General features: G+C 52.5%; 23 protein-coding genes across 54 annotated transcripts; 13 read left to right on the plus strand and 10 right to left on the minus strand.

Annotated features, from left to right (window-relative positions):
• Nucleotides 1–4,047: 4,047 nt before the first annotated feature.
• NDUFS5 (NADH:ubiquinone oxidoreductase subunit S5) lies at nt 4,048–5,732 on the minus strand. The gene is made up of 2 exons (XM_068917617.1): nt 5,283–5,732; nt 4,048–4,380 (listed from the first exon to the last, which is right to left on the minus strand). Exons 1-2 carry the CDS (start codon nt 5,496–5,498, stop codon nt 4,276–4,278), a joined length of 321 nt encoding a protein of 106 aa, XP_068773718.1. The 5' UTR covers nt 5,499–5,732; the 3' UTR covers nt 4,048–4,275.
• Nucleotides 5,733–6,536: 804 nt separating this feature from the next.
• On the minus strand, nt 6,537–15,171 carry AZIN2 (antizyme inhibitor 2). The gene is made up of 12 exons (XM_009678544.2): nt 15,037–15,171; nt 12,457–13,690; nt 11,813–11,927; nt 10,447–10,615; nt 10,170–10,343; nt 9,188–9,360; nt 8,945–9,076; nt 8,411–8,576; nt 8,106–8,268; nt 7,921–8,033; nt 7,181–7,395; nt 6,537–6,811 (listed from the first exon to the last, which is right to left on the minus strand). Exons 4-12 carry the CDS (start codon nt 10,543–10,545, stop codon nt 6,670–6,672), a joined length of 1,377 nt encoding a protein of 458 aa, XP_009676839.2. The 5' UTR covers nt 10,546–10,615; nt 11,813–11,927; nt 12,457–13,690; nt 15,037–15,171; the 3' UTR covers nt 6,537–6,669.
• On the plus strand, nt 14,261–21,908 carry AK2 (adenylate kinase 2). 2 transcript variants are annotated; one of them, XM_068917234.1, is made up of 7 exons: nt 14,261–14,418; nt 15,060–15,185; nt 17,158–17,268; nt 17,375–17,469; nt 18,131–18,203; nt 18,791–18,986; nt 21,093–21,908. In XM_068917234.1, the coding sequence occupies exons 1-7, from the start codon at nt 14,308–14,310 to the stop codon at nt 21,098–21,100; spliced, it is 720 nt and encodes a 239-aa protein (XP_068773335.1). In that variant the 5' UTR covers nt 14,261–14,307; the 3' UTR covers nt 21,101–21,908. The 2 variants fall into 2 exon arrangements, with proteins under 2 accessions (XP_068773335.1, XP_068773334.1); XM_068917233.1 differs by having other exon boundaries at nt 14,264–14,418; nt 18,791–21,160.
• Nucleotides 21,909–38,344: 16,436 nt separating this feature from the next.
• Nucleotides 38,345–50,576, plus strand: RNF19B (ring finger protein 19B). 2 transcript variants are annotated; one of them, XM_009678547.2, is made up of 9 exons: nt 38,345–39,097; nt 43,777–43,982; nt 45,676–45,817; nt 46,267–46,429; nt 47,122–47,236; nt 47,730–47,870; nt 48,194–48,401; nt 49,185–49,316; nt 49,811–50,576. In XM_009678547.2, the coding sequence occupies exons 1-9, from the start codon at nt 38,523–38,525 to the stop codon at nt 50,277–50,279; spliced, it is 2,151 nt and encodes a 716-aa protein (XP_009676842.2). In that variant the 5' UTR covers nt 38,345–38,522; the 3' UTR covers nt 50,280–50,576. The 2 variants fall into 2 exon arrangements, with proteins under 2 accessions (XP_009676842.2, XP_068773332.1); XM_068917231.1 differs by having other exon boundaries at nt 38,371–39,097; nt 45,673–45,817.
• Nucleotides 50,577–52,485: 1,909 nt separating this feature from the next.
• TMEM54 (transmembrane protein 54) lies at nt 52,486–54,329 on the plus strand. Its single transcript, XM_068917834.1, has 4 exons — nt 52,486–52,971; nt 53,317–53,425; nt 53,458–53,649; nt 54,244–54,329. The coding sequence occupies exons 1-4, from the start codon at nt 52,486–52,488 to the stop codon at nt 54,327–54,329; spliced, it is 873 nt and encodes a 290-aa protein (XP_068773935.1).
• A 1-nt stretch (nt 54,330) lies between these two features.
• HPCA (hippocalcin) lies at nt 54,331–101,087 on the minus strand. 5 transcript variants are annotated; one of them, XM_068917093.1, is made up of 8 exons: nt 101,049–101,087; nt 99,608–99,744; nt 96,667–97,986; nt 96,334–96,428; nt 95,470–95,574; nt 55,247–55,712; nt 54,864–54,969; nt 54,331–54,562 (listed from the first exon to the last, which is right to left on the minus strand). In XM_068917093.1, exons 3-8 carry the CDS (start codon nt 97,843–97,845, stop codon nt 54,465–54,467), a joined length of 2,049 nt encoding a protein of 682 aa, XP_068773194.1. In that variant the 5' UTR covers nt 97,846–97,986; nt 99,608–99,744; nt 101,049–101,087; the 3' UTR covers nt 54,331–54,464. The 5 variants fall into 5 exon arrangements, with proteins under 5 accessions (XP_068773194.1, XP_068773193.1, XP_068773195.1 ...); XM_068917092.1 differs by having other exon boundaries at nt 101,034–101,061; XM_068917094.1 differs by lacking the exon at nt 101,049–101,087 and adding an exon at nt 100,637–100,925 and having other exon boundaries at nt 96,667–96,884.
• On the plus strand, nt 65,412–84,592 carry FNDC5 (fibronectin type III domain containing 5). The gene is made up of 6 exons (XM_068917095.1): nt 65,412–65,516; nt 76,907–77,022; nt 77,322–77,520; nt 79,055–79,147; nt 82,197–82,330; nt 82,818–84,592. Exons 1-6 carry the CDS (start codon nt 65,438–65,440, stop codon nt 82,857–82,859), a joined length of 663 nt encoding a protein of 220 aa, XP_068773196.1. The 5' UTR covers nt 65,412–65,437; the 3' UTR covers nt 82,860–84,592.
• Nucleotides 101,088–101,130: 43 nt separating the features above from the next.
• YARS1 (tyrosyl-tRNA synthetase 1) lies at nt 101,131–107,590 on the plus strand. Of its 4 annotated transcripts, none has more exons than XM_068917098.1 (14): nt 101,131–101,256; nt 101,427–101,491; nt 101,823–101,969; nt 102,104–102,279; nt 102,557–102,686; nt 103,025–103,105; nt 103,424–103,516; nt 103,814–103,949; nt 104,218–104,303; nt 105,106–105,241; nt 105,692–105,786; nt 105,934–106,127; nt 106,288–106,429; nt 106,742–107,590. In XM_068917098.1, exons 1-14 carry the CDS (start codon nt 101,241–101,243, stop codon nt 106,850–106,852), a joined length of 1,608 nt encoding a protein of 535 aa, XP_068773199.1. In that variant the 5' UTR covers nt 101,131–101,240; the 3' UTR covers nt 106,853–107,590. The 4 variants fall into 4 exon arrangements, with proteins under 4 accessions (XP_068773199.1, XP_068773202.1, XP_068773200.1 ...); XM_068917101.1 differs by having other exon boundaries at nt 101,173–101,216; nt 101,362–101,491; XM_068917099.1 differs by having other exon boundaries at nt 101,200–101,260.
• A 282-nt stretch (nt 107,591–107,872) lies between these two features.
• Nucleotides 107,873–128,513, minus strand: NHSL3 (NHS like 3). Of its 2 annotated transcripts, none has more exons than XM_068917097.1 (7): nt 128,270–128,513; nt 114,646–114,801; nt 114,326–114,381; nt 112,919–113,036; nt 112,385–112,501; nt 109,189–112,248; nt 107,873–108,876 (listed from the first exon to the last, which is right to left on the minus strand). In XM_068917097.1, the coding sequence occupies exons 1-7, from the start codon at nt 128,511–128,513 to the stop codon at nt 108,854–108,856; spliced, it is 3,774 nt and encodes a 1,257-aa protein (XP_068773198.1). In that variant the 3' UTR covers nt 107,873–108,853. The 2 variants fall into 2 exon arrangements, with proteins under 2 accessions (XP_068773198.1, XP_068773197.1); XM_068917096.1 differs by lacking the exon at nt 128,270–128,513 and adding an exon at nt 116,166–116,896.
• Nucleotides 128,514–134,353: 5,840 nt separating this feature from the next.
• SYNC (syncoilin, intermediate filament protein) lies at nt 134,354–141,782 on the plus strand. 3 transcript variants are annotated; one of them, XM_068917102.1, is made up of 4 exons: nt 134,354–134,480; nt 136,282–137,641; nt 139,804–139,928; nt 141,186–141,782. In XM_068917102.1, the coding sequence occupies exons 2-4, from the start codon at nt 136,289–136,291 to the stop codon at nt 141,247–141,249; spliced, it is 1,542 nt and encodes a 513-aa protein (XP_068773203.1). In that variant the 5' UTR covers nt 134,354–134,480; nt 136,282–136,288; the 3' UTR covers nt 141,250–141,782. The 3 variants fall into 3 exon arrangements, with proteins under 3 accessions (XP_068773203.1, XP_068773204.1, XP_068773205.1); XM_068917103.1 differs by lacking the exon at nt 134,354–134,480 and adding an exon at nt 134,879–135,163; XM_068917104.1 differs by lacking the exon at nt 134,354–134,480 and adding an exon at nt 135,777–136,106.
• Nucleotides 141,783–142,537: 755 nt separating this feature from the next.
• On the minus strand, nt 142,538–151,793 carry RBBP4 (RB binding protein 4, chromatin remodeling factor). 3 transcript variants are annotated; one of them, XM_068917105.1, is made up of 12 exons: nt 151,620–151,793; nt 150,389–150,536; nt 149,520–149,665; nt 147,963–148,136; nt 146,927–147,042; nt 146,634–146,794; nt 146,381–146,507; nt 146,182–146,259; nt 144,954–145,030; nt 144,774–144,831; nt 144,571–144,681; nt 142,538–143,679 (listed from the first exon to the last, which is right to left on the minus strand). In XM_068917105.1, the coding sequence occupies exons 1-12, from the start codon at nt 151,633–151,635 to the stop codon at nt 143,614–143,616; spliced, it is 1,278 nt and encodes a 425-aa protein (XP_068773206.1). In that variant the 5' UTR covers nt 151,636–151,793; the 3' UTR covers nt 142,538–143,613. The 3 variants fall into 3 exon arrangements, with proteins under 3 accessions (XP_068773206.1, XP_068773207.1, XP_009679335.1); XM_068917106.1 differs by lacking the exon at nt 151,620–151,793 and adding an exon at nt 150,949–151,442 and having other exon boundaries at nt 150,389–150,533; XM_009681040.2 differs by lacking the exon at nt 151,620–151,793 and adding an exon at nt 150,949–151,432.
• Nucleotides 151,794–151,900: 107 nt separating this feature from the next.
• ZBTB8OS (zinc finger and BTB domain containing 8 opposite strand) lies at nt 151,901–159,350 on the plus strand. Of its 3 annotated transcripts, none has more exons than XM_068917107.1 (9): nt 151,901–151,960; nt 152,316–152,436; nt 153,602–153,786; nt 155,244–155,268; nt 155,903–156,024; nt 156,253–156,335; nt 156,729–156,781; nt 157,053–157,089; nt 157,786–159,350. In XM_068917107.1, exons 3-9 carry the CDS (start codon nt 153,699–153,701, stop codon nt 157,870–157,872), a joined length of 495 nt encoding a protein of 164 aa, XP_068773208.1. In that variant the 5' UTR covers nt 151,901–151,960; nt 152,316–152,436; nt 153,602–153,698; the 3' UTR covers nt 157,873–159,350. The 3 variants fall into 3 exon arrangements, with proteins under 3 accessions (XP_068773208.1, XP_068773209.1, XP_009679333.1); XM_068917108.1 differs by having other exon boundaries at nt 151,917–152,211; XM_009681038.2 differs by lacking the exon at nt 151,901–151,960 and having other exon boundaries at nt 152,297–152,436.
• Nucleotides 159,351–160,167: 817 nt separating this feature from the next.
• LOC104148058 (zinc finger and BTB domain-containing protein 8A) lies at nt 160,168–165,429 on the minus strand. 2 transcript variants are annotated; one of them, XM_068917111.1, is made up of 5 exons: nt 165,364–165,429; nt 165,125–165,264; nt 163,161–164,151; nt 162,071–162,240; nt 160,168–161,480 (listed from the first exon to the last, which is right to left on the minus strand). In XM_068917111.1, exons 3-5 carry the CDS (start codon nt 164,119–164,121, stop codon nt 161,151–161,153), a joined length of 1,461 nt encoding a protein of 486 aa, XP_068773212.1. In that variant the 5' UTR covers nt 164,122–164,151; nt 165,125–165,264; nt 165,364–165,429; the 3' UTR covers nt 160,168–161,150. The 2 variants fall into 2 exon arrangements, with proteins under 2 accessions (XP_068773212.1, XP_068773211.1); XM_068917110.1 differs by lacking the exons at nt 165,125–165,264; nt 165,364–165,429 and adding an exon at nt 164,430–164,564.
• Nucleotides 165,430–171,730: 6,301 nt separating this feature from the next.
• Nucleotides 171,731–176,513, minus strand: LOC104148056 (zinc finger and BTB domain-containing protein 8A). 8 transcript variants are annotated; one of them, XM_068917112.1, is made up of 5 exons: nt 176,285–176,513; nt 175,253–175,462; nt 174,090–175,057; nt 173,371–173,540; nt 171,731–172,913 (listed from the first exon to the last, which is right to left on the minus strand). In XM_068917112.1, the coding sequence occupies exons 2-5, from the start codon at nt 175,291–175,293 to the stop codon at nt 172,581–172,583; spliced, it is 1,512 nt and encodes a 503-aa protein (XP_068773213.1). In that variant the 5' UTR covers nt 175,294–175,462; nt 176,285–176,513; the 3' UTR covers nt 171,731–172,580. The 8 variants fall into 8 exon arrangements, with proteins under 8 accessions (XP_068773213.1, XP_068773216.1, XP_068773215.1 ...); XM_068917115.1 differs by having other exon boundaries at nt 175,337–175,462; nt 176,285–176,434; XM_068917114.1 differs by lacking the exon at nt 176,285–176,513 and adding an exon at nt 176,041–176,222 and having other exon boundaries at nt 173,425–173,540.
• A 9,306-nt stretch (nt 176,514–185,819) lies between these two features.
• Nucleotides 185,820–194,460, minus strand: ZBTB8B (zinc finger and BTB domain containing 8B). Of its 2 annotated transcripts, none has more exons than XM_068917120.1 (4): nt 194,424–194,460; nt 193,012–193,981; nt 190,125–190,303; nt 185,820–189,809 (listed from the first exon to the last, which is right to left on the minus strand). In XM_068917120.1, exons 2-4 carry the CDS (start codon nt 193,955–193,957, stop codon nt 189,492–189,494), a joined length of 1,443 nt encoding a protein of 480 aa, XP_068773221.1. In that variant the 5' UTR covers nt 193,958–193,981; nt 194,424–194,460; the 3' UTR covers nt 185,820–189,491. The 2 variants fall into 2 exon arrangements, with proteins under 2 accessions (XP_068773221.1, XP_068773220.1); XM_068917119.1 differs by having other exon boundaries at nt 194,377–194,427.
• A 31-nt stretch (nt 194,461–194,491) lies between these two features.
• On the plus strand, nt 194,492–203,571 carry BSDC1 (BSD domain containing 1). Of its 4 annotated transcripts, none has more exons than XM_068917122.1 (11): nt 194,501–194,586; nt 194,726–194,786; nt 195,490–195,606; nt 196,253–196,423; nt 196,539–196,593; nt 197,386–197,501; nt 197,904–197,972; nt 198,151–198,232; nt 198,763–199,302; nt 200,718–200,821; nt 201,419–203,571. In XM_068917122.1, the coding sequence occupies exons 1-11, from the start codon at nt 194,576–194,578 to the stop codon at nt 201,449–201,451; spliced, it is 1,359 nt and encodes a 452-aa protein (XP_068773223.1). In that variant the 5' UTR covers nt 194,501–194,575; the 3' UTR covers nt 201,452–203,571. The 4 variants fall into 4 exon arrangements, with proteins under 4 accessions (XP_068773224.1, XP_068773225.1, XP_068773223.1 ...); XM_068917121.1 differs by having other exon boundaries at nt 194,513–194,586; nt 195,490–195,618; XM_068917123.1 differs by lacking the exon at nt 194,726–194,786 and having other exon boundaries at nt 194,492–194,586; nt 195,490–195,618.
• Nucleotides 203,572–204,054: 483 nt separating this feature from the next.
• On the minus strand, nt 204,055–205,456 carry TSSK3 (testis specific serine kinase 3). Its single transcript, XM_009681044.2, has 2 exons — nt 205,259–205,456; nt 204,055–204,819 (listed from the first exon to the last, which is right to left on the minus strand). The coding sequence occupies exons 1-2, from the start codon at nt 205,401–205,403 to the stop codon at nt 204,158–204,160; spliced, it is 807 nt and encodes a 268-aa protein (XP_009679339.2). The 5' UTR covers nt 205,404–205,456; the 3' UTR covers nt 204,055–204,157.
• A 1,634-nt stretch (nt 205,457–207,090) lies between these two features.
• Nucleotides 207,091–230,183, plus strand: KPNA6 (karyopherin subunit alpha 6). The gene is made up of 14 exons (XM_068917109.1): nt 207,091–207,328; nt 219,522–219,655; nt 220,370–220,465; nt 220,752–220,851; nt 221,163–221,257; nt 222,376–222,507; nt 222,721–222,809; nt 223,808–223,907; nt 224,852–225,015; nt 225,893–225,971; nt 226,489–226,614; nt 227,201–227,328; nt 227,898–228,076; nt 228,716–230,183. Exons 1-14 carry the CDS (start codon nt 207,325–207,327, stop codon nt 228,898–228,900), a joined length of 1,611 nt encoding a protein of 536 aa, XP_068773210.1. The 5' UTR covers nt 207,091–207,324; the 3' UTR covers nt 228,901–230,183.
• A 502-nt stretch (nt 230,184–230,685) lies between these two features.
• Nucleotides 230,686–241,974, plus strand: TXLNA (taxilin alpha). Of its 2 annotated transcripts, XM_068917658.1 has the most exons (13): nt 230,704–230,916; nt 232,187–232,234; nt 232,764–232,915; nt 234,066–234,404; nt 234,918–235,009; nt 236,047–236,217; nt 236,960–237,154; nt 237,370–237,489; nt 237,786–237,860; nt 238,399–238,491; nt 238,923–239,018; nt 239,454–239,829; nt 240,144–241,974. In XM_068917658.1, the coding sequence occupies exons 3-12, from the start codon at nt 232,798–232,800 to the stop codon at nt 239,805–239,807; spliced, it is 1,653 nt and encodes a 550-aa protein (XP_068773759.1). In that variant the 5' UTR covers nt 230,704–230,916; nt 232,187–232,234; nt 232,764–232,797; the 3' UTR covers nt 239,808–239,829; nt 240,144–241,974. The 2 variants fall into 2 exon arrangements, with proteins under 2 accessions (XP_068773758.1, XP_068773759.1); XM_068917657.1 differs by lacking the exon at nt 232,187–232,234 and having other exon boundaries at nt 230,686–230,916.
• A 985-nt stretch (nt 241,975–242,959) lies between these two features.
• Nucleotides 242,960–249,601, plus strand: LOC104148051 (uncharacterized). The gene is made up of 8 exons (XM_068917661.1): nt 242,960–243,179; nt 244,023–244,225; nt 244,334–244,503; nt 244,584–244,738; nt 246,431–246,574; nt 247,189–247,534; nt 247,985–248,103; nt 248,558–249,601. The coding sequence occupies exons 2-8, from the start codon at nt 244,065–244,067 to the stop codon at nt 248,597–248,599; spliced, it is 1,137 nt and encodes a 378-aa protein (XP_068773762.1). The 5' UTR covers nt 242,960–243,179; nt 244,023–244,064; the 3' UTR covers nt 248,600–249,601.
• TMEM234 (transmembrane protein 234) lies at nt 246,305–260,524 on the minus strand. Of its 3 annotated transcripts, none has more exons than XM_068917666.1 (6): nt 260,428–260,524; nt 259,015–259,166; nt 258,492–258,558; nt 258,157–258,249; nt 257,922–258,026; nt 246,305–246,767 (listed from the first exon to the last, which is right to left on the minus strand). In XM_068917666.1, the coding sequence occupies exons 1-5, from the start codon at nt 260,522–260,524 to the stop codon at nt 257,965–257,967; spliced, it is 471 nt and encodes a 156-aa protein (XP_068773767.1). In that variant the 3' UTR covers nt 246,305–246,767; nt 257,922–257,964. The 3 variants fall into 3 exon arrangements, with proteins under 3 accessions (XP_068773767.1, XP_068773766.1, XP_068773765.1); XM_068917665.1 differs by lacking the exon at nt 246,305–246,767 and adding an exon at nt 255,804–256,469; XM_068917664.1 differs by lacking the exons at nt 246,305–246,767; nt 260,428–260,524 and adding an exon at nt 255,804–256,469 and having other exon boundaries at nt 259,015–259,720.
• Nucleotides 248,613–257,135, plus strand: DCDC2B (doublecortin domain containing 2B). Its single transcript, XM_009681029.2, has 11 exons — nt 248,613–248,746; nt 250,203–250,483; nt 251,749–251,806; nt 252,268–252,344; nt 252,847–252,978; nt 253,105–253,251; nt 253,918–253,957; nt 254,695–254,884; nt 255,125–255,225; nt 255,758–255,820; nt 256,654–257,135. The coding sequence occupies exons 1-11, from the start codon at nt 248,738–248,740 to the stop codon at nt 256,729–256,731; spliced, it is 1,176 nt and encodes a 391-aa protein (XP_009679324.2). The 5' UTR covers nt 248,613–248,737; the 3' UTR covers nt 256,732–257,135.
• On the plus strand, nt 260,445–265,562 carry EIF3I (eukaryotic translation initiation factor 3 subunit I). The gene is made up of 11 exons (XM_068917660.1): nt 260,445–260,545; nt 260,735–260,827; nt 261,000–261,087; nt 261,509–261,574; nt 261,939–262,088; nt 262,187–262,314; nt 262,602–262,712; nt 263,207–263,296; nt 264,187–264,260; nt 264,444–264,536; nt 265,140–265,562. Exons 1-11 carry the CDS (start codon nt 260,543–260,545, stop codon nt 265,219–265,221), a joined length of 978 nt encoding a protein of 325 aa, XP_068773761.1. The 5' UTR covers nt 260,445–260,542; the 3' UTR covers nt 265,222–265,562.
• The last annotated feature ends 670 nt before the right edge of the window (nt 265,563–266,232 follow it).

Genomic DNA, 266,232 nt, shown 5'->3' on the forward strand with positions numbered 1-266,232 from the left:
CAGAACAATTAGATTTTGGATTGATCTAAAGAGCCACTTGGGAGGCAGGAGTGTTTAGATATATTTCAATATTTCCTCCGACATCTGGACAGGCTTGATTAGATGAGTCACTCCCAACACCAGCGAGTCGCTTTGGGTTTTTTGCTGAGCACTTTTTCCTCTCTCCCCCTGGAAAGGCATCTCCCGCCTTTCGGAGCCCGTCGCTGCACTTCTTTGCAAACCAGCAACTACGTACGAGCCACCGCGGCTCGGCTCCGAGATGCCGTCGCAGCCTCTTTTCAAGGCGTTCATAACGCGGCCGATTTAAGGAGTGTCGCAGCAAAGCTGCCACCAGAGCAGTCGTTAGCCGGGCCGACTGGCGGCCCTGGGAGCCCGCTGCCCTCCCGGGCCCGGGGCTCCGCGGCAGCTCTCGGCCCTCCGCGGGGCCAGAGCATCTCGGGGCCGGAGCATCTCGGGGCCGGAGCCGGCACTTGCGAAGCCCGAGGCTGCCGGGGAAAGAGCAGGACAATCCATTCGCATCTGCAGTGAGCTATTGTAATGAGAAGGGTGCAAGATAACTTCCCAAGATTTAATCGCCCCGGCTTGCCGACCTGCCCCAGTCCCCGAATTTCAATACTTGGTCGAAAGCCAACAGCTGGTCCCAGGCGCGTCGGGTTCCTCGGGACGCAGCTCGGTGGGGAAGCGACCGCCGGGAGCTGCTCGCGCCCCTGGAGGGTCCCTGCGAACGCGGGGCCGCCTCGACCTCACGCGGCCCCTTCCCGACACGCGGCGCCAGCCCGGCCGAGGACCGGCACCCGCGACGCTCGCCCGCGCAGGCGAGCTTGGGGCGAGCTGCTGGGCCAGGCGAGGGGGCTTAAACCTGGGTCTGCCTCAGCAGCGGGGGCGAGACAGGGGCTGTTCCCAGCAGTGGTTTCCTACGCTGTCCCTCCAAAAGGTTTTCCCCGCCAGCCCTTTCTGCAACGTGCACTGATGCATCTTGCTGTTGCTCCCGAAATGCCCCGTTTACTGTTCCTCACTGCAGCCGAGCGCCCGGCCGCGGAGCTGCCAGCGAGGCCCCACGTCGCGCCGGCCCCGCGCGGGTGACGCTCGCGCCGCGCGGTTTGATTTCTGTTCCCAGCCGCGGCTTTCTCTCTGTGTTCGTTTATTAGCTCAGACCACTATTTGCTGGCGGTGGGCAGCGTCCTGCCCCAAGGAGCTCTCAGGCTTCACGCTGGGAGACGCGCGGGATGTTTTCATCTCAAAGCATTAATATTTCTGCCTGTTTCTTCCCGCAGCTCTTTCATCTTTCCGCTGCCTCCCTTCATTTCTGCGCAGGGAGCTTCCCCTCACCTGCTTTTATATCCAAAACCACGATCCACTTGAATGTCAGCACTGTTATATAAGTTTTCCCCTCAAAATTAATCACCGTTACACAGTTTTCATATTTAAAAAGCATCAGACAAGATCTCTGAGGATTATCAGAGCATTACGTAAAGCGAGTGCAGCCTCCCCAGCCCCGGCAGCGGCTCTGCGCCACCGGGGCGACTGGGGCCTCCCGCCGCCGGGGCTCGCTCCCAGCCTGCCCGTCGCACCCGGAGCCGTCCAGGGTGCGACCTGCATCCAGTTCTTCTTTCAGCAGTAGGGGCAGGAAATGGGAGAAAAATACAAGCGTCCATGGAAAAAGAGCATAAAATAGAGCTAACACGTAAAGGGCAGCACGCGCCGTCGGCAGAGCGTCGAGCCACGGCGGCTCCTGTTCGGGGAGAAGCCCGTCCTCGAGCTCCGGCCTCCAGCTCGGCGCGTTCCAGCCCAGAGCCGGATTTCGGGGCTCCCCGTGTCAGGCTGGCCTCCTCCATCCCGCTGCCTCCCCCTCTAGCTCAGCCGCCGCCAGGGAGAAACGCGGCTGCATCCCGCACGCGGCCGCGAAGGGGCCGGCGCCGCTCGCCGCGGGAACCCGCCCGGGCCCGGGCGCAGGGACCCGGCGCGGAGCGGCAGGAGCCCCCAGAAGGCCGAACGCCGCTGGAGGACACCGGCGAGGCCGCCGCTGCGACGCTCCCTGTGCAGCCAGGGGTAACCCACGGGGGAAGCGTTTCTTCCGCGGCAACTCGAGGGAAGAAACCTCCCTGCTGGCACTACGTCGCGCCCAGGCTAAAGCCCGACTCACTGAGACAGATGCAGCAGCCTAAGCCTTAAGGCAAGAAAGCGATGCCTGGGGCCTGTTCCCAGCGTCGTTTGACCTTGTGCAAGTAATGGAAACTCTCCTCTCCTTCAGTTCCCCGCCCTAGAAAACCCCGCTCTGCGCTGCGCCCCAAGCAGAGCAGCTTTCACCGACAGCACAAGCACACAGAGCCCTAGAAACGCAACCGCCCTCGTACAAAAGGCACAGCTCCCGCCAAAACGCGGGCATTAAATCAGGGCTGTCTGCAAGACTGTTCTCACCCCCAGGAGGGATCCAGGCGCCCAGCCAGAAGGGTCCAGGCGCCGGGGAAGGACGGGCGGCCGCCCCTCGGGAGAGCCCTGGGCTCCCGGCAGCGCTAACCGCCCCTCGGGAGAGGCGTGGGCGTTCAAAGCGGTGCCAATTCCCCCTCTGCAGGCAGGGAACGAGCCCGGCCGGCAGAGTTTGCTTTTCTTGCTGTTTCCACATTTCGCATTAGGCAGTATTTTAATTTCCCCTTGGGTCTGAGGGTGCAGGCTCAGGCTCTGCAGCTGTGCTATACGCAGGCCGTATAGCCCCAATGGCGCTTCGCCTCGTAGAAGCGTAACATCCCCTCCTTTAGCAGGGCACGCAGCTTAGAACAATGTCAGACCCCACCATACACTTTATAACACAGGGCGATTACAAAACCAGCTGTTTCGCCCAACCCGGTCAATCATTCGCAATGTATTGTCATAAAGAAGGGGTCTGTCACTGTCTTCCTTCATGCCCCAGTCCTGCTAGTAGAGAAGTCTGCATTTGTCTTCAGATAAAAATAGAGATTCACATCAGAAAGTGCAGCTGGTCAACAACGGTATTAGCAAGACAGAAATTACAAGAACAATAAATCTGCAATCTGAAGTGACAGCCTTCTGTGTCACCTCCATAGGGCTCAGTGAGGAGACACGGGAAGCCTGTCTCTGCCTGCAGGAGTTTACACCCTGCTCATATCATCATTTATAATCTGTTGCGGGGATTTGGGAGGATCAAGAAACTCATAGGCTCCACCGGTATCAAAGATTAAGCATTAAAACTACAATCATTGGTATTAATATCCTGGATTAAACCACAGACATTTATCATCTTTACTTCCAGGTACTTACCTGCTTTAACAGTTACAAAACCGTACCAGATTTGGAGGGAAGGGCAGGGGGGTTCCCCTTGAAGGGAGGCATCCAACAGTTCAGTGCCTGGTTCCAGCAGCCAGGGCCACAGAGCAGAGGGACAAAACTGCTGTGGCCACGTGAGAGCCAGCCTGGCCGCCTGCCAGCCTCGATCAGCAGGGTCCAGCGCACACAGCAACCCTCAATAGATCGTGCTGACACACAGGATTTAAAAACAAACCTAATTCTAAACTGAAAGGGCAGAAAAAAAAACCCTGAACCCATTAACTCTTTCCATGAATTCTAGTGAAAGCGACTCATTTTAAGCAGGTTTTCACTTCACAAACTGATACTGCCACTTGGAAAGCGACTGGGAACAGCCCGGCATACACCACCTACAGATCTGATCTGCAAAACCACACTGAACACATTTAAGAGTTTTTCAAGACAAGCTTAGACAGGCTTTTACTTTTTTGGGTCATTCCTCTCATTTCAGGAGCGATTGCCCTGGAAGACTTACTCACTGGTCAGACAGGAGGCAGGGCTGCAAAGGCTCAGAAGCAGGAAGGGGCCAGCTCTTGGGAGGCACTCGGCACGCACAGCTCCCGTCAGCCTCCTCCCGCTCTGTGAGCGCCTGACCGCTCTGAAGTGCTGCCCCCAATGACAGCGCAGCGTTTTAGGACAGTTCAAAAGTTATCTTAGCAGGACTGCTACCAAGAGAGAGCCTTAAGTCATATTTTATTCAGAAAGAAAGACAAGACAGAGCCAAAAAGCTTTCCAGCAGACATTTACTAGCCGAAGTGATAGCCACTGACACAGCCCCTTCAGCAGGGGCGAGGCCTTCACACAGACTTCGCCCCCACCCCAACATCACAGGCTCACAGGACAGCGAGAGCCAGCATACACTGGTTGTGCCAGTTGCTATCTTTTCCACAGGAGTTTAACTTCCACGCTTCTACAAACGATGGATGGTTAGGTGCTCTGCGTGTCCCCAGCAAATCAAGGCCTGGGCTCCTCTTTGCCCTTATGGTAATCGGGTGGCGTGTACTTCCCTTCCTTTATCATCTTGTTCCTCTGCTCAAGAATTGTTTTGAGACGGGCAGCCTGATAAAACACACAAGAGAGTTAATGAAGACCACACAGTAGGAGTCCTAACGGTTACAGAGGTACTTATACCGTCTCGAGTGGAAGTCCTGGCACAAATACCCAAGGAAGCTCTGTTCCCACGGTGCCTGTGCTAACCCTTCCCTCAGGGGTTCTCACGCATCTACACACCTGCTACCAACGTTGGGTTTTCAGGGCATCACAAAAAATGTTTACTGCTAATGATAATGAAGAGTTTGAGTTAGAGAACAACTGTCACAGATAGCACAGGGAAAACCGAGACTGCTTTATCTACCTACAAATCTTTGGTTAAGCTGCAACAGCCAAGTCTCTTACAAAACCCTGTCATTTGCTTTCCTCTTCTGAGGCCTCTTTGTGCCTCTGTCGATGCCGCGGCAGTCACAGCCCTCTCGCGCACACGGTGCTCTGGTAAGTTTTCCATCTCTCTCCAGTGGCATTCAAGAGCAGAGCTGCCTTTGGGGGCTGGGTGGCGGCAGGGTCCCAGCCCCTCACTCACGCAGCATAAGGCACAGTGCCCGTGTGCTGGCAGCCAGCAGGAGAGCTGACAGCTCCACGTGGCAGCACTTTGCCTCCCAACCCCGCTCACCAGCCTGCCCAGTGCTCCCCAGCCCTGCTCAGGAGCTTGGCCTAGACCCCGTAACCCCAGTACACTCCACCTAGCCTGGCCCATTGCTTCTGATGGCCCCCAGCCTCACTCCCCCAGGTCCTTTGCATCCCACCCAGACCCTGCTGCCCAATCTGACTCTCTAGACCCCCCCCCCCACTCCCCAGGGCTCCACTGCTCCCTGGGCCCTCCCCAGCTCCCTACTCCCTAGCCCTCCCCGGCTCTTTGAGGCCCCCCTCGCCCTGCTCCCCAGCCTGGCTCCAGCCCCCCGGCTCACCAGCTTGGTGCGGTGCATGCACTCCAGGAAGTCCTCGTACTCGGGCTGGCACTCGCGCCGGGCGCGGGTCTGGCCCAGGCCGTGCCCGCAGGCCACCCACTCCCGCTCGAAGGCGTGGCAGGCCGCGGCCGCGCCGTAGGGCTGCGACGTGCTCTGCCGCAGCAGCCACCGGTCCACGTCGATGCCGAGCTGCCGCTGCAGCTCCCAGAACGGCATGGCGCCTGTCGCCACACGGCCGGGCCGGACCCGACCCGACCGGCCTCGCCGCCGCCGCCGCCGCGCACCGACCGGCAACCGCCGCCGCCGTCCTTCACAGGCCGCTCGCGACACCACCTGCCGTCAACCGCCGACACCGCGGCGACACCCGCGCCGCGCTTTACGGCAGGGCGCCCGCCGCCGCGCCAGCGAGACGAGCGGCACCAGCGCCCCTGCGCGCCGCCGCGCCCCTGCGCGCCCCCTGGCGCCTCGGAGGGGAGGCGGCCCCGCCGCGCCCCGGCGCCCCCTGCCGGCCGCCAGGCAGCCCCAGCGCCCCGTCCGTGTCCCAGGGGCTCCCAGTGCCCCATCCTCAGTGTCCCCCCACTGCACCCAGTTCCCCCAACCCCAGTGCTCCCAGTGCCCCTGCCCCCGGTGCCCCATCCCCAGTATTCCAGTGTCCCCCCAGTGTCCCCACCCCCACTGCCCCTTCCCACCATCTCCAGCTTCACCCCCCGCCTCCCATGGTCCCCATGCCCCACCACCCCCAGTGCCTCCCCCAGCACCCCCAGTCTCTGCCTTTCGGCATCTCTCAGTGGCCCCAGGCTCTACCTTTTCAGGCCTCCCACTCCCCCGTCCCCCCTAGTACCAATAGCCGTGCAGGACCCTCACGCACATCTCGGGGCAGCGGCAGGGGCAGGGGATCCATCTTCCCCCCAGTAATACCCACCCCTGGAATCTGCCTCCCTCCCGGCCTCCCTATTTCCGTAGCCACTTGAATCCCAAGGGTCCCTCTGGCCGCCTGGGCACACAGCGCTCCAGGGCCGTGCAGCACGGGTTTGGGTACGCCAAACTCCATTAATACACGGTTAACTGCTTATCACAGATAACTCTGACACTTCCTGCACAGGGAGGAGACAAAGAGCCAGGGGGTTCTTCACACTAAAACCCAAACCACACCAGACAACCATTTATTGCAATCACTCTTCAAAAGAACCTAAGCCTGTTTAGGGCTCCCCACCCAGCCAAACCTCTTTTCTACAGCACACAACACCGCACAAGCAGGAGGAACAGGATTTATGTTGCATACTTAAAAATCTACCCTGTGGGTTCCACGTAAGAGCGGCAGGCAGCGCAGGAGGTGCTGCCGGAGCGCTGGCGGTGCAGGACCTTTCCCCCTTGTTCCTGTTGCTGTTCAGATGATACCAGTGGGAGTGAAGACAGGGGGGACACACAGCGTCTCCGCAATCTCCCAGCCACAGGACAGGGGAGTGCAGAGGCTCTCACGATCCTCCTCTGCTTGTGGCGGCTTCCCCTGAAAGAGCTGGACGGCTTCCCTGTGAGCATGAAACACCCACGAAGGATGAATCACCTGCCAAGTGCTGCAGGATCCAGCCAGGGAGCAGGGAACGCTCACTTCCCCCAGCACAACAGCCCCATCTGCATGGCTAGAGCTGAGCTGCCCATGGCATCTCCGGTTAAAAACTGGCTCAAGCCTGCCAGTATTTAGACACTGCAAGTTTTGCCTTGAAGGCCACATTTTTACCCTAAATCTCTAGGTGCCAGGGACTCAGACTAAACCCTCTTCTTGGAGCAGCGAGCCCAGCTTCAGGGAAAGTTAGCATCTTTAGGACTGAGCATGGGAGACAGCTCAGTCCCCTCTCCCGGCTCGCCCTTGCCTGTGGAGTCACAGGACTGTCTCTTACCAGGCCACGCGGGACATGGCGTAGGTGATCTGTGGCTGGGGACACCCACCAAGCAGGGATGAAGTTGTGATGGTGTAGGCACCCATGTCCTCAAAAATCAGCCAGTCCCCGACCTGCAGCTCGGGTAGCTCCAAGCCATCAGCAATCCGGTCCTCCGCATGCCCTGGGGGACCCCGGAGGCTGCTGCTGTACGAGGGGTGATCTGGGCAGGGCTTCTGCACGGGAGAGATTGAACGGTCACAGGGGAGGAGGGCATTTGCATCATAGAGCTGTGCTGTTTTATACAAGATAAGAATCTGGCCCCAAATCAGAAGAAACTCTTACACTTAACAAGGGTGGCTAGAACCTGGCCTTGAAGTAGTGTGACCTGAACAGAAGGTGGAAACACAGATGGCAGAATGGGATGGGTTTGTCTGAGTTACGCTAACCCCAGGTATCAGCCCAGGCTGGCACAGCAGAAGCAGCACATCAAGAAAGGATGAGGCCCAGAGACTCTGAATGAAATGTCTGACCCCAAGAGCCCGCATGCCCCAAGAGCCGCTGGCTGCAGCCCAAGGTTTCACATGCGCTGTTCCCCAAGCTAAAGGCTAACAACCCTCCTGTACAGCCTCATTCCCCACAGAGGAATTCCCCATTCTGTCACAGAGCCTGGGGCCAGCCATGGTGCAAGGCAGAGCAGGAGTTTTAGGGGTTTTAGGAAGGACCCGCTCGGCTCTCCTCAAACCGGGTCAGTTCCTCACCTTGTGCAGATGAGGCCTGGGACAGGGGCTGTCAAACAGGACGCAGTTAAAGGAGCCATAGATGCCATCGCTCAGGTGATACACGATGCTCTTCTTGCTGCCAGACTCTTCCTCTGCGGGAAGCACGGAGAAGGCTCAGGGGGGACACGGACAGACAGGCAGGCCTGTCCCACCGTCCCACCTACCCTCTGACCCAGGCTGGCCCGGAGGAACCTCTTCCTTGGCAGTGACGCTGGCTGCAAAGGTGAAGGCCGAGGTGACGTAATATCGCCCTGGTCTCGCCACAACCTCCACCCCGCAGCCTTCTGGGAAATACAAATCCAAGGCAGAGTTTATCGCGGCAGCAATCTGGAGGGGGAGAAGACATTCCCCCTTGGTTAGCTCAGCCCCTCCGCACAGTGCAGGGCAGGGAGCCAGGTCCAGTGGAGACAACAAGGCCTCTCTGGCCTCGCTCTCTGCGTGCCAAGGGCAGGCAACGGGAGCCAAATACCTCTTCAAAACGGGCTCTCGTGTCCTCAGGACCAGGGAATCCCCCACCGATGTCCAGGATGTGCATCTGGTAGCCCAGCTCCGTGCCCATCTCAAATGCCAGCTGGGCTTCGGCTACAGACTGAGAGAAGGCCTGGGGGTCCAGACAGTGACTCCCAAGGTGAAAGCTGAAGGCAGAGTCCCCATTCAGCAGGGCTCGCCCATCTTCGGGGAGAGCAGCAAGGGGACATGGCACCGGCCAATACTCACATGTCAGCTTTCCAGCAAAGCAGCTCTGTGCTTCCCTCCTGCCATCCAGGGCATGGCTGCCAGGCCAACCCCAGGGGCCCCTCAGACCCTGTCTGCAAACCAAACCCGCCCCAAAGTGGCCCCAACCAGGGTCGATCCCCCCAGGTCCCAGCCTCCACCTCACTCCCAGCCACTGCAGCCCTGCAAGGCTCCGTGCTCCCCTGACCTGCTCCAGCGGGGCAGAGTTCCCCACGGTCCTGTCCGACAGGGGCCACGCACCCCCACGGTAAAAGGACAAGCGGCATACCTGATGCCAACTACTTCCACAGCCTGCTCCTTTGCCTTCTCTAGCAGGTGCCGGCAGTACGTGAGGGTAGCCCCAAACTTCACACTCGGACAGGCAGAGGGGCTGAAGTCAGCAGCGATACCCAACAACATCCTGCAGAGTGAAGAGACACTGCATTGAGGCATCTTCCGGCCCTCTGTTACCCCCAGGCACCTCCCCAGCTCCTGCTCCAATGGTACTGCCAGGTCCTGCATTGACACCTACCTGGCATGAGGGTGGCTCCTGGCCACCTTACTCAGCTCCACCTCGTTGTCGAAGGTCATCAGCTGCACGCCATGGCTGGCTGCATATTTGATGTGGGCAACCTGCTTGCACGGGTTGCAGTAGAAGATCTTGTCAGCTGGAACCCCAATGCTTCGAACCTGGGCAATCTCTGCCTGTGGAGAAACGGCACATGCTTGTAGGCATGTCCCTGGGCCCAGCACTGCCCCTGCTTGGCCAGGATCAGCTCCAGGCCTCAGCCAGCTTGCAGCACTGCAAAGGGCAAACGGCCAGGATTAGGGCCTGACCTTTTCCAGGCCAAATGGCGAGAGCTCAAAGGGATCTTGGTGGACTTTGTCCTGGCTGGGGCAGGGAGTAGGAAGATGTTTGCAAGCAGCACAAGACCAAGAGGAGAGGAAACAAGTGGAACAAGTCAACAGGTGTGAGTTTGGTGCATGTCCCCCCTACAAGCTGCAGTGAAAGGGTTAAGGCTGCAATACTGGCCTGAGTTGTCATGACCCCTCGCTCTTCCCTTGCACTTTCTCCCCCTGGTAACACCTCCTATTTAATTACATACAAGTAAGTGGTTTAACTTTGGATTCTCCCCGGGAATCTGGCTGTGAGCTAATGACAAACAAGAAGGATCGGAGAGCTTTATGCCTAGCTCTAAAGCCACCTAGAGGCGACAGCTGCAGCAGCGGTAGCACAGGGACGTGCCCTGCCACCAGCCAAGCCTGCTAGCCAGGACACTGGTTGCCCAGACAGGAATGCCAGTCAAAGGGAACAAGTGCCTGAGTCACCACATAGACAGGACGGGGATTTCTAGGCTGTGTCGGGAGGGTTTTGACTGCAGGGGGGAGACTCCTGCCATTGTAAAGTTCAGCTAGGAAGAGGGAGTGGAAACCTAGAAACAAGGGTGAGTTCAGCCACTTCCCTACAAACGCCTAAAGGATGCTCAGCCAGAGCTGTCCTCTCACAACCCTACCTTACTGGCACAGGCAAAGCCTGCCCCCAGCTCGGCCAGCAGCCGTACCACTCCTCCACTGCTGTTGCACTTAACAGGGAAGTAAGTTGTCACGCGGGGCAAGGCCTTCAGGAAGCGCAGATGTTTCTTCACAATGTCGCCGAGGTCCGCCATAAAGAAGGTTCCCTGGTCGCTCTAAGACAAAGCCAGAGTGAACAGCAGTCGCCTCTCCATGACCACCTCTGTGAAGTGGGTGATGACTGCAGGCCCTAGGGACAGCGGAGCCCCCAGCACTTACCGTCTGGCACAGCTCTACGAGGAGGTTCTCCAGGAGGTCTCTGGCGGTGAAGCCCTCCTCCACCATCGTGAAGTCAGATTCACCCAAGTATCCATTCATGGCCAAGGTGTGATAACACTAGTTTAAAAAGCCTCCTCGAGCAGGGTATACTCTCTAAGAATGCAACACACTGCAAAGAGAAAGGGAGCATTAGAGGCAGGGCCCCAGGGACTGCACCAGCAGACACCACCACCTGCACCTCAAAGTGCTCCCTGTCCCTGTGCACAAGCCATACGGAGCAGCGCTGCCCTGGGCAGAGTTCTTGGCGTGCTCTCCTCTGAATCAGCACCTCAGCTAAGAGCCCTACTGGGGGCTAAAGCATCTTCTCCAGAGGGAGGAGGGACGTTTCTCAGCGTTTCAGAGCTTTGCCTTGGCACCCAGGAGACCTGTCTTCTTTAGCAGCAGTTCAGGCACCAACACAGTTAACAACAAAGACAACTTCACTGTAAAGTGAATGGCCTATATATGCCAGAACGTGTTCCTTCATGCTCTGGCTTGTAGTTAGATCTGCAGCACGTAGAACAGGGTAAAGTTCCCTTGACATTTCCAAACAGATGAAGTCTGGCAGTCCCACTTTCCCAGACACACAAGCCCCACGAAAGGGGAGGCATCCTTAAAGAGCGCAGCATAGGGCTGTGCTGCTTGGTCACACCAGCCAACCTGGAGCGGTCCAAATCCATGCTGTGGTTCCAGTTCAAGCAGGTGCACATCCCTTCCGTGACAGCGTATGCAACAAGGGGACAAGTTAAAGCCACGCAGGGTTGTTTTCTGGCTCATACACTTAGCAATGCAGCTTTAACAACCTCTTTCCTGGATCCAGCCCATCCCGTAACCCAGGGAGCTTGAAGGCCCAGCAGGAGCTCACAGGAAACATTTCCACCCCAGTAATCCAATTCTAACTACAAGGATTTTGCAGGAACATGGTCCCTCTGATCTGAAGTGCCTGGGAAACAGAGGTTGCCTTTCTCAGGGCTGCACACTGCCCCCTCCTCTGCAGAGACCTACTTAACGACGTTTCGGATAGGGAGCAGGAGAAGACCACGCTGACCCCAGAGCTGTAGTGTGTTGTAATGCATTGAGCAAGCATCAACAGCAAACCCCAAAGATGGGGAACGAGGAGAACACTGGGCTTTGAAGCTCTCGGCGCTTTATACTTGGGCTTTATACTGGCCCTCCCCTTCGCTCCCCAAAGACATCTCTGACCGTCATCCAGCACTCAGCCCTGCTAGGGCACATCAACAACGAGCAATTAAGTGGGTCATTCCTGCCTGCCCTGTGCAAACATGCCCCAAGCTGCTCCCTGCTGCCTCACGCATCCCCTCCTTACCAAGGTCCAAAGCCTCCCTTGCGGGTGACTAGGTGTTATGCCAGGGGGGCCCTCCGAGGAACGCCGAGCTCCCGCAGCACCCCGAGGCTTGGCTGTTGCTGGGGGTCCAAGATCTCTGGGGAGAAGCAGTGCAAAGGGTCAGCGAGGGAGGGGGGCACTGAAAGTGGGATGCCCTCCACCCCCGTTCCCAAAACTCAGCATGTGCAGGCAGCCCCCTGCGGCCCCCTCCTCGCTGTGCCAGGCAAACTAGCTTCCCCAGCACTCCTCCATGCCCGACGCAGGGCCCCCATTCCCGTTACCTTAAAAAGCATTTAAACGGATTATGCCCATGGGTCTCCCAAGAGAGTGAATTGGTCTCAGCGGCAGCTGTTCCTCCTGCCACGGACCCCCACCTGCCCAGGGCCCCTGGACCAGCTCACCCTGCAGGGGGGCTCAGACCCCCTTATATCCCCCCTGCTCCGCCTCACAACCGTGGCCATGGCAACCAAGCCGGGCCGCCCCATTGGCTGAGCCGCCTCCGAGCATCCTTCATCCCCTCCTCCTTCCTTCTCTCCCAGGCGGGGGAGCAGGGACACCTCCCTCGTCCACCCCCTCCCAGGGCTGCGGCTGCCTCCCCCCACCCTGGCAGTCGCCTCGGGTCTCACCGAGTCCCCGCAGCATGGGCAGCTTCTCACCAGCCCGCCAGTGCGGAGCGCTGCGATCCTGCACGTAGCCCAGCCCTGGCGCGAGGGTGCTCGTGGCTGTGCATACATGGCGTGCGCTGAGACCCTCAAGAGGGAGCTGGGCCAAAAAAACCTTCTGAAATGCCGCTTCCAGGGAAACGAGGCTTTGTGCAGCTTAAAGGCTGAGAAGCGTGTGTTTGGCTGACACCAGCTGGGAGAGGTAGTTGGGTAAGTCATCAAGGACTGAGTCTCCCCTTGTTGCACTGCTGCCAGTTGGGTGGGTCCCCAGCAGCAGATCCAGCCCTGCCATATGTGCAGACGACCTGTCTGGTCAGTCAGTCTTGTTTCACCTTCCAGCCTTGCCTGCATTTGTGCATTTGCAAATGGCTGCACGACTCCATCCCCCACGTACCAGAGGCTGGGCAGGGGATTTGTCTTTTCCTCTCCTTGTTCATTTGCAACACCCTCCCTCATGTCACTGGGGAGACGCTGCTCTGTGCAGGGGTAGCTGATCCCACTGATGAAGAACCTGGGGCTGACTTAACCCCGGCCATTCCTGGGTTCCTGTGTTCAATACTGATCTTGGTTTTGCTGCTGATTCTCCTTGCGACCGGGGCCAAGGAAGCTCTTGTCTCCTGCAGGATCCCAGCCTGTTTTACTGGCACCGAGGTGCCAGCAGAGGCTGCCAGCCTGCTCTGCTGCGTACGTGCTGTACAGACACACTCCCTCCAGTGAGCAAAGCATAGAGTCATTATAAGCGCTGGAGGCCTCCTATGCCCACAGCGGGGTGTGGGATGTGCAGGGAGCCGAGCCAGGTGGACTCTGTGGATGGGGAGCTTGCAAGGCCGGTCCTGGGGCGCAGCGTCTGCTGGCTCTTTCGTCGAGGAGAGTTCCCAGTCTCTGGCCAGGCAGGGCTGCTGCCCTGGGTTTCCCTTTGGCACCGTCTCAGCACCTTTGCAAGGAAAGCCCCACTCGGCTCACACCAAATGTGTTCTTTGAGGAGTGGTCTAGCACTGGGAGAGCAGCTCTGGACACCCAGAAGTGACTGCAGACCCTCTTACGTGGGCTTTTTTCACACTAAGTTGCTGTATCTCAGCCACGTGCCACCTCCACTGATAAACCACTGCGCCTTTTGTTAGATAAAACCCAGAGCGGTGAGCTTGAGAGCTCATACAGGACCACCCAGTCTTCAACGGAGTCACGCAGCTGAGGAGAGCTGTGTGCAGAAAGCACTACGCTGGGGAAAAATGCAGCGAGGTGCAGTGTGGTGCAAGCAGAACTGCAGGGTGATGCAGCAGTCCTCAGCAGTGTTGTGCTGTGCAGGGCAGTCCACGCACTGCAGCGCAGAGCAATTCCTGGCAACGCAGTCCGAACCGATGCAGTGCGATGCCATGCAGCGCAGCAGGCTAGTGCGTTATAGCGCAGCATGAGCAGTACAGCTCAGTTCAGTGCCACCCACGCAGTGCAGCGCAGTGCCATGCAGTGCAGTATACCGCCACGCAGTAAAGCCCAGCCCATGCAGCGGCCAGCAGCCCAGGCTGTGCCAAACCGCGCCGTGCCAAGCAGTGCCAAGCTGTGAAGCGCAGCCCGTGCAACGCCGCGTAGCGCCGTCCCGGGCAGCCCGGCACACACAACGCAACCTTACAGTGCCGGCCAGCCCTGGCAATGCGGGGCCGAGCGAAGCCATGCCGTGCCACACACTGCTGCCCCGCCCCCCGGCCGGATAGCCCCGCCCCCGGCCGGATAGCCCCGCCCCCGCCGCCCATTGGCCGCGGGCGCCGTCAGTCCGGCGCGGGGGCGGGGCGAGCGAGCGGCGGGCAGTCGGCAGCGGCCATGGCTCCGAGCGCGCAGGCCGGCGGTGGCGGTCAGGCTCCGGGCCCGGGTCTCCGCCAGGGCATCCGCGCCGTCCTGCTGGGGCCGCCCGGCGCCGGCAAGGGCACCCAGGTGAGGGGGGTGGCGGGGACCCGCGGCCCTGTTCCGAGAGGTGCCCGGGCCTCCGGACCCTTCGTCCCGGGCCCTTTCCCTACCGCGGGGCCCGGGCCTCCGGCCCTCCCCTGCATCCAGGGGCCCAGGCGTCCGGGCCCCCTTCCTGGAAGGACCCAGGCGTCCGGGCTCCCCTCTCCGAGGGGTCAGCTGTCTGCCCTCCCCTCCTCGAAGGGCTCAAGGGTCCTGCCCTCTCCAAGAGGGCGCCAGGGGTCCGGTCTCTTCCCCCCCGCCCCTCCTCGAGGGGCCCCAGTGTCTGGCCCCTTTGTCCCAGGCCCCTGTCTATGGCCAGGAGCCTGGGCCTCGCTGGCAGAGCGTCCCGCCGGACCCAGGCGTCGGGGCTGCGTGTCCGGCCCTGCCGTGTGTCGGCCGGCAGAGCGCGACGAGGCCCGAGCGGGGCGGCGGGGGTGCCCTCCCTGGCACCGTCCCAGGCTGAGCTCTGCCGCTGTGCTGGGCTGGCACAGCCGGCCGGGCCGTGCTCCCCGGCGTGTCCCGACTCGAGCTGGACTGCAGCCCCCCGGAGCCTGCCTGCGAGCGGTTCCCCAGGCGTGGAACAGCCCTGCGATGCAGCAAGCTCACCTTAATACTTGTTCTCTCCGCAGGCTCCGAAGCTGGCTGAGACCTATTGCGTCTGCCACCTGGCCACCGGGGACATGCTGCGGGCCATGGTGGCCTCAGGGTCGGAGCTGGGCAAGCGGCTCAAAGAGACGATGGATTCGGGGAAGTTGGTGGGTAGCAGGGGGACGTGCTGGTGGGGGAGACGGCCTGGCAGCACCTGTAATAACAGTAATCAAAACCTACCCTTTAATGAGAGGTCTATGCGACAAAACCCAATTAGAGAGGAGGAAGGGTGGGACGTAGGGGGGAAGGCAGGGACGTGGGGGTTTTCCTCTCCCCTCTCTCCTGCAGAAAAAACAACCTATAAAAACATCCTTTCTCTTCAAGATTCCCACTTACTTAACAACGACTCATGGGTCCCTGGGTTGTTTCTTTCTCTCATGATGCTTCTGCGTTCATGGGTACAGGGTGCGGTCTGGGTTCTGGCTCATAAACACTCAGTTTGATTGTAAATTTTACATCCTTGGAGCTGCAGGATGTTATGCCCATGCTTTGTGCCTCCTGTGTCCCTCACATGATGCCTAGACCCCTGTGGGGTGGAAAACTGCTCAGAGGTTTCAGCTGCATCCCAGCCTTGGTTTGCCTGTGACTGTTAAGGTGAAAATAGAGACTTGGGAGTGCTACTGTGGTACCTGCAGTTGGTACTGTGTAATGCTGTGTGAGAGACTCACTTGGGATCCTAAAGAAGCAGCAGTTAGGATCTCTAACACATTCACCTCCTGAGGATGTAATCATTTTGCCAAAATGTCTGAAATCTCTTGGGGGAAACCTGAGGGATGGCAAATGGCAGTGACTGGCCCCCAAGCTATGCAGCACGGGGCAGATCTTGGGAACCTTCCTTGGGGTGCTAGGAGCCCGTGACAGCCAGCAGAGTGATGCCCAAGGAGAGTTTGTAGGCCCTGGGATGGAAGAGTGACGTGGCTTATCTCCAGCCTCCACTTGAAGCTTGCGTTGCAACACTGACTCTGCAATACCCCAGCTGTTTATGAAAGATAGGGACGTTATCTAGAAAGGCTAGTGGTATCTGTCATGCGTGTGTTGCGGAGGACACCAGGCTGCTCTGCCTGTGTGTCCTAGTGGCATATTCTGGTTTTGAGATAACTTAGCTGAAGGGAGCACAACAGCGTTCAGAGCCTGGCATGAGTATTCATGCTTGATTACAAAGCAGGACGCCCCTCTCCAAAAGGGAGGGCTGCAGTAATCAGGAAAGCGCAGAAATAACTTGTCGCTTCATGCAAACATCCCCCACCCATACACCTGCTCCAGGGCTCTTGTTTCTCTGCTGTGACAGTCTGGTCCTGAATCCTGCCGGATCTTAGCTCTGTGTGTTGGAGAAAATTCCATTGCTGCCGGCAGAGAGAACTATTCTCAAATAAACTGCTATTGTTGGGGCTGCAATATCTGTTAGTGCTTTTCAAATGCTGCAGCATAGAAAAGGAACTAATCCCAGAGGTATGCTGAGATCATGACATGGGAAAAACTTGTCAGCAACTATTTGGGCACTTACCTTCACGCTAGGTTTACGAGTCAACGAACAGCTCGCCTGCTTTACCCTTCCTGGCTGGGCCTGCCTACCAAGGAGACTCGTACGTGAAGGGTACAAAGTAACAGGAATTAAAGGTTATGTTACTTTTAAACCAATTCCTGATACAACCAATGCTGATATCAACACCTAGGTAGTTTGTCTTCAGGCTGACGGACCCTTTGAAGTAGGGCAGCCCTTGTTAATTGAATGCTGAGGTTAAAGCTCTAGTCTGAGTCCCTGCATGGGCCAGAGCGTCCCTGGCGTGAAATGTCTCGTTAGCCACGTCTTAATGTTGACACCCGTCACAGGGAGTGCTTCCCTGACATGGGCACATCTGAACATGCAGGTTTTGCCCTGTTACAGTAGTCCCTGTGCTGTTACTGTTGCCTCCGGGGTTAGGAAGGGCTGTAAAAAGGCTCTGATTGCAGGCTGGGCACTGGTGCGATGATGGGAGCTCTGAGGGCAGCTGCATGTGAAATCAGGGTGTGCCCTGGGCAGAGCTGGGCCAGTCCTGCCTCCCGCATGTCCTGACCATGCGCACATCTCCCCCTCCGCAGGTGAGCGACGAGATGGTGGTGGAGCTTATTGAGAATAACCTTGACTCCCCTCCCTGCAAAAATGGCTTCCTTCTGGATGGCTTCCCACGCACTGTGAGGCAGGCAGAAATGGTATGTGAGCTCCCATCTGGGGACTGCTCTGGCATCGCCTTCCTCTCTGGAGATGGGGTCCCTTGGCCATGTGTCTGCCCCCTGAGTCAGGTGTCTTCTGTTGCAGCTGGATGAGCTCCTGGAGAAGAGGAGAGAGAAGCTGGACTCTGTCGTTGAGTTCAGCATCCCCGACTCCTTACTCATCCGGAGAATCACTGGACGGTAACTCTCCTTTCCCAAAAACTTGGTGCACGGGAGAGGATTTCCTGTTTTGTTGGAGAACATCCTCATTTTGGATCCTCGGGTCGTTCTCGCAGCTCTTTGGGCTAGCTGCAGTCCCAGTCTGTATTAGATTTGAGCCTTCTTGGCTTGATCCATCGCCTGCTCTTCCTGGCCTAAGCCAGCCTTGAACAGAGCCCCTTTGCTGCCCTATAAATAGATGTTGCTGATGGGAATCAATGTGCTGGGTGACCCAGCTCAGATGTTAAGCCCAGTGTCTGACAGCTAATGCCTTCGTGCTGTTGCTTCTCTGGTGCTATTACGGCTCCCTTATGTGAGACAGGGCACTGCTGAACAACCTGTCCAGGGTCAGCCGTGATCCTGCACGGACAGAGACATCTTCCACTGTTCCTGCGTTGCCCTCGCGCTTCCCTGAGCTAACCCCCCTTCCCCAGTAAACCGTCCCTCCTCCATCTCCTAATGCAGCTGCTTTTTTCAAGTGCTTGAAGAGGCCCTTGGTACAGAAATAGCTAGAAGAGATTTTCTTAATAGAGAGAGACTAATTGTCTTGCTGTTGCAGATGTTTCCATGCTGATGAGCGGCAGGTCCAGGAGACCTTGTCCTGGCACAGGGTTACTTTGCTGACACTTGCTTTCTGTCTTAGGCTGATTCACCCAGCAAGTGGCCGTTCTTATCACGAGGAGTTCAGACCCCCGAAAGAGCACATGAAGGACGATGTATGTGAGCTCCTGAGGCCAGAGCTTACATTGCTTTGGGTTTAGCTGATGCTTTGCAGCATCTCTGGAAAAACTTTTTTCTCTCATATCTTCTGTCCTGCCTTTCTGGGGAGCATGGGGAACTGCCTGGGCAGCCTGAGCCGACCGCACCGCGGGGAGCGAGGCCCGCAGGGATGAGTGAAGGGCATGGCCATTCAGCAGAGCTAGCCTGGGCTCTGCTAGCCTCAGAACTCATTTGACTCTGTCCAGAGTTCACGCCGCAGTGGGTTGCGACTGACTGTGCTCCTGGGGAGCAACTGTAGCTGGCGTTTGCTCTCAAGGCTCCTTGGGCTCTCTTTAGCAAGCAGAGTGGTGTGTGGGGGAAAGGCCACGATGATGAACCCTTCTCTCTTCGGTGAACTGCTCTGGGACTTGGTTCAGCTGCCCTGGGCTCACCCCATTCTCCTGTGCTGACCTGGGGACTCGCCTCTGCAGCTCCACGTTGTAGCCTGACTTGGAGGAGGGGAACGGGTTGTCGTAGCTGCACAGAGAAGGGGGGAGCGTGCCAGGCTGCAGCTAGCTGGAGACTGTCCCCTTGCTTCTCCCAGGTCACTGGAGAGCCTCTGATCCGCCGTTCAGATGATAACGAAACTGCCTTGAAAACCCGCCTGAAGGCCTATCACACGCAGACCTCCCCCCTGGTCTCCTACTACAGCAAGCGAGGGATCCATACGGCAGTGGACGCCTCCCAGTCTCCCGACGTCGTGTTTGCTAGCATCCTGGCAGCCTTCTCGAGAGCAACATGTAAAGACCTGGTTATGTTCATTTAGGGCTCCATCCTAGGATGGAGTTCTCCTTTTTTCCTGTCTCTCTCTCTCTCTCTCTCTCTCTCTCTCTCTCTCCATCTCTCTCTGTCTCTTTGGGGCTAGGGAGGGTGAAGAGCTAGCAGAGTAGAAGAAGGGATGATGCAGCCCAAGGCAGGGCTATGCAAATTCTCTATTAAACAAGCTGTTAACGGTCTCTATCTCAGTATATGTGCATGTCAGTCTGTCTGCAGCTGCTGGTGATTTGGCCCCTAGAGGTCGCAGTGAGCCCAACCTCCAGTCATCTGCTGCCAGAAATGGGGTTTGCACCCCTTTGGATCAAAAGGCTTTAGTTTCCTTGTAGAGCTGTAGCTCCCTAGGAGAAAGAGATGCACTTTCTGCTGTTCCTGGCTGCTCTGCAGGGAACTAGCAGGAGAGTGGAGGTCGGGACTGAGTAGAGGGGCTACAGACCTTCACAGGGTACCTCTGACTGCAGGAAATAAAACACGAGGGCTGCTTGTGGGAAGCGTATGAAAGGCTGCATGTGTCGGCTGGGGGAGCTGCTGTGGGAGGGAAAGCTTGGCTGCGTCTGTGAGTGCATCCTGCTGCTGCTCAGGGCTGGGTGAGAGCTTGTTCTCGTTGTGTGTTTCAGTCTCTGTGTGACAGCAAGCTCCCCTGGAGCGCAGTTTGTTTTCCTCCCCGTTCTGTTGGTGCTCATGGAGCAGACAGAAAGGGGGTGAGAGCTGGAGCTTTTCAGTCTCTCTTCATCTCTGGACCCCTAAACCTTTTCCAGTTGAGGTGTGGACCCCCAAAATACTAAATGCTAGTGAGATGCTGTTTTCTCTTAACAAGACAGTGCGGCCAGTTGGGACCTGCTGAGGATAAGAATAGGACTTGGAAGTCAGTTTTCTCCTTGGCCAAAGCCACGGGAAGAGTGAAGAGAGATGAAGATGTGTTGAGCCTCTCCTGATCCCAAAGTCTAAATAAAGCCTTATTTCAAAATGAGTAATTTTTCAAGGCCTGGGAGACAGAGTTATTAACCACTGCTTTCACGTGCCCTTGAGCCAGCGACCTTCCTTATGAGATCACGGAAATGTACTTGTGTGGGTTTTTTTTGTGTTTTTTTTTTGTTGAGCAAATCAAACAGCTCAGTCTGGCTCTCCGTTTGAGGACATTGTGTGCGTTGTGGTTAGTGCCCCAGCTTCCCAGGACCTTATGTTGCTATATAGCAACCCTATAAGCTAGTAATGACCTTTGCCCCTGTAGGAATTCAGCTCTACCTAGAGGCCCCTGCTGTAAATACAGACTGGCCCAGATAAAACTTGCTGTCCTTTGGCCTTCCATCTATGTTTGCTGACTTAGTGTTACTGAGTACCTTTCTCTTAGGGGAGATGACATGTCTCCCTCCGCTGTGTGCCAAGCTGCCATGGGTGGTGTGTCCAGAGCAGATGTCCAACCCTCAGGAATCCTTTACTCTTTTTCTTGGTAATTTCTCTTTTTTCAGAAAATCATTCACTGTCACATTTACGTCCTTTCCAAGGAAACAATCTCTTCTCGTTCAGCAAACTGGAAATAATCCTAGAAACTGAAAGCAGTCGTCTTGTTGCTCTTGAAAGCATGTGACTGCCGGGAGAGGGGTCTGAAAGTAACCAGTAGTTCTGGTTTCGTCAGCAGCCCGTAGTCCCCTGAGATTTCCCCAGATGGCCATTGCCTTGTTGCTCGTCTCTCGCTTTCCTGTGAAAGGGCAGCCCCAGCACGTGGAGTCAGTGTGCTGGGAGGTCAGGATAGCAGCAGCAGAACTGTTGTGCTGCAAGCAGCAGAGAGGAGACTGCGTACGTTAGAGCTGCTTCTTCATCTCGATGAATATAAAGACATTACGAGCAGAAGCAGCTTTTATCTTGGCATTTCTTGGCCAGTTCATGTTCCTGGATTTGGTCAAGGTTTTACTCCACAGCAAGAACAATGTGTTCTTCCGCTCTTTGCTCCTTTCCTCCTCGTGTTCACTTTGTATCCAGCTCACCAGCCTTTCTCAGCCATAAACGATGATTCATTTTGGTTTTTTCCCCCTAAATCTATTTTTTTCTCTCTTTGTTCCCATTTATTCCAGCTGAGTGACTCCGTGAACCAGATGAGACACCACCAAACGCTGCACACTCTGCTACATCACCCATTGCATCCCTCCCTGGGGCACGGGGGAGGCAGGGAGGGCAGTTGGGAAGGGGGTATGATTGCTAAGAGGGGAAAAAGAGGTGGTAGACAAGGGGAGTTGGGGTTGATTTGGTTGTTTTTTTGTTTGAAATTTTATTCATCAGAATCATTTTGAAGAGAAGACGCTCTTCTCTTTAGAAATCAGTGTTTGGGGAGGCAAAACAAGTGTAGAGGGAAACATCTATGCCGATGATCAGACCCAGGTCTTTGAACTGTTAGGAGGATAGGGCTAGATGCCGTTTCAGGCTTCTCCAGGACTTTCAGTGTTTGTCTCATGCGCCCCTAGTACTCTGCAGCCACTGTAAGGTTTGTTGTGATTTCTAAATTTGATTCCTGTCAGTAAGGACCAAAATGAACAAGTGACTCGTTAGCTCTGAATTGGAAAGAGAAAAGAGATGCCATGGTCTTTTCCTGGAAGTTTTGTTTTCTCTTGTTCCACTGCATTCCTCAACCCTGGCACAGAGATTTCTCAAGGTTTTTCTGCTGCTGAACAGAGGGGCCATGGTTCTACTCCAAGCCTGCCTTACTTGGTGATAGGGTGACTTTTCTGCGATCTTGAGCAAACTGGAATTAGCATAACGCTGAAGAAATGCAAAAGAGACTTTCTTACTTGACTGCAAAAATGACACTTAATTGGTGTTTGCATTTCTTTATGGATCAAATGGTGCCTTGTCTAACCTCTGAATCAATAATAAAATAACCCCTTTACATTTTGTATCTGTTGCTGCGTCCTCTTTGACCTGCAGACTGCGTGGAAGAAGACAGGGGGCAGATGACAGCATAGCCTACTAACAATTGAGCAGGGTGCATCTTCTGGCCTGATCCTATCTCAAGGATGTTTTTCTGTGCACTGAAAAATGCGGCTTGTAATGTATTTCTTTTCCTCGCTGAATGTGCTCCAATGCTGCGTTATCACCATAGCAATGTTGTCTCTTGCTGGTTGTCTCTCCTGTTTCTTGAGGTGTGGAGCTGAAAGCGCTGAGCCCCTGTGTCTCCTGACCTCTTTCTGGCCAGAGCTCCTTTCAGGTATTTTTACAGCTGACATAATTCCCAGCCATTTTTCCCCCTCCCTTCCCACTAGCATCGCTAGTGTGTGGAGGAGCTGATGTGCTTTCTTTCTCTTTCTCTCCTCCTGCAGCAACTGCAAGCCAAATATCATCTTCTGTTCCCACTGATTTGTCCTGTGCCTCTCATGGCTTGTCGCATCCTCCCTTCCCCCACCGTGTCTCTCTAGCTACACACACAAAATCTGCTCTAACAGAGGGTTTGAGAGCATTTTCTTGTCTCCCTTTATCTTGCCTCCACAGGGACCCTGACCCTCTGACTGGTTCTCTGAGGTATCCCAGAGAAAGGCTGTTCTTGATGTGCTGATGAAGGCTCTTTGTTTCTCCACAATGCCCTTGGTACCACGATTGCAGCCCTGCTTGTGGTTGGTGCTTTGATTTAGGCACTGTGAACAAACATCAGAAAGTGTCAGGGTGCATACGCCCATTTCCTCCAGAAATGACTGATTTCTTCAGCGTTATTGGGCTCTCTTGCTCCTCAGTCATTCAGTCTCCCTGTGCGCTAGTGTTTTTTCTTACCTCTCTGATTAACATCTTCTCTCCTTTGAAGGCAAGCTCGTGCTTCTCTGGCATTTGTGGTACTCTTCCCTCTTATCTTTTGATGAGTGATGTTAAACTATGCTCTTCCTTGTTATTTGTGATTGTGCCTTCTCGCTACATGCCTACTGTTGTTTTAAAAAAAAACTTGTTCTGCCTGCTCCTCCAAAATTTCTAGTGCATGGGACAGAGACGTCTTGGCCCCTCTGAGTTGGGCTGCTTCCGTTTGATCCCCAACTTATCCAAGCGTGGAACGTGAAACGCGTTGTTGGGTCGCTATGGGAATGGGGTGCTGTGGAGAGGCTATTTTAGCTCAAGCAAGCCCACGTCCTCTGTACTTGGATCTGTTCTATGACCTGTCTCTGTCACGTTGACCTTGAATGTTTTCACAGCATGGGATGCTCTGCAGGTGCTGTAAATTCCTTCTGTTAAATGATTTCACTCCAGCAAGCTGCTTATCAGGCATTCTTTTGAAAATTGTGTTCATATTTCATATGGACAATTATTCAGCAACTATAAAAGGGAAAAATTCCTATTTATAGCACAAGGACCAGCATCAAATAGGACACTGAATTCTCTCTGATAGAGGAGTGACCTGTTCTCTAATGCAGCAATACTTCTGCTGAAAAGAAGTGGCATCTTGGATGGGGGGAAGGGATGAAAAGCCTTAGGCCATCTCTTTCCATTAAAGATGTGCTGCAGTCCTAAAAATGTAGTATCTGCCCTTCTCCCTTCCTGATGAAACCATCTGTGAAAGATAATACTGCAGAACAACCTTTCATTGTGGATTTGTGGTGAGTAATAATGAGTGACTTGTGATGCCCTTATTTGGAGCTGGTCTTAAGTTTGTGATCGATGTCCGATCCCTGACCTTGGGCTGGGAGCAAGGGCAGTCATCGCAAAGTGTGTCTGCTGTGAAAAAATAGCACAAATCCCTGGCCTGTATAGAGCTTACACGAGGGGTGATCACAGTACGTGTATGTGCACAGCCCTGATGCAGAAAGAGCACGTGGGACTGAGGAACAAAGAACGGGCTGAGAGCAATGAATGGTGGGGATGGAAAGGTGGGGAGAATGTGCGCTGGGCTGGTGCTGCGCAGCATGGCTCGGGGGACGTGCACAGTAACTGCTACAGAGAAGGTGAGTGCCTGTTTCGCCTGAGCCTGCCTCGAGTGATTGCGTCTCTGCTCTCCCTTCCCTTTCCCTAGGTATGTGAAGGCATGCCTTCCTCACCGTGGCCACGCTCGCATCACTGGCCTTTGCCTGCCACTGTTCTCCCACCCTGTCCTGTCCCTTCCCCTGGTTTCCAGGCTCTCTTTAAGAAGAGCTGCAGGGGGTGAGACCAATGAGGCCCTGGGAGGTAGAGGACCAGGAGATGGGATTCCCCCTTCTGTTGCTGTGGCAACGGTTGCGAAGGGAAGCAGCAAACCCCACGACCAGAGGGGTGTGATGGGGAGGCTGCCTGGCTGCGGAGGAGTGCCATGGGGAGGCTCTGTGGCTGCGGAGGCAGGGCTGCAGTGACATCACGCTGGGGAGGTGGCGCAGAGTGAAGGCGAGTGGGAAAGGGAGAGCAAGGGAGGCTGCAGAGGGAAGGGAGCTGCATCAGGAGTGAGCTTCAGGGTGAGGTAAGAGACCCTCTGGAGGCAACGGGTCAGGGTGGGCCCCATGGGTGGGTGTGGGATCAGAGCCTTCCTCAGTGTCTGTCTGGCTAACGTGCTGATGTGAGCTGGCTCTTGGGCAGCAGCAAGAGTACAACGCCCTAATATCTGGCACCACAGGGCTTGGCTTTTGGACAGCAAGACCAGGTCAGAGCCCGGCTGGCTGGTGCTGAAGCTGCAAATGTGTCCCCCAGGACACCAGTGTGCATGTCACTCACTGCATGCTTGGAAGAGCCAGGAGTACCTGAAACTTCAGGATGGTCTAAAGGGAGTGGGAAGCATCCCTGGTCCCTCTGGAGAGGGGTGCCAGAGTCCCCTCTCAGGACTAGGGCACAAATTGTTGCACAAATGAGTCAGAAGTTGGGAAACCCAGTCTGCCCCTGTCTGCATCTAGCTAACAGGGGGCTGTAAGCAGAGCCGGTGCACTGGGACACAGCCAAGCAGTGTGCATTTGGGGAGGGTGTCCTAAACTACACATCTCTAGCAGCCTCAACACTTACCCTGCCAGTGCAGGAAGCAATAGTTCTGGGGAAGGCAGCCAGGTACGTGTTTATTGCCAGGAGCTACCTGGATGTTGATCCTGGGGATCTGCAGACCTGGAAGGCAGAATAATGAAGTCCTTGAATCTGCCCTGGATGTCATGTTGCCTTTTAGCATAACGGTAGCATAACGGTTGCATAACGGGATCCAATCTGCTAGCAGAGAACAAGGGGTGACGGTCACCTTTGTGCCCTGCAGCAGCACAGTGGTACCTAAGCACTGTACTGGCCAATGGCCGGGGGTGAATTTCATCTCTTTCTAATCCAAAAGTTAGGGTGAAAGAATGAGCCCAACGCTTGAAAAAGTTGGTGATATTACAGCTTGGCAGAGAGGCATATAGACTCTATACCTACCAGCAGGCTGGACAGCAGGACCATGCAGCATGTTAGCAGGCTAGAAAGTGAGTTCATTAGCACCCCCTCACCCTGTGCTAACTTGATTTCATCCACCAGGATCCACAATGTGTATCTGACTACAGAAAGTGCATCTGGGTTCAGAAAACCCATTGCTGGCAACCCCCTGTGGGTGTCAGAAACTAGTTACTGGGGTGGAGATGGAATCTCAGCTGAGCCAATGCCCTTGACACAACTGTTTTGTTAAAATCATTTTCACGCGTTTCCCATGTTTGCAGACTGCAAGAAGTTACCTAAAGGACTGGGGACAGCAGTGGGGACACAGAGAGATGCAGCCAGGAACGCTTGAGTGTATATGAGAGAGCAGAATTGCAATAAGGAGAATAAATATGCTTTAATTAGGCAAGGATGTTGATGCAAGGATGTTGATACAAGGTGCATGACCCTGCCCCATGACAGTACAGATACTGGGTCTATATAGAGCATTTGGGAGTGGCCTGGGGTGGCTACACAGCAGCTTACTTTATGGTAAGTCTGCAAACTGCAACAGATTGTGCTGCTGTGTGTGACTTACAGGGGAGTGTTGAGTCAGAGGCCCCACAGCTGAAGGCCTTCAGAAGCAGGCTGGCTGAGGGGAGGTTGCAGTGTGGCTACAGGGCCAGCTACATTTGGTGTCTCTGACACGGGCACATGAGGAAGGAGAAGCCCTGCTAGCACCTCTCTTTATGCTGGCTTTCAGTGGGAGGGAGCCAGCAGGGACTTGCTGAGGATGGGCCCAAGCAGTCACAAGCGTCCCTGCCTGGTGCTGCCCAAGCCGGGCTCCTGTTTGCGGTTTGGAAAGGAGGTAGGGAGGAGTTAACGTCGTCCTCCTGCAGTTTCCTTCCCTGACGCTAGTCGCTGGCCATGCAGAACTGCAAACACGGCTAGGGCTGTTCCTAAGTCATGTTGCAACTTGATTTTTCAAGGCTATTCAAAATTTAGTGGGGATATGAGACCAGGACCTTTTACAAGCAAAAAGCCTCATGACAACCCTCCTACTCCCTGACCTTCTCCACTGCTCAGCTGTTTCTCCTTGCTGTTCCCCCTATAACTTGTCTACATTGTGAAGGGAACAATCACGTGAAAATTACATAGTCTGTGCCTCCACATCAGCTAAAGCAGCTGAGTCTACAACATGCTTTGAGTGCCTTCAAGCAGTCACGCTCTGCAGTGGTGCTATATTCTCTGCACATCTGGTCCCTACCACAGGCAATCACTGGGCAGATGTGGGACCTTTTTGTAGTGCTGCTTTTGCACAGGAGGAGGGATGGCAGGTGCTTTCACTTGCCAAGGATACAGCAAACAGATGCACTGGGAACTTGTGATCTGCTGATACCTGGCCCCTAACACATGCCTGCTTGGGAAAAAAGGGCTACAGACCTGCAAGCTGCTGTGGAGGCCTGGGGCACCAGGAGGAGCTGCCTTTTGTGCCAGTGTCCAGAGAGGGCCCTGTCAGCTAAGCTAGGTCCTGCAAGATGTTTTAATCCTTCCTGTTCCGTGGTCTATCTTAGCTGGGACTCCACTGCAGGGGCTGTTTTCCAGTTCCTTTGGCAGGGACACACACAGGCACTCACAGACATGGATCTTGTGTTTGTTTTCACTCCTTATCTGGTATGTTGAAAGCCAATGGGGCAAGCAGCTCAGCAGGTACGCCAGGGAGAGAGGGTGGGTGTGTTTCTGTTACTGTCTGGGCCACCCTGGAGTCCCCTCTACCGTCTCACTAAACACCAGCTGGAATTTCCCTCTGCTGAGGTGGCTGTTTGTATAATAGCCAAGGTCACTTGAGCAATCAATAGTTCCCTAGTTCTTAACGGAAATATTATCCCTCTGCTTAGCCAAATCAGCATTTACATCTCTGTTAGAAACCTGGCCTTAGCTCTTGCTAACTCCGAGGGGATCTAAAGGCGTTCTTGCCCTACCTGGGTCGCACCCTGTTGCTTTTTTTTCCCCTCCTATCAGTGTCACCTTTTCTCAGTGTCACTGAGAAGGGCTGGAAGCATATGGAGAAATTGCCAAAGCTGTCCGACTCTCTTCAGTCTCAGCCTCCCTCCTGGCTGTCCCCCAGCAGCTCATTCTCTGCACTTGCTGCTCTGAGGAGGGCAGTAAGGACAGAGTCAATGGGATTCACACAGCCAAGTGTGCTACTAATACAAACCCCAATCCACAAGCTCCAGGAGAACTTGGCTCAGCCACTGCTAGCAAGAGAAAAGTCGCTCCCTTCATGCAGCAGGACCTGTATCCCAGGTCAGGGCAGAACCGGGGCTGGAAGACAAGGTGCCCATAGTAAGGCTCCACGGCTGCAAATTAACTTCCCTTGCAAACAGGCAAAGGCACTGACTCCCTGGAGCTCGATTTCCGCTGGTTCCATCGCAGACAGCCAAAGGCTGGGCCTTGGCTCTGGAGTTTCCTCTCACTGGAGGAGACTATGGGTTTTGTTCTGCTACTGGGACAGCTGGAACGTCCTTGCCGGGTATTGTTAGGGTCTCTGAGCATCTGTCACTTCAAAATCAGAAAAGGTCATGGAGACCCAAGAGAAACCCACTTCCCCTCTTCAGTGGAACTCTTCTTTCTGCCTCACACATGCTTTTGTTGCCATCTCTCACATGCCAAACGCAGGAACAAACACTGGGGCTTGGCAGGGCTCAGGGCCTTGGCTTGTACGATGGGAAAGAGGCATTCTTGGTCCTCAGCCCAGGGACAGGGCTCTGCTCCGTGTCCATTGCCAGTTTCCCCAGCTGTGATTTTGTTCTTATCCCGTGCCGAGAGCACTGTTCTTAACACATCTGGGGCTAAGCAGCACCCCTGGGTGCTAGGCTATGAATCCTGCAGGGAATCCATGGAGAGGGAGAAGGAATAGCTGGAGCAAGAACCAGAGCTACGTAAACGCCAGCATGCCACTGTGCTTGAGCTGCACATTCTAGCAGGAAGTGCAGGAGTAGCAGCACTGCACACTGAGAGGCTTTTCCCCAAATGTGCATGACTGCAGCAAAGGGAGGCTGTATACAGTGAGGCTGTCTCTGTTTTGCTTACATAGTGCTGCTACTGCCAACACTTGCCCCCGAGAGACTGCAGGGGGAGGGAACCCACGGCTTGCAGATAGCTGGGAGGCACTCGGCAGCTCCTTTGGTTTTCACAGCAGGCACGGGACCTTTCCTAGCACTCGAGGCAACTAGGATGGCAGCCTGGAGCAGAAAGGCCAGGCCTGGACAGATGAGAGATGGCCACAGCTGGAGCCTTCCTGCTAGAAGGATGCTTTGGAGCTACAGCAGGGCCTAGTTTCTGAGTAGTGGCTGAGGTCCCAGTGCATACTGACCACCCTGTAAACCTCCTGCTCAGCTCTCCACTGTGGACAGTCCAACCTCATCAGAGAATGTTTAAGCAAACTAGTCCCTGTTCTGACTAAGGCAACCCATGGATGAGACCAGCCCTAGAGAGGGAAGGGGTTCTCATGGTGGTGCTGGGGTCAGCTGGGAGTGGAGGGAGGGAGGAGAAGAACTTCCTGGCTGAAGTACCCATGGGCTCTGCTTGAAGTTAGAGAGAATGGGCTTGTGGTCTTGGCATCAGGCCAGGAGAGGGAAGGGGTGGGTCAGTGACAAACCCCAACAGAACAAACCCTGTTCACCTTTCCGTGCCAGCCCAGGCACGAAGGATGCTCCAAGCTACAGCTTCACTCTCCCCCTGCCCACCCCATTCTGCTGCAGACAGACAGCAGAAAGCAGAGCACAGGGCTCCCGCAAGAGCAGCTCTGGACTGAATCGGGCTCAGGGCAGGGGCTTAGCAGCCAAGTGTCCGGCTAGGGAAATATCACGTGTGAGACAGAGGGACCCTCCTCAAGCTGATTTTCAAAGTGAGAAGCTCATACATTTCCCACCTGGTAAATGCTGGCTCAGTCCTCTGGAAAATGAGACATGTTTTCCTCACTGCAAGGCCAGAGGAGTGTACGCTGGGAGCACTGTGTTACTTTCCCCATCCCGGCTGCAGACGGGAGGTGCTGCTGGTGGGTTCCAGAACGGCTCTTCTTTCCCCTTTTCACAGCTGTTGCTGGTTATGAAAATGGCAACATTCCCCAGCCAGTTCTCGGCAGGAACTGCCCTTTCCAGGGCTGACCGCATGGGCTGTTTCTTCCTCTTCCCTCCTCCTTACTGCTGCAGATCTGGGTATGTTCTAGTCTTGGCCAAGCACTGCCCTTCCCAGCTCCCTTTCTCTTCTGTTTTGATCCTCATATGGCGCATAGGAGAGGCCTGTGGGTCTGGCTTGCGAGGGGGAAATGCTTATTTCTTGGCCCTAGATCAATAATATTCTTTAGCCAATTCTCTTCCCAAAGAACAGAGAAAGAAATAAGAAATGCTGGGATCAGTCCTGCTGTGGGGATTTATTTCCCAAGCTGTCAATCTGCAAGTAAACCTTGATCTTAGCAACACAGAGATTCTCTTACACCAGCTACCATCCTCTCTCTTCGCAGCGTGTGAGGAAGATCACACCTCACAAGAGAGCTGTGGGTACACTATCATGACATCTTTCTGGAAATTCATTACTTCTTGTTTTATCTGATGCTAGCTTAGCAGACCCTGAGCATGTGTCTGCGGTACGGACAAGAGAACACTGGACAGAGCTTAACAAAGGCAGCAACGAGACAGCAGGACTCACTGCTACTGGAAGCTGTGGATATTCAAAGCTTAGCAAGATTCACAAAGGAATCAAGCATTTCTGTAGACAGCAAGACCGTACAGAAGTTACTGTTGATTACAGCTTCAGCAGGGTAGTAAACCCCAGGGCTCAAAGCTTAAGTCAGTTTCTGAGACAAAGGAGCGGATCTAGCATGAAAGGGAAATTACTCCACATCAGCCTACTTGCACTGTCTTTTGCAGCATCCAGCATTGGCTACTCAGAGAACACTGACAGCACAGAAGTAGGTGGATTCAGGCCACATCCTATTCAGCAGGATGGGTGTTCCACTGGAAAGCCCAAACGGTGCAACTGAGCTAATTCAGAAAGTTGTTGTTTGGCTAATAACTCCTTCCACTCTCTCTTCCACTTTTGCTGTGCGGTGAGGCAGGAAGCTGGTTTTGGGACTCCAGGCAGAAGTCAGTGAGCGGGCAACAGCCCTTGTTCTAATTGACAGATGAGTGTGTTAGCACCAAGCTCCCCTGCGCTCAGTTCCCTTCCTGACTCCTAACCACACTTAAAGACAAAATTCCCTCACTCTTTAGGTTAGGGCTGGGAAAATTTCTGCCACCAGTGTTAAATAGTTGGTAAATTCAGGAGGAAATGCTGCTTCATGCAACAAGGAGTTAACCTTTGGAATTGCTCTGACAGTTTGTTGAGTCAAATATTATAACTGGATTTGAAAATATCCTGATCGTTTTACAACCTTTAATAATGTTTGTACTTCTGCACCAAGATAAGGGTCGCCAGATTGCTCCGAGACATGACCAGATCCCCTTAGAGAGATGAGGGAAGAATTCTCTTCCTTTCTTTCCCTGCCTTTTTGTGATTATCACTGCTCAGCTTGTTTCTGTAAAGCGCAGGAATAACCTGCGGCCAGAGTAGCATGGCCTGAAGCGCTGAGTACACCATGTGACCAGTTCCCCAGAACCCCACTTTGGGTATGAGAATGATCTCTGCGTTATGGGACTTCAGGAGATGCTGAGGTCTGCTTGTTTTGGAAATTGTTTGCCTCTGAGACAGAGCAGTGCAGGGTTGTGACTTAGGGGAAAGAAGTACTATACCTGTGCCCTCCGGAGCAGAGAGCAGGGTTTGAGCCTGGTGCTAACGTTCACCTGGATGGTCCTCAAGAGACCTGTGGAGTTCAGCTCTCTCCCCAGGTGGGCAGTGACCTCCTGGTGAGTGAAGGAGTGTGGACGTGTCTTTTCCCCTCCCAAAAGGAAAACAGTTGATTTTTTGCTTTTGTTCCTCCCCTTTCACTGTTGCCGGCACAGGGTTATGAGAGTCGGGTGGTGGCTCTTGGAGGGTGCTATTTCACAGTGACCTTCCCACAGCCATGGCCGAAGGGGCTCCCTGTAAGGCGATATCCCTAGGGCGAGTTGTATTCTTGTCCCCCTAAGGCCTTTCTCTTCTCAGATGTTAACCAGTGCTTTGTGGGATCAGGGCTCAAACCTCCTTTGCAGCCAAGCGGCCCTGGGGCCTGGCCTCGGCCAACACCTGCCCATGAGAGGAGGTCCCCGGTGCTCAGTCTGATGGGGCCTTCTCCCATTAGCAGGTCACCGCAAGGAGTGGACTCTACCATGACAGCAGGGGCACCGCAAAATGCAAGCCCCAGAACTGCGGTGCCTGCTCCGCTACACAGCAAAATAGGTCGTGCATCAGTAAATGAAAAAGGACAGATGGTGCCTGCTAATACAGCTTAGTTTATGGCCTACAGGATTAACCCACTAGTTGTCATGCCTGCAGAAGATAGAAAATGGGTGGGCCTGGTGGAGGAAATGCGTGGTGCACCCAGCCCCACCTGTGTTTGTAGGATGCACCAGCTGGAAAGGATGTCAGAGACGCTGCGAGGTTTTGAGAGGCTGCTGAAGGGCTGCCAGTGTCTCTGTTTGGGTCTTGCCACTAGAACTAGTGCCAGCACCAAACCTTCCCACCTAGCTCTGGTTGCCACACTCTCCCTGCAAACAGCAGCGCCACAGGCAGACAGCCACTGAGCCACGCAGGGACCCTCAGCACAGGCAGGGACAGCATTTGTGGACTACACACGGATGATCTCTGTGCAGGAGAAGCCCACAGTTTCCTGTCCTGTGCCAGCAGGGGGCCAGCCTCCAGTTCAGCCTTTTGAATTCCCAAGCATCCACATGTCTGCAGGAGTCAGACAGAAAGCTGAGGAAGAAGCCTCAGGTCTTTTCAATGCCTTCTCTGTGACACACTGTTCTCCTTTCCTGGAAATCAGGCCAGTGCCTCACTCTGTTCTCATTGCAGAAGTCAAGCTCTGTACCAGTGCTCTAGCTTCTCTCCACCTGCTGTCTGAGGGCAGAGCAAACCCTTCCCCAGTCCTTCATGAACGGTCCTCCTGAAGATGTCACGTTGGTTCTTTTTGCCTCTCCTGTGGCTGCGTTTGGTCACATCCTGAAAGATGCTGAGTGCCCTGAGCAACAGCTGCCATCGGGGAGAGAGGAGACACTCCAGAGCTGGCACTGGACTCCTGTGCCATCACACCACCTCTGCGTCTCTCTTGTGCTTGCCGGTGGCACCTGACTCTCCCCAGAGAGTGCCTGACCACCACCGTCTCAGCACACAGTGTGCCCTGGACAGGCAGTTGCCTCCAGCTGTCAGAGGTGTTTGTCACCCCCATCTTCTTCTAGCCACAACCAGCTGTCACAGGCACTGAAGTTTTCTCCAGTGACTAATTTGCTTGTGTTTATACCAACACCAAATTGTCTGTTTAACAGCTCTGGTGAGGAGGCAGTCTGGCTGCTCCCTCTTTTTGAAGGGATCAGACCAGCACTTTCCTGATAGCAGCACCCCACTGTGCTAAACCTTCTCAGTTATAAATCCCACATGACAAGGGACAGCAGGCCACCAGTAAGAGTGAACTGAGAGTGGGGATCATTGTTACTTCTGTCCCCAAAGCTGTACAGTGAATGTGCAGGACAGCAGGCGTACAAACAAATCCAAACAGCCTGGACTTTTACCACAGAAGGAAATGCTTCTTTTGTAGAGGGGAAAAGCAATGTCAGACTACTATTCCAAGTAGTTGCTTAACGCTCCCTACCTTTATGTCGCTGCTGAAGTAGACGGCAGTTATCTGGGAGTCCTTTTTCAGGACGTATCAGCAACGGTGCCAAGCCCATGGCCTGCCTGGCTGGCTGAGGCCCTAGGGGAGACAGAATGGTGGGCTATGTAAGCATTTGAGCCTCTAAGTTCTTCCCCCTCAAAATCTCCCCACTTCCCACCTCTTTTATCAGCTGCTGACAAGACTTGCAACATGCGTAGGTGGCTCCCAAGCTTACAAGATGATTCCCCGCTCCCCCTATTGCCACCCATGAGAGGATTCAGGATTTCGAGGAGGGGGAGTACATTCCTCTGTCTGCAAGCCTGTTTTGCAAAGGACACACAAGGCTTTCACAGTGCTCCATGTGGCAAGTCTCTCCCAGGATTTCACATGACAGCATATTCCATAGAAAGTCACAGGAGCGAGTGGGAAGATCGTTGTGCTCTGTGTGTGGGTGTTAGGAGGGAGCAGAGTGGGATGGGGAGAGGAGGTGTAACCACAAAGTAAAGCAGAACAATCATCTTGGAAGAGCCTTGAATTTCTGATCCTAGGGCTCCCATCTCCTGCCTTTTGTTCTTCATTTAAAAGAACGTCAATCCTTGTTAAAGCCAGCAGAGAAAAAGGGAATAAAACAGAACCATCTCTTCCTTCCCTGTACATATCTCATGGGACCACAAGAAGCAAACAGAACACGAACTAACTAGATCAATGCTGAAAGTGTGTGCAGAGTTGCACACTGGGGAGATCTCTCCCCAGCCGCTGGTGTCTTCCCTGGAGAAAAATGAATGGCTGTTAATGACATCTCCACCTGAGAAATGATCAGAGTGCATGTCATTACAAACCAGTGTTTCCCCAGGGCTCTGCAGAAAATGACCCCAGTGAGCCTCAGTTCTTGAATACACAGCTGCTACCTCGTGTATGCAAAGCATCCCTCACCACACATCTCAAAGCTCTCACGGCTAAGCTTTGCTGAACCCCTCTCAACAGACCAAGAACGCCATCCCTGCTTTGCACGTGGGAGAAATGGGGCACACAGAGGAGGAATCAGGGAGGCCAATATATTCTTGGCACAGCTGCTCAGAACAGGGAGCCTGGATGAGATGCTCCCACTGCATCTCAGAGAGGTTTAAAACTACCTTTGAGCTGCTTGGGTCTGTGGCATCCTTTTGCCATCATCCAGAGCGTGAGATTACAGCAACCTCTCAGGTTTGTCTGCTGGGTGTCACAGAGCACACCTGGCTGTACCCCATGACGGGGTTTGTAGGTGGGTCCTCAGGAGACAGCCCTTTGAGCTGTCACTTGCATTTTGGCACTGGTGAATCCCGATGCATCTAGACCCCTTTAACAGCACCAGCTGTCTCACCCAAGCAGGATCAAAGACTTCAGCCTGCTCAGATAGACGGGAACTGAATCATGCTGGGGTACCCTGTTCGGCAACACAGAAGAACTCTTCAATCCACGCTCCCAGTTTAAAGCTACTCCCCTCTTTCCCTCATTTTACCTTGTCTGTGACTATTTCAGAAACCAGCAAGATGAGCTGGATTTTCTCTAAACTCCGTCTGTTCTGCAATGCACCCTGTGACCCATGAATAATTGCCCATCCCTGCTTGGGTAAGGAGGGAGAAACCCTGAGAAGACCTATGCACTTCTAGAGAAAACAGTCTGCTCCAGGAAGAGGTTCACACTTCACTGTCAAAATGACCTGGAGGTTTCAGGCAGACTGAATCTTTGTGTGCCCTGAGATAGCTCTTTCAACATCCCTCTGTATCCTGCAGGCCAGCGATGAGAGCAACAGGCAGCTACTTACCATACCTGTGATATCTGGGTAACCAGGAAAGGGGGGGCAGGTGAAGGAGATGTGGCAAGAGCTGGAGTTTCTATTTTACCAGCCGCAAACCTAAGTCGGCGCGCCTGTCTGCCAGTGCCCCACCGCAGCAATATTCCCAGCCTCGGCACACCCCACTCCCTCCATGCAAATGCTCCTAGTCTGAGAGCAGAGTTTTGTAATCCCTTCCCGGCAGCCAGCCTCTGCTTTCACTCTCTGAATTACAAAGGGGAGTTTTCATTACATCACCAGACGCTCTTCCTCCTTGAAGCCGGAGACACATCTGTCACTCTGCTTCGCAGGGGCTTTTGGGGCGTGGGTGGCTGGGGCAGTTCCCTGGAAAGTGGCACTGTGCTTCCCAAAGGCAAGTTCAACCCAGCCCAACCTCCCTGGCTTCTCTCATCCAAACAAAGGCAGGCACCAGGCACTGTGGGTTGGCTGCAAGTGGTGCCTGGACAAAGCATTCCCTGCATTGCTGCTGGAAGCTTTCCTAGGAGATATAGCATTTTCAGGCAGCTTTAAAAGTCGCCTGTGCCAAATCCTGCTCTGATTTAAGCAATGGGGTCAGAAGTCAGCAGCGTTCCAGCTTTCTGCCAGCGTAAGCAAGAGCAAATTTGCCTATCGGAGTTGGGATTTGCTGAGTGGTTCAGTGAAGCGTTTGAAACCTTTTTTTTTTAATCTTTTCAAATGTTCCTCAGTAAACGGTCACACTGGTGACAGTTTCTCTACAGCCCCAGGGAGCAGCTAATCTGATTTCACTCCCAATCCGGTGACTTTCCAATCAGCCACTTCCCCCTCCTTCCTGGCAGCACACTTCCGTTGTGTGTTCTCTTCCCAGCCCCAGGTTTTGGGTTTTTTTTTTTTTTTCCAGTTTGAATCAAAACAAACTACCAGATTCAAACTGCTCCCTGGTCAGAAACGTGCTGAGCAGGAGCCTCTGCTCTTGGCAAGAGGTATGGAAACTCTCCATAGAGGAACACCTCAGCTGCAGAGAAGCTGTTTTTGAGTAGATGGTAAGTCTGGACCACTGCAGGGTCACAACAGTTAGAAGAAACCTGTATCCACCAGAACCAGAGAAGTGCTAAATCCCCTCAGCTGTGCAAAGACTGCCAAAAGGTCTAACAGCTTGGGAGCTGGGAAGGCAAAAGATGGTTCTGAAGTCTGTGTGAGCCCCTCAGATTTATCCGGGCCTCTCCCAGCCCTGCTTGTACCCTGATTCCTCATATAAGGGAATGAAGAGTCATTTCTGCCCCATCAGCACGTTACGAGCTGATGCATTTCCCAGGGACTCCAGATGGTTTTGCTCTCTGTCTCTCTGTTTATGTCTGCACTACTGGTAATTCAGGCCTGTCTCGCATTAGCTTTTGAGATGAAACCTTCCCACAATTAGTTACAGTCTGTGCTCTTGTACTGCAAAGGACGCAGGGCTGAGTCGTCAGAGAGCGGTTTGGGAGATCTGTCCCACACACACGTCCTGTTCAGGTTTCTCTATTTCAGTCAGGTGTGACTTTTCTAGTGAAATCATCAAACCAAGAAAGCCTTTGCTACAGATGGGTAGCAATAGCCATTTAAAAATGCCTCATACCTGGCCTGCCTCAGAAAGTAACAGCTACTTTCACTATAATCTCAACTTACACCAGTATTACACCTCTCCTCCCTTTCTCTGGCTTTTGTTCCCTACCCGTGAAACGGGGAGAGCATCCTCTCACGTCATTCTTAACCATGACACGTTATTATGACCTGGCAGTCTGCTAGGTACCAGAGTTCAATGAGTCCCACTGCTTAGGGGCAAAGCACTCCACGGACACCCTAGTAATATCACTGCCTCTCTTGGAGCAGAACTGTTTGGCTCTCTTGCTAAATTAGGCTGCTAATAACAGGGTTCTTGATCCCAGGCAGGAACTTAACTGTCTGAGGCCAATTCTAAATGTGGTCCAAAGCTTCTTGCTGGGCCAAAGCCATGCGTCTTGTGGCAAGAATAGCAGAGATGAGGGAGAAAGGACAAATGGTTGACTCTAAACATAAACTCTAGAGAAGGACTTGGGTGCAGCAGGCAGCCTGGGATTACCACCAAGCAAGGGCATATGACAGGCACAGAATTGATGAAGAAAAGCATGGGGAAAGTAATAAGAGAACCGAAAGAGTAATAGGAGGGGAGGAGGCTTCATCTGTGTGCTCTTATACAGGTGATATACACCCCCTGTATATTCATCCATCAAATGAGGAAGTATCATCATTATTTCTGCTGTAGAGACAGGCACACAGTCTTCGCCTGCAGCAAGTCAGGCAACATAAGCACTGAAATGCAGGTGCTTTTTACTCCTAGCCTGGCTCTGGTTCACTAAACCTTGTCCTTTATCCCAGAGGCCATGAGCATGGCCCTCTGCAGCAGGGAAGGAGCCTGGTAATCACTATGCAAATGGGCTTTACTTAGAGAAATGATTTCAGGGGTGACAGCAGCGGGAAGACACTGACGAAGATGCATTTTCTTGTCACATGAATAACTACAATCCACCCAGTTAGAACCTGATAGTCTACAGGGAAAGCAGCCCCTTCTGCGCCTGATTTAACACGCACTTCATGGACACAGCAGATCTTTCTGCTTCGCCTCCCCAACATAGTAAGAGACAGCATCCTTCCCATTAGCTTATCTGCTTCCGAGCAGGAGACGAGGCTGGCAGACCCCTGCAGGCACTGGGGAACCCACTCCCAACCTTGAAAGGAAGCGGAGGCTCTTTCATCCGTGCGCTGCTGCAGCCCACAGGCTCTAATTCCAGCACTCTGATATAACAGAGATGCCAGGCTAAGCTTTGCGCTCAGGGCAGAGTTACTGGAGGGGTAACCATCGGCGTGACTCTTTATGAGGAGGGCCACACAGGGCAGGACAGGAACCCCCAGGTGAGCCCAAAGGGACCAGCCCCGAGTGGGGACCCCATCTCCAGCCTCTCACCTGGCCCAGAGGCACGCTAAACCCCAAGGGGTTGCCCCAGGGTGCCACTCGCTCCCTTGCGACTCACCGTTGTCGCAGACCGCCAGCCTCCGCGGCCCGGGCCCCCTCGCAGCAGCAGCAGCGGCGGCGGGGGGGGGGGGGCGAGGGGCCTGGCAGCACTGGCAAGGCCGTGGCCCACCCACCGGCGGGCACCGAGGGCGAGAGGGCCGCAGGGAGGGCGGCGCAGCCTCGGGCAGCGCGAGGAGCTGCCGGTGCGGCGGGGCAGAGAGGGCCGGGGGCGACCACCACCCGTCGCCTCAGGTCGAGCCACGGCCACCGCCCGTGGCCAAAATGGCGGCGCGCGGCCCGTCACGCGGCGGCGGGGCGGGGCCGGCGGCGGGGGCGGGGCCGGGGCGCGGCGCGGCGCGTGCGCAGTGGGCGGGCGCGCGGGCGCCGAGGGCGGCGGTACCGCACTCACTCGAGTCCGGGGATCGCTGTCGTTGCAGCGCGGCGGAGGCAGCGCCCGGCAGCGGAACGCGGCGCCTCGGAACCTATCTCGCGCCCGGAACCCCCCGTCGCGCGGCGCCGGCGGCGCCCGGACCCCCGCCACCAGCGGACGCCGTCGCCTGGCAACCGGCGCCCCCGCCGCCCCGGCCGCGGCCATGGGCTCCGAGCGGGACTCCGAGTCGCCGCGCTCCTCCTCCATCCACTCGGCCGCCGCCAAGTGCCCCAAGCCGGGCCGCCGCCGCCGCCTCTCCTTCCAGAGCGTCTTCTCCGCCGCCGCCGCCTCCGCCGCGGGCGGCCGCCGCCGGGCCAAGGCCGAGCCGCCGCCCGCCGCCCCGCCGCCGCCCGCCGCCCCGCCGGCCCCGCCGGCCCCACCGCCGCCGCCGCCGCCGCCGCCGCCCGAGGAGCCGGCGGCGGCCCCGGAGGCGGGCGGCGAGGAGGAGCTGGAGTGCCCGCTGTGCCTGGTGCGGCAGCCGGCCGAGAACGCGCCGCGGCTGCTGTCGTGCCCGCACCGGTCGTGCGGCGCCTGCCTGCGGCAGTACCTGCGCATCGAGATCACCGAGTCCCGCGTCAACATCTGCTGCCCCGAGTGCAGCGAGCGCCTCAACCCCGCCGACATCCGCCGCCTGCTCCGCGACTCCCCGCACCTCGTCGCCAAGTACGAGGAGTTCATGCTGCGCCGCTGCCTCGCCGCCGACCCCGACTGCCGCTGGTGCCCGGCCCCCGACTGCGGGTGAGTCCCCGCGCCCCCCGGGAGGGCAAGGCCCCGGTCGGGTTGCTGCTACTGAGACACGCTTCCGCCCATCCAAAGTCCGACGAAAAGCCGTATTTGCAGGCTTTTGTTGATAGCTAGCCAGCAGCCTGGTCAGGACGGTTAGTAACTAGGCCTTTGGGACGAAAATGACATTCCCAGCAGTCGCTGCTACCTCGCTTCAGCCCCAAGGTTTGACTTTGGGGACTGTGGAAATACAGGCAAGCTAGATACTTGTAAAGGGGCTTGAAGGGCGTTTTAGCTGAGCCCTCATTTCCCTGGTAAAAGCGAGCTTTTCCTGCATGAATGGGAAGTGTGGGGTTGCCCTCTCTGCATGTATCACTGAGGACTGAAGCGGGGGGGGTGCGTAGGGACACCCTGCAGTTTCCCCGTCCGGGCAAAGAAATGTAAGCGGTCACTTTTTCCTAGTGATGATGTGAATACAGGGCACAGAGCAACGATGTTGACTCATTATCCGTTGCCTAAGTGAGGAAATGTCTGTCTGTCGAGAAGTCAGTTCCCCCCAAGTCTGATGACTCTGTAGTTATTTGTTCTTTGCTTTCATTTTCTCTTCTCTTTTCTTCTAACTGAACTCTTTTAGGTTTCTCTTTGCACATAAGCCAAAGCTGCTCGGAAAAGGGGTTTGTTCAGAACGCTTAGAAACGCACTGCAAAGTTCAGCTGGAATACAGAAAGCTTAAAATGCGGTACTGGGTAGTATGAACACTAAAGGAAAGTCTGACCTAGTAGTCAAAGTGGAAAGCATGGTGGGAGGATTGTGAAGATTTAATCAGAGCATTGTAATAGACTGCCTATGCAAATCAGTTAACCTGTCTCAGGTTACCCATTTCACAGCCCCTGAGCACTGCTGTATAAGGACTTGTTTCTTTAGAAGGCAATGTTAATAGTGAAACATGGCTATGTTAGTTTCTGAGAAAAAAATCATGTGCTAGATCTTGATGTTTTGATGGTGCTGGGGGTAAGATCGGGGAGATAGAGCAGGTTATGCTGCCCACAGAGTAATGCCAGAGGGAATGCCTCTGTTTTCTGCTCCGTTAATCAGCTAGAGAAAATCTGGTTCCTGCTTACTGAATTTCTGCTCTTTGGCTACTGTGATACTTATCTGTGTTCCGGGTAAGGTGTAAATGTTTTCTATGTAGCTGAGATTGCCTAGTTGGGAGAAGCTGGCCCCAGCATGGCTCAGAGGGCGTTGCCTCTTTGAGAGTAACCCAGCATGAATCTGATACAGCCGCTGCTTTGGCGGGTTTGGGCAGACTGGTGTCACATACAGCTCTTTGTGCAATCAAAAGCATCCTCTCTTGTTAGCCTGTTAGCAAGGCGAGCCAGTTGACATACGCAGGCATCTTCCTCTAAGCTGCACAGCAGGAATCAGGAAGCGGTCCTGGCTGTTGGAAACCAGGCACCCCTGGTGGGTTGCTGCGGACCAGTACCCTTAGTATGCCCGTAGCACTCGAACAAAGGCTGCTGGAGTCAGCCTCTGGCAGCAATAGAAATTAATCTCCCTTTTCGTTCTTCCCAGCAAGCTTGTTTGCTTGTGCTCATGTAAAGTCAGGATATGAATTATTTACAGCGGGCTTTCCCTCTGTAGTAGTGGCAGAGTACCAAGCCGGATCGGGAGTGCTGGGGCGCGCTGGTGCTCAGCAGTTCTGCTGGATGTCCCCGCACCGCTTTGGAGCTGGGGAGCACAGCTCCAAGGTGCCTGCAGCGAGAGGCTTCTAGTCGACAGCGGGCAAAACCCCAGGTGTGTGGCATGCAGCATCCTATGCCTTCCACATGCACTGCAGTCTTTCCTAAATGAAAGAGCTTCGCTGTGCTGCTTAGGGAGGAGGAGTACCAACACCGGAGTGTGCTGCCATGGAAACACTGGTCAATTGATGTACCATCAATCCTAATACGAATCATTTCCCATGTTTTGGGCTTTTTTTTCTTGCTACAATCAGCTGATATTGGCTGCCTGATGTGTGTCACGCTGTATCTCTCCAAGAGGCTTGGGAGAATAACAGAACCTTTGAACAAAGCAAATTGTGTAGGCTGAGCTCAAGTGAATGAGGCTGAAGGCAGCTGTGGTGAGGCTCTGACTCCCTCGGAGCAACAGGAGGAGGGGCAGCGGGCAACTCTTGGCCGTCCAAGTAGAGTGGGCTGGAAACAGTGCTCTGCCATTCCTCGGCCCTGCTGGGGTCTAGAGAAGACACTCACTGTCGTTGCTGCATGGGGAAAAGTCAGAAATTCCTTTTTTGTCGCAGTTGGGGTTGAGCCAGGAAGTAGCCGTTTGATGAAGCCATATGTCGGAGGCCAGGTGAAGATGGAGGCATGTATTAGCTGTTCCAGTCCCGCAGTGGCTAATTCTAGGTACATCACATGAACAGTTTTTTTCTAGTTGACCTTGAAGTCAGAGATGTGTTATTCCTTCCCCTCATAGTGGAAAGGCGTGTAGATTTTTCCGTGCAGTTGTGGGCTTGCTCTTGGTGTCTGTCATTTCAGCTCCAGGAATAAAATATAAATGATGAGGATTTTCATTTCTCTTAAGAGCTGCTTGAGTTGGCTAGAAAAACCCGAAGCCTCTATTGAGGGTTAGTTCAGAACATGAAGTTGGTTAATACATTGCGCTGGATTTTCCTGACCCATTGTTAGTATGATTTGAAATAGCCATGAGTCATGAGACAGCTGGTCAGGTGAAGCTTTTTTTGCCTAGGGTAGGCCTGTGGCTGTATCGCAGTGGCGGAGTGAGGATGCTTAGCTGGATCTTCACTAGATAATATGTGTAGGAGTCAATATGGGTCAAGTTTGTCTCTCCCTGGGACATCTATATCCTCTCTCTCCTCCTACACTGGCTTCACTTGCAAGGAGCATGCAGCTGTTGGTGATGCATGTGGAGACCCTGTGGTCGTGCCTCTCAGCCTTGCCGCTCAGCACAGAGACATTGTTTCTTTGGCAATTATTTTGTACCCGGGCAGGATGAAGTTGCTCAAACTCCCACGGGATATGAATCATTGTGGTATGACACATTCAGCGGTTCTCACGCTGCTGCCTTTGAGAAGAGGCAATACAACTAGAGCTGTACAAGCGCTAAATATAAAACCTTAAAAAGGAGTTATTCTCCTCTGACCTGTTACAAAAATGCTGAAGGTGGTCAACAAAAATACCCTTTGCCATACTGGCAACAGAAGCGGAAGGTGCTTCTGTAATTGCTCTGTTCAGCCCCTGCCAGTGGGAACAACACCGTCATAGATGATTGTAAGTCAGCTTTCTTATAGCGGTGCTTGGTGGTACTATTTAGGCTTCTGTGTGCACGCTTCCGTGTGGAGACGTAGCAGTACTATCAGAAAAAGTGAGCCTGTTTAACATCCTGACCCTGACTTCCTTCTTAGTTCTTGCACTTTCAGTTGTTTTTACTCATGTTTGGCCTTAATCCAGAAGCGGAACATTTATTTCGCTGTTCTTAAAAAAAGGAAATTCTGTGGAGATCAACAAGAACTTGCTTCTTGAAATAGGTGCGCATTGAAGCCCCCGTTGTTTCACTTTTTTAGAATCATTCAGGTGATAGAAGCGTCCAGTACAACTTCAGCTTTCCTAGGCCCCTCTGGGCCATGTTTCATCCTTCCGTAGACCTGACTTACACATAACAGTTCCTGAGGAATGTTTAGCCACAGGTGCTTGGAAAGAGAAGTGTGAGCCTGGATCGGCTGGAGCAGCAGGCTGTTATCGTGGCAAACTGGGCAAGACAAATCTGGTCTGTGTGAACTGACAGTGAGAACTCCCAGCAGTTGCTGAGGGGAGAATTCAATACCGTAAGCTGTCTGTGTAAAAGGTATCTGCCCCAAGTAACTTAATTAGCACTACTTAATTTCAGGTCCTGCAGTGAAAGACACAGGGCTGGAGAAAGCAAGAATTTATCTGAAGCGTAGTCTGCTATAGAGACAGTGACCAGAAATACTGAAAGGGAAAAGGCAGGCTGACTGGCTGCTCTGGCCGACCTGCCCCTTAGTACCATATTGCCGCGGTCTCCAGAGGGTAAAAGTGAGTATCATCCCGCTTAGCCTGTGAAACTCATTGCAGCAGACTGTTGGAACCGCAGGCTTAAATAGAACAGCTCAGAAAGCGATAGTCTTGCTTGCTGCCTCTAGGCAGATTGAATTAAAGGGATTGGTGGTCTGTGGCTTGGGGAGATAACCTTAGCCTCACCTGAGGCTGGAGAGAAGAACTGGGTTTTTGTTTGCGTATCTTGCAAGTCCCTTGCAGGACTGCCCAACAGGTCAGATGGATTGCGGTCTGGCACTGGAGGCAAAACAGTGCCAGAGGCAGTTCTGCCAAAATGGATGGCAAGGGTATTGCCACAGGCATCTACTTTTGCTAAGAAGTCAACAATATGCAGTGCCTTCCTCAGGCTGCTGGACTGCTCTGGGGCTGTCTGTGTGATTTACCGAAAAATAACACGACTCTCCTGAAAACGTTGCAGAGTTTGGAAGGGGTGCATGGGCCGTGACTTGTTGCTGAAATTCAGCTACCCCTGGAATGGGAGTCTGGTTGTCCATCGATGTTTCTTGATGGTACTGGCAGCTGATGAGCCTTGTGTGTGGAGTTGCATGTTGCTAAGATAACTTTCTGGTTTTTGCTAATTCATCTGGTGTCTTCTTTCTCCAGTTATGCAGTTATCGCCTATGGTTGTGCCAGCTGCCCCAAGCTGACCTGCGAGAGGGACGGTTGCCAGACAGAGTTCTGCTATCACTGCAAACAGATATGGCATCCCAACCAAACCTGCGATATGGCCCGCCAGCAAAGGGCACAGACACTCCGAGTACGGACCAAGCACACATCAGGCCTCAGTTACGGACAGGAGTCTGGGCCGGGTATGGATTGCTGCGTTTCTGGTTACTCAGTGCTGCAGTTTTGCCTGTGAAGCTGAGAAGGAGCCACCTGTCGTGCAGAGCTTCCTCCAATCAAAGGAGGGGGGTGTTAGTGCCCTGCGGGGAACGCTGCCACATGGCACAGATGAGGGTCTCCAGCAGCAGTGGGTGAGAACAGCTGTGAAGCTGAGAGTCATTTCCCCTTCTCACGTGTAAGAGAATACATCTGGCAGGCTCTAACAAGAAGTCTGAATGTGAAACAAAACAGTCATAGGTGACGACGTGCATTTGGGCCCTTCCTCAGCACTCCGTCTCTCCTCATCCGCCCCAGCTATGCCTGTGGCTGTTTTGATCTCAGATGTTCTCGTTTCTTGCTGATCTAAACTTTGAACAAATAAGCACTTTTAACCCTTGCAACTTCAACTCCAAGTTTGCCTGCTGCAGCAGGCAAAAGCAGCCTCACCCAGTGTGGGGAGCCTCGCTCCGTGCGCTGGTAGGTGTTAGTAATGTCAGCTACAGGAAAAGTGCCAACCCACAGACTCCTACGCTGCCTGGTGGGAGCTGCTGTGTCTACTGAGTTGATGTTCTTTAAAAATAGCTGAATTATTTTGGAAGTGGGCAGTAAGGCTGTTTCATAAAGTCCCTCCCCACCCCCAAATAAAGCATATTACTTCTAGCGTGTCAGGAATGAAAATGTTAATACGCTCACTCAGAACGCAGCTACCGTGAGTGGTTCAAAGGTGGCTCAGCTCTACGTCAGGGTTCAACGTGCCTCAGTTAGAGGGCCCTGATAACGGACAGCATAGACACTGCCACAGGCTGTGCTGCAAACCAGCAAGCAAAAAAGTAGTCCCTGAGCTTTTCACCCTGTCAAAGGAGATCCCTGCCAGGGAGGACTTAGAGCTTAGCCACGGAAAGGAGATTCTTGAGAGAGTGGTTTTTCTCCACCCTGTCCTTGCTGAATTCAGTGCAGTGATTAATAAGGTGCGAGCTGGTCTCTCAGCAGCTGGATTTCATATTGTCAAGGGTTATAGACACTGCCAACAAAGCCCTGAACTGCACAGACCATTACAGCCATTGCGTAACTATGATCAGATGACACTTGAATCAAAGAAGAGATGAAGGACCCTTTATCCTATTCTGCCAGCAGCAAATTGGAGACTACACAGCATGTGCACCAGACTCGTGTGCTGCTGCTTGCTCATTTCCCCCTTCTGTGGGCTGCTTTTGAAGGCCAGATTCAGAGTTTCTCTGAAGCCTTGTTCTCCCAATTGTTCTGTCATTCTTGGCCCATGAATCACCTTAGTGGAGCAATTTAATAATGGTTCTTGCTGACACTGTTGACTTGGCTAGCACAGGGCAGGTATAACTTGTTCCTAGGATTTAAGCATGTTCTGGAATAGATCCCATTCAAGCCTAGAATAAGCTTTTCAAATGACTGTTGTTCTCAGTCTCTGCTGTCCAGACAAATAGCTTTGGTAGGATCTGGCTCTTCAGTGTTATCTTCTTGCTCTGAAGATAAACTAAAGACAGAACCAACGGGTTGTATCCATCCCCACTTTGTCTTTGGTGAGCGAAGGTGATCGGCCTGCACAGAACTCAGGGGTTTCTCGACATAATGAGATCTCCCTTGCTGGTTATTGATACTCCCAGCACACAGAGTCCAATTCGATCCTTTGCTTCCTTCCCATAGCAGATGACATCAAACCATGTCCGCGTTGCAGTGCTTATATCATCAAGATGAACGATGGGAGCTGTAACCACATGACCTGTGCAGTGTGTGGCTGTGAGTTCTGCTGGCTGTGTATGAAGGAGATCTCCGATCTGCATTACCTCAGGTGAGAAGAAAAGCAACACATGTGGGTTCCTGTCACTGTGGTAGCACCCACTTCTCTAAGGCTGCTGGGGGGGGGGGGGTTAATTGCATGCACTTGCCGTTCACCCTCTTGCCTCTCCAGAATAAGTCAGCAGAACTTTTTTATTTCTGACCTAAAGGTCTGAACTTTCTTCCTGCATTAAAGTAAGGAGGCTGTTCCATACCAGGAAAGGCTCAATTGCCTGATAAAATTGCTTGCGAGAGCTCTTAGCATACTGGGTATTAAGCATAGTCCCGGTCGTATGATAATCACCTTGATGAGCAAATTAATCTTGGTGGAGAAGAGGAGGGAACCCATTTTCTAAGTTTCATTTTTTGTTTATGTGGATGTGGAACTTGGTGTTCTTGGGAACACTTAGGAATTGTGGAGTTTTGTGTTTCTAATAAGTGACTTGTTTCCTTCCATTACAGCCCCTCTGGCTGTACGTTCTGGGGCAAAAAGCCATGGAGCCGTAAAAAGAAGATTCTCTGGCAGCTGGGCACACTGATTGGGGCTCCTGTAGGCATCTCCCTCATTGCCGGCATTGCCATTCCTGCTATGGTCATTGGCATCCCTGTGTATGTCGGGAGAAAGGTAAGTGTGGAGAGTGCAAGACTGGAGCTGTGGGGTGTGTAGCTTGGAGTATTCTCTGTAGCCAAGGCATCGGCCCAGAAATTTAGCCCTGATACGAAGGGTGGATCTTTTCATAAAACTGAAATTCGGTTGTCTCTTCTAGAGCTTGTCTTATCTCTTGAGCTTTGTATGGCGAGAGGGAAGGTGGTGGCTGATAGCCCTTCAGACTGAAGTCCTCTCAAATGAATATCGTGTTGCTATTGTGCCTCTGCGTTGAAGCAGGAGCACCCGGGGAGAGTCCTGGCCCCTTTTGACATAGCCTATGACAGGGCCTCTATGAGGCGGTGGCTAGACCCTGGCCATCACACCTTGCCTAGCATAAGTCGCTGATGTGTTTTGATGCTGAGGCGCTGCCAGGCTTTGGCTGGTTCCAGCTGCCTTGAACTGCGAGATACTGTTGCATGTCGTGCTGATAAGAAACCAATGAGAGGGAGGAGGTGGCATGTCAGCACTCTGTTCGTAGCTTCTTCTTTTTCTTAAACACAGACCCACCTGCCAGATCTGATCTGTGAGGAGATCTGTGGTCAGGATGAGGTTCTTCATAGGCTAATGCAGCTGACAGGGCTGTAAAAATCACAAGTTTATTAATATCTTCTGCTGATGTTTGCTCCTGGCCAGGCTGCATTCTCACCTGGTGCTTCTCCTTCCCTCAGATCCACAGTAGGTACGAGGGAAAGAAAACGTCTAAGCACAAGAGGAACTTGGCCATTACCGGTGGGGTCACCTTGTCTGTCATTGCCTCCCCAGTCATTGCTGCTGTCAGCGTTGGTAAGTGGGTACTGTCCGTTTCCCTTCCATGGGCTGGTAATCATAGAGACAAATGACTAGCTGCACCCTGTGAGGGGTGGCTGAAGGGCAGTTTGTAGACTTCTCCTGTGTGCTTTCCTGGGCACTTCCTTCCATTTTGCATGCAGGCTGCACAGCCTCGTGTGCTAGAATTGGCCTGGAGCACTGGTTACCCATGCCACAGCCTGCAACGGGGTCCCTTGGCACGTGTCTTTCTCTTACCCAGGGGCTGGTTTGGCGGTTGATGCCTTGGGGGGTTCACCTGAGGCTATCTGTGCTCTTGGGGTTCCCTCATCCTGACTGTAGCAGTACAAGCCAAGGGGTCCTCCACTGGTGGATTCTAGGACCCTTTTGTGTTAAAGGCAGCATAAACACAACTTTGGGGTAGGGACTCTTTCCAGAGTCCTCTCTGCCTGGCCAGTTCAGCTTAGCTCAGCCTTAAGCTCCTCTTAACTCAGCGCGTCCTCTTCTCCAGGTATTGGAGTCCCCATCATGCTGGCTTACGTCTATGGTGTTGTGCCGATCTCCCTCTGTCGAGGCGGTGGCTGCGGAGTTAGCACGGCCAATGGAAAGGGTGTGAAAATAGAGTTTGATGAAGATGATGGACCAATCACAGGTAATGTGGTAACTGGTGAAGGGAAGGGGATAAAGCAAGACCCTATCATTGCTTCTTGTAATGAAATGGCAGGGGACTTATGTTTTGCAAATCTGTTTTTTAGTCTTTACTTGGGTTTGGCTAGAAGCAGTGATTCACTGCGGTCTTCTGCTGGTGATCAGCTGTGTAGCTCTTGTAGCAAAATCTCAGCTCTTCCTTTGGCTGCTGGAGGCAGGGAGAGAGTCTGAGATGAAAAACATGCTGCCTGGTGTCTCATTCCCAGCTCTGCCAGTGCCGTCACAGCCGAACAGTTCCTCTGATACCCTTGCTGTTCTTCCCCTCAGTGGCTGATGCCTGGCGAGCCCTGAAGAACCCCAGCATTGGTGAAAGCAGCATTGAGGGGCTGACCAGTGTGCTGAGCACCAGCGGGAGCCCCACCGACGGGCTCAGCGTGATGCAGGGCAACTACAGCGAGACAGCCAGCTTCGCCGCCCTCTCGGGCGGTACCCTGAGTGGTGGTGTCCTTTCCGGAGGCAAGGGGAAGTACAGCAGGTAACTGAACTGGTGGTCACAGCAAGAAAGGGGTAAAGGATCCCAAAGTCTGTGCTAACTGGACAGGCTTAGTGTGGGGATCTGTCTGGGAGTGCGGGTGACCCTCTGTGTGCTCAGGAGTCCTGTCCTGCCCCGGTATTTTCATTTCTTGGTTTGCGGCAGACCAAGGTACTTCTGGAGTCAGTGTTAGGCTGCTTCTTGCCAAGAGAACAAAGACATAGAAACAAGTTTCTGTCCCTACTGAGCTCCTTGAAAGCCAGGGAGCTGATGCTTCAGGTTAACTGAGCACAGTACAGAGATGCCTGCGTGGCCTGCTTAAAGTTCTTCCAGTCCTCTGAGCCCAGCCTAGTGGTTTAAATGCTTCCTGTTCCCTAGTGGCCTAGAGCAAGCAGGGTTGCTGCTTTCCAAGTCAGAAGGTTACACCACAGTTTTCCTCCAAACTTGCCTGTGAGTCAGTCTGCTGGGTAATTAGAGACACGTGTTGATCTAGCAGCCAGGACATAATCATGACTCTGTGCTAGATCTGTGGAAATCTGTTCTTCGCAGGAATTGCATGAGTCATAGATATAAACACAACTTCACCTTCGTCATGGAAAACGGAATGAGTTTACCTAAATGGAGCCAAGAATGAGACTAAATGAAGAGAACCGTTGGGGTTAAACTCCTTGGTGCCAAGCTGGGCCAGCACAGTGGGCCACCTGGTTTCCCATAGCAAAGAGTGACTGTTTGGTGCCTTCAGGGACCAGCTAAGCCATTTCTGAGGAATTCTCTTCTTTCCTGCAGGCTGGAAGTACAGGCAGATGTCCAGAAGGAGATTTTTCCCAAAGACTCGGTTAGCTTGGGGGCTGTCAGTGACAACGCCAGCACTCGAGCCATGGCTGGCTCCATCATCAGCTCCTACAACCCCCAGGACAGGTAGGACATGTAAAGATGAGGAGAGTGGTGGGGATCCTGGAAAAATCTGTTCTCTGTGGGGCACCACTGTCAGGGTCGAGATGATTGTAGGTGCACCGGCCTGCTCTTTGTAGCTGGCAGGCGAAGTGGTCCTCTTCCTCACACAGGAGGAGGACTGGGACTGTTTGGAAGCAGCCTCCACATGTAATGCAGAGGCTGAGAAAGAGATCTGATGTTCAGGAGTCTTGAGGTCTGTTCCTAGCTGCTCACAGGCTCTCTGGTGCTTTCCCAGTTCATTTCCTGGCTCACAGCACAGGGATTGTCTTGGCTGTCATTGAGAGGAATTCAAGGAGAGCAGGGAGTCTTCTTGTTCCTCAGGTGCCATAGAGTGATAAGCAGCATCATGCTCATGCCTGTGAAAGGTGCTCCTGGTTCAGCAGCGCGGTGCCAGGTGGTGACCCTAGCCAGTCCCCCAGTGACTGTACCTGGTAACATGGCGGCGCTTGTTCCTGCAGGGAGTGCAATAACATGGAGATCCAGGTGGACATCGAAGCCAAACCAAGTCACTACCAGCTGGCCAGTGGCAGCAGTACAGAGGATTCGCTGCATGTCCACACCCAAATGGCAGAGAATGAGGAAGAAGAGGAGGAAGAGGAAGAGGATGGTGAGCAGGAGCAGACATGCAGACACCAAAGCTGTGAGCAAAAGGACTGCATTGCCAGCAAAACCTGGGACATCACCCTGGCCCAGCCTGAGAGCATACGGAGCGACCTGGAGAGCTCTGACAGTCAGTCGGACGACGTACCAGACATTACCTCGGATGAATGCGACTCCCCCCACTCTCAGACTGCAGCAGCCTGCCCACAGACCCCCAAAGCTAGAGGTGCCGAGAGCCCAAGTGCCCACCTGAGCCACTGTGCCCAAGCAGAGGGGTGCAGGCTAGAGGAAATAGTCAAACTGGAGTGCATCGAAGCCAGAGTATGAAGTGGCCTCCTGCTGAGAAGCACACTTGCTGTCATTGCATCTTTTGGGGCAGGATTGTGTCCATGTTGGCTTCTGTTTGCAATTCTCCAGTTGGCTCCCCAGCCTCTCCTTGGGGAGCTGCTGTTTCGTACATGACAAAAGAAAAAACATCCCCCGCCCTCTTTTTGTTTTAATTTATTGGTTCAAGCGCTTGATAGTGCTCTGTGAGGTATGTAAGAGTGTAAATATGTACGTGTGTCTGTATGTCTGCAAACATCCTAAAGGACTGTTTGAATAAAGACTCTGGTTGTCATTCGACTCGCATGCAGCTCGTCCTTTCCAAAGATGTATGGTGAAATCCTCTCCCTCACTGGCTGCCTCTGCCCATTGCTCGAGTGCATGTGAGGACTGTCCTAGCCAAAAGCGTCTGCTTAGGGGAAATGAATGCATCTCCTCTGTCACTTCTAGAAAGTGAGGTGTGACAGCCCTGTTCTCCTGTCTGTGGTGAGGACGGGGCTGCTGCAGTGGCTGGACCTGCCTTGTCCTGGAGCAGTAACATGGAGGGGTCTGTCTTCTCCCACCTTCCTGTGCAGCAGGGCTGCGTAGGGGTTAAAAGAGAGGAAGGAAGAGGCAAGCCAAGTGCTGCCAGCCCCGGTGGTTGTGAGTAAGGGATCGGAGGAGACCTACAGCTGGGACCTTGGAGACAGGCAAGTGTAAAGTCTGCGCCCTCTGCCTGAGCCACCTGGCATGGTGAGAGGCTGACCTGCATGGCAAGAGGCCCAGCAGCTGGCCCTGGGCCAGGCCCTTCCCCAGAGCAATCCTGGGAGTTGCTGTCCGTGTAATTAAAACGTTGGCGCCTTGTGTCTGCGATGTGCTTTGCAGAGAGCATCGCTTAGCACGGATCTCCTGCGAGCGAGGAAGGGCCACCCTGAAAGCAGCCCCTAGCGCAAACAGGGCTGAGCTGGGGATGCTGGAGCTGGGCTCTGAGAGGGCTGGAGGGGAAACAGGCTCCTACGTGAGCAGGATGGGTGCTGGGCTTCAGGCCTGCTCTTTCCACAGCATCTCTGCTCCCTGTCAGCACCCTCAGCAAGCCCTTGTCGTCACTGCAGTTGTTCTTGGTCTCTTGTGATTAGTGTCCCCCAGCATCTATCCCCCAGGGGTGCTTGGGGCTCCTGGAGGGTTCACTATGGCAATCAGTCATCTTTTGGGAAAGTCTGTGTCAGTCCTGACCCCTCTCCTTTCCCCTCTGTCTGCAGGTTGATCCCTGGTACCTGAAGGTGCCTGTCTCTGCCCTGGGTGGGTTGGCAGGAACCCACCCAGAGGGGCTGATCCTTCCCTGATCCAGATCCGGTGCAGTGCTGGGAACAGGGCATGAGGGCAGCCCTGCGATGGGCATCCTCATGGAGCTGGGGGGGTGGCAGCACCCTGGGTGCCCCGTGCAGGGCTCGGAGCTGGCACCCATCCCGCTGTGGGAGCCGGGATGAGCAGGGATCCTCCGCGGCCAGAACAGGCTCTTCACCGGGTGAAACCCTGCCCTGATGCGGCAGCAGGCACTTGCAGCGGTCTTGGTGCTTCCCAGGTAAGGGCTGGGAATGGTGTGCAGGGCTGGGTGCAGGATGTGGCCGGAGGGGCCTGCCCCATGGGGCGAAGGGCTCCCGAACATGGGGCACAGGCACGCTCGGCATGGCACAGCATGGCATGGCGGCTTGGCAGCAAGGCAAACACAGGGGTGGGAACGGGCCGTGCTTCACCTCTGCGGAGGCAGGCGAAGGTGGAGTTATCCCTTTGTTCGGGCCTGAGGAGCTGGTCTGACGGGAAGCAGTGCTGGCAGCGAGGCGCAGCAGGAAGGCGGCCAGCCCTGGCGCGGCCCCAAGGGCAGCCGGCTGCGTGGGGGACCCGGGTGGCCCCGACCGCCGGGCTGGGGCTGAGCATGGGGCAGGGCCCTGGGCACCGAGGTGCTCTGATGGCCTGATCTGGGGGCAGCAAAGAGGTGTCAAGAGGGTGAGTCCGGCCCCAGCATCCTCCCCGGGGTCGTCACGACAGGAGGGTGCCCTGGCTGTGCCCCATGGCTCCCATTTCCCTCCTATGGGGGAAACTGGGGCATGATGGGACCCCCCCCCTTTCCTGGAGCAGACGGGGTCAAAGGTGGAGCTGGGAAGAGCAGGCAGGTTGTGGCAGGGTGTGTGAGTCCCCGGGTATGAGAACGGCAAGGATTGTTCATCCTGCCATGCCAGGGAAGAGGAAGGTCAAACCCTCGGAGGAGGAGAGCGGCTCCGGGGTGGCCTTGTCCTGCTCCCGCCTGGCCGTCCCCAGTGAGCCACAGCTGAAGTGGCTGGTCACATACCTGGGCTGCCAGCAGCCACAACCACATTGCATCATGTCCCACCAGGGCATCCCGTCCTGTCCTGTCCCGTCCCACCCTGCCAGGACGAGGCATCTCCTCTGGGGCTGTCCTCAAATCCCCATCCCTGTCCTCAGCATGGGGACGCCTCAGCTCTCCTGTCCTAGCCACTTCTCAGGCCACCTTGATCCCGGCAGCCACCAAAGGCTCCTCCTGAAGACAGGCCTCATCCTCATCATCACTGGGCACCTCAACTTCATCGTGGGGGTCCTCATCCATGGCGCCATCCTCTTTCGTGGCCAGCCCCCCCAGGACGCTACCTCCCTGCAGTACTTGGTCTCCAACATAAGCTCTGTGCTGCTGGTACCGCAGGTCACGGGTTCATGGGAGGATGCAGTGGGGAACACAGTGGGGACGCGGCGTGGATGGGGATGGATGTAGGGTGGACATAGGCTGGACATGGCATGGATGTTGGGCAGATGTGCAGTGGATGCCAGCTAGGGGTGGTGGAGATGCAGGGAGGATGGGGCACGGATGCGGGGTGGACACAGGATGTCCGTGGGTTGGACGTGGAGTGGAGACAGCTCAGCTCCAGCATGGACAGGACTCCCTCCAAAGAGAGCCAAAGGCTTTAGGGGCAGCACCAAGATGGAAACAGGGGCCAATGCCCCCGTGGCGGGCGCCGCGTGTTGCTGACCTCCCCGTACTTCCTCGCAGACCATCTCCTGCGGAACAGCTGCCATCATGCTCTCCCGCTACCTCACCCCAGTGGCCCTCTTAAACGCCCCCCCGTCTTTGAGTGGGTTGGGGCTCAGCGGCTGTGCCAGCCCCAGGGCTGAGTGGGACATGTGCGGGGAGGGTGCAGGGGCCTGACGCCCCCCCGGTCCCCGCAGAGCTCCTCGCTGCCCCTCTGGACCATCTCCTTCGTGCTCACGTTGGTGGAGATCGTCTTCAGCGTCTGCTGCCTCCTGCTCACCTTCAGCCTCCTCCTCCTCAGCCGCTGCTGCCGTGGGACGCGCCGGAAAAAGGTGACGCTGGCACCATCCCTTTGTGGCTCACAGCTGCCCCACGCAGCCCCACGGCCGGCTCAGGGGTGCCCAGCCCCGGCGCCCCGGCTCAGCACCCTGAGCTCAGCCCTGTCCCACTCCAGCAGCACCAGGGCTGGGTCCAGCCCTCGGCCGCCACGCGGTCATGCCAAAAATCCCCGTCCTCCGCTCTCTGCGTGGCCGGGGCCGGGGCCGGGGCCAGCCTTTCCCAGCAGGACGGCGGCTTGGCCGAGTGGCGACCGCTCCGAGAGCGGCTGCGCCCCTGCTTGGGCTCGGGGGTGCAGAGGGTCTGGGAGGAGCTGAGGATGTGCCGACCCGAAGCTCCCGTCCCCCCGGGTCACTCTTGCTTGCGGTCTCCTTGCAGACGGCCCGGCAGAGAGCCGCGGCGTCGGGCAGGGCCTCGGCCGGCTGAGCAGGACACGGCGGAAACCGCCCGGCTCGGAGCCGAGGGGCCAAGGACTGACCCCCAGCCCCGCGGTGCCCCAGCCAGCCCTGCTGCACCCCAGCCCCACATGGCCTCGCAGAGCCACCCAGCCACCCCTCAGCCCGGCTTTTGGGTGGACGCGCACCCCCCCCCCCGGATGTCGCCTGCTGCCAGCCATGCTGCGTGAGCCCATCCCCATGGCCTCGGGCCGCCTGCAGCTGCAACAAGGCGGGGGGACAAACAAGCCTGAGCTGGACTAGCAGCTGCACTGAGACAAACTTTATTCTGCAGGTATTAAAAGACCGGCCGCGTGCTCCTTCCCCACCAGCACCGCCTGGGCAGGGGGCGCGGGCGGCGGGGCCGGGGCGCGCGGGGGGCCGGGGCCGCGGCGGGGCTCAGAGCTGCGAGGCCCCGCTGGGGTCGCACTGCAGCAGGCGCACGATGGACGGGTCGCTCTTGGCACCTTTGATGAACTCCTCCAGCGACAGCTTCCCTGCGGGCAGCACGCGGGGCTCAGCGAGGCTGTGGCCACCCCAGCCCTGGGTGCACAGAGCCCCCCACCCGCCCCGGGGGTCACCCCGAGCACCGGAGCGAGTGCCCCGCGGATCCGCTCCCCCGGACGGCCCCAGACGCAGGTCACCCCGAGCCCCGGCGCCAGCCCCGGCTGCCGGGCTCCCCCCAGCCCACCCCGGCAGCCGCGAGGCATTTAATCAGCATGCGTGCATCTCCTTCTAAGACCCCCGGATTTAGCCATGAGACCTTTTCCTTAATCCCCTCCATCTCCTCTCATTTACCGTCGTTATTAGTATCCATCTGTCGGAAGATTTTTTCCGTTCGTTTCTCTGGAGTCGACTCATCTTCGGGCATCTTCATCACGGAGGAGACCATTTTGTAGATGGCCTGGGGAGAAGGAGACGGGGCTGAGCGCAGGCTCGCGGCCGGCGGAGCCGGGAAGGACACGCGGGACACCAGCGGAGAGCGGCGGGACACCGCCGGTCTGGGGTTCGCCGCAGCGAGAGCAGGGCTGGCGTTTCAGACCAAGGCAGCGATGGTGGGGATCAACTCCCGGCGCATGGGGGAATTTGGGGTCTGAGGAGGGGGCCGGCCACCATCCCACCACGGTGGGACACGACGGGCTCTGCTGAGGGCTGAGGGTAGGGCGAGGGAGGCCAGGTACCTGCACGATCTCCAGCATCTCCTCCCGGCTGATGTAGCCGTTGCCATCCAGGTCGTACATGCTGAAGGCCCACATGAGCTTCTGCTCCAGCTTGCCGCGGGAGGTGACGCTCAGGGCGATGATGAACTCTCGGAAGTCGATGGTGCCGTCGCCGTTGGTGTCAAAGGTGCGGAAGACGTGCTCGGCGAACTTGGAGGCGTCACCGTAGGGGAAGAAGTTGGCGTAGATCTTCTTGAACTCCTCCACGTTGAGGATGCCGGAGGGACAGTCCTTGAGGAACCCCTTGTACCAGCCCTGCAGCTCCAGGTCGGAGAACTCGGTGTTCTCCCGGAGGTCCTGGAGCATCTCCGGGCGCAGCTTGCTGTTCTGCTTCCCCATGCCGCCCTCGGCGCCGCGGGCTGCCCCGCCGGAGACGCGCGCTGGTGGCGGCAGGCTCCTGGCCGAGCTCCCGGGGGGTTTCTCTGCGCTACAGGAGAGGAGAGAGATGAGCCAGCGCTCCCCGGCAGCCCCCAGACACCAGGGCGGATGCGGCCGGCGATGTGGTCCCCTCCATCCCAGCCGTGCTCTCTGTGCCGCCGGGGCCAGGCCTGGGGACAACCCAGCCCCAGGCAGTGACAGCCCCCTCTCATTTGCATAATAGCCCCCTATAGCTCATTTGCATAATATATAAGCGCTATGTAGCATGCAGCAGGAGGGGCTGAGCCGCCTGGGGGAGCCAGGGAGGGCAGACGGGTCAGGATTGCGCCCTGGGTGTGCAGAGCCCTGGCCTGGCTGGATCTCGGCGTCCGGCCCGGGACCCGGGGCTGGGCAGATCGGGGTCGGCTCCCTTGGACGGAGGGTTATTTTCGGCTCCTCTGTTCATATTTGATGTCTCTGGCTGGCGCTGGAGCCCGGGGAGAGCTGGGGGCTGCAGGTCTTTGCTCGTGGTCAGGTGCCCCCTCCCCACCTCGGGGTGCGCCAGCCTCTGGGGACCCAGCACCCCCCATCCTGCCCTAACACCCCCCGAGGAGGGCAGAGGGGCCGGGAGGAGATCAGGGCAGGTGAGCGGTGTCCGGCCACAGCCCTGGGTGCCCCTGGTCCCTGGGCAGCCTGGACGTGCTAGGGACCCTGGCGTGACCTTGATCAGCCTCCCCCCACCCCACGGCTGCATCCAGACCCCCATTGAGAGCAGATGGGGGGCAAGATTGCTTCAGGGGGCTGCAGCCCCTTTGCATGGGGGTCTTCAGTGCCTGGAGCACCCACAGTCTCCCCCGAAGTGTGGAGCAGGTGCCTGGAGCACCCCCAGACACCCTTTCCCTGGGGATTGCGGTGCAGACAGGACTCCCCCACGGGGATGAGACCATCAGGGCCGGGACCCCCTGGGAGCAGGGCTGGGGACCCCCTGGGAGCAGGGCTGGGCTCTCCCCGTCCCCCCCGACCCTGGCTCCAGCAGCCAGGGGGGAGGATTTGCACCTCCGCACCCGTGCAGGGCCCCGGGGCTGGCGCGGTCCCCGGGGGGGGGGACAGCCGCCCTCCGCAGGGCTGGCGGGGGACCCGGGCGGGACGGGCATGCCGAGTGTCGGGTCTGCACCCCGGCCGGGGGCCTGCGAGGAATCCCCCAAAACGGGCACCTGCGCGGAGGGGGGTGGCTGGGGACCCCCAGGAAAGACCCCCCCCAGGGGGGAGGCCGTAGAGCGGACCCACCCCAAAACAGACACCTGGAGGGGGAGGGTTGCAGGCCCCCCCTCCAAGGAAAGATGCCCCGCGGGGATGGGTGCGCTGCAGGGGAGACGCCCCGGGATGGGGGGGTCCCTGCAGCCGCCGGCGGGCAGGGACCGGGGTGGGGGGGGGCACGTCCCGGAGCCGGGGCTACCCCATGCCGGTGCCCGGGTGTCCTCCCACCCTCTCAGGTGCCCCCCGGCCCCGCCGCTTCCTACCTGCCCGGGGACGCGCTGCCGCCGCCGCCGCTGCTGCAACCGCCGCACAGCCCGGGAGCGCCCGCCGCAGAGGGGGGGGCAGCTGGGGGGGGGGCAGCGGGGGGGCAGCGGGGGGGCAGCGGGGGGGCGCCGGGGCCGCAGCCCCCACCCGCCCCAGCAGCGCCCGCCGCGGGGCTCCTGTGGCAGGAAGCATCCGCGGGTTTTTTTCCCTGCTCCAAGGGGCAGGAGAGCCCCGGGGGGGTCTGGGGGGCACCGGGTTTGGGGGGGGGGGACCTCGCCCCCACTTCACGCCGGCCAGGCTGCCTGCAGGGTCCGGCGGATGCCCCGACTTCGACACCCCCCCCCCCGGCCCTGGCTGCGCTCTTCGAAGCTGCCGGTGCGAACGGCGCCCGGGCCGCCGGTGGGCCACGGGCCGGCCGGCCGGGCTGCTCCGAGGTGGGGCGCGGGGCAGCGCAGGGGTCTGCGCAGCGATCCGCGTGCACGCATGCACCCCCCCCCCCGGCGCTGTGCCACCGGGGCTGTCACCCCGCAGTGACGTATCACCCCGAAGTGGTGCCCGGCGGCTCTGCAGACCCCGGGGACGTTTTTCCCGGTTTCGCTGCCTTCAGATTGGTTTCTGCCGGTGGCCGCTGGGCGCTCTGGCCGAGAGGACCAGGGATGCCTGGTTCCTCCTTACCTGGAAGGCGGCTCGCCGACGGCCGGGGCTTCCTCGGGCAGCTGGGGCAGGGGGTCTCGGCCCGCCGGGGAGCAGCAGGGCTGCAGGAGCCCCCAGGCGCCGAGGCGAGACGTGTGCGGCCAGCCCGGCTGGCCTGGAAGCCCCTGTCATTGCAGGACACGTGTTTTGGTGCTGAGCAGGGATCCCTCCTGGAGGAGCCCCCCCCCACCAGGGTGCTGCCCCTGCCAGCCCATCTGCGGCCGGTCCCCTGGGAAAGAGCCACCTCCCCGGGACCCCGAGCGAGGCTGGTCCCGGCAGCGCTCGGCAGGGATGGAGGCTCCTCTCCTGGGAGCCAGCCCAGCCACCTCCTCCCTTGGGGACACCGGAACGGGCCACTACAGTGCCACCAGCCCCAGCCCTGGCACCCGCTGGCTCGGGATAGAGAGCTGCCCTTGAGCCCAAGTCACGCACGTTGGGGCCGGCAGGGGCGTTTGGAGGAGCTGGGCACGGGTCCCCGAAAGCTGGGGACGGGCAGCGCCGCAGGGCAGCCCGGAGGAGGCTTCGGAGCCGGCCGCACTGCCCGGCCGGCCGCAGCTCCCCAGGCGGCCGCGGCTCTGGCCAGATCGCAGCCGGAGGCCGACGCCACGTAGAAGTGTCGGTCGCTTCGGGGCCGGCGCCGAGCAGATTTCGGCAGGCGCTGCCTGCACCGGGGGCCGGGAAAAGGCCCCCGTGGAGACAGATGCTGCCTATAAGGAGGTGATATCCCCAGCAGGTTTTCCTGCATTCCTGCACCGACTCAATCAATTTACAAAGCTCAGGATTGTTTGGAAATAACGGAGGGAGCAGATGGCAGGGGCAGATGGGAGGAAGAGGCACGCTCCTCCAAATCACACAAATAAACGTGCATAAAGTGATTAAACCCACAGTCCCAGCCCAGGTCTGGGGGGACGGGGCAGGGGCGACCGCTGCAGAATGGGGCGCTGGGGAGAAAGGTCCCTCCGAGAGCCAGGACGGGGCTATTTCACCCCAAAGCTGCGGGCTGCGGAGCGCTGGGAGGCCGCGGGGCTGCAGGCGCCCACCCCGGGGGACGGGTGCCGGGGCCGCAGCGGGACGGCGACGCTGCCCGAGCCCGCGCCGGGTGTGGGGGGCATGGCACGGCGGCTGCTAGGCCACGGCGATTATTAACAACAAAAGCAATTTTGGTCCCCAGGCTGGGGGGAGGAGGTTGCCCAATTCTTTACTAGCCTGGTGGTTACGGCTGGTGTGTGGGGCCAGCCCGGGAGGGATCAGCGCCAGGTCCCCGGGGCTGAAGGCAGCCTGGAGCGGCCGGAGCCGGGCGGCAGCGCCGGCGTTTGGAAGCGGCCCCGGGATGAAGCGGTGCCACTGCCGGCGCGGCCGGGGGAAGAGCGGGGCTCTTCCCCTCCTCTCCTTCCCCGCCGATAATCTTCATATCTATTTTAATCCCCCTCCGCATGAGTGACAGAGGGCACAACTGACGCAGGATGATTTGAAAGCATCCCATTTCCGACTCAAACCCAGCCCTAAAACCCCCTAATCCCCCGCGCTGGAACAGATTTCAGGAGGGAGAGGATAACGCGGGGGCGCGGGGGGCGCGGGCCGGGCCGCCGGCGCGGAGGCTAACGGCGCTCAGCCAGCCGCCAGCCCGGTGCACCGCCGCAGCCCCCCGCCGCCGCAGGGCCGGGGGCTCCCGGGGGGCTCGGCCGCGCTGCCGAGAGTGGGAGCGCCTGCCGGGGGCTGCTGCGGGGCCCGGGCCTCGGCTGGGGACGGAGGGCTGCAGAGATGCTGCGAGGAGGATGCTGAAACGGCTGCGGACTCTGCTCAGTGCTGCCTGGGGCCGGGAGCATCCTCCTCCTCCTCTGCCTCAGCCTCCGCAGGGGTTTCGGCAGGTATTTCCTACGTTGTCATGGCAGCTGTGAAGCCCCCCGAGGCAGCGGTGCAGCCGGCGGAGGGAGGCTCCCCCTTCTCCCATCCGCGTGCGGTGATGCTGCTGGGGCTGTGGGGCAGCCGCCACCCCCCCCCCTTGCAGGCAGTGAGCGTGCACAGGCACACGCACGCCTGCACAGGCACAGACATGCGTGCACAGGCACACGCACAGCTGCACAGGCACAGACATGCGTGCACAGGCACACGCACAGCTGCACAGGGACATGAATGCGTGCACAGGCACACGCACACCTGCCCAGACACACACACATGTGCACAGGGTCGTGCATGCATGCACACAGACACACATGCATGCACACGGACATGCGCACAGGCACACCTGCACACACACGCATGCACAGGGACACACATGCATGCACTGGGACATGCACACCTGCGCAGGCACACACACGCATGCACAGACACACGCATGTGTGCACGGGGACACACACACACATGCGTGCACAGGGACACGCACACCTGCACACGTGCATGCACAAGCTCACGCACACACCTGCACAGACACACACACACCTGCGCAGGCACACGCACACACCTGTGCAGGCATGCACTTAGACACGTACATGTGCACCGGCACACGTACGCACACGGGGCAGGCAGCCCGGCTGCGTGGCCCTGGGGCGCGTGCAGCTCCGCACACGCGCGCGCGCAGGGCCGTGCGCGTGGCTGCCACCAGCGCAGCCCCGCGGGGCCCGCTGCACCCGGACGGCGCTGCCCCGCGGCCGGGCGCCCTGCGAGGTGCCCCGGCTCCCGCCTCAGCTCCTGGCCCGCGGGGCCCGGCCTTGCAGCCGGGGCAGCGCGAGGGGCCCCCCGGTGCAGCCAGGACGGCCGTGGCTAACGAGGGAGCCTGCCCTAATGAGCGATAGCGCCCAGACTGGCACCAGCCCCGTGGCCAACCCTGTGCGGCCGTCCCGCAGCCCGTCGTGCCCTTCGGGAGCTGGCATGGGGGAGAAGAAAGCGAGAAGGACTCAGCCCCCGAATCTGCAACTAGCAGCACTGGGTGTCCCTCGTCCCCGTGTCCCCGCAGCGGGCGCCAGCCCCGCGGCCCCCGCGCTCGGCCCCGCGGAGGAGGCCACAAAGGCAGCGGGCGCCGCGCAGCGGGGGACCCGCGGCGTGGGCCGGAGGAATAGCCAAGGATTAAATGCAAATGCCCAGATAATGCGGCTCTCGGGCACAAACCCATTTGTGTAATTCCCATCTCTAACAGGCTTCGCGCGACACAAAGCCCTCGGTGGTGGCCGGCCGCGTCCGCGCCGGGAGCCACGCGCTCGCTGCCTCTGCTGCCGCCTTGCCTGGATGCTCGCAGCCCGCCCGGGCGGCCGCAGCCTCCGGCAGCTTGAGCCCCGGCAGCGACGGCCCCGGGGGCCGCACCGGGGGGCCCGAGGCCTGCTCCTGCCCCGGGGGGGGGGTCTCCAGACCCCTGCATCAGCCCCTGGCCGGGGATTCGGGGCCCCGGCAGCCCCACTCATAGGGGTGCAGCCGAGGGCATGGGTGCCGCGGGGGTCCGGCACCGGAGCAGGGGCAGCGTTGCGGGGAGGGACCCCCTCGGCCGCGGGCCCCGCGGTGCCGGAGGGGTTAAGTGCCGCGGCGGCGAGCCCCGGGCTCCCTCTCGCGGCCCCGCGGCCCCGGCATGCGGCATGGCCTCGGCGCCCCGGCCCGTCCCGCCACGGCTCCCCCGAGGGTGCTGGGGTCGGGTCACCCACGCAAGTGCCCCGCAGGGTCCCCGGCCGGGGTGGGGGCTGTGATCCCCAAGGACCCCCCTCGCCAGCCCCAGGATGTGGCCCCGTTTGGGCCAGGGGGGACCCTGCCGGGGCCTGCTGCCGCCGGGGAGGGGATCAGCCCTTTCTCCACAGGGGCCTGGCGGGGCCGGGGTTGGCGGCAGCCCCCGCCGCGGGGCAGCGCGGGGCTGTGTTGGGTGCGGGATGTCGGCAGATGGCAGCAAGGGCCTTCCCCACGCTGCGCCGCGCCGGGCCAGCGGGCCTGGCACCGGCACCCAGCAGCGCGGCACACAGCACCCTGCCAGCACCCCTGCAGCCCCAGGGCCCCGGCAGCTCCCCGGTGCCCGTGCAGCGCCCTGCACGGCCCCCTCCGCATGGCACCGCGCCCTGGCTGCCCCCTGCACAGCACCCTGCAGCGCCCAGGAGGCTCGCCCGGCTCCCGAGCCCTCTCTGCAGCCCAGCTCCCCTTTGCGAGCGGCTCAGGGCACCCCAGGGGGAGCCAGGGGCAGCTCTGCAGTGCCGGGTGCTGGAGCCGGGCTGCGGTGGGCGTCCTGGAGTCCGGGGGGGCATGGAGAGAGCCCCCCCCCCCCCGGCTGAAGTAGGATGGGGCTGGACACGGTGCTGGGGCACGGGGAGCTGGTGGTTGGGAAGGGACAGGGCACGTGGCCGGGCAGGGACAGGGATGGCCCTGTCCGTCGCCGAGACGGCTGCAGCCATTTCATTCTCGCCACGTCGGGCACCTGCTAATTACTGCAGTTTCTCCATCCAATTATGCCGAAATTGCTGCCGGGAGGAGAAGGGGAACGGCTGCGTGTGCGTCGCAGCCCCGTGCAGCCCCCGGTCTCCGTGCCCGGGGGCGGCGCTGCAAGCTGGGGCGCCCGACGGGACGCGAGGGGCAGCAGCGGGACCGGGTCCCCCACATCGGCCAGCATCCCGCGGCCCCGACCTCCGCCTGCTGGAGCGCTGGGGCCCCGCGGGGACCTGTCGGACGCGGCGCCTGCCAGCCCCGCGGGGCTGAGCGCTCCCTCTGCACCATGCGGGCCGGGCCGGCAGGGCCTGGGAATTGCGTCCCCGGAGACGGAGCGCCGCTATTAATAACGGCGGCATCTCCACTCGCTGCATCCGTCCCCTTAATGGGCCGCGCACGAGGCAGCCTGTGCCAAAAAGGGGCGCGCGTAATGGTCCTAACCTGTAACGATGATTTAGGAGCACTTTCTCGCATCGCGTCTCGCGCCCCAGCGTGACGGAGCTGAAGCGGGACGGGAGCGAGCGCCCAGTAGGACGGGGCCTCCCGGGCAGGCGGGAGCGGGACCGCAGCCCCCTCCCAGACGTCTGCACGGTGATGAGCAACAGCTTGCTCACCTAAACACGTAATTAGAGCTGCACTTAATCGGCACATGGCGGACACTGTGGGCAAGTCGCGTGCCTCAAATAGTGATGCAACGGCTCGGGCAGGGGAAGCGGAAGAGGCTCCGCTCTGCGCGAGGCCCTGGGGAGCCAGGCCTGCTCAAAGGGGGCTTTCCGCAGCGGGGCAGCCGCCCGTCAGGCCCCGAGCGAGACCTCAGCACGTGGTGGTTACGTCCGGGAGCCTGCTGAGGATAGCAGACGTGGCAAAGCTGGAAAAGAGCAAATGTGCATTTCGGTCTCCTTGCAAGAAGGCAGTGAAATGCCGCTGCCGGGAAGATGGAGGTGCATCACCCCGGGGACCTCAGCAGACCTTGCATGTTAGCCGGCACCCAGAGGACGCGGCCGGCCAGAGCCCAGCACGGGCGACGGGTCCCTGCGCAGCCTCCTGGCCTGACAGCAGAAGCTCCGGGGAAGCAGGCGTCCGTCCCGCGGCAGCCTCTGCACGGCTGTGTCTGAGTGCCCGGCTCCGGCAGCCGCCTGGGCCCCGTGTGCCTCGTTGCAGCTCGCGGGGGCCGCTCCGGAGAGGGGCTGAGCGCCTGCAGCTCCCAGCACCTGGAGCAGGGCTCGGCCGCCCTTCGAGCGGGGTGCGCAGCACGGGGACGTTCCCGCTGCCTTGCCCGCTGCTCACTCTCCTCCCTTGCGCCTTCTCTGCCTCTCAAGTGATGAAATTTTAATCCGCTGCCAGCCAGGAGATGAAAGGAAAGACCTGGTGATGTTTCAGGGTGAAGCAGGCAGCTGCGGGTGGTTGTGCAGCCCCGTGGCAGCGGCGATTGGGGCAGGTTGGGCTTGCTCACCACCCTGCACGCCGCGGCCCCAGAGGTGGTGGCCGAGCCGCTCCTGGATGGGTGTGTGTGAGCACAGCTCTGGCGCAGCGATGCAGCCGCCGGGCTGGGAATCGCCACCTCGAGCTGAAGGAAGACGGTGTGGAAAGACACAAGGCTGGGCCGGGGCAGGCTGGGGCTGTCCCCCGCCTCTGTCAGAGGCTTCCTGGAGCTCGCTTGGGCCGTGAGTGCCCGTCGCTCCGCCAGGAACGGCCCTTCTCGGGGGGCCTGGCTGCGTTGCGAGAGCCGCAGGGGGTTGCAGGGGCGGACGGTGCCAGGGACGGAGCAAAGCAGCAAGGACTGTCAGCTCGGAGCCGGGCACGCCTGACGCTCCCCGCTCACCCCCGTGTGCTGCTGTTGAAGCCACTGGTGCATAGCAGAGAAAACCACTGGGCCGTAAAACAAACCTGTAAGGGCCAAACTCAGCGTAGCTGAGAGCACCACACTGACAGCGCCCCGGGAGCCCGCCGGCCGCGTCTCGACGGCTGACAGACTGCGGCCAGCGGTGTGAAGTGCATATCCACGCCAGACAGAAACAGCCGGAGAGCGATGCTGTCCAGGCACACAGCCCCGACCCCAGTGCCGCTGGCGCACGGCACAGCCCGGCTGCTCCCCGCCAGGCGCGTGCTGGGACCTGTCGCCCCTGCGGGCGGGCACCGTGCAGCCACCGCAGCCGGCAGGGTGCCGCGGGCCAGCGCTGGGCAGCGGGACGTGACGCCAGGTCTCGCGGGGACGGGGGCTAGGCTGGGGCAGCCTGCCGGGCCGGGCGGTCCCATCGGGGACGCAGGCTGCTCCCGCGGTCCGAGGGGGTTAATGGGCCACTGGTGGCGTGGGCCAGCGACCCGGTGGCGGCCAGAGCAGGTTTCCCCCGTTCAGGGACGCGCTGCTTGGCAGCCGGTAGCCAAGTTGGCAAAATTGCTTCTGTTCCCTTCAACTAGTTACCATAAATCAGAACGTTGCCGGCTTAATTAACCTAAATGCACAGCTAATTCGAGAAGCTCATCTAATACTCATTACCTCTGAATTTAACGCCCGGAGACTCGCAGGGGCTACATCAAAGCCAACAATAAAATGTCCCGGCTGCCAAGCACCCCCGTCCCAGCGGCGCGGGGAGCTCGCGCCCATGCGGGGCCTCGTCCTGCCGCGCTGGCCCCGGGGAGGCGAGGAGCAGCCGCCGGGCGAGGCCGGGCCGGTGTTGCCTGAACATCCCGGGGGGCCGCGGCGGGGCACCGGGTGCCCCCCGGGGCCGGGTCGCCGGGAGCGGGAGGCGCGGGACGGGGAAACTGAGGCAGACGGGCGGGACCCGCCGGGGCCGAGCCGGGACGCGGAGCCCCGCGCCGCCCCCGGGGCCGGGGGAGGGACCGGAGCGGGGCTGCCCGGCGCTGCGGCGGGCGGAGCCGGGGCTCGGCGGGGCCGCGCCCGCCCCCGCCTCCCTGCCGAGCCGTACCGAACCGTACCGAGCCGCGCCGAGGCGTGCGGAGCCGGTGCCGCGCCGAGCCGAGCCGAACGCAGCGGTCCCGGCTGGCCCCGAGCCGAACCGAGCGGTGCCGGGCGGCCCCGAGCCGAACCGGGCCGCCCCGGGCGGTACCGGGCCGCGGCGCTCTCCGCGGTGCTGAACGCGCCGCCGCGCCCGGGGACGCGGCGCCGCCGCCGCCGCCGGGGCCCGGCCCGGCCCGGCGCGGCCCGGCCCGGCGCGGCGGCCGCGGGGGATGGAGCCCTTCCTCGGCTGCACCGGCGCCGCGCTCCTGCTCTGCTTCAGCTACGCCAGCCTGCTGCCGGTGGAGGCAGGTAAGGGCCGCCGGCACCCGCCGCCCCCCGGCCGTGCGCTCCCGGGGCCCCGGGCCGAGCCCCCCGCTGCGGACGGCCGGTCCCGGTCCGGGCGGCCACGGGCGCGGGGCGGCCCGGCTTGGGGGGGTGGGCTCGGTCGGAGGTGGGGGGAACCGAGCCCTGGCGGGCGTGCGCCGGCGCGCACGGACGGGAGCAGCGGGCGCCGCGTGGGTGCCCCTGGGCGCCCGGTGAAGCGGGGCTCTGCTGAGACGGAAGGAGTTTTCAGGCATCACTGGCCGCGACTTTGTTCGCGGATTACGGGTGCCCGGCCGGCACGTTCAGAGGAGGTTGGTGATTTTGGGCATACAGCGCTGGAGAACCCGCAGGCTCCAGGCTTTCGGGACGTGCTGAGCGCTCGCCCTGGTGCCCACAAAGACGCAGCCCCATCAGTGTCCCAGTGTGGGTGCTTACAGTTGATCGTCTTTCTATAAAGGCAGCTCATAGAAAGGTGGCATGAAAACAACAGCGCAGGGCGAGTGAACTGAAACCGTTCCCCAGCCCCGGGGACCGGGAAGGCAAAGGCTCTCCTGTCCCTGTGCGGCGGCTCCTGCCCACGTCAAGAGTCTGAAATGGAAGAGAAGGCAGGAAGGCAGAACCAGGTCTGCTCTGCTCATGCCATGGTGCTTTAACCTTAGTGATCCCCCTCCCCATTCCCTGTTCACCCGCCAGGCTGTCAGGGAGCCAGTGAGGTCCTGCAGCTGCCAAAGGCCTTCTGGGCTCCACAGAACAAGCACAGCCGCCCCAGAAGAGCGCATCACCTCTTCCTGGGCGCACAGCACATCCCGGCTGGGTAAAACCAGGCCCCTTCGAGCCGACCTGCCTAGGGGAAAACCTTTCTGAAGGGCGAAGGTCTCCATGTAGTTAATTCTTATAGTGAAACAATCAGGTCTCCTCCATATCAGCCCAGATGAGTTTTCACCCGAGCGCCCCGCGCGTGGGCATCACGTCTCGCGGAGGCCAGCAGGTGCTGCCCATGACCCCTCGCCTTCGCCCCACAGAGCCAGCCCGAGCCAGACGCCCTCCGCCGGGCTCTGTTTACTCGTACCAAGGCCTGCTCCCTCGTTCACTGGAGCGCAAGCAGGGTGGCTGCAAGATGTTGGAACAGCTGCTTTGATTTGCAAAACGCTGATTGCCAGAATATCTCGCATTCCGGAGGACTGTAGATGGCTATTAGTGATGCACAGCTCGGGGAGTGGAAATTCCTACGTCTGAGCCAGCCCCGTGAGTTGCTGGAGTTATGCTAGCTCTTGTCCTGTCTGCGCTGGGGCCGCAGAAACCCCCCAAATGCCTTCGGCTTCGACACACTTGTCCTTGACCAGACATTGGCATGCTGAAGTTGCCGTTTCACAGCTGACAGGCACGGGGTGATTAAATAAACATTCCTGAAAGGAGGGAGCGATGGGGAAAATAACCCAGCACATCGGAGGCATCTGCAGTTGTAATAGCCTTCCCAATTTTCTATAAACTAGGACACTCTCCTCTGCTCTTCCTTATCCTTGAATCACCTCAGTCAGTAACTGAGAGTAAACATGGAGCTGCGTCCCTGCCCATAACTGCCGTTTGCTTACGTGTTTTAGTCAGTGTCTGTGTGCTGTGAAGTGTCCACGAGATTTTACTCGCTGGGCAGGTATAGAAATATATTTATAGCAGCACTGTCTAGTGGTTACAGCATCCAGCGGGGAGGCTGGAGTCCTGGCTTGTTCTCAGCTCTGATAAAGCTGTGTGACCTTGGTGGTGTGCCACACAACGCTGCTGCCTCCCGTTTGTGTTGTCTGCCTTGCAAACGGCCCTGGATGTGCTCTCCAGCAGCCTGGCTAGCTAGTAAACTTGTACTAAACCCATTTTTCAGATAGGGAAAAGAACAAGGGTATTGAGCGATTGTCCCAAGGTCACACAGAGGGTGTGACAGCATCACTGTCAGCAACGTGTCCCCAGCCCTACCCAATGTGGTCATGAGACCAGACCCCTGCTCATCTCGCTTTTCCTCCGTACGCTGAGGACAGCAGCACAACGCTGTCCCACAGAAGGGCCATGAGCGACCCTGAATGCTGCCGATGGTGCTGAGGTCCCTCCCTGCTGCTGGAGAGGCCAGAGCATCTGTGCATCTGTGACTGGCCTGGGGTAGCCACTCGGGTGCACAAGCCAAAAGTCTCAGAAAGGCCCGTGGAGAGGAGACCAGCCCCAGCAGGCACGGGCAGGGGAGGGAGGCTCGGCAGGCTCTCCTCTTTGGAGCCAGAGCTCATGCAGGCAGTTTTAAAAGAGGCTAAAGCTACTGTCCCTGCACTGGAGAGGAACATTGCAAATTCCCTGTTAGTTCAGCAGTCAAGGGCTGATAAGTGAGCGGCAGAGCACAGGCCGCGCACACAGACTAGGGTCTGCTCTGAAAGGCCAGTCAGGACTATTTATTGCAAGATGATGCCAACGTGGGTGAGAAGCAGAAGCAGGACCAAGAGGACAAGGGTAAAATAGCCTCTATGCGAATGCTCTTTGATAGCTCTCAGCATCATGCCGGCGGCTGCATTAGCAGAGCCCTCCAACTCATTCCTAAATGCTGTCTGCTCAGGAGGATCACTGAGAAAATACTGGAGTTGTTTAGCAGGTCTGCAATACAATTCAGCTTTGTAATTGCATTCTTTCTGGAAGCTGGCTGGCCCACTCTGCCCAGCATGCGTGGCCCCAAGCTGCCAATGGCCCACTCCCCATTACGCAGAGGTAATGAAAGAGGGAAGTGAGCTGTGCAGAACGCGGAGTTGCAGGGCTGCTATTAAGGACCATAAGAGCAGCAGGGGGATGCTGTGCAAAGATGATGAAAGACGTTGAAATAGGCCAAGGCAAACAGCATCCCTGCAAGATATGCAGACGAAGAACCACTGAAGTCAGATTTATTCCTAGAAGAGAGAGGGGAAAGATAAAACTCTTCACAGGGATAGGCAAAACTTCATCCTCCAGCACAGCTCTGGGCCCCATCCTGCTCTCTACCTCCTCCTAATCTTCAGTAGGATCGGAACTGGCCTCCAATTCAAGGAGTCAGGCGCATTAACAGCTCACCTCACCACTACCCACCTCACTACTGTCCAAAAAAGGGCCCTAAACATCTGGCTGGGTGCTGATCAGCTTCATAGCAATTCAGCACTCTTCTGCCTCTTTTCCCTCTCTGCCGAGGTGAATCTCTACCCTCACGTTCTCCCCAGACAGCTCCACTGACTGCGAGGGGTAAAGGAGAGCAAGCCGAAGGTATGAGCTCGACTGCGGATACTGTCTCCAGACCTGTATCTTGCTGAGCCCCCCGACCTCTTCCTCCAAGCCATGGGAACTGAGGTCCCCACCATCTGGCAGGATCATGTGTGTGATCAAAACCAGAAGCAAGCAACACGCAGTGCTCTGCACGCCGAAGCAGTGATCCGTCTGACAGCTATTTGCAACTGGCAAAACGACCCACTCCGGCCCTTTCCCATCTCACAAAGGCCATGGAGATTCCTGGCCAGCTGATGAATGACATAAGCATTTTATTGATTTCTGCATTCAGCACAAGAGAGATTCAATTGAAATACGGAGGTTTCTAACCTCAGTGTCAGCATCTCAGCAGGGAAGTTGTTGTGCAAAGCGGTCAAGGTTGTGCTATCCTGTTCCAACCACCACCTCCTGCTGAGAACATACACGTGAAAAACAGAGATCCCTCCCAGAGAGGGACGAGCTCACACACATTAACCAGGCACAGGCACATTGGGCAGCATTAAAGGCAGCCTTCAATGGACTTGTGCCCATTTCTACTGGCACTGAATGTGACTCAGTCCTTTCAGCACTTATTGTTAAATAAACCCCTCCTGCTTTATAAAGTACCCAGCGGCCAAATTAAGGCCTGATACAAGTATAATTCAGTTAAAAGCATAAATGCATTGAGCACTGAAGCATGCAGATCTTTATGTGAACAGTAAAAATGTGAGTGCTTGATACAAGAGCAGACCTGGTTTGGGACCAGAGGGCCTATTCTTCTCCCTGGAGAGAATTGGATACTGGCTTCTAGTGGCTGGCCGGGAAACTCCGAGGCTTGTTCACCCCATGCTGCCTCTGACAAACTTTTCTTATAAGTATAATATCACAGAGCTGTGAGCTGAGAAGAGCTATAAAAGACCAAGGTGCCCAGGCCTCTCAGGACATCTGGGTCCTGGAAAAAATGCGCCACGGCAATGACTTGCCTCTGGCTTGACATTGTTAAAACCCAAGTCATGGCACTGACAAGACTCAAGGCAATCCTGCACAGCTTCAGCACTCAAACCACGGAGGCTTGGAGGCACAGGTAATTATCCAAAGTACTGCGACAGGCACATATCCAATTTAAAGGCCACTTTGCTGCTGCTGACCAGCTATGCTGACTCCTCTTCCCCCTTCCTCCTGCCCTAAGGAACTCCTTGTGGCCAGGGCTAGGCACGGAGAGCATCTCTGCGCTCCCTGGAAGGGCTCCAGCCTCCCTGACAATGTGTATGTCCACCTGCGCGTTCAGACACCCACTCACTGGGGAAACAGCAATAGGGTCTGCGGTGGGGGGGCAAGGCCTATCAATATCCCATTTGTACAAGGGAGTGGGCGTTCAGCAGGAAATAATTGACTCTTTCTCATACTAAAGAACCACCAGTTGGTCTTTCTGCTCTTTGAAATAGTCAGAGCTTAGCAAATAGCCCTGTTTCCCACGCGACCAGGAGCGGGAATGGCAGTGGTGGGTCCCTGCTCCCTCCCACTCTCCTGCAGGCTCTCTTCATTAAAACACTCAGGGAAGCTGAACAGTGCTCCAGCCCTTGCTAAATACCCCATAAAGTTGTCAAGCAATTATATCCACCGAAGAGAGCCCTGCAGGGAGAGCAAAGAAAGGCTCTGAAAGACAGTAAAAGCAGGTCTTTTCACATTCACTCATCTGCTGCGGAAAGAAAGGATCCCATACCTCCCTAGAGCAGGAGCGACTGCACAGCAGTGCTTTGGGCAGAACATCACAGGGGACTTTACTGGATGCTCCTTCCCCTTGCAGGTCATGTTCTTCCATCTCCTGCGTCCACAGAAAAGGTCACAGTGCAGGAACAAAGAGCGACTGTGATTTAAGGCTGACATTTACTGCTTCCCAGAGGAAAGGGCGTGCAGCTTGCAGGTGCTGCCGGGGCCCGGGGAATGGAAGGGTAGCACTGAATGATCCACCTCAGAGCCTTGGCAGGCACTTTCGTTGCTGGAGCTAAATGCCATGATTACTGTGTAGCATTGCCCATGTAGGAAGCAACGGCATTTTGCTCCAGCCACTTTCAAGTACAGCTCTAGGCCTGCTTGCAGTTTCCAAGAAAGTTGAATTCAAAGGGAACAGATTTACGAGGAGGCTGGATCCCTTGGCTGTGGAGATAAACCTGGAAACACACTCTAATAACAAATCTATTGCCAGAGCAGATGACTCCGCTATCAGAGCTGACTTCAAAGGGTGTGATATTACCACAGAGTCTTCCTTTTACTCTATGTGGACGATGCCTCTGGCAGCTTGCGTGGCAAAGGCAGCAAGCTGGCTCTCCCCCACAGCCCCATCATAAGAGCTCATGGCTGGATAGCAGGAATTGCAAATTGAGAGTGGCCTCAAAAGGGAGAGCTGCGACAGTAAGGAGAGGGACCGTGGCAGAGGAGCCAGGAGCTCTGAACTCCTCACACCAATACCTTCGGGGCCTAGGTACCTCACTGACTTCTCAGCCTCGACCCTTCCATCTGTACAGCCAGGATACAAACAGCCCAGCACATTCCAAGGTGCTCTCAGGGACTAATTAGTTTGTTTCCATTTAACTCTTTGGTAGCCTGTTCCCTCCTTCTCATAGATCCCAGAGGATCCTATGAACTGTCTAAGCTCTGCCACATGATCCCAGAAAAAAACCCAGTGCTCTACCCTGTATGGGAATTCGACTACACTACATACATTCTTCTACACCTGGTATGCATCTTAGAGGAAAAATTTTAATTCCCAAGATCAAACATCCTGATTTTAAAAGGTCCTGATTCGGCAAGCAAGCATGTCTAGCTTCTCACTAGATAACAGTTCTCCTGTGTTTTTCTTATCTGGTGCCATAAGGAGCTAGTTGAGCATCCCACTTCTGGCCTCCGGTGTGAGGCAAAGTGTGTCTGATGCCTCTCTAAGGAACCTTCTGTTGCAGTAGGTGTGGAATGAGCTAAACAGCACAAGCTCAAGGGCTCAAGGTTGTGCTATAATAGGCTTTACAAAAAGCTACTGGTGGAGCAAGGTAGAATGGAAACTGCTTGGGACTCAGCCCACAGACTCAGCCTCGGAGAGGAGAAAGCTTTCAGAAAACTAGCCCTACAGGAAGAGCCAAAAGGGGAAAAGGGGTCTCCTTCGTCAATACAGAAAAGTGACAAGTGGCTGGAAGACACACAGCACAGCCTCCCTGGGCTCAGCACGTCTGCCTGGACATCACGCCCAGGGCACTGGGCCAGGTGCCTTTCTCTAACCACTTCCCTGGAGAACACGCAAAGTGAGTTTGATGGAGTAGCATTGTTTCCGCTTCATTAAAGATCCTTTGGACAGACCTTAAGACAAGATGTCAATTAACAAAGGGTCTCACGTTGGCTTCCCAGTGTCAATTTATATGTTGTCTCTACTTAAAAGTGTTAGGAAAGTATAAAAGCATAAAATTAGCTATACTTTGTGATCTTGGTGATATTAAATATCCTTTTGAGTTAGCTATATACAAGCTGTTTGACATCTGTAAGTTCTACTAGGCAGAAGCTTTTGGACACACACAGTAGTTATTTAATAGTTTGGGTACACAGTATGGAAGGTGCTAGGTATGGAGCGAGCAGTGGCCGCACACCAGCCGTTGGGTGCTGATAGTTTGGTGTAGAGGGGCGGTTCTTAGCTCAGTAGTACTGCTGTGGAAGCGCTCTGGCACTGGCCTTGCCAAAGTGCTCTCCTGCCCATGCCGCTCCTCCCTGCCAGTAGACGTGCCAGGTGGGCTCGGTCAAGGTGCCAGGCAGCAGCAGCTGCAATCTCAAGCCCTCACATAGCTAGCACTGCGGCAAGATATTCTCGTGTCTCTGATACGCTCTTCGCACACTCCTCCTCCCCAGTCCCCTTTCAGCTGCTGCCCCCTTTGCTCACCCTGTTGCCTCCATCAGCAACCTCCCCTTCACAAGTGGCAGCAGTAGTGCGTTGGGGACATACCTTCTCCCTCCTCTTCTCCCCTCCTCATCCTGTCCATGCTACAGCTCCAATGATGAAGTCAACATAAGGGGCAGGTGGGTGGTTTCCTGTTCCTTGTGCCAGCAGCTGCTGTGTCGACAATGAAAAGCCAGGGAGGAATAAGCTCAAAGCTGTAAAGTATGTGTGTGTGTGTGTGTGTGTGTGTGTGTGCGTGTGTGTGTGTGTGTGTGTTTTCCTCTCTCTCTCTCTCTCTCAAATCAAAGTCCATTAATAATCAGCAGAGCGTTTAATGAGAGGCTAGAAGGAGTTCTCAGCATTAAGAGGGGATTAAGGGTAATCTTCACTGCTTATGCCTCCTTGCTGTGTGGAAGAGGCTCTGACCTGCTCCTGCCAAAAGGGCCCAGGGTGGCTAGGAGTGAGGCAGGGCTGAGATACACATCCCTGGGGGATGTAGGGCTGCAACTCACCTGATGAAAGGTCCCTGTGAAAAGAAAATGAGACATGGTTTAAGCATGATCAGTTTTGAAGCAGCCATTCCCAGCTAGAAATCATCATGAGTTTATCTTAATTAATCAAACAGGGGGCTGCAAGTTCTCCTGGCATGAAAAAGAGAACATCTTTTCATATGAGCACACAGCTCTAATTCAAATTTGGCCAAACAGATCCTCTGCAAGTTTGCAACGTGTAATTTGCTCAGGCTGGCACTGCAGCCTCTGAGCTGGGACGAAACTAAATTGCTAAATCACAAACCTTGTACCATATGGGTTCCTTACAGACCAGACAGGGGATGTGCTGTCCTCAGCGTCTCTGGAGTAAACATGCATGAGAAAGGATTGATGCATGGCATGTTCCTTGCTAGCTTGCCTGAAAGGGAGAATGAATTCCCTCTGGGGCCATCCCGCCCTCTAGACCTGCTCCCCAGAACATCACGAGCTTCACTGGCTGCCGCAGACAAAGAAGCAAAGTTTCCAGCAGTTGCATATAACTGTAAAAGAAACTGAACGTTTGGATTTGGCACCTCAAGGCTCTGCTGGAGATGCTGACCCCCTACAACCAGCTGGGAAACTGAAATCATGTCTTCTCTACCTGACCCCAGTCCAGCTGGCACTACAAAGAAGTGCAATTGATCCAGGGAGCCAAAAGCGGAGTGGAATATCTTGGAACAGTGATTAGATTTTAGAAAGTCATGATTTCATCATGTATCTCCTGGGAGCAGAGAGAAAAGCATCCTTCTGGATTAAAATTTTGGTTCCAAATTATTCACTCCACTCTGGGAGCAGGGAACTCATTTTCCTGGCTTTGTATTTCTGTCAAATGCTGTGCGTAACTCTCTTCTCGTACTGCTTTTATACTGGTTTGACGCCACTGATTTATGTGTAGCTACTCCTAATCTGTGGCAGCGAAGGAGAAATGCAGCCAGATCTGCTGACTTCAACTGTCCCTGTCTCTCTCTCAGGTCTTGCTATCAAGGGGGTTTTGTAAAGTGCTCTTGCCCATCCATGCCAGCTGATCTCTCCCATCTACCTTCAGAGTCCCATGTTGGAGCCTCCAAGCTCTAGGTTGCAGCTTTGCCGAGCGCTTCCCTTCCACCTCACAGCCCTTCGCCCTCTCTCACCAATTCCCAGAGAGGTTGTTTGTTCTCCTCCAGCTCTGCTATGTCTTTCCAACTCCCCCACGTTTTATGTCATCAGAAAACTCAGACATTTCTTACGCCATGCCTTCCTCAAGGTCACAAATTTTCAAAAGGGACTCAGGCACCAACTGTGGTGCACTGTACGTTCCCTTTTCCCAGCCCAAAGCCTTTTCACTGATACTTTGCTCTCCGTTTCTGTGAGGTTAATTCTTCTGTTTTCAAAGGCCTCCTTGACCTAAGCTGGCTAAATCAGTGGTAGCTTCTCCTAAAAATATCCAGGAAAGACAATCACGCTGGGATTTAAGCGTACAGCAGTACTTTGAGAAGGGCGAAGTGCCTGGCTGCAGCTGGAGACTGTTTCGTCTCCCATCTCTCAACTCCGTCATGTCCTCCGTATGTTCTAGCAAATTCATTAGGCATGACTCACAGACCTTCCCTGTGCACATTCCCATCTGCTGACTGCCCCTTACTAAAATTAGACCTTACTCTGATTGGCACATGGGTTCAGTCACGGGGGAAGGTGAGGAACTGCAGACCCACATCCCTTCCTCCTGTCACAGCAGGGAGCTAACTCCAAAAGGGACCAGTGCTCTGGCTGAGAAGGGCGATCTGTCTTCCTGGCTCAGCTTGTCCTTGGCCCTGCTGCTGCAGCCGACAGCAGACAGTGCATGCAGTGACACTGGGGACGATAAACACTTACGTCCTCTTAAAGGTGGCTGGAGACCACCGACTCATTTCATGAAGGCAATCCCCTAAGAGATGATAACCCCCTGGGCCAGTACTGACTTGATCATATACTCCAAAGAAGGACACCTGCCTCTATGAAATCCTGGAACCCCTGGTTGCTTGCTGCTCCTCCTGAAGTCCCAAATTTGTGCGAACTGGGCCACGCATCTTTCACCGACCTTTTAGCTCGCTGACTCACTAGAATGAACCTGGGTCTGAATGATTTGTCCAGATGTCCTATTCCTAAGGGTCTCACTAGCAGGCCTGGTAGATGTGGGTCTCCCATCTGCCACAAAGGGAAGCTCTGCAAGCGGGACCCTGGGTGTTGTTTAGGGAGGAGAGAAGGGAATAAGGTCATTGCTCTGCTAATTGTAGAACAGGATTGACCTTCAGCTGGGGAATTTTGTGCTCCCGTGTTTTCTCTGTTCCCTCGGGAACATTCACCAGGAGTGAAGTCAGTTGTTCGGAGACACTGACACTAGAGCTGGAATATTTTCAGCCACATCCAGGCAGCTGTGGCTGCCTATAAATCCAACAAGTGTTACTGGAGATGTGCACAAATGCATTCTTTTACTGTTGACCTCAGCCCCAGCCCCAGAAGGGCAGTGTTGTGCAATGGTTACAAAGCAATAAAAGTATTATTTTTTGATAAGAGTCAGAAAAAAACGACCCCTTCTCACCCTACTGACCTCCCTGGGATAGTCTGAATCCCAGCAGCCTGGTTAGCACTTACTGCCTCCGCTTAGGGGCAAGCCTTATAGATTATGAATTAAATTTTACCAGTGGAGAGGGAACAAGAATCCAGCCTGCTGCACTCAGCACTGGAAGGACTGTGCCAAGCTCATGAGGTAAAACTTTTTCCTGAGATGCAGAGAAGGGCTTTGCACTGTGCAGCCCCCCCAGGAAGAGGTTCCCCATGAGGGTGTGCAGGAGGACATGAGCCCAACTTGTACACCGGCGCCCAGCTCGCCTTGGCAAGGCTGGCAGCTACGCACATCAGCAGCTGTGCTCGAGCTGGAAACAAACACTAAACGCAGAGCCTCAGGTTACTGCTTTCACGGCTAGCCCTTTTCACATTACAGTGGTTGTCGGTGCCATTACCGCATGTTTATCCTGATAGCTTAAGTGGACAGTTGTTGAAGTTCACTGACCAACAGGCCATTTGAAAGACGGCCCATCAGCCTCACAACATGTACCTTTAAAACGCGTGGACTAAGAAGAGGGAAATCATTGCCACCCCACCTGCCTCACTGGCATTGCCCGCAAATTCTATCAAACCAAGGCGGGGAGGGGGCGGACGGACAAGGAAACACTCCCTTGTTTACTACACCTGAATTTCAAATCTCATCAATGCTCATCAAAGCATTCACCTTTTCACACTTCCAAGGCAGGTTTTGCCTTTCCTCCCAGCCGTCATTGTCAGACTATAACAGGAGACACCAGAGAAAAAGTGGTACACGGCTGAGAAGGATGAAATGAGTGAGATAATGAGTGGTGTGCTGTGGTGTCAACAGAAGCTGTTTCCAACAGTTAGATTTTTCACACATCTAACACAGCTTCACATTCTCAGCAGAGATCTCCTAGAGATCTCTCACTGATAATTAAAACCTGGAATAGCTGCGATTTCATGCCCCATGCCCAGAGCCACCTACAGGAAGGTCATTCACCACTCAGTTTCTCACGCCTTGGACCCTGGCTAAATCCTATTTCCTTTTAGGGCCCATGAGTAAGGTCCTTTCCCACTCCCTCGCCCTTGCTCTGTCTCCTGCCTCAGCTGTGACTTTGCCTCGATAAAGGCTCTGCTTTCCTTCCTTGCAGACAGCCCGTCGGCTCCAGTAAATGTCACAGTCAAACACCTGAAAGCCAACTCAGCCGTTGTGACTTGGGATGTTCTGGAGGACGAAGTTGTCATTGGATTTGCAATTTCCCAACAGGTACAGTGCCTACAGTTACCCAGTTTCAGTCATGCTCATCTTCACCCCAGGTCCCCTCAGTTTCCACATTCTCTTGCTGCAGTTTAAGCCCATTCCTTCTGCCCTGTCCCTCATGGTCTGGAAGGGGACTTGCTTCCTGTCCTCTTTGCAGCAGCCCTTCACGTGTTGGTAACTGCAGAGAGGAAAGGGTCCGATGGTCACGTCCATGGTGGACAGGGCAGGAAGCAGCGGTCTTAGGTCACAGTAGTGCACACAGGAGGCCTCTCCACCACTCTGTGCTCTCCTCTCTCGGCTTCCAGAAGAAGGATGTGCGGATGCTGCGCTTCATCCAGGAGGTGAACACCACCACCCGCTCCTGCGCCCTCTGGGACCTAGAGGAGGACACTGAGTACATAGTGCATGTCCAGGCCATCAGCATCCAAGGCCAGAGCCCTGCCAGTGAGCCAGTCCTCTTCAAGACCCCCAGAGAAGCTGAGAAACTAGCCTCTAAAAATAAAGGCAAGTGTGGGTGAGTTCCTATGTGGCCCCGGGAAGCCCAGGTAGTGTAGGGCAGAGGGCTCCGCAGAGAGGAAAGTAGCACCCTATGCAGCGAGAACAGCCGGGCTAAACACAGGCAGGGCTAGTTCTTCTCTCTCAGCCCCACTTGAACAAGCAGGACACCGTGAGCGTACCGCAGGCTAGGCAGATGCATGCGCAAAGCCCTAGGGAGACACTGAGGTTACGCTGCTATCAGGGCTGAACCCTGCGAGTTTGTACTTGCACGGGCTGTCGTCACAGTGCGACTGCAGCATCAATGTACTCCTGTGTGAGCACCTCTGGTAGAGTTACACCTCAATACTGAACAGAGTACACTAAGACTAGGACACTTCCACAAGTACTAACAATTTTAACTATATCACGCTAACTACAGCAGGCTCAGGGTGCCCCGGCAAAATAGTGCCAGGAGCTCAGCAGCCATTGCCGCCAAAGCCTGCTTGTTCATTTCTCCCCCATTTCAGACCACGTATAACAGGCACAGTGCTGAGAAGAAGGTTTACAGCCTGGGATCTGTGTTCAGCATCCTTGCAAGTGGAGAATGCCAGGGGAAAGTCCTGAGCAGCCTGTGCTGGGAGGGCACTCGGAGGGACTGAGCCTCCTCTGCTTGGATCCCAGGAGAGCAGGGAAAAGATACTCAGAGACTCCCACTTTTCTAACCACTTCAGATGTTCCTGCCAAATCAGGCACTTCCTGACTGGCAGCCCCTTCATTTGTCCCTCTTGAGCCAAACCAGATGGTTTGAAGATTTTATGACAGCAAGGATCTGTGTTGGAAAAGCACCTGGGAGTGTAGGGGTTTGGGATATAAAGGATTACTGCTGCCTGCCAAAGGACCCAGCCTGTTGCAGGGCTTTTGGCCATGATTCCTCAGATGCTGTGAGTTCTTACTCTTTCTGCTAAAATGATTTGGTGTCTGTAAATACTGAATTGCTGTTCATCTGAAAGCACTAAGAGGAGCACTACTTCCCTCCCTGGAGGCCTGAATTGTAATCTTCTTAGTGCTTTGAGGCCAAGAAGGCACATTACGCCCCACAAAAAGGTTCTCCTCATTTCTGAATCCCATGGCTCCACTGAAAAATATCATGCCAGGCTCCACGCTCCTGAGCTGGGAGAGGAACTGCTGAGGCATGCAGGGCTTTGCGACAGACACAGCGGCTCTAACGGAAACCAGAGACAGAGCAGTGCGAAGCGCCACAGGGCCATTACCCCATGGCAGCTCCTCTGGGGTAACTGCTGTTGATCCTGTTTACTGCTCCTTGCTCATCCCCCTCTCCTTCAGGTTGCTGGGAAAGAGCGTGGGGCAGTTACCACAGAGCAGCTGATGCACTGCAAGTTCACAGCACAATTTATGCTCTTCGTGTGACTGGCGGGCGAGGACTCGCTCTTTGCTAGCTCTGACCCTGATGCCCTGATGAGTTGAGTCGAGGGCACTGTTAAACTAGCGTCTAGTGCAGCCGTGTAGTTAGATTTCATGATCTTTCTTTCCCCTTGTGCAGATGAGGTGACAATGAAGGAGATGGCGAAGAAAAACCAACAACTGCGAGCAGGGGAAATTCTCATCATTGTTGTGGTGTTGTTTATGTGGGCAGGTCAGTTCAAGCTTTCTGTCAGAAGCACATAACATCCCAAAGGCCTGCTTGGTTTGCACGTGTAATCATGTAAGATCTGACAAGAAATCCTTCCTCCCATAAACTGTATTGCATATTCAGCTGTAAGGGCACTTCATTTCCCTCTGTAGCATCAGAAGTTGGGCAGTGGGACTGGGTGAATCAGTGGTCTGATCTGGTATAGCAGGCAGTAGGATAATGGACTTGATGAACCACTTGTCCAATTCACCATGGCTAATCCCGCAATCTCAAATTTTCCAGAAAGAACTGATGATAATGCCCTCAGCCGTCCACCAGCATGCCCCAAGCCCTTCAAACAATACAGGTCACTGTCATTATCTGGCTTATTATATGACTCCAAGTCTCATGCAAAACAAATTCCCCTAAGAGTTCTGCCAAACAGACATCCAAGAGCGAGTTATGATTGTGTCACTCAACACCCGCTATTGTATATTTACTAAAACCCACTTCAAAATCCATTAAAATAATAGAAATATTGAAACAACAAATAGCCCCAAACACCAAAACATCAATAAGACCAGATCCTCTCAAAATCCAGCATTAATACAAAGCATAGTATGTAATAGGAAGAAGAGGGGCACTACAAGAAACACATTAACCAAGGAAAGAAAAGTCTATGCAAGCTTGGGATGGAGGAAAGAGGAAGGTGACCAGCATTAGCTGAAAGTTGGGCCATGTCTCGGTACCCAAAAGCATGCTTTGGAGCCCAGCTTTTGGCAATCTTTTGAAATCTGCCTTGGTCCTTCTCACACCCTGCAGCCACTGATCCTTTCAATCCGAGTGGAGGTTCTGTCATGAGAGGGTTACTGCAGTATACTGTTTTATAAGTAAGGCCACAGCTGTAGCTATGGCTGAGAGCATCTGATGCTGTGGGAGGTGAATAAAGCCATCCTAGGGCCTCTTTGCTGTGGGATGGGATGGCCATAGCTACGGGCACGTGCACTAACACAGCCTCTAACAAACAGATCATTAAATAAACACGCTCCTTCAGTATGAAGATCCTTCACTACAGCTTTTTGTAAGAAATACAAATATATAAATATAATATCCAAAGAGAAGCAAGAGTTCTCCGGCGTGAGTTTAGGATCACGTTTCAACGGGCCCTAACTAGGACAGATCTGGCTCATACATTTTAAGCTAGCAAATAAGGAGAGGAAAATGCCCGAGTCCTGCTTTATCCACTGATGAAGTCTGGAGTGGCTGCGGCTAGAACTTCGGCTTGTTCAGGTTGGAAATTATATGCATGAGTTAACGGGAAATAAAGTTTGCACATGTTTGTTTTCTATTTAGAGTCCCAGCCTCCCCTGGCTGCCACTCAGCTGCTGCTCCTGCTGCAACGTAAAACATTAATGAAACAGCATGATGTGTTTGTTCCCTATGAACCACAGAGCTCACTGCCCATAGGGGAAACGGTTCAGGTGACCCAAGGAAACTGGCAGGCGGGCAGGCAGGCAGGCAAATTAACGCTATGGTAAATTACATCACCCATAAAAGACAACCTTCGTCAGTCAGTATTTACTCCCCCTGTCCCAGACAAACCAGTTTTCCACACACAGAGCGTGTAAACCGTCACACAGAAAAACCTCCTAAGCAGGAATTATTGCTAAAGAAGGTACCAAATGAAAACCTAAACTAAGAATACAAGGTATCCAAAGCCTCTAGTCCATGGTGCTTTCAATGTTCACGTCAAGTTTTAGCTCTGCACGTACAAATTTAAATGTCCTGCCTGCAAAAACTATTATGAATAATTACACAAAGTGACTGAACAACTGATTCATCTTCCATTATAGTATGACCTAAAACTGAGATCATTGTTTGAACAAAGAATTTATGAAGGAAAGTGGGTGGAGAAAAATGTTTCTACACCTCATGGGCTCTTTACAAAGTTTCAATATACAAACAACTTTTTCCAGCCTTTAATCTGGCCTGGTAACCTGAATCTATGACAACGTTTCAGCAAACGCAAACTGCAACCGGTCTGTGCCCAGGGCTCTGGGCTCAGAGACAAGACCTAGGCTCTTTTGCTGACTATACCTCTGGTATCGTTCTCTCTTTTGCTTCTCTGTGCTTCAGTCTTACCCTCAGAAATGACAGAAGGTGCGATTATGGCAGATGTTAACTTATTCTCCTAGGATTAACCATTTGCTCACATACACGAGGAAGAATTTCGACCACTGTGTTTATCAGTAACACCTGGGGACAGCTGCCATAACACCACCTTACTTCATAAAGCACTTTGTGATAAACTGAAGAAAGCTCTACATATGTTCTCTGCTGCTAGCAGAGCTGGAATATTTTCCAGTATGGGAGAAGCAGCATCTGCCCAGCTCTCCTTTAACATTGTGTTTGGAATCTGCAGGCAGAGAAGTTATTTGGTCAAAATGTCAGGTAAAGGCTTCTGAGAAAGACATTTCCAGTCTTCTTATTTGTCATGACAGCACCTGCTTTGCTCTTTATGGGCCTCTGTGCGTGGGAAGAAATTTCCACTGGCAATTTTTGCTGTCATCGCTGTTGCATATTTACAGATGCTGCCCTGCTGCTCAAGGGACCCTGGCTTGTTTCATACACAGGCAGGTACAGTACCTGCCTCTCAGCTTCAGCTCCTTCTCTTCGTCTCAGAGGAGGATGATCAGAGGACACATTTCCACTAGCCAGAAATACCAGGAGCTCCTGTGCTTGCAAAGCCAAGATCCCATTTAACCACATGGTCAGTGTTAATGCCTATCCAAACATAGGGCTTAAAACACTTGTCCCATTTAATGACAGGGAAGTCAGAATATAATTAATCTTCTGTCCTGCCTAACTGGTTTAGCATGGAATTTGGCACTGAGAATCAAACAACCAGAGAGCTGACTAGCTGTGTTAGAAAACGATCCTTCGGAGCAATTGTCGATGCTGCTGAGATCTCTGCCAAGGCACAAAGCAGGCTGACAGGCAAGGGATCTCTGTTCACCGCAGGTTCCAGAGGCTGAGCTCATTTGTGTGATCACTAATGTTTTTTCCCCGTTAGGGGTGATCGCCCTGTTTTGCAGACAGTATGATATCATCAAAGATAATGAACCAAATAACAGCAAGGAGAAAGTCAAGAGCGCCTCGGAGAACAGCACTCCTGAGCACCAGAGCGGAGGGCTGCTCCGCAGCAAGGTGAGATGCTGCTGGCACATGGCAGGGGGATGTGGCAGCCAATCCACTTCCAGCTGCGCCTCAGCTAAATTACCCAAAAAGCAGCTTTTGTTCAATATCCTCACTGCAGCCTCTGCCGAGCCAGGATGTAGGAAGGGAAGACTCCTTCACCTCCACACATGCCAAAGCCACAGCTCCACGAGCAGTCTGAGCCTCCCAGGCACATCAGGACACAAGCATTTTACTCCCAGCTCCGGGTTAGCCTCTGTGTCCCCACCAGTAGAGCAGAGGTTCCCATCCATACAGTCAGCCTGCTTCTTCACAAAGCTGTTGTAGCCACAGCTAAGGCTAGCCTCAGCTCCAGCCCTTTCTCATTATCCTGAGGGGACAAGAACAAGAACTTTTGCAAAAACAAAGTTCTCCAGCACACTGCACTGATCTCCGATGTTTCTTTCTTTTCTCTCCAGTGATTCCTTTATGTTCTCTCTTCCTTTGTCTCCTCTTCTAGTTTCCAAAAAACAAGCCCTCAGTGAATATCATTGAAGCGTGACAGCCTGCCATCTGATAGATGGACTCCATTTCTCACTCTCACTTTTTGCCTCTGAGCCTTGATGACTAGGGAGGTGAAATACTGTTGGAGCAATTTGGAAAGAGACCTAGTGATTGTCACTTGCCGGCATAGACCTCCTTGTCTTTGCTCTGCAAAGCATCTGGCCAGAAAAAAATCCTGCAAAACACCCTGAAACCCAAACAAACAATTAAGATGGAAAAGTGTCATTGAGACAGCTGCTGCCTGTGATCCTGTACTGGACTCACGAATCACCTAGGCTGAACTGACTTCTCACACAGTCCTCTCCACCCTCACACTCCATCTTCTGGAACAATTTTCCTGTCTTTGCAAATGTATACGGTTTTATTGTATCTTTATTTTGTCTCACTGTCACTACATCTTGACAGTATTAACATGAGCTCAGGCATCAGTCACTGTCACCCTTCTTCAAGCAAGAAAGAAAAGCTCATCGCACACACGACTAGCAACCAGATTTTGGCTGCTATACAATGGAACAAAGCAAGCAGGAGCGATGTTTGTTGTGTAACAGGTCTTGCAGATGGGTTTTTAAAACAAAAGAAGAGAGGTATATCCCCCTCTCCATCCGAACTACGAGAACTTTGCCGGTTGTTCTCCAGTCAGGCTGCAGCATGTGACTCCACTGTTGCTCTCTCTCCTGTCTTGCACTGGTGTACTTCACCTTGGAAGAGTAGGGTACTCCGAACAGAGGCACAGACCAATGCGATAGGACACCTGAAGCTGCTGTTTTGCTTCCAGGATAACCATTTCAACCATTTTCTTCATGGTATTTTCAGCTGGGCCTGAGTCCACCAACAGTGTGATAAAAGGTCCATAAAAATGTAGCCAGTCAGCAAAAAAAAGAAAAGAAAAAACCTCGTGATACCGGTTGCTATGCAAGGTCTCCAGTGGCGATAGCTATTTATTGCTAAAGACTTGCCTAAATGACCTTTTTTCTGAGGGCTTAAGTTCTTAACAAGTTGCTTCTTTTAGTAGGGTTCCCGCGGGAAGGTCTGGTTCTCCTTACACGTCCTGTCTGCACTATTTTTTGTGACGTTGTAATGCCAGGTATTTGTTCAAGTCAGTCCTCCATAAAAAGGAGGACAAACGGAAAAGGGGATGGGGTTCTCCTCTCTCTTAACAAGTGCTGATGTCTGTAAGCTAACAGGATCTCTGGGACTGCTGGTGCTCTGGAAGCTGGTAGATGCAAGTCCATCACATGGAAAAGATTTATTCTTTGTAGTGTGCCATGGGGTATCTGTATGTAATTGTACCACAAGACCACTCCATACACACTAGGGGATGAGGCAAGATCCTATTTGTTCCATCAAAATCAAGATAGGTTGGCCTGAATAGGATTTAAATCTCATTATAACAAACCTGCACTCAGATAAGCCTGGTTTAAAAGTCAAAGCAAAGAAACAGGCTGGCAGTAGCTGAGTTCAGCTATCTCCCCACTTCCATAGTCACCAGCCTTTCCAAAATAGCTGATCTGGAAGAAATGCAGTAGGAAGTCTGCTTGCAGATGCAGTTTGTAAACATGCAAGGTCTTCCTTTGCGCCAGTTCCAGAAGGCAGGCCAACCCCAAACAAAAGGCTCATCATTGGATCCTTTGCCAGAAGATATTTCTCCATCACCAAGAGGGAGAGGTCAACACCTCTGATATACATAGAGCAATAAACATTTTATAATGTCCAATAAAAGACTAAAGACATTATCTCGTGTCCTTCTAACATCTGAATTTAGTACCATTTCATCTTCACATGCTTTGAACAGAATGCACCCAATAGAATAGGGAGACTTCATATTTCCCAGGGACTATGACAAACTGTTTTCTCTGTGTCTGGATGTAGGAAACCAGAGAAGTTCAGAGTTCACTCTGGCTGCAGGATTTTTTTTTTTTTTTGGGGGGGGGGGGGGGGGGAAGCAAAAAAAAAAATAAATCCTGCAACATAAATAGCACCACAGCCCTACCTAGCAAGATTCTTCAGACATGTCTGATCTCTCCCAAGAAAGAAATGGCATTTGGAATCCATAGCCCTATAAATGGAGATTTAGGACAGATGGTACAGCATGTGCAAAACAATAAGGGAGATGCTCTCTCATAATCCTAGAGCAGAGAGCCAAGTAAGCAGCCCTCAGCAGCCTGCTAGTAAAAAAATTCAGCCTGGGTAATTTGGCAGGTTTGGGGGGTGGGGGTGTTTCTTTAAAAAAACAAAGTTGTCCCTAGGAATTCAGACCGTAGGCCCCGCTCCTCCTTTTTTTTTTTTTCTTTTTTTTTTTTTTAATATAGTAGCTGTTGTTGCTCTCTAGTGACAGGTTTAAACCATTTCTTTCCTAACAGAGACATGCTCACTCCTGAGCGGTAGAAAAGAGGAATTAAGATGTAAAGCATCAGTGTTTGCTCAGAATTAAGTACTCACACCATGATGTGGCAGGAGGTAAAAGGGTTATCATTATGTTCCATATCTGCAGGCTTTAAAGGTAAGGTAATAGTGCTATTAGCGAAAAGAAACAAACATAGGCTGGCAGCAACTTGACTCAGAGAGGGGTTCCAAGCCATCAAATTCAAGTGATTCTCTTAAAGGAAATGTTTTCAGTAACTATGAATCAAAGTGATGTAATAAGTCTACACTTCAGGAAAAGGTGTCTCATTAGGAGTTGAAAGATTCCTAATGAGAATCGCCTTAAGTAAGGTGACTTAAGGTGTTATTTTCTAGAGGTCATAAGCATTACAGCCTTAATCGGTGTTTAGGTATCAACTTCTACTGTAACCCATGAGAGTCTGATACCATTAAGGCTCTGGGCCTGCATGACTTCAAGCCTAAGCCCATCTTTGAAAGAGATACTGGATTCTCATCAACATTTGCCAAAAAATACTCCTTTTGAGGAGACATAAGAGATGTTTTTCAGTCAGTATCAGGGGAGAAAGTGGTCAAGGAAAAAACCCAAGAGCGCTGAGGAAAAAAAAACGTGTTGGGCCACAAAAGAACTCACTCTAAAGGCCACCCACCTTTCCCTATACATTTTTGCCTGACTGCTGATTATTGGAAGTAGGGCCTACAAAGAGGGAGGTTTCAACAAATACTAAAGAGAAGTGAGTGGGAGTGCGCTTGCGTGAAGGGGAATCCAAAGAGCCCTGCAAGAACTGACTTACCATTGAACTTGGAACCAAAAGGAAAGCAAACCTCCAGCTGGCTTTGCTGATGGCGTGCAACCCCCTGGGGACCGATTCTGTCCATTTCCAGGAACTAAGTGAGCAGAGACTATGTGCACAATAAGGAGCAAGAAACAAAACAGAACCCTTGACTTTAAACATGCGCTGCATATATTGGTAAAGCACCACTTGCCTTCATCCTTTCAAGCACAGTAATCTTATGCCTACACGCACAATTTAGCCAATATATTCCTCCTCCACGAGTTTAGGAAAATCGAACCACAGGAGGCGGTGTAGAGCAAACAATCCTGCACAGCACGTCCTTCCAATTCACAACACAGTGCCATACATTTCCCATCACCTCCCTCTGTACAATAAGAAACAGCACAAACTCTGTTCTCTGTCTCCTCTGAGGAAAATGAGAACATTAGGCATTTTATCCACTGACAGTTCAATAGCATCAGAGGAAGAAACACCTACACAACAGAAAGTGTTAGTATAATCTCAGCTGGTAATGACTTTCTAGAGGAGATGTAAATGGAGAGGAACAGCCTGCTAATGCCAGTATTTGCCAAAGACATTAAAGGTTACATCATTCAAAAGTGTATATCACAGCTGCATACCCATTTCACTGATAAAAAATATGGCAATTCATTGACTGAGTAGTCAGACTTCACTTCCCAACAAGGAGAGAGTTGAAGATTACACCATATGTTACACCAAATGCAACATCCCCAGATTTGCAAAAAGCTTCCTAATTACATTTAATGAGCTATTATTGCCTAGTCTGGAAGGAGAACCCTAACAAGCAGGCAAACTGACCAGATCTAATCTGTTTTCTAGCATTTGTTAAAAAGCGTTATGATCAACATGCTTGTTATGGTACAATGTCCTCTGTTTTCTCCACAAATCTGGTGTCTATTAAATAACTTGATGATCCTATAGATTAAAATGATTATGTTCCTACTTGTTGGTGCTCTTAGCCCACACGTCTCAGGGAGAGTGAGCTAGGTTCTATTTCGGCTCATCTATCAGCATCAATTTTGTTTAACTAAGTTCCAAATGAAGAACCTTTATTATTAGTGACAGAGCCAGGAAAGACGCAGCTTGAATTTTAGATCCCAGATGGAGTCAGCAAAGTTGGCAGCCAGAAAAGCCATCTTTTTGCTTGTGATCTGAACACGCTGGATGAGGAATCATTGAGTGGCAATAATGACATAGCTCCATGATGCCATTTGACACTTTCCAACACATCACTGTCCTTTTTAACTGACAAGAAAAACCTTACTTAGTGCCACCAACTGCTAAACATAACCTATTTATATCATCCAGACCTGTTTTTCAGAGGACACAGCCAGCATAGTTCTGAACATACTCTCAAACCAGGGCAAATTCTTCTAACTTCAGTGATGACTTACTGCAACCACAGATTAAGGGTGCTTTGTTTTTTTTTTTTAATATTAGTTCCCCACTATTGTTTCAGGATATAATTTCTTCCTATCCATTTGAAATTACCTTACAGCACAAAAGTAAGGAAGAGATAACTTTTAGGAGGACAGTAGAAAAAGCTATATGTACTAGCTGAACTTTGGTCCGACTGGTTTCTAGCTGCTGTTATTAGAGTGCAATACATCACCGAATGTCATTAGATTTTGACTTGTAAGACGTTTCATCATAGAGCTCACGCAGCTTTTATGCACTAGTGCCTTGCACAAAACAATCTCCTCCAGTTTTGTCTGATGTTGCTGGATTCTACTACAGCAAAAATCGTAAACAGAGTCCTTGGCTATATTCTAGCAGCAAACATGCAGTATGTCCTTCCACGAACATTGAATGCACCACCTCTCTCTCTCCCCTTGCAGTATCTCCACAGTTCAGCATCCATGAATCACAGCCACAACGTCAAAGAATGAAATCTTCAGCAACAAGGCTGCCCAAAAGCCTCAAGCCTTTACAAAGTGCAGAGTTGCTCCATGGCAGTGTTAATTCATGAGAGAGACAGACAGACAGACTCATATTCACAAAGACCACAAAACACACATTCAAGAGGTACCACTTCTGCCTGCAGTCCTCCAGCACAGGGAAGCTGGTCTCAGACCCAGCACACCTACAAACATCATCATCTCACATCATCATCCTGACAAGGTGCTGCCTGTTCAGAATAATTTCATTTTCTGTTGCCAGTTCAGCCATGCTGAGAACACTTGCTTTAAGAAAAGGCCAACATAAACAACATCCTGACTGCCACACATCATTTAATACTAACCTCATCAACAGACATATAAAAAAAAATCAAGACAGCTAGCACAGAAACCTTTGAACGCATAAAAGCCAACACCTAAGCATACACAGCAAAGGGGGCAGATTGCCTGTGCTCTTCCTACCCCTCTGTCCCTGCTCCATTACAGTACTGCTGATCACCAGCAACCACCGATCACTGGTTGAGGCACAGCAGCATCCGACTGTAGCAACAGCTACCACCAGGCCTGCATTACCTCTTGGCATTTGGAAAGGGCCAGCATGTTACTAGTTTAACATCAGATAAACCCTCCAAGCAGGCAAGCTTCAGTCTGTTCTTACAAGGGGGGAGTCAGGAACAGGCTATGCAGTCAGTTCTGCTATCTCATTTTCCTTTCCAAAACGCCTAGAACAATGTGATTGGAAGCAAACTTCTTCCTGTCTTTATCATATATATCTGTAAACTCTACCTGCTTCTGATATAACAACAACCTGGATAACGTGAATCTGCCTTCATGACCTCATGTAAATTATTCTTTTCTCAAAGATGCCTCAAGTTAATATGTATTTTTAGCCTGCAAATCCTACAACAATCACCATGTGCTAATAACCCCTACACTAGCCAGCCAGTAGCTGCCAAAAGTTATTACCTTATTTTTCTATGCAAGGTTCTCTGTCAGTAAAATTTACAGTGGTAAGAGTCAGATACATTGGTGTTAAGAACTTTTTTTTTTTAAATAACTGGAGAAGATCAGCTGTCAACATAAAGCCCTAGCCCTGGTCATGCCCCACCTATGCCTGTGCAACCCATCAGAAGAGAGGCACACACACTTGCCCTATATGGATCCTTTCATTAATGGATGTAGAGCTATCTAGTATTTGCAGCCAGACAATTCCAAGTTCTATTCCAAGCTTCACTGCGTATCCTTTGGACATATTACTTACATTCTCTGTGCCTCAACCACAGAACATCTAGGACAATGACAAACCTTGCCCACTTTTTAAAGTCCCCCTTTCAGGAACACTGCCTAGTGCTTTGTTATGTTCTTTGGAAAGGCCTCTTTCTCCCTGACCCAACCACAGAAGGCTGAAGACTCCAATACACAGTAGTTTAAACAAAAGGCAAACTTCCCTCAAAGTGCTGTATGCACATAAGCACACCCATTTTCTACATCTAAGCACATTCTCAAATAAGACAGAATTCTGCAAACTTCAAACAGTCTTATAGGAGCAACGTTAATGAATGAATTACATTTTACTGAACTTGGTTATCTCCAGGCCTCAGAGAGTTACAAAGCTTTTCCACATCATTAGATGTTGCTTTGCCTCTTGTGTGTTTTTTAAAAAAAAAAAAGCCAACTCCACTATCTTTTTTCTCCTCATTTGTGCAGGGACATCATAACTAAGGAAATAGCATTTATAAACCGCAGACCCATCTGAGGGAGCATGAACAACCACAGGGGTCACTCCTACAAAAATACTGTCAAAACAGCTGATCTGGCAAAGGAGCATCTGGGCTGACACAGAGAAGTCACATCCACAACACAGAACGTTTCTACAGCAGTGGCTCAGCAAGAGTAGCCAGCGACCAAATAGGTCTGTTAAACCAGGAAAGCAACCTGGTCATGCCAACAGCTGGGGAAAATATCTGTATTACAGTCAACATAACATACTAGTTTATTGTAAAGCTCAGAAAAGCTAAGTCCTGACTAGATCATACAGACTAGGAGACGAGGTCTGCTCCCTAGAGGGCCTTCCAAGTCAGGGTTACATGGATCACAGAGCACCGAACTTTTACTAGTTACTGGGACCATTGATTCTCTAGCTTAAATCACTTCCAGTAACACTGGGTACTTCTGATGACTCCTGAATCTCCCCCCCCTCCCCCCCACTCCCTGGCAGATATTTAGAATTTAAAATTATTTAAAGTGAACTGTGTGGGGGAACAACAGACTAATAGATAAAAAGAGCTACTAGATAATATTTGTGAGGAAGTGAAGGGTATTTTCCTAGAGGCATTGGTATCATACCTCTTGGTGAGGTGTGATGGGTGCTGCTACTTTTGGTCAAGGGCCTGGTACTCCAAGCTGACAACCTTATTCATCAAAGCATACAACTCATTTAGAACAACTGCAGTTCAGTAAAGCAAGGCATTAATGGGAGATCAAACATATTACAAGAGACTGGATATAGCAGCTTGATTCTTAATGCTGTGCATGGTCTTCAAGGCTGATCTTGCACCATACAACTGGCAGACCAAGTCTGAAGACTTAAAGGAGGAGGCCTCATACTGACTCCTTGGCAAGAGATGGTTCAGTAAAAAGCAAGAATCCTTCTATTCATGTCACAAACTATGAAAGGACCAGTAGCAGCAACCTTGCCTGAAGTGTTTGTCCTCCCCCCCACCACTCAAATCAGATACTACAGGCTAAGTGAAAGTTAATTCTACTGGAATACTGCCATTGTTCAAGTCCTTTGTCTACAGGTGCTCTCAGCACAGAGCGGTGGGTGCCCTTGTCCAGTAGAAATGCAAAGGTTCTTCCATCCTGCCACTGCAGTCACGTGATTCATGTGAATCATGGTTCTGCGTAACACTTCTTCCTTTCAAGGGAACACAATGTCTCTTGAGCGAATCCACGTCTCCTTCATAAACTGCAGTATCAGCTTTTATTCGCCCAAAGGAATAACTTCTTGTCAAAAAGACACTTCTAGAAAGGATTTCTGAAATGTTCTTGAAATTCCACTTATCAGGCCGTGCTCCTGAGGAAGAAGGCAGGCACTCCAAGACAGCTTACATAAGGCAAACTGTCACATTATACAACAGTTAATGTTAGCAGCAGTAAGCTGATGCAAGATGTGTGCATGACTAGAAGAAATCACAACTTTTAACAACTCTTAGCCTTCCTATACAGAAGTCCACCTTCCTTCCCGTTCTAAGCCACAGTCAAGATGGGTCCCAGAAACAGGGGGATGCTACTTCTGGGGCTCATATGTTACGACCGGGGCTCCACCCTCAACCCCTGTACCTGAGAGAAGACAAGAAGTTGTCAGAACTACTAGCATTTAGGTCAGCATTGGAGAACAGCGGGGAGAAGCACAAATTGGACTGCTTTACTACTGCCAGAGTTTACTGACAGTAAAAGATGGATGTAAAATTGTCATCTCCATTTCTATGCCACCCATGAACTCCCAGGAGCAGAGAAATCCTGGAATAGCCTATTAATCATACTTCCCTTTTTCTGACCTTACCCTCGGTTTTAACTTTACCCAAAAAGAATCAAGGTCAGAACCTGGCCAACAGCTTCATTCCTAAAAAAAAAAAAAAAAAAAAAAGATACTAGGGGCAGACTTTTCTGCAAGTTCTTTGGCTACCTCCTCACTCCCACCTCAGAGTTGGTCAGAATTTTCTTTTACAGCACATTGCCACAGAAGTAAAATTTCACCCCAAATGAAAATTAAGAGAGAATTTGGTTAGGGGACATACCTCCAAGGTATTGATTATTAAAAAATAAACCACCACCAAACAAGTCTGATGTTCCCATCTACTAAACGTTTCCTGTGGTCCTTTCCTAAAGTCGAAAGCAAATATTTAAAGTCTGCAAATGAATTCAGCAATGGAAAGAGAGACTAAACACTGGCTGACTCACTAGCACTTCACACTACTAAGAGGTTTCAGCTCTTCTACAAGAGGCAGAGAGTCCCAGGAGCAGAGTGTAACCCCAACAAATATTTGGAGTGTGCTATTATCACAGTGCCTTATTTAACTTTCTAATACAAGCGTCTGAGAGTAAGAATCCTTCTGGCCTTTACACATAAGGAAAGGGAACAATGAGACCATGGATAAAGCAAATTGCCATGGAACAGAATTTAACACATCAGTTTGTTTCCTTTTCACCTCAGGCATAGTCCATCCTCCATCCTTCCAGAACTGTTAAGATCAAACTACAGATTTAGGATGAGATTTCCAGACAAGTTCCACTCTGATTTAGATGTCAGATGTCTCAAAAGTGTCTGCATAGTCAAGCCATGTGGTTTCCTGCAGAAGCCCCTGGACCACACTGGTGTAGACCAGGGAGCAGCACACTGCTAAGAGCAGCTAACTCCTCCTACCAGTTGCCAAAACACAGCCCACTCCTCACTGTGAGCCTCTTTCTAACCTGCTTTATCAATGCCTGCCCTCTCCCTCACTCCAAAGCCCATCTCACATCCTTCTTGAAACTTGTGGTTGGTAGGTGGATTTCATTTGCTTTGAAGAGTTAGTTCAAACCTCCTTTCTAGGCTCAGCCATAACTGTAATTTCTCCTTCATGACAGCTCAGCCCAAGTGCTGTACCTTCCCTGTATGCTTTCTATTCGAGGAAAGTGAGTCTTAGCAGGTAAGAAGAACTGTTCCAAGACTAAGGTTTCTTTCCCTCAGCAAGCTCAGTACCAGTCAACAGACCAGCCTGTTTCAAGGCAGAGGCTGCTGGCACAATGCTCACTTGTATTTCATAGGTTTGTTTCTTCATAGATCCCCTTATTCTAGTCTACCTTTCCATCTTCTTAAACCTGGGATGTCTGTTTACTAAAGGTATTGATCTTCATTATTACAAGACCAGATCATCAGACATCTATGGCTCTTTATAAGGTATTTCCTCCTCCTCTCCCTTTGACTCAAAAGGGACACAAGAAAATAATCTATCAGGTCCCTCCCAGGCTCTGAGAAGCCTGATAAAATTGGGGCCACCATTATAAAGACTTCTCCTCTGAAATAACAATAATTAAACCTCTGTCAAGCAAACCAGCCCTCAGAGAGAACTCCTGGTGGAGTCCTGCTAACAGAAGTTCTCTGAGGAAAGCAGCGGCTGGAGGTCAGATGGGAGCTAGCACAGCTTTCCAGCTACCAGGTGGTGCATGACTGAGAGCAATCCTCCTCCAAATGACATGACAATAGTCATCTGAGCAGCAGGTGGTGCAAGCACTATCCCATACACACAATTGCAGCGCTAATGACCTGTGAAAGCAGAACTCCTGAAGTACAGATGTTTGGGTAGAAAACAAACAAAGGCTACATTTTGAAGAGGAAATACTTTTTCTGTTAAGTTCATCTTTTCCCCTGCCCTTTTAAAGAATAGGCCTACACAGCTATATATGTTGCTGAGGACAAGACTAAGCAGCAGTGTACTAACATCCAGTGCCAAGAGCCACAGCTATAGAAGTAAGGGCCTTGTTACTTTCATAGGCTGATACAGAACCAACCAGGATTGCTGAGGAGGATCTCATCAAGAACGATATGATTCTATTTACTGTTGAATAAAGGGCAATAATGAAATGTGAATACTAAACGGTCAGCTGGCAGAAATCTTTTGTGGTCAATTATCAGTTTCAGTCACCCATTTCCAAGCAGATGTAAAAATGAGATGCAATTTGAACATCTGCTACAATGCAGCCTCAGCAGCATTTAGATGCCTATGGGAAGCTGCAAATAAACTTATCTATTCATACTGAATATCCTCTAGAAACTATAATTAGGGGAAGAACAACCAGAACCACAGGTTATTCTGTACTACCAATTCACTTAAGATGGCCAGATTTGAAAGGTGTACTCAGAAGACAAAAGCATTTCTTCCAAACAGTCTATGTTCAGGCTGCACAAGTGGTAGCCAGCGCAACTTCTAGCGCACAAACTCTCTGAAACGGATATGAGAAAGTTACATTTGTAGAGAATCTGCAAGTGCAAGATACCATGAAGACAAATGCAAAGACAAAACCCCTACGATAACCAGCCTGGAGAATCCAAGAAGCAGGAGACAGGACGCAAGGAAGTATAAACAGATTATGCAGAGGAGGGAATAACAAAGTCAAACACTATCACAACACAACTGCCAGGAGACTTGCAATGCAAGACAGATCTGAAGATTTATAGCAGCAATAGAATATAATTTCTGAGTCACCTGATCAGTTACCACTTCCCAAAGGGAATTCCCTGGCTGGTTCGGAAACCTGCTATTTTTCCTGTAGGGATCATTCTGCATTCTGTAGCTCCTAGGCAAGGGATACACAAGACTGCTGCAGGTGCAGCTGAACAAAAGAGGTACCATACAAGGTCAAATTCAGCCCACTGAGAAGGTTCTCCTGGGAACTGGGAAAATCCACTCTGTCTATCAGGCTAAATTCCAAGCCTACAGCTATTTGGAATAAGAGAGGCTTGCATCAACAAAAACACCCAATTGTGTGCATCATAGACAGTGCTCCTCCCCAGCAAAAAAGATCTCCATTTCACTCACTAGCCTTGTTCATTTGCAGCTCCTGCCTGATTTTCTATGACTCAGAACATACGTCTTGCATTTTTAATTTGAAAGGAAGAGAAAACAGGCCATTTTAGCTTTCCTTGCCTAGTCCCCCTCCACATTACTTATGCTGTATTCATATACTGGAAAGCAGCCCTGTGGCTATGCAGCTGTTTGTGCTGCCCAGATAAGCGCAGGCTCCATGCGATGAGCCGCACAACTGTCAGTTTCTTATAACTCTCAAGAAATGAGAATTACTGCACCCATGAACAGTCAGAATAACCACAGTGGGAGGCCATCTCTGGAAGGTACCAGAATGCTTTCTGCCCTTCAGTTCTACCAATCAATCCTTTAGATACTGCTCTTTAGTTAACATCCATAGCTGCTCTTTACACAGACACTTTCTTTTAAATCTTCATTGGCGAAAGCTCTGGGATGACACAGTTGAGGGGGGCACGGTAAAGAAGGTATCGATAGCACATCCAAAGCTCAGCATTTAAGCTAAAGATTCCCTCAGTCCGGGTTCACAGCTATGGACTGACAAAAACAAGTTTAGTCCCAACACAGCTACAAGCCAGAGCTCAACTCTGCTCCTCCCAGGTAACAACAGCCCCATTTTGATAATATCCCTGTATTTATCACAGCACACACACCCCCCGCCCCCCCCAAAACATCCCTCCCTGTATTATGTTTCCTAGCTGTTACAACCTATGAAGCTCATCTGAACCAGTCCTGGAAGAAGACTGGTTGCTGTATGGGAACTCTATGCATGGTACTCCCAGTGTGTGCAGCAAGCATTTTTTATTTCCTTCTGAAAAGCAAGGGCGTTCAGAATGCAAGTTAAGTAAGCCCAGCCTCCCCATAGGACATACCCTCCGCTCCGCCCTCCCCACCAGTATAGCCTTATCCCTATCTCATCTATGGGTTACCTGGTGTAGGATCTACAGATTTCTTCACACGGGCACGCACACACTGGATACAAGTGTTTCTTTTGCTCAAGCTCCGCTTCTGAAAAGCCTGCCCCTTGTTTTAGTCTTTAAAATAAAGGACACAGTGTTAATTTTTTGGAAATACCTGTCAAATTAGGTTGCAGAAGAGGGACAAGGTGTCCTACAGAACTAGTACCAATGGGAACTTCCTCATAGCACTATTCTTCTGGACTTTGCAACTATAAAAACAGAAGTATTTATTCAAATAGAGCTGCAAGATAATATATTGAGAGCAAAGGAAGACAGAAGATGTCAGCCAAGGGAACCAGCAAGTCACTGTCTTGATTAACAGGCCAGAAACCTGCAGTAAGCTCTCAAGAGTAACAGATTTTTCATGTTACTCAAGGCCACACTGGGAATGACGATGCACAGAACATCAAAATGCATCAGGTATGCAGTGGCCACAGGGAAGAAAAACTGAATTTACAACTCCAGGCACAGCAGTGCAGGAGAGCAAAAAGCAGTCTTCACTCTGCAGCAGCTGCACTGCTGCTGCCATCTGCCGGCAACCACACTGAAAGGGAGATCCGCAACCAAGCCAGGCCAACAACAGCATCCCCATCTCTGCCCTGCAGACCCGTGCCCAGGACTGTCTCAGCAAACTTCTTCCTCATTTGGACCAGCCCTATATTCTCCTCACCCTGTGGTATCTCGCAAGGCAAAATATTAAATACTTGCCCTTCTGTTTCAGGGCACCTTAACAAAAGGAAGAGAAATACAGCAGCACACAAGCAACTACACTGCTTTGGGGAACTGCTGGGTCATTTTTCAGAATGCAAAGGCATTCAGAGGGTAAGACAATACCTTTCCTCCACCTGTGGCACAGGAGTAACTTTGCCTAGCTTCTTCCCACCTGTTGTGTCTTTCTGCCCGATCTGGCCTATGGCTGTAGCACTTAACTAGAAAGATAAGGAAAAAGAGGGTTAACACCTAATAAAAGCACATTCTATGCAAGTCTTGCTTATACACTTATATTAAAAAAAAAAATCACACTTTCTCCTGCTTTAAAAGCCCTCACTTATTGTGTAAAAGCACACACTTGTGTGCATACAGACACTACTACCAAGCCCTCAAACACAAACCACAAGTACTAGAATTAAAAATGTTTTAGTTAGAAGAATTAAGATTTGTGTTTACTTTAATGCTGTCTGATGGCTGTTCAGCTTCTGAAGATTCCTGCCTCCCATCATCCTTTGAGGGGTCAAATTTCCCTGAAAAACTGCTGTTTGTTGCTTTGGAAAGATCTTGGTGTTGGGACCCAGGAGATGGCTGGAGATACATCAGCAGCACAGGTGCTGAACTCTCATCAGCTTTACTGGGGTCACAGGCAAGGTCAGAAGAGGGCACGGAAGTTTCTGCAGGACCACCATGTAAGTTAGTCATATCTCTGCTTGTAAATGGAGTTTTTCCCATGTGATCCACTCCCAGGCTATGCTGCCCTTTAGACATCAACCATTCTAAAGATTCTCCAAGAATCAAGTTATTAGCATTAATTTTATCATATTCTAGGCAATCACTTATCATTGCTTGTGAAGTTTCTCTTTTGGTTTCCTCCAAACGACTGTCCTCCGGAGGCTGATCTACATAGTCAGCATCAATTGGGCTAAGATTTAGAAGCTCCTGAATATCAAGGTCAAACAACATGCCAGTTACTTGAGCTGACCGCAGATCGTTCACATTTGAATTAGCCATCTCAACTGAAGAACACACCCTAGACAGAGGTATGTTTGGTTTCTCTGTGATCTTGGATGCTACCTTTACATCTTCACTGATGACTGATGCCCCAGTGCAGCTGCTGCTCACGTCCTTTTCACTCTCTCCATTTACATTTTGGCTCACAGTGCTTTTTCTAGTTGTATACTGCTCGGATCCCAAGCAATCATCTGCCAAGATTTCCTGGATCTCTTCCTCAGTGTAATTGAAAGGAGAATTCCCTTGTTCACTGCCTGACAGTTCCAACAAGGAGTCGTCTGGCTCACTATCATCAAAACATCTGGCTGTATCTAGAGAAATGGCTACATCATTGTACTTTGACTCAGAAGAACTGGCAACAAGCTCATCATGGCCAGTATCGTCCAGAAAATGAGAGGATCCTTGAAAGCAGGCAGAATCTGGGGAACAGAGCAGCAGCTTCTCTGATGGACATGGAATGCTACAATGATGACTCACTGCACAAGCTTTCTTAGCTGCCTGCAGGACCTGAGCCTCCCCACGAGGATCTAAAGGCCTTTTGGCCCTGGGAACTGTATTATTAACAGTAGGTTTAAATTCATGAAAGTGACAAAGCCCAAAGGCATGAGGGGAATGGTCATCCATGTTGCTGTTGGTCCCTGTGTTTAAGTGACCCCTGTGCCTTCTGCTTGCAGCTCCAGAAGCAGCTTCTGAAGCTCAGCTGATCTTGGTGCCACTTTGACCAGCCCTTTCAGAAAGGAAATCAGCAACAGAGTCCGCTTCAACCTGCCAGCAAAAGACAACATCTTAAATCAAGAATTCTGCTGTTTTCTGAAGCGGCAGTAACATAACTGGGAAAAGTAGACAAGCCACTCTCTTGGCTAGACAAGATAAAGGCTGTATTCTCCTTGGATGCGGAATACCCAACGTTCCTCTGGACTGAGGCACCTTAGCATTACTGACACCAGTTACTCCAGAAATTAATGGATTCTGTAGTCTACAGACATAATTAGACGTTTGCTTGCAAAACAGCTATAGCTACCTAAGTTCAAACTTCAGCTAACAAAGAGTACAACCAGAGTCACCATTCATCATCCACCACGGTTTCACAAGTAAATATTTGACAAAATATAAACACTCATTTTAATATCACCACTGTTCACTTAAATAAAGTCTTTCTCACACAAAAAGAAGGAAGAGCCAAAAAAATACTTATCTGTTTACTAAGTGCTCCAACATTAAAACTATCCAGTCTCCATCACTTCTACTCTTAATTGTTTTAGCTCTTAACAATATATAACAATAACTAGTCCCTCATTCCATGAGTTTTCTCATACATGAGGTTGTTCAGCAGGCTTTATCAAGCAGGATTAATACAAGCACCCATCACCAACACAACCTGTACCATCTCCTCTGAAGCTGCCATATATCAATCACTGTTAACATCTGAAACCAGTATTCACTAATTACACTCTTTACCACCTGACATTTAAAGTAACAGAGCACACTTTAGGTATTAAGTAAAGCCTCACAAACCCTCCTTTTGTCCCAACCCCCCACCTTCCATCTTTCAAAGAAACTAAACAAAAAGTCTTTTTCTGGTTAGGAAAAACTGAGCAAAGGAAAACTAACTCTGCCAAGGAGCTAAAAGGACATTCAGTAGCATATTACAGTCATAAAAACACTCATACAAAATGCATATTATAAGGAAAGGGCAAAAAGATAAAGACCTTCCTGTAAATTTAAATAGTTTAAAAATATCCACAAACAAAACCTGTTTTTATCTCAAAGATTCACACCAGCATGAATCTTTTGACTTGCAAGTCCTGCGTTTGACTCTGAACCAGCAGGAGAATCTGGAATCAGGACTTCCTTCTCTGACCAACCGATTTAGAGGAATATCTTTAGTCTTTCCGTTGGTTCGACTACTTTCTGCTCTCAAAAAGGAAATTTACCCACTCTAGAAATGAAAATCAGGCAGCTCTGCTACTTTCTTCTATCATTCTGTCCGAATAATGAAAACCAGCTTCAGAATGATGTTCTACCCATAAAGGAGGAAGAAAATACCTCAGGAATCAGCTACATATATACAGAAACCTACACAAGAACATACAAAGTCATGAATACGCCTCACTAGTTATGACTTGCCTGGAGTTCTGCAAATTAGCTACAGGTGCTCAGGCGCTTCAAAGAGAAGCGAAAGGCAAATAAAAATAAATTAAACAGTGATTTGGTCTTAGAGCGTACAGCAGTCTGATATTCTATTTTAGTTCCTAACAAAGACTTGACACAGAATCAAAGCTTTAAGCATTTTTGCTGGAAGTGTCTTAGTGCATTCAGAGCTGTTCACCTGCTCAATTACAGACATAGAAATGGTTTCTTTACTAGCATGACCTTCCCAACTCACCTTACTAACGGTGAACTATGCTGGGTCTGTACTGTCTTACATCAACTGACTCTGGAGACAGAACTTAGGTAACAATGTGCCTGGTGATGCGCGAGCCCAGACAGAATCCCCTGCCACTTCCCATAGCAGTGTTGATTCTGTAAAGGCCAAATAAGAGTTTCATAAGTCAAGACAGACAGGACTAAGTATAAAGCAGAAGAAAACGTGTTGAATTCAGGGGCTCTTTAAGGATTTACATTAGAGTAATGCTTCACAACAGTTCAAATGACTCATAAAGCGATCTAAGACAAGGCTGCCTGCCCCCACCCTCTCATCCCCTCCCCTGCTCCAGCACAGGCACTTGTACGGCCAGAGCACGTCTGAGCCAGCTCACCCCAGCTGCAAAGTACCAGCGCTGCAGCCACAAACAGGACGAGGCCTGGGCCATTCCCCTACGGGGAGCACAGGGTAGGCTCACAGCAGCCACAACACAAGCAGCATCTGACCCGCACCCTTATGTGCGCACACTGCTGGGACTACCTTCTATTTGAGAAAGGTTTCAAGATACTTTCCCCCCCCCCCAATCTTAGGAGAGTTACACAAGTCATATGGGGGATTCTAGTACAGCTTCATTAATTGTGGCCAGTGTTTACTGAGATCCAACAACAAAGCTGGAGGTGTAGTTCTGCCAAGTGGCACGCATTGGCACTCCAGTCTGTTTCACTCCCTGGCACGGAGCTCACGCACCCACAGCACTGCACCAGGGCACTGCTCTGCGACCTGTTCCTCAGCTACAGCCTGAAGGGGAACAAGGGGACCCTGCTAGAGAGCACAGGCACAAACCACAGGGGCAACAGCCTCCTCTACCCCGTGATCCCCATCATACAGGACGCCTTCTCTGGAAAAGCAAAGCCCTGAGATACAGAAACAGTGATCCCACCGCGCTACAGAGCGTAAAGGCAACAATCAGTGTTTCACCTTCAGCCTAACTCCTTCCCCCTGTCATCCTTCTGAGTCACTAGTTTTACTTGTGCTTCTTTACTGGCCTACCTCTACTTCAGTGACACCTTCTTCCCTTTTGGCTCCCCCCCCGCACGGGCCTGCTCCTGCTCCCTCAGCACCGCCGGCGGCCAGCACAGGCCCGAAGGCAGGCCCTGCACTGCCTACCCGCCGGGGGAACGGACCCGACCCCCACAGCGCAATAAAACAAAACAAAACAATTTAAAAACGGGGTTACGCCTCAGCCCGCCAAAACCCCCGCCTCAGGTCACCGGCGGCGCCGGTTCCTCTCAGGTCCCCACACGGCTCAGCCCCCCTCGGTGGGCGCTTCACGGCGGGGGGGGGGCGGCGCCCGGACCTCGCCCCAGAGCCGCCGCCCCCACGCCGGGGCTAGGCCGGGGCTGGGCCGGGCCGGGCCAGGGCTGCGCGGCGCCTCCGCGCCACTCACCCGCCGCCATCTTACCGGCGCGGGCGGCGGGGCGAGGCGCGAGCTCATTGGTGGACCTCGGCCCCGCCCCCAACGGCCGCGCCCGCGCGCCCCGCCCCGCCCCGGCCAGGCCGCGCTCCCCGCTCCCCATCCACCAGCTCGGCGCTCCGCTGCTCCCGCTGGCGGAAGTGACGCCCAGGACAGGTAGGCGAGCGCCGAGCGGAGCTGATGCAACCGGGAGACGGTCGGTAGGGGCCGGGGGGAGAGAGGGGGGAGAGAGGGCAAGGCGGAAGACCCGCCGGGAGGCCTCCGGGACGTCCGCGGTCACCGGGCTTCCCAACCCTGACAGGGCCGCAGGGGGCTCCCGAGGGGCCCGTGCCGGTTTCCCCGGTGACGGTGTCTCGTTGCCCGCAGCTGCCGCCATGGAGGCCGCGCCCGGCCCGCAGGAGAAGTATCACCTCATCACCCGCAACCTGCAGGTACGGCGGCGACGGGGGGCGACGGGGCCGGGGCAGGCCGGGCTGGGGCTCCGGGGCAGCCTCTGGGCCCTGCGAGGGGCCGGGGCCGGGCAGCCTGGCGGGGGAGGCCTGGGCCAGCCCCTGGGGCCTGCACGCTGGATCCTTTCCCCCCGCAGTCCCCCTCTCTGGGACCTAGGGACGAGCCCAGGGCACAGGCTGCGTTCAGGGTGAGCCTGAGCCCAGGCATGGCTTGTTACTCCTCTCTGTCCTCTCCTAACTGCCTCAGTGGCGTTTCCGGGGCAGCTCAGCCATGAGGGCGGCTGGGCTAAATGTGGATCTGGGCCCTTTGCAGGAGGTGCTGGGGGAGGATAAGCTCATGGCCATCCTGAAGGAGCGAGAGCTGAAGATCTACTGGGGGACAGCCACCACCGGCAAGCCGCATGTGGCCTACTTCGTGCCGATGTCCAAGATCGCAGACTTCCTGAAGGCAGGATGCGAGGTACGTGGGCTGAATGGGAGCCTGGATCCCGGGGACTTTGTCATCGTGCTGCCTGGGTGGAAACGAGCAATATTTCGGACCAGTATGGCTCCGAGTGTGACGTTCCAGCATCTCCCCGTCCCGTTCTATACTAGGTGACGATACTCTTCGCTGATCTCCATGCTTACTTAGACAACATGAAGGCCCCCTGGGAGCTGCTGGAGTTGCGTACCCGCTACTATGAGAACGTGATCAAAGCCATGCTGGAGAGCATTGGGGTGCCCCTGGAAAAGCTGAAGTTTGTCCGGGGCACTGACTACCAGCTCAGCAAGTGAGTCCCAGGCCACTTAGTCCTCTTGGGAAGGAAGAGCCTCGCATAGGGCTCTGGTGGGTCTAAGATTGCACCCCTGCTCCTGAGAGGAGCCAGCAGTGTGTCAGAAGTGTGATGTTTTGTTGTCTCACCACTTTGTCATTCAGGGAACCCAGTGAAGGTGTCTCCAGGTTTAGGCTACTCTTTGCACAGCCAGAACCACTTTTTGCATTAACCAGCTCTAAAAGATTTCCCGCTCCTTGGTGCTAGCAATGCTAATGCCTGTCCCTCCCCACAGGGAGTACACGCTGGACGTGTACCGCCTCTCGTCCGTGGTCACACAGCACGACGCGAAGAAGGCAGGAGCCGAGGTGGTGAAGCAGGTGGAGCACCCCTTGCTGAGTGGTTTGCTCTACCCAGGCCTGCAGGTGTGTAGCGAGGCAGGCTGGCAGAGCCCCTTCGCCTGGGAGGTGCTGGGTGAAGCAGGGATGTGTGAGGCTGAAAGCCTGTGCCAAGGTCATTATACTCCACCCCAATATTATGTTTGGCAGCAGCACAAAGCACGGCTTTAGCACACACCTGCTTTTACAGCAGCTCCTGCCAGTTGAAGCAGGCAGTCCAGGAGCGCCGGTCCTGCCCAGGGCAGGAGTGCCAGGCAGGGGCTGGCAGATCCTGCAGGACAGGCAGGCTCTCCAAAGGCTGAGCACAGCTGGAGCGCGGAGTCTTAGGGCCAGGCTCAAGACTGGCTCTGCATGTCTCTTCACAGGCCCTGGACGAGGAGTACCTCAAGGTCGACGCACAGTTTGGAGGAGTTGATCAGAGGAAGATTTTCACCTTTGCAGAGAAGGTCAGGAGTAAGGGATGTTTCTGAACCTGGCACAGGGCTTGAACGCTTGCTAATCCGTTGGGAGAAGCACATCCGTGGTTTCACTTAACACTTCGCAGCTCCTCCTGCTGCTCTCGGAGTCTGCAGGGCTCCGGTGCCTGTGAAAGCTGTTGTGCTGCTCCTGACTGTAGCTGTCAGGGCCTTGTGATCCCGTGGTAGCTTTATGGGTCCTGTTACCAAGCTCAGGGTTATCCGGAACCAGGAGCAAGCAGGGATTGAGAGTTAAAGCTGATTTTCAGAAGAAGATCCTCCATAACTTGCTTCCTTGTTTTTCCCCAGTACCTCCCTTCTCTGGGCTATGCCAAGCGCGTCCATTTGATGAACCCAATGGTCCCTGGTCTAACAGGCAGCAAAATGAGCTCATCGGAAGAGGTTGGTCCCTGACTGGTGGCTATGATCAGGGATCCTGCAAAGCGAGGGGTTTAGGGCTGGGAGAGAAGGTGCTTGTGCTGGGGTCTGAGAACTCCAGTATGGTTGCCTCTTTTGGGCAAGAGATTGGAACAAGGGCTGCAGTCCCCAGGAAACCTGGGAAGTAGCTCTGCTGTGGGGGGGGGGGGAGGAGCGGGGGAGTAAAAAAGAAAAAAAATCCTCATCTTCACATTGAGTGTTAAACTGGGTACTCTGAAGAGCTGCACGCACAGCTCAACTCCAGGGAATCCCTTCCTCCAGGAGTCAAAGATTGACCTTCTAGACCGCAAGGAGGATGTGAAGAAGAAGCTGAAGAAGGCTTTCTGCGAGCCAGGAAACGTGGAGAACAACGGTGTCCTCTCCTTCATCAAACATGTCCTCTTTCCTCTCAAGTCAGGTGAGGGGCTCCCCACACTTGGGCACTGCGGCTAGTCTTTCCTGAGGGTAAGAGGAGAGGAGGGGAGCGTGTGTTCCCCAGAGCAGGCTGCCCGCTGGGGGCCCCTTCCCCAGCCCACGCTGCAAGGCCTGGGCACAGGGCTCGGGACCCAGTGGCTTCCCAGTCCCTGCTGTGCTCCCCCTCAGCTCTTGGGCAAAGTGGGGTGGTTTATTTGGCTAGGTTCATCACCACTTGGCTTAATCTGAGCCTTAAAATCTCCATGTCACAGAGTTTGTGATTCTGCGAGAAGAAAAATGGGGAGGAAACAAAACCTACACTGCCTATGAGGCCCTGGAGAAGGACTTTGCTGAGCAGGTGAGTGCGGGGAGGGCCTGAATGCTCCGTCAGCTGCCATGGACATGGAAACTCTCCTGTCGTGGGTGTCTGTGAGGTTCCCCAGTGCTCTTGGGGAGGGCTCTGAGAGCAGTGGGAGATGGAAAACTGCATGGGAGAGAGACGAGGAGCAGAGTGTGGCCCAGCGGCTCTCAGGTGCCAGGCTGGTCTCAGCTGAGAGAGCCCAGAGCAGCCAGGCGGTGAGTGGATGGTGCAGGGCCGTGAGCTGTTCCCAGCGTGAGCAGAAGTATCCAGGAGAGGGCCCTTGTCCAAAGGGGAATCAGGCCAGGTGCTGGGGTTAATCTCCCAGCCCTGCCTGGTCTCCTGTTCCTACTCAGTTTCCAGGCGTTCGCTCTCCCCTCCTGGGAGATGGTGACCCTGGGCTGTGCTCATTGCAAGACTCTCAACCAGCCCCAAGTCAGCTGTGCCAGGTGTTTTCACAAGGGTTTGTCTCCTCTCCAGACAAAAGAGTCAGGCCTGCCCTTTGTAGCTGGCGCCCTTATCAAAGCTCCTAAGCTAATGTATCTCCTAACACCTTTGAGATGCCTGTATGTCTAACTGAGTCTAGGCACGGGAAACTTCATCTCGCTTCCAGGCGAGGTAGGATATCTTTCCAGAAGACGTGCTTTAATCTTGTTCTGGGAAGAATGCCAAGATCTGTGTCTGTTGGAGCCGAGACGAGAGATCACGGCACCTCTCTGGCCTTAGATCAGTGAATCACATTTTGCTTTTCCCCCTGCCCTGGAGGAAACCGTCCAGGAATCTGGCTTTTGTCACAATACAGGTCGTACATCCTGGAGACCTAAAGAACTCGGTGGAAGTGGCCCTGAACAAACTGCTTGACCCCATCAGAGAGAAATTCAACAACCCAGAGCTGAAGAAGCTAACCAATGCAGCATATCCTGACCCGTCCAAAGCCAGTAAGGAGGTGCTTGGGAGTTCAGGGAAATTGTGCCTTGGTCACACAGAGCTAGGCTGGGAGAAGATGCCTCCAGGGGCTGAGGTTAAAGAGAAATTCTGGAACTTGCATCTCCGGAGCAGCCCCAGAGAGTGTCTGGCATGGCTCTGTCTGCCTGTCCTTGGCTGGTGGCTGTCAGATTTGATTATGATTGAGCATTAGCAGGGGTGAGGATAGGCCAATGCAAGGGCTGCTTGCCTTCCCTGGAGAGGACAGATGCCAGCGTGCATCTCTGTTGCTGCCTGAGATGCCGGCAAAGTGGAGGAGGGACTGTCTGCTCTGTGTCACAGAGACAAGCCGAGAATTCAGCAGGGTCCAGATCCAGCATTTGGGGGTCCTTGTGGTCTCCCGGGGGCTTGGCTGGGGGCCGTGGTTTCTGCTGAGTGGCGCAACTGTTCCCTTTGCACTGCAGAGCCTGCAGAGAAGGGCACCAAGAACTCGGAGCCAGAAAACGTGGTCCCATCCCGGCTGGACATCCGTGTTGGCAAAGTGATCAGCGTGGAAAAGGTAGGGGCACGATGGGCAGTGAGAAGTAACCTTCCCACACGGTGGCGTAGGTACTTGGTGGATGCGTGGGGTTGCCCCCTTCCTCCCTGCTACCCCCAGTCCACTTCCCTGCTCACCTGCTGAGGGACCTTTGCTTCTGGTTGGCAGCACCCTGACGCCGACAGCCTGTACGTGGAGAAAATTGATGTGGGCGAGCCCGAGCCTCGCACCGTGGTCAGCGGCCTCGTGCAGTTTGTCCCCAAGGAGCAGCTGCAGGACAGGCTGGTGGTGCTGCTCTGCAACCTCAAGCCCCAGAAGATGAGGGGTGTGGAGTCGCAGGGCATGGTGCTGTGCGCTTCCAGGTGAGGGATGGGGCCAGGGCGCACTCCAGACCCCCAGCCCCAGATCCAGGAGGGTACAGGAGTACCCAGTGATCCCAGCCAAGTCCCCAGCTCTGGCTGTGCCAAGAGGTCGGTGGGTACTGCCTCGGGGTGACTCTGCTTCCTCCATTCCCCTCTACAGTGTGGGGGAGCCACGGCAGGTAGAGCCCCTGGACCCGCCGGCCGGGTGCCGCGCTGGGGAGCGCGTCTACGTGGAGGGCTACGAGGATGGGGAGCCTGATGACGAGCTCAAGCCAAAGAAGAAGGTCTTTGAGAAGCTGCAGGTGAGGGACTGCATGAGAGGCTGAGTCACGGCATGGAGCAGCAGGGGCTCTGGGAGTGGAGCAGGGCAGCAGTTGGGGCCAGGAAGGCCCTCGTGTGTCCCTAGCTCTGGGTGTCCCTAGTCTCACCACTCCCTGCTCAGGGCCGTGTTTGCCATCGTCAGTGTGGACTGCTGGCCCGGCCGGGCAGGGCCTCCCCTCCCGCTTGGGGAGGCCGAAGCTGGGGAGGAGATAATCCTCTCCAGCTCTGTGAGCCAAGGGAGGCGCGCTGCTTCCCCAGGTCTGACCCTCATCTACCTCCCCTCTGCTCCCCAGGCCGACTTCCACATCTCCCAGGACTGTGTTGCCCAGTGGAAGCAGAGGAACTTCCTGACCAAGCTGGGGAGCATCTCATGTAAAACCCTGAAGGGGGGGAGCATCAGCTAATAAGCATCAGAGCCACCGCTCATACCTCCTGCCTGGCTCCCTCTACCACTCCGGCCAGGCGCTCCTCCCTGGCCCGCTGCCATCTCTTCTCCCACAGCGTCCCGAGCAGGGGGCTCAGCCCGGAGGGACCCAGGGACTTGGGGACTGAATTTGCAGCCTCCCCACCCCTTGAAACAGCGTGAGGCCTCCTGGAGAGCTGTCTCCACCTTCCCCTCCACTCTGGGCCTGCTCTTGCCTGTGCCTTGGGCTGCTTCTGGGGACTCGTCGTGTCACCACGGCTAAGGGACCTGTGTAACGTGTGTGCCATGTCTGCAGGCTTCCCACCAGGGCCATAGGCTTGCTCTCAGTTGTGCCACAGACTGGAAGCCCTGGCTGCTGGTCCTGTGTCAGGGACAGCACGATCGGGTGATGCAACGAGGGTTAAAAGGGAAGGCTGCTTGCTCAAACCTGTGTTGCTGCTAACAGGGCTGGGGGCAGCTGCCTGGCAGCCAGGCAGGCCCCATCCCCTCTGTCCGAGCGCCACCTGCTCCACACTTGCCCTGCCTGGGGCTGGGGGCAAGGCCACTGCTCGTGCTGCTCTTCGGCCAGGAGCCCAGGCCCTGCCAGCAGGACTGTCCAGCACCTGTGGGAGGCTGTGGGGTGTTGGCTCTGCATGGCCACAGGGGGCACGAGCCCTAAACACTGACTCGGGAACCATCTGTCTGTCATAAACCCAAATAAAGCGTCGATCTGACTGCACCTCGCTGCACCCTTCTATCTGTGCTCTTTGCAGCCCTCTCTGTTCCTGCATTTTAGTGCTGCTGGGAAAAGCCAAACACCAAGTGGGAGCCCTCTGCCTGCCCTGTGCAGACAGCAGCGCTGGGCGCTGGCCTACTCAGGGCTGTGCCTGCCCCAGAGCAAGTGCTGCCGGGGACCGCACTGGCCTCGCTCTCTGACCTGCCCCAGCAGCAGCTGCCGCCGCTGGCACAGCTGGGGTTCACGCGGGCTGGGCCACGAGCCAGGAAGCACAGGAGGCAGCAAGCTTTGGTCATCATCTTTACCAGCCAGGTACAGAGCTCTGAGCAGCTACTCGGCGGCAGAGGGTTGTTTGCTTGTTTTTTTTACAATCAAAGAAATCAAAATGTGACCCAAGTTTACAGAAACAGAAATCGAGGCTCCACCCCAGAGCCCAGGGCCTGACCACCAGCTCGCAGGGCAGCCAGGCTTGCCCTCCACCCAGTGCGGCTCCCACCGCAGGGAGCCCCCAGTGCTGCTGAGCCCTGGCTCTGCCCGGCAGCAGGGCAAGCGCAGAGCCGCCCCGGGGAGAACGGGGCCTCAGCCTGGCTCTGCGGCAGTGCCTGGAGTCCAGGTGCTGGCCAAAAAGCCCCTCGCCACGGGCTGCCTCTGCCCCCGCAGGCACTGTGCACCAGGCAGAGGTCCTGCTCCCTCCCACCCAGCGGTGTTGCAGTTAGCTCCTCCGTCCAGTCCCCCTGCTCTGGTCCGAGCCCTACCAGGGCCAGCTGATCGTCTGCTTTGCTGTGGCCTAAGCCTTCCAGTTCCCTTATCCAAAGTGCTTTGATTTCTTGCGGGCCTGGCTGGCCAAGAGCAGAGCGGCTCCTCCAGCTGTGAAACCAAGCCCTGGCCAGGCAGGGCTGCGCATCCTCCCGCATCCTCACCAGCTGGCAGGGCGGTGTGTCTTCGGCCCCCCGCGCTCCTCTCTGCGTGGCTGCTCTGCTCTGCACGCTCAAACCAAGCTGCAGCCCAGCAGGGAGGAGGTGCTGGCTCTGAGCACAGGCCTCGAGTCCAATTAAAAAAAAAAAAAATGCAAAATAAAGCTGTAGTACTTAGGAAAGTAAAACCAACACCATTTTTGCATAAATATTATCAAGGCCATGAAGGCTAAGGCTGTTTGCTTCCTGTATTAAGTTAGTCTCCAGTTCCACACTCGTCCGTTGACCTGCCCAGGTCCCTGAGAGATTTGGATTCCCATCTGCGGGGGCACCAGTCCTGCAGCTTTGTCCTTCAAGCTGTCTCTCCCCGTCTGTCTGCAAGGCAAGAAGGACGATCCCATCAGAGCCCCGGGATATTCCTGCACCGCCCCTCTCCCGCCGCAAGCCCAGCACTGCTCGGCTCGCCCAGCCGTCCCGGCGTCACCCTCAGCCTTGACACGGGACATATGCTGGGTCACCTCGCCCCACCGCAGTGCTCCCCAGCCCACGCAGCGAGTCACTGCCAGGGCGTCCACAGCAAAGGAGCCCTGTGGCAGCCGAACTGGGCTGGCTTTAGCCACGTGGGGGCTCACCGGGCTGAGGCTGCAGGCAGCCCCAGAGGGTCCCAGCGTCCCCGTCCCCACGTACCTTGTGCAGGGAGGCTCTGTGCTGGCGTCTCTGCGCCAGGGGACCCAGCGGTGCCGCCCTCGGCTGCAGGGGCCGCGCTCCCAGCCGCCTCGCTCTTAGTCCTGTTCTCTTCTGCCAAGAACGCCTCGGCCTTCCCGTCCGGCAAGGGAGAGCCCAGCGCCTCCGGCCCCGGCGCCTTCAGGCTCAGCGGTGACGGAGCCGGCCCCGGGCCAAGCGAAGGCTTCTTGGCTACAGGAGGGGGGATCTTGCCAGGTTTCCGGTGCGCTTGTGCCTTGCCAGAGCCCTGCGGGGCGGGAGCTGCCGAGCGCTGCCCGGAGACGTTCATCAGCTCCGCAACCAGGTTCCTCTTCAGGTCGGCCTGCGCCTCGGGGGACGAGGGCGTCTCTATCACCAGCTTCTTGGAGCTCTTGGCAAAGATGAAGCTGGCAGTGGAGGCCGGCGACTTGTACAGCGGGGAGACCCGGCCGTCCCCGGGGGGCCCCTCAGGGCCGGCCGCCGCGTGTCCCAGCAGAGCCGCCCTGCTGCCCGGGGGCTTCTCGGCCGGCCTGGAAGACGGCGGCTCCGCGGCCTCGCCGGAAGACAAGGTAGCGGCCTTGAGGTGCACGGCGTCGCGGAGCTGGTTCGAAGGCACCGCGTCTTTGGGAGGCGAGGGCTGCCGCATGGACAGGGACCGGCGGACGGGCTTCTGGGGCACTGGCTGGGCCGGCCGGACCTGGGGGCCGGGGCCCGCGGCGGCCGGCGGCTCCACGCTCACGGAGCGCAGCCGCACCATCTGCAGCAGCGAGGGTGTGACGATGGGCAGGTTGGCGTCCTCCTTGGGCATGGGGCCGCTCTTGCTCCGAGACGCCGGCTCCTTCTTGGCTTCTGCCCGGGAACCGTTTGCCACCTTCTTAAGGCTGGTTTGGGCCGACGGAGCCGGTGCCGCGGGCGGCGGGAGAGGCGGAGCGGGGGGCACGGCAGGGCCCGCGGCTTTGCCGAGCGACGCGGCGGCCTCGGGAGCTGGCTCCGCGGGGGAAGCCAGCAGCGCCGTCCCGGCCGGCGGGTCCTGCTGCTGCTGCATCCGAGAGGCCACAGTGGCCGAGAAAGACGGAGCGGCCGGCTCGTGCCCTGGGCTCGGCGCCCGTTTCTGCCCGGCCGGCGCTTCCTGCGGGGCATCGCTGCGGGGAGACGCAGCAGCCAGCTGAGGCTCTGGCAGGGGCAGGCTGGAGAAATAAGCCTCATCCGGCGGGGGGAAGTCTGCCATGGACAAGTCCTGCTCCTCGGGAGCCGGCGGAGGCGGCGGGGGCCACGTGGCGTCGGCGGGAGCCTCGCACGCGGTCTCCGGGCTCGCCTCGGCCTTCTTCGCCGGTGGCGGAGGCGGGTGGTAGGCCGGCGGCGGAGACGGCGGCGGGGACTTGCCGCCGGGCTTGGCTGGCGCCGAGGGCTCCTGGCCGGCCTGGGGGTCCGGCGAGGCGACGGCGGGGCTGGCGGGCGGCCGGGGCTTGGTGGGCGGAGGGGAGAAGGGAGCCGGGACCTTGGGGTGCGGCGGGATGACGAAGCGGTCCGGGCGGCTCTGCGGGCCGGGCGGCGCCTCGGCGGGGGCCGGGTCCGAGGCCGAGGAGGAGATGGAGGTGAGGGAGGACGACACGGAGGGCGCGGGCGATTGCAGGGAGCAGACCCGCTCCGGCTTCTGCGGCTGGGCCCTGCCCTTGCCGGGGGAGGCGGGCTGGGGGCCCAGCCCCTTGGCCGGCAGCGTGGGCGTCCCGCTCTGGCTGGAGTAGCCGCTGGAGGGGGACATGGTGCGGTCGGAGCCGTCCGGGCAGCTCCACTTGGGCTGAGCCGGGGGCTCGCTCAGCACCACCGTCACGCCGCGGCCGCCCGGCCCGGGGCTGCCCCGCGAGGCCTCGGGGCAGCCGGCGTCGGCCAGGCTCTCGGAGCGGACGCTGCCGGCGTCACTCGGCGAGGCCGAGGAGAAGACCTCGTCCTCGCCCGGCGGGCTGAAGGGCGCGGGGCCCGGGGACCAGGGCGCGCTGCTGCTCTGCCGCGGGGGCCGCCGCTCGGCTTTGGGGGGCAACCCCAGCCCTTTGGGCTCCCCCTCCGCTTTCTGGTGCAGCGAGTAGGTCCGGCGAGGGGGAGCCGGGGGCTTCTTCATCTTCCTGAGGGAGACGCTGCGGGCGGAGGAGCGCTCGCTGGCCAGGCTGGCGGTGTCCGAGCCCTCGGCCTGGCTGCTCGTGCTGTAGGCGGGGGACGCGCGGCCGCTGCTGCCCGCCGCGCTCCGGGGACCCACCGCCAGCAGGCCGGGGGCCGCGGGCACCGGCGCCGCGGCGGTCTTGGAGCTGGCGGCGCTGTAGACGCTGAGCTGGTCGGTGTCGGAGCGGCCCGCCGCCTCGGGCTCGCCGCGCGGCCCTGCCTCGGCCGGCCGGCGGTCGGAGCCGCCCTGCGAGGAGATGGTGGAGCTGTTGGAGACGATGGTCTCCGTGGACTGCGAGTGGCTCCAGTTGTCGCTGGAGGAGGAGGGCTCGCGGCTGCGGGCGCTGCGCTCTGAGAAGCGGGCGAGGGAGCGCACCGAGGCCGGGCTGGACACCAGGCTGCAGCGGCTCAGCGTCCGCACGCTGCTCCGCGTCAGGGCCACCACGTCCACCATGGGCGGCAGGATGGCGTTGGGGATGATCTTGGACATGTAGGTGCCCTGGGGCGAGATGGACATGACGGGGCTCAGCAGCTCCGGGGGGCTGGCGTTGGTGGTCATGCCTGGCACGGCCAGCGACTTCGGCCTCGCCATGGGCGACAGCTTGGCCGCCGTCTTCCTGCCCAGCAACGTGTCGTCGTAGTAAACCCGGTCGATGTGCTTCTGCAGGGCCGTGTCCGCCTCCTCCAGGGCTCCCAGAGAGACGCGGGCGCCCCCGGGGGCAGCCGGCGGCTGCAGCTTCCCGTCGATGGTGGGGATGCGGATGGCGTCGCCGGAGACCTGGCCGCCGTTCAGCAAGGGCTGCGACGCCTGGCTGCCCGGGCTCCCCGCGCGCCCGGCCTGCCCGCCGTCAGCAGCAGGATGTCCCCTGGGCTCCCGGCTGTTCCTGAGACCTGGGGGCAGCGAGGGACAAAGCAGCGTGATCCCCGGGCGGACGCAGCACGCCACGGCAAGCCCACGGCAAGCGAAGCCCGGGGGTGGGGGGGAACGGGACCGGACCCTGAAACCTGCCTTGCCCACGATGCTTACCCAGCTCCTTCTGGACGTGCTGGGGGATGCCCAGCACCGTTGTCCTCCTCTCCTTCCTCTTCTTGCCAGCCCTCTCTGAGGATTTGGGGAAGGAGTCGTGGGGCCGGAAGGTGGAACCTGCGAGAGGCACGAGCGGGTCCAGCCGGGGCGACGGCGGGCCCGGGGCAGGGCGTCCCCAACGTCCCCCGCCCCAGCAAAACCCCTCGCTGCCGGAGAGGCTCCGGGACGAGCCAAGTTCGAGGCACCCAGCACAGCCCAGAGAGGCCCCAGCAGCTGCCAAACAGCTGCACGGTCTGAGCAGGGAGGAGACGGTGTCTGTCCATCCGTCTGTCCGGCTCACCCAGTCCCACCCAACGCCTGCAGCAGCCTCTGACTCAGCCAGAGACGCTCTCGTCTCTCCAAGAGCCCCCAAATCCCCATGCCATCTCGTGAGCATGCCAACTTGCAGCCCAGAAGCCCCCCAGGTCTCCCCCCAGGCTCCCCCGGACGCCCTGGCCCCCTCGCACCCCCTCGCCTCCCCCCCCGGCCGGGTACCTTTCCGCTGGATCATCTCGGAGCGGATGGACAGGGCGTCCTCGGAGGTGCTGTCCGTGGCACAAGAGGCCGTGCGGCTCCGGAAGGAGACACCGTCATCCTCCGAGGATGCGCAGGACTGCGGGGGAAGGCGGCGGGGTCAGGCGGGCCGTGGGGAAGGAGCTGCCCCGGCCCCCGCCCGGCCCCTTCTCCGCCGCAAACTGACTGCGCAGCCCAGCGCTGCGGAGACAAAAGCCGCTCCGAGGGCCAAAGGCTGAGTCAGCCACGCCGGCATCCAGAGTCCTCCCACCCGGAGCGGGGCCGGCAACAGCCCCAGGGACCCCGCGTCGGCCCCGCGGCCCCCGGCGAGGGAGCCGGCACCGCTCCGCCCCGGCCCCCGTGCCCAAAACCGCCCCGCGGCTTCGCCCAGCCCCGCCGCGCCCCCAACCACGGGGGGCCACCGGGGCTGGCAGAGGGGAGCCGGGCGGGGGGCCCCACGGCAAGCTCGGCCACCCCTCGGCCCCCCGAGCGGCGGGCGCTGCCGTCCCGCGCCGGGAATTGCCGCAGCCGGGACGAGGCGTCGCGTGGCCGAGGCCCAAGCAGCCAGGCCCCATCTCCCCCCCGGCTCGCGGGGTGACCCCCGCCGGGCCGTAGCACTGCTCCGTGCCTCAGTTTCCCCATGCGAGGCAGAGGGGGACAGCCCCGCTCTGCCGGGGCCTGCGGCGGCTCCGCTCCCGCGCTTGGCTTTCCGCGCCCCTTGCCCCCATCCCCGGGATTTTAAAGCCTCTCCCAGCCCAGCCGGAGGTCGGGATCAGGCTCGGCCGTGTGAATCCCGACCCCAGGCCTCCAGCAGGAGCCCGCGCGCCTCGGCCCCGCTTGCCCCCCGCCGCCCCTTCCAAAGGGCTACGGGGGCCCAGGGCCGGAGGGAGGCAGCGGTTTAAGCAAACAGACCCGGGAGAGGCGCCGGCAGCAGGGTCAGCGCCCGGGGAAGCAGCAAACCCAACCGCCACCAAAAGCGGGGGAGTTTTTCGCCCGTCGGCGGGCGAGGGTCCGCGTCGCGCCGCCCCGTCTCGCGCTCGGCGCTGCCGGGAGGGACGGCGGCCGCGGGGGACACGACGGCAGCGCGCCAGCGCGGAGGACGGGGCCGGGGAGAGGGGGGGAACCGGATAACGCCGAGGGACAGGCAGCTCCTTCCTCCGCCTCGCGAGCCCCAGCCCGGCGCGGGCAGGGTCACGGTCCTCCGCCGCCGGCTCCTCGGCCCCGCGCGCCCCGGCTCCCTCCGCGGCCCGGAGCAGCGCCGGGGGGCAGCGAGGAGCCGCCCTGGGTCCCCTGGACCTCCGGCAGCCGCGCAGGGCCGGGGGCCCCCGTGCCGGGCGCAGCCGCGGCCCGAGCGCCGTGCCCGGGGCCGGCTCGGGCGCCCTTGCTCACCCGGAGGCTGTTGGCATCTCCGTGGTCCCAGGCACTTTTGGTCTGCTTCTGTTTTTCTGGAGAAAGAAGAAAAAGGGGGGATCAACGCCTCTGGAGGGGCTGCGGGAGCCCGGCCGGCAGGACACAGGGCCGAGGGCAGCAGGAGGAGGAAGAGGAGGAGGAGGAGGAGGAGCAGGGCAGGGAGCAACCAGGCAGCCGAACGGCTGCCGACCTCCGGCGACGCTGCCAGCCCGGCCGCGGGGCCGCCCCCGGCACGGGGTTCGGGGCAGCCGCGACCGCCCCCGCCGCGGGGCGCTGGGGGGACGCCCCGGGCCACCTACCCTGGTGCTGCAGGGACTTGAGCCCTGCCTGCGCCTGGCTGTGCAGCTCCTCCAGGTGCGGGGGGCGCGCGCTGGGGAAGAAGACGTTGTCGGGGCATTCGTCGGCCGCCGCGCGCGGCGCGCTCAGCCGCTTGTCGTTGTCGGGCTTGGCAGCGCCTGGGGAAGCAGAGGAGGGGGTCAGTCGCGGCCCCGGGGGGCGGCCGCTCTCCCTTTGCGAGCATCCCTCCCCTTGGCCTCCTCCGGGACCCCGCGAGGAGGGAGCACGGGGCGCGCGGCCCCGGGCACGGCGCGCCGAGCCCCGACGCCGGCCCCGGCCCCCCCGCCGCGCTGCGTAACCGGCCCTGCCGTCGGCACGGGAAGCGAGGCACCGCCGAGGAACGGCTCTTCCCGACTCCCCGCGGGGCCCCCCAGCACCCGGCACGGCCCCGGCGCGCCGCCCCCTCCCAGGGCAGGGGCCCAGGCGTCCTGGCGGGGCCTCAGCGCCCCCCAGCCCAGGCTGCCTCATCCCGCTGCCTTTTCCAGGCCGGTCGATAGGCTGGAGCCGGGCCGTCTCGCGCTGCGAAAGCCGCAGCGGTTCCCGCCTGCTCCGGCGGCGCAGCGCGGTGCGGGGGTCCAGCGCCGCCCGCCCGCTTCCTTGGGGAGCAAACGAGCCAGCGAGCGTGGGCCCGGCGGGGCAGCGGGGGCCAGCCAACGGGGATGGAAAGATGACTTTGCTCTCCAGGGGTTTGCACCACCTCCAGGCCGCGGGGAGCTGGGATTCGCCCCGTGCCCGTGCAGGCCGGGGCACCGGTGGGGGAAACTGAGGCACGGAGGCCCAGCCGGGGCGGCGCAGGGATGCGGGCGCCAGCCCAGCCTGCTCCCATCCGCCCTCCGCTTCCTGCAGCCAAACTCCTCCTGCCTGGGCTGCAGCAGCCTGGAAAAAACCAACTTCACGCGGAGAAAGGAAGGGAGAGGATCAGCGACGGGGCCGAGCCGGAGGAAGCCGCCGCGGAGGGCCGGGTCCCCGCCGAGCGCCGGCTGGGGCGGCCGCTGCCTCGCGGCACGCGCCGGCCCCCACGGCCCCCCAGCCGCTCCGCAGGCCCCGGGCGAGCGCCGGCCCCGCGGCCCCGAGCGCACAAAGGAGCCGGCCGGAACAATGGAGCCGCGCGGAAAGCGCGAGGCACCGAGGGCTGCGGCAGCGCCCGGCCGGGGCACCGCGCGCTCCCCCCGCCAATGTTGGGGGGGGGGGGACCCACGGCCCCTGCTCCGCCACGCCGGTACCCGTGCCCTTGTCGGCAGCCCCTCGCTCCCGCAATCTCAGCAGCCCCTTTCCCGCTGCCGCCCGCCCGGCGGAGAGCAGCGCAGTGATTTACGCCCTTAACTTCCCACTGAGAGAGGCTGGTGCCGGGGTGACCTTTCCCCGTGCCGGGAGCAGGGGGGCCGCTGCAGGGCCAGCGCGGGGGTCCTGGCGGGCAGGGGTTGCCTAAGGACAACGCGCGCCCTCCCTCCCTGCCTCCCTCCCCTCCGCAGCCGCCGCTCACCCTTCTTGAAGAAAGCCAGCAGCGAGGAGAGGTTCCTGCCCAGGAAAACCACCATCCTGGCCAGGGAAAGGCTCCGGACCCTCGGGAGCGGGGCCGGCGCTGCCTGCAGTGCTGGGTGGCTCCGCTCCAGCCGGCGGGCGGGATCCCGGCGGCCGGCGGCTGCCCGGCTCCGAGCTCGCCCGCGGCAGGATGCCCGGCCGGGCGGCGATGCTGCCGGCGCGGCAGCAGGGCTGGGGAAGGCCGAGCCGGCGGAGCGGGAGGGAGCGGAGGGGGACGGCGGCGCGGCGGCACCAGGGCACAGCCCCAGCCGCTCCCCCCCGCGCACCTCGCTCCCGGGAGCCGAAAAGCAGGAGCCCCCCCTCCGGCCGGCCCTGCTCGCCTCCTGCACGGACGGATGCTCCTCGCTGGCCGGGCACCCCGGGGCCCCGTCCGGCACCCCAGGCGCAGCTGGAGGGATCGATCCTGCCTGGCTCCAGCGTTTCCCCTGGGGAAACTGCAGGTTTCCCCAGCTCCTGCTTCTCGCCCCCCTCCCCGGGAAGCTGCTGCCGCAGCCGAAATCGCAGGCCGGGGGCAGCAGCCGCCCTGCAGCCCAGTCGCTCTGCTCGGCGGCGGTGCGGCCAGCTGGGAGGAGCCGGGAGGCTTTTCCTCCGGCGAGCGCCCGGCCGCGGCGATGGGGCGGCCGGCGCGGGAGCGCCGCGGGCAGGCCCCCACCGCAGCCCCGGCTCCCCTCGGCGGCACGCTGGCGGGGCCGCCGGCGCCCCGCACAGAAGGGCGATTTGCTAATTCCCTGCTGCCTGCCTGTCACCCCCCCCACCCCGGGGGCGCAGCGGGGCCCCCCAGCACCTGGGGCCGGGGCCGCAGGGGGGTAGAGAGGGGTCTGCAGCAAGGTGGGGGGAGCAGAAAGTGCTCTGGAGGACGCTCCCCATCGCCACCAGCCCTGCCGGCCCCCGGGGACGCTCAGGCTGGAGGGTGAGATGCTCCAGGGACGGCTCCGCAGCGCCGGCTGGGTCAAACAGGCGCCCGCAGCGCAGGGACCCTCCTCGCCTCCTGCCGCTCGGGATAACGCTCACCGCGGGGGTCTCACGGCGCTCCGGGCAGGGAGCGGCAAAGCCACGGCCACCTCCTGCTCTCCCACCCTCAGCCCCCCGACACAGCCCGAAGCGGAGGCTCCGGGGGCTGCACCGGGGACCTCCCGGCCTTGCCGCGCTCCCCTCTCCAAACGCCTCCGGGACAGAGCAGCCCCAGGCTCGGGCCAGGGCAGCGCGGCGGCGGGACGCCCTCACCCCAGGGGCGATCCGGACCGGACGCCGAGGTTCAAGGCAGCACGGCGAAGCCGGAGCAGCCTCGTGCTGGGAGCGCGCCGGCGCGTGAACCGAGGCCTCCTCTTTTCCTCCCGCTCCCCGCGACCTTGCCTACCTCGTCCTTCAACTCTCCGCGTCCCGGCAGCCTCAGCCGGCTGCAAAAGGGTCCGGAGAAGAGAGGCAGGCGGCAGGGAGGGAGGCCTGGCCCCGCGGCGGAGGCGGCCGCTCTCGGCGGGCTGGGGAGCCCGGCACAGCTGCAGCCCGTGCCGGCAGCGACGTGCCCGGGGGATGCCGCCAGCAGCGGACGGCGCTGGCCCAGCTGCATGGCAGGAGCTGCTCAAGCTCCCTCCCCGGAGCCGCCTTAGCCAGGGATGCTGCTCTTCACTCAGCCAGAGGGCAAAAAACCCCTTCAGGCGTCTCCCAACGCAGGGCGCGGGGCTGAGCGCCGGCGCCCGCCCGCGCCCCCTGCAACCGGCAGCCTTGCAAACATCCCTCTCCGCCTGCGCGGCGGTGCCCCGACTTGCCTTCTCCCGGGGCGCCGGGTCCCGCGCGGGAGGCAGCGGCGCCCGGCTCGGCTCCCTGCCCGCCCCTGCGTCCCCGCTGACTCACGGGACAAAAATGGGGAGGAGGGGGGCGCTGGCAAGCGGGAGGCAAGGGGGCTGCGGGGCGACGGGCAGGGAGCCCGCCTGCCTGCGCAGCGCCGCTCCTCGGGGCTCTTGCAATTCGGTCGGAGATGTCGCCTCCTCCTCTCCCCCGAGCGGGGTGGTCCCGGCAGCCTCCCCCCGGCCCGGCTGCGGGGCGCAGCGCTACGCGGCACCAACTCCGCGGCAGAGTCTCTTCGGGGACGGCTCCCGCCCTCCGCGCCCAGGAGGAGGCAAACCCGGCGAGCCCCTTTGGACGCCGCCGAAAACGCCCGGCTGCAAGCGGGAGCGAAGCCAGCGCAGACGCCCCGGCGCGGGGCTCTCTCCCGGGGCGCGCAGCCCGCCCGAGCCCTCGCTGCAGGGCTGATTTCAGCCCCGGGAACCATCGCCACCGAGCAAACAAACACGGCCCAACCCGGACCGCTCTCCCTAACGTCTAGCGCAACCCCAGGCAGAGGCACAAGAGCAAACCATTTCCAACGCAAAACCACCCTCTGAACTACAGGGTGGAAAACCCGGCCGAGCGCGGCGGGTCCGGCAGCGGGCCGCCGCCGCCGCCGAGGGGGCGTACGGGGCACGGCGGCGACGTCCCCCTTGGGAGAGGGTCGCAGCCCAGCCGGTCGGACCGGCTGCCTCCAGTCGAGGTGCAAACCGAGCGGCTTTGCTCCGGCTCGCGCAGCGGACGCGAGGGCCCAGGTCCCGGGCTCCCGGCCGCGGCAGAGCTACGGCGCTGCCAGCCCCCCCCGACCCCGGGCCAGCCTCAGCCTCCATCCGTCCGTCCGTCCGCCCGCTCGGCCCCTCCTGGCAGAAGCCACCAAACGGGTTTGAAGGTAAATACAGCCCTTCCCGGGCCCGGAGCCGGATCGGGGCGGGAAGGGCCCGGTGGCGAGGCGAGGGCGGCCGAGCAGCGGCGCCGGGGGCGGCCGAGGCTCTGCCGCCGGGCGCTCCAGGCGGCAGCAAAGCCTGGAAACAGATTAAAGACGAGGCGAAACCCGGCTCAAACCCTGCGGGGGCACCCGCCGCCCTGCCCCGGCCCCCGCTGAAACGGGGTCCGTGGCGCCCCGGGCCGGCAGGAGCCGGGAGGGTCTCCAGGCGCGCGGCGGCAGGGAAAGGGCTTCGCGTTCACCGCGGGCAGCGGGCGCTGCCGGAGCGGCCAAGGAGCCGGCGGCCGGCCCCAGGCCCGGCCGACTCGGCTCGCCGCCACGTTTCCCCAGGGCGCAGCCCGGCCGGGAGCCGCGTTCCAGCGCCCTGACTCAGCGGCGGCCGCGCCGATAAGCGGGCGATAAGAGCGGCGGGTCTCCGTGGCGCTCAAGGACTCGGCAGGGACCTTCCCCAAGCAGCTGCCGCCGGTTTGGGGATGGGGTGCCAGCGGAGCAGAGCCCCCCGCCGCCTCCACCCCACCCCGGCGGGACGGGTTGGGGGCGATGCCCGGGCGCCCCGCAGCTCTCGCCAGGCCGACCTCCTGGCCGGGCCAGCGGGCGCCCGCGGCGGCTCCAAGCGCGAACCTCGCTCGCTCGCGGCCGGTGCCTGCCCCTGCAAAGCGCCCGCCGGCGGAGGGGGGGGAACGCCGGCCGTCGTCGCACGCCGCCGGGAGAGCGGTGCCGCCGGCACGAGGTCCGGCAGCCAGCAGGGCGCAGGCGGATGACGGAGCAACGAGAAGAAATCAGGGATGGGAAAAACCCCAAGGCCACCTCGGCTCACTGGCTGCAAGCCCGGGCAGGGGGCGAGCCCCGATGCCTGTGCCGCCCGGTGGGGCGCCGCCGGCCCCCCCCCTCCCGTGCGCACCCTGCCCCCAGCCAGCCCGCCCGGCTGCGCCCTCCGAAACGCTGAAGCGACACAATGCAAATTCTTTGGCTTTGTGGCCGCCGATGTTCGGTTGCCATGGAGCCGCGGCAGAGAACAAACACAACTCGCTCCATGTTTTCTCAGCGCCTCCTGCCCCGCACCCTTCGGCCTCCCTCCTCACCCACCGCCCGCTCCCCCCCCCCAACTGCATCCCTAGGGGAGTAACCGAAGTCATCGGACGAACGGCCTGGACCGGCTCCGCGGGTCCGGGAAAACAGGAGCCGGGAAGAACCAGCCCCGGGGACAAACGCTCCCGGGGATGCTCCGCGGGAAGCGGAGCCCGGAGAGGGCAGGGCTGCCCTCGCTCCGCTTCCGCCCCGCCGTCTTCGGCCAAAGGGACTTCCCAACCGACGCGCGGGGACCCGCTTGCTGCGGTTAAGGCCCAGCTGGCTGCACCGAGCGGTTTGCACCACGGACGCCTGCCCTGCACGCAGGTGCAACGCGCGCCCCTGCACCCCACCCGACGCGCGCCCGGGCGCTGCCCGCTCTCCAAAACCAAACGGGCGACCAACGCGGCGGGCGACGACCGTCCCGACCGCGCAGGCGACGAGCGTGGCACCCGCTTCTTTTTTTTTCCCCCCGCTTCGGAGAAGCCCCCGACCCGCTTCGCCCCCGCCGCGCAGCGGGTCGGGGGGCCGGCGCATCCCCCGCCTCGGGGGCACGGACCCCGCGCCCGGGGCGAGAGCAGAGGCGACGGACTTCCCCGGCCCCGCTCCGGTGCTGACCGCCCGGGGACCCCCGCTCGGAGACCCCCGCTCCTACCTGCCCCGAGCCTGCCGGCGCGGCCGGACAGCCAGGAGGAGCCGGTCCCGGCGGCGGCGGCCGGGCTCCTCTTGCGGTGCGCGTTGCCCATGCCGCCGTCGCCCTGCACCGCGCCGGGCGCGGGAGGCCGGGGCTCTACATGGCCGAGCCGGAGGGGCTCAGCTCCCGGCTCCCGCCGCCGAGCTCGGCTCTCGCGGCCCGGAGCCAATGGCACAGGCAGAGAGGAGGGGCCTCTGCCCGGAGCCGCCGGCATGGCCCCCGGCACGCTCCCGCCGGGCGCAGGGCGATGCCGGCCCCGAACTTTCCCCGCGACGGGGGTATGGCCGGACCCCCGCGGCGCAACGCTCACCTCTCCTCCGCCGGCTCGGGCGCGCGGCCAGGACGCGCAGCATCCCTCCACGGCCGGGGTGCGACGTGGGGGTGTCCCCCCCCCCTCCCCAAACCAGCCCCAGCGGGACCCCCCTCCCCACCCGAACCGTCTCACGACGGCAGCGGGACTCCCGAGGGTCCGAGGACGCGGGCTGGGTCCCGCCGTCCCAGCAAGAAACCACGCGGCCGTGCACCGCTGCAAGCTACCTCTCTGCGCGGACGCCTCCGTCTCCGGCAGGGCGGGCTGAGGCCGGAGGAGCCGCGAGGACACGAGCCCGGCCCGGCTCTCGGCGCAGCGCCAGCGTCCCCCCCGCCTCGCCCCCCCCCGCGCCCGCGGCTCCGCCAGCAGGCAGCCAGCTGCAGCAGGTGCAAGGGGGGAAAAGAAACCACCCCCCCCCCCAAAATAACCCCGATAATGGTAAGAAAAGCAAGAGGTCTGCGCGAGGGCAGCCCCAAGCAGCGCGGGGGTAACAGCGGCGAGCTCTGCACAGACACGCCGGAGACGGCCGGTCGGCGAGACGCGCTAATCCCGGCCAGCGGCCTGGCCGAGGCAGGCCCTGCGCAAAGCTTCCTCTTCTGATTTTTCATTCGGGAATGAAACGCTGCGAGGGCAGGCAGGGGCCAGCTGGTCAGGCGGCGGGCACGTTCCTGGGGTGATTCAGCGGCGACTCGGGTAAAGAGGAAGGATGGTTTCACGGTGAAGGCACAGGGCTGAGACTGGGGAGATGATGGTGGGGAGGGGGGGGGGGGAAAAAAAAAAAAAAAAGGAAAGAGGCAACTGGCAGCTCTGCCCTGACCTTCCCGGGAGATCTGCAAAAAATTCAGCTTTGCACTTCCGCCGCCTTCTCTGCAACGACGCTGCCGTCGCTCGCCTGCTCGCTCTGCCGCCCGAGCCGCTGCCCCGGGCTCTCGGGGCGCTTCCCGGCGGTCCGGCTGCGGGAGACGCTAAGGGAGGGGGGCACGGCGCGGCGCTCCTCCCCTCTCCCCGGGCAGGCGCTGGGCTCCCCTCCACGGCCCCGGGCAACGATTTCTCCGGCGAAGCGTTTTCGCTTCTCTCCCCAGAGGAAAGGGAGAAGCTTCCCCCGCTGGCCCCGGCACAGCCGCCCTCCTCCCCGACGAGCCAGCACGGCCCCCCAGGCAGCCCCTAAGCTTCTCCGCTCCCGACGCGCCGGGGGCCTCCCAGGGGCCCTGCGAGGGAGCCGGGACCCACGAGCAGAGCAAAGTCAAGCTCCAGCTCCCCCCAGCCGCCGCGCACGCTCGCCTTGCCGCCAAGCCGGGGGGCAGAGGCCGGCACGGAGGGGGAGCGCAGCGCGAGGGCCGTGCCCGGCTCCAGCGCTCTCCAAGAGAGCGGCCCCCCTACTTATGCGCTGCAAAGACTCCAATAATAGCAAGGAACTAGGTGGGTCAAGGAAGCTGATAACGAGATACAGATCTTGTCCTCGCTTCGTGACTGCTTCCGACACGTCTGATCTTGGCAAAGTCACAGGCTCCCCCCCGTTAGGCCGGCAAGCCCGAGCCCCGAGCGGCAGGGACACCTCTGCACCGCCACAAGGAAAGGATTAGTCCCTCCATGCCGTCAGGTCGGGTATTTTCTAAACCTGATCCTTTCATTGAGCAACGCAGAGCAGGAGCCGAGCTGCCTGAATGAGAAAGGAATTCAGCCCTTGTTCCCTTAATGGGGAAGTAAAAGCCGGCGAGGCAAAGGTAACGAAAACCCCACTTGAGATCCCCAATCATTAACAGAAATGCATAACCAGAAGGGTTTCGAACGATTTCCTGCTCGAGCCGGAGTCCAGGCCGTCAGCACTGCGTACGCCGCACTGCTGATGACAGCTCTAACGAACGCCCACAGGAGCTGAAGTTCAGCTCCGTGCTCCGGTTAAGGTATTCGCGTGCTCCTTGCTGGAGCAGGAAGCGCGGAGACCAGCCCAAGGCTCCCGCTCCCACTTGGCAGGTAAATGCTTTCTCACTTCATCTCTGCTCAGCTCTTCACCTTCCAGTGGCTTATGTTCCCATCAGCACTGGAGTCAAAGTCAATGATGATATTGTCTTATGAAATAAAACCTTCCTGCTAAAAAGAAATATGACTCCAGTGAAATAGTTTTATCGGATCTTATGGAACATTATTTGCAAGAGTAATTCTTCCAGTTGTCTCCAGGTGGAATAGCTGTGGTTGAAGACACACCTCTCTTTGTTCAGCAGAGCAGCTCACAGTTTCCAGTTCGGGCCAGCCACTGGATTCCTGCTGCTCAGATTTTCTGAAGTGTCACTCTTTGCCTTTTACAGATTAACAAATTCATTACCACGTTCATGGAAACAATCCCAGGAAACAGGAGACGCAGGGGGCATCGAGCAGGAATGTCTCCACGTCTCCGTGGCCTCCTTCATCTCAGCAGAGCCGAAGCAGCTCGGGACTAAAATACAAACACCGTGTTTGCACCACACTGTGACACTTCTGCCATATGGCAGCCGAAGATAGAGGAAATCAAGCGCTCGGAGAGATTTCACATCTCTGCTATTATCAGAGCAACACGCAGGAACTTCCCACCCGGACGCACGGAAGCATTGCCGCAGCCCCGAAGAGCCTCGAGTCCTAACGCACACCTCCGTCGCCCCACGGCCCCAGGAGCCGCCGGCGCAGACCCCCGGCGCACCGGCCCGTCGCACCAGCGTCCCCATCGGGCTGCCGCAGCTCACCGCTGCGCACGATAAGGCAGTCGGGCAGCCTTCAGCAAACCCTCGCTAATGTTATAAAGCATTTAGAGCTTTAATGTTAACATCACGGTGGCCCCAACAGTCAGGAAGTCTGTTGCTGCTGGGCTAAGCTGGCACAAAAAAGAAAAAAAAAAAAGCAATCCTAATTTAAAATTTTTGGAACATCAATTCCTTTACTTCATAAGGGGATTAAGAACAATATTGGGAAGCTGCATAAAGCAACAGCCAAAAACTGGACTCAAAACACATACTCATGCTACCGCTCAGCAGCAGCCTGCTCAGACAGTCCTGCTGGAACGGGGCACACGAACGGCGCATACATTTGTGCAGCACTGCTGGGGGTTAAAGGCTGGCTTAAACTGTGTGGGCTTGCAAGCATCGCTCAGAGAGGAAAAGAAAAAGCTTTCAGCTTTCTTGTTCCCAACTGCGAAACCTCACACAGACACCAGACTCCACCCCCCCCCCCCCCGAAAAAGCGGCCTCGCATAGCACACCAGCGCAGGCTGCACAATCGGAGACAAGCCAGGGAGGACCTGGATTTCTCCCTTCATTTTAGACCGTTTGTGCAGCCTCGGGCAGCTCCACTTGACCTCCCTGTGCCGCAGTTCCCACCCCAAGGGGTTAATAACCCTCTTCGACCTGCCGAGGCCAGGGTGGGAATAAATACATTAAGACCTGGGAGGTGCTCTGATACCATGGGATCGGGGGGCACAGAAGCGCTTCAAATAGCCTGCACAAGGTCAAACGCCCTGAGAGAGAAGGGGAGATGTGCCGGGGTCCACGCCGCGCCAGCGTCACCCGACGCCACGACCCAGCTGAAACGCGCTGCTTCGCCCAGCGGAGCCGCGTTCACCGCCGTCCTCGCGCGGGTGCAGCCCAAGGAGTAACTCATCACCCATCTTTCGGGTGCCAAGGCAGATTAGAGCGATAGGGTTTCTCGCCCTCAACGAGCAGAAGCGAGAACAGCGGCCAGAGGAGAACTGGCAGCCAAAAAGCAACGCTCGGGGGGACAGAGCTGTTGTGCGGGGACGAGTCCGGGCCCTGCGTCTCCGCTGGAAAGGCGCACGCAACGCACGGATTTGGGGCAGGAGAGGGGCTGGGACCTTCGTCGGGATGGTGGAAACGACACGCGCTGCAGCAGAGCGGCCAGGCAACGTTTAAAACGCGCAAAAGGATGCGTTTCGTGGCAAAGTCAGGCTGGTTGCTCGTGACTGGCACGGAAAGGAAACGCTACAGCAAAAGCTGCGGAGGGCCTTTACTCAAGCCTGTAGACGCGTGCAGAAGAGAGCATCCAGGCAGGAAACAGGAGCGGACTTTGTCCCGTACCGCTGGACTTTCAGCTAGGAAAGGGGCCGCTTCTGCCCAACGGTGTGTGTGTGCCCCTTCCCCCCCGGAGGGGGCCTGAAATTTGCCCATTAGCAGGATTACCGTGCCTTTCCTCTAACCAGCTCAGCTGTTTGAGCAGCCAGAGATGGGATTTCTGATTAGATGGACCACTGGTTTGATCCAACATGGAAACGCGTTCATTCTTCTGTTCCCATGATTTCAGTGCTGAGCAATTCAGACCTAGCTGACACCCAGATCGTGAACAGACAGATGCCAAGACTCTCGGGGACTAGTCCCGACCCGCGGCATCCCTCGCTCCCCACGGGTCCTCCTCAGAGCCTGCGCGGCCCCCAGGGAACGCACCTACAGACGCATCCTCCTGCAACCGGAGCCTACAATGACTTGCTTAAGCTCTCCTCTTTCTCCATCCCGCTGTTTCCAGCCTGATATTTGGAAAAATTCCCAGGCTCGGGCAGAGCACGCTGCCTGGCCGGCCGCCGTTGTGCGCACGCAGGCAGGCGGACGCAGCCTCCGGGCAGGTCAGCGCTTCGCGCGGCAGCAGCCGAACGTCACCCGACTCGGCATCCACGCCGAGCATCAGCAACCAGCAAACAGCTCGGCGCTTCCAGAGCTGTCACTCTTTCCACTTCCGCGACGTGACCCAAGCCGGAGCGAGGAGAGCCCTGCTGACCTCCCGGCGCTCGGGGAAGCGCGCCATCACCCCCGTTTCCCAGGGAAGGACGTTGAAAGGCAGAGCACGACTTGTCCAAGGTCACCCTGCAGCAAGTCCGTAACGCAGCTCGACTTCCTTGTTTTGCAGCCCGGCGTTTAATCCCCTGGATCATGCCACTCTTGTGGCGATGCCCTGAGGAAATTCACGGCCCAGCGGCCGGGCCAGAGACGGTTAAACAGGGTGGGGCCCTCGGTGCTCTGCACGCTGGAAGCGAGCTGCTATTAGCGCAGGGAGAGCGATTTAATCAGGCACGCAAGCTGCAATCATTGCACGTCCATGCCGGTCCCTGGCTCCACACCTCCGAGCGGCTGCGCTGCAGAAACACGGCAAGCGGCGCCGAGCACCGGCTCGCCGGCTCCCAGGGGCCTGCCCGGCAAGGGGGATGCTCCAGCCTGCCGGCGCAGCCGCGAGGAAACCCGGAAGGCGAAGGGTCCCGCTCCCCCCCCCCCCCCCACACACACACCCCTTAGCACTGCCCACCGCAGCAGAGCCGCCGGGCACGTGACGCGGGGACGGCGGTGGCACCGCACGGCCCCTCCATCCCGCCGCAGCTGCACCGCGCGCTCAGACCCCAGGAAAGCAGGCGCTCGGGGCGGCTTTCCTGGCCTCGGAGATGCTGCCCGATCTACAGCAGCGAGCAACGCGCCGATGGACCCTAGCTGACGCTAACGACGTGCTGCTCCGGAGGGGCGGCACGGCAAGCAGGCTGGACGCGATGGCCGGGAGGTCTCCACGCCGTAACCCCGACGCCGGCCGCGATTTGATCCGGGGTTCCCCCCCAGAGGATAAGCGGGTGAACGTTAGCGCTTTGAAAGCCGGGATGACAGAGCTGACACGGATGTTTCTGCACAATGCAAACAGGGCTATTGTGTTCTTTGGCGCATTTCATTTTCTGCTCAGGTTTCGGCGATGGGCCCATCACGGTGGTGTCCGTGCACTTAGTGCCAGGTACAGCCAGACACTGGGAGCATCTAAGGAACTTCCTGAGCAAAAGCACAGCCTCTTCCAAAGACCCTCTTGCCTCCCACAGCCACTCCTTCCTTATCGCAGATCTCAACGCGCTTCTCGGAGCAGTAAACATGCCTGCACGCAGTCATGGATACCTGGAAGATAACTCTGCAGGGCAAACCGAGGAGAAGGCTCCAGGCAGCGGCATGCTGTTCGGGTGCCACAGAACCGGCCTCTCCCTTGGCAAAAGCGAGAAGGGGCGACAGCTCCTTTCGATGTGCCCTGCAGGAAGAGCCATCGCGTGACGCGTGCGGTATCCCTAACGGCACGGGACAGAAGCAGCCGAGTACACGCTGCCGAAGGGCGACTCCTCCAGCAACTCTACTCTTGCCATGCGGGGCCACCTACCACGGAAGACAACTGCACAGAGAAGCCAACATGGCCGGACGTGCCATCACCCACCGCTCTGCCGGGGGTCTCTGCCCACGGGACACAGGGCTGAGCCCGCAGCTTCCCGTAACACGGCCCCAGGCAGGGAAAAGAGGGCGCCTACGGCAAGTTCAGCTGCAGGATGAGCCCCAGGACCAAGCAGGAGCCGGGACCCTTCCCAAGGGCTTTCTCCCGGGCCCCGGCTCACAGGTGGAGGCAGGGATGTGCCCAGGTGGCTGAGGACAGCACCCCGCAAAGGCAGCCCAGGGTGTGGGCCATATCTAGGACAGGAAGGGCCACACCTGGAGCACAGCAAACACCCTCACAAGGAGGAGGAGGAGAAGGAGGAGGCGGTGGCTGGCATCACTCCAGGTTTCCCTCAGCCCCGGTGACCTTCTGACTCAGCGGAGAGCAAACCTACTCAGTGAACCAGCAACATCCCTCGGGGCAGGGACGAGATTGCACCGGGGCCTGCCGTTCCCTCTGGAGGGAACCGGATCCGGCCTGCTGCCGCGGCCACTGCAGCAGCGGCCACCACAGCCGCCACGACCACCACCATGGCCACTACCTCAGCTACCTCCTCCTCAAGCCCCCCTCGGCCACCTCGACAACCACCATCACAGCCCCCTCATTGGCTCCCCTCAACTGCCACTACTTCAGCCCCTCCACAGCCACTTCAGGTGCCACCATGGCCACCACCTTGATCCTCTCCTTGCCACCTCAGCCACCACCTCGGACCCTACCGTGGCCACCAGGGCCAACACCACGACCACCACTTCAGCCACCACCCCACCCACCTCCTTGGCTACCGCCATGGCCACCACCTTGACCCTCTCTTTGGCCACCTCAGCCACCACCACCGCAGCCGTTGTCTTGACCTTCTCCTCGGCCACCTCAGCCCCTACCACGGCCACCAGAGCCACCATCTCAGCCACTTCCGAGTGGCCACCCCAGCCAGCACCGCAGTCCCTCCTTGGCCACCTCCTTGGCCACCACCTCGCCCCCCACCCCCCCGGCCCCGCGGCCGCCCCTCACCTCGACCCTTCTTGCCCCGCGGCTCGGGGGGCGCCTCGGGCGCGGTGCCCGGCGGGGGGCTGCCGCCCTTGCGCCGCCGCCGCCGGCCGCGGAGCCAGCTGAGGGCCCGGCGCAGCGAGCCCGCTTTGGCCTTCTTCTTCCGCGGGGCCGCCTCGCCGGCAGCCGCCCCCCCGCCGCCGCCGCCGCCGCCGCCCCGCTCCCGCTGCCGCTCGGCGCCCGCCGCAGGTGCAGCCGCCGCCGACATGGCCGCGGCGGGGAGGGGAGCTCGGGGCGCCGCTGCCCATAGGGCCGGGCCCGCCCGGCTGCCGCTGCCCGGCCCGGTTCGGCTCGGTTCGGCGGCCCCGCTCCGGGCTGCGCCCGCCCGCGGCGCCCGAGAAAGTTTCGGCGGGGCGTGGGCGGGGCCTGCGGGCGCGGCGGCTGCGGGAGCCCCGCCCACCTGCCCGCCTGCCCGCCTCATCTCCCCGCCCCCTTCCTCATCGCCACGCCTCCCTGTCCCTTCGCCCCGCCCCCTGTCCCTTCGCCCCGCCCCCGGCCCCGCCGGCAGCGCTGGGGGCGCCGTGCCGGGTGTCCCAGGTCAGGGCTGCCCCGGGACATCCCCCCCCCCCGGGGTGGGGGGGACACTGTGGGGTCCCCCGTGTCAGGGCTGCCGGGGGTCCCCAGATTGGGGACAGTGAGCTGCCCCCTCACCCCCGCTCCTCCCTTGGAGGCTGCTGGGCGTCCCCAGCCTGGGGATGGTGTGGGGGTCTCCCTCCGCCCCCCCGCGTCGAGGCTGCCCGGGGGTCCCCTGGATGGACACATTGTGGGGTTTCCCCCCCCCATCGGGGCTTTGGGAGACCCCAAGTTGGGGACGGCGAGGGGTCCTCCGATGTCCTGCTGGGGATCCCCAGATTGGGGACAGCTCACTGTACCCTCAATGTCCTGATGGGGGTCCCCAGATTGGGGACAGCTCACTGTCCCCCTCCCGAGGCTGCCAGGGGTCCCCAGATTGAGGACAGCTCACTGTACCCTCAATGTCCTGATGGGGGTCCCCAGATTGGGGACAGTGAGCTGCCCCCCCCGAGGCTGCGGGGGGCCCCCAGATTGGGGACAGCTCACTGTCCCCCCCCGAGGCTGCCGGGGGCCCCCAGATTGGGGACAGCTCACTGTCCCCCCCCGAGGCTGCCGGGGGTGCCCGGGCAGGAGGGGCACCGTGGGGCTCAGCTCGACGCCTCCGTCTCTCGGAGTAAAACAGCCTGAGCGGGCCCGGGCGGGTGTCCCCGTCCCCGGGGGGCTCTTCCCCCCGGCCGCGGCGGGCCGGGTGCCGGGCCGGTTTCCCACGGGCGGCGCTGGGCGAAGGGGAGCGCAGCGGCGGCCGGCAACGCCCAGGGCGATCCCGGGGAGCGGGCGCCGCCGAGGCCAGCGGCACGCAGCGGCACGTCCGCTCCCGCGCCTCGTGCCCCGCTCCTGCGTGTTGCTAATAATAAATAAGATCCTGAAAACAAAACGATGGAGGGGTTTTTTTTTCTTTTTCTTTTCCCCAGTGGCTTGACACGACTTCACCGGGCCCTGCCTGCCGAGGAGCGCGTGCCTCGCGCCTTGCCGGCTCGCTCCCGTCGTGGCGGCAGGGCGAATAAGAGGTTTCGCCTCTCGCTGCAAGCGCTGCTCTTGCCAGAGGCGCAGCCCGCGCCGACCAGGCTGTGACCCCAAAAAAACCCCGTCGCGCAGCGGCCCAAAAGGCTCGGCGGGGCAGCGCGCATGCGTTTCCCCCGGCCTTGCACCGGGGCTGGGGCCACAGCGGCCGTTTGGTACCTCCCCGCTCCGGCTGGCGCCTAATCCTGGCGCGTCTGCCCGGCTCGCGCCCGCGGGCTGACCGGCAGACCCGCAGCCCGGAGGGGGCGATCAAAGGAGCGTTTGAAGGGCAACCCCGGGCTCCGACAGGGAGGATGCGCCGCAGACGTGGAGCAGCGGGACGGCTCGAATCCCTGCCCTGCTCTCCGCCGCCCGGTCGCCCCCGAACGCCGCGCTTGGGACCCGCGGCGCCGTGCGCCCGCCGCCGGCGGTATCGCAGGGCTGAAAAGCAAAGCGGGAGGCCGCAAACGCTGCGGGAAAACGGCAGCTAGCGCTGCAGCGCGACGGCGCCCTTGTTGCGGTCGGGTTTGGATTACCGCGCGGATGCTTTCCCTAATGGGAAAAGCTGCAAAATTGCACTTAAAACGCATCCTTCACAAATAGCCTGGCTGCGTTCCTGGAGAAGTTTGCCAACTTCTAGAAAGGACTGGAAGGATTTAAAAAAACAGCCTTGTAGGGCTTCCCGGCATGTTTCTCTCCCAGCGGGACTGCGGGTTTCTGGGGGCAGGTGTCGCCTCTTGTGAGTCGCACAAATCTCAGCGCCTCGCTGCTCCTTGCTGGCACTAACGCTCGAGCGCGGGAACGCGGCGCCGAACCCGGGCGGCTCCTGCAGAAGGCTGGGGCCCGTCCCGCTTCCGTGTCCCTGCCTCTCTCCGTTCCCCCCTTCGCTCCTTTGAACCCGGACTTCAGAGCTGAGCGGCCGCTGCCGCAGTCGGGCAGAGCTTTTTGCTTGCTCCCGTTTGAGGCCCGTTCCTCAGGCTGGCCCTTCGCTCCGCGGCGTGCCCCGGCCGGCTGCCGGGCGGTCACGTTCCCCGCCAGGCGCATCACGGACGACGCGTCCCAAATCCTGCGCCTGCGGCCTGCCACCCTCCCTTTCCCCGAAGAACAGACCCGCGCAGGGGAAGAGCTGAGCCCCAGGTAGGGCGTTTCGCGTCGACTTTCTGCCGCCGGCTCGAACTTCCGAGTGATTAGCTTCCAAAAAAAGGATCCTGTTTTTCACATCTTCCCCCTCCTCGGATGTCAGCAGAACCAGTTTTAAAAATATTTTTGCACGCAGTTATGGGGCACTGTCAAATTGTTGTGGCAAGACGGATGAGAGTATCAGTTACCCTCCAGGGAAACCGCTCTCGTCAGATGGGCTGGGAAAGGAGATGAGGATGAAAACAGAGGAAAAACACCCTTTTCCTGGAAATCACTAGAAGGTGACAAAAACGGCCCGTGCGGAGCCACGGTGCTTGCAGCAGGCGTGTTTTATAGCAGCGCCCCGGGGCCGCAGGGCAGCGGTTTTACCCTGCTCTCGGGTGTGCTCTGCAGCGTTCGGGGAGACCCCCCCGCCGGCAAGGGACGTGCCTCTCCCACCCGTCCTTTCCCAAAGCCCGCCGGGGCACCCTTTCCCCAAGCCAGTCTGCGGGGCAGCGCTCACCATCCCCGCTGCTACCGTCCTGCTGCGGAAGGAAAGTACGGGCGCTCCCCGAAACAAAAGCGCTTGCCGGAGGCAGCCGCGGAGGGGCCGAGGCTGCCGCGAGGATGTCGGCGTGCCCGGCGGCTGCGCGGAAAGCAGCTCGCTCCGGCTCAGCTCCTGCCAGGCCGGCGCGAAGGCCGGCGGCAGGGGAAGCGTTGCACGGCCCCAGCCGAGACGTCCCCTCTCCGCCACCGAAGGCGTCTGAACGTGGGAGAAACGCGGAAGACGGAGCATCCCGGGGCGCTCCCTCGCTGGCTGCCCTTGGAGCTCAGCGCCAGTTTTTAAGCAGCGGTGCCCTTGCCCGCCGCGGCCTCCCCAGCGAGGGTCCCAGCGCAGCGGCCGGTAACTCGGGAACAGCTCTCTTTTTCCCTGCCAGAGCAGAGGAGGCGAGATTGCCGCCGGGGGGGGACCCGGGATGCCCGGCGGCGCGGCAGGGGGTTGGGGCGAGGGCCGAAGCGCGGGGCGCGACCGCGCTCCCCTTCCCAGGCGCTGCCGTTCCCCGTGGGAACAAGCCCCTTTGCCCTTTTTCTGCCCCGTTTCTTTCCCGGCGCCTGGGATCGTCGCTCCGGGCCGGGCGCCCGCCGTTTGCCGACGCAGCCTCGTTACTCATTAACGCCTCGGCGGCAGCCGGCCAGCCGGGACAAGGTCCTTGCCGGGCCGGCGGGCGGCTGTCACGCCTGGCAGCACCGCAGCCCCGGGGCCCCGCGCCGGCCGTCGCCCCGCGGCCGAGACCCGGCCGCGCTCGAAACCCCCGCGGGGTCTCCGCTCCCCGGCGCGTGGAAAAACCCCGCCGGCGCGAGCCCTTCCCGCGCGCGCGCCCCGGCACCGGTGGCCCCGTTAGAGGCCGGCGGGACCCGGAGACAGTTGCGGTGCTTAAAATCAGGGCTGCGCTCACCATTTTAAAAACGGGTCCCGTAAGAGCGCTCGGGCCGTAAATATCGTTTTTTGCAGGCGTCCCCCGCGCCGGCCCCGGCGGCTCCGTCACGGCAGCACGCGGAGCTGCTCGTGCCGTGCGGCTCTCCGTAAAAGCCCGGCTTTGGCCGCGAGGGCTGCCTGTTACGGGGTTGTTGGTGCACGCCGGGCTGAGCACAGGCGCCGCGGGCCGCCTGCCAGGCAGCTGCTCGCGATGCTACCCTGCGGGCGCGCCCACGCTCGCACACGCGTGCACGTGCACGCCCACGCTCGCACACGCATGCACGTGCACGCCCACGCTCGCACACGCAGCGGCCGGCGCGCGGGGGCCGCGGCCCGCGTTTCGAAACCCCTTCTCCGGGCGCCGCGGCCGGGGAGGGCGCGGGCGGCCGCGGGGGCGCAGACCGAGGCTCGTGCCGCCGCGCGCCCCTCGGCAGGGCCGGCGGCTCCCTCGGAGCCGCTCTCGCGGCGCCGGCGCTTCCTTCGCCCCGCTGCCGGGCCCAGCGCCCGGAGAAGTGGGAGCCGCCGGCGCTGCGCGGGGCGACGCCAAGGATCCTCCGGCACCTTCGGCCTCCCCCAGGCAGAGCCGGGTGCCTGCCCGCCTCGGCCACCCTCCTCCTCCTCCTCCTCCTCCTCCTCCTTCGCAACGCCGCGAAGCCGGGAGCGGGAGCCGGCGGGCCGCGCAGCCCCCTTCCCGAGCCGCGACCCTGCCTGGAGGCGCCCCCGGCTCCGGCCACGATTCCCCCTTTCCCCGCGGGATCGGGCTGCAGCTCGCGGGCTGGGCTTGCAACGCGGCGTTTCCCGGGGAGAGCAGCGGGGCGAGAGCCCCGGCGAGAGCCCCGGCGCTCCTGGGCGGCCCCGCGGCCAGAGCAGGGCCCCGCGCGGCGCCTGGCCGAGAGGGGAAATCCAGCCCAGGCGGCAGGACGGCGAGCACCAGCAATAGTTAAATGAGGCGGAGAGACAAAGATGACCTAAGTGTGCTTTTTGCTCTCTGTGATGACCGGCTATTTTTAGCAGCTTGCCAGGTTCAGCCCCGAGAAAGCCCCGGCAAGCGAAGCGGAGCCATTAGAGATGCTGTGATTTCTTTTTTTTTTTTTTTTTGAACAGCTGGAACGTTTAATCTTTTCGACATGCCCCCTGCCTGTTGCTTTTTCCCTCTGGCAGCACCGCCGATAAGTCCCCGGCGGTGCTGTTTGCCGGAGCAAAGTCCAGGAGGCCGCGGCGGTTCGCGCACGAAAGCGTTTCTCCCGCCGCCGGGACGGAGCCGGCCGCGGGAACGGCGGCGCCGGGGGAGCCGGGACATCTCCGCGGCCTCGGCGCCGGGCGCTTTCGGAGCCTTCGCCTGCGCCCCTGCCCGCCGCTGACACCCGAGCCGGCCGTTGCCTGGTTATGTCCACAAAACAGCGCGGCGCGGCCGCGGCCGGGGCTATCCGCTTACGGGGAGGGGAGCAGCCGAGCCGCCCCCGCCGCCCGCCGCCCCTTGGCAGGCGATCAGATGAAGCTCTCGACCCGCGCTCCCCTTTTCCCCCTCCATCCCGTACAAGGGTTTGCTGCGCCCGGCCCTCGCGACCCACCGCTTTTTCCCCTTGGCGCTTTCCGATGTAGATATATATTTATACGCGCAACTTGTCTGAATTAGCAGCATTCCTCTCCTGCTGAGTCAAAAGCCTCTGCACAAACAGAGGCGCTTCGTGGAGACGGGGGCACGGAAACAACACAAGGTGCGTCGTGCTGACAAAAGCAACAGGATTTTTAAAAAAAGAAAAGAAAAGAAAAACCACTTTTTTTCCCTTCCTTTTAAAGCCGGGCTGCGAGAGCGCGTGCGCGGGCAGGTGTCGGCCGCGCGGCGCCCAGGCGGCCCCGGGCCCGGGGCTGGCGGCGATGTCGCAAGCTGCGGCGCGCGGCGCTTGGCAATTTCGGGGCACGTAAGCTGGCGACTTCCTGAGCAGCCAGCGCTGACTTCCTGGGGAGAGGCCTGGTGCGGGGCGCGCTCGGGCTGCCCGCGCGGAGGTAGGGCGCTTTTTGCTTCGCGGCGACGTTTTCTGCGCCGAGCGCTCTGGGGTAACGCCGGCAGACGCGACCCCGGCACCCCGGACGTCGGCGCTCGATTCATTAACGTGCCTCAACGAGCGGGAGCCGGGGGCACCCGGCGGGCGCACGGGACGCAGCCGAAGCGTTTCGCCAGGCCGTGCCGCGTTCGAGCGCGTCCTGCAGCGTTTCCCCGAGCAGGACCGGGCGCAAACCCAGCGCGGCCCCCGCGGGAGGCTGCCCTGGCCCCGGGCACCCCTCATCCCCCGGCGCCCCGCGTCTCTGGGAAAGGGGGGTCCGGCGCCGGAGGGAAGGGGCGGGCTGGAGGCTGCACAAAAGTAAAACCTCCCCCTTAAATCAAGCGTCCGCCAGCCCCGCCGGAGGATGCTCGCGGGGGACGCGGCGGCGGCGGCTGCAGCCGGCCCCTGCGGCTGGGGATGCCAGGGAGCGTAGCGTGGCCTTCCCCGCCCTCCTCCTCCTCCTTCTCCTCCTCCTCCTCGCGGGGCGGAGGGAGGGCGGCAGCCTGGTACCGCAGCTGGCCTCCAAGCGCGGCGGCTGCTCGGAGGAGTCTGATTTCCAGCGCTGGTTATTAATAACGCCCGCCCGCCCCATGCTCAAGCCCTGCGGCGAGCCGGGCGGGAGGCACTGGGCTCCCGGAGAGCAAGGTAGGAGCGGCGCTGGCGCCCCGGCTGGGGGGCGGCCCGGGGGTCCCGGTGAGGAGGGGCGGCAGGGTGGGAGCGAGGGCCCGCGCGGGGCGACGGGGGGCCGCAGCTGCCCCTGCCGCGCCGCCGCCGCGCCGCAGGGCCGAGAAGTTTGAAAAACAAGTGTTGGCACCCGAAAAGAAAAACGCAGCGCGGCCCTTTCCCCACCTTTTCACGCGCTTCCCGCGTCTCCAGCGGCCAGGCAGCCCGGTCCGAGGCTGTGATGTGTCATCGCTGCAGAAAACTACCTTATTAGGAGAGAAAGTATCGGTGAAAATCAGTTCTTTCCTTAAAGCCGTTGTAGTGCCAGCCTGCGCTCATTCCTCCGAGGATGACTAGACATTAGCTCAGCCCGCAGGGCCGCGGGGGCTGCGGGGCCGGGGGGGCGCGAGCATCCTCCCGCCGCCGGCACCAGCACCGCCGCAAAACGCGGGATCGTCCTCTCCTCCCGGCCCCGAAGCGCCCGGCTGCAGGCGATAGCAGCAGGATTTTGCGGTGGCAGCGGCAGGTAGGGGCCGGGGGACGTGACCGGCTCGGATGACGCTGCAGAGAGGCGAGCTGGCCCGGGCTGGCCGGGCTCCTGCAGCGCTGCTGCGCCTCCCGCCCGACTGCGTTTTGCTCCGTCCTCAGCCCCCCCGGAGGCCGCACGTGCCTCGGCCGCCCTTGCTCTTGCCAAACCGGTGCCCTCGGGAGCGGGCTGTCAGCGGGGCTGACGTCCGGGCGCGGGAAGAGGGCTCGTTCCTGGGGACTGGGGGAGCTGCTGGGTTTTGAATGATTTGCTCTTCCTCCGTCCCCGTCAGGCACTTTGGGATGTTTTCATTCCTTTGCTGCGGTGCGTGCGAACGCTGACAGCTCGGGGGAAATAGCAAAGTCCTCGGGCCGTGCAGACGGCGTCGCTGTGAACGTGGTGGGTTTTCACGGCCCCCTGGGTGACACGGGGAGGACCATGGCGCGGGGCCGGGGGCCGCGGCGAGCGCCCCCCGCACAGCCCGCTGCCGGGGAGCCCGTGTCTCGCCGGGCGGGAGGGAAGGCTGAGACCTGTTGCAGTCGTCACTCTAATTCACAGCTCCTCTCGTTTCCAGGGACCTGATGGCAGCGCCAGAGCCCCCACCAGAGCCGCACGTGGACGAGGCAGGAGCATCCCTGGCTCCGGAGGGAGCGGCTGCGGGCTCGCCTTTGGAGCCGGACGTCTCGCACGGCCCTTTGGACCCGGCGGCGGGTGCGACGGCGGCTCCCGCGGACGTGGGCGGCCCGGCCGCCTGCCGGGGGCTGCAGGCAGCTCTCACAGACCCTTCCTTGAAGCTAAACATGCCGGGGAGCCTGCTGCAGGGGGATGCGCACGGGGCAGGGACCCCGCTGGAGGGGGACGCAGATGGAGCAGAGACCCCACTGGATGTAGAAGCAGCTGGGGCAGGAATCCCATGGGAAGTGGATGAAGATGGAGCAGGAATCCCATGGGAATTGCATGCAGCCGGAGCAGGGATGCCACTGGACGTGGATGCAGACAGGCCAGGTATCCCATGGGAAGTGGATGCAGCCGGAGCAGGGATCCTGCTGGATGTGGATGCAGATGGGGCAGGGATCCCGCTGGACGTGGTCGCAGAGGGAGCAGGAATCCTATGGGAAGTGGATGCAGTCGGGGCCGGGGTCCCACTGGAAGTGGACGCAGACGGGGCTGGGACCCCGCTGGCCGCCGAGGGCTCGGAGCACCGGTGCCTCACCCTGGAAGAGCTGGGCAACTACTTCCAAGAGTGCATCGAGGCCGTAGAGCAGCTGGAGCAGGAGAGGGACAGCCTGATCCGGGAGCTGGCGCTGCTGCGGGAGCCGGCCCTGCAGGAGATCCGACAGGCCCACGAGGAGATCCTGGCCGCCTACAGGCTGCTGGCCAAGGTGGAGCTGGAGAGGGACAACCTGAAGGACGAGATCCGGCAAATCAAGCAGAAGCTCTTCAAGGTGACGAAGGAGTGCGTGGCTTGCCAGTACCAGCTGGAAAGCAGGCGGCACGACCTGGACCAGTTCGCTGCCTACCGCGGCGAGCTGGAGTCCCGGGCTGGGCAGCTCTCGGAGGAGCTGGCCCGGCTCAAGGAGAGCTGCGAGAAGGAGAAGGAGGAGGCGAGGCAGCAGCTGGAGACGCCGCCGTGCCGGCGGGACAACCATTACCTGCAGGAGAGCCGCCGGCTCTCCGTGGCGTTCGAGAGCTTCGTGGCCGAGAGCCGCCGGGGGCTGGAGGAGCACTACGAGCCGCAGCTGCTGCGGCTGCTGGAGCGGCGCGAGGCCAGCGCCAAGGCGCTGCAGGAGATGCAGGGCGAGATCCAGGGCATGAAGGAGGCCCTGCGGCCCTTGCAGGGGGAGGTGAGCCGGCTGCGGCTGCAGAACAGGAGCCTGGAGGAGCAGATGGTGCTCGTCAAGCAGAAACGGGACGAAGAAGTCGGGCAGTACAGGGTACGCGTGCCGGGGCGCCGGGGCCGCGCGGCGGGTCCTGCCGCCGCTGCAGGGGCTGGGGCTGTCTGCGTGCATGCTTTGGAAAGACCCGGGAGCCATCCTTTACTGCTAGCGAAGGTGCGGATGTCGGAGAGCTTAGCCGCAGAGCCGAGGGGCGGGATGGCGGGCGATGAGCAGGGTGGTGAGGGCAAATGTCTCCTGTTGGACAAATTCGAATGTATCCCGCCTCCCTGGCACGGGCGAAGCAGCAGCTGCCGGGCAAGGAGACAAGGCCGGATTAAAGGGATACGGTGGGAAAGTGCTGAGTGTTCACCCCAGCCAACTGCCAGGGAAAAGAGTCTCCTGATTTTATTCTCGTCGCTTTTGGCCCACCGTGCCGCTCCGGGCCCGGGGAGCCGGTGGAGCAGCGAGTGACGTTCCCTGCCCAGGGCGAGTTCCCGCAGAGCTGAGCAGCGCCAGGGAGGAAAGTCGCACAGCGAATCCTCCGCAGGCACTGTTCTCCCAAGGGACTTAGTGTGCACCTCTAAGGGAGCCTCTAAGCATAAAACGCAGTGACTTAGCGCTGTGACTTGCGTCCCGGCGCTCAGATTGAATGTTAAATATGAAAAGACGTGAGCCTAATGCCAACATGAGCAAAAAAGGTCTCCGGGGCAGGTGCACAGCTGGCTCAGCAGTCTGCTGGTGTGGAGAAAGCTTTGCCAGGCAGAGCACCCGAGGAGGCAGCCTTCGCCAAACGTCGATGCCTCTGTGGGAGAAGGTGCCCTTCTGAGCCGGGCCCCAGGCTTGCAGCTGCCCGGGCACCACCCCGGCACGCGGGGGGATCGAAAAGGCAGTACGCTGATAGACACGTTAGCTTACGGGTGCGAAACGCGCACAGAGGCGTTCAGGAACCGCAAGGGATTAAAAGCAGCAAAAGCACACAAGCGGGGAAAGGAAGCGGAGAGAGGCGGGAGATGCGACCCGGGGCTCCAGACCGCGGTGCGCGGCCCCCTCCCGTGCACGGCCGCAAAGTCGGAGCAGCTTCGCTGGCTGCCGGCGCGGCTCGGGCTGCAAGAGCCCCGGCGCGCGGCTGTCCCCGTCGCCCCGGAAGCCCCTTGCTGGCTGCTCCGTGATCCCCTCAGGTCTCCGGGTCGCCCCTCCGGCTGAGCGTGGGATGCAGACCCAGCCTTAACGCCGCAGTTCTGCGTTTCCTGAGACCAACGAGGGGTCTAAGTAAGATGCTTAGAAAAGAAAACAGCTTTAAACGCAGGTGGTTCGTCTTTAAAAGTCAAACCCTGCCCGGACGGGTCTGGCAGCTGCTCCCCAGCGAAAGCCCTGCCTGGCGGCCTGCCCCTGCCCCGCTGCCGCCGGCGGGTCGCCTCCCGCGCCCGCTCCCCGGGCCACGCTGCCTCCCCACCGCGGTTATTTATAAGCAAGCGCAAGGGCAGCGCCGCACGTCCGTGTCCCCCCCACCCCGCTTCATCTCGTACTGGGAGAACAAGCAATTCCGTCTCTCCAAGAGTGCGTTTGGCAAAGAGGCTGCACAATTAATCTCCAGCCCTTTGACGCTCCCTGCCCGTAACTGCTGCCCCCCCCCCCGCCCCGGCTGGCTCGAAGCAGCTTCCAGAAGCCAATTTTCCCCTTCGCCGTCGCTTTTCCTCCCTGCCGAAAGCATCCCGGCAGGTGCCGCGGCCCGAGTCCCCGCTGCCCGCGGCGCTGCTCTCTTAAATGCCAGGCTCCGTTCTCACTTGGGAGGACAGGACTCCGGGAAATCCCTGATGTGCCTCCCCTTTTTCTTTTCCTGAATTCCTTGTTTATCTTCACTGAGTTTCAGCTTTATAGAAAGCTGACAGCTTTTCAGAACACACACGGAATAGACTAAGGGATAAAATAAGCCATTAAAAAAAGATTAGAGAAACACCCCACTAGCAGTGAGAAGCCTCGGGAACCGATGCGTTACCGTTAAGCCCAAGCTTCCACCTTGCTAGGAAAATGAAGCTTTTTGCAGAGGTTTTTTAAGACCTGGGTTGGCCAACCATCAGCCTGCTTGCACCAGCGCAGACCGACAGCACGCACAGGCGTTTCCCCCGTGAGGGCAGCAGTAACAGCTGCCCGCAGGCCCTGGACCAGCCTGCCTCGGCCCCCACATAATTCTGTCTCAGTCTCGGCTTTTTAATCCCCAGGAACAAGTTGAGGAGCTGGAAGACAGGCTGAAAGAGCTGAAGAACGGCATCCAGCTTCAGCAGCGCAAGAATCAAGAGCTGGAAGAGCTGAGGAGCAGCCTCCACCAGGAGCTATCCATTTACAAGTCAGTTTGTTTCTCTTTACTTTGTTGAGCAGAGCTGTATAGCAGGGCAGCAAGGAAGAGTCTGATGGAGAACGCATTGGAACGAGGCTCAGACCCTAGATGGTGGTTATATAGCTCTTAGACAGCTAAATCTTTGGCCCCCAGTTCCTGTACAAGTGGAAGTTGTGTGAACAAGGAGTCTGTTGTGGTAGCACAGTGGAAACTCCAGACCTTTTACCCCACAGCAAATAGTAATTTGATGGAAATTTCTGTACAAACTAAAAGTAGAGATTGTTTTCCAAGAAACAGGTCTGGCAACTTAAAAATTAGCTGTTCCCTTAGCAACATATGTAAAAGGAGCTGAGTTTTAAGTTTGGGAAACACTACTGTGGATGTTCTTCATCAGCAAAGAACAACTATCTTCTACTTGTGAATCCATACTGCTGCCTTTGCTCAGGACTTCTTTATTATATGGGATATTTTACAGCTCCAAAAAATGATTGTAAGTTTGTGGAGTATTTTACTTACCAAACTTTGCGTTCTTACGTATTACTCCAGTCGCAGTCGTATACACTCGTAACCATTTTCTGTAGCTTCACTGTTACTACAGTATCCTTTTCCCCATTTCCTCCTCCAAAGTTGCTTGTGCAAACGTGCCGGGGAAGACTATTCCCTACTACGGTAGGTATAGCTTTATTTTATGCACATCTCTCTCTGTTTTAGCCTGTCATGGCACCAGACATTCTCTTAATATTTACGAACAAGAGTAATTGTATTCAGGATCCTGAAGAGATACCAGCAACCAGTATGTCTTTGCTACTTGGGATCCTTCTAAATCACAGGTTGTAGAGGCCAATGTTTAAGTCTGGGTGCAGCAGCAGCAGCAGACTCTCATGGGGACCTATGAAGTGCCATCAGTGGAAGTGATAGCATGTAAGACTTCTTAAATGTTAGACCACCTCATTAAGTTTCACATTTGAACGAGGGAACTGCAGAGTTATGCATCTGACCTGTCTTCTCCTGTAGCCTACACCAAAGATTACGTTCCCTTCTTTCTGCTAGAGCTAGCTTCGCATTTGTCTCTAGAAGGCCTGAGTCAGGTCTGCGCGCTCACCTGACCATGCACTTAGCCAGCTTCTTACTGGATTAATTTTCTTCCGTACTGTGAGAAGGAAGAATGCTTGTCAGACATAGCTTATGTCCCCATCCCCTGCTTGCTCCAGGCAGAACACTACATATAAGTATTCAGTAGCCTAAACGTACTTTCTACCCATACAGGGGCTGCTTAGAAATCTATGGACACCTTTGCAAATCAGAAGAAAAAGCAGACCAGGACTATTAGGAATGAAGGACTTTCCCCCTTTTTAGCAAAAGTGAAGGACAGAGGCATCTGCAGGGGACATTTCCCTCTTGCTGCTTATCCCACCTGATGTACAGCAGCTGCCTAAAATCAGAAATACTAGACAATCATTTGCTTGTTTGTATTTCTTGAGGTGCTGCTGTTGATCCTCTAATAAAACTGCTTTTCCAGAGAGGAGCAGAAAAAAGTATACTTGCACTGAAAATGGACGTATATGAAGAACAACAGATGTATGTTTTGCTGTGTTTGGAAAATGTATCTTGTCTTGTTCCATAGATGGATCGTATAAGCCTGCGCAGAAAGTATTGTTCTGGAAGCCTGTGTTATGGGTTTGATTTTTAAAGTTTACATGCAAGAGAAGCTTTATCCTTTTAACAGGATTTTCTTTTGTAGTTCAATGGGTCTCTGCTGTATTGTGACATGTTCAATATGGGTCACAGACTGAAGTTTGTGGATAAATAGTTTCCACTTTCTATAAAAGTCTCACACTGAAAATAAAGGCCAGAATTTAAGGATCCTTTTATTTCTCAAATCTCTGTCTCAAAGGGAAAATAACAAGCTCCTATGATCAAACCAAGACACTTGTAAGGTATCCAATTATTCACATTACAGGCTATCAAAAAAAAAAAAAAAGTTCAGCGCTAAGGGTTACAGGCAGACTCGAAATTCAGACAGCAGAACCCTTTCAATTGAATGCACACTTCAGTGCATTCTTGACTGCTTGGAGATATTAAGCACTCTTTTCACAAAGAAGCAGAAACAAGAGTTAGTGGCCTTGAAGAGGAGTCTGTCTGTTACAGAAAACAAGTTTTTCCCACCTTCATGAACATAAGGGTCAGTCACCACAGCTACCAACATCTGAAAACCTACACTGCCAAAAGATGCAGTTACAGCACCTTCAGCAAGGGAAACGTGTTGGGGGGGGGGGGGGGAGGCAGGCAGAGGTTGTTTGTTTGTTTGATTGTTTTAAAAATCTTTGGCACACCACCTATATAGGAAACAACCTGATGAAGGGGCAGAGGAAACGTCACAGGCATATTTGTATCAGCACCTAGAGTCTCATAGGACACAGAGACAAAGACGAGGCCCTTGTTTTCTCCACAGAATTTCCTGCTTAAACCTTAGAGTCCTCCTAGAAACCATTAGCGTCTTTTATGGGCATAAAACCTCTACATATTTACTTCAGTGCTTTCTTAAGAGGTACAGTTTAGCCTTGAGAAAGCAGTTAACGCAGAAGAAAAACACTTGCACAAAATAAAGCTACACAGCGTTTATGTAGAAAAATTTATTCCATCCGAAGCACTTACACGCAATTAGTCATGAAGAGCATGGACAGTAACAGGTTGCTGGTGGAACAGGACTCCCTAGTGGAAGATGTGCAGGAACTAGTGGTCAAGGACTAACTCCTAAAAAAAGTAGTTCATCCACATTTAATTTGCTTTACGTATACCAGCTACCAATGCTGTTTTAGATTACCGGGCATGCCATCTGCGGTACATCAGTCGGTAAAAACATACACCTTTACAACTTGGTGGCCCCAAGTTTTAAAAACCATTTCACAGAAAGGAAAGAAATTTATGTGAAAACACAGCTCAAGAAACACACAATAGAGCAAGATACATGGAAGTTGAACAATGTTCTGCAGGTATAGCTAACGTATCCATACCGCTGTTGCCCAGCAGATGGGAAAAAAGGGGAAGGAAGGAAGGAAGGAAAGAATGAAAACCCCAGAATTACCAGTAGACAGGAAAAATATAGAAAGAAATGTAACACTAGTTGAAGTCAGGATCTGCAAGTTTGTTTTGTATCTGCAAAAGCAGAAAAATCCACATAGGGACAGACTAACTAAAGGAATTCCAAAACTTCTGAGTCTTACTGAAGAGGACAAGACCTTCCACCCTTCATTTCTGAACTGCCAGTGGATTAACACTTTTATCATCTGCATGGCATTGGCTCAAGTATATTCTGGCAGCTCTACTAATTTAACTTTTGTTTAAATTAGGCAAAAACCTGTAGCTGTAGCAAGCTAAAAACAGAAGAAGGGGAAAAAAAAAAAAATCAAGTTCGCTCTGTGTGACAAAGGCAGCTAAAATGGGATAGCCAGCTCTATACACAGAGGTTGCTGTAGGAAATCTGAACAAGAAGCTACAGCACAGTACCAGCTGAGTCGGGCTAAGCCCTTATTGAAGGGAATACTCGCTGTCTGCGTGAAAAAGCACTGTTGATGGTATCTACATAAAGATGGCTGAACACAAAGTCTACGTGTGTCTCAAAACCAGTGTTAAGTCAATTTCAGGGTTGAGAGGGAAGAAAGGGAAAAGACTAAAAACAGGAAAAGGTCATCATCTAGGATCCTTGACCTTCTGGATCCACACTTCCTTCAGGGTCTTCATCATTATATATGTTCTCAGCCTGTAAGACAAAGGAGATGGAAGAGCTGAAGAAGCAAGTAACGTGACATTTAACACGATTCCATCTGCTAGAACATCTTGAAAAGTTCTGGCAGTTTTTCAGCTGCGGATAAATTTCTCCTATCCGTGATCCCTCAAGGCCATTTAACATTAAAGCAGCAACACGAATGACCGTTTTCATTAAAGTCATGTTTTCAAAACATCTCAGAAGTATTCTGCAAATTATTGTAGCTTTTAGGTATCTGCCTTCTTAAGCTAATTAAAAGTAACTCTTGCTGCAGTGATTTCTAAAGAGTATTTTGCATACGTATACTACTTTCTCTACTTTGCAGCAGCACCTGCCAAAAGAACTATATAGAACTGTGTTAAGAACAGAGCCACTGTGAGCTGATTATATATTGACAAACAAAAGTTAGGGGAATGACCTTGTCAGAGGTCATTCAATCTACACAAGACTGTTTCCAAAAAACTTTTAACAGCTGCTAATTTGAGGTCAGCATACTTTCTCTACTTACTCCCACCCTTCTCCATCCACAGGAGGACGTTTATATTATTTGCAGAGATTTAATTCTTTAAGACAATAACTAACAGAAACCTCAATTTCCCCTCTGGTTCTCATGCACTGTGTTTGCATTCAAACACAAAAGGGAAAAAACTTACTTCTACTCTAGGGTGGTTTTTTTAATCATGAGAAACATGAAACAGCTTTTCAGTATTTGTAAATCCTTGTTTCTATCAAACCTAAAATGGATTTCACAATCCCTTTGAGATTTAGCTAGGGCTACAAAGCAAGTCATTCCGAGAGCTGTAAATAAAGCCAGGAACGCTGAAACCCAGGCAGTTCAACACTACCTCTTATCTACCACTTCCCGCACTTTCCCAAACAACTTACCATTTGCCAGACTTGCATGATATTATCTTCTGATACAGAACAAATTACCCAGGGTTCATTGGGATTCCAGGAGAAATCAGATATCTTTGCAGTATGACCACCGTGAATAAACTAGTATTGGAGAAACAACAGAGGAACGTTTTCAAATCTACATTGCAGAGATGAATTATAGGTCAAAAATTAATAAGACTCAAAAGACTTACCAAGAGCTCTGGAGGGCCATCCTCAGCATCCTCAGGGGACTGCTCTTCTCCAATTTTACTATAATAAAAAAAAAAAAAAAAAGAGGGGGGAGAAAATGAGGATTTTTTTTTTCCTTTTCAAGTGTGATGCAATTCAAGAATAATACCTTGTCAGGACAACATGACTAATTGGAGATTTACCTCAAGTCCCAAACATTTAGCCTGCGGTCAGTGCCACTGGAGGCCAGTATGGTTTCATTATGGGGAGACCACTGAACCTACAGACAAGAATGAATTTAGAAAGGAAGTTAGTTTTAAGAAACCGTAGCATGGCAGACATTCGTGACCGTCACCACGGTATTTTGTATTATGAAAGCTTTATACAAATTCAAATTGACATCAACTTAATATGTGAATACACCCACTGATAAAATTCTAACACAGGAAGCACGTTTGTGAACATTCATACACTAAAGAGGCATTTGAGTTCCAAAATGTACCACACGTACCTTAACATGTAGTCTTTGTTACAGGATAGGTTACAAAGTGTAAATAACTCCCAAGGTTATTAGCTGCTCTTCACCTTAATACAGATTGCACAAATATAAACTACGTATTCCTTAAATTGGAGGAATGGCTTATAAATGGAAGGGGAGGGGGAAGACTAATTAAGCTTAATGGCCCAAAAGCTCACAGTTACCACCTCTGCTGGAGATAATATCTGCAAAACATATCACTTAATAGGATAACAAGATTAGGAAAGAGCACGCAGTTCTGCACATAAACCTGGCATTTCAAGATTCCACGTGTAATTTTACTTAGCGGTAACTACAGTCTTCAAGTAGTAATCCTTCTATCAAAAAAACTCTACATATTTTTCTTCTGAGTCATGCATGAGTTGGAAATATTGTTTCTGCTAAGCACATGCTACCAATGAAGTTAATGTTCTAAATTTACACTAGTAAAATTTGCAGTCGTTCATTGTCACTAGATGGCCTGGCAATCCCCTTAATTGGTCACCAGCCAAAGCCTTCCTATAGGACCAGGCTGAGAAGATGAAAATGCTGCAGCCATTTCATCGTGCCTCCCTGCTTCAATCTGCTGCCATGAATAATTTAGATGTGCTCTGTTCTGCTAGCATTTCACTGTTATGTTGCGGACAAAGCCTTCTACCATTTCCTTTTTACATCCTCCTCCTGGCTTTCCGGACACCCTTATCTGCATTGGAGTTCTGCCCTACACAGACAGCTATACGTCTGCACAACAATAAGCTAGAAAATCATGAGCAGATGAGAGAAAAGAATACATTCGTTTTTAATGAAAAAACATTTAAATCAAACATAAGTGGAAAATAATGTTTGTCGATTTTACAAGACAGCTAAGAAGAACCAAGACTAAGTGCATAAAAGATAAAGGCATTTTGTTATACCTGAAATATTTCATCTTTATGTGATTCAAAGGAGTGCAGCTTCAGTTTTAGGTTCCTCAAGTCCCATAAAGCAACAGTCTGGTCAAAAACAAACAAAACACCAAAAAACCCACATTTTTTTCTGAAGTAACCAACACACACATCCACATTTATGCATCAGAAACTAAACAAACGTGTTCTGCGCTCTAGGCAGACACACCTTATCAGCTGATCCTGTAGCCAGGATAAATTCACTATAGGGATTGAAAGAGAGGCAGTTGACTTCAGCTGTGTGAGCATCCACTGAATGACTAGGCTTGGAGGTGTTATTCGATCGAGTATCCCAACTGCAAAAACAAAACACAGGATTGAAACAAAGGTTTATATCCCATTTCACTGAGGGCCTAGGGTGTAGCTGGGAAAGGAAAGGGATGGCAACAACTCGCAGTTTATAAAGACATTACTCCACTTACATCATGAGCTTCTGATCATCGGCAACAGATCCAAAAAGAGATTCATGGAGCAAGTGCCAGGATACATCTTCTACTACTGCTGTATGCCCTGTGAAGATGGTCTTTGCATCCACCACTTTGCCTTCTTTTGGAACAGCACTAATATCCCACAAGCAGATGGTCTTAAAATAAACAAATCAACAGAGAGATTGCACCTTTAGACAGAAACTCTCTTCACCTGCCCCCTCCCCAAAAACATGAACTTTTGCCAAACAAAGTGCAGATCGCATCACAGCTCTACGTGAAGTACTCACATGATCATCAGAAGCACTAAGCAAATGCCCGCTCAGGTTTGGGTTCCATGACAGCCCATAACCTTCCTTCTGATGTCCACGAAGACGTAGATCAGGGTTACACTCACCAGAAGGGTCTGTAAAGAGGCAGCATTAAGAACTCCAGTGCCTAACATCACCTCCAGCACATCACGGAATATTTGGCGTTAAGTCTTGCTGTGCTTTACTAAACTTTGCCTTGATATTTCCAACCGCACCTCTCTCTACCCTTTTGAGCGTTATCCCCAAACAAAGAATCACCTCATTAAAATAGAACGTACTGAGGCAACACACAGCAGATTGTCTTCTTGACCTAGTAAAAGCACACTGTAAGTTTTTCCAAGTTGCTGGTTTTCCAGCTGGATCACCTAGGAATGGTCCCTTCTAAATTAGTACCACATTGTACTAGCCGCTGAAGAGTCAAAGAAACCCACCTAGCCACCTCCATGCTTTGGCATGACACACCTGGTCTAGCTGAACAGAGTAACCCAGCTACTGCTCAAAAAAATCCTTCCCAAACAATCTGCTGGTGCGTCATGTTTCCTCCTCTCCAATTGCACGTAAGTGAGAAATGCACTTCTGATCCTCCCCACAAATGGCAAAACCAGTTATTCTATACGATCTTGCCCATGTCATCAGTAAATTCCTATTGCTTTCCTTATGGACCAGGAGAACAATGCAGCTACCCACCAAATCGGTTCCCAGCTGGCCACTAAGCACCTTCCACCACTCCAAAACCACTACACACACTGACATGATAAAACATGCAGCAAAGAAGCAAAAGAAACATACTTCTCTACAGACATATTGTATGTATATCTGGTATGTATATCTGTTTAAGCTTCATGTAAAATAGTATTTTATACTAAACATCCACTTCCCTTTCAATTTACAGATGACATGCAACCCACAAAACTTTTCAGTCTCTTTTGCACTGCCATCAGCCTTTTCTTAAGGAACGGCTAACAGAGATTTTTGCATGAGTTCCGAAACGCAGACATAACAAAGATGTAGGTACCTGGTTTGGAAGGGTGTTTGGTGTAATCAAAGACAAGGACATCACTGGATGGTGTCTTTGTAGCAATTATACATGGGTTTTGTGGCATGTAGCGTGCTCTGTTAACTTCTCCCTCGTGATTTATCTTGATTTCAATTTCAATTTTTCCACTAACTGACCCAAAGCCTCCAAACTCTGGAAATAAGAATTCAATAGATGTAAACAATACACCATTTTCAGACCAAACTAAAAAGATCCATACTCAACTACTGGGTACGACCAAGCGCATATTTTGATGGAATAGTCATTAAAAAAAAAAAATACACACAACCACACACACACACACACACACTAACTAAAATAACCCAGTTTTCAAACAGCATGTTATTCTCAATATCTATAGTTGTAGCATCAAAACATCAGGACTTTAGCTCTAAAGTTCAGAGCCAGTTAAAGACAGTTTGTTCCTGGAAACTTTTTGACTATTTTTTACTTACCAGCACAAGCCCAAAATTTATCAAATCTGAAACTCCTACCTGTACTAAAGGTAGGGTTATATTGAAACAGATACGCTGTAACTGCGCTTTGAAACATAAAAAAAATTCAGCAATTCGGCATTGCAGAACAGTCCACATTCTGGTAAAAACAAACTGCTACACCATGTTTAAGATAGGGAACCATAATACAATTTGCTAAAGCTACCTTCTTGTTACAATTAAAGTCACAGTACCTTAAGGTACACAACTGCATGAGACCATTCCGGGAAAAAGTTTGGTTTTTGTTTTGTTTTATTTTTAAATAGAATATTTTATTTTTGAGAAATACTAAAATAAAATAGAAATAGCCAAACAAGATATTTATTAGACAACACTGTGTTCACAAATAACTCTAAGAATCTGAAGGATCAAAACGTCACTCACACAATCCAGGCTTCTGGTCAAAAGAACAGCTAATGGCTGGATCATTAAGGACTTTCATTATGTAAAAGGATTGATTCAATCAAGTAAAAATGAGAAATGCCTAACTAGTAGCAATGCTGACAGCCAACGAAGATTACGGAAAGCAGAGAATCCAAGCCTGATATACTGAACAAAATACAATCATCTTTTTATCCAAGAGGGACTGGCACAAATATCAGGCAGCAGAATTCAAACTGGAGAAGAACATTTGAAATGTTACACTCATCTAAAATAAACTCAGTGAGAAAGTCACGTATGCAGAAGAATACTTTATGTAACACAAAAGCAATAATAAAAGAATAATAATCAGCGCTGCATGAAACTCAATGCCAACGCATGATGAGGATAAGGAAGGGGGAGGTCTTTTCCTCATGTATTTTTACAGTAAGCGTACCACCTCCTTTCTTCAAAATGATATTAATAAGACATTATGTACGCACATGATACATTACATTTATCTGTTAATTAAGGGTACAGCTTAGAAATCAATTGGTTTGTTTCGTTTAGATGTAGTACCTGTGCTTTACTGCCTGAAAGCTAAGGAAAGACCAATATCCTATTAAAACAGGGAGGAAAAGATGGTTAAAACTCCACTTGGTTCGCACCTCTTGTCCCTTACCTCCTTTCTCACTATCATAGTGTGAAGCATCAAACTGTGCATCATCGTTAGGCAACTGCACACTAGCTATCACAAGATGATTTTGTTCATCTGAAGTATGGGTCCCCAGGACTAATCGGTGAATACTGAAATCTTTGCCCTCAGGTCTGGAAGAGAAGAGAATTACATGAGAAACAAAAGAAAGGGTTTACATAGACACTGAGCTTATTACGACACATTTTTTTTTTGTTGATTACAGCTTCTAACACTAGTAACACCTTTTAGAGTTACCCTTGCTCTCCCTGCTCCAAATCCTCTTCCTTCTGAGGAAGATCACTTACTCTAACTCCAGACAGATCTCAACTTGTAAGTCTCATAGCACAGTCCCTATCTCTAAATATCAGAAACAGATCCCCACCATTCCCTTGCCTTCTTTTAAGAGGCATTTGCAACGCTCCCATAGTAAAACTCTGAGGCATGTGAACATTAACTGCAAGCAGAACATTGGTCTGGAAGCTTAGGACAACGCCATGGTTATACTGCACAAGATAAGTTGTCCACAGCCTTTTGGTGCTGAAATTATGTTCACCCTTGTTTTTGTGGAGAGGGTTTTTCTGCTTCTAAAGGGTAGGGTGAAGCTGGAAAAAGAAAAGCTCCAAAAATCAAATGAATGAAAGTGCCTTCTCAATGATAAAGACATTTTTCCAAATTAAAAATGCCTATACTGCTTCTCTCTCCAGTGTTCAGTCCTCACCTTGCTCTTGGTAAGGCAAGGGAGCAAAAAGCTGATTCAAACCAAAAGCAATCCTATACGGTCTTACTTGAACAACAAGCAATCCTAAATTTACTCCTATCTCTTCCTCTTTAAAAAAATGAAAGGACCAGTTTACCTCGTTACATCAGGAAGCCATTGAGCAGTCAAGCTGGGCCATTCCAGAGCATGGGTCATTACCAGATCATATAAGAAGGGAGTATTCTTTTTCCATATTTTATATTCTTCATTGATCACACGTTCTTCCACTGCATCATCAAAGGCTGCTAAAGTTTGGGTTTTTTTTTAAATGCATAAAGTTAGCCTTTATGAACACGTTCAAAACATACACACAAACCTGTGAGCGGACATCAAACAACAAGCTAACTACAACATCACACTGGTTTGCTGGTACACTACTCTATTAGAGTAGTTACTAAATCATTCAAAATCCTCCGTTACACACGATAATCTTTGTTTCCACACATACGGCTTTGAACTAACCTTGATTATGTCAAACTGCATCATCTTAACACAAGAAGCATAGCAAAATTATGGAATATCGTGCCACAGGATATTGCAGAAACAAAGATTTGTGCATAGAAGATGAGTAAAGGGGGGAGGTCCAGCAACCATTGTTAAACACAGCAGTCCAGGTGCAGCCTTGACCTACTCAATTCGCAAAGTCTAGCAACCTACCAAGGCTCGTTCTGCGTTAGTATCTCTCACGCAGTTTCCCCGACCATCTGCTGCTAGCCTCTGCTAGCGAAGCAAGTCTAAGCAGACCTTTGGTCTGGCTCGGTTACGGTTTGCGCTGCTGAAGAGCAGAGGCGGCACCCGAACCGCGGGGACCCAGGCACCGCGGCTGGGGGGGGCCGTGACAGGCCCTTTGTTTGCCCTAGGCGCACGGCACGGCGGCCCGCCCAGGGCACAAGCCGAAAAAGACCTTCCCGAGGGCCCGCTCCGTTTCGACCAGGCCGCTCGACTCCCAGCACGCTGTCACCCTCCTCGGGAAATAAATAAATAAATACATAAATAAAATAAAAATAAGTAAATGAGTCCCCTCCTCCTTCAAACGCCACCCAGCCTGGCGCGGGGACAAGCGGCTGGAGGAGGGGGGGGGGGAGAGACCTCGGCGGCCGGGACACCGCCTCGGAGGCCGCGCGGCCCCCCCCCCCGCCTCACGGCGCGGCGCGGGGGGGGGGGGGGGGGCGGACGCCCCGGTGGCCCCCGCGCGCCCCCTGGCGGCCCCGCCGCGCCTCGCGCGCTCCCCTCAGGCCGGCGGCCGTTGTTGGGGGGGGGGAGATGGGGGGGGGCTGCCCCGCGCCTCACGGAGCCCTGAGGGGAGAAGGCCGCGCCCCGGGCCCTACCTTCCTTGTCCGCCATGGCGGGGCGGGGAGGGGGCGCGGGGCGGCTCCGGTGCGCGCGCGCGGCGGCGGGGGCGGGCGGGCGGCGCTGGGCGAGGCGGGCGGCCGGCTGCCGGGCTCGCTGCTCCGACCCCTCCGGCCGCGGCTCTATTGTTTCCTGCCCCCGCTGCGTGCCGCTCCGGCGCCGCGCACCCCTTCGCGCGCCAACGCCGGCCAATCGCCGCCGGCCGCCGGGCCGCGGCCGCCAATCCGCGCGCGGCACGGGGCGGGGACAAGGGGCAGGCGAGCGCGCTCGGCGGTCACGTGGGAGGGGGGCCGGGGAGAAAGCGGGGGAGGAGTGGAAGGTGCTGTTGAAGCTCCCGTGGGAGCCGCCATTTTCCGGAGGGGAAGCGGGCGGGTGTAGCGCGCCCCTCGCTCAGCCCTTAAAGGGCCAGCACGCAGACCGGAGCCGCCGCCGCCCCCCAGCGCTTCACCCCCCCCCCCCGCCGCCGACCGGGCCCCGACGGCTCCTGAGCGAGGCTCCGGCCCGGGACCGGTGCCGGGAGCACCGTTGTGTGGGGGGTTCCGGCCCAGCACAACCCTTCCTCCCCAACGGGTGGCCCAGCAACCTCCAGAGCATCCTCCTGCCCCCTCTTGGGTTATTTATTGCCGATAATTACTAATAACTTCCTTTTTTTTTTTTCCCATAAATCCCTGCAGAGACGGGCCATTAGACAACCAGACCGGTGTATAAGCCAAGCCTGATTAGCCGCGGATAACCTGGCACGATCAGTTGTGGATCTGACCGGCAACAGTCAAGGAACAGGTTTAAAATCAAAATGTACGCACGCCTGGTTTTGTTCCCCCCCCGAGCAGCACGAGCCTCCCAATTTCAAGCTCTTTTCTGTCCCATATAGGCCTAGTTGCTTCTCAGAAAATGGAAGTTGGGAGGCCTGTACCATCTTGTCATATCCAAGACTGGCAATAAGAACCGCAAGTTGGCCCTTACACTGAAAATTGGGGGACTTGGTGGTGTTATGTGTCTTCTATAAATCTATCGTTCCCATTATTTGGGGAAGCTGTGAAAAAATCTTACTGTGCACAAAAATATTAAGAAGGAGCAGGAATGACCACTTTGTATGAAAACTTGCAGAGGTCTAGTCTGAATGAAATTAACGGGCCTGAAGTTGATTCGATTATGAAGTTTGTGTCTGATAGATTTACAAATGAAAAACTTGTATGAAACTCAGGGTCTGGTCTGAGAATTTTAAGCAGAGAATTGATACAGTTCTTTATTTAAAAAAAAAAAAAAGACAAATTTTGCAAGCAAATGAATATAGGAAAACCTCTGTGCTTATATGAGAGTCATATTTACCATGCATGTGGATGCCAGCATTGAAGCTTTAAATGCTGTCCCTGTCCTAAGAGGTAATTAAGCTTTTTTCTAGAGAAAAGTCATACTTGAGGGCTACAGATCTTTCCTCCTGTCACGTCCTGTGGTTGGGAGGCAATGCATATTTCAGATTGCTGTGTCACATTAGCGGGCTGAGTAGGCTCAACAGTAACATGTAGTAAGAGCAGAAGTTACGTGAAGCGTGACAGTTTAATCCATTTTACTGCTGTTTGATTATTTTTCATTATTACAATAGTTTATTATTTGACAATGAATCAAATGCGTGGTGCTGTATGCAACAGAGAAGCTGAAACATGGTTCCTGCTGCAAGGAAGCCTGAGATCTTTGAAAAGGCCTAAGTGCGTTCTTTATGTAAGGATTGTAATTCTTTGGCTTCGCTGACTGAGCATGTTTAAATCGGTTAGTAAGGCAAGTGGTGGAGGACTGAGCTCTAAACTCCCCCCATCTCCCAGTGACAGTTTTAATAGCAAACAACTTAAAGATACGCATTTAAAATCTTGTTTTAAAAATGTAAGTGTGTGTACAACTGTTGCCAAACTGATATCAAGTGGAAGAACCTGAACTGAAAGGGAATTTTCCCTTTTATTACTAGCATCACACAGGAAGCCTGGCAACACTGAAGCATGCATGGAGGTGGCCATTTTTCATGAGACCAGGAAGTGAGTGACTGTTATTCAAGCCCAACAGCTATGGCAGGCGATGAGAGGGACTATAACCTGACAGAGGAGCAGAAGGCCATCAAAGCCAAATACCCACCGCTCAAGAAGAAGTATGAATGTGAGTATTTCTAATGCTACGCAGGCAGAGCGCACGTGTGACAGCGTAATTAGGGGGGAGGGCGGGGAGGAGGAAGGAAGTGAGCAGGATGCCGCTTTTTAGGCACTCGTGCGGTTTCTTAATATGCTGGTATCCTGTATTCAGGCTATGGGATGCATCTGTAGTTGAATGATAGGGATGAGATATCTAAAGTTGTATTTCTTGCAGATAAATGCTATTTCTGTCATGGGTGCTAAAGAAATCATGATATGAATAAATTAGTTATAAGTCTTAGCTTGAAAACTTTCCCCTTTCAAGCCATTTCTTAGCTAAGTAGTACGTTTTTCTCTACCTCTCTTATATAAAAAGAGATATTCAAAGAGCGGGTCGGTCTTTGGTGCTGCTGCTCTTTTTTTTCCTACATGCGCTACTAAAAGATCATTCTCTCTCCCTTTCCCCACCCCTGGAACGTCTTCTAAGAACCTCTCCAGTAAGTGGGTGTCAGCCCAAGGGCTAGATTCAGGCTCTCGCAGACCATTCGGTGTCTGACCGTCTTTCTGTTTGAGCAGTGTTTCTCTGGAGGGATGCTGTATGCTACCCTGTTAGAATATGTATTTTTAGGATGTGTTTAGATCTTTATTTGATAGCAGTGCAGAAATACGGTGACATACTACAATAGTCATGCTCCTTCCATAATTGGAAGAGGTTTTATTCTCCTTTTAAATCCACTGGAATTTGTTTGCTTTAGAGACAGTTGTTGAGAACCGTTAATAGTGTGTGGGTGACCTAAGCAGCATCGGAACAGTGTTTTAGCTGGAGTGATCTTGGCATGGCATTCATTCTTCATCCCAAGTTAGCTCTGTTTCTACCAACCTGGTATTATTTTGCACTTCTGGCATTCATCTAAGTGAATATGAATGCTGTTCATGTAAAACCTGATACATGCTTGGGATGTTAATCCTACCTTGTTAATGAAGATTAACTGTATGTTTTGTATTGCATACTTTTAAAATTCTCCTTTTTGCATAATGGGTGTTTTGGGTGCGGAGAGGCATATTTGTTCATTGAGCTGTAAACATTTGCAAAACTTATCCTCCACATAATTAGTATTCGGTCCTGCAGACTTCAGCAAAACTCGCTTATACCTGGTTAAAGTTTTTTTTCTATCGCAATTAACCTGCAGATCCCTGTTGCCTTTCAACGGCCATATCTTGTACACAGTGCTCTACGCACAGGGCACTAATGTAATTTATATTCAACACTGTTTTTCTTCTATCAAGCTTGGCAGAAACAATCCAAGATTTCTCTTGTGCTAACCTTTTCTAGTATCCTGGAAAATAAAGATTATCACTGTTTGATGTGTCAAGATGAATACAGAAAGTTCTTGTTAAAACAATATCTGGTTTTATTTTGAAAAAATCCTTATTTTTAAAATGCATTTGGTGACTTCATGCCTTTTCTTTTTCCTCCACCCTCAGATCTGGATCACACAGCAGATGTGCAGTAAGTATGGGCAGCTGGGATTTCACAATATAACAAATCAATTATTTCTTATATTGCTATAAACCAGGAATGGCTATTGAAGACTGGTTTCAGATGTATACCTTTCGGAACTATGAAATGCCACACTCGCACTGGGTTTTTTGGTAGCCTGTTTCGTTTCTGCTCTTGGGAGAGCACAGAAGCATTGTGTTGTTTAGCTTCTCCTCCAATGTAATAATCCTGTGGTGCTTCAGATTATTATTTTATTACATTACTATTTTATTTAGAAATGTCTGTCAAAATGGGGCTTTTAATCTCCTTGCTTTAGAACCAAATTGCTTCCAAGTAGTCTACTTTTATATATATCAATTAGCCATAGTAAGGAAGGACGTTCCTGTTATCTGGTAAAACATTTATTTTCCATTTTCTCCCAAGAAGAAACTCTTCTCGTGTACTGCAAGAAGAAATATCTGTATCTATATATCTTTATCTATATCTCTGTGAAACCTTCTGCCCAAATGCATAGGTATAGAAAGGCCAGCATTTTTGTTCATTCACTTCTTTGCGTTTATTCTCATGTTCTGATATCTCACCTGTATAATACTTGGGGCGGGGGGAAGGTTACCGTCCCTTGAATTATCCTGTGTCTCTTTAGGTTACATGCTTGGGGAGATACTTTGGAAGAAGCATTTGAGCAGTGTGTGATGGCCATGTTTGGCTACATGACTGATACAGAGACCGTGGAACCTCTGGATACCATAGAAGTACAGGCAGAAGGTGAGACTGTAGTTACTTTATATTGGATCTGTATGAATTCTGAGGGAGAAGGGTACCAAAATCCTTCAAGTATTTAGATGTAGCTTCGTTGCAGTTGATTAAAGCCTGCTAAGCATCACTACTCTCCTTTTAACGGAGAACTTGTACTTCTGACATACTCTTACAAAATGTTTAGTTGTTCTTGCTGGGACAGCCAACTGACTCTCTTTCTCTGCTTCAACCCTGCAGGACATGATATGTTGTCTCTTCTTTTTCACTTCTTGGATGAGTGGCTGTATAAATTCAGCGCTAATGAGTTCTTTATACCCAGGGTAAATGTTTCATTTTGTTCTTTTTCTATTTTGTAGGATGATGCACTGATAATAGCTGCTCTGAATACAACGTTACTCTAGGAAAAAAAGGATACAACAGATACTTATAACACATGGAGGATTGAAGATACCAGGGTAGAAAGACCTGAGAAATACATTCAGTTAGCTTTGTTACCACAAACACCAACCACTAGCTGTTATATGGTAGAGACAGCTCTGTTATATCGACCTTCCCAGTATCAGTGTATCGCTTTGAGATTGATCAGGTTCTCTGGTTTTAGATTCCATTCAGAACAGTGGAAACGCAAGTCTTGCAAATGGGGACTTACTGAGATTTTCTGCTGGAAAATAGAAGACCTTGCTGACATGTTTTTCCCCTTTCTTTCTCTGCAGGAAGTGAAAGTGCTTTACATTGACCGAATGCAATTCAAAATAAGATCAATTGGGTGAGCTTCAAGGATCAATTGAGTAATAAATATATTTACTGAAAACACTCAACACTTTGGGAGGGTCACATATATTGCCTTTAGAGTGACCATTCTGAAATACTGTGATGTGCTAGAGTTACTGATACTTTCTAAAAAGTGATTGTGGACTTCCTTTTCTTCTTTTGAGACTTGAAAGCTTCACTGTCCCATGTTCATTAATGAAACTAGTTATAACATTTGATAAATATAACCAAAATTCCAATCACCTGTTTTGTTTTTGTTATTAAAGGTGGGGAGAAGAGTTCTCTTTACCCAAACACCCTCAGGTATGTGATGGTCCATTTGTATATCTTTTACGTTTTCAGGGGTAGGATGTGGGGGGGGGAGGGTCTCTTCTAAATGAGACCTCTAAGTTGTCGAGATACTGAAGAATAAACGTTTCTGAATGGTATCACAGGCCACAATAACTTAAGATCTCACTTCCTACTTGTTCTTTTGTGAATGCGTTCCTGAAACTGTTGAGCATCTGAGGGTTCCTCAGCACTGGCAAAACTGAACAGCTGGCTTCCTTTTCTATGATGCCAATAACACAGTAAACAAATCTATTTTCAGAATGTTTGCACGGGGTTGGTCCTCACACTGTTATCACAGCTTTTTGTTCAGTCTTTTTTGCAAGTTTATTTTCTAAAGAATTAGCAAAAGCCAATCCTTACCTCTCAGCCTGCTCTTTCGCTATGCTAGTATGAGAACAGCAGTGTTGATGTTCTGTCAGAAATAAGAGGAGAAATTTGTACAAGAAGGAAAGTTACTTGTTCAGTATTTGGCCTGACCAAGTCATTGCTATTAATATGCTAACTTTCGTATTCACCAGAACAAATATAGTTACAGCTTTTGGGGAGGGAAAAACTCTTAATCTGGATAGCATTTGTAGAAAGCGGTAAATATCGTGTATTGTCATGAAGAACTGCTGCAAGGGATCATAGTTTAGAAAATCCGTGCTTTTTTTTGTCTTTTCTCTCTAGGGCACAGAGGTCAAAGCCATAACTTACTCAGCAATGCAGATCTGTGAAGAAGAAAAGCCGGAAGTCTTTGTCATCATTGACATTTAAAGCAAGAAAAGTGTAATAAAATGAGTGGATACTTGTCACTGGCTAGCAAAAGTCCCTCAAAAACAGTAATCCTCTTGGAAGTAACTAAGGAATTGGCCAATTCAAATCATAAGTTGAAGGGAGTAATTGCAGGGAATGTTCATCTGTGTTTTGATTTGAGGATGGTGAGTCAGACCAAGACCTGTATGCCAGGAAAAAAAGAACTAGTTGAGGTTTTTTGTTTGGGTTTTTTTAAGCGGGAGGGGAGATGAGGGAGTTATAGGGGTTGAAAGTCTCTCAGGAATGTTAGTATTTTATATCAACTTTTATGGCTGAGGTATTTGTTGGGTGGTACATGAACTAAGTAGATTAGTGGCGCTGGTAATGAAAATATTGCCTTTTTGTAGGGTGGCAGAAGGTAATTGTTAATCTGCATGATTTCATCTGCAGATTTAAATAGTCTAATTCTGAGGTGGTATCCCTTCATATTAATTGAAGGCTCCAAAATACCTGCAGTGGGTCAGATTTAATGCAGAAAAGTTTCTGATTGTTTGAAGGATGCCAAAGAAAGTAAACCAATCTTTTAAAAAAACTTCTAGACTACATAAAGGAAAAAAAAGTAATGCCACCAGGTGGTGCTGAATTGCCATAAGTTTCCAAGTGAAATGCTGAAGTGTGTGACCATGTATATGGAATCCGAATAGCAATTATTATCACTCTAAAAAGTGGAGATTGCTTTGCTGCTGCTGTAGAAAGGGATGCACTGCAGTTCCCTGCACTGGAGTCCGCTCCCAACTATGCCTCATCATAAGAAAGACAATTTTCTTCTTTTAAAACAGAACTAAGCAGAAAATTCAAATAAGGTTCCATTTCCTTCTTTAGAAAGAAAACTATACAGAGCTCCCCTCCACGTAGGAGGGCTGTGTGTGGTGATACATGTGTCTGTAACTTGATTATTCCTGCTGCTTCTGCTGAGAAGAGTTTATGGTTTTCATCTGTCCTCGTTACACCACGGAGTTGTGAGAATGTGCGGCAAATCCCAGAAAAAGCTTCCTTTTGCCTTTAATTTCAGAAAATTCTGAACTTTCATTCACCGGTTCAAAAATAATAATAAAAATAGTGTGTGTTTTGTTTTAAATCATGGGACAACTAATGTGCGTTATCTGCCGTTGCTATTTAAACGTGAGCCAGGCGCAGTGAATACGAAGTCAGGGCTGACCTGACCTGTTTCTGATAAATGCCACAAGTACCTCACCTCCCAAGGCATCTTTATTTTGGGGTAAAATCATCTTAAACAGAGAAGACTTGAGTTTTTATTTCTGTATTGTGAAGATGGAGGATAGAATTTTTCTTTTTGATGCAGCTTTTAACGCTGAAATAAAACCTGGACCAAGAAAGAATTATGGATATGTGCGCACATGAATTAATTCTGACTGATGGATTTTTTGAGGTTAATAAATTAACATTTGAGCTTTGTTCTCTGGCAAGGTAAGAATTAAGATATGCCTCTTGTAGGTGGTACAAAAACTATTATGATTTCCATGCCCAGGACTTTCTTCCTCCTCAGAGGGGGCCTCACAGCTCCAGCACTTGCCCATCATGGAGCCAGGCCATGACGGGAGGGACAATGCCAGCCACGGTAGGGCTGTTGCGGAGAAGTGAGGCCTGGGCACGTCTGTTAAAGTTGCTCTAAATAAATCGTTAAGAGTCACTCTAAACAAAACGGCATTAAGCCTCTCCTTCCGCGCCGCATGGGACCAGGCACCGCGGGTGATGGCGTGCCCGGCGGCCACACGCCAAACACTACCATCCCTCAGCGCCGGCTTCAACACCTCATTGGCTGGCTGGGTCAGGTGACCGGGATTAGCCAATCGGGCGTCGAGTTGAGGCTGCTTTGTTCTCCACAGAGCCTGAGGGAGCTGGGATGGTTGCTGGGACGCGGCGGCTGCTGCTTTCCTTTTGCCCAGCCCTCTGAAGAGGGGGAAGAGTAAATTAAGTTATGTAGCTACGTTTTCATTTTGTTGAAGTGCTGAGGTGCCCTGTTTATACCATCTGTCACAGACTGCAGTAATACCAGTAAAATGCTTTGCTTTTAAGAATGGTGACTAGAATTTGGTAGAAGGACGTTTGGACTTCAATAAGTAAGTTTTGTCTGTTTTTTCAATATTTATTAAGTACTTACTGTAAAATAGGCCTCACATTCTCCTTGTTTCCACAGCTGTAGGAGTGACAGGTATCAGTTAGCAGGTGCTTTCTGGGAGTCCAGAAAAATGTGATTATTAAAACTGAAAAAAACTTCACAATAACAAAGGTTGCTTCGACTATAAGAGAAGTTGTATTTAGAAATTAATGTTTTTATACTGACTGCTCAGCGGCCTCTGAGCTTCCTGAATTTATGTAAGCTGGAAAGGCTTCCTAAAGTAGCTACATGATCTAAGTTACAGGTATCCCACAGAAATAAAAGGGACTTGGCCTATTCGTTATCTTTACATAAGATAGACAAGAGTTTAAGCAAATCTTGAGCCAGTCCTGAAAAAATGGAAAAAAAAAAAAAGTGTTAATTGTACTTCCAGTGATTGCACTTTTATTTCCTTGGAACCACATTAGTGCAACTTTGTTTAAAATTCACGGTACAGAAACACTGCATATTTGAAGAGGCAAACTCATGCTAGCCAAATGCATTATAGCTGCTCTGTTGGCTATTCTACTCTGTATGGCTTTGTGTATTCTTTTAAACTATTCACGCTTTTCCTGAACTGTAAGAAGCAGTTAAGTTCACTCAAGAAAACAGAGCTTTAGTAAACAGATCAGTCAGCTAGAAGAATTTTGGGGTTTTTTTTACTCCTTTCTTAGGAAGTTTCCTAAGTGTATTTACATGTTAATTACAGTGTCTACAAAAACTTGGATTACATTTCTTAGCTGCTAATTTTAGTAAGACTTTTTCAAAGCAAGTTATCAATAGTAGCTTTTTCTTTATATAGTATAGAATCTTCATTTTAGAACTGTAAAATAGTTCACATTGCCATTATGAATAGGTACTCTGAATATGTCTTTGATTAAATATAAAGCAATTCTTCTAAATAGTTTCCAAATGCTAAGTAATTTTAGGCCAGTATCCAGAAGTAGTTATAGTGTTGCATGTCCATAAGTACAGAACAGTGTGTTTGTAGACCTTATTTTGTTCTTCATAGAGTTAAATATCACTAAAGTTTATTAAGGAAACTAATAAACCAGTGTTAGTTGTCAGGACATAAAGTAATTTAATCTCAAAGATAGCAGTAACAAACATACAAATATATCTACCTAAGATTTGGCTTCACCTTTTCATCTGCCTCATCTGAAATATCATCGTCAACGTGTTGGATAACCAAATTATACGGTTCCTCCTCCATTGTCTCTTCATCTGATTTCTGTTCTTCCTCCAAAGCCCATTTGGAATGTTTGTTTCCTCGATAGGTGGTAAGAGAATGCTCTGCATCCAGATCATCAGGGACGCTGTCAAAACTAGCTTCTGCTAGACACTCGTGGCACAGTCTGTAGCGCCTTGTTCCTTGCTGAACCACACATCCTGTTAGGTCAGTTACATGACGCTTGCACTTTCTGCATATTAGTTTGCCAGCTTGATGTATCTAAAGAGATTTAAAAGTTGAAATTGTCAGTGATCATCCAAAAGCAGATTTAAAAAAAAAAAAAAAGAAAGAAAATTCACTAAATCATTCTGAAAAGTAAAAAATATAAAAATGTGGGAGCAGAAGATAAGCACAGATTGTTTTATAAGGTCTGTTAAAAATACATTGGCTGTTTTCAGAGTAAGATTTTGAAAAGATAGTTTTATAAAGCTATTCAGTTACTCACAAAAAACTCAGTTATGCAATAAAATCAACATCTCTAAGAAAGAAAATATTTTTTGTGTTGTAATTGCTGTTCTGTCACCTGGAGATTACCACACTGGTGCACTGAATTTCTGGAGCAAAAACAAGCAGCAAAAAAAACAAAAGAAAGACATAAATACCCCATGGGCAGCATAGATAAGAAAATCAAATTTCTTTCAGATTTGTATCTTCCATGAACACCAGTCCAATCTGCCAATTTAAATAATGAATAATTAAGGCTGATTTGCAGCTAGGAAGTTTTTCTGGTACAAGTTCTAGAAATGACTGAACAGCTGTTATCCCCCTCCCCCCCGCCCCAAGCCGAATCTCTGACTGAAATGACATACTGTTTGGAAGTGGCTACGTAAATGCTCTAGTCGGGTGAATCTTTTCCCACATGCTTCACATGGGTATGGTCGCTCCCCTGTGTGACACCGAAGATGACGCTTTAGGTCGGCCCTCCGTTTCACTGTGTGCGTGCAGAAGGGGCACTTGAATCGCATTCGAGGTAGATCATCTGTTACAGAGAAAAACATATAATATGTCAAATATTAATAGTTTGTCTTTATACGGTACTCTGATTATTTTTAAGCGTAAATAAGCAGCTCATTTGTCCCATGGTCTGTCACTAAACATGAGAAAACGCAAAATACAACCCCAAATTATTTCTTGCCATCCTTGTCCAGCAAACAGTATTCTTTATGGAATATGTTAAACAGGAATTTGATAGTGGTTTTTTTTTTTCCTCAGAGTGAGTGTTTTTTAGACATACAGAAGACTGAAAATAGATAGGTGTAATATGCATTTGCGTCAATAAATAGTTTTTAGCTTAGATGCTTATAATCCCTATGTAATATATTAGGGTGCCTGGAGTTTTAAAATTATGCAGTTATAAGTAGATAGTGGTACATTAAATTAGTCTCCATAAGAAAACATCTGTCTACTTTATTCCATCAGCATATGCCCTCTGTTCATCAGGGACTTCTTTGATACTTTATGTAGCATGGCCAAACAGTCACAAAGTTTAGGCTGTTTGGACCATAAGGGAAGCGGACCATGCTTCAGTCTAAAGTTCTTAAGTGGCCAATGACATGACCTTCTCTTGTAAAGAAAACACTAGATTGAGTGCCAATGCTGCCAGATCCCCAAGCCAATTTTCAGCTCTACAGGCTTCATTTAACTCCACTTGGGTCCAGGTAATCTGATGTATATTAACTCCACTGAATATCTGGACAAGGTTCTCTGATTGTAATTCTCGTGCTGTTTTTTGACTTCAAAGTCTCTCATTCTGTTAGGCACTACCATAAAGTACAGCAAGGAAATAATCTGCAAGCCTAGGCATCATTTTGTTTTTCATGCAGCCATGCAGGATTCTCTCCAAAAGATCTGCTGGCTTCTTTCAAAGAACATCTTTCCAAAACTGTATCTTATTTTTACCTTCATTCCAACTACTCATTACACCTAAAATTGTGGGCATTGAGGTGTACAGCTCATCTGCTTTTAATTCCATTAACTCAGAAGAAGTTCTTGAAAGTTCTTGTTCTAGCTGAGCAACAGACCACCTCTTTGGTATAACTTCTGGTTCTTGATTATATCCATAATCATCATGATCAACATCATTCTCAGCATCAAATTGAATTTCCTCTCTTGCCCGAGAGATGTGGCTAGAATCTGATGCGTTACAACCTCCGCTAGTCTGCTCAGTTTTGTCTGATTTATACTGCACACAATCACGTGTCTGTGACAGTCCTAGATGTTTTCGGCGCTTTCTTGTTGGGACCAATTTTCGGCCTCTTTTTGATAGCTGTGTTTCTGGCCGTTGAAGACTTATCTGTGAAGACAGATAGCTGTTGTAATTACTCCAGGAATTTTCATTCACCATACTTGCCTTTTCATCTGGAATTACATGGGAACGTGTTGGGTTGCTCTTTGCTTTCCTTCTTGACCGATAAAGAGATGGGTGAGCAGATTCATTGTTCATACGTTTGGCCGAAAGGCTAAGGTAATGATCCTTTTCCTTTTCGTTAATGTCCAGTGAGGATTTAATGAATGTCTTACAGACATTAAGAATATCTGTCATCTGCAGATAGCTAGCAGCAGACATTACTTCAATCACATTTTGACCAGTTAAAGACAATATGCCTGAATATACAAAGTCCAGGATAACCATAAATGTCTCTGGAGAGAAGACCTCAAAAGTAGCTATTGTTGGCTGACTGGTGTCTTTTGAACTCTGTGAAAGGAGCATTTTGAAATATCCACTGCTAGCAAACAACACATTTCGATGTGCTTTGAAGACTTTCCCCTCAACCAGGATATTGCAGTCACAAAACAAATCTTGCTTCCGTTGTTCATTTAGCTGCTCTAGGAGGTGAAACTGATGGGAAGAAATCTCCATTCCAATGAGGGAATAACAGGAAGTCTTGCCCTAAAGTAAATAAGTACAGGCATGACAATCTACACCTAACCCAAAGTAGCTGAGTCCTATTTTAAGAGCAGATGAGCCCTTTCTTTAAAAACAAGGAAATCAAGCATATTACAACATTCCCAATACATTTATATTTCCCAACTATCATCCCACCACATATTAACACCTCTGCAAGAAAGATGCCTCAGCAGGATTACGGCATTCTTATCATAAAAGATGAAGCTTAGGTCGATGGAAGCTTAAACAGTTCACGGATTCAGTAAGAAAAAAGAACTTGCCCCCCCTGCAGCAGTGCGGAGTGCCACGACTCCAGAGCGAGTTCGTGCCGGATTCTGCATGCTGCCAGTCGTGGGCACAGCCTCTCCCAGAGCGGACCAGAACCGCACATGGAGGCGGCGGCGCAGCCCTCCCGGCCCGGGCTCCCCCAGCATTGGTAGCGGTCGCCGTCACTCACCCGCCCGCCCGGCCGAATTGGTCGCTCGACCCTCGGGAGCCCGGGACGCCCGGCGGCCCAGGACCCGCCCGCCAAGGCGCCTCGGCTCCTGCTCCCCCGGCTCCGAAGGGGGGCTCCGCCGCGCGGCGGCAGCCCGGCGCCTGGCGCCCGGCGTGGTCCCAGCAGCTCCTGCCGCCGCTGCCCGCCGCCTCCGCCGCGCCGGCAGCGCCCTGCCCGCCCCCTGCCGCGGCCCCTCTCGCCCCACACCCGCTGCCCAGCTCCCGCTCCCGCGCAGCCCTTTGTTGCCGTGCCTGGCTCCTCGCAGCCGCGCCCGGGGCTGCAAATGGCGCCCGCTTAGGTCTCTCCCAGCGCTGTGCAGCCCGGGTAACGAGCGGCTCCGAGCGGCGGCGGGGAGCGCGCCGGCCGCCCAGCGGGGACTGCGGAGCCGAGGGACGTCCCTCGCTGCCCCTCGCTCCTGCGCGCGCCTTCAGCCACGACGCCTGATCCGACTTGTCGGTGTATTGCACAGCCACAACTTACCGGCTGGGTTCTGCGGGTGGCTGCTGCCGCCGCCGCTGCCGCTTCGCCGAGAGGAGCAGGCGGTGGATGCGGGATCCCCGGCCCCCGCGTCGGGGCTCTTTGCGGTTTAAGGCAATGTGTTGGTCCCGCAGCCCCAAACCCTGGAAGCCCGAACGTGAGAGAAACAAAAGGTATTTGCTGACGTGGGCGTTGGACAGAGACGCCCGAGGGCTGGGGACACAATTAAAGGGGCAACGCACCGATTGCAGGCACAGCCCAGCAGCTTCCTCTGCCTGATCGCCCTGCAGTCTGGGCTGCTTCCCTCCTCTCACACCCACATGCTACCCAAGAGGCCCACTACCTTACTTCATACAATGCATTGCTATTGTTAAAGGCTAGTCTAGATAGCGTTGTATCTGGAAGGAAGGCGCCACCTGAATGGGAAATATCTGTAGTACTGTGGAGTAGGATGCATTATGTTGCTCGATTGAGAAGTATTTCTTATAAGCAGGAAAGTTTTGTATGCAAACAATGGAGATAATCCAAAACTGAAGCACTGGAATTGGGAGTGCAGTAGTACAGATAATCCTTTTATTTCCTTTTTTGTGGAATAAAAATTCAGGATGCCTGTAAGAATGTGAGTCAGTTTCAGTCTTGTTCCTGAAGATCAATGAATAATTTCATTTAGAAGGGATCTCTGGAGGTCACCTAGTACAACTGGTTCCTCAGGGCAGGCCAATTAGAACACGGTAAAAGAACAGTTCCCATTTTCAAAGTAAAAGGTATCACGTTGGAGTGCTGTAGAGAACTTCATTAGTGTTACGTTTAGCACAGGAGATAAACCAAGGTAGCAAAATCTTTTTTCCTTCCACTTCTCTCAGCTTTTCCTTAGAGAAGAATTTTTTGTTCTGTGTTCCCGGTATTTTTAATTTCTCGATGCAACAAATAAGACACCTCTTTTCTTAGGATTTAGGAGTTAAATAAGGTTATCGGTTAGGCAAACTCAAATGTCGGAGTTTTTTAAAGTTAAATAATACAGAAAATGGTTCTTAAACCAATACCATGGTATTAGTTTAACTACCCATGGCTGCCTTTGAACTAATAGTAACCCCTGATTGGCTTCTAACTTTGCTGAAATATTCTACAGAAAATCAAGAAGGCGGTTCTGGAATGGTTATATTAGAATACTGAAGTACTGTGTTTACAATTCTGTTTTACTTATTCATGTAGAAACAAAGAAAGGACTATGGAATTAACTATTTGGGCTCTTCTGGGTTTATAGTTTATATTTCTCTACCACGCAAACGATTAGAAGTCACCAATGCCAGCCTTGACCAGATCACATAGGTACTGGCCTCAGCAGTCCACTGAAATAGGATCTTAATTATGAATTTTCAGACTTATTAAATAAACCCCAAATGAATGTGCTTATTTTAGTCTGACTGATGCCTCCTGGCTTGAATAAAAACAAGCTTTTTTAGGACAAATTCAATTAAACAAGTTTAGTTTAACTGTAATCCTCATTTAACACCAATCTAGACTCTGCTAAGCCTCAGCAGTTAAGATTTTAGATAGATATTCAATTTACAACTACTGTTGTTATGCTAACAGATGCTAATGACTATCAGAAAGGGATCCTGGGATCCAGACACAGTCATTGACTCAATTAAAGCCAGATGGCAGGTCAGGCATTTTTCAGCTTAAATCAAAGTCCATTTAAATAATAAATGGTGCTGAAGATACAGGGCTATTAGCCAAGACCCCTGTTTAGGCCATCAGAAGTTCAAAGCCAAGTATTTCTAACCTTGTTCTGGCTCAAAGCATAGGATGCCTGATATAAGGACAGACTGTCAGGAAAGAGTTGAGATAGCAGAAATTCAGCATTTGGCGACAGCTACTAACATATTAGACTTGGGTATTACAAACTGTCAGCTTGTTTGTTTCTGTTATATCCTTTAATATAAAATAGTTTATATCTTTATAAATAAAATTGTACAAACAGATGAATGTCTTGCATTGTAGTGAGAATTTATCTGGCTTGTACTATTGATTTCTTATGCTAATAATAGCAGTCCCCTGTGGTCTTAAGTTTACACTATTTTGTTTAAAGAAATAAATTGGTATTTTTCAAAGAATTTGCTCAGTTAATGTAACTCACTTCAAGGTGTACCTAGAACTCATCTCAAGATCTGGTTTGGTAGATTTTTGATATTTATATTCTTTGGTGAAGAAAAAGGATCTTTAATAGGTAGTTTCTGGTAAAAATGTCAACTGAAACATTGGAAAAAGAGTTTGCTTGCCTTTGACTGAATGTTCCTTTTATCTTTAATGCATAGGAGGTTAGTATTAAATGATTTTTTGCCAGCTTACCTTCCAAAGAAAATACAAGTTATTCTGCATAGAACTGTTCAGTGGTTGAAGCTAGGTGATGCACATAATCAGTTCAGCAGCATTTTAAAATACTCCACCAAAAAGTAACAGAAACCTGAACTGAAGGTATTAGAAGTATCTGTCTTTTTTAAGATATTGTGCACAAGCCTTAGATACAGGGTTAAGGGACAACTACGTGTTATAAGATATTTAGGATGAGGATGCAACTCAAATTTTAATAAGTAAATCTAAAATACTTCTGCCGCCATATTCCCAACATCAACATGCAGCATGCTTGTTAATCAAAGCTGTCACATCAGATGTTACAACAGCATGATTCATTTCAGTTTATACTGCAAGGTGTTCTGTCTAAATACTGTTGTTTGATGGTTGCTGCCAGTGCAGATTAAGAGACCAAAATTTAAGAAATTCTGACATTGGCATAGCTAGATAATGGAATACTATAATCTCTGGCAGTGACCAGATGCTTCAGGGAAGAAATGTTGTAATATATTTCCTAATAATTTGATATCCAAGGGAGAAGTTTTTCCTAAATTGTCATTGAAAAATGACAATTTAGAAGGGTCCCAAAATCCTGGAGGATGGGATATTTTTTCTGAAGAGCCAGAAGTAAAGGATGATAGGTGGAGCAGTCAGTGTCAGTATCTACTCAGTTCTTCTACTGCAGGGATCTCTGGGCTCACAGGCATTTTCATAGCTCACACTAAATCACCATTTTTGTGTATGTTTTTTTCACCTCAGTTCTTTGGAAGAGTAGAGTATATTATCAAGTTGGAAAGGGATATTCATTCTGTATATTTTCCCTATTAGTGTGAAAATGACAGCCAAAAGCTAGTCTTCCTGAAATTTTAAGGTAAGGGCAAGCGCTGTCTGTAAGAATAGTACAAAGAGAATTTCAGGCAACTTAATGGAAAACAGAAATAGTGGGGATAGGATGTGTGTGCTGCAGTTGAAAGAGAAAAGCAAATCAAATATCAAGTAGTTCATAGGTTTAGGAGGCAGGAAGAATTCAGTAAGAAACACCTGAAATAGAGGAAGGAGAAATGCTTTAGAATACAGTATTTTAGCATTTGAGCGGATGGCAAGGTAGTCGCCACAAAACAAGGATAGTTAGAGGTCAGACACTAAACAGGGCATGATGAATCTATGTCTTCATTCTTGACCATGGTTTTCATGAACACACGATTAACACGAGCCAAGCAAACAGAGACAGTCTTCCAATGACAAAGTATTGATGGAGGAGACAAAGGGACAGACACTAGGATTCCACAGAAAGTAGAGGTTTAAAAGAGGAATGTCACTTGTAGTGGACACACCTCCACGTTAGTCAGTTGAAATGGGGAATGGAAAAGCAAAAGACAAGAGAAAGACATTTTGAATATCAGTGAAAGACATTTCGAATATCAGTGAAGAACCAAAACATGCGTGAACAAGTAGTATTTAAGAGAATCCAAAGCAAACAGTCCTGGAGAAGCAGAAAGAAGTACAAGGCACAATGAAGACACTAGTAAAAAAAAAACAATTTGAGAGGAATCACATAACTCATGGTCATAGGGGACTTCTGGAGGTCTCTAATCCTACCTCTCACAGGAAACAAGGCTGGCACTGAGATCACATCAGATCAGCCATGGTTTTGTCTAGTTAAGTCTTGAAAACCTTCAAGGAGAGAGATTTCACAATCTCTCTGGGCAACCTGCTCCAGTGCTACCCAATTTGAACCTCCCAAATTGAGATTTGTACGTACAGAGACAGTACAGAACCTGAATCTGAATGGATCAATGTTAGCAGAAGTCAATAGTCCTAAATAGCCTTCTCTAGGATTTAAAGATAAAATCAGGTACCTTACTTGTAACCTGACAAATTTCTAAAACACATTACAATCAACTTTTATCAAGTAAATTAAATTCTGTGGGAACAATCCTATGAAATGAACAACTGTCAAAGCTGTTTCTCTTAAAGTTTCCTACAAGATCTTTAGTTTCCTCCTTGAAAAGGAGGAAAACGTTAACTTCTGCTAATGCGTGGTATGCGATATGAACAGGAATATGAAGAAGAGAGTGACGAGAGGCTTGGAAATGCAAGGAGGGAAAAAAAAACCCAAAAGAACAAAAGAGAATTACTTTCTTTTAGAGAAAAACAAGCAAAATATATGATTGGGTATGTAAAATGAAGGACAGTGTAGAAAATATAAGGCACTTACATTTATCATGTCTCGCAATACAAAAATAAGGGAACAACAACTGAAATAAGGCAACAAATATAAAAACGATACCTTTTTAAATACAAAACTTAATTGACCTACGGGAATCGCAGTCTTGAGCTAGAACTCCAAGCTTAGTAAGATACTTTAAAAATGACTACAAATATTTATTTATGCTACTGAAAAGAGTAATGTAAAAAAGCAATAAAAACCCTTGTTTGCCAGGGCATAAATCAACCATTAATCTGCCTATACTTAAAAAGTAAATGTCTTCATATGGATAGACTGTTCCTTGTATAATTGCCTATTACAGCTATTTCACATCTTTTTCTGAAGCATCTGGTCCTCACTATTCTCAGATTTAGGGTATCTAATCAGATTGAGCATTGATGCAGAAATCTCTTTGCTTCTGAACCCACCCACTCCCAACATATATAACCCTTTAATAGTCTCACCTTTATAGTTGGCAGTTAGGATTTCAATCTCTGAGTGAAACTGTCTTTTCCCAGCCCCTAAATCCATCCCCAAATACACACACACACACACACACACATACACACACTAATCCCAGTTTTTTCGTATTCTGGGACAGTAGGCACAGATACCTACAATTTATTGTGCATACTGTTTAAATGGCAAGGGAGAAATCTATTATATTCTATTTCTGCAAGCATTTTCTCTTGGAATTTGCAATTAATTTAAGCCATTCCATATTCCTTTATATATTTCTTTGTTCTATATTTGATTTAGATAAGGGTGTTCATGGAATATTTTTAACCATTTTGTATTATGAATTTTTGGAGCAATAAACTCCAAGAAATTACTAGCTATTTTCACATCAAGTCCATTTTGTGGACTGCTGAACAAAGTGTAACAAAAAATGTTTACATATGGGTCGTTAGAAAGCTTGATAAATCCCCCCTCCTTCCACCTGCCCCCCAAGTCCAAGGCCAATGGATGATAATTTCTGTAGGAGCAATAAACAACACTCCCCAACTGGATACAAGGAAAGAGAATAGAGTCTCCTCAGAACATATGAGCAGGCTACTTCTTGACAGTCTTGCAAGGGTTTTTTTTTTTTTATGGGGAGGGGGAAGCACTTAATGCTTACACTGTGAACTTGGTAAGGAAGCGCTTGAGCTCTCATTTAAGAGACTCGTAGGCTAGCCATCTGCAGCCTGGTAAGAAAAAGCTGTACTCTCTGGTAATGATGATACTAATAAGGCTATACAGTTTTTACAGAAATAAAAATAAAATAGTGACTTTGCAGCCGCTCCTGGGAAAGAGATTATATAGTATATATATATGGAATGGTTCTGTAATTAATCCCAGGTTTCAGGCAAACATGCTTACGCAGTAGTAAAAAAAAAAAAAGTTTTCTAAGCCTTTACCCATTGACTTTAGTGATCAGAGGATGAAGCCTTTAGTAATACTCATTTCTGTCCAAGAAAATACAGAGTAAAAGCACCCCAGCAGCATACTTCTGGTCTTTTTGTGTTTACAGTGCTGGTTAAGGTAAACTCGCTAAGTTAGAAAACCAAGTGACTCATTTTGTTTTAAAAGTAAACTTTCTTCGCCATTAGTCATCTCTTGTAGTCTAATTGTAGGTAAAGTAATGCAAATACAATGTCTAGGGCTTTCAGTACGTATTGTTCACTGGTGTGTAGTACAAACTGAAAAAGGTTAAAAATTTCTTGGTGACTGAATGACTCTGCGAATATATAAATTGATAATGACTGCATCTTAAAACTCATCATTTTAAATTGAGTACAGGTCAATACAAACAAGAATAAGCCAATGGCTTCAGATGCAAATCTCTTCAGTTCCATTTCTAATGATATAGTATATATAGTGTACAAGTTAGCTGGCTCTGCCAACACTACTGGCAATTAGAATAGGGGACAAGGAAAGAATACAAAGGCCAAAGCAGCTTTGTAAAGATTGTTTCCTTCACGTTGGCATTGAAAAGCTGGCACTGCCACAGGTAATGCTGTGGATGCAGGGCTACCAGTCACATCACATCAGCACTTCTGAGGTTTGTTTTGTTTTTTTTTTTTTTTAAGTATTTTTACCATGGTTACTAAAACACACCCCAACTTGAGTTCCCAGTTTTCAGAGTGAATAAAACATCTACTGGTATGAACTAATGATCCATATTAGCAATCACTTTATCTCTGATGCGTTGACTAGGAGTAGTATGCATGTGTTTTATTTTCTTGTAAAGAAATATTTCTTAAATGAATGATCTGCTAAAGATTCTCCTTATTAGAATAATTTTTTAAAAGAAAGTGCTTTTCCAGATGTATATGCCAAAACATTTTTATGTGTTCTTTCTTAATTCTCTGCCTGGCTTTTCAAATCATAATATGAAGAGTTCATGAAATTTCATGGAAGATTATCTTCACTTCTGAGTGCTGAAAAGAGATTTTCTCTATATTCTACAGTGGTGGTGGTGGTGGTATTTATACTTTCTTAATCACCAGGTGATACTGCATATAAAACCCACATCTCTAGAAGTTTAAGAAGTGGGTAATTTACAATGCTTTGTGACTTTTTTTAAAGTATTTAGACTCTACCCCATTGAAAGAGGTTTTTAGAAGGGACCCATTGTCGACTATAAAAAGTTATCCGTGTAGTACTTCAGTTTCCTTGTTCGTCCATTATTCCATTTAGGGATGGATTATTCCTAATGGCGCAAAATACGAGTATTTTGATAACAAAATTCAAAATGGCACCAATGGCATGTCCATAAATGCATGCAAGTTTGGACCTGTTCAAGAGAAACCAATATGTCTTTGTATGATAAGAACAGGCTGGCGGAGGGCTTATGGTCAAGACACAGGAATTCAATGTAAAAGGGATAATTTACTAATTCTTATCTCACAACTACCTAATATTTGGTTTTACTTCCTTTTCATCTGCTTCATCCTCACTGTCGTCAACCTGCTGAATGACCAAGTCGGTTGACCCATCCTCCACAATCTCCACATCAGATCTGTTGTCTTCCCCATAGTGCCACCTGGAATCCTTATCCCCTTCTTGTGGAAATTCAAGGGGTGCTTCAGCCTCCAAGTCAATGCGAATACTGTCTATGCCAGCTTCAGCCAAACACTCATTACAGAGTCTGTAACGTCTTGTCCCCTCTTGGACCACTTGTCCTGTTAGCTCAGTCACGTGGCGTTTACACTTTCTGCAGATAGGCTTACAAGCCTGATGAATCTGGGAAAATTGAAATGAATAAATTTGATATTTTATCCACAGGGAAAAAGTGTTTTTTAAGATAACAAAAAGTGAGGCTAGAGTTGTGTCAAATGGTAGTGTTACCTCATTTTGACAGACGATCATCCAAATGTTAAAAACGCAGCAAACACAGGCTCTATAATTGTCAACTTAGGCTCTATTACAGGACTCAGAGCGCAGTACCTTTCTGAGCCATCAATTAACAAAGAATTTTCATATGAATTATGCTTCACATCATTGGTTTAAACAAAACTGGATTAATTTTGTATTACCTCTTAAGGTAGCCAGTATATCAACCAGATCTAGAATAACTGTAAACGTATCAGGAGAAAATGCCTGGAAAGTAGCTGTTGTTGGCTGACTAGTCTCCTTTAATTGTACTAACACAGTTAGATTTACACATTAAACAAATCATGCAGTTACTAAAAATACATACTGTTCGAAAATGGCTACTTAGGTGATCTAGCCTGCTAAATCTTTTTCCACATGCCTCACAAGGGTAAGGGCGCTCTCCTGTATGACAGCGAAGGTGACGCTTTAAGTCTGCTTTTCTTTTCACCACATGTGTACAGAATGGGCACTTGAACCTCATCCTGGGCAGATCATCTGTGAGAAAATAATTTAAGACAAACTTTATAAGTCATAACAAGTCTAGTCATGTAATATTCTAGGAAAAGGTTATTCTAGTTATGAAAAGCAACACGAGCAAAATGGCAAGCCATTTTTATTTTTAAAAAATATTATTATAGGTCTTTTCAAATACAAAGATCTTGTATTTTCCTGTTAATTACACAGGAGCGCAATAAAAAAAATGGAGCGGTCCATTAGCTATTTTAAAATGGATTTTAAAAATCCAAAAAAACTAATGACTTATATTTGCAGGATCAAGCTGTGGAGACGCTAAAGGTTATGCATTCTGAAAGGCTAGTTTTAATAAACTAATACAGCTATCAAGACAAATTTAAGACAGACATTTCTGTCATTCATAATTATTAAAAAATAAGAGTTAAACTTTCCAAAGTTACATTTCTGGGCAATACAGACCAACTTTTGTCAATATACACTTTCTTAGCAATGTATATTTTCTTACTGACAGAACAGACGATTAACAGATGATTATGTACTTATACTTAGAGCATTAAAACCAACTCTTACCTTCAGCCCAGCTTCCCATGACACCTAGAATCGAGGGCATGCTCGTATACTGCTCGTCTGCTTTTGAAGACTTGGATTTGCCAGAAGAACGAGGTGATTCATGCTCTTGCTGTGATACAGCTAAACTCCTTGGTATCACATCAGACCCTTGACCGTACTGGTATCCCACGTGAGGAGATTCAACTTCTGTTTCAATCTGAACTTGCTCCTCAGATTGAGTAACGTGGCCAGCAGGCTCAGAAGCCCTGTCCTCAAGTTTGCTTGATTTATAGTGAGGAATGTCAGAAGATTGCTGCAGTCCTAGGTGCCTGGTTTTTTTAATGGAATCCTGCCTTTGGTCATGCTTGGACAGCTGTTGCTGTGCATTTCTTTGAGAAGTTGGATAGTAGTTGAAATTGCTCCAAGCACTTCCACCCATCATACATGTCCCTTGATCCGGATTTAAGTGAGAATGTGGGGGGCTGCTTTCTGCCCTCCAGCCAGCACCATATAAGCAGGAGCGGTCCACGCCATTTGAATTTACATCTTTGTCCGAAAGACTGAAGTAGCGGTCCTTTTCCTTCTCACTGATGTCCAGAGATGACTTAATGAATGTCTTACACACGCTGATAACATCGGTCATCTGAAGATAGCTAGCCGCTGACATGACTTCAATGACGTTCTGACCAGTAAGGGACAGTTTGCCTGAATACACAAAATCTAGAATAACTGTAAACGTATCAGGAGAAAATGCCTGGAAAGTAGCTGTTGTTGGCTGACTAGTCTCCTTTGAACTCTGTGAAAGGAGCATTTTGAAATAGCCACTGCTGGCAAACAGCACATTTCGATGTGCTTTGAAGACCTTTCCCTCAACCAAGATATTGCAGTCACAGAATAAGTCCTGCCTGCGCTGCTCATTTAGTTGTTGCAGGAGGTGAAACTGGTGGGAAGAAATCTCCATTCCAGAAAAGGTGAAATGAAGTGTTGCTCTAAAATAAAAACATAATTAAAGTCTTGAGTTCAGCATCCTACAACTCAGCCAAAGATACTGCACCAGTTTTACAGATATCTTTTAAAATAATCCTTCTTAAAATATATGTTTTTAAATAACAATATGCATAACCATACATTCTATTTTGAAAAGAAAAGACTGCAAAAATAGAAAAAGCCACATAAACCCATACACGTTATTTGGCAGAGATGCGTGTGCTACAGCTAGGAGCATCTACTTCCTAAGGATGTGTGCAACTCGCTGGAAGCTGTACAACCTTCAGACAGTCAGCAACAAGACGACGAGCCCTTCAGCAGTTGCGAGTGTCTCGGTTGAAGAGTGTGTCCATGCCTTGAGTTGACGTTATCACATCGCCCTGGTCCGGCTGGGCTCATATCCTCGCCTCCGAAGGGACCAGAAATGGGTAGTCAGCGGCGGAGCCCTCAGCAGCCGCAGCCCTCCCGGCCCGGGCTCCCCCAGCATTGGTAGCGGTCGCCGTCACTCACCCGCCCGCCCGGCCGAATTGGTCGCTCGACCCTCGGGAGCCCGGGACGCCCGGCGGCGCAAGGCCCGCCCGCCAAGGCGCCTCGGCACCGCCTGGCTGCGCGGGCTGCCGCCCCCGGTCCTGCTGCCGCCGCCGCCGCTTGCCGCGGGGAGCGCAGCGTCAGCGCCCGCCAGGGCTCCGGGCGGCTGCGCGCGCCCACCGGGACACCGCGCCAGGCGCGCCGGGGCCGCAGCCGGAGCGACCGCGGAGCCGCTCGCGTTGCCGGAGCCGCGGTTCCCGCTCCCCCGGCCCCGCGGGGGCTCCGCCGCGCGGCGGCAGCCCGGCGCCTGGCGCCCGGCGTGGCCCCAGCAGCTCCTGCCGCCGCTGCCCGCCGCCTCCGCCGCGCCGGCAGCGCCCTGCCCGCCCCCTGCCGCGGCCCCTCTCGCCCCACACCCGCTGCCCAGCTCCCGCTCCCGCGCAGCCCTTTGTTGCCGTGCCTGGCTCCTCGCAGCCGCGCCCGGGGCTGCAAATGGCGCCCGCTTAGGTCTCTCCCAGCGCTGTGCAGCCCGGGTAACGAGCGGCTCCGAGCGGCGGCGGGGAGCGCGCCGGCCGCCCAGCGGGGACTGCGGAGCCGAGGGACGTCCCTCGCCGCCCCTCGCAGCAGGCTCGCTCTGGGGCCCTTTCCGCCCCCAAATCCCAACGCCCTGTCTGGCCTGCCGGCGTGCGAGAGCCGCCACTTACCGGCTGGGTTCTGCGGGTGGCTGCTGCCGCCGCCGCTGCCGCTTCGCCGAGAGGAGCAGGCGGTGGATGCGGGATCCCCGGCCCCCGCGTCGGGGCTCTTTGCGGTTTAAGGCAATGTGTTGGTCCCGCAGCCCCAAACCCTGGAAGCCCGAACGTGAGAGAAACAAAAGGTATTTGCTGACGTGGGCGTTGGACAGAGACGCCCGAGGGCTGGGGACACAATTAAAGGGGCAACGCACCGATTGCAGGCACAGCCCAGCAGCTTCCTCTGCCTGATCGCCCTGCAGTCTGGGCTGCTTCCCTCCTCTCACACCCACATGCTACCCAAGAGGGGATGTGATGCCCTAGATGTTTCCTTCTCACACCTTTATCTATAGCAGGGGCCTTGATGACCCAAATCCTTCCTTCATATGCCTGCGGCTTCCTCAAGAGGAGATGTAGTGTTCCTCTGTTTTTGCATGTCTCCGTTATCTTCTGAAGAAACCATAATATCTGAAATCCTTCCACCCAAGCCTCTCACCTTGTCTCACTTGAAGTTTGGAATCTTTCTCTTTCCTGTTCTTACCACCAGGGTATTTTCTGTGCTCTGACACCCCAGATATTTCTCATAAATACTTCTTCTCCCATGGGAGCCGTTCTGCCTTAACCATATCCTTTGTGTCCTTTTTAGCCCTCCCTTCCATAAACTTAAGACATTCCATCTTGAAACAATTTAAGTTCCTTTTCCCCACTGTGGGGAAAAGGGAAAGTTATCTACAGACTCTTTCCTCTCATAGTCAAAAACATTCTCTCAGGATATCCTATAAATTTAGTCATACCCAATTTATATCCATATATGTTGTAACAATATTTATTGTCAACTTAATTCACCCTTTTTAATAACCTTCCCTCGTTTTGTGGATTCCATCTCCTTTCAAACTTTAATATGCAGGCCGCATTCTTAAATCTTTCATAAGACCTGCCAGTTTAAATTAATCATTCTTGAACATAAAAGTGATCAGAGCTTGAACAGTATTTGACATGACACTGTTCAGGGCCCTGGACAATGATATTAATTCTCCGACAACTGAAAACATTTGAATCTGCTGTATCCTACAGCTGACCAGCCTTTTCCAGCCATGTCACAATACTACTTCATAATCATCGTGTGATCAGTGGATACATCTCTCTAGTCTTCGGTTGTGTCCAGTAGCTTGTAATATGTATTCTTCTATCTAAAGTCATACTTTTTGCATTTTGTACTGTTAAATTTTCCACATTTCTGTCAGTGCAGTCCAAAAAGACTTTAATCTGTAAATTCCTGTAAATTCCATTTTGCGTGGTATTGACAATTCCTTAGAATTTGTATCATCTGCAAATGTCATAAGATTGTATTGTACTTTTACATCAAAGTCTAAATAATGTATTAGCTGAACTGATTCCAAAGCTGGTCCAGGGGACCATTAGTAACTCTCTTCCTCCTCATCACTCCCCTTTCAGGGTAACTCAGCATAACCCCAGTTCCCAACTTCTTCCAGTTCTTACATTATTCAGTGGTGCATACCTGCACGTTGAATACTCTGTACAGTCCAGGTGTCACTCATCTCAAAGAGGATACACAGGAGCCTGAAAAGGGAAAGAGAAATGATAAAAGGTCTGGAACAGCTTTGTGCAAATGTCTATGCTGTGTGGAATCTCCAAACCAGAAAAAAATTGAGGCAGATGAGGTAAGATGAAAGTCTATAAAATCACAAGTGGTTCCTCAGATAACTTGTAGTTAGACACTGGAATTTCTTGCCACAGGCTGTTGTGGACACGAAAAGTTGGAGTGTTATGTGGGATACTGGACCAGCTCATGAGAGAGACCTGATATTTGCTCACAGAAATGTCCTGTATCTCAGGAAATCCCCGAGTCATAAACCTCCTACAGTTAAAAGTCAGGTAAAAGTATTGCTGTATGCTTGCCATATTCTTCCACAGAGCAACTGCTTTTGACTGCTATTGTAAACAGGATAGTGGGTTAGATGAGCTGGTACAGCTGTCCTTTGGTTAATTCTCATACACTGCTATCCCTGAATTTACAGAACCACTGGAAACTGGCTACTAGCTACTACTAACTTGCAATTAGCTGTGCTTATTCTTTCTAAATTGTGCTCAGTCCGGTGGAGTTTGTCAGTTCCACTGTCGGTTCCCTTTCCTCTCCCTCAGTCTCGGCAAAGCAAGCAGGATAGGTTTTACTTACATCTCAGATACTGTTGTGCCCTGTCCCAGTTCTTAGGCAATATTCTTATCATTGCTGTCATACATATTAAAATCTTTTTAGAAAATAAGGCAAAATGTTCTCATGGTATTTGGTCTATGCTTTGTTAGTCTTAAACGTCATCCATCCTAGTTGTCAGATGGCTATGGGGCTGGCATTATCTAACTGATTTCTCCCAAAGAAGCAAAAGGAATTTGGACAAGAAAGGAAAGAGGCTGTAGCCATAAGCAAACAGACAGAAAAAGGAAAGACAGGACAAAACAATCTTTCACATTTTATTCATACTGCGTTCACTCATAACGCATACGATATTCCTTTCTGCAAGCCACAGAAGACCTTATCATGTCATGCCTGAAAGTTGTGGACATGTCGTGTGTGCATTGGCCTCTTCTCATGCCAACTTTATAATTTTTCAGCCTTGGATGAAGTTTATTTGTATCCCAGTAAATACTACATACAAACTACTGTGAGATTTGTTTAGTATGTGCTTTGCTTTTCTCCAGTGTGCCTTTGCAGACATGTTGTATTTGCGTTTGCTTTAGTCTGTGGCAGCAGATGTTTCTTGTCAAGGCTGGAGAATACCAGAATCAAACACCATGTCTTTGGTCATGATTCCTTTCTGCACTGAAATAAGTTGAATTTAGAGTGGCTCTCCTGGCATGTAACACATTTACCTGTAGTCCAAAGCAAGTCAATACAGGCAATGAGAGAAACCGCCACTGCAATGAATTATATAAACAGGAGGAGCCAAGTTGGCTCCTCTGCGTCAGGAAAAAGTCCAGCTGTAAGAATGGTGAAGGAACCATCAAGTTTCTACCACTGCTGACTGTCTTTCAGGACAAATGAACGTCTTTGCAAATTGGCTGAACAACACTTTTTGACCTTAAGTAGTTCATAGTAATTTCCTTTAGATCTCTAAACAGTGAATTCACCTGATTTTAGACATGTTAGTTACAGAAATAAACAAATATGCACTTCTACCCCTTTTATTTGAAAGGAGTAAAAATGAGGAATATCTATTAAAAGCCCTCCTAATAGTCACAGTCTTCGATTCTGTTGTACAGCTACTGGTAAATCCTATTTAGAAAGTGTCTCTAAGTGCTGGTATTTCAGCAAGCAAATATTGTGAAAATTTGCTTGTTTCTGTAGGTAGCAGCACAAAGGGTAGCAATATGGCGTATCCCTATTATCTGCTTTTGAGTGGCCAGTTTGAATAACAAGATACCCTCTTACAGATGGCTTTATTCCAAGGGTAAATTTCTGTCAACATTTAAGTTGTGAGACATCTAGCAATGTCACTAAAGTCAGGAGTAAGTTAAATTTAGAGTCTGTCAATCCAGATAATCCTTCCATAAACAAAACTCCATCTTCAACAAATATATTTATTTTCAATTTTTAGGATATTAATGAGCAGTTAGCAAGTTTTCTTTGAACGTAGTCTTTTTTTCCTAGTCTTCTGTACATCTCACCGCTATGCAAATTGTTCTGCCAACGCAGATCACTGTCTCTTTGATACTTGCTGATTTCTATGGAGATTTATGCACAAGCACAGAGGTTGACCACGCTAAACAGAGTTGAGTCCTTGGACCTTAAGTCTTTTCCATACTATCCACAAAAAAAGCATTGTATGTGTTACAGGAACTTAGCAATGCTGTGTGAGAATACTAAGATTAAACTCTGTCAGAAACAAAAACCGGAACCTGTAGTAGTATACTTAAATTTATTATAAATCTTTAAACAAGATTTTTTATTTGCAGTACTAGACTTTTATAGTGCTTGAATTCATTCCTCTAAAGTTTGATAGTGCCTGCAAATTCAACTAAGTAGCACCTCTTTTTATGTAACAACCTACACATTTTTTCAAATCCATGCCCAAGATATTTCATCTGCTGAAAACTTCCTTCTGAAACAAACTATTTGTGGGCATATGTTGTTCTATGTCACTTAGCTGAGGTTTCAGATAATTTGTACTCTCGCTTGTAAGAGCTGAGCATGGCAGTTTGTACCAATAGCAGTGGGAGCTGAAGGGTTCTCCATCTATTAGGATCAGACTAACAGAATTTAAAAAGTAGAAAAAATGCAGCAAGATCTAGAGTAGTTTCAATCAGAATTTCCACAGAGGTTGCAAGTGCTTTGCTCAGAGTACTTCAATAACCTTGCCCAGGCTCTACTGACTGCTGCTAGGAGCAGCCATGGAACTGACTATTGGTTTTCTCATCCATAGGGACTAACTTCATCCTGTTTTGCGCAATAATACGTCACAAACAATACACTGATTCTAGAGGTGTATTTAGTTACTTACTCTAGTGCTTTGTTTAGTATTTCTAAATTTTTGAGTTACTCTTCCTGGCCAAGGAAGCTCCACTTGAAGATGAGATATTGCTTTGGGAGCCTATCCAATGGGAATAAACTTGGCAGCTATGCAAAGGACATGCTTCTCACAGCAACGTGAGATTGTTTCAAATGAAAGATTGACAGTGTGCCTTTTAGGGAGCAACGTACAAACAAGACTTTAAAAAAATCACCTTCTTTGTTAATGCCAATATGAAAATTATTAACATAAATTTTGCATTGGCTTATTTAGGTTTTGGTAGCCAAGTATAATTAACAGTAGCACCAATTAAAAGATTTATTTCCCTTAAAAATATCATTTCTGAGAAATCATAATTTCAGTTATGGTATGTTTTCTGTCTTTAAATATATTGTGATACTTCATGCCAAAGAAAATTCAAGAGAGTACAACTGAAGTACTGTAGAGTCGAAAACTGGCATGCATTGATTCACAGGATTAGTTTGTTGGAGTTATAACGAATTTTTCTCAAATACGTGAATGAAGTAAAATGCATTTACCAGTTGTTTTTATTTTAAATTTATTTTTAAATTATGATAGCATAAGTAAAATTACAAACAGCCTTGGGCTAAAGCAACACAATTCCTTTCCTCTTCTCGCCGTGGAAGAAACAGTCGCCAGTCTTTTCCACTGGATCAGAAATGTACCATGCTTGGGGAATTAATTAGTTGTGTTTTTTTTTTTTTCTGATGTAAAATTAATATAATGAGAGAGTCTGAACAACAGGAATTATAATCCACATTCTTGCAGAAATTAATGCTTTTAAAATAGTGCTATACTGCTTGAAGGAAAAGTAATTCTCAGTGAACATTTTTTATTTGAAAACTTTTGAGAAAACTTGTGTCACACAAAAATACACTTCTGTAGTAGTTCGTAGGTGAGTTGTTCATCATTCCATCTCAGGATATTTTTCTGTATTATGGGGCCTGATGCCTTGAGGAACACAGAGTATGCAGAAGAACATAGCACAGTCGTCATGAAAGAGCTTTTTAAAAGTTAAGTAGACATGGTCTGGAGATAGGAGAACTATGAGCAAGACACCAGAAATGAGTTTAAGGATGAGGTTATTATTGTCATGTAAGACACTGCCAGCTGATACTTGGCTTTTGGCTTTAGTTCTTTTGTCTTGGCATCATCTTCACTTTCATTAGCTTTCTGCATGACAAAGGCAGTATACTCATACAGGATTTCTTTAGCTCTGCGGTCTTCACTAAGATCCCTAGCTAGCACCCTTGTTGTCTTCTAGTACGAACACGAATGTTTGTTCAGCCTCCAGGTCAGTAAAAATACTTTCTATACCAGGTTCATCCAGACACTCATTACAGAGTCTGTAACGCTTTGTCCCTTCTTGCTCTACCTGTCCTGTCAGGGTCATAGGACACTTGCACTTTCTGTGTGTTGGCTTGTAAGCCTGGTGGATCTGTGAAAATTTAAGTAAAAAATATTTGCAATACAAGAGCACATAAGTGACTTTTTATTGTGCGAAACGTCACAGCTCTGTGATTTATCAGAATCAGTGTCATTTCAGGATGAAAAGGAAATTATTGTATCTTGTCCTAATCTGTTAAATATCGGGAAGAATCTTCTAAGTGCCAGTATGCCAAACCTTAGTTGAGTAGGCTACGTTCTAAGCATTATGTTTACCACCTGTGAAAAAGTACAGAGTTTGACAAAACTATAGAAATGGTTCTATGAATTTATCCACACATCCTTGCTGAATCCAGGTCTCTTCCCCTTCCCCTAAAATAACCCCGCCAAATCTGTGCTAAGGTACATCCCTAGATAAAAAAAAATTACTACCAAGATGTCTAACTCCAGTATCTTCCCTTTCTGTGAGAAATGGAAAAAAGGGCACTTATTGTTAGATTAATATTTAATGTTTTCTGTTCTTTAACTATAAAAGAACAAGACTACATACAATGATATAAACATATATAGTACATGTACAATTTAACGTACAATAAAGACAAATTCAGTAATGCACCACTGTAGAAAAAAAACTTACAAAAAGCACTTAAAAGATTGGATCCCTACCCCTTAAAAGGGTAAATTGCCTATATGATGGTGATGCACATTAATTCTCAACTTTGGTTTTATTTATTCTTTTCTCTCTTCCACCTGAATACATACACACACAGACATCCCAACATCAGGACGGATATACTTGTAAATCAGGCAGCTCCAGATAAAACATCAGTGCAACTTCTGTATTACTTACTGATTGGTGGAAACTGTCCAGCTATTCAATCTGGAAAAGTCTGCTGGGTTAGCACTTGCTACATGGAGTGTACTCTGAATTGTCTAAATACTGCAAAGTTATCTTTTGTAAAATACTAAAAAGATCCCAGATTTAGAACTTTACATGATCTTTTTCCCACACAGAATTATTGGTCCTAAATTCTTATGGAATCAAGAGCATAAAAAATTGGTTGTCAGTCCCTTCTTTCACTCCCTAGCACTTCTCTTTCTCACCAAAATAATGTTACTATTGGATACTATGGGTTTTTTTTGTTTTTTAGTGCCCTTATTTTGCATGTACTGGGATACTTAAAGTCATATTTCTCCTACATTTACAAGTTTGCTAAACAAAGAGTTAAAACTGAAAAATATAAAAGAAGATAGACCTTTAAAGAAAGCAGGGATAACTGAATTTCACATGCATCAGATTCAGATGGTACAAAAGAAAACGTTATTTGTACCAGTTAGTATTTTAGGACAATATACTTTTGATCAGACTAACCAACTGCCTGGAGACACTGCATTAACAAAATGAATAATGAAAATGAAAAACGCCCTTTACTGTAAACATACAGAATCTTGTTTATAAAATACAGTGCTATTACTGTACTGGCTTTCACATGGACAGATCCTGGAATGGGTGTTGAGATTTATGAAGGCCCTTGAATCTAGCCATAAATCCATCTGTATGACATCTAAAATAAGAATGCTCTAAAATCAGGGGGTCTCTCCAAACTCAGAGTATTAACTATTGTTTAGTTTAGTGAGTATTCTCGTTTTTAGTTTAATACAGGTGGACAGAAGAATCCTCCAATTCTCCCGATACTGAGGTATTCAAAAATTTTCATAATTAGAAATAGCTGTCACATTATCTATCTACCAATAAAAGATGTCTTTCTAGTATTAAAAAAATACAAACAATTATAACAATAAAACAATTACAAAGCAAGCTTCTTAATTTCGTTTGAACAATACACACTGCTCTGGGTCAAAGCTCCCATATCTTAGTCATTAACAATTGAAAAATGACACAGAATTTGAAAAAGCAGTAGCACAGTCATTGGCTCTAAAATTAAATTAGCGTTCACGTAATTCCCCTCTAACCTGAAAAGAATACCAGCAGCTAAAAAGGAAGTGCAACACAAGCCTTGCCATTAAGTAATTTCTAAGTATCTTAAGTAATTTCTAAGATCTGGTTTGGTTTCTAATTCTGCAAAACTTTTAACGTATGCTTAAATTTTACCCTAGTGACTAGTCTCATGATCAGTGGGATCAATCACGTGTGTCTAAGCCTTTACAAGACCGCAGACTGAGCTAGTTATGCTAAAAGCATGTAAGAAGTACAGAGTCATATATTTTCATAGATCATTTCAAATAAAATATTTTGCATCTTGATTGGCAGTGCAAAGTTTGAAGTCTGGCATATTGCCTTTGGAAATTTTGGGATGGCATTTAAAATTGCTGTGTACAGTACTTATTGTTCTGAGAGTTTTCATTTATTTATTTATTTATTAGTTTACTAGCATCTAGATTTCTGCCCACAAACATTTAATAGAAAACAAGGAAGCTGTTGTACGTCAGGATTCTGTTTTACCAAAAATGCACAATTGACCTACAAGGCAGAGATGACGACATGGTGGCAATAGCTCCAAACCTACAAGCAACTCTGTGCGGGCATACACAAGCACGTGCCTAAAGGAGACATTGGAAAGGTTTTAACAAATAATGTTCTTTAGATTCTAATACACGTTAACGCTAATTCCAGACATATAGAAAATTTGAATGTTAAACAATCTGACAACAGGCAAAAAACCCCAGGCTTTCTTCAATTATTTGGTTGGCATAATATTAACAATAGGCTTTAAGAGAATAAATACAATTTGTGTGTGCACATTAAAGGGCAGAAAGCATTGTCAATATAAGTTGGATCCAAAAAATTCATTTTTATAAACATTACCTTTAATTCTAATGGAAAGGTTTTAATGACTTAAAAAGTTCAACAGTAAACAGGTTTGGAAATAGGAATACTTCTCAGGCACTTCTGAAACACAAAAATATTAACATAAAGATCCCCAATAAAGTAAAAACGAACAGATTTCACTGTTTAAAAGAAAACAGTGAAAAGAAAGTGTAGTTTATTATATTTTCCATTGATTCAAGATATTCTAAGTCAACAGATAAATAGAGGTTTTAAATATATTCTGTAAAAGCAGGCTTAAAAAAAAAGTTCCGCTGTGAAATATCCACTATCATTGCAGAGTGATCTAGGATTTTTTTCCCTTTTTTCCAGGTATTTTATTGTAGGTATTTGACAACATTTTCTTCTGGCCAACATCAGTGACTGCTTCCCAGTTGTTTGGATTTTTTCCCACAGCATAAAAAAAGAGAAAGCTTTAAAGAAGAGTTTAAAAAGTTAAAATGATTAGAAAGCTACAAAAACTGGTAGGGAAACAAAGTTAGTGTTAATAATATAAAATAATTTATTAAAAAAATAAAACAACAAAAACCTCCCAACTGGCTAGATTTTAAGTTGACAGCATCCTTTTAATCTTTTCCTAAAATAAATTTGATTTTTGCTTGCATGATGTCTTGTGCTAACAACGGCTATATTCATTTTTAGTTCCTGGAAATTTAAACGTGAGACTTAATCTAGGTCTTAGTCAACCTTGTGATTGTTTTTTTAAAAAATAAAAAATAAATCAAAGCTACCCTCTCAGAGTATTTTTATTTTCTAGACAATCAAAAACCTCCCAAGCGCTCCAAGATCCACGATTATAGTTAAGTCACTTCCACAAATAAGGTTTCAGTTATAAGAATTTGTCATTTAAACTAGACTAAAGGACTCCAGTTATGAAACTGCCTTACAAAACATCAGAAAATTAAATGACCACATTTGGAAGATTTACAAGGTCTTGCACCAAGAGGTTAAATGCACTGTTAATACCAACGCAGCACGTATTCCATTAGTGAAATACAGTGCAATTATGTGCAAAAGTATATTAACATGTATATTCCTTAACAAAGTGGATTACGTCGAGCTAAGACTTTAAGATATGCAGTCTGCGTGGCCTTTTAAAAACTTTGAGAAAGAGATTATATTATAAATAAGTTTTCTAAAAACATTATTTCTGATTCTTCATTAAGCACCATATGAACCTTTTAAAACAGCCACATCATTTTCTCAAAGCTTGTAGAGGCTGGATTTACAATGGAAGATTTCAAGAAAAACATCAAAAAACTAGGTGGAAAGCACAGCAAACATTTACATGAACATCTGGTCACAAGGAAGTGGATAAATAACACCCTCTTCTACTAAATACAAAGGCTGAAGGACTCCACTGAAAACAAAGTAGCACAATATGGCAGATCAACAGGAAACATCAATTTTAGTGGTCACATTCAATGTGAAATGTGAACGTAATGCCTCCCCCACCCACCCCTTACCCCCTGTTACACAAAAGTTAACACAGCTCCATTCTCTATGCACAAGACACACAACAATAATCTCTAAGACCAAACAAAGCAGGTTGAAGTAAAATTGCTGAAGGTCTCTGCAGGCTTTCCTGCAGCTCTTAACTCTATTACATACAGACTTTCACAAGAGTTTCATTTTCCCTTCTCTGAGTGTCTTCACAGTTTCAGAGTTAGTTAGTCTGCACCTCAGCACAGTTCAACAGTGTGGTAACCTAAATCATCTGACAATTTAATTGTAGCGCGCTAGCCAGCACCATGCCCAACTGATACTCCATGTCTAGTGGCCTCTACAATATTTACAATGAGATGGCATCCTCCTGCTAGACTGACCAAAGATTGGGATGCCTGGTCACTAAATACCATTTTGGATCCCTATTCACATTCCTACCCCACTTTCATTACGCCAGTTAATCTCCCAGCAATCACAGACATCATGACTCCTTTTCAGGTGTTCTCACACACAGAAGTCCTTCCTTTATCAGATAGTCAAATACCAAAAAAATACCCTCTGAAGTTGGACTGGCTCAACAAAAATAGAGTAGTCCAAAAGAGCAATCCCAGTGAGCTAGAGGGAGGATTTTCAGACATGCCTACATGATTTAGAAGCCCACCTTTTGTGCTGACATTCAAAAGTGCTTGGCACCCAAAATTACAGTAGGATTTTCAAAAGAGCTCTGCTCCAAATCTGGCACCTATATGAGCTGTCTTTTTGAAGGTTTTTATTTAGCTGACTAAAACAGGGACTACAGAGTCCTGAATTTCTTTTTGAAAACTTTGCCTCAATGCTTTTTTTCTATTCCGGTTTCACTATGATACCGTTCAGCTATTACAAACTCCCAATTTAAAAATAATATGGAATAGGGGCTACTGAACGTTTTAAAACTCAGAATGCAGCTATAAGTAGCAGATCATAAAGGGGATGTGTTGCTCGCTCAATTTAAGTTTCAGAAAATAAACTCAGCAAGTGATGCCAGTATCGACCTGAGAAGGTGGCACTTACCAAGAACTTAGATCTAGAGAGACATTTCAAAACAAGTCTATTTACCTTCTGCTACTTTTAGGAATCATTAGTAGAGTAGCAAAAAAGTGACTTGTTTGAAAAGGAGCTTATTTATTCTTTCCTTACCCTACTTGATCTGACAATGAATTATTAACTGCCTTTGTGATATCAGAATCACTTCTGTACAAGTAAATTGTGACATCGCAACAGGATTGCCTCACTGTGGAACGAAGCAGATAGAGAAGCTGAACTGTTCTCATTCAGTATGTGAAATAAAAGCACAAGATATACAAAAATAACTGGTTAAATCAGAGGGCTTTTTTTTCCCCAGGTTTCATCTTATGTTTCTCCACTGTAAAGTATTTCTTTAAAACCTCAAGAAATACTGTCTAGTTAAGTCAGAGGAACTTATTCTTTGCCAGCCATGTCTGGCTACAGTCTTCTCTAATCCAGCACTTAACTCCAGCTAGAAAAACTCACATACAATCTGCCTTTACATTAAACACTTATAACAAAGAAGCATTAACTCTATACAGTCTTACTTCACATCATCTTTCAATATTGTCTCTTCATTAGGAAACAGTAGGTTACCCATGAACAAATAGGCTTTCTGTTGGTGATGTGTTTTCTTCTAAAGCTTCCCAGCTTGATTTTCATAGCTTATATCAATGTGGTACTGAAAAGGTAACATTACCTCACCTCCTTTGAAAGCCAACCTTTATCTATCCTAGCAGCGAAACAGGAGGTCCACACTGGAGTTTTAACAAAAAGATACTTGGAAAAATTTGCACGACAACGTAAACCATGAGGAAGACTGCCAAAGACTAAAAGAAAATATAGTAAGAGAAAAAGAAAAGGATTTGCACACAAAGAAGCTAGCACAAATTTCTGAGATTTCCCACCTAATTGCTTCAAAGAGGTATACAGAGCTGTTTCATAATGCATAGCTCAGATATTTATATTTAACTGCTCCTCAGCTACATCACCTGTGATTCTGGATATTTAACTTTTTAGAATTAGAATTTCTAAGTTACCTGATTGACAGATTTTAACTTCTACTGTAAAAAAAGCGAAGAGCATCGGGCAGTTCACTTATTCTCAACTGAGCGACCAGAGCATTAGACACCATAATGTTGTAACATCTTAAGTGTGCTTAGTGTTTCTCAAGCCAGATCTAGCGTTGTCTAAACGTCATTAAAGACACATCCGAAGACCTGCAGTCCAAGCTCTTGAGAGAGGCAGATGCAGTGAAAACAATTCAGAAAGAGAAGCTTGCTCTCTAAATCCCTATAATTGAAGATATGTGAAATATATTTATTCTTACTGTCCATACCTTCATTAGCAGCATATTTTTGTTAGCCTGGTTGGTCTACCCTGGTTTCCAGGTCAAATCCTGTCTAAGCAAACAGACAAGGTTTACAGTTTAGATAATACTATCCTAACACAGAAGGATCACAACTTAGTTAGGAAAAGTCCAAGGTAACAGATGAAAACTACCTTTCTTTTAATCTACATCTCCTTTCAGAGAGAAGACCATGCCTGTTTGAGATCAGGGATGAAGGGCCACGACAACAGTACTGGAAGAAACCTGGTATCAAAGTAACACAGAGATGTTCCACTTGCAAAATGTGCTGTCTCTACCTTCAAACTGGGATGCAGAGACACAATGGGAGATTGTTCCGAGTACAACCTCTGTGAACCCCAGACAGAAGAGTCTCCACAGAATACTGGATCACCCAACTGAAAACTTAGAAGTAATAAAAATTCCAGTTCTCCCCACTGTTCTTTTAAAAAAATGGAATGATAAAAAACAGTAGTCTCACTAACTGGACAAATACCCAGTTTTCTGTTGCAGACTGACCACCGTCAGGGAGACGCTTTAAATCCTCCCACTCTCCTCTCACTGCTACATAAGTGTTTCTCGGTCTGATAAGCTCCTGTGGATTTCCTGCTTATCATCACCATCGGCATCATCATCATCAGCTGGATCGTTTTCCTCTCCAGACTCCACATATATGGGCCAATCATTATCTGTATCCCCTTTCTCTTGGCCTTCTGAGGAAGGTTCCATTAGGCTGAGGTTAATGGGCATTGAGTCCTCATGCGTAGTGGTCACACACGTGCAGCTGTCACACAAGCCAAAGCGTCGTAATCCTTGAGACATGCTACTCGTGAATGTTCTTCTGCAACCTTTGCAGATAATTGGTTTGTTTGATCGATGCACCTGAAGTTAAAAATAAAACGTCACAGTAAAATCTCAATCTGTCCTCTTGCCTTAGCTTTCTCCAGGGGGCTAGTTTGCATATATTCCTACAACAGGAAGACATCTACACTTAAGCTATAGGGCAGATGCTTAAACTTCTTATTGTCAAAGTTCATCTCACGCAGCGGCAGCAAGCATTTTGTCCAATGTATTTTAAAGCAGCCTTAATTTGAAATATAACGAATATTTTTACCTAGGAGAGAACAATGACTGCGAAAAAACAAAGACCCTGTGTTTTTTTTACATCTCCTAATACATATCGTCTTTCAAACTTACACTTAAAGCATGACTCCGAAGGTGTTCCTGCCGAGTGAAACGTTTCCCACATGTCTCACAGGGGTAGGGTCTCTCACCTGTGTGAGAGCGAATGTGCCGTTTTAGTATTCCTTTCTGTTTAGCCGTGTAGGGACAGAATGGACATTTGTGAAGCTTGATTGGCACAACTAACACATCACCTTTTGAAAAAAGAACAGTACATTAGATTAGGCAGTTCAGCAATGTTAGCTCTGTTGGCTTTTTACCCTCCTTATTGCAAATCTGAATCAAGGTAACTGTACTTTCCCCTCTTTTTGTATTTGGCTTACCTGGAATTTCTGTAGGTTGTGCAATTTCAGAAAACATTAATGCAGCTGCAGATGATCAAGTCCCTTGAAAATCGGGTTGACTATACTTCTATGGATCACAGTTCTGAGTGACTTGGCTCACAACGGAAAGACAAATTAATTTTATTTAAAAATACCATTTAATTAAGCACCAAAAATCTATGTTTAGAGCAGTGGGGCCTCTGGGACTATCCCAGCCACAGAAAAAATACAACAGTGGTATTGTTGTATTTTCTTCTCCTATTTTCTTCTTCTTCTTTTTTTTTAAGATGCTATTAGCATTAAACAGCCTTAGATATTAGACTCTTTAACATAAACCACAGGCAGAAGTAGCGCAATGCTTCCCATATGCTCTTACAACGGGCATTAATTTAGGTGTGGGAAACCCATTTAAGAAGATGAAGATTTTTTTTCTATTCTCGTTCGCTTTAGCCTTTCTATTGGAAATAACAGATGAAGGATTCCAATATATTTGCTAGTTTTGTTTTATTTTTCCTAGAATCAGACTATATACACACAATAAATATATAATTTATGAAGTCAGATGCAAAAATTGATAATTTAATTTGAAGATTTTATTTTACGTAAACATGAGTATTGTGAAGTTTTTCAGTAGCAACCCACACATTGAGCTTCCTTTGTAGCATAAAGGTGCCACATTAAAAGATTAGCTTTCCCTAACGTTTCCAAGTACTGATTGAGGAAGGTATTTGCATACTGAGCCATGAGCTCCTTAATAGGAGCTCAATCAAAGATGATGGAGCTTTAGAGCATTCTTTGAATTAAGCTTTGTCCATCTCAGTCTCAAAAAAGGTGAGTGTTCAGTACTGACATGTAGCCTTCAGGGGAAATTCAGCGGGCCCAATTCTAGACCTCTACAAGGTTTCCAGTGTCTGCCTCAGGATGAGAGCCACCACTCGCTAGAGGTGCCCGTTTTCCCTCCACCAGCTAGGAAGGAGACCAGGATGTCTAGAACAGATGCGGATGCTTGAAGTTAAATGGTATTTACCTCATCTGTCTTGCATTCAAAAAGCTTGAGCGTATGAGTCATTCTTTTGTTTAACAGGACCTGCCTTCATGGTTGCTTCTTATGAAAATGCTGAAGATACCAGGAACGCTACCAGCAGTGAAGAGAGATTCCCGTTCTACTATATGCTTATGAGGTTCACTTTTAGCAGAGAAACATTAACTGAATGGAAGGGGTTTGTTTCCTATTTAAAGCACTTCCAGCTTTAACACTTCTAATAGGCTGTCATAACGCCTCGTGTTCTCTCAAATTTTAGACCCATCTCACCTTTAATGCTAGGCTAACCATCTGAAGATTTTAAGAGGAAAACAGTAAGTACAGTTTGTACGTCAGATACTCCTGCCTTGCTACAACACTTAAAAGCTGTAGGCATGATCTGGTGAAAGTACTCTGTTCTGATAACTCTAGCCTTTTGGTGAAGCTGTGAGACTGGATTAATGACTTTATCAGATTTGTTATTTTAAAACAGTGAGAGGATATATTGCTTTTATTGGCTTTAAGATCACACATGCATGCTTGAGCTGGAAACGACATGAACGTAAGCTTGCTATCTAGATCTATGAAAGATTTCCTTTGTGCTGCCCACACCTCAATTTAACTTGTTACATCCTGAAAGTCTATGACACTTGCGCTGTATGCCAGAGCAGCCTCCCTCCCTCCTAAGACAAGGTAAGTGGTGCTCCAGTATTACTCTAAGCAGCTAAAATGCCCAAATCCTCAGTGTCCGTTTCAGGAGACATATACATGGACATGAACTTCTGCAGGTCCCTTACATTGCTGCTGTGCAACATTCCTGCCACTGCTAAGACATCCCAACACACACTGGGCTAGTGAAAACAGCAAGACAGCAGAAGCCCAGATGACCAGCAGCCGCCCAGATGACCAGCAGCCAAAAAAGGAGTCTGCCTCTACAGGAAAAAGTTAAGTCTTTATGCAATACCATGCAGAATTTAAAGCTTTCAGTGCTTTAGTCATTTAGGCATTAAAGACATTCTAGGTACTACTTAGTATTGAATAAAACTGCCTTTCTGAAGTTCAAATTAAGCATCAGCAAACTACCATGCAGCAACTGATCAGCTGTCAGGAGCTCCAGTGGAAAAAGCTACTTCTAGTGTGTCAGTTGCTATAGTACATCCCTCTCGGGCACAGCCCAACTTATTTTTCTGGTTGCTCTTTATGCCACTAAAATTATGAGATGAAGATTGTCTTTTAACAGTCCACCTGCCAGTCCAACAAGGTCCCAAGTGAGATCGTTTATTAAAGCAGGGTCACCAACATCAATCTCCAGGATCTGCTTCAAAAAAAATTGTAAAAACTATCAGAAATACTTACCTTCCAAATGCTGCACTGAATAAATGAGTACAGCTTTCTTTTGAAGTCCACAACAATAGTTTATTTTGCTATGGCATAAAATTCAGCAATATATTCCTGAACAAGAATGAGAGTAATTGTTCAATTAACAAAGGGAGTTGCACAACTAAGCAGGTTCCTCATCAATTACACAAAAGCGCTACACCCTCAGGAGTCCTCTCACCTGTATCCTCACCATACCAGTCGCTGTGAATGTCCATCATGGAACTCATGGCTACCCCTGCATCCTCTGGCCTACCCTCAAAGCCCCGCACAAAGTGGTGAACCACATCGTCCTTTCTCTGAGCTGTGCTGTTGCGCAATAGGACCTCTAGGAATTGTTTCATGTGATAGTTATTGCAGGCCAGGTCCATCGCCTGCCCGCTGTGCAGCCCCTCTTCCACCTGCTCGAGGGACAACGGAGTCGGGTACTGCTGCAGCCGTTCCCCCACTTCTACCTCTACTTCATCAGCGTCAAACTCTACTTTGGGTTCTACCCCCTTGGGCAGTGAAGAGTTAACGTCATCTGGAGAGTCACTGCTTACGGGGTCTCTCACCACCAGCTCCAAGGGATGACAGCTGCTGCATTCACCACAGGGCGGATCTCTCTGACAATCTGAAATCCTTTCCTTTTCTTGCAGAGAAGGGAGAGAGGCAGAGCACTGGCTCTTTGCACTGTAAGAGGTGCCCTCCCTTGCAGAACTAGCACTCCCGCTATCAGCCTGATAGAAAGCAGCTTCTCTCTCTATTTTCCTACAGATATCTAATGATGACCTTATATACGTTTTGCAGAAGTTGACCACATCAGTCATCTGCAAATAGCTAGCTGCAGACATGACCTCAATAACATTCTCCCCACAGAGATCCAGCTTCCCTGAATAAAGGAAATCTAGGATGATGGAGAAGGCCTCTGACGTAACAATGTCCAAAGAAGCAGTGCTGTGTCGTCCGCTGTCTTGAATGTAATGAATCAGTAAGGCTCTGAAATAGCCACTGTTTGCAAATAAAATGTTTTTGTGCGCTTTGAAGATCCTCCCCTCCACAATAATACTGCAGTCACAGAAAAAGTCCCTCTTCCGCTGCTCATTGAGCTCTCCCAAAAGCTTGGTGTAGTACGACTGCATCTCCATTGCTCCTGCTGTCGCCTCTGGTCGCTGCCGAGAGTCGGGAAGAGGAAACCGTTAGCCCGAGAAGCCCTTGGGGGGCGGGCGGCCAAGCTGGCAGCCCCAGCGCCTCCCTCCCGCCAACCTCCTCCAAAAGCCGAGCTGCGGCCGCAAACCTCCCGGAAAGGGGGGCGGCCGGAGGGCCCACCAGCAACGGCGCCGAGGCCCGCGCCCCCGCCCCGCTTCCTCCACCGCCGCCTCCCGGGGCGGCCCGCGGCGCGGCCGCCAGCGAGGCCTCGCCAGCCCGGGAGCCGCCGGACCCGGCTCTGCCCAGGGCGCTAATCCCGGCACCCGCCCCCAGCCAGGCCGCGCCGGGCCGCTCCCGGCCCCGACCGCAGCGCGGGTCCCGCGGCCCCGAGCCAGGGCCGGCTCGGCCTGGCGCTCACCTTCCCCGCCGCCACTGCCAGCCACCCGCCCCCCCCGGCCGCCGTACCGCCGCCGGCCCTCCCGGAAGGAGGAAGTGACGTCAGCCACCAAGTCCGACCCCTCCCACCCCGGCGCCGCGGGGATGGGCGGCGGCCCGCCCCGGGGGCGGGGCCTGCGGGGTGAAGGGTCGGTAAATAGTGGTGACGTCAGGCCGCCAAGATGGCGGAAGGGTGAGTGTGGCGGGGCGGCGGCGGGGGGAGCGGGCTGGGCTGGGCTGGGGGAGCAGACGGCGGGGAGCGGGCGGGGCTCGGGGCTCGGGCTGCGCGCGGGAGCGGGGCTCGGGCGGCGCTGACACGCGTGTGCCGGCAGGGAGGACGCGGGCTGGTGGCGGAGCTGGCTGCAGCAGAGCTACCAGGCCGTCAAGGAGAAGGTAGGAGGCCTGCGGCGGCCCCGGGGCCCCTCTTCAGACCCCCCCCCCGCTCCCGCCCCGGGCAGTCCTCCCCCGCACCCTCCCGGCGCCGCCGCCTCTCCCCGGGCCGCACCTGCGTCAACCCCGGCTCCGGGGCCCGCTCCCTTCCCCCGCAGCGGCTGCCACCCCGAGTCCGGGCCTGTGCTCGCAGCACCCCGGTTCCCCGGCGAAGGGGACGGACCCCTACCCCGGCAGGGAGCGGCGAGGTGTTCCTTACGAGGCTGGGAGCGGAGGACCTGGCCGCTTCGCTGCGGCCTGGGGAGCTCTGTCAGTGTTGTGAAAATCCCTGCGTGAATCGGGAGGACGTATGCTCGTAGCGTTGCTTTCTGGTGTGTAATTTCCTGCCTGTGACAGCACTGCTCATGCTAATTGTGTACAGGACTCAGAACAACACTTTTTCTAACCTGTTTTTCCCCATCCTTAGCTTTAAAAAAAAAAAAAAAAAGCACACCATCGACAAAAAACACTAACGCTGTTTGAGCATACCTGTCTTCCATTGTTGTTAGTTATACAACATTCTTGCCTGTTGCATGTGTTGGGTATGAGCCTTAGTTGCATTAGTAGCTCTGACACTCTAATATTTTTAGCGTATCACATGTTTTTAGGGTGACAGTGGCTTTGTCAGAGACCTAAAAGATCATGCAATCTGTCTTTCTCCCTACAGTCCACTGAAGCTTTGGAATTCATGAAGAGAGACCTGGCTGAGTTCACCCAAGTAGTGCAGCATGATACAGCCTGCACTATTGCTGCTACGGCCAGTGTGGTCAAGGACAAACTGGCAGTGAGTATAGGAGTAAGAGAGCCAAGACTGTTGTTGCAGAAAGCAAAACTGGGGAGAAATGAGGCGTACCTAGAGCAGGCAGTTTGGTTCTGCCTTTAAGGACACAATTCCTTCTAAACAAACCTCAAGATGTAGACTTGGGCTTGAGGGTTCACATGTTTTTCCCTCGGTGCAAATTCAATAGCAAGTCCTCTGAGACTTCTGTGCTGTGTTGTGGGCAGGAACCTTTGGAGATAAGTGGAGACGGGTTCCCTGTGTTTTCCTTCTCCTGCTGTGCCATTTAGACAGGTTACTGGCAGTATCGCTGTAATATGACATCGCATCTCTTCACAGGCTGTCAGCATTAGCCCTATGCAGCTGTTGTGACTGTCTGACCCCCAGACCTGGCTGTATCTTTCCCATTTCACAACCCAGGCTTGGTTCCCTACCAGCTTATTACCAATACCTGCCTGCCACCACCTGAAGCTGGTTCCTGCTACCACACCCTTCTCATAGCCCAGCCCTGCCCACAGAATTGCCCCACTAGCGTGTTTCTGAGGGGAGAAAAATCCTTCTCCTGTAAAGGAACCTAGCCAGAAGAGTATTTGAGATTTGTCCTGCTGCTTCAGGCACTGTTACTTATACCATGTTGCCTTTTTTCTTGAAGAAGACAGAAGGTTCCTCAGGTGCAACTGAAAAGGTGAGGAAAGGACTCTCCGACTTCCTGGGTGTCATCTCGGACACGTTTGCTCCTTCGCCAGATAAGACCATTGACTGCGATGTCATAACTCTGATGGCAACACCCACAGGTACCACAGAGCCCTATGACAGCGCCAAGGTGAGTGTCCCATTTTGGAGCTTCCACCTGAGGAGCCGAGTCCTGAGCCCTGTCCTTTTGGGGCTCAGCTGCTGTTCCTCTGCTGATAGCTCTTCCCTCTTGTGTTCTCCTCCAGGCTCGTCTCTACAGTCTTCAGTCAGATCCAGCCACCTACTGCAACGAACCTGACGGTACGTGTGGGGCTGGGCAGTGCTGCCAAGCAAAGCTGGTGTTTGTGTGGGTGTCCATGGACTGTCCTGAGTTGCCCAAGGCCTTTCACCCGTGGTTCTGCTGGTTTGACTGCAGCTTGGGTCACCAGTGATGGAAAGCAGATCTATCTGTTGTCCTTGAGGACTTTGAGTTTGTTGGGTCTGTTTAAACTGCTGCCACAGCTAGTGCTGTCTGGCCTCTTGCTGATGGAGGACTTGGGACGTAGGATGGGCTCAGGACCCACGTCTCCCTCTCAGCCCTCCCAGTGAGATTTTGGTGCCTGTTACTTAGCGTATGACCTTCTGGTGCTGTCTGTTGAGCCTTTCCTGAGGGTTTCAGGGCGGGCAGACAGTCCAGTCCCTTGCAGCAGCAAGATGTTCACTGAGCTGCAGAAGCACTCCTCTTCCCTGGGGAAGGGAAGCATCCAGCAGGGGAGGGAGTGGGTGGACATACCGGCACCCCTGTGTGCCTTGACTGCTGTTGGCTTTAAAGGGCTGTCGGGAACCAGGGCTGTTCCCCCCTCTCCTGGTTACTCTGCTTGTACTGCAGCCTGTTTGGGAATCACGTTCCAGCTGCTGTGTGCAGTGTGAGACCTAAAAGGTAGTGTGCTCATTTCAGGGTTGCACATCTTGCTGCTCTCCTACCTGTCCTTGTTTGCTCCTTGTTTGCCCCAGCTGGGCTGGTGTGTAGCATCTTTCCCATGAAACTTGCTGAAACCTTTCCTGCCTTATTTGTGCCAAGGATTTTGCTATCTCTGTGCTTGTCTCGTACAGGCCCTGCTGAGCTCCTTGAGGCCTGGCTCTCTCAGTTTAACCTAGAGGAGAAGAAAGGAGAGATCTCTGAGCTGCTGGCTACCAGCCCTTCCATCCGAGCACTCTACAGCAAGATGGTGAGGCACCTGTAGTGGATGAGGGATGGGTTCTGTCTGACCAGGCCTTGGGTATGACACAGGGAAGCTCTGAGCTGCTTGGGCCCTGGAGCTGTCGGAAGGAGGATTGTAGCTGTGTAGTAAACAGACATGTTGCTATAAGGCAGCATATTGGATTCTTCTGCTCCAGGCTTACAAGAAGCAAGCAGAGAAGTTCTTCTGTAGCTATCTGGTGCCTGTCTGAGCATCTGCAGGTGTGAACCTGGTGCTCAGTTCCAAGTCTGTGTGGGACTGAGCCCCTGAGCGTGCAGGTGACTTGCGTAGGTTTCAGGGGCAACTGTAAGGCTCAGGAGGAGAGGAGCAAGGTGGCAACCACAGCCACCCCTTTAAAGTGACTCACTGCGTTTTCTGTGTTGCTCCCAGGTACCTGTGGCAGTTTCTCATTCTGAATTCTGGCAGCGCTACTTCTATAAAGTGCATCGCCTGGAGCAGGTAGGTCAGGAGGTGGGCTGAGGAGCGCTCTGTTGCAGACCAAAGAGACAGAGGAAGGCATCTTCCTCTGAAAAGCAGGGCTCTGGCTGCCTTTTCTGTTGTTGTTGCTGACACTGAATTGCCTTGGGGAGGAAAGGACTGGGAATGTGACTGGCTGCTGACTCTGACTTCCCTGCAGGACGAGGTCCGGAGGGAAGCTCTGAAGCAGAGAGTGGAGGAGAGCATGCACCGAGAGGAGCCAGGCTGGGAAGAGGATGAAGGTGGGTTGGATGGCAGGGATCTGTGGGGGAGGGCTTGTGTAGAGCCGGCAGATCTGAGCTGAGAGGTGGTGGCTCCTTCTTACTCCCAAATTTGGCTCCCAGCCTGGCCCCAGCTGTTCCTGCCTCACTGTCAGCTGCTGCTGTACTAGCAGTTGGGCCATGTTGCCATCAGCTGTTCCTCACTTGGCTAGAGCATGGGGGAAGCTAATCCCCTGGTGCTGCTCTACTGACTGGATCTGCTCTGCATGGCACCAGTGTTTGAACACCGCAAGGCTCCCAGTGCTGTAGTCTTGGAGCGAGTAAGCCCTACAGCCCCCCAGGGAGGGTAATGGGAGGGAGAAGAAAGGTGGGATGATGTGGGAGGCCTCCCTGGAGGACTGGGCAGAAGAGGCTGGCTGAGCCTGGTTAGAAGAGGCCTGCACTAGTTTCAAGCCCAGTGTTGGGGACTGCTGGGCTATAGTGCTGTTTCTGCTCCCAGCTTATAACACACTTGCTGAAACATCTCTTGCTTCTCTTCTGCCTTCCTACAGAGGAATTTTTGGGAATGTCACCCCTGCCTTGTGCAAATTTGAAATTTCCAGAAGCAGCAGAGAAAGAGTCTGCCCCTGCAGTCCTGGAGGGAGGCCACCCCACCCCCCTCAAGGGAGCTGCAGAGGAAAGCTGGGCTGTCCCCTCTTCCGAGTCACTCCCAGCAGAGGGGAGCCCTTCTGAGAGCAGTGAGAGCATCTCCCTTGTGACTCAGATCGCAAACCCTGCCTCTGTGCCTGCTGCACAGTTACAGACTGGAGCACAACCAGCTGGGGCCCAGGACCTCTCCCAAAGGCTGCTGGAGGCCACCTCAGAAGAGCAGGGCTCCCTGCCAAAGCCTGCAGAACCTGGGCATCCTTCTGCAGCTGCCCGAGAGCCAGCAGCATCCTCAGAGCGGCCAGCTGTTACAGAGCTCAAGGAGGTGGAGAGCAAAGCCCAGGGCAGGACAGAGACTCTGAAAGAGGAAGGACCAACAGATTTACGAGTCTTTGAGCTGAATTCAGATAGTGGGAAATCCACGCCCTCCAACAATGGCAAGAAAGGTACGTATGTGGGGACCAGCCCTATGCCCGGAAACCTTCTGCTGGGGATGGCAGCCCTTAGGGAAGGGGCTGGAGTCAGAATGGGAACCTGGGTGCAGCCTTTTTTGGGCTTGGAGCTGTGGTTGCAGGTCATATAGATCACTGGGTCAGTTCAGTGTTTCTGATGACCCTCCATTAGGACTACCTGATTCATGAAGTTCAGTGTGTTGCTAATATACTTGTTTTGGCAGCAGCACTGACCTGTTGCAAGTGTTTCTGCAGTGGAGAGGACCTCTGCCCTGTCCTGACCCTGTCTCTTCTCCAAATCGGTGTCCAGGAGATACCAGAAGACAAACCTGGATTCTCTGTTTTTTCCTCATGTGGGAGGAGAAAAGGAATTTTGCAAAAGTCACCTGGGGAGGGTTAGATCCAAACACTATCTAATGCCTGAACTAAAGTGGAAACGAATTCTTATGCTGTTGGGCAGGGTCGGGGCGGTCACAGCAGATTGTCGGTATCTGCTTTCAGCAGGCGGCTGGGCTGGTGCTGCTGCTGGCTCTGGCCTGAGCGCTATCGCGGGGGGAGCCCCGTTTCTGGGAGCGTGGAGGGTGAGACTCCTCAATGAGGTTGCCTGGAAGGGAAGTGTTACAGCTCTAGCTGATGCTGTTTACATACCTTCTGTTGAAGGGGATGCTGCTGTCAGTGGGACCTGCTGTAGGTCTTCTGGTGTAATGGGTTGTGCTAATTGTAGGATTATAAAGCAGCTGGAAATAACCCAAGCTTGGGGATAGTGGCTCAGTATTGTGCACTGGATCTGTTTTCATGTTGAGCAGAATCAAATTAGATGAGGAAGAAATGACAAGTTTCCTTGCTGAATTGAGTAGGCAGTGCCTTTGGTCCCTGGCTTGCTGGATGCTAGGGGGTCAGGCTGAGGTCTGTGTATGAAAAGTGTCTCCTCCCTTCTTGTCACCTCTAGGAGTGCCCCTGCTGCTCCTCTGCCCCGTGAGGTTGTGATTCCTGTTGGAGTTTATTACAGTGCCCATATTTAGGTCACTCTTGCCATTCCTTATCTGCTGTATTTTCTGCATGACCAAAGCATAACCTAGTTCTCTGAGACTGGAGGAGAGCATGGTTTTGGCACTCAGCTCTCCCACTTGTTTTGCACACGTGAAACAGTCCTTGCTGTGACAGAAGTCCAGCTCAGTCCATCCTGTCTCTATTAGCAAGCTGACAGCATGTCACTGGGAACCAGACAGGCTTTCTGTCCTTGGCCCAGGCTGTTTTAGATCCAACCCTTGTGAATATACAGGCTCTATGAGTCTTCTTGGACAGCTGTGTGGCTGCCCAACAACTTTGGCCAGAGTGGGGAGCACGCACAGCTCTGGGTCCTCCCAGAAAAAGCCTGTTGGGCTCAATCCTGACGTTTGTGGTTACAGGCTCCAGCACTGATATCAGTGAGGACTGGGAAAAGGACTTTGATTTGGACATGACTGAAGAGGAGGTGCAGCTGGCGCTCTCAAAGGTGGAAGTATCTGGGGAGGTGAGTGTAGGGGAAGTGTGCTAGCTCACATAGGCTAGGAAGTCCCTTCCAGAAAGCATCAGTGTTTCAGCATCTCCCTGGGGTGATATCAAGTGCTCTGCATTGCTTAGCACTAGGAGAGAGACTGCAGTGTCTTGGGGAAAGAGAGAGAGAGCAAATCCTTGGACTGAGCACTGCTTCCAGCCCTTGTGCAGGAACCAAGGCTGTGCAGCACGTCGCAGTGAGATGTGGCTGCTGCTGGCCTTGAAGGGCAGCACTGCAGTAGGTACCCTGGCTACTTGCAGCATCCGATCTCCAGCGCTAAATTTCTCGAAGGCCTGATTCCTTTTGGAGGAAGACAGATATAACTAGGGATCTTGCTGTGGAAGTCATGTGGGTATTAGCTGGAGAAGGAGAGAATGGTTTTTGGGGTGTACTTAAAGGGAAATGAGTATGTAAGTTTCCCAAGGGGAGGGACAAGGCAAGCAAATCCCTGTTGTGAGGGTGTGGATATGTCAGGCTTTGTGCTGACTCAAGTGTCCTGGGTAGGAGGATGTCTACTGGCACATGGCTGGTCAGTTAAAGAAACAAACTGAGGGATATTTCTCTTGTTTGCAGCTGGAAGATGAAGAGTGGGAAGACTGGGAATAAAGCGACTGCTTCCAGTGTGTGTCACAGGCTCACTTCCACCATCGAATATGAATTAAATCACAGACCGGCTATTCCTTTGTGTGTAACTCTGCTGGGGATTGCAGTTCCAGGTTGGCGGAGTTTCATCCCTGCTAAATCCTGTGGGCAACTCAAATGTGACCTGTTCAGATCTGGAGGAGGAGGAAGCAGGAGTTCACTTGTAGACTTAGCTGCTAGGGAACCCATCTTCTCAGTAGATCCTAGAGACTTGGCAAGGCCAAAACTGACTGCCCCTGACAGTGGTATGGAGGCAAGCGTGGTGCAGTGAGGGGTCCCCGGGATGAGCTGGGCACTGAGACACCAGCAGGATTGCTCGGTGTCCCCAGACTGCCAGTTGGCTGATTGTCTGCTTGTGTGTGCGCGTAACCTACCATACAGCAGTACAAAGGCTCTTCAAGGCAAGCTGCTCCTGCTCGCTCACTGCTCTGCACTGCCAAGACATCCCTGGAGAAAGCCCCCGAGTGGGGACTGGCCAGGGGCTGGAGATAACGCAGCAGAAGTAGCTCCTGCTGTTCCACTCATCGCTGCAAGGAGAGATAATTGGCTTGTGGCTGTGGTCCAAGGCTGGGCCCTGCTGGAAGGAGCCAAGCTCCCTGCCAGTTCCTGTGCTTCTGCCTGGCCTGGCTTTTTGTCTTAAGAAGCTTTTTCTAATGGAAGCTCCTGTTTCCTGCTGCAAGAGCAGCAGTTTCTCTAAGAGCCGAAGGCTGATGCTTTCCCCTCTGCAGTGGTCCCAGCTGCACTACTTTCCTCTGCTGGGTTTTGAGTACTTCTAGTTAAATTCTCCAAGCAAAGTACAGTGCTTGCTGTTACCTGTGGCTTGCTGTTACCTGAGCACTTCTGGGCAGGCAGTGATCTGGGTCACCCTGGTGGGAGCAGAGCCTCTCCCTTGTGCCCAGTTCAGCCCTTTCAAAGCCGCGGTCCAGCCCACTGACTGCTTCAACCTCTGCCTTGGCTGCAAAGTTCAACTGATTGTCTCTCAGCCTGGGGGTAGGCAAGTGCAGATGGTACTTGCTGGCTGAGACTGGCTGTGTGTTAATTCATCTGATACCCTCCCCCAAACACACAAACCCCCATCTTGGCTGCACCAGGCTTCATGTAGCTGCTAGGGTTACCAGCCTTGCTGTGCTCACTGGGTGTCCTTCACTTAAACCACGTTTCCACTGCTTGCAATGCTTCCTTTCGACCCACAGCCTTTGTCCCTGGTGCGGTGTCCTCCTAATGTTGTAAAATACCCCTCAGTGGATGTTGCTAGTAAGAGTTATCCTAAAGGGACAGAGCCCACGCCCCTGTCTCTGGCCTTTCAAGTATTGATTTTATCCGTGGTACCTATGTCATTCTGCCTCTTTGAGGGCTGCTTAATTGGAGCTATGGGTTTCCTTCTATTTCTGGATAATGTTAACCTAGGGTACTTGGGGAGTTATTTTTCCTTTGGGCAGATTCTTTAACACAGCTGCCTGCACATGTGTGGGGGTGGTGGTGGTGACTTCAGGCCCATGCATGAGAGCTTGTCAGTACTGGAAAAGCCACGAGGTGCAGGGATCGTGCTGTAGCGCAGCTCCTGCTTCGTGGCGTCGAAGGGGCCCAGCAGAGCCCCTGAGCTGTGCTGCCGCCTTGCCCTGTCCTGGGCTCTGACACGGCCCGAGGAGGCTGCTGTGTTCATGCTGTACGGAGGCAGGAGCCAAGTTTAGCTGCAGCAGGAAAACCTGTCATAGGTTGGTGCCCTGATACTGGTGGGGCTGTTTCTGCTGAAGGGCTGCGTGGTGCTGCCGCGGCAGGGGCTGCCGGGCTGTGTTGCTGTGGAGCGTGAAGGTGTGAGTCCTGGCTGCATCCCAGGCCCACAGCGGAGCTGCCGAGAGTGCAGCGCTCTCATCTGTGTCATTTTTTTTTTCTTTAGTCCAATTAACCATTTGGTTGTCTGTGCAATATTCTCTCTTCTGAACTATTCTGCATCTCCCTGAGCCTTTTCTAGCTGGGGTGAAAACCAGAAACAATTCTAACAGCTGGTGGTTTTGTAATGACGACTTTCTCCAAACCTTTTACAGACTTGCAGTTAACAGCAATTAAAGGAATTCTACAGAGTCGCTGCCTGTACTGGGTGTCCTCATTTCGTCTGCCGGCAGGGTGGGGGCTGCCCAGAGGGTCTGTGTCTCTTGGACTGGTTTTGATTTCTTTTCCCTCCCACCTCCGCCGAGGGACATGCGCTTGGTTGGGAGGATGCTGGAAGAGAGGGATAGGGCATGCTGGGCTGTCCTTTGGCTTAGTGCCTTGGCTGCATCTTCTCCGTAGTGGCTAGCCAGGCAGGGGAAGGGCTGGGGTGAAGCTTCCCGCCCTGCTCGTGGCCAGGGACACACGGCCGTGGATCCGCCGGCTGTGTGAGACGTGCCAGTGCTTGAGATGGTCTTGGGAAGGTGGGCAAACGCTGCTCAAAGCTCCTTGGAGCACGTATAAAGCACGCCTTGTTCTCAACTCATGAAGGCCAGGGGCTTTGGGTGAACAGATGAAATGCCTGAGCATGGGCTAGACCCATCATCTTGGCTCTGCCAGCCAAGGCCTGGCCTGGCCTGCCCCCCGCGGGATGGATGGGTGGGAAACACTGACGTGAAAATGTATCAGCGTTTTAGAAGCAATCCGTCCCCTTTATTTGGGGACAGCATTGACGAGCCCTTCTCAGGGGCTAGTCAGCCACGGGTGCCAGCTGACTTCCTCGATGGAAGGCCTCAGGATCATATCTGGCTCCAGGAGGCTTTTCAGGAGGTCCTGGCACTCCTCGGAGACCCCCAGGTGCCTTGGCAGGGAGACCCCTTTCTGCTGCTGGCGCAGCATCTTGGGGATGTCCGTGTCGTCGAAGGGCAGGCTGGCGCACAGCATCACGTAGAGGATGACACCCGTGCTCCAGACGTCACCCTTGCGGCTGTCGTGGGGGACGCCCTGCAGCACCTCGGGCGCCGCGTAGGCCGTGCTGCCGCAGAAGGTCTGGCTCAGCTCCTTGCGGTTCCTGGGCAGCAGCTTGGCAAAGCCGAAGTCCGTCAGCTTCAGGGTGAAGCCCTGCAGCAAGGCGTTCTCGCACTTGAGGTCGCGGTGCGCCACGCCACAGCCGTGGCAGTACCGGATGGCCTCGACCAGCTGGTGGAAGAGGGCCCTGGCGCGGCGCTCGGGCAGGGGCCCTTCGTGCAGCACGCAATCGAAGATGTCCCCGTCCTCCGCCAGCTCCATCACCAGGTAGATCTTCCCTTCGGCAGACTCCAGCATCTCATACACACGGATGATGTTCTTGTGGTCCAAGCGCTGGACGATCTGGAGCTCCCGGGGCAGGAATCTCTGGATAAACTCTGCGGCGAGAGAAAGAGGGGTTTGCTTGCACTGCGGGGATGAGGACGGCCCTTCGTCCCTGAGCTGCTGGCTCCTGTCACCCCTCCAGGGCTTGGCCAAAGGGGTGGGTGGAGAGAGGGAAGGTCCTTTCACGGGGGCCCTATTCCTTATGGCCTTGCACCGAGCATCCCTGCAGGGCTTCTCCCAGAGCGATGCAGGGACCGGGGACGCAGGGAAGCACGGCCTGATGCCCCGGGCTGTGCTTTCTGCCTGCAGCAGGGAAATGCGGGAGCTCTCCCACCCCCCTGGAGCTCGGGGGCAGCTGGAGCCCCCCAAGACGCTGCCTCCTCTCCTGCTCCTCGGAGGAAAGTTTGGGAAACTAGTTTTCTGCCAAGAACGAGAAGCCTCCAAGGAGAGACCGAGCCTCAGCCTGGAGTCCTCTCCGGTGTCATCTCTTACCATCTGGACCTTCCTTCTTATCAATAATTTTAACAGCCACTTTCTTCTGGTGCTTTTTGGAGAAAGCCTCCTTCACTTTGGAGTAGGTTCCCTCCCCAATGGTCTTGCCCAACTGGTAGCCATTGACGAGCAAAATCTCCTCCATCTCCTCTCGCAAACCGGGCCCGTCCGTTCTCTCAGGTCATCGCACAGCAACTCCGCGAGAGCATCCCAGCGCCCGGCGGCCGCCCGCGCCCCCGGCTGGCATCTGCTGCAGCCGCCGCGCCGCTGCGTCCCCGGCCCGGGCAAAGCCCCCGGGAAAGGGGGCACCTAGGGACATTTTAAGATGCGCGTGTCCTATTGTGATGCAGGTGACGCTGCGTGAATCGGGTGATGGAGGGGCGCCCGAACGGGCAGTGGCTCGGGGGCAGCGGTGATGGGCTGCGCTGAAACGACCTCCTGGCAGGCGCCGTGAGCAGGTGGCGGTCGGGGTGCGGGGCTGGGGGGCCCTCCGGGTGCTCCCCATCCTTTTGCTGTCTCTGATCTCCCTGCGTCCTGTCCCTGCTGCTCTGTTCCCCCCCAGGGCAGGATTTGGGGAGGTGGCGGGGGGGTTCGGAGCAGGAGGCGACACGCGGGAAACGCTCCGCTCCTCGGCGGCATCCTCCACCTCCGGCAGTGGCCCCGCAGGGAAAGACCCCGGGCGGCCGAGCGTTGCCCACGCACCCCACGCTGGACCCGGCCCCTGCTCTCGCCTCTCCGTCCAGCTCGAGTTTTTCCAGCCGGGGAAGCGGGGAGCAGGGGGTTTTCCCGGTGGCGCGGGTGCCGGCGGCATTGTGATGCGGGGGCGCGCGGCGGGTCACAGAGCACCTGGCCCCGCTGCCGCCACCGCGCTCAGCTCAGGCAGGGACGCCGCCGAGCCACCGCACGCGCCACGGGGCCCGGCCAGCGCCCCGCAGCGTGGGGCCGGGGGGTCGGCTGCCGCCCCGCGCGCCTGCCCTAACCCCCCCGCTCTCCTCTCCGCTCGCCCAGGTCTAGGGCTCGGACATGAACTCCCAGGAGACCCCGCAAGCTCGGAGGTTTCCCATAGAGGCGGGCGACTCTCCCGGCCTGGCCGTGGCTCCCGAAACGCAGGAGCCGGTAGCCGCTCAGCAGAGCGCGGGAAGGTAAGGGCTGTGCCCCCTCCGTGTCCCCTCCTTGGCGAACACAGCTGTTTTGCTCCCCAAAACATCACCCCAACGGCCCGAGACCCTCCGTCCTGCGGGGGGGCCAGGTTGGCCCCCCGCTTTCCTGCATGCCTGAGGGCTTTCTCGGGACAAGGTGCGCTGTGCCGTGCCGTGCCGTGCAACGCTGTGCCGTGCCCCGCGATGCTGCGCCGTGCTGCTCCACGCAGCCCAAGCAATGGCATGCAGTGCTGTGCCATGCCGTGCCGTGCCGTGTTGTGGCGTGCCATGCTGGGCCATGCCGGGCCATTTTCTGCCACGCCATGCCGTGCCGTGTCATGCTGTGCCACGCTGTGGCATGCCGTGCCGTGCCGCTGGGCTAACCCTGCTCTCTCTCCCTCCGCAGGCAGCTGCGACGATGCCCCGGGAGCCACTGCCTGACCCTGCCCAACATCCCCATTGACGTTTTCATTGCCATGGGTGGGAACCGCCGGCCTCGCACCACCTAACGGCCCCCGCGCCGGCGCGGCACGAACGGCCCCGGAGCGGGAGAGCAGCGCGGGACACGCGGATCGGCGACGCACTTTATAATAAAAGGACTTCTTAGAGCGTTTCGGCGCCTCTCCTCCTGGCCTGCTGCCCGCCACCGGGGTTTTGGGGGTTGGGACGGGACGGGGCGGTGCTGGTGCTGGTGCTGGTGCTGGTGCTGGTGCTGGTGCTGGTGCTGGTGCTGCGCTGCCGCCCCCGGCCGCTGGGGGCGCCCTTGCGGCGCGGGGCGCTCCTTTAAGGGGCGGGGCGCCCGCAGCGCTGGAGGAGGTTTGTCCCTTCGCGGCCGCCGTTCGCCGTCTTCTCCCCTCGCCCTCCCTCTGTCGCTGCCCGCCATATTGTGGCCGCCGCAGCTCGGGAGCCGCAGCCGGAGGAGCCGCGATGGGTGAGGGCGGCCGCGGGGGTTGAGGCGGGGGGAGGCCGGGTCGGGCCGGGGGCAGCACAGCCCGTCCCGTCCCGGCGGCTCGTAGCCGGGCAGCGGGGTGGCAGCTCCCGGGGTGTGTGTGTGGGGGGGGGGACCTGCGCGACCGCCCCGCCGGAGGGGCCGGTGGTTTTTGAGGTGAGTTTTCGGGGTTTTGGGGCGGGAGCCCCCTCTGCCTCGGGGTCGGAGCCGGCGGCGGCGGCCTTTGAAGGGAGCTGCCGCTGCTGAAGCTTCGCCGCGGCGTCTGGGGCCTGCTGGCGCGCCTGTGCTCTCTGAGGGATTTAAATGCTGAAGTCCGTAAGGGAGCGGGACTTGCCGGGCCGAGCTGCTGCTGTGCCGCTCGGCCCGCGGGCGAGCTGGCGGCGCCCCGCTCCTTTCGCCGGGCCTGCCCTTCTGCCTCTTGCGCTAACGCCGCAGCCTGCAGTTTTTCCCTCTCTCCGTGCTGCACAAACCTCACTCGCAAGTTGTAATTCCGGCCTAAGCTGGGTGAGCACCCGCCTTGCACGCGGTTACGTCTGTTCCTTGTCGTGGTAGGAAATCGAGGGTGAACGCTTCGCGTTTAACGCAGCACCAGCAGCCGTGTAAGCGTAAACGCGGAGAGGCTGTCGGATAGCACTGACTCCGTACGGCATGTCACTGTAGACAAAACAGTCTCCCGACGCTGTGCAGGAAACGAGTATAGTGGGTGACTTTGTATATTCATAAGCAGCCTAACTAAATATAGTTAAGCAAGGGTTCAGGGAGATAGCAGATAGCTATCTTTTGTTAGCTACAAATAGTTCATAGCTGAACGTTGTCCTTCAAAAGGCATTTCAATAACAGAAGACTTCTTTTGTTGTCTTTGAGGTAGCGCCAGAGGCTCCCTAGTCAAGGAAGCAGAAATGTCACTTTTTTGAGGCTTAAAGTAGCAAGGCAGGGTTGAATGGATGAGGTGAATGTAAAAGGCAAGCCTACAGCAGGCTTATCCCTTACAAAGTAGAGTAAGATTCCCCTGTGAAGTAAGGACTAGTTTGTTATCAATTTTAAGCAGCAGTATTATCTTTTGACCAGACCTGCTTTCAGAAGTCTTAAATGCCCTTTATAGTGGGATGCAGCTTGATCAAAATGACCTTGTTAGAAACTCTTGTTCCTTCTTCAAACACCTCTTGTGATGTTCCAGAAGAAGTTAGTGGCTGCAAGTCTGCATATGCAGTGGCTACAGAACTATCCAGTCTAGAGTAGCTTTTAAAACTTAATTTATAGCTTGAGATTTAAGATCTTGACTGGCAACTTTGAGTAGAAAAATGTCCTCAGGCCTGTTGGTGAATGTCTGAAAACTGTGTGTTACCCACAGCTGAGGAAGCTTATGCAAAGAAGCTCTCCTGTCCTTTCCCCTCCCATTCCCCAGTTTCATGTTTGAGCTTCAAGCAGACTTTTTTTCTTGACAGCCACAATTTAATACTCTTCCTTCTCTGAGTGATCCTAGTATAACTGTTTTAATTTGTTTTAACAAACCAAGGCTGCTTTATCTGTGTTTTGGGGTAATGCAGCTAAATTGTGGAAGGACAGCATTGCCCCTTTTGCTTTGTATGTTGCAGGTTGAATACAGTTGTGTTTTATAAGTAGCTATAGGATATTGGTCTTGCCAGTGTTACTGGAAATGGTCATCAGGTCTTCTCCTTCATTTGTTATGCAAATTCATGTCTAAATGTTTTTATTGCATATGGAGCATAATGCTCAGTTCTTAAACCAAAACTTATGTGGCTGATGGATGATTAGTTTAACTAGTTATTTGGCTAGTTTGCTTTGTTTGTTTGTGTTTAGCAGAGAGCAAACATGAACTTTGTAAAGGGGAGCTCAATCATTAAAATGGCTAGTGTAATAGTGAAAGTACTAATTCCTTCATCCTTTTGGTTTTCAACTGTTGTGCTAGTGAGACTCAACCTCAAACTTGCTCATCAGAAATCAGTACTGTTTGGTTGCTTCTGTAGCAAAGCACATGTTGGGAAGGATAAGCTTGTTGGGATCTCAGCCCTCTGACTTCCTTCTGCTGTTTCTAGTTGCTTTAAATCCTATAACTCATTCCTGTCTTGAGTTTGATTTGACTTACTCAAAGACTTAGTTTGTTTTTTTTTAGAACTGTGACAAAGGACTGTCTGACCTCAGGTGGGAGATTGTTATACCTGGTAGATCATCAGTATGCTCTTAAGGAAATCTGAATGTCTCCGAACATGGGAATGGGGTTGAGAAGAACTTAAATTCCCCAAACTTCAGATTTGGGGTGAAAAGATCAGGAGGAGGTAGAGCTGAGACTAGGGTGTTTTGAGAGCCAGACCGAGGATTAGGTGGGTCCCTATGTTGGGGGACAGATAGGATAAAAGGAGTCCTAATCTTAGATTGACCCTAATGAAAGACAAGTACCCTGTATGAGTGTTAATTCTCCCAAAGAAAATGGTTTTTGCTCTTTCCCTCCCCCCTCCAAAGCCAGCGCCATCAGCGAAGCGGTTGCACATTCCAGTAATGATATCACATCACTGGCTCTTAGTAGCTAAAACAGAAGGGAATGAGCCAATGGTGTCTGCTGCACTGGACAGCCAAATAACTGCATGGATAAGCGTTTTACTAGCACAGAATGTGCTGTGTGCAAAGCACCCAGCTAGGGATAGTGGCAGGCTGTGTTCAAGACAGCTCTCAAAGATCACTGAATCTGCGTGGTGCTCATTCATAGTAAATGCTCAGGAAGAACCTGCACAAGAACAATAAAAGCAGCAGAGTTAGATCTTCAAAACAGAAGTGCGCAAGTGACAAGGCCACAAACACTTGATGCTTTCCCAAGGTTTAACACTAGCTGGGGTAATTCCAAGACTGTAAAGGAAAAGTCTTCAGTCACTGTATCTTTGACAGGACTTCTTACGTAGGTTTTTTTCCTGTGTGCACAACTGTTTGGTTTCCTTGTCCCTCTGTCATCTTCTGAGCAATGAAGTGATTTTTTTTCCAATTTCTTTTCCATTGTAAAACTATCAAAAATGGCACGGAGATAAAATAACAGATTTGATATAAGAATTGATTCTTAGCTAGTTTCTGGTAGCAGTTTAGAGCTGTCTTTTTATATGGATATGTGCAAGTAATTCTACTGTTTGTATGTATTAAGAAGTACAAATTGTTTACCATTTTCTTTCTATGGTCTCAGCTGAAATAGTTAAGTTGTACCAGATGCACTTTTTTTTTTTTAGAGAAGTTGATATGTTGCTATCTGTAGCTGCTGTCACAAAGAATCTTTCTGCCACCTCGTAAAGCAGGTGATTCAGTTCAGTATGCTCAACTAAGGACATCCCAATGAGCAGAGCGATGTAAAACATGTTACATGATCTGAGTTGCAGATGAATTTCTCTCTGTTGCTTCTCAAAGTTAAGGAACTCTTTCACAAATGAGAAAAATGACATACAGAAGAAATGCAGAAAACTCATGTAAGCACTGCTAATTGTAGAGTGAACTTAGAAGTAGTTTAAGCAATTTATTTTAAGCTAACCTCAGGTGTTACTACTACTAGAGCTGCAAGACTTCAGCTATGGTTTTCAAAGTGACACTCTACACTTACAAAGAAATTAGTGATTAATACTAATATACGAGGGAGGGATTAGATTTTGAAACACTTCAGAAATATCTAATACTGTTCCATTGTCTCTGTTACGTTGACTGGTTTTGTTTGTTCACTTAAAACAGCAGCTTTGACAGTTTGAGGAAAGAAGTGTCAATTAGAGAAAGAATGTAGAAGTGCCCAGATGTTTTCTTTCCAGCTGTAAATAGATGATAGCAATAAGAAATTCCCATCCAAAACTAACCTGGCAGACCTATAATGCCACCTGCTCAGTGACCTTCCAGTACTTTGGATTCATACCACAGCTACTGATTCGCTGGATTGACTCGAAAAAGCAAAATACTTGATATAGCTGGGCGTTCAGCTCATCCTGAATCAGGTTTCCAAGGCTTAACTGTCAGTGTGTTCTTGTGAGCTGTGTTTGACTACCTGACTGCAGAAATACTGAGCATTTGAGTAACAAATGTTAGCAATTAAGCCCTCTGGAGAAATGAGGGATTGTGAAGCAATAATGTGTAGTCAGCCTGATACCCAGTGCCCACTACTGACTCTTTGTAGCTTCAGATAATGATTGCCATATCCTTCCAGTCCCCTCCTTCCCCAGCTCCAAGAATATCACAAAAGCTTTGTTTTTAATTTTTAACGGAATGCCCCAGTAACTGTACTATAAGCAAGTGGCTGTTAACATTTTCAGGTGAGATGAATTTTCAGTTTCTGTTTTAGTGCTGTTACCCTGTTCTTCTAACTGTAAAACGTTCACTTTGTGTGATCTAAACTGCTCTGATGTTTTCTACTAAATCAGTAGTTGATAGTTTAAACTCTGTGCTGTTCCTGAAGGGCACAGTGTTGGAGGCATAGGCGTTTTGTTGAAAACAAACCCTGCAGAGAAAAAAAATCTACCAGGCTGCTTCTCCTGATAATTGTTCCAGTGGAGAGTCCTGTGGTTGGTGTTCAGTTTGTGAGTCTCCTTGGTACCCTAAGGTAGGGAAACCTGTATGAATTTGTGAAGTGGCTTTCTGCGTCCCCCTGCAACTCAGTCAGCGTGACAAAATCTGCTCTGATGTGGTGGAGCACCCAGTGGTAACCACTGCTGTACTTGTGGCAGTTTGCCTTGCAGCAGCAGGGCAGGGGTGTGATGCTGTAGGGGCAGGCACTTAGCTCAGCCTGTGCAAAAGGGGAGGCAGGCCAGGAGGAGCTTGGAAATCCTCTGGGTTTCCAGGCCAGGATGTGAGATGGAGAAACTTACTGCCAGGTGGAAAGAAACCCAAGGAATACAGCAAGCAAGGCTTGTCAAATGGAACTTTGTGGTTCCCATACTGTGTTTTGTTTGTCAAATCTTGTTTGTAATTGCAACTGACCAAGTGTATAGTATCACAGGAAAACACAGGTTGGAAGGGACCTTCAGAGGTCATCTGGTCCAGCCCTTGCTCTCAGCTGGGCTAACTTTGAAATGTACCACATAGGCACTAATTGATCAGTGCTAATAGAACTCATCAAATGCATTTGGTTACACTTGTATAATTTTGCTGCCATATCTCACCTCAAACACACAGCTGTCAGTCTTCCTTGCTGGCAGGCTTTGTCTTAGGGGTATATGTCTTAGGCCCAGCAGCACAGCTGTAATGCGTATCTTATAAAGATTACCTTTGTGAAAGGGTGTTTAGGCTTTTTAAAAAAAAAGTTGTCAAATTTGTCAATGTAACTGTTTCTCTGTTCTGTTGCTTCAGTCTGACTCAGCGCAAGTCCTGATTTAGACATATGAGTCCCTGCAGTGAGTCAGCTGGGAGGCTTTAATCAGCAGCTGAAAAATATTTGAAGCAAATGCTTTTTGTAATGCGGAGAAGTGGGAAGAACATCTGGATAAAAGCAAGATTGGGTGTCTGATCCAGTAGTGTTAAGAAGCTGTGATAATCTTGGTGTGGCAGTAATGGCCCTAGAATTAAAGTTTTCTAGCTGAAAACTGTAGCTTATGTTGGCCTTTACACGGATGCTTACAGGATTTGAGTGCTCTGCTGAGCCTTCAAAGTCAAATTTTCTCACTTGTTTTCGTTGTTCTTTTATTTAAACTGTAACTGCTCTTCATCATTCAATGTATGGTAGGGACTGAAGAATGAATAGAACAAAATATTTTTTTCCTCGGTGAAGCAAACTACTACCAACAAGACCTACAGCAGGAGCCAAGATCCTTCCATCTCCTGAGGGTTTCTTTTAGACAAAGAATTGAAAAGAAAAGGTATTGTTCAGTTAAACTTTGTCTCTAAGTTTGAGTGCTTCTGTAGCTCTTATAAGAGGATTCTCAGCTCACAGAATACCTGAAGTCCTTCCCAGTATGAATTGTGATTAGCTTGATAAAGCCTTGCTTGGACTTCAATTGCATAATTTTTGTCAATAACTTAGTTCCAAAGGTGTTGGCAACCATAGCTTGTTGGTATGAAGACTTTTTAACTGTGTATGCTGAAGACGTGCTGTATACTGGGAGGCAAGATCTTACAGTGGTTTTGGAAATCCCATGTGGGCCTTTTTTCCCCCTCTGGAGAGAATAATGAAGAATAATAGAGAAGCTGATTGTCTCATATGGGCTTTTAATAATGTGAGTCTTAAGGATGTAGGCCAGTCATCTTAAAGTTATAAAAATGTTTCTGACTGATGCACACATCTGAAAGGTGTATCAGTGTTGGGCTTATTAAATGCATGTTTAATATGGATCTGGAAAAGCTACTTGCTTCATACACTGAAATGACCTGAGCAGATGGTTGCAGTAACTTAGTTGTCCGGTTAATAGTGAGCAAAGTAACTCATCTGATGGATCTTACTTCTCTTTCTGGCTCAGTGTGATGGAGGTGCATCTAAATTCACGTTGCTCTTTGCATCTCAGTCCTTGTTTGTATCTGTTCAGGTAGTGGCTTCATCTGCTCTAACTAAACTAGAGTTGCAGACTTCCTTTGGAGTATGTAGCCAGCCAGCCTGCAGTCACCACTCTTACGGCTAAGAAATAAAAACTGATTTTGTGCATTGGTCATCTCCAGTGTTTTCAGTTTAGCTTAGGAGGGGCAATAGGGTATGTTTAAGTTTATATGACACTTAGAAAGACCAGAAGAGAACATGTACTGCAAAGCTCACCAATTATTGCTCTTCCTCAGGACAGAGGAGTCCCTCTGAGCCAGGGCTGGGAAGTGTTTTGTCCTTCAGTGAGCCTTACAGCTGCATGGTCTCTGAGTGTCTAAGCAAAGCTTTATGTAGCTGAGCAATATTAAGGCAAGTTGTCAAACATGTACAAACGGATTTCAGAATTTGTTCTGCAGAGCCGGGGTTACCTGCTGTTACGTGTTCGGGATATAGAAATAAATCGTTATATATGCCTGATAATCCTTAAATCTGCTGAATGTGTCATGTTAGCACTGAATTTAATGTCTGGTTTGGCATCTTGGGGCAAATAGTTGGCAGATCTGGTTGGAGGTGCAGAGCTCAGATGCTCAATAGGAGAGCTCTATTTAAATGCAAATACTGTCACTTTTCGTCAGTGGCGCTGCTGTGAATAAACCTCACTACTGCAAGGAGATACTTGGCTATAAAAGGCCCCAACTTAGGGGACTATGTGAGGTCAGGGGATTCCTAGAGCAGAAGTGGTATCTGGTCCAGGCTTGGTCAGAACCCTATTTTAAGGGGAGTTAATGGTGTAAGTCTCCTTGTGCCGTTTTCTTGAATGAACACCGTGAGTTTTTCATTGTGAAGTAGCAGATCCTCAAGTTTTCTTCATACTTGGAAAGTGAGTTAAAGTTCTTGTCGGTTAGTAGAACTGTTTGCAGGGGCACTAAGAAGAGATGGCTCTGCAGGCTGTATCTTTAACAGGCAGTGCAAGCTCTACCTCTGCTGTTTTTTACCCCTGCAGTAGGGAAAATGAACCTGACTAGAAGAGTTTAACCTAGGAATAATGCACTTTAAGCTATTTTGTAACAGTATACTGCCATTCACCTACCACTGGTTAAGGAAACTTGGATACTTCAAAGGAACTTTCAGTAGTTGGCTTTAGTTGACCAGTGACAAAGGAAAAGACAGATGTTCTAATGTTGTAGGTTAATCCAAGGGATGCTGAACTTGGAGGAAACCAGGTTCCTAGAAAGTTAGGCTGTTTTCTGCAGCAGGACATTAGGATGGTAGGAACAAAATAGCAAGGGCCTGAATTATAAGCAGCTGGACTGGCTTTTGCTGTTTGGAAAGACTGTTTGTTGTTCTTCCTCCTGCTGGAGAAGGTGCCTCATACTCAGGCTCTTCTGTCCTAATATACCATTTTCCGTTCTCTACCAACGTGTTCATGCTGTGCTGATCTTTCAGTAGAACAGGTCAAGCTTTTGGCCCTTGTTTAACAGTATTGCTCTGAAAAAGACACATGTGGTTTTATTTTTTGGGTTTGCTTTGTGTGTTTTTTTGTTTGCTTTTTTCCTCCTCCCTCCACCTCCTCTCACCTTACTCTGAGCAAACTCAGCTGAGCTTACCTTGTTGCCTGAGCAGCTCTAGAGCAAAAACATGGTCTCGTGCCTGTTGTGAAGAGACTATGCTGGGATTGTGGTGTCTGGTCAATCTAGCTAGATGACTGCATATCCTTCTCCTTGCTGTGTCTTGTGCTGAGATAGATATAATGTGTGCAGTAGGTCTACCCTCTTTGTGCAGCAACTCTGCTGGCTCAGAGCTGTGCCCCAAGGCACCTATGCCTGGGTGCCTGCGGCTTTCTTCCTCCGTGCTGGGAATGAACGTATGTACCTGTCCTGACAGCAGGCTGGTCAGGGCTTCAGGGGAGAGGCTAGTGGTGAGCAGGCTGCAGGCACTGCCAGAACAGTTCATCTGGTATGCAGGCTGCTTGTGGTCTCAAGAGAAAAGGGGCACCGGGAGCAGCTGCAGGCTGCGTGATTTGCTCTGGGCACGCTGCAGGCAGCTGACAGGTTGTGACTCGACCACTGCAGCGCAGAAGGAAACATAGTTTTCACATAGTTTCCTTTGAGTGCTGTGGTTAAGCTCAGAGTCCAGGAGTCTTGATTGGAATAACATCAGAGCAACTTTGTAATTCTAGGGTGCGAGCTGATGCTATCTTGATTTTTAAGGTAGGGCTTAGTAGGTTCTTAGAGAAGAAAAACCTTTTCTAGGAGAGATACAGTATAAGATGCTGCCCTAGTAGGGCAGCACTTGGAGGTTAGGGCAGCTGCCCTAACCTCCAGCAACTAAAGCTGTAGAGCTTTTATTTTAAGGAAACTTGCTCTAGTTAGGTTTCCATGGGCATCTTGCAATCAGGAATTCTTTTTTAAAAGCAGAAGCTTCTCAGAGCAACAGTTAAAACATTAAAATGGAAAGTGAAAATCTGTGGCTTGAGCATTGTCTGAGCATCACTCCTCTTGAGTAGTAGATGAGTGCTTTTTCCTAACCATAAAATCCACATTACTCCAATAGTGTGACTTAGTGAGATAGTTTTGTGTGTGTTTACACTGATAGAATTTGAGTTAATAGTTAACACTGAAGCCTGACTTGCAGATATACTGGATTAGCTAGATGTTTTGTACTGAAACGCTGCAAGTAAAGATTTTGTATGTGCCTGGCATCTTACTGTCTACTCTGTTTTTCATATGTTTGTGCTTGCTGCAGTCTGTGCTGCCTACAGCTTTCCTGTGCTGAGCTCACAGGGAAGTCATAATCCTGCATTTGTGATGTTCATCTGTTTACGTAGAAATTAGATGTAATGTAACAAATTAGCATTACAATGCTATTAAGGTATCAAGACAGATGACAAACTGGAAAAAGTCAGCAGCATCTGAAGTGGCAAATGTGTACAAGGTATAATAGAAAATGGAGTGCCAGGTGCACCATTGGACAGTGGTGTATGGTTATACAGCTGACACAAAGCTCCCTCTTCAGTGGCTAGCTGTATCTTTGGGGTTTGCCTGCAGCGCAGCAGTGTTAATTCGGTCATACAAGGCACGCTTAGCTCTGAGAGCTCGTGCCGTGGCACAACTTCCTTAGCTGCTTTCCTGACACCCAGAACCCAGGCTGTGCGGAGCAGCGTGCAGGGTGTGCCCAGCTGAGTGGGATTGTGCAAGTTTCCAGGCAGCTGAACTGTCATATGTCATTTAGCTATTTATGTGACTAACTGACTGGTAATCCTGTATATAGTATTAAGCCACTTAATCACTTTTTCCTCCTCACTTTCTTAAAACTACCTTTTAATTGGAGACCTTGCTCTCCAAAGGGAGGTAACAAATTTGACTTCATTAGGGATTCTGTTATAATCTTTCTGAACTAAACTAGCAACTGTTACTCTTTTGTGTAGCTATAACAGCCATTAGTGTTGGGATAGTAATGTGAATGCTTATACCTACAGAACAAGCAGCAGTAGTTACACAGGTTTTAATTCAGGAAATATATTTATAGATGACATCTTGCTACTGTAAGAGCAGATATAACCCCCTAAAGCCCATAGAGAAGATCTAAAGAGAAAAAAAATCTGCCTTCTGAATTAGTTGCTCTTCAGCAAATAAGATGCCTTCCCTGCAAAGTGCTGCTGGGAAGGGATGGATGAGTGGGAGCAGTTGCATGGTTTCTCTGCGTTCTTTGGCCTGTTTGTCTTAGAATATTTTTCTGGGGCTATATAAATCTTCCTTAGGGGCACTTAGGGTGAGGTCACTTTTTCTTACAACTTTGACCGCTTAAGCACATGCTTAGATTGTTAGTTTGTCACAAGCAGGTTACTGAAAAGGGCTTTCTAGATTTGCGTTGGAATACTGCTTTTACTGATGAGGAGTTACGGTGGCTTTTTAAGCTTCAGAGTTGCTAAAAAAACTTACAGCTCATCATGCTACATCATCTCTTCAAGCATCATGCTGTCTCTGGCTGCAGCTGTCAGTTGCCAAGTTTCAGAAGGGTTTCACCGCTCTGGACAGCATGGGGTCAGGGCTTTCTGCCAGGGACATGTGTCTTTGTTACCGTGCAAATGACCAGAGGAACTTGGATCTTGGTGGGGTTTTTGCTTTTTCCATTGCTTTTCACAAGAACAGCCTCTTGATGCTTTAGCTAGGTAAGGGAATGCCCTCTTAGAAGGCAGATACTATGAAATGGAGACTTTTTTCTTTTTTCTTGCAGTGCTTAGTGTTCTGTTTTCTAGCTATTCCTCTGAAATTGTAGAACGAAAGTATTTTGTTGCCTTTCATCTTAACACAAGAATTCCTCAAGTGTTTTCCTTTTTCCATGACAATGAAATGTTGGATATTTAGACCTTGTTTGCGTGTCTGTTTCCCTGGCATGGCTGTGGGCTTTCTCAGTAGTAGGGCAGGCAGCTCTGAAACTGCTGCAGCTGATTTTTGGAATGGTTCCAGAATGGCTGGAGGCGGTTGATAACAGTCAGAGTTAAATTTTCTGTAAGCAATGTGGCTGAGGAGTGCTCAAAGTTTGAAAGAAAAGGTATAATGAGATAGCATTGCAAACTTTCACAGGACACTCCTTCCAAGTGCTAAAGGCAGGTGGAAGAAAACAAAGATACTGGTATCCAGCAGACTGACAGAGTAAAGTAAGTTGTTGGTCACAGGATTAATTGGCACTTTGATACTGTATATCATAATTGTTTCCTTCCTGTCTTTGTTTGGCTTTACTTCTGTGACCTTCAATCTATTTTATAAGTCGGAGAAAGGGAGCCTTTGGAAAGATGCAAGGAGGAGTTGATCTGGTCAACTACAGTCCACTGCTTTGTTAAGGAGTCGATACCCTTTTGTACTCAAGTTGCTGCTTGGTTCTGGTTGCTTTCACTGTGCCAAATAGTGGAGTGTCACCTCCCTGACTAGGAGGGAAATAAACAAGTAATTGAGTTTTAAGTACTGCATTAGTCAGATAAATATGAAGCAGCAACAGCAGGTCAGGAGCTGAACACTTGCATAGGCCATGTTTGTCCTGCCAGACTACTGTATTATGTACAGCTTTTCTTTTTGTTTTTTGTTAAAGTGTGAAATCAAGGCCTCAGTGTTTACTGTGAATTCTGTTTTATTTTTGCCATGCGTACAAATTTGGATGCTTTCATAGGCTGCTCTAAAATGTTGGAGTTGATGTAGTTGTGTTGATTGACAATCCAGTTCTTGCCAGACGGTCTTCCGTAGGCCTTTGAATCTGGGGAATAATCTTTAAGATGTGTTTTATGCCATGATGATGGCAGGGAAACAGTTTCTGCTGAAAACTCAAGTGTCCTCAAGAGGTGTATAACTAACTTTCAGTGAAGCTGTTCACATGGAAGTCTTTCATATGGTAGCGTGCTTGATACTTAAGTCGGGTGGAGGTTGCTTTCAGAGCAATAAGTCTTTTCTTGTGCTTCCTAGAAACTTCGTAATACTCCTGTCTTAACAGTTCATGTGAACTAAGGTCAGAATCCCATTCTAATCTGAAGCTTCTACTTCAGCATTTAAGAGACCAGCTCTTTGCTTTTTAATCTAAAAGGCTGTTTGATCTGGCTATTCTTTGCCTGGTCTCATGCGTGTGTGCTGACTTTGAAGAGGGCAGGTAGGTTATAGAATGGAGAATGAAAAGAAATCTGAAGCAGATATTTTCTCTTTGCAGAAACCATGGCGAGCCCTGCAAAGGACAACTATCGAATGAAGAGTTACAAGAATAAAGCCCTAAATCCTGAGGAAATGCGTCGGAGAAGAGAAGAGGAAGGGATCCAACTGCGCAAACAGAAACGAGAGCAACAGGTAACTCTCACCTTGACTGGCTTGTACACAGCCTTAACGCAATCAGGAATGTGCTCCTGTTAGACTTCAAGGGTTGGTGTATTAAGATGTGCTGGCAGTCCTATTATTTTTCTGTTCCAGCTGAGATTTTTACTGTTCTTTTCTGCTGTGCATCTAGTACAGACTGTATGTAGTTCACATCAAGAGCTCTCCAAACACTTTGTCCTTGGGGTACTGGAGGCTTTTGTTCATGGATCCTTGCTTTTAAGACTTTAGATCAATTAGTGAATGGGGCTGTTTCCTCAAGAAGCAGAAAAAGTAAATGAAAATATGGGCTGGAAGTATTTCTGAGCTGTTTTTTTTAGCTTGGAGGTCTAAAAGTGAGAGAGTTTTCCCAGGTGATGTATGTAACTGACTAAATATATGCTTTATTAGACAGCCTACAAGCTGTCTTCTCTCTAGTTTCCTGAGCTTGTTAGCTAAATTCTGCACTTGTCTATACCAGTGTTTCAGTGACTTGGGTATTTGCATATCTGAGGGCAAGACTTGGCTTGTTTTTATTATCAGGGTTTGTATGCCAAACTAGTCCTCAGAGTGCGGAGCTGTTATTATTAATGACTACTCTTCTGTTCAGGTTGCATTTAGTTTAGCTGACAGTATCATCTTTGTGGAACAAGAATATCTAGTTATGAAGACTATTCATTCATTGCTTTCTAATAAGACTTTTCCCCCTAGCTCTTTAAAAGAAGAAATGTGGAACTGATTAATGAAGATGCCTCCATGTTTGATAGCCTCCTTGTGGATTCCTATGTCAGTTCCACAACATGTGGGGTAAGGTGCCTTTTTTTGTTGCTGTTGCGCCTTCAGATTTAATGATGCGGGCTGCATAGAACTGACAAGCTTTGCCTTTCTGTTTTCCCTACTTCTGAGAATGCTGTGAATGTTCCTATAGTGAACTGGAAGAGTCTTCCAGGAATTAAAATAGTGTGATGTAATGTTGAGTTGTGAATCTCTGGATTACTAGCTAAGCACAAAATCAATAGGTGGTCTTGACTGCAATACCTTTAACCTTGGTATGAAATGGAAGCATTGCTCTATCCCCTTTCCATCCTTTCAGGAGGGAGTGATCACAAGGGAGATGGTGGAGATGCTTTTCTCAGATGACCCTGATCTGCAGCTAGCAACCACTCAGAAATTCAGGAAGCTACTGTCCAAAGGTAAATGTAGCTGATTTTATCCATGTTACAGGATCTGACATAGCTTTTCTGTTGAGAGCATTTGTGGACTTGTAGTGCTATACAGAAGCTTAGCAACTCTGGGTTTGGGGAAAGTTTCAGTCCAGAAACTTGATCATCTAGTATATTTGCTAGTGACTTACAACTGGATGAACCGTTCAGAAAGCGATGCTGGGGAGTTGACCTGTCCAGATGAGTACAGCTTGAAACCATGCAGTTCCATAATAGTCCATGCTTATTTACTCCTCTGTATTAGGTCTATATACTGTTTTGACACTGCCTTGCTATTTCAGAGCCAAATCCTCCGATAGATGAAGTGATAAACACTCAGGGAGTGGTGGACAGATTTGTTGAATTCCTGAAAAGAAGTGAAAATTGCACACTACAGGTAAAGGAGACTTTCTCTGTGGTATGAATTCTTCCTGGCATGTAACCATTAACTTCACAGCTGAGTGACATGAACCCACAAGTGCCATTAAGGAAAAGTGATGCCTTGAACCCAAAAGTTGCAGATCATATGATGGACATGAAAAGATAAAAGATAACATGTAAAGAGGCAAAAGAAAGGGGATTATAAGTTACCCTAAACTAAGTTCCTGGAAGAATACTAGCAAAAATGATAATTCATGTGCTGTCCCTTGGAGTAGGACAACAAATCATACCTAAGTTGCAGCAGAAGAAAGTTTGGCTTTCCTATGTCTGGCCTTTCTGTTAGTAGATACTTAAGCCCTGGAATAAACTGCGTAGGGAAAAATCTCCGTTATTGGAAGGCTTTTAAGAACAGGCCAAGTATCTTGTTAGAAATGGCTTAGGTAGAACTGATCCTGCTGTGGAGCAGAGGGATGGACTAGATACCAAGCTGGAAGGAATATCTAGTTAATAACTATAGTTACTTTGGGGGGGGGTTAAAAATACTTCTGTACATGAGATTCAGTCTTGGAGGTGATGATGATCTTTATCTTCCTTCCTGCCCTCCAGCCCAAGAGGGGCTTACCTTCAAGGAGAACTGAATGGAAATCTATGTTTAAATCAAGTAACGAATGAGCAAAAAAAGCAGATAGCTTGTTGCTCAGCTTCACTTGAACTTAAGGCATCTCTGAGGTATTAGCCAGACAAGGGGGTGGACTAGAACTGCCTGTCTGCACTGGATAGATGAAATTTTCTACTCTACATGTATTTCTGGGCTACATGTTTTCACTTGTCATTCTGGAAAGTGGTCATATAGGTGAAATGATGTGGTGTGACTGACAGTGTTTTCACTTGTTAATTCTTTGAGAAGCTATAGCCTCTGAGAAAGCATTTAGCAGACATGTTTTTTTTGGTGTTCAAGACAATAACATCTTTTCTTCTTCAGGTATTGAGGTGTTTCATGGAGTAACTTTTTTTCCCCCCCCCTCACAACCTTTTTATGTTAGAGGACAAAAGAGTTACAGCCGAACTTCAGTGGTGAATATCTTGCCCTATCAGAATTTTTATTCATGCTTGTCACTTATTTGCTTGTTTCAGTTCGAAGCAGCCTGGGCACTGACGAATATTGCATCAGGAACCTCCCAACAAACGAAAATAGTAATTGAGGCTGGGGCAGTTCCTATCTTTATAGAGCTGTTAAACTCTGACTTTGAGGATGTTCAAGAACAGGTAAGGCTCCCCTTTTTCTTTAGGGGGTTAGGAAAGAACCACACGATTAAAATGCAGTGTTCAAAATGAGTGGTATCTGACAACTGGCTTCAGACCATGAACTGAAGTATCAGTTACCTGGAGTAATAGGAAAATGCCTCTCTAGCACACTGCCCTTCTCTTCCTCTGTTTAGAGACTTTGTGAATGCTAAAACTGTTGCTCTTTCCTTTCAGGCTGTCTGGGCATTGGGGAACATTGCTGGAGACAGCTCTGTGTGTAGAGACTATGTCCTTAACTGCGCTATTCTTCCTCCCTTGTTAATGTGAGTAGCCATGAATACTTGCCAATACAGTTCTTGAAGTCCCATTGTGCTACAGCAGCGCAATATGCATGCTAGGTGAATGGGTTCCCTAGCAATATGTGTAAATGTTCACTGGGAATCAAAGCATTGGTAACAGAAACTGGCAGTTGTTCAGACAATATCTGATAAAGTAGAGTGGGACTTGGTAGATAACATGCCTTCTCACAAACCTTTATACTGCTCTGAATCTGAAGTGGGTGCCCTCCCAGTGCTTGTCTTTCTGAAGTCATGGGGCTTGCTGTTTCAATGTGTCCTTTTGGATGCCTGTGCCTCGTGCTTATGCTGTGAGTTTCAGAAGCTTGTCTGAATGGGCTCGTCTGGGAGTAAGGAAGGGGAGCAGGTCTCTACATACTGTCTTTTCTCTGTAGCTCAAGTGTGGTGCATCTATTTCTTGGGAGCGTGCTCTCAAGTACTACTTACTGCTCTTAGAGTAAAGTAAACGTATTTTCTTGGCAAACTGATGCTTTGTCACTAATGACTCTAAGTTGTTACGCTTCTGTCAATTGCCTCTTTCAGCAGCAATTGCTGACTGAAGCCTTCCTCAGCCAGTAGGGCTCATGGTATTCGTTAGAGTGGAGAGACAGTGGTTCCTGTCCGCTGGTCTCTAGTGAGAACCACCTGACCTCTAAGTGTGTTTGTCTGCCTTGGCTGAGTTCAAATTTGGAACTGCATTCTACTAACCTATACTTCCTTCTGCAACTTGTCTGCCATGGTGCTTGCCTTCCTGTTCAGTGTTCCTTTACACTTTTAGGAGCAATAGCTGTTCATCCTATAAGTAGCTGCATTTCATTTTTCTTGCTTATTGAGAGGCTCAAGTGACAAATGGCATGGCTTGAGCTACAGCAAGTAGTTTGGCTTCGCTGAAGTTATAGTTTTCTTTCTTTAGTTTTGATTCCCATGCTGCTTTCTAGTAACTTACATTCTACACAGCCTATAATTAACGGTAACTGTCTCTTTAGGCTCCTTACAAAGTCCACCAGGTTGACGATGACACGAAATGCTGTCTGGGCCTTGTCAAACTTGTGCAGAGGAAAGAATCCACCGCCTGAATTTGATAAGGTGAGAATAAATACCTTATTGGCAGGTCATGGTGTTGGTCCAAATTACTTCTGGTGATTGGACTAAGCCATTACAGGGAGGAATAGGGTGAGGCTCTTCCTGCTGAGATTGAGATCAGCAGGTATTTGAGTGCCCACTTAATCTTCTGCCAACCTCTTGGCATAACTCAGTTGGCAGCCCATCAGCTGGGCTGCTCAAGTGAGGGGTGAAACTGACTTCTGTGCAAGGAGCACATGCTCTGGGCTTCTCTGAACCCTTTTGTGATGAACTCTGGAAGTTTGAGACTTCATTCCAAATCATGATTAAAACCTGATTCAGAGGCATCCAAATGCTACGAAACAGGACTCCCTCAAACCCCTATAGTTACTAAAGGGCTATGGTAGTTTTCCCTTTCCTTCTGTGCCGCTGTCACTAAGGGCCTCTACTGGCCCTTCAGATCTGTCCCATCCTTTTTTGGTAGAACTAATTCACTTGAAATTTCACTTGTCAAAGCTGGGGAGCCTACAGTGAGGGATGAAATCCGAATTGAGTGTAAATGAAGACGCTTACAAATGAGCACAGTAATCGGAGGTGCAGCTATTGATGGTTGCAGCTCTGTGTACTGAGCTATTTAGGAGTATTAAGAGCAAGAAATGGTGCAGTGCCCTTATGTAAGAAACAGAAATAGCTTCCAAACTGTAGTCTGCACGGTAGCACTTGTCTTAAGAGTCTAGACTTGGTCCAAGAGAAAGGGATATAATTCTAGTTTAGTAATAAAGCTGTTGAGGCAACCTTAGATTCTGAGCCATGTAAACCAGGTGAAAAGCTGCTGACTTTGGGGAAGGAAACTGGGGACATTCAACACTTATCTTAGTGGTCAGCGTAGCCGCAGGATGTTTGCATGCAAAGGCAGTAGTCCTTGACAGAATGTGACTAACCTTCCCGGGTGGTTGCTGTTGTTGTAGGTATCTCCCTGCCTGCCAGTGTTGTCCCGATTATTATTCAACAGTGACTCTGACTTGCTGGCAGATGCGTGCTGGGCTCTTTCCTATTTATCAGATGGCCCGAATGAGAAAATTCAAGCAGTTATTGACTCTGGCGTGTGTCGACGACTGGTAGAGCTGTTAATGTAAGTATCTTGTCTCTCACTGGGCTGAAGCAGTGAGACTGCACAGCACGTGGCTGAGCATGTGTTCGTATCCACATTTGCCATGGCATACTCGCTGCTTCTGGTGGGCACAGAATCCACACGCTATCTAGGATAGTTAGGATACCTTAGCTAAATCTGGAGCAGTTACATTAGAAGGATCTGGGGCAGGCTGAGGGCTACAGTTTATTGGCTTCTCTATCTGAGAGAAACTGAGTATTCTAGTGCTGGAATACCAGTTAATGCTGTACACTGGGAAGAACTTCTTTACAGAAGCCCAGACTGACACTTAGGCTAGTCTGTGAAGGAAGAGTATTGTGCTGATTAGCATAGTTTCTTGTGCTCTCAGACTTTTCAAATGCGCTTGCGGAAGCCTAGTCACTAGACAAATTGGAGAATAAGAACAACAGTGTCTAACAAAAGCCAGCTTGGCTTTGTCTCTGATATCTACATGGAAACTTGGACAAAAATGTTTTCTGTCTGCAATTTGAATGCACAGGCCTCTTCTCTTTAATTAAAATTTTGAGAAATGATAGAACAAATAGCTACCTGCTTCCAAAATTCTCCAGGAAAAACTCTGGGTGTTTTCACTGTGTTAACATTTGTGTTCAGGAAGGGACCTCAGATATGTAATTGAGTTGAAGGTGATGCAGTTAAGATTTAAAAAAAGATTTATTCAGTCTCTGCTTATCCTGTGGTAGTATGGAAAACTTCTGTCCATACTGTATCCCCCATATGCTAGGGGATGGAATTCTAAGTAAATTATGCAGATGAGAAACTGGAGAGCACTTTTCTGAAAGATTCAGGTGCATGTGATCTGACAGATTTGTCTTCTATCCCTGCACTATCTTTTCTGCAGGCACAATGACTACAAAGTGGCCTCCCCAGCTTTGCGAGCTGTCGGCAACATTGTGACAGGTGATGACATCCAGACCCAGGTGAGGGGATGTGACTGTCTTACAGATGCAACTAAAGAGGAGTACAGCTCTTGATACTAATGATGCTTATGGTTGTTAGAAAGTATGTCTCCCTTATATATCAGTGCATGACTTCTTTCAGTGTGAGTGCTTTAGTTGGTAGCAGTCTGTTTCCATCAGCATGGTTTAGTCCGGCTGCTGCAGCAAGCTTTTAGAAGCAAGGCACATCAGAATAGTGTTTGTTTTTCTCTTGCTTTCTGTTATTTTGGATGTGTGGGGGTGGGGGGTGTGGTTTTAAAATGGAGCTTCAGAAAGTCTGATTTCAAGACATGGGAGATGGGGCAAAGTACCTCTCTTGTACCTTTTTCCCACAGTGATATAATAGGAGAAGTACCTTTCCTTCCCCCTTTCTGAAAAGGGCAAGGAGGGAAATGCAGCACCCATACAGCATATTCACTGTGTGAAAATTGAAAGAAGGTGGAAAACTTGGCTCTCTTCCTGATACTGGTGACCTCACTTCTGCTTTCCTTATCATAAGGTGATCCTGAACTGTTCAGCACTGCCTTGTCTCCTTCACTTATTAAGCAGTCCCAAGGAGTCGATTAGGAAAGAAGCCTGCTGGACTATTTCTAACATCACAGCAGGAAACAGAGCACAAATACAGGTACAGCTTTGAGGCTTTTAGGTTTCATTTGTAGTGATCTTGGAGTCCAAGTTCAGTGTTCAGAGTCTGCAAATCTTTTTCTTATCTGACCCTTAGAGGCTTTAAGCTTGTTTAAACTCTTTAAAACTCTTTAAATTTTGTGGGCAGGCTGCTCCCAGCTGTAGGCCAAATAAATTAGCTAAAAATCTGCTAATTGTACTACAAAGGGATGAGACTGAAATGACTGAATGTCCCCCTTTTGGATCATTGGAATAAGAACAGGACATAAAGCCCCCATTTCTCCATGCTCAATTAGAGATACCCCTTTGAAAAGCTGTAGCTTGTTAAGATGTAATTGTCCTTTTAATGGCCTACATAACAAGGCAGATAAAATGAGACTTTCTACAGGACTGATGCAATAATGAGGGACTATTTACTGTGCTAGTTATGGAATTGAATATAGGATTTGGTAGAGGAATAAAATGGAGGAATTGCTGAAAAAGGTTTAGGCCGGAAAGCTTACTGGAAAGTAGAGAGAGATTTCTTTCAGCTGCTTTTGGAAACCATGTTGCCAATTCAAACACTTCATACTGTTCTCTCTCCCCAGGCAGTCATAGATGCAAACATTTTCCCAGTGCTGATAGAAATCTTGCAGAAAGCAGAATTCCGTACAAGGAAAGAGGCAGCATGGGCTATTACAAACGCAACGTCAGGAGGAACTCCAGAACAGATCAGGTACTCCTTATGGCCCCACTTAGGGGAAATCGGTCTGAATGTATGGCAGCTTTATGTCTTTGGGATCTGCAAGACAAAGCAGTAAGGGAGAACCTCTGGGAGAATACCTGAGACATGGGCAAGGCTGTAGCTAGACAGTGTGCTCTGCTGTGCATTGCAGTTTCCTTCTGAAATGGGATAAGCAAGTGTCAGACTAATCCAAACTGCTTCCCTCTCACGTCTTTAAAATAGCTTAAACTAGGCTAAATGTCCAAACCTCATTTAAATTCCCGTGTGGGCTTAAACTCAGTGTCACCTGAGTTCACTTCAAAGGGAGCTGGCCCTTTTTTTAAAGGCAGGGTTGTATATGCATAGAAATAAGTGGAGATAAATATTAAGCTTGCAAAACAGTAAAATATACTAATAATGTTAAATAACGTTATAGTTATTTAACATTATATATAGCTTATATATATATATATAAAAAGTTATTTTAGTTTGACTCATTCCTTTGAGCTTTTTTTAAGTGAATGAAGGCGATGTTTGCTATCCTGCAAGCTGAGTGTATGTTCTGGGTGCTCTCTCTGTAGATACCTGGTAAACTTGGGTTGTATCAAGCCTCTTTGTGACCTGCTGACTGTCATGGACTCAAAGATTGTTCAGGTGGCGCTGAACGGCCTGGAGAACATACTGAGGCTCGGAGAGCAGGAGGCCAACCAGAGTGGGACAGGCATCAATCCTTACTGCAGCCTGATTGAGGAAGCCTATGGTAGGTTGTGGCTGGTGGCCTTGCTGCTATTGCCTTTGAAAACCGTAGGGTATGTTGACAGGTGTCTGCTGATGTCATGGATTTCACTTCTGCTTAGCACTTAAGTGTGTACCAGATAAGGGATTTTAGTATGTTCCAAATGAGATGTTATCACGTGGCCTGATTCTCCCAATAAGAGCAGTTCTTGAAATTCATAAGAACGTATGTTGCTTGGATGCTTCCTGTTCAGCAGTGGATTTAAGTCAGATGGCTAAAGCAGTCACTGCCCTCCTGCTGGAGGGAGGCCCCTGGGGTCAGGGCCTGCTTCTTCCCCCTTCCAGCCCCAGGACTGTCAAACTATTCATGGCCAGTTGTATTAGTCCCACTGATTTCAGTTTTGCCTTCAGCAAGGGAGCTGTGAGCAGCTAAGCCTACTGTTGTAAAGATGTCAGTGCTGTCTGATAGGGATTAAATTTCCAAGCAACTCTGGAGTAATGGGAAGAGTTAGCTTTAGATGTCAGAGTGCTGCAGACAAAATGCACATCTAACACAGGCAGGGGTCTTGCCCTGAACAGGGGTGAGGGTGGAGGATGGATGTGGGACAGTGTAAACACTGGGGTTCTCCATGTTTTGTCACACGCTGCTTTTCTCTTCTCTAAGGCTTGGATAAGATAGAGTTCCTGCAGAGCCATGAGAACCAAGAGATCTACCAGAAGGCCTTTGACCTGATTGAGCACTACTTTGGAGTAGAGGATGATTCTGCTCTAGCTCCCCAGGTAGATGAGAACCAGCAGCAATTCATATTCCAGCAACCTGAAGCCCCAATGGAAGGTTTCCAGCTATAATGTGCCCAGAGGGGAAAAGAATACTACAAACTTGCCAGGAAGCAACTGGGAGCAGCTGATGGTCCCACCCCCCTCCTTGCAAATGGAAGGCTAAACACCCACTCCACCTGTTAGGAAGCAACTCCTCCTTCAGAAACAACTAGAAGCAGTGCTTTGTCCTCATGGAGAGAAGGGGAAGTTCTTACACTTTTTCTTTTTGCTGCTGCATATGTGTCTTTAAAGCAGGCATCTGGGTGGAGGAAGGACACTGAGATAACAGATTGCACCTCTTGTGGGTTTTTTTTTTTCTTCCTCTTTGTGGTGATCTCCCAAATGTCACTTTTTACCTTGGGTACTTAAAATTGAGATTTCAGCATTGGGTTGGGTAAGAACACATAGAAAGTGAGCATTCTGATGACAATAATTCTGGAAACCTGGGTTGATCTATTTAATTTTTTTGCACATGTTACTCTTATTAAAGACTCTAATTTGCCAAGAGCAAAGTTTAGCCCTGGCCTTTCTGCGACCCTCCTTCAGTGGACAGTCCTGTTGGACCTGGGCCAAGTTCCCCTGAAATATACTGTAAATGGACAGAGAAGCAGGGAAGTCTCCCAATCCTGGGAAAGCTTTCTGGGGGAAGGATTCTTCTTTTTTTTTTTTTTTTTTCCTGGAGAACTGCTAGTGGTATTTACAAGGAAAAAAGCAACAAAACCCCAAAGATGGTAACTATGAAGAGGGTGGGATGCTTGGGTGGTTTTTGAAAGAGGAAGCACAGCTGCCATTGCACAGGCTTTGTTTGCATTGCTACTGACTGAAGTCACAAACTGTTGAAATGATGAAACCCATCTTCATTCTTACTTGAAGTTTTTTTTTTTCCTCCTCTCATGAAACCATGTTTTGAATTTTGGGGTTTTTTGGCTGGGTTGGGGTGGATCATAATATGGGCTGGGGAGGAAGAGGGCATAGCTACACTTGACAGCAGTGTTGTGTGCGGTGTTAACTTCAGTAGCAACAGGCCTGAGTTTTCAGGTTTACCTCCTGCTCACAGTTGGATCATGTACATTTTACTTCAAAAGGAAGAATCAAATCCCTGTATTTTTTATATTATATATAGGTAGATATTTGTCTAATTGGGCTTCAGAGAAAAATATATATGAAATTTCTGTAATTTATGTAAATAGAATACTGTGAGGCAGGCATACCTGGAAATGACGGTCTGTGAGCTCACTCACTGGTTGTCCTGCTTCTTTTCCTCTGTTTACTCATGTACTGTATAAGCAAACATAGATCTGTCTTAAACTCCTCTACCTGCCTTGAGTTTACTTAGCCAAGATCTCATTAAAAAACAAACTAAAAGGGGGCGGGCCAGGCTGCGGAGAGCGAAACCGCTGCGGGGGCGGCCCGGGGGCCGAGCCCCGCGCTGGTGAACGAGTAAGCGACAGCGGCGCCTCGGACGGCGGTGGGGCTCGGCGGCCCCCCCCCCCCCCCCCCCAAATCCCGGGCGGGCCCTCAGCGCCGGTAACGGCCGCCCCGCGCGCGGCACGCCGGGAGCGGTAGTTCGCGCCCCCCCCCTCCGGCCCCGCGCGCGGCACGCCGGGAGCGGTAGCTCGCGCCCCCCCCCGGCCCCGCGCGCGGCACGCCGGGAGTGGTAGTTCGCGCCCCCCCCTCCGGCCCCGCGCGCGGCACGCCGGGAGCGGTAGTGCCACCGGCGGACCCGCCGCCACTGCCGCCTCTCACCGGTATTTCCCGGCGGGCCTCGCGGCGCCGCAGCCGCTGATTGGCCGGCGGCGCGGGGGGCGCATGCGCGATGCGCGCACGCTGGGAGGCCCGGGCCGGAGCCGTGGCCTGAGCGCGGAGGCCGGAGGGAGGCGGGCAGAGAGCCGCCGCCGGCTGCGGGACCGGCGGGGCGGCGCCGGGGAGGAGGCCGCTCCGTCTTCGCTTCCCTCTGATGTGCCGGGGTGCCGCCGGCTCCTGCTCCCTGATTGGCTGAGGAGGGAGGGGGGTGACGCGTCAGACCCCTGGCGGTGACGTCACGGGGTACGTGGATGACGTCATTGCGGTGGTTGGGGGTGTGTGTGTCCGCCTGGAACGTCATGTCGGGGTGGGGAGGGGGGGCAAGGCCCTGGGGGTGCCATGGGGCGGGCTGTTAACGGGGGAGTAGGGCCGGGCCGGGGGTGTTAACGGGGGTGGTGACCGGGGTGGGGGGAAGAGGCTGGGGGGCAGGAGTGGGGCACGGCTGTGGGGAGCAGGTGGGGGGTATAGCGAGGGAGCAGGAGTGGGGCACAGCTTGGGGGAGCAGGCGGGGGGTACAGCGGGGGGCATGTGTGGGGCATGGCTGAGGGGGGCAGGCACGGGGGTGGCTGGGGGGCAGGTGAGGGGTACAGCGGGGGGCATGTGTGGGGGTGGCTGTGGGGGAGCAGGCAGGGAGTATTGGCTGGGGGACAGGAGTGGGGCACGGCTGTAGGAAGCAGGCAGGGGTACAGCGGGGGGCAGGAGTGGGGCACGGCTGTGGGGAACAGGCGGGGGTACAGCAAGGGGGCATGTATGGGGCACGGCTGAGGGGGGCAGGCACGGGGGGTGGCTGGGGGGCAGGGATGGGGGTGACCGGGGGGCAGGCAAGGGGTACAGCGGGGGGGCAGGTGTGCGGCACACCTCGGGGGTCGGTACGGAGCGGGCAGGAGGGGCAGCGTTAGCTGTGGGGCAGCGCAGGGGTGCCGGCGGCGAGGGCAGGGGGTGCCGGGGCGGCGCGGCCGGGCGGGGCGGGGTGCGAGGAGCTGCCCCTCGCCCGGGGTGCTGCGGAGCCGGCCGTCGTCCGCCGGCGCCTGGGGCAGCGCGCGGGGGCTGCGCTGTTTCCAGCAGCAGCGGAGGAAAAGGAGCGCCCGGGGGCTCGGCGAGAGCGGGGCGCTGGGTGCCGCGGGCCTGCCGTGGGAGGGGGCGCAGCCTCGCCGGCCTGGGGGCGCGTGATGCGCGTGCTTGGCTGCTGCGCCTGCTCCTCGTTTTCGCCCGTGTTTTGCTTCGGCAGCCGTGTCCTGGGCTGCTCTCTCGGAGAAAGCTCGGGTCTCCCTGGGCGATGACTGCAAAACTGCAGCAAAGGCTTTTTCCCACCTCTTGCAGAACGCTCCCTTGGCTCTAGACTAGGAGCACTGGCTGCCTCTGCTTTGTAATTAGTATCGTGATTGGAGCAGAGAACGCGGGGGAAAGAGTCAGGGAGAACATACCCTGCTGGGGGAGAGAGGAGGGAGACGAGCGGGGAGCTGAGCTCGGGCTGTTCGTTGTGGCTCACGGTGATGCTAGTTAATCTTTTCAGCGCTGAGCTCCAGCTCTGCCTGGGAGCTGCACACTTTCCTCCAGCCAGGTATGCGTTTTTGTTTTAGTTGGTGCTGACTTTTCTCCTGCGGAGGCTTTGGTCTCTGGGTCTTCCGCGTAGACAGGGGATTTATTGCCAGTGTGCACAGATCACTCTCAGCTGTGAAACATGTTTCTTAGCAGGGAGGAGAAATGTTCCAAGAGGAAAATATGGTGGGGCAAGGGGAAGTAACAGTGCTGAGAAAGATGTGCCCTACATGCTGCACGTGATTCGGGATTTGCTGCCTTGCCCTAGAAGGGGCTGCTTCTAGCATTTCTCAACTGGAAGAAGAATTATTCTGATATAGAGGCCTTTGCGTTCAGGCGCAAATCGCAAAATGCTGCTTTCCTCTGCGCTGAGCCGCAGGTGGGATAGTGGCAGCTGGCAGTGGGGAAGCAGCCTCCCCAGGGACGAGTTGCTTCTCCGTTCTGAGTTCATCGGTTCTCGTTGACTCCCCAGCAAGGTGATGAATCCTGCTATAACCCCCTAATCTGTTACTTCTTAAAATTAAACGTAGTTGCTGTTTCTCTTTTGCTAGGGTTTGTTGAGACTGAGTGGGGAGAAAAGTCGTGATGAAGAACCAAGGTGGGGAGACCAAAGCTGCCCTGCGGCCTGCTAGTTCTTCCAAAATGAGCAGCAGCCTCGTGCTGGAGGAAGGCGACTTACCTGAGGCCGCAGCACCCCTTGAAGGTGGGGAGACCCCCGGTCCCGGGACACGCAGCTCCCTGTCGGTGGCTGGGGGCAGTGCTGACAGCCCGAGCAGCGGCACGCAGGGAAGCGGGAGGGTGGGTTTCAAGCCTGAAAAGAGTTGATCTCTTGCTTTCTCCATAGGAGGGTGGGCTGTTGTATCCAACTCTTTTTACTTGTATAAGAGCAGTTGTGATGTCAGGAGCAGAAAATCCTTGTTTCTTATCGCTTCTGCATATGTGCAGTTCTGAAGTAGTTACTGCTGCCTTGGGGAACAGGTTACCAAAGTGTGGAGTTGCATCTGCCTTTGATCCTGACCTGAACATGATGGGTTATTTGCTGTTGCTTAGACCTGAAGGATCCCATACAGGAGAAAAGTCAGACAATCTTTCCCTGGGGCAGTGTTATGTTGAGTGACCTGCCCTGTTATCGGCGCTTTTCAAGTCATAAAAATAATTCTCTAGAAGGAATAAAAAACATGTCTAGTAAAGTAGGTGCTTAGTTAAAATTCACCCGGCCTTATGTATATTCTGATGCCTAGTAAACGTGGGATGTAGTGAATGCCCAGTGCATAGCGTTAGTTTAATAACCAACTGCTGTCTGTTATCAAGGAGTCTCATTTGGGGGAATTTTGGAAGCTAAGACGCGTACTAAGGGATGGGCTGCCTACTCCTTCCCTAAGCATCTGCTGTTGGATGCTCTTAGGGACAAGATACCTTTGATCTGACCCAGTACAGCTGTTCTATATGTGACGAGAGAGGCTAACTTGGGTTTTAAATCTATTGTAGCCTTAAAAAGCCTCGCTCCAGGGATATTAGCAGGCTGTTCCTGTGAAGGAAAACTCATGCAAAACCTGCTTTCGTTAAAGGATGGTGGGGGGTGTGAAATTTTGCTCTTGACAGATGTCAGGGGCTTGGTCATGCTCTCGTGATCAAAAGAGAGGCTGTTAGGAATGCACCTCCATTGTCAGGGCAGCTGGCTGGAGACGCAGCCAGAACAAAGCAGCTTATGTTGCTGCAAGTTTAGCCTGCTCTGGTGCAGTGGGGTGCTGGGGAAACCTTCCCTGTGCTGTGTGTTTATAGGGCCGTAACAGAGACGAGAGAATAGACCGTGTGGGGGAAGTATCATGCTTTTGTGTTCCCTTCTCCCACAGCTCCTCTCGCACAGGAGGACACGAAGTCCTCCCGGCCTGCCGTGCGTGACGTCTCTGAAGAGCTAAGCAGACAGCTTGAGGACATCTTGAACACGTACTGTGTGGATGCCAGCCAGGAGGGTCCAGGGGAGGACGGCGGACAGAGTGAGCCTGTGGAGCCGGAAGAAGCGGAGAAGTGTCGTAGTGAGTCCCCGAGGAACGGCGACCAGGAGTTGGGCAGCCCCGAGATGAATGGGGAGAAGGAAAGCTCGAAGGGGACTGAAGAGTTTCGACCTGGCGAGGAGTGTGGGGAGCGGGATCAGAAGAGGGCGCAGGAAAAGAAGAAAGCCAAAGGCCTTGGTAAGAAGTTCCTCACTGTGGTATGCAGCCAGCTTGAGAACTTCAGTGCAGACATTTGATTTAGTTATTTATTTATTTTTATACTGCACTAACTGCTCAGTGAAATAAGCACCTTAGGTGCATGATGTACGGCAGTGTTTGGAAATGATGTGGCATCTCGTTCTTGTAGTACATGAGGAAATGTACTGAGTGCTGCAAAGGCACTGGCCGGTCCTGAGTGCTGCTGCAGCCTCTGAATTCTGCACATTTCCCTTCTGCTAGACACAGCTCTGCGCAGCCAGCCCAGTGGTGGTGCCCGTTCTGAAAGCCAGGTCTCCCCACGCCCGCTTCAGTTGCCCCCCCGTGTACACAGTAAAATCTATGGGGCAGAGCCCAGAGAAGGCACTGGAGATTGTAGCTGTGGCTGTGAGACGGGGTGTGCACAGATGCCTGGTCTGTCTCTCCTATCCTTGCCTTATGAGCCAGAACTCTGTGTAAGGGATATATTTTTTAAAATTCTGTCTCTTGTTCCAGGGAAAGAAATCACTTTGCTGATGCAGACGCTGAACACTCTGAGCACGCCAGAGGAGAAACTGGCAGCACTGTGCAAGAAATACGCTGAGCTGGTGAGTCCTTATTTCTTCGTTCCAGGCTCTGGGGAAGGACACACTGCAACAGCAAGGACTGAGACTGTTTGACGAGGCAGAAGATGGCTGTAGATTTTTTTTTTTGTATTATTCTTTATTTTTGTTCTTGGTGTTGGGAGGGACAGCCCAGGTATGCTCATGTAGCTTTGCAGTGTATGTTCTGGGATCCCTGTGATGCTGGATATCCAAATTCCAGAGGATAGATGTTGCTTGGTCCAGCCAGGCATCGTTTAGGGGTTCTGCAGAGGTGCAAGCGAGGACAGGAATATTGTTGGCAGATCTGCATGGGAGAGTATTTCAGGTCTGTTTTCCCTCTCCTTTAATATTGCATCTCTCGCCTGTCCTGTCTCAGGAGAGTACTGTGGCCAGGTCTGTTATGCTGAGGCCTGCGTGTCCTGATCTCTCTCTGCAGGCAGTCCTCAGCTGCACGTTGGCAGGCCCAGCTGTGACAGAGCACAACAGGAACACTTTTCTCCAGTCTCTACTACTCAGTCATTGTGTTTCTGTTGATAATTTCCCAACAAGAAATGTGTTTGCCAGAGTCACTGCACTGCTGCATGTGTGTTGCATGGCTGAATGTGCACACAAAAAATCCAATGCATCTCATGTGCCTCCTAGGGCTAGGAATTCTGGGCATGTGCCTAGATCCAGCGCGCAGAAGCATCAGGCCTTCTGCGCGCGTCCAAAGTGAATGTGTTCAGGACTGCCGTGCAGCTGGCCATGTGCTCAGAGCTCTGCTCTGTTTGAGCAATGTGCGTGTGGAAATGCTGGATAAATGTACAAGTCTCTTGGATTCCAGCAGGATGATCAATTCGAGAAGGAGCAAAGTCACATCCGAGGTGACCTTGAACTCTGTGGCAGTCCTGCTCCACTCTAAAGTGGCCGCTTGTGATCTAAAGCTCTTGTCCTCCTCGGAGGACAGCGAGCACTTCTTTGATTCCCAAGATCCCTCCCAAGGTCACAGCGTTGCCCTGATGTGTTTTGCTGCCTCTTTTCCTTTTGCTCCCCTGCCGTAGCTGGAAGAGCACCGTAACTCCCAGAAACAGATGAAGATCTTGCAGAAGAAGCAGACGCAGCTGGTGCAAGAGAAGGACCACTTGCAGAGCGAGCACAGCAAAGCCATCCTAGCCCGCAGCAAGCTGGAGAGCCTGTGCCGTGAGCTCCAGAGACACAACCGCACCCTCAAGGCAAGTGCCTCGTGTTTTCCCACTAGCCCAGGAGCTGCTCGATCCCAAGCACTCGGATCGTTTGCTGTGGGGCTGCAAGCCACTTTGGCAAACTTACCTTCGCTTGTGTTTCCCCACAGTCTACTTCCAGGGCAGTGCTTTAATTTTGCTGTTAAGTCGTCATTTTGCAAGAAAGGCGAGGGATAGGAGGCACGGGGGTCAGCACACATGCTCTTGTCTTGAGAGGAGAGCAGGGTGCTTTGTGCACTAGCTCAAATGTCATAGGGGAAGGCAGGTAGGGCAGTGTCCGGGACCTAGCGTGTCTTTTGGTAACCGTGACTAGCAGCGATCTGGAGTGTTGGTTACTATCCATCCAGCTGTTTGCTAAAGCTGCAGTTGTGCAGGAGAGCTCTCTGGGGTCAGCAAACTTCTGCATGTCCTTACATCCCAAACAGCTCTGCAGCACTGCCCACCTCTGCCTTTAGGGTAAATTCATATAGACACCTAGGAGGGCAAGACACAACTTACCCAGCGTGTCTGAGCATTATTTCAGGGCCCGTTTACTGGAGAAATGGTGGGGAAAGGCCCAGAGCAGGCTGAGGAAGGGGGCAGTCCAGCAGTGGCCCAGTGTGCCTTCTCAATTGATATAAGCAATAGCAGGAGCTGGGTGGGTTTAGAGCATCGTGGTTTGGGCAGGATTGCTCACCTACCTGTCCAGCACAGGGGCTGATGTGGTCCTGCTCTCTCTGCCCTCCTCATGCAGGAGGAGGGTGTCCAGCGTGCGCGGGAGGAAGAGGAGAAGCGGAAGGAGGTGACATCCCACTTCCAGGTGACACTGAACGATATCCAGCTCCAGATGGAGCAGCACAACGAGAGGAACTCCAAGCTGCGCCAGGAGAACATGGAGCTGGCGGAGCGGCTCAAGAAGCTCATCGAGCAGTATGAGCTGCGGGAGGAGGTGGGTCGGGGCAGGAGGCCTGCTGTAGGGCTGCTCTGATGTTTCCATTCTGGCCAGTGGAGTATGTGCCTGGGATGGTGACAGCTGCTGGCCTCAGAGGGGAGAGGGGACCTCCGGGTTCCTGGGATCTTCCCTTGGGATCACTGCCATTGCCATGTGGGCAGCATGGCCCCAGCTGAGCTTGTCAGTGACCAGTGGTGTGTTTTCCTTGGCAGCACATCGATAAGGTGTTCAAACACAAGGACCTGCAGCAGCAGCTGGTGGACGCCAAGCTCCAGCAAGCACAGGAAATGCTGAAGGAGGCAGAGGAGAGGCACCAGCGGGAGAAGGACTTTGTAAGTCTGACTGCGATTCTTTAACGGCAGCAAACTTTTTGCCTCGTCTCTCTGTGGAGGCTTGTTACCATCAAGCTTCCGAGTGCGGAGCCCAAATTGGATCAGGCCATCCCAGGCCTGCCATGTACCCGCCTGTGACTGTTCCCCCAGCTGCCTCAGGAGCGAGACTGGAGCCCTGCTCTGCTCTTGATGTTTCTCCCGGCCCTCTGCTGCCTGAGGCCAAGCACCAGCCATGCAGGGGCATGTTGAGAGCCTTCCCTGGTGGCAGCAAGGTAACTGCATTTGCTCTTCCCTAGCTGCTGAAGGAAGCTGTGGAGTCGCAGAGGATGTGTGAGCTGATGAAGCAGCAGGAGACCCATCTCAAGCAGCAGGTGAGTTACCTGGTCTGTGTGGTCGGCCTGCTTTGTTTTCTTTCTTCCCTCAACAGAGATGAGCCACTTAAGCTCCCTAAGCTGGAAAACACAGGGGCAGGATTGTCGCTGAATTTGACATTGGTGAGCCCATGTCAGCACAGGAAGCACAGTGTGAGCTGGGACCTCCTTCAGCTCTTCTGCCTCCTTGGAGAAAGGGGCCTTGGTTTTACCGGTGCCTTTCCCAGGGCTGGGGCTTTCATGTGAACATCCCTTGCTGAATCAGACTCAGCAAGTGTTTCGTGTTGAGGCCAGGAGACGTTCACAGGGCGCATCGCTCTAAGGATGTCCCTGTAAGAAAGTGGGAGGGTTGTTCCCCGTTCTCCAGTGCCTATGGCGGCAGAGCAGCTCCGTGCTGTGAGTTTGTTGTGAAGTCCAGCCCCATGATAACTAGCTCGTTCTTGGCTGAAATCTCTCCCCTCCTGGGGAGGGCTGAGTGGGAAGGCTGTCAGGTGTTGTGGTGAGCAGTGAGGCGCTGTAACCCTTTCTCTTCCCCCAGCTGGCTCTCTACACAGAGAAGTTTGAAGAATTCCAGAACACCCTTTCCAAAAGCAGTGAAGTGTTCACAACGTTTAAACAGGAGATGGAGAAGGTGGGTAACTCTGTCACTGCCTCGCAGAGCTAGTGTGGGCTGGAGGCACTGCCCGTCTGTCTCTCCTCGCTGCTTTTGCAAGCCAAGAAGCAGCAGCTCCTTGGCTTTGTTCAGCTGTACTGGTATTAAAATTGGCCGTGAGCTGGCTGCTCGTAGAAAACGGATGCCATCCTTGTGGGGTAACTGCTGTGCCCTGACATGTATCAGATCAGCCTCTGGCTCCTGGATTTGTTGTTGCCTGGTTGGTGTTTCCCACCGGTGAAGTTGACTCCAGTGAGATGAGGAGCTGTTTTCCAGGCCAGCAAGGATGGCAATGTCTCGCTCTCTGCGCTGGGAAAGCGGGTGCACGTTTGAGGGTATCCTACGTGCAATCGACTGCAGTGCTCTGCCTGTGGCTTATTTGTTTCTTTTTTGTCGTTGTGATTCTATAGATGACTAAGAAAATCAAGAAGCTAGAGAAAGAGACCACTATGTACCGTTCTCGCTGGGAGAGCAGCAACAAGGCTCTCTTGGAAATGGCTGAAGAGGTAAGGAGGCTCTGGCTGGTTTTTCTCCTGTGCTGACTCAGGCAGCTGTTGACCCACTGTAGGGCTTTGGGCTGGAGCTGAGGAATAGCAGGACAGCTTCTGTCTTGTTGCGGGCATGATGTATGGTGGGGGTTGTCTTTCCCTTCAGCTTGATTTCCTTCCCTGTACATGGTGATAGGAGTCTTCTATCGCGTGGCAGAAGTGAGGGTTAATGACTGCAGAGGTACTTGGAAGAAGTTGGAGACAGTCTCAGCTGCACTTGGCCTCCATGGGGGCAAAGGGAGAAAGAAGCAGTGACGCTAGCACCAGGTCCTTTGAATGCTAAGTGTTTGCTCAGTCACGAATATATTCCTCCTGAGTTCCCTTTGGGGTTTTCTCTCTCCCTTTCTGCCTCCCTCCCCAGGGCAGCAGTCTGAGCTACCTTTCTCTTTGCAGAAAACCCTTCGGGATAAGGAGTTAGAGGGGCTTCAGGTGAAAATCCAGCGCCTGGAGAAACTGTGTCGAGCCCTGCAAACAGAGCGCAATGACCTCAATAAGAAGGTGCAGGACCTGTGTGCCCACGTGCCCCGGGCAGACACGGACCTGTCGGAGCCTTTGAAGGACCCATCTCAGGAGGGCTCCGAGGCAGCGGCGGCGGGGGGTGCGCCAGCAGAGCAGCACCTGGCTGAGGATTGCCTTCACTCAGGAAAGTCGACACACAGCACAGACCCTGCGGAGAGCCTGGGAGAACTGAGCATAGGAGCCTCGGGGCAGAGTGGGACTGAGGAACGCACTCAGGGCGCTGACTGAGCCCGCTGTGCGGTAGCCAGAGGTAGGGCAAGGAAGGGAGGGTAATACGAATGTTTCCACAGACTTGACCTGATACCCCTCTCCCAGTCCTCGGACAAGTGTGAGGGGACAGCCCTGCATGGGCTTTGAGATTTCCTAGTTTAGGTTTTTGGAGGGTTTTTAAAATTATATATATATATATATGATATATATATGATATATAAAATACGTGCAGGGCAACATACACTTTATATATGGATATATATGAAAACTAGAATGACCCACCTCCCTGTATGTGAATAATATATGGAGACTCAACTGATCGGCCCTTTCACTAAAAGACCTTGTCATTGGCAGGCTGTGACTCCCCTAAACTCTAGCACAGCTCAGGAAAGCAGGTGTGTGGAGCTGCCCCGGCCCTCCTCCAGCGTGCGGCACTGGGACAGCTGGACGTGTCGCCTCCTCCACCTCCAGATCAACGCTCTCAAGGCGAGTTAAAGTAAAAGAGCTGAGCAGGGGAGAGCTGTGTTTCCCAGCACTGGATTTTCCCTTCCTCCTCTGGATCTGGCCTCGGGCAGGAGGGAGCTCCTGGACTTGCTCTCGTTTTTTCATGTCCTGACTGGCAGTACTCTCTCGTCTGCGAGCTGAGCAAACGAGGGCGAAAGAGACTGTCTTTCCTCTGTTGAATGGGTTTTGTGTATTGAATGGGAACAAAAAGAAGCAGAGTAATTGTGGGTGCCTGGTACACACAGGCCTCCCACGGGGCCTTTGCTATTCCCAAAACCTGCAAATGTCTCAATAGCCTTATGATTCACAGTTGCCTCTTTGCTATACGCACATGTGCACAAGTGTATTAAACAGTTAATCCAAAGGTCTAATTCCTAAGTGTTTTGCACAAGCGCGTGTGATCAGTTGTGCAAAGGGATGGGGAAGTCCTTCCACCTGAACTCCTTTTCCCTGTCTTTGGACCTCCAGATGCCCATCCCGCGGTGCTGAGCGGGGCGGACTCGGAGGCATTTATAGAGCTGGGGTTCCAGGAGGATAAACTCTGTGTCTGCTCCATGACACTCTGCTTAAGCTGAATCACTGGGACCACCGCAAGGACCGTGTTCTGGGCTGGTCCCTCTGTGGAGTCGGACCGTCCTGTCAGGCTGTGCTGGTGCTCTGGTGCTAAGACAGGTCTCTCTCTCTCTCTCCTTTTCCCATCCGCTTTGTCAGAAGAGCATCTCCCAAGTACCCTGCTGTCACCCTGCCTGCGCCACCGCCGTCATGTCTGGGAGGACGCCTGTGGACTCTCTTGTCTGCAGGATGGGGTGGACAAATGCTGATTGCTCTGCCCAAAGGACCAGGTTGTGCTTGGAGGCTGTTTATGGACAGACACGCGAGGCCTGCCTGCGCTTGGGGTGCTTGGGGGACTTCTGTTTAGTTTCTCAAGACTTTTTCTTTTCCTTGGACTTTCTGGGAGACCCCTGCTTATTTGGAAACTTTCTTGCTGCAGCTTCTCTTTACAACAGACTTTATTTTCAGTATTGCCTTCCTTTTGCTTTAAGCTCAAGTGAGCTGGCCTGAGCCATTCCTCGTGGTGGATGTATTTAGTGGAACAGCTTTGATTTCTCTTCTAGCAATAGCGTTGCTCTTCATGTCTTCTCTCTGCAAACGTACAGCGCCCTTGCGAAGGACCTGCCTCGCTGCTGGGGGGAGCAGCCTGCAGGAGTTGCCTCTGTGCCCCCACCTTCCTCCACCAGGTTTCCAGCAAATTCACATTTAACAGATGCGGTCATCTGCAGTGGAGATGGGGTCTAGGTAGCCTCTGCAGAGCTGCAGTCTTGAATGTGCAGTGGGACGTGTTCCCCGGGACTTAGCTTGGTTTTTGTCTTTTGGCCCCTCGCTTTCAGTATTGTTTCTTCCAGCACAGGGACACCTCTGCCTCCGACAGGCGCTGGCCCTTTCTGAGCGAGCGAACGTAGCTCTGGCCGGGGGGGACTAGGCTGTTTCCCCATGGCCTGCTTGAGCAAAGGCTGCAGCCTGTCTCTGGACTTTCTTTCCTGCTCTTTCACTAAAAGAAAAACCTTTTACAAGTCATAAGCCCCCCCCACTTTTTTTTTTTTTTTGGTTACGGTACAGATAGCCTCTGCGTGGGGTCTGTTGTATGTATCTGCAAACCCAATAGAAATGCACATAAACTTGCTGCTGGTGTCCATGTTGTCTCTCTGTCCTGCTCAGTTCTGGTTATGACGGGCTGTTTGGGGCTCTGCGTGGCAGGCGCTGCTGTGCTCCCATGCCGCCCTGCACCGGGTCCCCTGGAGCAGCCCTGTAGATGGGGCATTTCATGCTACTGTGCTAATTAGGCAGCATTTGGGAGAGGTCTGGGGCACTGGGCCTTCGTGCAGGAACGGGCACGGCTTTGCCACCCCGCCGGGTCCCTGGCAGGGAAGGGGAAAGGCTCCAACGTCTCTCGAGGAAACAAGTGCTGTCCCAGGCCCTCGGGACAAGGGGGCGCAACGGGCCGGGAGCAGAGGGGCGTCCCTGCCTGTGGGGAAGGGTCGGGGGGTTTGTGCCACAGGGTGGCCAGTGGCCACGAGAGCTGGCCGCCCTCCCTCCCAGTGCGCCCACCCCTGCCATCCTGCAGGTACCGCTCGGGTGGAAACGTCCTGGCAGTGGGACGTCCAGTGGGATCAACCCCCCCGCCCCAAGCGGCCAGCCCTTGGCATTTGCATCACCCCCATGTTCTTAAGATTGGCTTACAAACCTGCGGTGATTTAAATAAGAAGCAGTGTTCAATTCTTTGTATTCTGGGCTGACTGTTCCTGTCTCTAACCTTGTCCCTATGTGAGAGGGCTGGAAGCTTGTTTTTGTGAAAATGGATCCTGCGATCACATGAATCCGGATGCTAAAATCAGAGAAATGGGTCCTGCGGGGGACACTGGGGGTAAATCCCTGCGAGCGGCAGCCCGAGCTGATTTAAGGGGAGGCCAGGCGGCAGCTGAGGGCGCAGGCAGGCGCCCGGCGCTGGGGGAAGGTGCGCAGGAGCCAGCCCCTTATCTGCACCAGGTCCTCGCCATGCCAACAGGCCCATCGCTCTGCTCCAGCTGTGTGTGACTGTGGGCCGGATCCTGCCCTGTGCGAAGCTGATGCTGGCGCCAGGGTCCAGGCCAGGAACCACGGCCCGTTCGCCCGCCGTGGGCTGCTCGGGCGCGCAGCGCCCGGCAGTGCCGCTGCCTTGGGGACAGGCGGGAGCTGGAGGAAGTTCCCTTCCCCTTTAAATGCAAATCCCAGCCTAGGCCTGCAGCTGGGACACCGTGTCCTGCGGGCTTGGGGACGCGGCCTGGTCGGCACCGCACGCCGGGCACAGCCTGGTCGGCACCGCACGCCGGGCACCGCGGCCTGACGCAGGTCAGTCCCCCCGCAGCAGGGCCGCGGTGCTTGGGGAGGGCGGTCGGAGCCTGCGGACAAAGGGGCTCGCACGGCCTCCGCCGGACAGCCCCGTCCCGCTGCCGCGAAGGCGCTTGCGGGGGGACGGAGGTGCTTGGCTGGGGCTGAAATGCAGTGGGAAGGGCTTGGGGGGGATGGGGTCCCCCTCAACCCCTCCTGCGGGTTCTGGCCTGGCTCTCGGTTCGGGCAGCCGGGACATTTCCCTGCCCTGGCCTCGGTGTGTGCGTGTGCGCCTGGAATCCTTACCCGCAGCTCTGGGGAACACCAGCGAAAAATAACCCCCGGCTGGGACTGCCCAGGCTGTTTTTTAGCGTCTGGTGGGGGTGGATGAGGCCCCCGGGCTTTGCTCCGCACCGCGGGATGCTCCAACACAGACGTGGGGATATCACAGCCTGAGCGACAGCGAGAGCCTGGGCTGCGGCCGTCCTGCCTGCCGCCGCGCCGTGCCGCTGGCCGGGGCCGGACCAGGAGAGCCTGCGGAGCCCTGCTGCGGCTCGGCTGCGTTCGTAGCTGGCGTGGTCGGGTGCAGAAGGGTCTTGGGGCGAGCCGTGCCCAGGCAGCGGCGTGCTGCAGGCCGGGATGCCCTGTCCGAGCCCAAGGAAAAACCCAAGCAAAGTTCAGGCAGGACGGGCGCTGTCTGGGTGCTGCTCCCCGCGGGGACCCCGAGTCCCCATCGGCGCCGGGGCAGCCGCTGCCTATCCAGGGGCACAAGGACAGGAGACTCCCCCAAGGGTGCGCGGAGAGGCCCTGCAAGCACCTCGGAGGGGCCGGGGCTGCCACGAGCTTTGCGTCCTTCCCTCGCAGGGGCTCTCCCCCGCTGCCCCCAAGCCCTCGGCCGGCCCCGGGATGGACGACAAGAAGAAGAAGCGGAGCCCCAGGGCGTGCCTGGCGCAGCCGGCGCCCGCCGGGACGCTGCGGAAGCTGCCGCTGCCCGCCAGCAAGAGCGCTTCCTTCGCGCTGCCCCTGCCCCACCTGCCCTCGCCCAAGCAGCGGGCCAAGCTCAGGCGGTCAGTGCCAGCTCCGGGGTGGACGGCAGCCCCCCGCGGCTGCCCCCGCGCCGCGGCCCCTCCGGCGCCAGGGCTGGGCGACGCCACGGGCATTTTTCTTCCACGCAGGACGAGCAAGGAGAAAGCGCGGGCAGTGCCGGCCGGGGGCAGCGCGGGGGCAACGCTGGCAGCCCCGCTGCAGCACAGTTTCCTCACTGACGTCTCCGACGTCTGCGAGATGGAGGGCGGGCTGCTGAACCTCCTCAACGACTTCCACTCGGGCAAGCTGCAGGCCTTCGGTGCGGGGACCGGGGCGGCGCGGGGCGGGGGGCCGGGGCGGCGCGGGCCGGGCCGTGACGGCTCCTCCGCGCCGGCGCAGGGAAGGAGTGCTCCTTCGAGCAGCTGGAGCACGTGCGGGAGATGCAGGAGAAGCTGGCGCGCCTCCACTTCAGCCTCGACGTCTACGTGGAGGAGCTCTCCGAGGAGCAGAAGAAGACAGTGGCCGACAGGAACCTGGACCAGCTGCTGACGAACGTGAGCGCAGCCTCCTCCTCCTCCTCCTCCCTGCTCTGGCCGCGGTGCGCCGGCCGGCGTCCTAGCCGCTCTCCTTCTTCCTTCCTTGCAGCTGGAGGAGCTCAGCAACTCCATGTATCCTTGGGCAGGGAGGGCAGGCGGGCGGGCGGGGGCCGCGTGGCCGCCCTTTCCCTTGACGCCAGGCCCAGACAGAAGCTGCACCTGGCCGAGCACCCGGAGCCGCAGGACGCCGCCTCGGCCTGACCTCCGTGGGCCGCCGCTGGCCAGCTGCCCGCCCGCCCGCCATCGTGCCCCCGCTGGCAGGCGGTGCGAAGGGCATGCGGCCCCCCCCCCGCTGAGGCTGGGGCAGCTCGTCGCCCTGATGGGGGCTGAGCGGGAGGGCAGCGCGGCCTGGCCTGGCCTGGCTAGGCCCTGCCAAGGCAACACCCCCCCCCCCCCCCCCTCCGCCGCCATTTTGGTGGGACCCACAATAACGGGTGGCCGGCGGGAGGGGGCGTGGCCTGGAGGGAGGGGGCGTGGTCAGGTGGCGCCCGCCCCCGGCGGCGCGGCTGGGTGACGTCATTCGGCAGCGCCGGGCGGCGGCGGCGGCCATGGAGCCGGAGCTGGGGCCGGGGGCGGAGGGGCGGCGGCGGCTGCGCGCCCTGATCCGGCTGCAGGTGGGGCCGGGGGGGGGAGCAGCACAGCTGGGGCGGTCCGGGGCACAGCTGGGAGGGGGGGCGGGAGCACAGCTGGGAGTATTGGGAGAGTGGGGGGCACAGCTGGATGGGGCTGTCATGGGGCACAGCTGGGGGCACAGCTGGATGGGGGCGCCCCGGTGGGGCACAGCTGGATGGGGCTGTCGTGGGGGCACAGCTGGGGGCACAGCTGGATGGGGGCGCCCCGGTGGGGCACAGCTGGATGGGGCTGTCGTGGGGGCACAGCTGGGGGCACAGCTGGATGGGGGCGCCCCGGTGGGGCACAGCTGGATGGGGCTGTCGTGGGGCACAGCTGGGGGCACAGCTGGATGGGGCTGTCATGAGGGCACAGCTGGGGCACAGCTGGATGGGGGCGCCCCGGTGGGGCACAGCTGGATGGGGCTGTCATGGGACACAGCTGGAGGCACAGCTGGATGGGGTTGTCATGGGGGCACAGCTGGGGGCACAGCTGGATGGGGGTGCGCCGAGGGGGCACAGCTGGATGGGGCTGTTATGAAGGCACAGCTGGGGGGACACAGCTGGATGGGGCTGCTGTGGAGGGGGGAGGCACAGCCAGATTAGGGTGCCATAGAGGGGTACAGCTGGGGGGTTATTGGTGCGGTCTTGGAGGCGCAGCTGGGCAGGGGGGTCCCAAGGGCGGGCACAGCCGGGGGGTTATTGGTGGAGTCTCGGGCACAGCTGGATGGTGGTTCCCATGGAGGGACGCGGCTGGGGTGTCTTGGGGGGGATGCGTGAGGCACAGCTGGACAGGGATCCCTTGGGGGAGGCTGCATGGCTGGAGGGGGCTCTGGGCCAGCTGGACGGTTTGTAGGCACTGCCTCATTAAAAGCAAAACCATCAAAAAAAATGGCAGAGAATGTGTTTGTTCCTTGTCCATAAGATATTTCTCCTGGGGACTATGTGGTCACACAACGGGGTGGGAGGCGGGGGTCTCTCTGTCATCCAGCGGCTTAACAGCACACCCAGCTCCAGCAGCGCCTCTGCCCTGTGCTTGCAGGCCTGCGTCAGGGGCTACCTGTTGCGGAAGCGGTTTCAGAGCTTGAAGGCAGAGTATGAAGCCGTGGTGAGGGAGATCGAAGGAGACCTGGACCAGCTGGAGTGGAGGGGGCAGTACCTGCCGAGGCCTGTGTTTGTGGAGAAGGTCCGTGCCTTCGCCCACGCCGTCGTTCCCGGGACAGCTGGTTTGCAAGACAGGCTGGGGCTTTCACAGCTTAGTCTGAGAGGGAGGAGTGTGCCAGCACCAAACTGATCCCTGTGGGTGGTGCGGCCTGATGTCCAGACAGCAGTGCTGCCGATGATTCTCTTCTGCAGCGCGGTCCCAGTAGCTTGTATTTCTACCAAAGAAAAAACAACGATTATGTAGCAAAGGCCTGTTTTTGTCTCCTCGATTTGTGTCATTGAGTTCCAGACTGAGGATTCCTTCCTGCAGCTGAACCTTAGCCACAGATTAAATATCTGAACTGTGCAGGTGACTCCTGTAGTTTTTTGCCCCTGTGTACCAACCTCACGTGTTCACACTGAGTGATCTGATCTGCTCTTGCGGTGGTTGAGCATTGCTCTTTAATGAGCTCACCACTTCTGGAACAAAGGCCCTTTAAAATGTTGGTGATGATTCAAACCAGAGTATGTTGTTATCATGCCAGAGTTGCTGCTAACTGCAGGTCTCTGGCTGGGACAAAAGCACTGGCCCATAGAACAGCCAGCCTGTGAGATTTTTACACTTTCCTCTGTTCAATTTCTTGCTTGTTCTTCTAGAGGCCAGTGGAAGTAAAGTGCTCAACTACACAAGAGACTGTATCACGTGACAAGGCCAGCACAGAAAAATTGCAGCAGGAGATAGGTCTCCTGGAGGCTTCTGAACCAGAAAGAGACTGGGGCTGTGACCGCAATGTGAAACCTACAGCTGAGCTGCAAAGCGAGGAAGTGATTTCCAAAGGTGAAGGTGATGAAGTGAGGCCAAATCTAGCGACTGATACAGATAAATCTGCTGCAAAGGGGTGTAGTGCTCCAGCAGAAGGTGAGGAATGGAAGAGCAATAGCAGTGTATCCTCTGTATGGGACAGCACTATCCTGGAGACGGAGTCCCCTGCAACCAGCCTGGGTAAGGGACAGGAGTCACTTTACACACCAGGGCTGCGGGCTCTCCCTATATGGTTTGAGTGACCTAGCAGTAAGTGCAGGTGGCGAAGGAGATTCCTGGAGAGGCAAAACCTCAAGAATATACTGGCGAGTCTAAGTAACTCATTGTAGAAGAGACAGTAGATGCAATCTGAGGTCTATTGCCTGGGCCTTTGGTTGAAATCCCTTTTCTGAGATGTGTGGCATCCGCTTAGCACTGCTCTCCGCATTTAGAGTCCCTATAGGTAACTCACCTGTGGGTATAGATAAGGACAAGCTAAAGCTTGGTTGGCAAAGTGTACAGCTATGCTGAAACTGTGGGCTGAATCCAGGAGAATATCTCCTAGCTCTGTCTGGCTCTGACTGCAGAGGAAAGGGGACTGGCTACCAAGGGTTTGTTCTGATAATAGTTTGTTTGTTGATTTCTTTGCAGAAATTCCACTCGAGGATTTCGAGGAGCTTCCTCGGACTGTGCCTGGCCTCCTGTCCTATAGAAATCACTTGATCATGGAGTTGCTGTGGTTGCAACAAGCTATTGTGAGCCGTAAAAATGTAAGGGCCTGACCGTGCCTCTTGCAAAACAGTGGGTTGGGCTGGTGCCTGTTTGCAGCCAGAGAGGTGCTGTCTGCGGTGAGACTGGGGGTTGAAAGTGAAAGTTCAGTTACCCAAGGATTGGATCAGATGATAGCAATGCTTTCCCCACCCCGACTTTGGAAAGTAACTGAACAATAAAGGAAAGCAGAGGCTGTGTAGATTTGATTACAAGCTTCCTGGCCTGTTACAGAGACTTTGCTTCTTTGATAAATATCATACAATCTGTACAATACACTAGTACGTATCTAGGCACCCAGCAAGTTGCTATTTGCATTGCTTTAAAGGTGAGACTCATGTGAATGTTCTGGTCAGGTGTTAACGATTTTGCTGGCGAGTGTGCCAAGGCAGGTGCTTGGCTACTTCTAGGTCTCTGAGATTTAGTCATCAATGCTTGATTTTCTTTCTCTTGCAGTACCTGAGGCTGAAAAAGAAGCTGGGGACTCCTGACCTGTAGGAGGGCGTTCCAGAGGATGCAGATTTGTATTGGTTTGGAGGAGCCACTGAGCTGGAGGACCATAGTCATCGCGTGACCTCATGGACAACAGCAGCCTGGGAGAACTCCAGCTCCAAGTGTTGATATTCTCCACTTCAGATGAATATGGCAAGAAAGCTTTTTGTTTCTTTTAAATGTAAACATTTGGTCAAAGCAGGGGTTCAATTTCACTGCAAAGCCAGGAAAGTTGTGTATCTGGAGGGAATCCTAGTGAGGCCTTCTCCCGCAAGAACCCCGTCTCTGGTGGCTGAGCTGGACAGTCCTAGAGGTAAATCGAGGCTGGGAAGAGTGTCACTTACAGATAGTGCTTTTTGACAATTTCCAAGTGACCAGCTGATTGCTTGTTGTTGAATTAAACTGCCTGCTGGCAGCAGGTGCTTTGAACATACAGGAACAAGTTCTCTGCTGAATTAGGGGTGACCCATATTGGTATCTGAGCTGTGTATTTGGGATGGTTCTGTATGTCACAGCTCTGCAGTATCTGGGATCTCCAAAAACTTGTTGTAGGTTTTAGGGAACAGCTAGTTGAAGTACTGAGTTAGGAGGAAAGCTTCCTAGCTTTCCTGTGCTATTGGTGGGAAGAAACAGCACATCAAATCTGACCTTCAGGAGATGAGGCTTGGTTCCTGACCTGCACGTCTCTGGCAGTGGTATTACCTCTACACGTGGCAGAACTTTTGGTGCCTGAGGGAGCAAGTAAGGACTTTGGGGGGGTTGATGTTGTGCCTTGAAAGCACTTTGTCCAAAGAGATGCTTTACTCACTTTGCTCTAGTTCAGGGGTGTCTGATGGCCCTCAGAAAACGACTTTCCACATAGTGCTGTGGCTCCTTATTGTGACTCTGAGTCTTCTGTGCAAACACTCTGCGCTCCTACTGCCTGAATGGACATTTTTGCGGTATGGCGGATAAAGCTTTTTGTTCCTGATGATGCTAACTTGTTTGCAAATAAAAAGTTTTCCTGAAGTCTGTCTCTGAATCTGCCTGGCCTGCCTTCCTCTCCTGGACAGAGCCAAGTGAGCCTATGGCAACCCATTCAGTGCAAAGGGTGGTGTGTCCTTGTGGTGTGGATCTTTGTCCAATAGGTGCAGGATAGAAGTACACTGCACTTTTCACACAGGCAGCGAGTGACAGTAAGGTGTGGAGGGCTTCTGGATACTACTGCTCTGGATGGGATGTGAGCTGCTGCCATAAACGTACTGGCACTTACTGCTCTTCTGAGCTGGTTAATCTGAGCCTGGTGGCCGTACCGGCCAGGGAGGGAGCTCACAGCACTCGGCGTGTGGTGAGAGTGAGGGTTAAAGGGCCGTGCAGTTCCTGCTTCTCAAACAAAAAGATGTTTTGCAGTTTGATTGATGTGGCCTCCAGACTGGCCCACAGCTTCCTCCTGCTGGGCTTGCAGCCATGGAGACGGCCAGTCACTCCTGGGACTGTGCTGAGAAGGGAGGCAGAACGCAAAGGCACCTGGTCAGAAGGGTTCTGGCTCAGCGTGAGGCTGGGCAGAGCTTTCCTTGCCCCATGCTGGTCCTTTTGCCTCTCTAGTCAGCAGAGCTTGCTTGACCCACAGGAGATGAGCTCCCGAGGATTAGCTCTGGCACCTCCAGCCAAGAATGTGGTGGTGTATCGCAATGGGGACCCCTTCTTCCACGGGAGAAAGATTGTGGTGAACCAGCGGCAGTTCCTGACCTTTGAGACATTTCTGAATGAGGTGACCAAGAGCATCTGTGCACCCTTGGCTGTGAGGAATCTCTACACGCCCAGGCAGGGCCACCGTGTCGCTGAGCTGGGGGACCTGCAGGATGGGTGCCAGTATGTGGCTGCGGGCTTTGAAAGGTTCAAAAGGCTCAAGTGAGTAGATGGACCTTTGGTCCCTGGGTTTGGTAAGGGGCTTTAAATCCCCTTTGTTGGGGATGTGTTGGGGTGTGAACGAATAAAAGAGTTAAAAGGGGTACAAACCCAACTAAAAACAGGGACAGATTCTCTCTGTTTAATTTCTTTCCTTACTGGAATCTACTGGATATATTCCAGATTGCTCTGAAAGTGCAACTTATTCCTGGTAAGGTCATTGGACTCTCAGAAGAAAGCATGCTGGGGGAGGAATGCATTCTCTGGGGTTGTGATAGGTGCTGTTCTACCTTGCGCGCATCTCGTTTTGAAGTGTGTGGGAGGTTCTGCTGCTGGCTTCCCTGTCAGACTCACCATTTGCACTGTCTCTACTCTGACAAATACTTTTGGATTAGTTTGGTGGAGTGTTTTTTTTTATTATTTTTTTAATCCTGCATGAAGCAGAAACACATAATGAGGAGCTGTTGGTTTATCCTGAAACACAGAGGGCTAAAGAGATTCCTGGCATCACTTGAATCACCAGGGGATTTGTGTGATACTGTGGGAAGGTTGAATTTGGTTCACTGTGTGCATATCGCATTTAATTGAGGAAGCAGTCCAAGCTGTATTAATACTGGTCAGCCTTGGGAGCCTAGAACAACAGTTAGCTCAAAGGACACAATGTTTTCTATGTCTTCAGCATGGAGAGCTGAAATTCTCTTGAGTTTGGCTGGCAATTTCTTAAATGTAACACTTAAATTTAGACTGAAGTGCTGGAGGCCCAGGAGATGAGAAGCCTGGAAGATTGTTTCAGAAGTGACCCAAACAATAAACATACTCGATCGTGGTGCACCGAGGCAGGGGTCAGTCATGTTCTTACAGCTCTTTAGCCAGCTGTGGCTCAGGATTCAGTTCTGGTCGCACCACAGATTCATTTTGCATGTGCGACACTTCTTAAGCTGAAGTACTAGTGAGCCATGTGTGCTTCTGGAAGGGGAAGAACCCGCTCGAAGTGAGGCTGCTAGGAGGGGAGCTGCATGGATGTGGATCTGGACCCTTCCTGCTGTGTGAAATATCACCTACAAGTCAGACTGGAGCTTCAGTACTGACCGAGCCACTTCCCAAATATTTTATGTGGACGGTTTGGCCTGCAGCTGAAAATCTGGCCACGATGGCTAGTGGCCTGTTCTTTCTCCTTTGGCCTGTTCAAATTCCAGCGGTCACAGCTCCTGGGAAGTGTTGTCCTTCACAAACTGTCCCAGTTAGAACGTGGTATCTTCTTCTTGCAGCTATTTAAATCGTGGAATGAAGCAACTCAGTGAGACAAGGAACAGCAATGGCATGCAGGTGAGTCCCTGAGCTGAGCGGGGGCAGGCAGAAGCGCAGAATGAGCTGGGAAGAAGTGTAAAAGATGCTAGGGCTGTCAGTGATGAAACAAAATTTGAGATGAAAGGCTGCCAGGTGCCTAGTGGAGGTAGGTAAAAGTACCACAGAAATCAGTAGGACTCTCTGTGTGTGACAGTGCAGGGACCACTGCTGTGTACCTTCCATCCCCCTTAACAGTGCAGGGGAAGGATTTGTGCACAGCAGTTCATGGCCGCTGGTGATCCTGGAACGCACCCAGCTATGTGAAGAGCCTCTCCAGGCCTTGGTGTTGCTGACAACAAACCCCACCTAGCAGCAGCGAGCGTGAAGGCAGGGCAGGCTGTGTTCTAGGGCAGGCAGCCCCTGCCAGAGAAGAGGGAACAGCCCTGGGAAGCTCTGTGCCAGGGTGGTGACCATTTTTGTGCACTGAACTTGGTCTCTAGCCCCACACCATATTGCCCTGGAAGCAGAACATCTCGACGCGATGGCAGAAGCACACCCACCTGCCCTGCACGATACAGTAAGTGCTTCAGTGTTTTATCCTTTGGGGGGGGTCTCTGGGAACATTTTCAGAGAGTGGAAGAAGGAATTTCTGTGTGATCCTGGCAATGCTGCCCTATAAGGACACTTCCCAGCCTCTTCCAGAAGTATTTGTTGTAAATATTGTCCAGGCATTGGTGGCCTGCCTTTTTGCCACTTTCCATATATTGCCTGGTCTGGGAGAAGATGGCAGAGATGCATATAGCATAATTACTGGTGTTATTGCCCTGTGCCTGGTGATGTCCTTAGATTAGGAACTGCTAGGGGCAGGGAGAGCTGATGTCTTCATAAGTGTTACTAGAATATTTCTGTTGACTCCTGGTTGCAGCCATTTGAGTAGTGCGTGACCCACAGAACACGGTGTGCACAGAAGGGGCTGTCAGTGGCCTGGGGGATGGAAAGTCTTGGCACAGCAAGTGTTGTCTTTGTGGGAACTGTGTGAATACAGGCTCACCACATGCTCTGCGTTGTTTCTCCTGAAGTGTTTTCCGGAATGGGGATTTGCTAAGCCCTCCTTTCCGACTGCTGCTCTCCAGGGGCACCCCGCTGCAGTGGGACACGCTCCTGACCACGCTAACAGAGAAAGCCAACCTGCGCAGTGGAGCTGTTCACAAGTGGGTATCTGGATAAGGCACTGCGGGCTCTTCTGCCCATTGCTTCCACGCTGAAAGGGTTGTTCACTGCTCTTGTGACTTCCTCTTGCATGCTCTGTTTAAAGCCTTCGTTATCTTTTCCTCGAGGCTCTGCAGGCTGGATGGAACACAGGTGTCTGGTGGGGAGGAGCTGGTGAATGGTGGTTACTATGTGGCAGTGGGAGCTGAGAAATACAAAAACCTGCCCTACTTTGAGCTGTTGGTGCCCCAGGCTTCGGCGTACAGGACACTATGGTACGTAGGCAGGTATTTGTGGCTGGCTGGTTTAAAGAGTCATCTCTGTGGTGGTCTTCAACTAAAGCCAACTTTTCCATAGCCCTCCTATTCAGTGCTGTCTGCCTTGAGGCTTGAATTCTGCTTCATGTGACGAAGTTTAGGAAGAAAGAATGTGGCTACAGAGCTTTTGGTACAAGAATTAGCTCCTGAAATCCAGAGTTCACCACCAGAGAAAGCAAGTGGCTTTGGTTGTTTCTCATTAAGTGTTCAGCGAGCACGGAAGAGCACCTACCCATTAGGAATAGCGTTGAATCTCATAGGCCTGTGGTCAGCAACCTGATATAAAGCCATCTGCCTCTTGGATGGCCTTTCATATCTTGACCACCTCAGCTGTATCAAACTTGCTTGTTCTTACATCGGCTGGCAATATAGAGAGGCCTGTACAACGTGACTGGTCGGTATAAACTGTTGCTTCCAAGTGCAGTCTCAGCAGCCAAGCCACAAACTGTCTCTCAGCGCAGGACCCTGGCATCTGGGTGGGGGAACGTCTGCCACTCTGGAGCGTGCTGTACCTGTGCTGAGAACAGATGCCTCCAGGGCTCTTCCTTGTGGGAAAAGGGGAGGGGGGATCATGTCTTCCATGACTTCTGCCTGATACTGAGACCCGTTGCTTCTTTGTTACAGGAACCACCCAAATAGCAGGCGCAAAAACTACAGCGAAAGGGTAGGTGGCTCAGCTGGTGTGGGACTGTATGTGCTATGAGCACAGCTGCATTTGTGTAGACATCAGTCCATAAGCAATGGGTGGCTATAGCGACTTCCATTCCCAACTGCCATGGTTATGACACCCTTACTTGACACCATCCCCACAGCAGCAGCTGAAGACATGACAAGTTTGCACTTGAATTAAATCTCACTGCCTGAAGAAAAATCTTAAAGTAGCCATACTCATCTCTTCCCCTTTTTGGCTGGTGGAGAGGGAGAATTCATACTGGGGCTGAGAGCTCTCTCCTGCTCACTGTGTGGGGAAAATACTCAGTGGAGCCTGCAGGTATAGCAGCTGGGCTCTCATGAATTATTCACTGAAAGCTGCATCTGTGCTCTCTCTGTTATTTTGAAAGTGCTATTTTGCTTTTAAAACGTCCTTTTCCTCTTGTTTTCAGTTTGGCAAACTCTATGCCAACTTGCACGACAGAGCTAGTGACTCTGCTCTTGCTTTCCCACCTCAGCAGGTAGTGACTTCAGAAATAATTGTATGTGTTCCCTGTACCTATTCACTCGTAATATCAACTTAAAACTTTATTAAGAGCATGCAATGTTGCAGCTTCATACCAGTCAGGGTTAGGGCTCATGGGCAGGAAGTCGCAGTGTTTTTGACTGGATTGCCCTGCAGAACTGCTTTTGTTTTATAAACTGGTCTATCAAGAAGGCGTAACAGAAATGTGTGATGAATACTTTCAGCTAGACAGTCGCAGGGTGCAGACCACAGGAGCCACAGAGAAAGACAAGATCCCAGTTGCTTCTCCACCACTGCACAAGCAAGCCAGGAAATCTTACCTCCAAGAGGAAGAGTCTCTTTTCCATGCTAAACCTGTCCGTGCAGGACAAAACAGGAGGAGTAACACGAATGTGCAGCACTGGCCTGATCAAGGTAAAGGACATTCTGCTATAAATCGTGAGAAAGACTGGCTTTACTTTGATGCTAAAGGACAAAATATCTGCAGATGCACTAAAAGAAAGCAGCCATGCAGTGTACCTAAGAACTTCTGCATTTCTGCTCTTTCCTCTCTCATCGGGTCACATATGAGAACCATGACCTTTCTGTAACTTTAACAAGACCAGACCATGGCTGCCTGCAATACCCATTTAACAGCTTTTCTCCTCCTTGCAGAAGGAAGTGTTTATAAAGCCAAAGACCCCAGGAAGGAGATGCGAGGTGCACACGAAGTAAAAGAGGATGAACACACAAAGGTGGAGGTACCCATTGATCAGGTATGAGATACAATTTTCTGCCCTCTCAGGAGTCTCACGCTGCTACAGGGAGGTACTCATGGTCCCACTAGAACCTGTTGGTGCTTCTGGTTTTGCACAGCAGGGAGGCTGACTCCAAGAGACAGCCATGCAAGGGACATCGTCTCAGAAGTACTGCAATGGAGAAATGCTGCTTTTTTGTGAGAGAGCCCTGAGGACAGATTAATCAGTAGTTTATAGTAACAGTTTGGGGAAGTGGTTTGTCTTTCTCGCTTGTTTTCAGTCAAGCTCTACACTAGGTTTATAAAGCGCTTTCCTCTGGAATTTGTAGCAATTAAAGTAACCACGAGGGGGAACTTGAGAAGCCCGAGGACAGTGGGTTACTGCAAGGCTCTGCATTTTATAAAGTCTGGAGATTGTAATCTGAGTAATGAACATTTCCTTTCTCCTGGTATGTAAGGGAAACAGCCCTCAACTATAGTGGATGTATCAGTGGCTTTCCTTGATTTTTTTTTTTTTTTTGGTCCTACTTCTGTCCTTACGCCTCTTTCAGAGAGTTGCAGAGACTGTGGAAGAGGAATTTATACAAAAAGCCAAAATGAGAAACCACAACAAGGTATTTATTCCCCTTGATGCTTCTGTGAAACGTGTAAGATCCTTCCTGGCTCTGTTCTAGCACAGACTTTTTTACACTAAAACTTAGTAGGCTCAAATATAACTGGTAAGCAGAATTTGCCTCTAGCCAGGTGCAGACTGGAAGCCAGCAGGATATAAACATACAGTTCCTAAAATGACTGAACACATTTGTTAGGTAATACAAGTTTGAAACTTTAAGGAACAACAACAAAAAGTGCATTTTTAAAAACAAAAATCAGTGTTAAAAATGTCTGAAAGATGCTTATTCTTCATGGAGTATTCGTGTTTTAAACTCTTCATAAGGACGCTTGGAATTGATGGAATGGGATGACATGCATTATGTTAAAGATGATTCACAGTTCTGCCTAGGTAGTCTTTGTGGATTAATTAGAACTTCAAAGGAAAACACATCCTTTGAACTTAAATTAGAGAAAGCCCTAGTAAAGAATTAGATACTTCTTGGCTCAGTGTGGAGTCTGATGTGCTGTATTTACCTGAGCGGCTGGGCCAGCATTTCTTTATTGGGGCATGGGGCGGCACTCCAATGCCATTGCCTTAACTTGGCCTTTCCTCCCCCATGAGATCACAGTGCTGTACAGGTGTTGTTATCTGAGTTTCACAGCTCTCTCCTGCAGTGGGAGAGAATCATTAGATTAAATTCAAAGGTGGCTTACTTAATGCCTAAAGACCTACGTTTGCATGCCAAAGCCACGGCAAGACTGGAAATGGAATCCAGAAATTTAGTCCCAGCAGCTGTCTGTAAGAGCAGAAAGTGCTACACTAATAACCGTATTTCTTTCTTAACACAAAAAGGTGTGGAGTACAGACAAATTGCAGAAGACCGTGGCAATGCAAAGGTATGCCAGCGACTCTGAGGATGAAAAGCACTGAAGGATGTCTTTCCTTAGCAGCAAGGAACTCTGAAGACTTCACAAAGGGACTGTGATGGGAGAAAGACAGCTAGGTAGCTTGCTATCTAGATAACAAAAGCACGTGATTCTCAGATACATGTAACAGCAAAGACTGGCCACAGTTTCTGATGTATTATCTTCTAAGATCGAACACCATAATTGTCTGTGCTTGAGAGGGAAACTACCAGTGAACTGGAATCTGATGCACAATTTTGTTAAATAATGTAGTACTCCTCCTTTCCTCATCTCTACAGTATGACGATTTGGCAGAGGAGACGGCCGGTTTTCTGAACTCCAATTAAGAAACTGGTTTGTATCTGAATGTGGGGAGGAAGAATTACCAAATAGCATTTACTCCTTTATAATAAAATATCTGCCAGAAAATTTGTTGTGTCAGGAACTTCTTTTAAAAATATTTCATAGCATCATTGTCCCTCTAATTTGGAGTGCTTGGATAATGTTTGCAGCAATCAAATCTGCTCCCAGATTTGGTAGATTTGTTTTCCTGAATTAGGCAGATGTTCTTAAAAGTCATAGTAATAAATGGCTATTGTCTCAACACTCTTTGTGCAAGACTTTCTGTATCCTTCCCTAGAGTTCATGATTAATTACAAGGGTAATGAAGATGTTCCTTCAGGGATCTGTTTAGTATTTTGGACTGATTTTTTCACTGAAAAGAAAGACGCTTCCTCTTGTAGCAGCAAACCGCACTATTATTATTTTACGGATCAAAGTCCAGTGGAGAAGAGCCATATGGTACACCTCTGGGCTGTGCAGCATGACCTGGATACAATGAAGGAAGCCACTTTCATAGGCATGAAAGAGGAGACTTTCTAACTGACTCCTTCTACAAAAAATCAGCTAGGTCATAATTAAGGCAAAGTCATTGTCAAAGGAGAGTCTCTGAAGGACTTTTAAACAATTTATTATGCTTCCAGTGCTAAACAAGACAATTCAGTCATCCCTGCCTTGAAATGCTCACAGAAAACATTCCTTAACCCAGGACATCACATAGGATGTCCTTGAAAAATGCCTTGTTCCGCCATGGCGCTAAGGGAATACAATCCATGTTTTTAGATGTGTGTGTCAAAAATGCAGCTTCCTAGATGCAACTGAGCCTAATGGTCTGCTGCTGAGCTGGAAGCTCCCCTCTTCACACATGGAGATTACCTTGGAATAGGTTTTCTTCCTGATGTATCTCACGGCGTCTTGTTTATGAACCAGCTACGCAGAGAGTGACTCCTAGGACAGTGATCAGCATTCCTGCCACAGCTCCTACAGAAATAAACAGTAACCACACCAAAACCACCACAGAGACCATGCTAAAACACAGTAGCCTACACTATCAAGTTAGCAAATACATGCAGGAAGCAATGTGACAAAACGTATTTCAAGTCTAACTTACTTTTACCACCAATATCCTCTCCCAGAATCTTCCCAGTCACCAGTGTGGCTATCAAAGCCAGAGAGTTACAGAGTGGTACTGCCAGGGACAGATCTGAAATCCAACAGTTTCAACACAGTTTAAGAATGAGTGGTCTTGTACAAATCACAGACACTAAGAATGTAAATGACTTTGCTGCTATTACAAGGCAGCTGCTTGATGTTTAGCTGGGCCACCAGACTAATGAATAGGACTTTCCTATTCATTAGGGAATAGGACATTCCTATTCCCTAGGAATAGGGAAGTTCCTCCCAAAATCCCAATCCACCCACTCCACAAAAGCAATGAGAACTAACCTGTGGATGCCAAGGTGAGATAGAAAAGGAGTGATCCACACTGATTGAGCAGAAATGGCACCATGTACTGCAGGGAGAACATGAGCTTGTCAGTCGCTGCACACACAACCACTGTGCACCCTGTGGAAGCAGCCCAGGAGCGGGCAGTGAAGGAACCCAGACCCCCTTGCTCTGAGACTTTTTTTAGCAGCGGAAACCCAGCATACTAGTGATTCCGCTGCCAGCAACAAGCTGTTTAATGTCTTGGTTTCCCTACCTGCAAAAGGCAGACAGTGATTACTTTATGCAAAATAAGAACCTTAATGACTTGCTGTCTACAAAGTGGTCTAAATTTTGCAAGGGGAGAGCAACGCTCTAGGCAAGTAAATGAAATATTATGGAGGATAAATAATTCTGATGAGAGCTGGACTATTTAACAGCTCAAATAAAAATAGCAAGTCTAGAAGTGAGTGGACAGAAATGACCCAAAAGGCAGTTTAACACCAGATACCTCCCTGGCCCAGGAGCCAGAGCGGGTTCACACCTTGTAGTTGAGGCCCAGGAAGCGGATTTCGGCGAGGAGCTGCCGCAGGCGGCCCTGGCCCCAGACCTGCTCCAGCCCTGCAGCACCCGTCCGCAGGAACGGCCCGGTGCTGCCCCACAGCACAGCCACCAGCACCAGCGCCGCTGCCTCTCCTGCAGCACAGCCGTGCCTTAGCAGCCTGCTGATCCCAGGGAGCACCAGGCCCGGCTTGCGGTCGTCCCCCAAGGCGGCCTGCACTGGGAACGTGCGGGGGCCACGACCCGCTCCGGGAAGCCCCACATCAGGTCTGGCCTGCAACTGCATTCCCCCCTCAGGGGAGGCTCAGCTGGGCCCGGCCCACTGGCAAGTCCCCTTCAGAAAAGGCCTCCCATCGGGCCCAAACTGCCACCACGTCCCCCCAGAGAAGGCCCCGCATTGAGCCCAGCCTCCCGCCATGTCCGCCCCCAGGAGAAGGCCCCGCATTGAGCCCGGCCCCCCGCCACGTCCCCCCCAGGAGAAGGCCCCGCATTGAGCCCGGCCCCCCGCCACGTCCCCCCCCAGAGAAGGCCCTGCATTGAGCCCAGCCTCCCGCCATGTCCCCCCCCAGAGAAGGCCCCGCATTGAGCCCGGCCTCCCGCCACGTCCCCCCCAGAGAAGGCCCCGCATTGAGCCCGGCCTCCCGCCACGTCCCCCCCAGGAGAAGACCCCGCATTGAGCCCGGCCTCCCGCCACGTCCCCCCCAGGGGAGGCCCCGCATTGAGCCCGGCCCCCCGCCACGTCCCCCCCAGGAGAAGGCCCCGCATTGAGCCCGGCCTCCCGCCACGTCCCCCCCAGGAGAAGGCCCCGCATTGAGCCCGGCCTCCCGCCACGTCCCCCCCAGGAGAAGACCCCGCATTGAGCCCGGCCCCCCACCACGTCCCCCCCAGAGAAGGCCCCGCATTGAGCCCGGCCTCCCGCCACGTCCCCCCCAGGAGAAGGCCCCGCATTGAGCCCGGCCTCCCGCCACGTCCCCCCCAGGAGAAGACCCCGCATTGAGCCCGGCCCCCCGCCACGTCCCCCCCCAGAGAAGGCCCCGCATTGAGCCCGGCCCCCCGCCACGTCCCCCCCAGGAGAAGGCCCCGCATTGAGCCCGGCCTCCCGCCACGTCCCCCCCAGGAGAAGGCCCCGCATTGAGCCCGGCCTCCCGCCATGTCCCCCCCCCAGAGAACGCCCCGCATTGAGCCCGGCCTCCCGCCACGTCCCCCCCAGAGAAGGCCCCGCATTGAGCCCGGCCTCCCGCCACGTCCCCCCCAGGGGAGGCCCCGCATTGAGCCCGGCCCCCCGCCCTGTCTCCCTGTCCCGCCCCCCGCCCCGAAGGCCCCACACCGGGCCCGGGTCCCCGTCTCTCCCAACCCCATATCGGCTCCCTAGCAACCGGCTGCCCCGGAAGCTCACCCGGCGCCGCCATCGCCCCGGCGAGGCACTTCCGCCCGGCGGCGGGCGGGGCGCTCTCCGTGACCCGGAAGCGGTCGGCGCGTCGCCTCCTCGCCATCCTGTCAGGGCCGCCGCCATGGTGAGCGGGGGGCCGCGAGTGGGAGTGGGAGTGGGAATGCGGGGCCTCGGCTGGGGCTCCTGACCCGGGGGGCGGGGGGGGGGCGGCCTGGCCCTGGGGCGGCCCAGGAGCCCCGACCGGAGCCGAGGCCTCGCCTCTCCTGCGGCGTTAAATGGCGCCCCCCACCCCCCCCTTCTCCCTCCCCCGCAGAAGCCGATCCTGCTGCAGGGCCACGAGCGCTCCATCACGCAGATCAAGTACAACCGCGAGGGAGACCTGCTCTTCACCGTGGCCAAGGACCCCGTGAGTGCGGCTTCCCCGTCACCCCCGGGGGGGACTGTCTTCCCTCCCCCGCCCGCGTGTGCGGTGACAAAAAGTCGCGATAATTGAGCAAAAAGGGGTCGGCTCTTCGCGGGCCTCGCTAGTCCCTCAAGGTAGTGTGTGAGGGGAGGGCTTGACTGTCGTCTTCTCCCAGATCGTCAACGTCTGGTATTCGGTCAACGGAGAGAGGCTTGGCACGTACAACGGCCACACGGGAGCTGTCTGGTGCGTGGACGCAGACTGTATCCTTTGGTTGCTCGAACCGGCTTGTCCTGGCGGTGATTTCCTCTCAGCTGTGCTCGCTGCTTCTGCTGACCAGGCCCTGGGAGTTCTGAGAGGGTGCCCGAGTTGCACAAGATCTTCTGTCTCTAATGCCAGCAGCAGATAACAGAGGTAGCAGCGTGCAAAGGTTATGTTACTCTGGGAACTGGAGCCTTTTTCTTTAATGCTTCAAGTAAAAAGTTTTGGGGTTTGCAGTAGGAGCACTTGGACTTGGTGTCTGTCCGTACTGAAGTACTGCCAGTCCTGGAATGGAAGTTGCTCAGTCTGCAATTTCTCTGTGTAGTAAGGCTTTTTTATCTTGTGAATAACCGCTAGCTGTGTATATAGACAGTAGCTTTTGGGGGCTGGGAACGTGTTGATATTCCCTAACTGATGATGCAGGGGACACACGGCATGTGCTCACTGGCTCTGCAGACAACAGCTGTCGGCTCTGGGACTGTGAAACAGGTAAGACCTTCTCCCCACGCTGTTGTTTTTGATTCTCAGTTCTGCCTTGCTGTGAAGTTTGCTTGGAGTGCATGGTGGCAGCGTAAGGTGTCTGTTTAACCCTCTGAAAGAGGTCTGAGTTCTGGCTCAAGACTGCTTGAGGAAAGGGTTTGCTTATGGTCCTGGTCTCTAATGAACATTTAGTTAAATTACTCACCTCACCGCCCAAGTCGTCAGTGCACGCTTAGTGCTTGCAGGTCACCGAACCTGCTCATCAGCCTGTCGGATGCTCTCACAGTTGCTCTAACCTTGTAGTTAAACTGAGCATTTTCATTAATCTTGCCATGAGAACCTGGTGAGGTGACCCTTTCTGCCCTGTGTTTAGGAAAGCAGCTTGCTTTGGTGAAGACCAGCTCAGCTGTGAGGACATGTGGCTTCGACTTTGGCGGAAACATCATCATGTTTTCCACAGACAAGCAGATGGGATATCAGTGTTTTGTGAGCTTCTTTGACCTTCGTGACTCCAGCCAGATTGGTGAGGAATCTGGGCAATGCCGGCATGAGGTACTGAGGGGAAGTGTTGATAGCTGGAGCTGGTGCCATTCTGTCTGTCTCCTTCCTTCCTTCCTGCAGAGAAAAATGAACCTTACATGAAAATCCCCTGCAGTGACTCTAAAATCACAAGTGCTGTGTGGGGCCCTCTAGGGGAATTCATCATTGCAGGACACGAGAGTGGAGAGCTGAACCAGTTCAGTGCCAAGGTCAGTGTGATAAGAAGCAGCGTCTCCTTTGGCATCTGTGCGTGGGGGAGGATACTGCAGTGTTCCTGTTGTGGTCACGGGGCAGAATATGGACTCTTGGCTCAAACTAGCAGACTTGTGGTTAAAATATATGATTTCCCTGAGCAAGGCTAACGTAGCAATGTCAGCCCTGCAGCTGACAGTGAGAGCTCCTCAATTGTTTTTAATGGAGAAGTCATATGTACAGGGGATCTTTCTCAGCTCGCTTCACTTGCTAGTACACTGAAACTGCCTTGTTTACGCTTCAGTCAGGGGAGCAGCTTTCAAACATCAAGGAGCACACTAAGCAAATCAATGATATTCAGACCTCCAGGGACATGACCATGTTCATCACTGCCTCCAAGGACAACACAGCCAAGGTGAGGCCTCCTATCGGTAACGCAGTGCACTCTTGACGCTTCCTTTCAGGACCCTGCTCAAAGACATGGCTATCTCAGAGGTTTACCACTTAGAAATTTGGGTAAGCGTAAAGTCAAAGCTCAGTGGGAAAGTTCAGCGAGCAAGGGGACACCCTGCCGTGTTAGATTAGCAGACAGACGTTGGAGACAATGTTGCAAAAACTGAGATTGCAGTTTGCTGCTTCCAGGAGGTGACAGAGGTGGGAGTTACCCTAGGCTGGTATTTTGGGATTCTGTGGAAGTATCTTGGGGATTTTAGGTGCACGTGAATGGCATTAGAGACAGGAGAGGTAACATCTGCTCAGGTGAAGACTGGCAGCCGGGGGCTGGGATTTGTATGAGTTAATTGCTGTACAATTGTTGCTGCTTGTGCAAAAAACACAGGGTCTGCTTGTCAGTTGATGATTCTCCCAGCCCTTTTTGCAGAATAACTTTCTCTCCCTTTTGCCTCCTAGCTATTTGATTGCACAACACTCGAGCATCTGAAGACATTCCGGACAGAGCGACCAGTGAACTCTGCAGCACTCTCCCCTATTTTTGATCATGTAAGAATGATCTTATTCATGTGGTAATGGTCTTACTGTGATCCCTGCATTGTCCTGGGTAGTGGGAGTAGGAGGGATGTGCATGTGTGTGTAGGAGAGTGCCTTGTGGTTGCTGGTGTGGGGATGTGAGGAGGATTATAGAAAATGATGCTCGTCCTATTTATTAGTGTCCCTAATGCTGCCACCTTTCACCGTCTTTGTGCTCACGCTGTATCCTTGGTGCAGAAAGCCCTGCAAGCACGTACGCTGCGTGTTGCTTCATCGTTTGTCAGTGTGTGCTGATGGGGGCTGGCGTGAAGCAGGTGCCTATAAACTAGTTTCTGGCAGAGGCAACATGGTGGGGAAAGGCTGCTGAGCCCCGCAGCAGGGGAGCGGGGACTTTCCGAGCAGTGCAGCGCGTCAGAGAAGCGTGGCTGTGAGCCTGGCCTGCTCGGAGTTGTTGTAGCGTCTGTCGGCATAAGCGCTTGTGCGGTTATGGTGCTGCCTGGCACCTCTGACTGCGTCAGCCACCCTATTGCCTGCCTCGCAACTCCAGCTGGGGATGCGAAGGGGAGGGAGGCGTGCTGAGCTCCTTGGGAAATTCTACCAGAAAGGCCCAGTGTCACCAGCCCAGTCTGTGCTAAAAAATGTGGTTGTGGGGTGGGCCCAGGGAACTCAGCTGCTGTCAGCTGTAGGAAAGAAGGCTTTGTGTTCTCTATCTGCAAAAGAAAAAAAAAAAAGCATCTGGACAGGAACTTCTCTGGGGCTGGAGCCAGGCCTGTTAACGGCTTTGTGGGATCTGCCGAGTTAGTAGGAGGCTTCCACAAGACTTGGCTCTCTGCTTTCCTGGCTCCTGCTGGCTGCATGAGGTGTAAGCAGCACTGACGTGTTGTGGCTTCTCCCCTTTGCAGGTCGTGCTTGGTGGTGGGCAAGAGGCCATGGATGTGACCACGACCTCCACCAGGATTGGCAAATTTGAAGCGAGGTTGGTCCTTTTCCTCACTCAGAGTAGTCCTCACAGCCTGGGGATGCTGGTCCCAGAGCATCTTGCTCCTGGCAGAGTTGAAAGAGTCATTAAAATTGCAGAGCTTTTTTGAGGAAACCCTGGTTGTGCCCAATCAGGGCTCCCAACTTCTGTCTACTGTTTAAACCGTCTTCTTTCTCCCAGGTTCTTCCACTTGGCTTTTGAAGAAGAGTTTGGCAGAGTGAAGGGTCACTTTGGTCCGATAAATAGCGTTGCTTTTCACCCTGATGGGAAGAGGTGAGGATTTGTGCGGGTCTTGTAGCCTGGCCAGGTCAAGCTTATCCTTGCTGAAACGTGGGCTGTGGCTGGCATCACAGGAGCTCTGCAGGCGGAACGGACCCAGCCCCTTGCCAACCTTGCTGCCTCCCTCAGAGCTGGCTGGGGGATTCACTTACGCCCTGCTGCATGTTTTGGCTATGTCTCTGACTCCTCAGACTAACTCTGACTCGCCAGGCCTGGGCGAGAACTGGCTGCTTAACACACCTGATTTATGCTTCTTGACTTCTAACTTCTCAGTTTTCCTCTCTTATCTTCCTGAGTGCCCCAACAGGCAAAACTGACCTCTCCTGGGAGATGGTAGATAATTTTCTAACATCACTTCTGCAGAAGCGCCCTCAGGGCTCTGTCCCTTCAGGCTTTTCCCCCTTCCCCTGCAGACAGGATGCTTTGACATCCACCTTGCACAGATTATACCTGGTTGGGCTTTCATCTTGTGACTCCTTTGTTAGTTTGGAGAGGGAGTTGGGAAAACAGACTCTTAACATTTGCTGGTATAAACCTAGAAGCAGTGAGCTCCTGACAAGGATCAGTGATTTTTGTCTTGTCTCTTCTCCCGTGCAGTTACAGCAGTGGTGGTGAGGATGGCTATGTTCGCATCCATTACTTCGATCCCCAGTACTTCGAGTTTGAATTTGAAGCTTAAAGGAGCGCTTCCTCTCCTCTTCTTTCCTCTTCCACTCCATTTCCCAATCCATTGGCTTCTCTGCAGAACCTGTAAGGCCTGAAGTTAGTCTGCGCCACAGGAAGCAGCAGGAAGCAGTTAGCAGCGCTCTCTGGGGCTGCGTGAAGGTGGTGATCTAGGAACCAAACCAGCTCAAAACGGCAGGACTGGCTTTCGTGTGAGGTAGAGTGAAGGCAGGGAAAGGAGTTTGGTTGGCTCCCTGCCTGCCCCTGTGCATGCTAACTTTCTGCCCTGCTGGACATATTTATATATCCGTGGGGGGAAAAAAAAACAACAGGAAATAAACAGAAATCTTTCGTAAACACACTGAAAAGTGCCTCTGTTCTTTTGGCCCGGGAAAAAATTAACCCGACTTCTTTGCTTTCCCGGCTATGTTGGCTATCTCGCTCTCTCCGGCTGTCAGAAGACAGCAATGCTGTTTTTCCCTAGGCTTCTCTCCTCCCCCAGGCCCAAGTTAACTCTCTCCCAGTGATGATCTACATCTATTATACAGGCCAAACCCTAGAAATGCTGAATCTGTAAACAGGCTGGAAAGGTAGTAGCCAGTAATTGTTTTCCAGATGACATGCGCGCCCAGTTCTGGTGCTTTGTTTATTTGCTGGACTGACCCTGAGCCAACTTTCCTCATGGAACAGTTATTTCCTGCACTAGGAAGACTGTGTTGCAATTCCTGATCCTTCCACCCTCCTTCCCCGTGTCTGTCTGGAGGGGTGGTTTGCATCTCTTTCCTTCCTCGATACTGGGTTCAAGGGCAGATTTCTCAGGCTGGCTCCCAGTTCGGAGTGACTGATGCAACACTTAAGCCACAGCCAATGTTCCCTTTGTGCAGAGGGTGGTGTGAGTTTAGCGTGTTTTGCCACTTTGTTTTTGCTGCGCCAACCGTGCCTCAGTCACGGGGCAGGGGCTGCGAGCCAGACGCAGCAGCAGGAGCTGTCGGAGGCTGTTGCTGCTGGGCACATCAACCTCTTGCTG

The sequence above is a fragment of the Struthio camelus genome, chromosome 23 (genome assembly GCF_040807025.1).
Source record: "Struthio camelus isolate bStrCam1 chromosome 23, bStrCam1.hap1, whole genome shotgun sequence".
Lineage (NCBI taxonomy): Eukaryota > Metazoa > Chordata > Aves > Struthioniformes > Struthionidae > Struthio > Struthio camelus.

Coding starts and splice junctions, on each gene's coding strand:
- NDUFS5 (XM_068917617.1), bottom strand. CDS start 5,498: ATGCCGTTCTGGGAGCTGCAGCGGCAGCTCGGCATCGACGTGGACCGG. Junction 4,381..5,282: donor GCATGCACCGCACCAAGCTG/GTGAGCCGGGGG, acceptor GTGTTTTATCAG/GCTGCCCGTCTCAAAACAAT.
- AZIN2 (XM_009678544.2), bottom strand. CDS start 10,545: ATGAATGGATACTTGGGTGAATCTGACTTCACGATGGTGGAGGAGGGC. Junction 10,344..10,446: donor TCGTAGAGCTGTGCCAGACG/GTAAGTGCTGGG, acceptor GCTTTGTCTTAG/AGCGACCAGGGAACCTTCTT. Junction 8,034..8,105: donor GGGCCAGCCTGGGTCAGAGG/GTAGGTGGGACG, acceptor TGCTTCCCGCAG/AGGAAGAGTCTGGCAGCAAG.
- AK2 (XM_068917233.1), top strand. CDS start 14,308: ATGGCTCCGAGCGCGCAGGCCGGCGGTGGCGGTCAGGCTCCGGGCCCG. Junction 15,186..17,157: donor CGATGGATTCGGGGAAGTTG/GTGGGTAGCAGG, acceptor CCCCCTCCGCAG/GTGAGCGACGAGATGGTGGT. Junction 18,204..18,790: donor AAGAGCACATGAAGGACGAT/GTATGTGAGCTC, acceptor TGCTTCTCCCAG/GTCACTGGAGAGCCTCTGAT.
- RNF19B (XM_068917231.1), top strand. CDS start 38,523: ATGGGCTCCGAGCGGGACTCCGAGTCGCCGCGCTCCTCCTCCATCCAC. Junction 43,983..45,672: donor CGGACAGGAGTCTGGGCCGG/GTATGGATTGCT, acceptor TCCTTCCCATAG/CAGATGACATCAAACCATGT. Junction 48,402..49,184: donor GGCAAGGGGAAGTACAGCAG/GTAACTGAACTG, acceptor TCTTTCCTGCAG/GCTGGAAGTACAGGCAGATG.
- TMEM54 (XM_068917834.1), top strand. CDS start 52,486: ATGCCAGGGAAGAGGAAGGTCAAACCCTCGGAGGAGGAGAGCGGCTCC. Junction 53,426..53,457: donor GGGGCTCAGCGGCTGTGCCA/GCCCCAGGGCTG, acceptor ATGTGCGGGGAG/GGTGCAGGGGCCTGACGCCC. Junction 53,650..54,243: donor GACGCTGGCACCATCCCTTT/GTGGCTCACAGC, acceptor GCCTGCTGCCAG/CCATGCTGCGTGAGCCCATC.
- FNDC5 (XM_068917095.1), top strand. CDS start 65,438: ATGGAGCCCTTCCTCGGCTGCACCGGCGCCGCGCTCCTGCTCTGCTTC. Junction 77,521..79,054: donor ACTAGCCTCTAAAAATAAAG/GCAAGTGTGGGT, acceptor CCCCTTGTGCAG/ATGAGGTGACAATGAAGGAG. Junction 82,331..82,817: donor GAGGGCTGCTCCGCAGCAAG/GTGAGATGCTGC, acceptor CTCCTCTTCTAG/TTTCCAAAAAACAAGCCCTC.
- HPCA (XM_068917093.1), bottom strand. CDS start 97,845: ATGGATGACCATTCCCCTCATGCCTTTGGGCTTTGTCACTTTCATGAA. Junction 55,713..95,469: donor ATCTGTAGATCCTACACCAG/GTAACCCATAGA, acceptor CCTCTCCTGTAG/CGCAGAGAAACCCCCCGGGA. Junction 54,563..54,863: donor GATGGATACTAATAACGACG/GTAAATGAGAGG, acceptor TGCTGCCCGCAG/GGAAGCTGTCGCTGGAGGAG.
- YARS1 (XM_068917098.1), top strand. Junction 103,106..103,423: donor TTTTCACCTTTGCAGAGAAG/GTCAGGAGTAAG, acceptor GTTTTTCCCCAG/TACCTCCCTTCTCTGGGCTA. Junction 104,304..105,105: donor AGAAGGACTTTGCTGAGCAG/GTGAGTGCGGGG, acceptor GTCACAATACAG/GTCGTACATCCTGGAGACCT.
- NHSL3 (XM_068917097.1), bottom strand. CDS start 128,513: ATGTCGGCGGCGGCTGCACCTGCGGCGGGCGCCGAGCGGCAGCGGGAG. Junction 114,382..114,645: donor CAAGTCCCTGCAGCACCAGG/GTAGGTGGCCCG, acceptor TTCTTTCTCCAG/AAAAACAGAAGCAGACCAAA. Junction 112,249..112,384: donor GCACGTCCAGAAGGAGCTGG/GTAAGCATCGTG, acceptor CGCTGCCCCCAG/GTCTCAGGAACAGCCGGGAG.
- SYNC (XM_068917102.1), top strand. CDS start 136,289: ATGGCAGCGCCAGAGCCCCCACCAGAGCCGCACGTGGACGAGGCAGGA. Junction 137,642..139,803: donor AAGAAGTCGGGCAGTACAGG/GTACGCGTGCCG, acceptor TTTAATCCCCAG/GAACAAGTTGAGGAGCTGGA. Junction 139,929..141,185: donor CAGGAGCTATCCATTTACAA/GTCAGTTTGTTT, acceptor CTACCCATACAG/GGGCTGCTTAGAAATCTATG.
- RBBP4 (XM_068917105.1), bottom strand. Junction 149,666..150,388: donor TGGCTTCCTGATGTAACGAG/GTAAACTGGTCC, acceptor CTTCTCTTCCAG/ACCTGAGGGCAAAGATTTCA. Junction 146,260..146,380: donor CTACAGGATCAGCTGATAAG/GTGTGTCTGCCT, acceptor GTTTTTGACCAG/ACTGTTGCTTTATGGGACTT.
- ZBTB8OS (XM_068917107.1), top strand. CDS start 153,699: ATGGCAGGCGATGAGAGGGACTATAACCTGACAGAGGAGCAGAAGGCC. Junction 156,782..157,052: donor TTCAAAATAAGATCAATTGG/GTGAGCTTCAAG, acceptor TTGTTATTAAAG/GTGGGGAGAAGAGTTCTCTT. Junction 157,090..157,785: donor CTTTACCCAAACACCCTCAG/GTATGTGATGGT, acceptor TTTTCTCTCTAG/GGCACAGAGGTCAAAGCCAT.
- LOC104148058 (XM_068917110.1), bottom strand. CDS start 164,489: ATGCAGAATCCGGCACGAACTCGCTCTGGAGTCGTGGCACTCCGCACT. Junction 164,152..164,429: donor TCCGCACTGCTGCAGGGGGG/GCAAGTTCTTTT, acceptor TATTTACTTTAG/GGCAAGACTTCCTGTTATTC. Junction 162,241..163,160: donor AATGAGTAGTTGGAATGAAG/GTAAAAATAAGA, acceptor TCTCTGTAACAG/ATGATCTACCTCGAATGCGA.
- LOC104148056 (XM_068917112.1), bottom strand. CDS start 175,293: ATGCTCCTAGCTGTAGCACACGCATCTCTGCCAAATAACGT. Junction 175,058..175,252: donor GCATCTCTGCCAAATAACGT/GTATGGGTTTAT, acceptor TTTTTATTTTAG/AGCAACACTTCATTTCACCT. Junction 172,914..173,370: donor TAAGTAGCCATTTTCGAACA/GTATGTATTTTT, acceptor CAATTTTCCCAG/ATTCATCAGGCTTGTAAGCC.
- ZBTB8B (XM_068917120.1), bottom strand. CDS start 193,957: ATGGAGATGCAGTCGTACTACACCAAGCTTTTGGGAGAGCTCAATGAG. Junction 190,304..193,011: donor CTGGTATGGTGAGGATACAG/GTGAGAGGACTC, acceptor TTTTTTCAAAAG/GTGATGTGTTAGTTGTGCCA. Junction 189,810..190,124: donor TTCGGAGTCATGCTTTAAGT/GTAAGTTTGAAA, acceptor TTTTAACTTCAG/GTGCATCGATCAAACAAACC.
- BSDC1 (XM_068917121.1), top strand. Junction 194,787..195,489: donor ACCAGGCCGTCAAGGAGAAG/GTAGGAGGCCTG, acceptor TTCTCCCTACAG/TCCACTGAAGCTTTGGAATT. Junction 196,424..196,538: donor AGCCCTATGACAGCGCCAAG/GTGAGTGTCCCA, acceptor GTTCTCCTCCAG/GCTCGTCTCTACAGTCTTCA.
- TSSK3 (XM_009681044.2), bottom strand. CDS start 205,403: ATGGAGGAGATTTTGCTCGTCAATGGCTACCAGTTGGGCAAGACCATT. Junction 204,820..205,258: donor TAAGAAGGAAGGTCCAGATG/GTAAGAGATGAC, acceptor CTCTCGCCGCAG/AGTTTATCCAGAGATTCCTG.
- KPNA6 (XM_068917109.1), top strand. Junction 220,466..220,751: donor TCAGTTCCACAACATGTGGG/GTAAGGTGCCTT, acceptor CCATCCTTTCAG/GAGGGAGTGATCACAAGGGA. Junction 221,258..222,375: donor GTGAAAATTGCACACTACAG/GTAAAGGAGACT, acceptor TGCTTGTTTCAG/TTCGAAGCAGCCTGGGCACT.
- TXLNA (XM_068917657.1), top strand. CDS start 232,798: ATGAAGAACCAAGGTGGGGAGACCAAAGCTGCCCTGCGGCCTGCTAGT. Junction 234,405..234,917: donor GAAGAAAGCCAAAGGCCTTG/GTAAGAAGTTCC, acceptor CTCTTGTTCCAG/GGAAAGAAATCACTTTGCTG. Junction 238,492..238,922: donor TTAAACAGGAGATGGAGAAG/GTGGGTAACTCT, acceptor GTGATTCTATAG/ATGACTAAGAAAATCAAGAA.
- LOC104148051 (XM_068917661.1), top strand. CDS start 244,065: ATGGACGACAAGAAGAAGAAGCGGAGCCCCAGGGCGTGCCTGGCGCAG. Junction 244,739..246,430: donor TGGACCAGCTGCTGACGAAC/GTGAGCGCAGCC, acceptor CTGTGCTTGCAG/GCCTGCGTCAGGGGCTACCT. Junction 247,535..247,984: donor GTCCCCTGCAACCAGCCTGG/GTAAGGGACAGG, acceptor ATTTCTTTGCAG/AAATTCCACTCGAGGATTTC.
- DCDC2B (XM_009681029.2), top strand. Junction 252,345..252,846: donor CACCTGCCCTGCACGATACA/GTAAGTGCTTCA, acceptor TTTCTCCTGAAG/TGTTTTCCGGAATGGGGATT. Junction 253,958..254,694: donor GCAAAAACTACAGCGAAAGG/GTAGGTGGCTCA, acceptor GAATACTTTCAG/CTAGACAGTCGCAGGGTGCA.
- TMEM234 (XM_068917664.1), bottom strand. CDS start 259,317: ATGCAGTTGCAGGCCAGACCTGATGTGGGGCTTCCCGGAGCGGGTCGT. Junction 258,250..258,491: donor TCTCACCTTGGCATCCACAG/GTTAGTTCTCAT, acceptor GTTGGATTTCAG/ATCTGTCCCTGGCAGTACCA. Junction 258,027..258,156: donor AGAGGATATTGGTGGTAAAA/GTAAGTTAGACT, acceptor TTATTTCTGTAG/GAGCTGTGGCAGGAATGCTG.
- EIF3I (XM_068917660.1), top strand. Junction 262,315..262,601: donor TGAACCAGTTCAGTGCCAAG/GTCAGTGTGATA, acceptor TTTACGCTTCAG/TCAGGGGAGCAGCTTTCAAA. Junction 264,261..264,443: donor ATTGGCAAATTTGAAGCGAG/GTTGGTCCTTTT, acceptor TCTTTCTCCCAG/GTTCTTCCACTTGGCTTTTG.